We start from the raw sequence: 248,115 nt of genomic DNA on the forward strand, positions 1-248,115 counted from the left end.
CACAGCTCTCTTGCAGTGGTGCAGAAATGGGAAGCAGGGCAAAAATGCTGCTGTGAGTGTGTAATTCGCAGCTGGCCTTGTGCTTTGTTTCAGAACCTGGTGATCAGCACGTGCTCCCGTAAAGCGGAGATCTCTCTGACTGCTTGGCACTGAGCACAGCTGATGTTTCACAGCTTTTCTCACGCGATTACAGAAAAATAGCCTTTACATATCGGGCTGTTTCTTGCCTTATATACTGATGTGGGTGTATCAGAGCTGTCAGCCGGTGCTAAAATTCATTCTCCCTGTGAAGTCACTTCTCCAAGATCATGCATTAAGACAGAAGAAGGTCCTGAGCACAAGCTATGTTCTCTTAACTCCCAGTTCAGGTCTCTAGCTCATGCTGTCTCAGAAGTACAAAAGAAAACCAAGAATCTTAACAAACTCTTGTAGTTTGTATACCACAAAGCGCCAGCATTGGATCATTTCCAAAGGGACTATTTAGTAGCTTGCTTCTAATTGCAAGTAAAATAGAAGCACTTTCACTACAATGCACTCCCACTGTGCAGTTCTATGCGTGGAAGCCATGATTCCCAATGTCACCATTTCACCTGTAATCAGAGGCAACAGTTCTCTTGAATCCTAAGTGGTGGGGACTCACTGCTAACAGCTGTTGCTTGTAGAGCTGATTGCTGTGGGAGAAGGGCCTCTGAGCCGTGTGTGGATGAAAGGTGATGGCTTTATGTACTCATTGAAGTCAGCTGGTACCATGAGCACTGACCGAGCAGCCCTCAGAGCCTGCTTCAGTGCTGGGAGGGCTGTAGGAGCCTTTGCTGTTCTGAGCTTTATCGTGAAAGCCCTTTCCTGAAAGAAGGAGGCAACTGTCAGATGGCCTGGGAGGATGAGGTAAGGAGCTGCTGGGGGAGAAAAGAGGTGCGTGCAGCTTAGCTGGTGGCAGCAGCCTTGCTAACTCAGCTGTAGGTGTGTATAAGTGTGCTCTAAATATTAGGAGTGTTGTGACTAGGGCATGCAAGCTGCTGTGCTGTTTTCTGTAGGCTTCTGCTGCAGGCCTGTGTGCTTTCTGCTCTGGTGAGCTTGTTTTCAGGAGGGGTCTGGAGCCTTTAGCTATGGCACAGAGTGCTTTTGCAGGAGGCCTCACTCTCCTTCTGGTTTCATCCCTTTTTAAGCTGTTTTCACGTGGAAGGAGCTGAGCAGGGAGGCAGGTGTGAGCAGGGACCCAGCAGCCCAGGCACAGTGAGCTGCAGCAGGATGGCCTTGCTGGAGAGGAGGCCACGGAGAAGGAGGCAGCGGCAGGTGGGGCAGAACACAGAGGGCCTGGGCAGAGGTGAGTGGGACTTCATAGGGAGGGTTGCAGGATGCTCTGAGCATAGCCTTGTGTTTGCTGGTCTCATTCCTTGGGTACAAACACCCCTCTGATACCTGTCTGAGGGTTCTGAAAACCTGTAGTGCCTTTTAAGCAACTGAAATCCCTTTATGGAGTGTAAGCTGCTCCTTCAAAAGGTGCCTGCAGAGTTAGGGGGGGTCACTGTCCCTGGAGGTGTTCGTGAACCGTGGAGATGTGGCACTGAGGGTTGTGGTTGGTGGGCATGGTGGGAGTGGGTTTGGGTTGGAGTTAGATGGTCTTTGTGGTCTTTTCCAACCTTAATGATTCTATGATGTGTTTTCCTCCCCTCCCCCAGTTCTGTTAGATGATCAGGAAATGATGGATTCTGTTAAAAACTCGGACTGTGTAGAAAGGCTGGCACATAAATACATGGTAACTTTCTTCTCACTGCTGTTTCTTATCTCCCCATTAAATTATACCGTAGTTTGTGCTGGATGCTTTGGTGCAGAGAGCTGTGCTGAAGAGCAGCTGACGAGGAACATCTGTGAATAAATCAGTTCAAATGGTGAATAATTCAATTCACCTGCAGAGGAACAAAAAAAAGAGAGGGAGGAAACTTTGGGGAGGGGAGTGAAAGTCTTCTACTATTATTGGTGTCTTTCCCTGCACAACCCAGTCAGTACCACAAATGTGAGATAACTGAGAAGCCAAGCAGCTTCCTGTGATGAGAACTCTGGCAAAGCACAGCACTTTGGGCTTGTACTGGGCCTTCAGCCTCAACCCAAAGCTGCCTGTACTTCAGCTGTGATCAGTGCTTCTTTCCCTTCTTCCTCTGCAGCAAAAGTGCGTGGTGGAGTCCAGCACGGAATCAGAGTCTGAATCCAGCATGGAGGTGAGGCTCAGATCCTGAGGTGTTTCTGTGCTGATGAGCTTCTCTCATCCTTTTGCTTTTGGCAGGGAGAGTGTAAGGAGTGGTTGTTGGAGTTCCAGCTGTACAAAAAATTCAGGGAGAGAACAAGGCAGCAGTTTCAGGTTAGATCACAACAGCCTCACTGGTTCTTCGTGCTCACAGCAGAGCTGGGTGTGTTGTGGTGATGCTGGGCAGGGCTGGTGCAGAAGCTCTGCCAAATGCTCACTTCGGGTGAGATGGAGAGAGCAGAGCTGCTGCTGTGGCAATCAGTTGTGACTACTGATAGGTTCCTGAACTGGCTGCCAGACCAGTGTGGTTAATAGAAATCAAATGGATACTGGAGCAGAGAGCTGGCTTGGCTTTTAGTTTCACACCCCTCATGTGTTCCTAATAATGTGTCCATAATGTGTAGCTAAGCCCTGGTGAATTGGTTCTGTTTGCCAACTATGTGTTAGAGGAGCTTCAGAGCACAGCAGAGTATAGCTGAAGTCAGCGTCCTGAGCTCTGATCTCATTGTTCTTGGTGACTTCCTTCATGTAGGTAAGTGGCTATGTGAGCACTTGGGCTGAGCTCACGGGAATGCTGTGTGTAACTGACTCGTGTCACACGTTCTTGCTGCCTTTTGAAGCATCTGGCTTCCTCTTCTCTAGGTTTTTGTCTGCTCCAGTATTCAAATGATTCATGGGAAGATGCCTTATACATCTATGTCAACTTCTCTTAAACAGGTCTTGCATAACCCACTTGCTGAAGGACTCAGGAAGGCAAGGGACTCTAAAGGACTGCAGGTAGGTTCAGCTGTTATGTGGCAGCTTTGTGCTCAGTGTACCACACAAAAATTAAAATGGTGTGGGAACGTGTGGATGAACGGGACTTCCACAGTAAGTGTCGACTTCACTGTGCTGGAGTGTTTAAGCCCACTGTATGATTCTGTCCTCCGTGTTCAGAGAGAGCTTTATTTTTTAGTTCTTAGATCCTTATGATGGTGACTCAGAAGACACATCCGTTCACTCTGATTGTAGCTTGAGTTCTCTGAACAGCGCAGAAGCCTTACCACGGGTGAGCAGTGCCCCAAAAGCAATGGCTTTGGGCGATGCTGATCCTTCAGGGGATGGACGGTCCTTCCCTCAATCTCTGGACCGGCTCTGCTCAGAAACAAATATCAGTGATGATGTTCACAGCCAGAGAGTAAGTGATGGTAGAACACCCCTCGAGCTTCCTAGCCAGCAGGAGGATTTCCCAAGGAGCCTGTCGCAGTCCTCTGAGCTGATGAGACGCACAGAAGCATTTCCCTGCACGTGGCTGATGCCAGACCCTTCCTTACTGGTGGGTGTTAATCCTTCAGCCCGTGCTGATCTCCTTGCAGGTGCAGGTGGCAGTTCTCCACAAGCCATGCTAGCAGGTGACTGTGATGGTACCAAACCACCGCTTATTAAAAGAAAACAAGGTGTCAGCATTTCAGAGAGCGCTGGTGAAAAACTGCCAAGGAAGAAAATCCGTGCCATCTAATCTACGGTGAGAATGAGTGCTTGGACAGTGTGTTTAATTCTAGAAGTGAACCTGGTGGGCTTCTGTTCAGGTGCTGTCTGAAAAAAACTTCCAACTACGTGCAGCCTATGAACACAGCGGCACTGAGATCCATCAGAAAGAATGGAGCCAAGTGAGCAAGCTTGTGTGGCAATCAGAAGGACAACTAGCTATGCTGTGGGCATCGGTCTCAGCTGTGAGTCTGGATCTGTACTACTTCAGTGCCTGGGCACCTCTGGAGGCACTGTCCAGCTTCAGGGTGTTGCAAGTAAGCATTACAAGGGTATGCTGAGGGGGCAAGGAAGAATGGCTGAATTGCCATTGTTTTTATGTAGCTATTGCTCTTTGTTTGTCCCCTCTGCTGCAGGACAGGAGGGAAGTGGCTGTATGGTGAATGAGCTGCCAGGTTTGGCTACGAGTGAATTGCACCGAGCAGAATTGTGTGTAATTGAGGGCAATCGAGCTGATTTTTTTTTTGCCTTTAGTCACAGAAGAGCTGACTTGTGCTGTTAACATACCTGTCCCTACCTGCTTGAACATTGTTCTAGGGATACATTGCATGTATTCTCAGTATGTCTACTGCCAGTTTAGAACCTACAACGCAAAGCTGAACCCATTAACTGGATGCAATGCTCCTTGGTGAGAACCACGACTTACGGTGCTGCAGTAGTGCTGTGTGAGGACAGGTCAGTCAGCAAGAATTCTCAGATCTCCCTCTTTAACAACCTTTCTGTATTTTCCTTTCCACATCAATGGACCGTATAGCCACAGAATTGTCTGCAATAGGCTGGTGCCAACTAGCTGTGAAATCATTCTTTCTGTACGGCTGGTGCAGAATAGCATACAGATTTCCTTAAAAATACCAATAAAGGTGGAAGACCACTCCGAACAGTAAGCTCCTGGGTTGTACCATGCCACTAAAACCTCTGCGTAGTAATTTTGTTAGAACAACCTTTTCCTGTTATCTTCCATTTGGAGATAAACAGTTGGTTTTTAATTCGAAAGCAGTGATTAGAAGAAATTCCTTTTAAGGTTCAGAGCCCTTTGCTTTAAGGCACAGGCTGCTGTGCGTGCCCTGCAGTGTGTCTAAGGGCTGTTTGGGATGAGCACAGCCCTTAATTCTTTGAAGGGAGTTGTGCAGTTGCACTGCAACACTTAAAATAATTGTTGCAGCTGTAATGTGTAACCCACATGTTTTAAAACTAGAAAGATACAAAGACATGGAACGCTTCCATTCCACTGTGACACAGCTATGCCCTTAAGCAGAGGCTGAAGGAAGCTGTACCTTTCTAAGTCCTTACTGTCTGCTGAGTGGTCTTTAACCAACTTATCTTAAGCTGCATAAAGCTGTTGAAATAAGCATTACTTTTTGCTCCCAGCTCAGGGCTGTGCTGTAGAAACATTTATTGCAGAACAAGTGTCAGAACTGATGTGGGTTAACTGCCGCATAGGAGACACTGGAAGGCAGGAACTGAAGACTGCTGTTCACATGGAGAAGCCATGTAGCGGTGTTCCTCATAGGCATCTCTGATCACTTCCCAACCCAAAGAGAAATGGAATGGGAGCCTTCAGTCACCATAAAAGCAGCTTAAGAGAAACACCAAGAGCTGGTTTGGAAGTCGTTTCTTATCAGGCAGATGACATCAGGCCTTACTGCATTAATTAGAGACTTGTCCTTCCAGTGTTCCTGTCGCTATGCTTTAGTTACAGCATTAGCTGAGTGAGCTGTGTGAAGGTCAGCACTGTGCCTGAATACCAACGTATCCATTGTTACTCTCTGGAAAGACCGCAGGTACCATTTTCCAGATGGAAGTCACAATAACAACTCCAGGAAGTCAGAAATGTTGCTATGGATTTTATTTTGAGTCACGCTACCAGGGAACATGCCTGTCAGTAACCATCTGTAACTCTCATTCAGTACTCCTTCAAACAAATCCAGCCCACCAGCTTCCAGATTACCACTGCCCTCCTTCCAAGTCCACTTCAGACAAAACCACCTGCCAACCTACCCACACCAACTACAGCATCTACACGAGGAATACATGGCAGAGTGACACTTGTGACAGTATTAGCACTTAAAGGTTTTTACTCGGTGCACAGAACCGCAACGCCGCGTTCGTAGAAGCTACGAGGATCTTCCTTGGTCGCGATTTCAAAGTCAACCGTGAAAATCAGATCGGCACGAGTGAAGTTCAGATAAACAGGTAATGTCACCTGGGGAGGAACACCCAGAGTTACACAGGGCAGCTGAAGACAGGAAGAAGTTTCTGTACCACTTTGTGATAACTCAACGTTCAACATACGCAACCAGTACCCGGGTATAACAAGATAACTTCTAAAGGACAGCCTTCTTTATGGCTCAAATACAGGATTAATGTTTTCTGGATCCTGCCCCCCTGTTACCTAACTACACAGAAAGACCCAGCTCCATGCTGAGCCTTCCGGGGTGAGGCTGCAACTTTGCTACCTCTGATACCGAGAGTGTCAGTAAAGGAACAACTGCCTGTGGTGTCAGAAAAAAGGCAGCAATAGTGCTTTAGCACAGTAATTCCTGCTGTCCAGCTATGAGAGGACCTAATTAGGAGATCTATTTTTTTAATTATTTTCATCAATACTTACAACATTTGCTTTTTTATCAGCATTTGTCTGCTTGATCCAACGAAGCTGTGTAATAGGTAATACAGTTGAAATAGCGTTTGAAAGTGACAGCTTGTTGTTGCTGCATGTAGCTCCTTGAAGCTTCAGGCCTGTAAATTGAAACACACATGAGCCTTTTTATATCCACAGTCTCCCTCTGTACTGTTTGAGGGCTGTGACGTTAATACATCAAGGTCTGCAAGAATATGTTTTAAACCATGGCTGTTCAGGTAAGAGCAGTAAGTACTGCATGCCCCAAAGAGAGAAGTTGTGACAGATAACTCTACAGAATGCTGCTTAAATATACACACCTGAGTCCTGACATTTATTACCATGATAAAATATAACAATTTTGGAAGGTGTCAGCTCCTTCTTGCAGTGATACGCCTTTCTCACGGGACGCGGCCCATTTCAAACCTGCACCTTCTGAAAGTATTATGGAACAGGTACCCCTCTTGTTTCCAGAGTGAGCTTTACCTGTGACTCCAAAGCTGCACGCATCCAGCACGGCGTTCTGCGTGGTTGTAACGTTGACCTCAAGGCAGAGCTCCTCAAGGGACCAGCTGTTCGCCTGCGCAACGTACTGCCGGGTAGCAGTGATGTATGCCTCTGGTACAAACAGGCCTCCGAGGCACACGTGGATGTTCTAATGGAGGAGGGAAGAGGAATAAATGTTACAATTTCCACTCTGCTGGAGCACTGTGTAACTGCTGAGTTTTTTTCCTGTAAGTCTGTTAGGTGTCAGTGTAAAGATACTGCTTTTCCCTCTGATCTACGTGTTAATCTGCTGCCCACATTATTCTGGTATCAACAGATACTTAGCAGCACTTACAAGGACATTTATGAAAAACTGACTGTAGCTATTCTGCCTAAGGAGCCTCTAAGAAGTCCTGGTATGAGGACTCCATAAAGCACTTGTGCACCTAAATCCAGATATGACCTCAAGATGATATCAGCACAAAATACCTTCAGTTCTTTTGCTCCACCAGAAGCAGCTGCCTGGGAAATGTTCTGCAGCTGTTTGATGCGTTCACTGAAGTCAGACACCCACTGAATCACAGTCATTCCAGCTGGCACTGTGTAATGAGACCAGCTGCGAGGCAAGATACCTATGGAAAATGTGATTAAAATCAAGATTTGTGTGCTACTTTCACACTATCCATTTTTCTCAGGAAGTAAAAGGTATCATTAGAAATGCAAGTTTACCTACAGTCTTGAAAGAGAAGCTCAGAAATGTCAAGAAATTAATAGAAGTTTTTATTAGGAGCAATATTACTCACTTGGTGCTGTAATTAACTTTGGTCTATTGCCATTTGGAGACTGAAAGAACATCAACATTTCAGCTTAGAAATTAAGCTGCTAACGTAAACTATCTGAAGAAGTGTAAAATTACTGACCCCAACTTGAAGTCCCAAATTAAACTAATTGCATTTCTCTGCTCAACTCAAAAGGGAGGCCTGTCCCAAGGGGTAAAGCCAATCCCAGCTTTCCTGCAGTTTCTTTTGTAAGCTACTGAGCTTTACAGCCTCTAACTTACAGAGTACCACGGTCAAACAGCATGGGGAGACGCCAGTTTTAATAACCATACCTTTTACCAGTTCATTTATGAGCGTACGCAGGTAGTTGGTTTGTTTCTTCTTCCCTTCACACACTTGTACCACATCTGCAAGGTCCTGGCGCACATCCTGAAGCAGCTTAGCTCCCATTTTCACCTCTCTCTCAAAGAACCGGAACAGCGGATCCTGATCATCAGAACATTTGAAGTAAGTTGCAGATCTTGTTGGAATATTGCTAGTAGAAGACTTCTAGTTGAGCAGTGAATGCAGACTGTGCTGCAACTCCTTCAAATCGATTCTGGACTGCTTTTGATCAGCAACAGAAGGTTCTCACGTGCTGTCCCACAGTAAGCCTTCCGAGCAGCTCATTCCAGAGCTGAAGCTTAGGTTACAACTGTCCAGACCCCATGAGTTTCCTTCTGAAACGCATGCTACTGCTCAGCAGAAGCTGCTGCCCTTATATTCCCTCACTATCACTAACTTTTAACATTAATTTGTGTGCACTAGCTGTAAAGGCAGTATCACAAGCAGCAGCCAGTGTGCTACAAGAACAAAAGGATTCTTGCTACTTAATCACAAAGAAGCTTCAGAAGCATTTCCTGTGTTTTAAGGAATTCCCTAAAAACAGAGCCAAATTCTAAGAGCTTCAAGAGACTCAGTGGGGCGTGGTGTAGCTGAGGCAGTGACAATCAGCACTGACACAAGTTCTGCAGTCCCAGGGAACAGCTTAATTGGTGGTTCCTGAAGTCACAGTGCACTTTCTCCAATGCATCAGAACTTGTACGGTTCCTCAGTTCACATTAGACAAAACTTAACTCTTACCTTGATGTTTTCCACAGTCCGCTTCAGATGATTTAGAGTTTGTGGGATAAGGTGAAGCCAGTTAGAAGCTGTGGTATGCAGTGTTCTCATCCAGGCTGGGCGACCATCTGATGTAGAATCAGTTCTTGTCTTCTTCTCAGTTTCTGCATAAGCTAGATCATCTTCATCCTCCAGCATCTGCATTTTCAGCATTTTACTGATCATATCTATGCCTAGAACACAGAAAAAGTACAGTGCCAATCAGAAAAGCATTGGCATTGAGATGAAAACATCCCACCACGTGCAAGAACCAGGACTTATTTCTCTCCAGCTGTAGACCTAAGACTCTCAACTGTCAGCTGCATGGGGTTCTGGGGCTGACAATAAGTTCTCCAGAATCAGGATGGGCACTTGACATCTGGAAGGCTGCATGCAAGCAGCTTCTGAATTCACAAGCTTCTTGGCAGCTTGTGGAGTGCTGAAGCACTTGCCTTGCAGAAGTTAAACCAACTATGCTAGGGGAAAGCTGACGTTATACTCCTCATCAGGACTCGCATTTCTCATCTGCTTTTCAGTTACACTGCTGGCCTTCTAATCTACGTAAGGCACAGCTGAAGTTCTGTTTTTACCTTGCGTGGTGAGAAGAACTTTTTCTGCATTATTTGGCAGGCCAAGCCACGATGGCGTTTGAGTATCTGGCAGCATCTCAACCCACTGGACAAATTCTTCACGTCTGCAAGTAACAATTTTGGTTAGAAGGCCTTCCCTTATTAGAATGGCAAAGTAATTATTTGCCCAAGACAAATGTTGGCACAGCTGAACACCAACACAAAGAGAGATGAGGGTTAAGTTTTAGTTAAGAAATACACGGAAGTTTGGATGGGGAAAATGATACCTGATTCCATCTGGCATCTGAATGTCTTTGTGTCCATCAACTTTGCAAGCCAGTTTGAACTCGCTGTCAAAACTCAGAGTAGTGAACAGACGTTCCAGGAAAGTGTTCAACAAACGCTGATCAAATTCATTATCGATGCGGCCTCCGTAGATGGACTGCGCCATCAGCGTCTTCAGGGCAGACCAGGGGATTTTATCAGGTGAAATGTTCTGGCGGCCCTGTAAGTAAAATGCACTGCTGTGAGCAGGAAACCGTCCTCCTCACCTCTCCTCTGACAGAGGAATCATACTCAGCGTGAATCATTAAACTGCCAGCAGATTATTTAAGCCTGCTCACCTAAGAAGCTCAAGGTTTCCATAACTGGAGAAGTTAGGTCATCTAAATAAATACCTACACCGAGGGCTCAGGATTACTTGCCTTTGCAGTGTCATCCAGCCATGTATCTACTGTGTCACAGGCAGACCTCAGGTCAGATTCTCCAAATTCATACTTCTTGGACCAACCCAATGGAGCATAGCGTAAACGCTCTTGGATAATGGCATGGAACCAGGCAAGCAGGAAATACAAACGAGCACGTTCATTTGGAGACTAGGAAGTAGAGGTGGGGAAAAAAAAAGCTTATTACCTGAGTGAACTGATCAAGAACAAAGCCTGCTAAAAGGCTAGGGAGTAGCAGATTTAGAACTTGACTGCTACCAAAACTGAGTATGTCCTATCAGAAGATGGAGCAACTACGTTCCTTCTGCATAAACAAGACATTCTACGTGCATCTCAGAAGCTGAGGTTTTCCCATCTTTCTGAAGCACAGTTCCAACAAATGCATTCTGACCTTTCCATTTCATCCACAGAAGCCACAGCCTTACCTTGCACATTCTAGATACTGGAATGCTACTGAAAGTCCTCAGCATGTTTGCCTTTACGCCAGGAGGAGGTTCAAACACAAAGATTCGGCCAGCACGTAACAAATTCACTGGGACCTAGAAGAGAAAAGATCAACAAGCTCAAACCCAACTCCTTCAGCCTTCACTACATTAAATCCCTCTAGTAGCACTAGTGTTAGAATCAAAACCTCATTCTCAGCACACACACTGAGTTCTGCCTTTCTTTGGGAAGGTGGGGTCATCAGTGGAAGGAATTAGATCAAGTTTTCAGGTACAATTAAATTACCAAAACCAAATCCCAGCAGTGTGTATTCTCCTTTTGCTAACGAAGAGAGGCAGTCCTAAGAAATCCCTCCCTGGGTAGCATTCTTGGTTCTGCAAGCCAGTTACTCTACCAAAACATCAAATTTCAGATCAGCATTACCTTTGGATTGATCTCCATGGTAAGGAAGAGTCTGAAGCAAGCATGGGGTTGCAGGGAGTGCAACTTCTTTTCCAGCTGCATGAGCCAGCCAGGAGCCAGGTGAACATTCTTCAGCATTACCCACCTATGAAGTTTGAAATAGAATGTTTTTATTTAGTATACAGCTCACGTATCCTGGTTACTATCACAAGAGTAACAGAATCTGATATAATTGCTACAGGTCGTCCTCCATCTTTAAACCCTTTATTTATACAGGATCAGTTCCTACTGTAAATGGGCTACCTATCCAGTTCTGCAGCTACAACCTACCTCTCCGCCTGAAAATACTCAATTTATGCACAGCTGTTCAATTTATTGTAAATTTCAGCTCAGAAGATTAGATATTTTCTTTAGTTTTGTCTGCTCTACTCTCACTCCAGCCTCCCTGTCTGGAGGAATTCTAGCTAAAAAAATAGATGGAACATACCTTCCGGATTTCACTGCTGTGTTTATTGCTTTATCTGCTTGGTTAAATCCTTCAGCAGAACCTGGAAGAGAGACAGTTGCTAAAGCTCTTACTGCTAACAATTTTACTTATGCTTAGATAAGAAAATGTTAAGTCCTTACCAATAGCAATGGAAGTTATCTGTGTATTCTGCTCAGCTGCAAGATCTTCAACGTGACCACTGGCATCGTAACCAGGCACTGAACACATCAGCACAGGGGTGTTAGGTTTCACCTGTTGTACAAGAATTTTAAGATGAAGCAGTCACTGCGTGAACACATGAATGCATGTAGCTCAGTCTTTCCTCCTTCTGGCCAGGTGAAGTCATTATGTTATCTCTATTTTCCTTTTAACAAGGAAAACAATCCACTCTTCATACCACAGGCAGAAGGGGAAGAAACGTTCAGTGAACAAGCTGACTCGCTATGGAACTCACATGAAGCGGCACAGAGCATCACCTCAGGATTTTTTCCTTCCATAAACAGGGAACGTACCTCAGTATCTACAATGTGTGTCAGATCTAAAGGCTGCTCCATAATGGACATGAAAGACTCTCCAAGATTTGTTGAAACGAATGTATGCGCCATTGCCAACAGGCGATCCGGACGGAAGGCCTGGATCAGAAGCAGGCGGTGAATGGCCTGTCCAATAGGAGCTGGAGAGGGGAGACAGAATTAGGTGGACAGGTAAGAACACCAACCCCGAGCACCATTTCAATCCTCCATTCTGTTTTTCCTATCTCACTCCAAACACTGCTGCAACATATTAATGGAGTGCTTATACTCCATGTTGACAGTAAGAAGAAATGTTCCAGCTTTGTTGTTTGTCTTCTGTGACATTTTAACTACTTCCTCAATTTCTCAGGCTGCAAGCCTTTTAAAAGCCAGCTTGGTACGATGCTTCTACAGAAATGCTACCTGTTCACAGAACCTATGGTCTAGAATTGCCATGATGCAATTTGAAACTTTCAGGGACAACAGATCTCTTCCCATTATCTCAATCCTCAAAAATGTATCAAACTTGGAGCTTTTTAGACTCTGCTTCCTAGAAGTGGAAGTGTCAATCACAGAACAGGGAGCACAAACCAAGTACAGCAACAGCTGCCTACAGACGTGCTTTTTTTCTTTACTGAAAACAGACCAAGTTTCTTCTACAGTCCCAAGTCTGTGATTTTCTCATTCCAGCTGTATTTTAGGATTTCTACGTAGACTAAAGTCAGGGCAGTAGGACTGGTGTGGACAGTAGTGCAACTGAACTTACTTGCAGGTTTTTCTTCAGTCCAAAGGTATGGAACAGTCTGCTCTGGTGAACTGCTATCCAGCCAGATACAGAACTGCTGTATTGAAAGAAAAGGCAAAGTACTTAGGGAAATGGCAAGGGAATGGAGTTTCACACCATCAGAAGTGAGCTGTGTGGTGTGGGCCCTGCTCATGATGCAACAGAGATCTTCAATTTCAGCCTTACAATCTAAATTTAATGGACTGTAATACTGAGCTACTTATAGGCTTTTGGTAAGAAACAAAAGACAGCTACAGTAAAGCTGAGCTTGACAGAGGCCAAGCTCAACTAGCCTTTCATTTGCAAAATCTCTTGTATATAAAAAATATAATATTATTAATACTATTTTAAAGTGTTACTAAGTAGTTAAGTGTTTGAGCTACTGAAGATACAGACATATTTTGGAACATGCAGTTTCACAGTTACTGTGAACACTGATGTGTTCTCAGAACACTTGGGTCATATCTTTGAAAAAAGGAGCACATTGTTCAGCAGCTGAGCACTGTCCAAGTTTACTCATGTCTTAAAACACAAGAGCTCATAATAACAATGTAAGGATGGCTAGCTGTATTCCCCACTAATGCATAATTATCACAGAATAGTGATACAGTAAGAAAGACGCACAGTATCACAGTTTCTGTCTGCAAAATTAGATGAACAAGAAGATGAATAAGCTGCTTCCAAAGCTCAGTGATGAGCAATGCTGGTATTTACAAATCAAATGTCGTAGCTTGAATACAAATGAAGTAAATCCATTAATTTCTACAAAGACCACAACTAGCTAGACTGTAAGGCTTCCTTTCTTATACTAGGAGAACCTGTAGCTCTTGAATCAGAAACCTAAAAAGCTTAGCCAAGTAGCAGGGTGCAGAAAAACACCATAGCTAACTTACCTCATCAGCTTGAACTTTAGCAACAAGGTCCTTGAAGGCAGGAAGGCAGCTCAACCTCATCATTGCTTCTGTCTGCTCTACAGTCAAACCGTTGATTTTGGGGAGAGATGCAGTGTTTAGAACAATCTCCTTTCCCCTCAAGAAGTGCTGGAATTCTGCATCATATGTAGGCTCCCTATGTTAAGGGAACAGAAAACTTTAGCTCAATGTTGCCTTAAAAACATCCCTCCCTTTTTCAAGTGAAATAAGAAAACATTTACCCAATAGTGCCTTTCAGTTTAATCCGCGCCAACAACATAGCAAATGTTATATGATCCTGATGCAGCATGCCACGAGCTACTCTATTGAAAGCCACCTATTAAGAAAAAAAAGGTGAACTCAGTAGCATCAGGAGCTTTGAACTCTGACTTTCAAAGATTATTAGAGTATATCTACTCTGTAAAATACTGAACCTGGAAGAGATCCTTTGTGATAATTGAGAGACGCTGAGTATGGTCTGTGATTCCCTTCAGATTTGGGTTCTCATACAAGACGTTGTGATAGATGTCCAAGAAAAACTGGAGAGAGTACTGGTACAGGAAATGTATCTGAAACACAAAAGGGTTTGTCTTCCTCTCTAGAATCCAGCTGGTTTTGTCAATCAATGGCTTATGCCAAAAACTGCAACACTGCATTGGGACTGGAATTAGGCAGTACCAAATCAGCTTTGAGTAGTACTTAAATGGTGTTTCTGGTAGGAAGAGCTCATCCTACCTGTTTCAGTGACTCCATAGTAAAGTAGATACTGCTGCATGCTGTAGAAAGAGGCAAGTACTGCTGCGAAACAGTCTCCACCTCCTGCATGACAATATCAGTCTCCTCTACTTTTCTAGTAACCTCTGCTGCTTCCTTCTTCAGGTTCTCAAGAGTAGTAATGATGGTGTCATCATCCAGGATACGTCCCTTCACTTCATTGAGCGCCTGTAGTAGGGACTTTTCTAACTGACGCAAGCGCAGCTGAAATTCACCTTAATTAGAAGAGAAATTAAGTTACATACTGTAAAGGTGTGGTAGTTTTCAAGGATTAAATTTTGCTGGGGCAAAACCAAGGGCATCTCCTATAATAGTATTCAACCAGGTATGTCTACAGATAAAAGTTACACAACTGTATTCTTTTAGAACAAGAGGAAGTTACTCTGACTTCGGTCATCATACCCTGAAGCTTGAGGAGGTCTGAGCGTTTCTCATCAACGTCTGGTCTTTCAGCTTTCAGGACTTCATTCAGACACTGGCTCTGTAAGCTGCTGCGAGTTACTGTGAAATTCACAAATGTAACACGAGAGCAGAGGTCCGGTGGGAATTCAACCTACCACAAGGAACATGGAAAACTTTCTCAGCTCATGCACATATCATTTATACCAACAAGAGAGCTCTGAATTTTGCTTACTGTTGGATCTCTGGTGGAGAGGAAGATAACAAAGGATGGTGACAAATCAATATCTTGGTCTCCCAGAGTAATAAGAACTCTGCCTCCAGTTCTTCGGACTTCACGATTCAGAACAGGATTCAGAACTGGATCATAGCTCTCCACATCCTAAAAGCAGAGATGTGTTACAGAGACTCAGTTACTCAAGTGTCTCTAGCTAAAAATCCTGATCCAACTAAGGCTAATGCTCTGGTAGCAGTCAATATACAGCTAGTTTGGTGTACAGATCACATTCAGAAGATTTCCATCTGCAGCTGAGCTACAGAAGCTCAGAGTCTAAGCTACTGCTATAAAAGGCCTCAGCAGAGGAGCACGAGTTAATAGCCTAGCTGCATCACTTTAAATGCCTAATAGGTCCTATTCTGAGCAGCACTGCTGATCTCATCTGTGAGCTAACATGTTTTCCCATTTCTGTGCTAAGAAACAAAAATCTCAGAAGTGAAAGCCAGCCATTCAACTTCTTTGTATTACTGACATTTCTTCCTGCCACTCAGAACAGATCACTTCTGGATAGCTACACATATCAGCCATTGCTAACTATGACTAGAGACAGCATATGGGATGATAAAGGGAACAGACTCCAAATCCAAAATGAATGAGAATACAAAAAGATCACCTGAAAATAAAAGGATCTGACCTTAATAAGGCAATAAAAGAAAAAAAAAAGGAAATGGCTTCTTTTGACTGCTTATCTTGTTAAATGTATTCTTCTCAGAACCAATACTTCACATACTCTATACTGATTTAAGTAACACCTTGAAAATTCTGTTATTTGCATCTTACTAACAGAAAGACTGCAAACCTTTTAGTAAACAGGGAACGATTAAGAACTGTAAGCAGTTTCTACATGATCATGGAACTAACCTGAACCAGAAGCGGGTTACCAAATCTCAAGGCACTTTCCAAGTTCTTCCTGAAAGCATCATCCAAGAAACTAGTGCGAGTTATCTTACGGTCTTTGTATTCATTCATGATAAACTCTGTAGCTTGCCCAGAGGGATCAATGATCAGTGGATACCTAAGTTAACACAAACACACTTGCATTATTTGAGTTTCGACCGCAAACAACCTCTAAGCAGTTTTTTGAATTCACGTGCTTTGATAGAGTTACTGTGAATTCTCTAATGGGTACAAAAGCTTGCCTGCTGTGAGAACAGCTTTAGAATTCTGAATCTTAGAGTGAAATACCTATTAAACCGCTTGAGCATGATGGCATTCTCAGTGCACAGGTCATCTGCGGGGAGAGAACTTGCTTGCCAGCGAAGCCGCTCATCCGCGTTGGAAAGGTACTCTGTCCTGGCAATGTCTGTTCGGAACTGCAAGAAGTACACACCATCAGTATCTGGCCAGACACCGTGAAGACATTTGCAGTAAGTATAGCTCGGCAAAGGTAAACTTCTCCATTAGTCCCATTCTTTACTTAGGAATCTTGAAACTTCTTTACCTGTTACAGGAAACTGACTTAAGATTAAGATGTCACAATGCAGTCTTTACCTGGATATTTGCTTGCTGCAAATGGTGAGACCATGTAGTGAACAAGTTCTGACGCATCTGCTGATCGAAGTAACCAGCATAAGCAATGAAAGCTCCTGAAAGTAAGCAGTCTCCTGCAATAGTGGACATCTGGTTCTTGAAGGTTTCACTTGTCTTCTCCCATCTTTCACGTTCAGCAGAAAGACTCTTCAGAAGAGCTGTACTACGGTTTACCTTGAAGTAAGCAAAGCAGTCTCGTTAAATGATATATTATTATGGTATTGAATGTTTCAAGGAACGTTACTTACACTGATTCAAGATCCAAATTAAATATATAAACTCAGAATTCAATTGTATTTGTGTGTGTGCACTCCAGTGTTTACTTATTATGTTGGTGTTCAACTCTTATCTTGAAAAGTTTAAGTACTGGCACAGTAGCTATGTGCTAGTGGTTAGATCAAATAAATTGAGAAACTCCTGCAAAAAATGTGAAGCTACGCTACCTCCACAGCTGTTTTCTGAAGGTTTCAGCCTACTTTAAGGCAGGTATAAATTGTCTTGTTATTTAGCTGGCAACGAGTTGGATATTTCTAACTCCAGCCATGTTTCAGAAGCTTAAGAAGCTTCATGAGTCCCAGTGATTAAGCAGATAGCTCAGATTCATGGTCAAGAGGAAGCAGTTCAGCTTAATTTTGAAGAATGGTACAATTTCTGACTATCAAAGGTGAAAGAATGGAAAGGTATCTAAGGTCTTACTTTTGCTTCTACAGCAGCCAAGTCTGCCTTAATAGCCTGAGCTTCTGAAATCAGTACAGCATATTCTTCTTTGTAACGAGCAATGCTGGCCTCAAGATCGCGAATCATCTGCTCCACTTCGTTTGCTTTCTGTTGGTTATCTTTGGCATCATCCTCCAGCTTCTGCAGTTCGTTGCGTAGAGGTTCCACTCTTTTCAACATATCAGCATAGTTAAGCTGTTAACAATAAATAGGTTTTTTGTACTTTCCATGTTAAAATGTGTTCAGAACCCCAGCATTCAGGTATACACTACCAATTTCATCTTTTCAAGCTGAAGTATTTGCAGTCCACAAATGACTAATAGCTCCTTAACAGAAACTTAAGACTGTCTGATAGTCCTTAGGGCTTTAGTTTAATCCAAGTCCCAGCACAAATCCATTTGCTTTTTACAGTGTACTTTTGCTGTTCTGTAGATTCACAAGAAGTTGTCTAAAAAGGCTGAGGCCACAGTTGGTTATAATGCAACAGTTTTACAGAAATATTTAATCATTCATGCCCATACTGAGCTCATCTGTCTTTCCTAGTGAAGAATCCAGTACAGCCAAGCCACAAAACAGCGAGGACAGGACCTACTGGATAGACTGAAGTTAAGTCAAGTCAGCAGGTGAGTAAAGCTACCTTAGGTAACTCAGTGTGAGTGCACTTTCCCAGAAGCCTATTTATTTGGGGGTTGGACTACATGACCTCCAGATGTCCCTTCCAACCCCTACAATTCTGTAGGATTCTAGTATTGAAAGGTCTGTCTAAAAGACTTTAACAGAACTGTTTGTGAACGTGCCCCACTGTGAAACAAGACAGGGACAGCAGAAGTTTTCAAAGGATTGCAGTGCATTTTCCAGCATTTGTCTCACTGAAAGCTCAAAAGAAAAAAATGTTTTACAGAAAGGATCATTGTTCACTGTAAATCTAATGTTTCTTGGTGCAAAAAGTCTATCTCTGGCACAGTGTTACAGAGCCCATAAACTTTCATATGAATATTCTCTCAGTGCATTTGCTTATCTGGAACGGCCAAATTCAGAGCCTCCAGACCCTGCCACACACCTCCATGCTCACCCTTCACCTTGTATTTCTGTTCCCACAGCACCAACTTTACCTGTGCAATTGCCCATTTCACCATTGGCCCACAGGCCAGAGATGCTCTGTTTACTATTTCGTAGTTGTAACTTGGATTTGACAAGTAGTTTTTCTTCATCTTCTCCCGGATGGCATCACTGCAAGAGGAAAGTTTATAGAGACAGCATGAGTCCCCAGCAGTCAGCACACAGGTATTCTGAGTGTGGTCTGCCTTCTGCAATTGACAAGAACAGTTCCTAACAGTTTTGGTGACTGGCAACTTCTATTTTCCATTAGTTTAAACTGTATCGGAAATTATAGCTTATGAGTGCTAAAAGGGTATTAAACAAACTCCCCATACCAGCTAATCCCAAACCTCTGAACTCTGCTCAATGGATCACAGAATAATTTGGGGCTGCAAGGGAATCTGGGAGGTCTCATCTGACCTCTTGCTCCGACTCAGGGGCAGCTACATCAGCCTGAGCAACCTGGCCTGTCACTGCTGGAAGCCTAGTTTAAAACACTAACGTGACTTTGGTTGGACAGCAGCACAATTATTTGGAATTATGCCCTGAAGTTATTCAACAGCAACTGTTTTGACCCACTTTGTGTGGTGTGCGTCTTTGCCATATAATCAGTTCTCCGTAACAAGTGCAGGAGTCTCAAAAGAAGCCAAGTACAACAAAAACAATTACAAAGAGGAAAAATTCCATTAAGACTTCCCACGTCCTTGTGAACAGTTTTGTCACACAAGACACTCTCGCAGTATACCTGATTTCCTCAGCAGAGAAGTTAACAATAGTTGGAATGAAGTTCTCTCTCATGATGATGGAACGTATTTGTTTCCAGTCAGTTGTGCTTTCGCCCAGAAGCAGGCAGATGGACTCCAGTGCTAGCTTCACTGCTGCAGGTGGATTAGCCATAGAACGGACCTCTACCAGGTGCTGCTTCTTTATTGACTTCACAGCTGCCCAGTGCCAGAAAGATGATGAACGTTGACAGGGAGGGGAAAATGAACTGTTAGCAGAGTTCTGTTAAAAGACTCGAATCTGTGTCAAAAGGCTTCAAGCTTTTCAAAGGAAGCTGAGGCAGCAGATAAAACACTCAAAACTCCTGTATCACAGGACAAACTTAACTTGACAACAGGCCACAGGCAACTTATTCTTGTCTCCAAATGACTTAACTAAAGCTTTATCACAAGGAATATTTTTTTCTACCCTGTTTTATGAAATTAAAGAGTTTGCTTGCATACTGACTATACCATTAAAAAGCATCAGCAGCCTTTCTGATTATGAGCTTTCTTCACGGATGCAGACTAACTAAAGCTGGCGTACTACTAGAAGTTAAGCCACAAGCCATCAGCATCAAATATCAGATCAGTGCTACAAGCAACACGAAATCAGAGCTCAAATAGTAGGAATTTCTCCAGCAGTGTTCAGCTCTGCATTAGATGCCCACATCTTCATTAGCCACGACCAACTCAGATCACACCAAAGCACATTACCACAGATTTCAGTACTAGATCCCACCCCATACTGTGCTGACATACCATTCTGTGCTTCAATGACAGCAGGCTCCACCTTGTCAAGATCTTCTTTCACACTCATCTGCTTGTCTGCAATGACCTCCTGCTGTTTGTGCAGCTGCTCCTGAATCTCCTGGCTCATGACCTAGGTGAAAGTTTCACAGACAAAACGCTGCTTTTTAGAAAGTGAACTTCCTCAAGAACTCCTCTACATGCTTTTGTTACAAACAAGAGTATTTACTGCGCACAAGAGAGTTAACAAAGAGTTTTACCTTTTTCTTCTCAGCCTCCTGCTGATCTTTCACCATCTTTTTCAACTTGTCGTTGGCTGCTGCATTCTTCACTTCCAGCTCCTGACTCTTTATTCTTAGGTCACGCCGCAACTCTTCCACCTGAGACAGATTGTCAGATGGGAGAATTCAGATTAAACAGATCTATTTAATCACCCCAAGCTTTACAAAGAGCAAGGTTTTAAAGATACGTACCTGATCAACTGTTTCCTTGATTTTTCTAAGGCCAACATTCAAGTGCATTTGCTGTTCCTCTAACTCACTTCGTTTCTCATTGAACAAGTTGGCGTAATGGTTGATGAAATCCAGATAGTGGCGTGGTGTGATTGCCATGGTTCTGCCTCCTCGTTTTGCCAGACGAGCATTAGCCTTCAGGAAAGAAGGAACTTCTGATCATTGATTGGTTTTAAACATATTCAAATGCTAAATTCCATGCTTTTTAGGAAAATGGTGCGTGATGCTGAGGCCTGCAGAACAACATAAGTTAAGCAATATGAACGTACCTGATGAAGAGTCTGATGAACAAACACACAACTATTAACAATAGCTTCCCTGTGTGATGGTGGCTGTGGCAGCTTATCATACACAACTGGCATGTAATCGGGCACAATATAATTAGGTTTCTCAAGATCCATTTTGCTTGTGAACTCTTTGCCAACTTGGTACAGTGCCTCAGTTGACCAATCTCCAAACCAGTTCAAAACACATCTGAAATACAAAATATTGATGAAGGATTCCCAAAAAACACCGTTCTCGTATTATTCAAAATATCCATTCAAATACACAGCAATTACCTGTTGAAGAGGGCAGGAGAGGTAGCTGCCCTGTCCTTCAGGCCCTCAGAAGATGGATTCATAGTGAACACAACATGGAGATTGCGAATAACTTGGCTGGTGAACCATTTGTAGAGTTCTTCATGTGAATCTAACATTAAACCTTCCTTCTGTGCTCCTTCTTTACACTGAGTCATGAGGGTGGCATATTCATCTCCTTCAAACAGACCAGGAACCTAATTCAAAAGACAATTTTGTAGTAGATTACAGTTGTAAAAAGATGCTTTAAGTGCTTACTCTAAATATCCTTACCTCTCCGTTGGCTAGGAGAGTGTTCATCCTCTCCAGGAATCCAGAATCCAACACATTTGACTCATCCATTATGAAAGCTATTTTTTCATTCTTACAGCCAGAACGTCTCAAAACTGTCCTAAGGTCTTCATCAAAATCTTCACCTGTATATTTTCTGTGAACCTGGAAAGATTTAACATTTGTTATTAACATTTCCTTTCAGAATTTTTTTTAGAGGAAAGGACTTATGAGGTATGTTTGAACTGACTGTTTTTGTCAAGTGAAACTAGCATACCAACCTTAATTTGATAAACACTCAAACCGTTCATCCAGGCAACGAATCTTGAAAGTGTTGTTTTCCCTGCTCCACTGACTCCAATGAGCAATAAGTGGCCCTGTGGCTGACGGAAGATTCTGGAAAAAGAACATAACCCAGCAGGATTGGTCAAGTGTTCCTGCGTATCTAAACTTCAGGTAAGCACCAAAACCTGAATCACGTCTCTAGCTAGAATCCTGCTATGTACAGGCCAAAAGTAGATCATCTATGGAAAAGAATGAGATCAGGCTCCTTTGTGAGCCTGGCTACTCTGCTCTAGAAAAAGTCTCTTAATATGATGTACATGAAACAGCAATAGAAGTCTCAACTTACCGGTCAATTCTTAATACATGATCCAAGACTTCATTAAACAGAACAAGTGGTACATCAAGTTCTTCTTCATAAAAGACTTTAAGCCTAGCTTTTACATAGTCTCTTAATTCTTCTTGATCCACTGGAATATAATCCTAGAAGAATCAGTCAATAGAATTTAAGATTAAGTTTATTTTGCTCAGGGGATCAATTTTTTACTCGATGAAAGCAAAATTAGAGTATCTAATATAGCAATCCCTTAACAGAAGCCTAAGAATGCTGTGCTCATTTAACTCACACAAGGGCACGGCCAGAGCTTAAACTGCCACTGATAGTGGCATATGGTTTGAACACTTTATCTACTGGACCTGTAAGCTTTAGCCGTCAGTCACCAGAGACTTAGAAGTAGACTTGATCTCCCTTACTCCCCCATTCAAAAAGCTTTTCTTAAGCTTTTGTTATTGGTCACAGAGAAGGGTACCAGATTAGAATGACTCATGACTTGATGCAGCAATATTTCTTCAGATTGCCCAGCCGTATCTATCTATTCATACTGTGAGAGCAACAGTCCACCATAAAATTTACAATGTCAGGGTTGGTCAAAGGTCATCTCTTATCCAAAAGATTCCATAAGCAGTAGCTGCAGGCAACTTTCTGGAAGTTTCTAGAGAAGCATCATTTAAAACTGCTTTTTATGTGCTATGGTAGACCTTCCTACAGTAAGAAGAGCATCTAGGACAGCATTCCTAGAATAACAACTACTAACTCTGTGGTCATCTACTTCAGGTAATCATAGACAGGACTTCTCAAGAGACCAGCATAATAAAATGGAAGACACAAATAATCACGTTAATATAGCATAAGAGCTGCATCAGTTAATTGCTCCCAACCTATTTTATTATTATTTATCACCTTGGACAGCCAGTTGCTGTATAAGATAGGTCTGCTCATAGCTTTTTCCTTGTCAATGTTGGGGAAGTGTTTCAGAGCAACCATATCAATGTTCTCGTCAGTCCAGCGTCTCTCCTCATCTTCTACAAGTCTGGAACAAGAAAAAAATACCATGACTAAAAATCCTCTGTAGTGGAAGGATATAGTCACTTCATGCAGCAGTGCTATCATCAAAGTGCTTCCGTTCTGCATCTACTGTTCAGAAGAGTGCTAAACTGAAGGACAGTAGCCCAGCTACTTTAAGTGAAGCACAATTCAGTTTTCTAATGCGAGCTGGCACAGAGTGGGAAAAATTCATACTGCACTGTTGGTTAAAAATTTCACTCTCCCCCACCTCATGTTTCTTACCTGTCCTGGAAGAGACGTAATGCTTCATGGGCCCAAATCCTGATAAGGCCTTCAACTGGCAAGGTTTCTAGTGGTCTTAATGCTTCAAATATGCCTCTCACCCATCGAGTCATTTCACGAGGTGAATAGATGTAGTGTGGCTGCGTGTCTTGAGTGAATCTCTCCTAAAAACCCAAAGGTCTATTAGTTCTCTGTCCCTCTATGTGTATATATACATACATATATATACACATGATATATATAACAGTTACTTCATCTCAAAATCGTGCCATACTTCCACAGGCCTTGAGTTACCACATATTACTTCATTTAGCCACATTCAGAAGCTTTCACCAGAAACCAAGTAATTAGTTGAGTAGTTGTACATGTATCATACATATGAAAGGCAAACAATTGCATGTTAAAGTGATCATAACAAAAAAAAAGTAGAGAAATTAGAATTCAGGGTTGTAGTCAGCAAGTTACCTGAGACATCGTGTAGAATTCAACCATAGCAGCAGTGAGAGGTTCTGCATACGTGCGGAGTGATGGGATCAGCCTTAGCATTGCACGATTGAATGTTCCATATATCTGAGTAAGTGAAGCTGGTCCAGGATAGTCCACGTAAACAACAGGAACATGTCGTAAAAATCTGAAAGATGACCACATTAAGTAGTATGGTAGGTCAAGTTACAGACTCTACTATTTTACTTGTTTTTCTGCCAAGTTAAATCACTGCTTGATAAAAAATTTGCAACAGTAACTGCTGTTGATCAAGGTGGACCCATAGCAATACGGACCAAAAAGCATCCTGCACTTCAGTCAGGTTACTCAAAAACAAGGCCACTGACAGTGAGAATAAGAACCAACTAGTAGTTACCTTCAAAAGTGAAGAATACAACTTAAGCAGAGCTAGTATTAAACAAGAATATTAAGAATGGATTCCACAGTCATTGGTTCAATTTTGACCCTGCTATTCTATAGCTACATAGAGTTGTTTACCAGATGTATTACCTGTGTGAGAGAGGTTTTCTTCCAGGATCAGTAGGGGGATTACATGCGCCAACAAACTGAATTCTCTCCAGTTTCACCCATGTCTGATCTGACGTACGGTAGAATCCTCCATGTTCCACCATCTGGAAAAAAAACCAACAAAGCAAAACCAAAGTCAGTAGTATATCACTAAGTTCCTGTGAAGACAATTGTTATGATACAGATGACTACAAGGGAAGACAAACCTGCCTAATGAAGGATATGACTCTCTGCGTGCCATACTTATCCATATCTGGCAAGTTGATTTCATCGCAGAACAGCACCAGCCACTTTCCTAACTGCACAGGAGCCAGCACCACTCCATTAGGTGTACGCCTGTACTCACAGTAGTGATCAAAAGTTTTCAAGAGAAGTTCTGGAGTAGTAGCACTAGAAAAGTTGAGTCCAACCACCTTAAAAATAGCAAGGAGAAGATAATTTATGTTAGACTACGCTACAGCAGTGCATCCTGCCCAACCTTGTGATTTGAGTATCACAGCTTTATATCACTCTTTTTCCACCTAAATACTCTCAGGGATGAGAGCTATTCTTAAGAATACATTACTACAAGTTCTTCAGTACTAAATAGAGATATGTTCCTGCACTTAGTGATGCCAGATAGGAAGCACCACTGAATCCCAGCTAGGAAATCGCTTCAGTACTAAATCAAGACGAATTTCACCTTGAAGGAGATCTGCATCTTGTTGCTACTCACACACACACCTGTGACTACACACACTCCTGCATACCTCCATATCAGGCAGGGCTCTGAGAGCACTGAAGAGGGTCATGGTCTTTCCAGAACCTGGTGGGCCACAGAGTACCAGAGGTTTGTGTTCTGCCAGCCAGGTATACAGCAGTGCTTCATGGCGAACTGTATCTAGGGTTGGTACTACGACATCAGGAGCTGCCACTTTGTGTGTCTCAACTTCAATCTGAGGAACCTTGGTTTGCCATGGCACCCACTCACCCGTAATAGATACCTATGAATACAAAAATGCCATTAGAACTCAGAACAAGAATGTAGTTCAACCTCAGTTAAAATATACGTGGGTTTCTGAACCACAGAATAGCTTGTGGCATTGAACTTAGTGTGATTATGGGAAAATGCAGCTTAGACCACTGTGGAAAGCCAGAAACTGTAAAACTTAAGACAACCTACTGTTTTATTCTCCAACTTCACATCCAGAATCTAAAACAAGCTTCTAAGACTACAAAGCAGCAACACTTGCTAAGAGAAGTTTTACCTCATAGTCGATTATAGGTATGTTGGGTGCAGTTGGAAGTGGCACAGTGGTAATTCTCCTGATGTATTCCCCAAGCTCTGCTCTCATTTTCAGACGGCTGTCTCCAGAGAGTGACCAGAGTATTGCATAGACCAAGTACCTCTGAAGGAAGCAGCAAAAGAAGCCATTGCTCATATAGAACGCAGTGTACAACAAATAAAGTCTAGCTGCTATTCTGAGACATGGAATCCAGGAATCGCCCAGCAGCACACCATCTTTACCTGGATATAGCGCTCCAGCTGATCTATCTGCATCGGGAAGTCGGGATGATTGGCATTGTACTGGGCCACGTTGCGGCAAGCCTGATGCAACATGGAGAACAGAGAACCAAGGCAGCGCAAACGGGTGAGGTCCATGATATGCTCCAACTTGAAAGCATGCTCCAGTGCTTTGGTTACAAGGCCATTGGATGTGAAATACGGCTGCATTATAGTGGCAGCATCTCTCTGTATCTGTTGGGGGGAAAGACAAACGCTGCTTAAAACATGTGCTTCTCGTTTGATTACCAGGAAGGAATTCTGTTTGAAATCTGAAATGCATCTTAAATCCTTTTCCTTTAAAAAAAAAAAAAGTTAACAAGGAAGTCAGCTTCTCTATGTTCAGCTGCCAGAAATATGAAGCAAACCATACTCCCCGTGATACCTGCAACATTGGGGATGCTGCTTCTTCTCCTTCATCTTCTTTGCCCTTTCGCCTTCGCTGAGCTTCCTCCTCACCTTCATCCAGAGGAATGCTTCTTAGTCGTGCTAGGAAGTTATTGAATATCATGTCTGTACTGAGAACATCTTCACTGAACCAGACCATACCACATCTTGATACAGTAGCCAAAGTGGCATATTTCAGATCTTGTACCTCAAACATGATACGCACCTGGAGAACAAATTCAAAACAGATTTTGAAGTTAACATAAAAAGTTTGGTTCCACCAAAGCTCCTGACTCCAGCAGACCTGAGAAATTAGTACTACTCTGCTTACGGTAAGAAACAGAAATGGCAACAACACAACTCAAGATAAAAGTAGTGAGTTTGCGGGAAAGCAATCATAAAGTCACATTAAAAAGTTGCATTACATTTGGTGGAAGACTGAGACGCTCTCCATTTGGCAGAGTCAGCAGTTTATTGTCATCCAGAACAGAGTTCAAATTCTCAACCCATTCAGGGTCTACATCACCATCGAAGATAATCCACTGACGTTTCTGTAATTCACCTCTCACGTTATCTATGATCCTGTAATTGAAGAAAACATTTACTGTAGTTTTACAGACAACAAATATAACATAGGGCCAGAATATACAGGGCACAAATCTACTCCCCACTTTTCATTTGTGCTACTGAAGACTCACTTTCTCAGGACATGCGTGAACAAACCATCTGTCCATTCCCTGGTATTTGGATCTAAAGTACCATAGAGGTGATCTTTGCTGATTGCTTTTGGATCAATAATATGAGCAACGCCTTCCACACCCTCCAGTCGTTCAAGAGCTTTCAGCAGTACTCTCCAAGCCATGCTCTTTCCGCTTCCAGAGGGACCCACCATCATCAATCCGTGATTTATCTGTGTAATCTGGTACAATTGGAGAACCTGTGACAGAAAAAAATGATGCAAGAATGAAGTCTCAATTTCAGCAGGCCCTTGACCCTTCTACATCATGATCAATTAAGGTGAGAAAATCCCTAATAAAAAGGAATATTACATCTGAAACGTACATTAATTCCAATTGCACAATGTTTTCAATTTCACGTTTTACCTTTTCAACCCACATGCCTCCAACTTCTTCTCCATCCCCATAGGTAAGGTACATTTCCTGACACACTTTCTTAAGCTCCTCCCGCAGGGCTGTCATCTCCCCACGGTGATACTGCACTCCAGGGAATACATCAGAAAGGAGACTGAACAGCAACGGAATGTCTTCTGCTACCAGTTTTGGTACCATAGTTTCACATACACTTTGGATCAGGATCTGCAAAGAGAATCATGTTTTAGTTAAGGTTTTCTCAGCTAAGCTCACTTTGCTGAGCGTGTTCAACAAGGAGCACTTCCCTACAAAGTTCACTGATAAGGCACCTGTTTCTCAGTTTATACAACTGAAGGTGCTCACCTGTCCTCAATATGCTTTTGAAATAACTACAGAACTGAGCAGCAGTGAGAACTATGAACACAGTACTCACATAAAAACAAATCTTTTACTATTATTCGTGGACTCCTAAGTCCAACACTTATTTCACTTAGCGATTCTAAGCTATCGATTATCACCTCTGATTAACATAACTTTGCTAGCATGTTATGTTAGCATGCTAATATAACACAAATTGCCAAACACTGCAGGGTGTCTGCTTTGCTTAGCGTGCATCCTGTACTTTGTCACAGAACATAAGAGTTCAAGCACGCATTACCTCTTGTTCTGGTAAGTTCTCAGCTATTTCTCCTTCATCAACAACTTCACCACGCTCTTCTTTCTCCCGCTTTATCTTCTGAATCCTCTCCCTCTTCACGTTGCCTGCACTAACCAACACGCTCTTCAGTGCTCTCAAGCCAAAATCATAGTGACTTTGGGAGGACAGCTGTTCATCACAAAGCCTAAGAACCAGGAGATACAAAATACGACTCTCAACAGAGACCAACACAACATTCAAGAAATTACATGCCATTGTTTCATTGGAATGAGTGCTGTGCAGCGTCTTAGTGAGTCACAAAGAACATTACAAATGAGAACAACAAGCTGTATATATAGCCACAGGAACCAAAGCTGTCACTCACTTGAAGAATGGTACTATCTTATTGGCAAGCACTTCAGCGGTACGGAAACCTTGGGAGTACAGCATGACCTGGGCAATCAGCTGACGGTCTGGTTTTGTCATTGCCAAGCTACGGAACAACTTCTTCAAATTGTCAGGCAGATTGGATCTGCCCGCATAGCCGGGATTCATGGTGATGAAGATAGCCATGTCAGGGCTTACTTTGACTTGTTTGTTCAGCAGCTCACAAGTAATAGGTGTTGCAGCTGAAAAGAGAAGGAAAGTGCTTTCATTTTTGGACTGTTGGGAGAACATGAGTAACAAAACAGCACAAAGGACACTGAAGATGTTACACAACACTACCAGAAACCAACAGTGACATACTTTTGTCATAGTTGGGGTTGGAATGCTCTCGCAACGCTTCCTGGATGCACTGAACTTGCTGTGAAACCGCAGACAGCATGCGCTCCTCCAGTCGGTTGAACTCATCAAAACAGCCCCATGCACCCACTTGGCAAAGTCCCACGAAGATGCGTCCCATTGCCTGCACACCGACAAGAAAAAGCTCTGAAGAAGCACGACCCTTCTTGTCTACACATAGGCAAAAGGAATAGGTAACAGTACTTTACATAGGCTACCTGATGCAGGGAGGAACTGTGTTTGTACACAAGTCGTACTCTTTGTAAGAGCTGCAAAAAAATCTGTCTGACTTTCAGATATTTGCTGCTTTTTGTTACCATACTATGGCGTATTCACAAACAGGATGGCTAAGAATCAGCTGTTCATTTTCTAGTACAAGAACCAGGAAATTGATTAAAGGTGCTCTTCTGTGAAGTGCACAGCAACGCAGTAGAGCTAGTTGGCGGCAAACGCTATAGAAGTGAATGGATTCAAGGGGAGAAATAAGTACCTGTACAGATTCACTGGAACATAAACAGTGAATAACCCATTTAGTCTTGGGACTTTCTGATCCTCCAGTCAGAGGCAGGAAGAGAACTAGGGGCAAGAATATCATGTGCCACCCCTGTTCTGATTCCTCCCTAGGTACCTTCTTAAGAGTTACCACTACAGGCTAAATACTGACATAATGGACTCCTGGTCCTAATAAAACACAGCTGAATAGGAAACAAACAAGCAAGCAAAAAACCATACTGGCACTCCAGCTGAGTTCAGGAGGGAACAGGATTCCTCATCTGAGTTTTATGTTTGTATTTACATAAACACTTCACAGAACCCTTCCTACAGTTGACAGAGGAATTTCATCTGATTCTCAGTTTGGAAACATCAACAATTTTACAATATCTGGGCAAACTTTGTTTTGAGTAATCCTTCACATGCTAAGGTAAACTCTGTAGCTTTGCCATGAAGGGTAATTTGGTAATCATGCAGACTCTCCTTTGTCCTTCATTAAACTAGCACTACTAAGGAAAATTAAACAGCTTAAGTTACTTTCCTAAAGCCAGTCTTAAGCTTCATGTTCCTGTAACTTTCTATTCCAGTCCCTCAATTTGCTACTTAAGTACCAGTTCTGAAGAAAAAACAGAACCAAACAAAACCAGAAGAACAATCCCCCCTGCAAACAATTTTTCACCCCGATTTTGCTTTATGCATTTTGTGTTACAGAGCATGCATACAACTCACAGATAACCCACTCGTTTAAGTATTACACGTGAGCATTTCAAAAGCAAACACTGCTGGCTGCTCTGAAGAGATTCTCAGTACCTGTTACCAAAGATAACATTATTTTTACATTGAGCAACTTACCTGGAAGTCAAATGTCTCATCACAGTTGAAAACCAACACAAAGCGGCCGAGCTGATGTCCAAGAGCCTTAACAGATTCTGTTTTGCCAGTACCAGCAGGACCTAATTTTGAAGCAAGAGAAACACATTTCAGTGTTCATAGACTCAGTTACCACTGCCTAAACAAATCATCTGCCAGCATGCCAATTCCAATGGTCCTCAACAAGGAGCCTAGAATCATTACAGCTTCTCCCGAAAGACTGTTTTGTTCTTCAATCTTAATTAAAAACATCCTGAAACCTTAGATTAAAGCTATACATTTCAGAGAGTAAGAGTATATTCCTGAGTATTTACTGCGCTTCAGAACAAACATACCGAACGGTGATCCTCCAAGTCTTGCCTCCAGGGCTTGTGTCATTGTGAGGTAACACCGGTCAGTAAGAGGAGTCTGTACTAGCTTGTCCTGAACACCAAGGTACTCAAAACCATAGTTGAATTTGGCATTTGCCATCTGAATGGAGAGCTGCTGCAACACATCTGTCTGTTTTGGGTCAAAGTAGAAGCGCATTTGGCTGAGCCACTCGAAGGACTTGGAGTTGTCGACCTTGCTTCTGAACAGCGATCTCGTAACATCTCTTTGGTGCACCAACTCAGTGATCTGGAAAATGCAGGAACCCCTCAGACCACAGCAGTACAAGCTATGGCTATAGTAAAGCCAGAAACTCTACAGCTTATTAGTCCAGCAGTGAACTGCCATCATTCAGAAATCACGACCTACCAGCAATATCTGTTTTAGAAAGTGTTGAAATGAAGAAAGAATTACTCAAGAAGTTAGTTCTCAAAGAAGAACTAACAATGTTGATGGCTCTTACTAAGAACTTTCCTAGATGTCAGCAGTCTGGTCTTCCATTAGTTTGTTAATCTATTACAATGCTGAACAACATATTGAACAACATAATTGTTATGTGGGTTAGGAAGAGAGGTTCTATAAGGAAAGGAAACGTTTACTTACCAAGTGCTCCAGTTTCCTTCTGCGAAGAGGTGGCTGCTCCATCAGCACAGAGTCTGCCAGGACATTGAGTGTGACCTCAACGTTGGCCAGCACTGACTGCAGAGGACTGCTGTCCTCACCTCCAGCCATACCATTGAGGGCTGACTCAACGTTCTCAGACCACGCAATCTGGGCTGACAGGACAACAAGCTGAGCCTGTGTAACAAAAAATCCTCATCAGATAGCTTTCTCCACTACAGTAATTAAGCTACAATATGCTTAAACGTTCCATATTGATACCTGGTATTTGTCAATCCAAGAGATGTAGACTGCTGGATCAATTGAAGTTGCTTTTCCAAAGATCTCTACTTCAGTAACAGATTCCGCAAGCAATTTGGCAAGGGTCACTCTCATTTCTTTCTCAACAAGGGTGAGCCACTCATTAATCTTGGGATGTTCTGTGATGGAGACAGGGGTTTTGAACAGCACCTGGAAGAATTAGCTTCAAGTCAGTACGTATTCACATATTTACAGAACTTTAATTAAAAGAAATACAGTGCAGATCTACCTCCTCTCCTTCACGTGAGGATATGCCCAGAACCACTGAATTATCTTCGTTGAGAATGATGCTAGAAACGCCAGCAAACATCTTCTTGAAGTGTTTCTGAAGCTTAGCTACATTCTTGCTGTTTCCAATGATTTCAAGCAAATCTTCATCACCAACGAAGTAAAACCTAATAATTATCAGAAATGAGATCTGTATCAAAACTCCAAATATCACTTTTTAATTTTGTATAGACATGGACATTTCACAGACAGATGCTATACAGGAGTAACTGATACTCAATTCTACACTACTGTGAGAGGGCAAGAACCATAAATTCACCGGAAGTAAGAGCTCAGTTCTAAAGCCTAGTTCTAGTTCATGTAATACCAACCTTACAGAAGTGCACACACTGTGGAGCATTCTATTTACTTATCTGTCTCTGAAATAACCACAGCAGCGCTTGGGAATTAAGCCATAACACAGTCAGAATTTTCACTTTGCACCTTTTCATTATTAATCACACTCATATTCTCTCATGTTAAGCGACGGACCAGCTGATGACTAGGGATAAGTCAGAACCAGTAACTTAAATACTGGTCTGCAACAGTTTAAATACTGTTCTTCAGTCCCTCAAAGTAAGCAGTTAAGTTTAAATAATCATTGCAGTTGATGTATATAACTTTTTAATCCCTAAAACCAGCCACATACGAACAAGGACAAGAAATTTCAGTTCCACTTCTTGAGAGGCAACTTTAACTGAGTTCAATATTTTGAGGTAACAGATTTACAGTTTATAACACCTTATTTATAATACATGAAGACTGGCAGAGCTTAAATAACAGTATACCATTCTTGTACAGAAAAAGCAAATTACTTTTCTTCCAAAGTTAACACCTTACCGAGGGAAAGAGGACCTCTCCCTTTCCAGGTATTCTCCCAGTGCCTTCTGGATCTTCCCAAGCAAGTCTGCCAGCCTCTCCAGTGATCTTTGCACACCTTGAATGTTGAGAACATCCATCACAAGCGGAGATTTGGACACCTTTTTCATGAGCGCCAGAAATTCAGTGCTGATGCTGCAAGGAAAATAACAATCCACCAGTGTAAATTCACTAAGTGCAGGCCTACAGATCTCCAGAGTTATTTCCCTAACGGTTGCAGCTACCCTGTAGAACACAAGGCTAGATTGCAAAAAAAGCTCTTCATTTATTTCAAAATACCACTGCCAAAAATACAGCTTCTTTGCAAAGTTAACTCCATCAATTCCATGCTAAAGGCCTAATTTTCTTCATTTCTTGCAATGATGCATCAAAGTGGCTCTTTGATGCTTGCAATAAATATGGAATAAATAAGGACAAATCAATGACTTAAAGTGGAGGAAGAAAATGGCGCTTTAGGGTGAAACCAAAGGCTGTGGCAACAGATGTAACAGGCACAGAGCTGGAAAAAATCTAAAACTAACTGACTGGAACTCAGAAAAAAAATCACCTGAACTTCAAACAACTTTTTGTATTTCCTGTTACCTATTGTAAAGAATTTTCTATCACTCTTTCCTATTTTCTGTCACTCTTGCTGATAGGCAGTTTTAGCTATATTAATTTGCTTAATGAACTTCAGTTTGCAGCAGGGTTGTAATCCAACCAGACCAGGTATTTCAGCTTAGGAAAATGCTACCCTGAAGTTATGAAGTGGTAGACCTGTTCAGATAAGCAAGAAGGGATAAAGCAATTAAAAAGTACCTCTGGAACCGCTGGGTCTCCACTGGCAGTAAGTGCTTGATGTCTGCACTACCAGTGAAGATACCCTCCAAGTAGACCCATCGCCTCTGGACATCTATCCAGACATCAAAGAGTGCCATGATACGGTTCAGTTTATCTTCCCAGCTGAGGGCATCCTCCTCAAACACCTGAAGTTCAAATGGTACATTAACATTCATTTTAATAATAGCAGGACTGCTAATAACTGTTAGTAGAAAGTCACTTAAGAGTAAGAATACATATGCAATTAATTGTCAACCTAAATATAAGACAGGAAGTCAGTATTAAATAATGAGGATCGTTTAGCTTTTCTCTCCATTTTACCTTGTAGTATGGTGACAGCTTCATAGCAGACACACTGTTAATGTGCTCTTTTACTTTGTTGAAAAGGTCATCCCATCCTCGAATCAATCGACATTTGTTCTGGTAATTGACCAAATCCAGTTCATAGGTGTTCCACACTTCTCTTATCTGAAGGAAAAGACAGATGAGATATTACATCGATTACTTCTTTTTTAGCATGATTACAAAGTAGAAACTTAATAGGAATATCAGATTTCTCTTCTTAATCCAAGGATTCTGAGTTTATGCTCAAGTTGCTGATAAGGCAGCACTACTCTTGTTTTTTGCACTCATTACTGAGGACTGCTCTTCCAAAACGATTCAAGTCTCGTCACCAGACCCTTTCACAGCTTTACACTGTTCCCAAATAACAGTGCTCCATGGAGCCTGAGCACTTCTATCATCAGCTCAGATAGACAAGTTTGCTACCTAAGTGTCACCTGACAGAAAGGCTTTGACCTGATACTACGTGCATACACAGCAGAGTTGATACTAGCCTGTTTCAAGAACTCCTCCAAAGCCATTTCTCCCTGAGCCACGAGAAGTACATCTTTGACGATTGCTTCATTTCTCTGTAAATCCACATCCCAGATCTGCCCCAGGGTCAGTTCTGAAACAACCCAGTTAACATGAAGCCTCTTCATCAGCTGTTTCCAGTGACGATCTTTGAGTGCCTCCGATTTCAATTCAATAACTAACATGTTTATCTACACAAGACAAGAAAGCAAGTTACAACTTGGAACATGAACTATAAAACTCATACATTTTAGAAAGGAGTGTAATTTACCTTCATGTAGCCTTTCAGAAGTCTCTGAACATACTCATAGGAGGCATACTGTCGCAAGCGGGCAGGGAAATTCTTCAGTTGGTTCAGCAGGCCATCTAGGTTTTGTCGAAGCTGTCAGTAACACAAAATAAATGAAATATTTACCTGCGTGTATAATTGCATTCGTAAAAGTAAACGTCTTATTTCAGAGAGGCTTCTGTGAAAATACAAAGCAGTAATCTACAGTACAGCTTTCTCAATGCTGTAGTTATCTGTGTAAGATGTGGTCTCTCTTCCCAAGAATACCATTTTATTTGTCCAATTAAGATTTATGAAATGGTATTGTTATGAGCAGTTTATATGGCTTAGTGCTCCTATTGCTTTCAACCCCTTGAATGCTTAAAACTGATGCTGTTCATCCACCCGTAAGTTGAAGTTCCCCTACTGTGGTCCAACAGCCTACTTAAAACCAGAATAGCACATATATACATATCTACATACACATTATCTTGGTATACAGTCCAATCTCATTACTGGAATCACACTGCAGGACTATGCAACTTGTGACAAACGCTGTGGTTTTAAGCTTGGCATTTAAAGAAACATGCTCACGGGATGCAGGCAAAGGAACATAAACACTAAATAATCTGGAATGTGACAACTGAGCACTTGTACCTCAAGAAATTGCTTCTTAATTCACATATGCTTTCAGCAGTTATATTGTTTATGTGTACAGTAGCACAGTACCTTGCGAGGCTGTACAGAAACCCATGGCTGCTCTTTCATTTGATCAATCTGCTCCCACACCTTTGAGAGTTCAGACCACACGCCTTTGAGATCTTGCAATTCTTCTAGGGCTACCTATAGTAAAAAAGGAACCAAATATTGGCAATTAGTTTCAACTTCCTCACAGTCCATAGCATGGAGGAGTTAGAAAGAATCTTTTAACATCTCAGAAACAATCTGATAGCTTGCCAATTTCACAAAATCACAACAGCAAGTGACCGAGAACAATCTCTTGCATTTTTGGTCACATAATAACTTTACAATAGTAAGGCAGTCACAGAAGATGTGGTGAACAATCTTCTAGGCTAGAACAGGTTAACAGTAGTGATGGCATCTTGTCACTATTACTTAAAAGATTACAAGTCACTTTCCAAAAGGAAGAGAGAAATGGAACTGAACCATTTTGCCATAGGACTGACAAGAAGCTGTGTGAATAGGTTATACCTGGACGCGTTCTTCACTGCCACTGAGCAGTCCTGTGTCTGTCAGTTCCAGAGCCTCCTTGGCCTTTGCACACTTCTCACGATCATCTTTCAGCCTTCCAAACTTTCCTTCATAAATGGTAAGAGCCTGAAGAGCCTCTTCTGGACGCAAGTTGCCCTAAAGTTTGGAAGAGAGATATTAACCCAAAAAGCCAACAGACACGTTGGAACTAATTGAAAAGCAAGAACTGAATACCAAACGTTTGTCTTTTTTTTTTTTTTTTTTTTGAACACTTCAAGTATGCTGATATGAATGCTACATACAAATCCAGAAAAACCCTCATCCTACTTTTAAGTGTAGTTTTTTGCTTTAATGAAGTATCACATTAGAGGAGGGAAAAACAATCAAACGAACAACTCTTCAGAATCTTTCTACATACACACCCTCATACTGATAATTTTCTTGGTCAGAATTCTGTTAGTAACTACAGTTGCCTTGCTTTTTGTACTTAAGGCATTTCACATTTGAAGGGTAAACTTACCTCCACCACCCACATAAGAAGTCAATGAACAAATAGTAACACAACCCTCACAAAAAAGACTTTTATAATTGTGCATAATGAAAAACAGCAAAAAAAAACCCAATATTAAAATAAGCTGCCTACTTCCTGCAGAGTGCTGAAAAACTACCTCAGTTGGTGAACGAATATTATCTTTACTCACTGTTACAGGTTTCGTTTTCTCCCAGTCTGCTAGCAAGTCAGTCGTTCTGCTCTCTACTGCCCGATCCTCTTGAACTATCTTCATCTGCAAGTTTGCTACTTGCTGTTGAATGGCAGAATCCTTCCGACGCATGATGTCATTAAAGGCACCCCATTCTCCCTCAATGTTGTCAATGTACAGCCAAGAGGAAGGAAACTGGAACCTTTGTTTCTCAAGCAACCGCTGACCATTGCGATACAGCTGTAGGAGACAGCAATTCTAAGTTAGTTTCATCTTTTAAACTGGCGTTGCAAGACTAAATACTCAGCACATTTTAACAAGCACTATAGACTCCTCAAAATATGAAGTTAAAAGTCTATTCTCAAGAGGACCTGGATGATGTGAAGCTATGCTTGAATGTCACCGTAAGAGTGAAACCTCACATTCTCAGAGGTAAGAAGCATTAAGCAAGGCAACATACCTCCACTTGCTTTTCAAATTGTTTGATTTTACGTTTCAGGGACTGCACGTATGTTATGAATGTCACTGCATCCGATGTGCTGGCAGTATCCACTGAATGCTGCTCCAGTTCTTGACGAGACTGTGTGGGACAGTAAGTCAGCATTTTAGAAAACTAAAACAAGTCAATCTGAAAGCGAAAAACCAGAGAGAGACAAGTCTTACCTTAGAAATTTGTGAATGAAACTCTGTCATATTCTGACCAAGCATCTGGCCAAATTTGCTGAGCACTTCCTTGTGCCAGGAGTCATACTTCAAGTTCACCTTCGATTGTACCTACAATTAAACAAGATTACATAAAGTTATTAGTCTTGTTACTTTTTGTTACGTGCCCATTCTGAATTTTAATACACTTGTCACAATCAATAACTGCCACTTCTTACCTTTCCATAGTCTATCACAACAGGTCCAAATTCCTTTCTAGTTTCTGCATTGTCAAATGTTCCTCTTGCCTTTCTTATTTGAACTAGAAGGGCTTGCCACTTATTTAGGTCCTCTCCAAGGCGGTTGTATATGTTTTCAGCCTGCATATCCCACAGGCACTGGTACTGCAGCCAAACCTAATAAAGAAATTTCACAACACTTTGAACTTTTCCAGTATATTCTAAAAGATGCTTCCCTCCAGCCTTGAAAACTCTTTATTAAAATGAGCAAAATCCACGTTCATTAGAAGTGCAGCATCATGTAATGTCAGCCTCCTACCTTGACGTACTGCTCCACCTCAGTCACAATTCCCTCGACAGCATAGTATGACTCCTCCAGGGCTGCAGGGCCATCAGGCATCCGAGTTAAAGCATTACGATAGAACTTCTCCTCCTCAGACAGCTCATAATGCACACCAACCTGGGAACCATACGTGATACACGTGAACTTTCAGCGTACTTGAATTCAAACCTTCCACACTAATGCTGAAGGTGAATATGTGCAAAGCAAAGACGAACTGCTCAGACTTAGATACTGACACTCACCTGGTATCTCTGACTTTGGATTCTTGGTAGTGACAGGATTACTGTCTTCCATGAAAACAACTCCTGATAAAGTTTGTACCTACACTCTTCAATTGGTGGATTCAAGTAGATCACCTGGTTGGTTATTCTGAGCTCGTGCACAATGTTCTGCAAGAAAAGTGAACATCCTCAGTTCTACTGGAAAATGCTACTACAACCCACAGTGACAATAATTTGGGACTTCACAAAGTAGCACGCACTCCTGAAAAGCAACTAACATTTAACATGGGTGAAGCTTAGTATTTCTTCAAAACCAGATGCAAAAAAACCTAACTTATCACCCATAACAGCCTCAGCAAAAATTGCTGCACTGAATAATCAGCAACAAAGGAAAAAAAAACACGAACAGCCCACCCCACCCCAAACAAACAAAAAACCAACTACTTACTTTGATCTTGGGTTCTCCACCAGGCTTATGGCTCACTTGTGGAGCATCTGTATCCATGTCAACTTCTGCTTTGTCATCTGCTTGCCCCAGAAGAACTTGGGTCCATGCTCTCAGCCCAGCTTGCAGGCGAACACCCAGGATTCTTTCAATCTACAGAAATTGAATCATGTTGGAGAAAAGTAGCATAAGGAGCCTCACTGTCAACACACTCTGACATCAAATACACTGTGATGTCTCGAAGAGCCAAGTGCCCCTTTATCAAGCAACCACAAGAGGTATAAGAGTTCTGCTAGGCCTTTGGTGAACATCAATTCAAAGTTTTTGTTGTTGCCATGGACTCCAATGGAATTTTAAGCAATTTGAACTGCTTTAAAGTTGACCTAGTGTCCAACAATCTAAGACTTAACAGTTCTAAGGTAAAACAGTTTCCACTACCAACATAGCACATTTTCCCCATCCCTATTATTATTATTCCTAAAGATAACAGCTGAAAGCAAGCAAGTCTTCCATCCTCTGCACCAATATTTCACACCCAATTGTAACGTTTCCTCCAAATACACACTGCTTGATGTGAAACCTACCTCCATATCCAGCTTATTGACCCAGATTGGCAAGTTTGAATATGAATGAAGATTTAAGTCATCCACAGCTTTCTGAACCCTGTTCAAGATTTCAGAGAAAGTCTTGTGATCATACACGCATGTTTCCAGTGATCTCACTTCCAGGTCTATTTTCTCTTCAATAATGAGCAGGTCATCCACCTAAAGAAAAGGTTACAGAAAAAGAGAATGCTTAGCTTGAAAGGTTAGAGAGACAATAATATCAGAGCAGAAATAGTCAGATTTTCTGATTTGGATGCACTAAATCAATTTCAGTTGTACTAAAATATCCATTTAGTTGCCCAATTTCTGTTAACTCAATTGGCCGCTTAACTGAAGAGCTACTGAGGCGATGCTGAGTAGCTATCAAAGTCCACTTTTGTTTAATGACTTATTAGAGAAGTAGTAAAGTTAAGAACAATTGTAGAATTTGAAAGATAAGTGGTATAACAAACCTTTTCCTGGAAACTGAAGACAGTCTCAGCCAAACGCTGCACATATGGGTCAAGCTTGTATGATTCCCACACAAGTGCAATTCCTTCTGCAATCAAAGCCTGCACCTCCTTTTTCAAGCCAGCAACCAAAAGTGAGATAGTATTACGCTCTTCCACTTTCTCACATGTTCGTTCGTACGTACGGACACTTTCAATCAGAGAAATGGCAAATGGATAGAGCTGGTTTGCCTGGTGAGCTTTGTTGACAATTGCTAGAGGAACACGGAAACCCAGCCACTTCAGGTTCCGCACTTCTTTTGAAAGTGTAATTATTTCTGGAAGGAAGTTGACTTTCAGTTTTAGGACATTTCCACTTCGGCCTCTAACACGAGTGCTTTCAATGGTGAAGATACGACCAGACACGCCAAGGTTGCGCTGCTGAACTTTTCTTGCCCAGTCATCAAAGATCTCCTGAGTGTTGAGCTTCATGCGAAAGCTATCTCCATCTTGCTTTAGTTTCTGACCCTCTACATGGTTCTCCCAGCCTTTGCCAAGGACGTCCTCAACACGCTTCATGTAGGCAGTGAGCTGTCTGTCGATCTGTTTTGCCCAAATTATAGACCCAGACACCGGAGGCAAGTCGTGCACATGACTCATTTTACAAGCTTGACTTTGTGGGTATTGTACCTTAAATTTGTCATGAAGAGACTCAATATCATCTTTCACACGCTGAATCAATTGCGTTTGATACTCACGAATGGCACCTCGAATGTGAGGCCTGACAAACAGGGCGTTAAACCGAGAGAAGATCCTGAACATTTCGTTGGCATTCTTTGCTGTACCAAGCTGGTCTCTCAGACGGGCAGTAATTCTTGTTTCAACTCTATCGATTCTTTCATCGTATCGTTTCATTGCTGCCTCCCAAGCTTCGGTACCTTCTTTGGAAACATCTAACCCATCCACTTCCTTGACATTCTCATAAGCAAGATTGACTTCTTCAATGGCATTAGCATCTGCAGCATCAAAAAGTACTTCTGCTACTTTCATATCTTGAGGTTCAGGTACATCTCCTTGATTTTGTTGGGCAACAGCAGTTACCTGCATCATAAATCAGTTTGTGAGTCAGCTGCCTCAAAATTCACCCAGAAACAGCTAAACCCGGCCAGTTCTCATGAGCATTGCAAGAAACTTAGCAGATTAGTACCCAAACCATTAGCAGAGTTCTAGTAAAACTTCAGATTTAAGTTCAATGAAGAATACAACAAACTAATTGCTTTATAAACTTCCACTATGCAGCATAATCCTGTTTTTCACTATGTCCTAGCCAAGCTCATGTATATGTACATTACTGTGTGTGTATGGACACACTAATTAATCTTCTCTATTTTAAGTCTCAACTTGTTGTGCTTATCAATGTGAATATAGTCACATACAATATCAAATACATCAGTTAAGACTTTCATCAAGAGTTTATAAACAGAAAGATTCTGGAAGTAGGAAGTGGTATGTCTGTCTATTACGAGTGACCTTTTAAAGCAACAGAGGACATGTTTTTGGAAGAGAAAGTTGAAGAAGTATTTCCTGAATGAATATTTATCTCAACCTCTTCAGAAAGAAGAGCAGGTCTGCAGAAGTAGTCTCTGCCAGGTTGTCACTGAAGTTTCATTTCCATTCTCTTGCTACTCTTCTGCAGAACTGTAGCAGCACAATGCAACACAAGGGAATGTTAAGACAGACAATGAAATAGCTAGGGGAAAAGTTGAACCTCTGACACCTGGATACCACGACTAAGCACTTACAGTCACCTGGTTTAATATTAACATCCCCTTTCCTCTGCCATCATTACACATATTGCCTGTAAGCAAGAAATCACAAAGCACTTCTACCTTGTAACAATCAAGACTGTTACCTGAGGTCTCAGGACTCTCACAATAACAGCCCTAAGCTGCTCATGCTGGCGCCTGAACTTCCTCATCTGATCGAGACGAGACTGGAGTTTCCTATGAGCAGGACTGATACGCCACACCATCTTCAGGTTCTCTTCCCTTTTTCTTTTCACAATATCTCTTAGCAGAACTTGTAGCTTCTCATATTCATCATCCCAGGTTTGGAAAACTTCAAAGCACGCAATCATTACCTGAAGAAAGTTTGAGGATGTGAACTTTAGCTATCAAATGAAGTACCTCTTTATAGTCACCACTCAACGCAAAAGCACACTTTCTGCCACTACCAATGCAAAACCCATGAGCATACCTTCTCAAACTCTTCATAGGCAACGTGCATCAGCTTTCTGGTTCCCAATACTTTAAGAAGCTGAGAGCTCAGGTCTCTTGAGATAGCCTCCACTAAACGCAATGCCCTTTGTATCGGATACTTAGTGTTTCTGATTTTTCTCAAATGGGTAAATATTGCAACGAGGGCCTGCCTTATTTTGTCCAGCTCGGTAGCAGACAGCAAGTCATTGAGTGGAAAGTCTTTCATCAGTGGATTATAGTCATTCACAGTTTCCAGAGCCTGTTTTAGACCTAAAAGCAATAGAAGTGGTTTTGACTTAGAACTTTTCATTTCGTTAATCCAATCTGCACAAGACAGCAGCTTTAACTAGACCGACATTCCTCTACACAGCACTGTTCTTTGTACTGTACTGATGCTTCAGAACAGGCCGAGTTCCAGAGGACGCCTGAAGAAGATGAAGGTAAAGAGATTTTAAGGAACAGATATTTTACCTGTGTCTGTATCAAAGCTGACTGTAGCATGAAAACGCTTGCCATGTTTCAGAATATCCAGAGTTAAAAGAACTTCTGGGCTTTCACGTTTTTCCTGAATTCGATACAAAGCACGCTCTAAGTTTAACCAGAAGCTGATCTCCTGCAACGCAGTGCCTGACGCGGGGTCTCGATCTAGTTTGGTCACCTTGAAATTAAAAGAAAAGAAAGAGCAGGGAGTGAGGAAGAGGAAGAAACCAATTCACATGGTCTGGTCTACCTGTGAATGCTTGCTCTATTGCTAAATATAATTGAGACATATAACATCCACTACTGTTCCTATGGAGAAATAAAAAAGTAGATGCTAATTCCAAGTGCAAGCAGAACAGTATTTCTTTCATGTTGTAACAGGCAGCAGTACAACAGATTATGAGACAGAAGTGGAGTAACTATTCTGAAGTGGTTGTGGATGCACATGGGGAAATGTCAGAACAAAACAAAAAAGTGCTGTTTCTCTCAACCTGCTGCGCAGACTTGAGGAATGGTTACAAACTTCACTGGGAAACTGCCACTTATTTACAGATATTTTTTCCAGTAGAGAACGCAGTCACGTTCTCAACTGTCTGCACATGAATTTAGACTAGTCCCAGTATTTAGACAAGGCTTAGTCTAGTCTAGACTGAGACCACAGAAAAGCAGTCTCAGATCTCCAGAGTATCCTGCATGTAGTAATGTATCACCAGTCACGCTGTGAAGACACACAGAGGAATTTTGCACAGTAGTGGAGAGCAGCTCTCTCACGAAGTCTGGCACTTGTCTTTTTACCTTTTGTATCTCTCTAATCCAGCGATTGACACCAGACTGCAGCTGATTGAGGAACAGGGGATCCTCAGCCTTCTCACCAAAATCTGTAACCTTGGGTTTTTCTCCACGTTCATAACACTGCTTGGCAACGTTAGTAATGGTAGCGTGAATTGGCAGACTGATCTCTGGAATTTCAATATTCTGCTGCAGATGCAAGAGGCCCATTTCAAGTTCTGCAATCTTCTTCTCAACTGAAGGAGCCATCTTATCGCCATCCCTGAAAGAGCACACAGCACTCTGTTTCTGTACAGAGTCAAAACTAAAACCACCCGTGACACATTAAAGGCAGTAAAATTACTTCTCCTAGGTCAGCAGTAGCTGTGCGTGTATACAACTACACACTTTCACTTATGACTTGCCTGAACAGTCATTGTCCTTTTTGTTTTTCACTGAACACTTGCTTTTATCTGTTAGCAGAGAAGTGCAGTATATATATTGAATTACCTGTCTGCTTTGCCAGATTCTCTGATATAAGACTTGAAAAAGGGAGCAACAGCACTGCTAATGAAAGAGTGTAGTGTTTCATACGGCGAATCTTCACTGAGAGTGAGCACTCTCAGCTGGAACGACACTGGTTTGTCAGCATCAATCACTGGTGTGCGCTTAATGAATGCCAGGCTGCAGAACAGAGAGGAGAGATTTACCATCTGAAACTTGGGAGACACAACAGCTTCAACCTGACTGCCAGTTCAGTACACAGGACATAAATGCTAACCTCCATCTCATATTTTACAATCCTGCTTCTGGGGCTTGAAAACAAGTCTTCCAATAAGTACATCTTTATTCTTAAGTATTCAGTTGTCACTAAGCACCCACTGCACATGAACACTCAGAGGCACTCAAGTTTGTAAAAGGAAAGCAACATGTAACGGCCAACCAAAAACAGATTACTGAACCCCACTGTAGGTATATGTATACATACACAGATTAAATAAAAGCACATTTTCTTTATGAGTTTGACCTCAGAACTAGAAGTTCTCAAGTCCATCCCTTTCAGCCTTGTGATGCATTTGTTTTATCAGAGCCCAAACACTGAAAAGCCACTGCCTCACCTGAATAAGCACACTACATGAAGCATGAGTAAATACTGATTATCTGCCTGCTTGTGTAGGTTTGGCTTTAATAGGGTAAAAATGTAAAGATCTGTTATAGCAACTCACCTGTTTGACTTTATTCCATAATGAATGTCATTGCTGATACTATAGGAAATGAACTCTTTTTCCTCTTCTCCTTCATCTCCCACATCCTCTGCAAAAAATATGCTATGTGTAAAAAACACTTTATTTTTAAAACATCTGTCACCCCCTCTCAAACATCTTCTGCTACAACCAGACTGTTTTCTAATCGTTAATTCCTATATCAACTTTGCATGCAATGTAGCTGGAGTTAAATCGTGCTTTGCAATACTCCTCGCAGGCAGGATGAGTTCATCGGTTCTGTAGCACAACCCCACTAAATTTTCTAGTTGCCGCAAAACAAAACAAAACAACACCTCAAAAAACAATGAAGAACAGCAACAATAACAGTGAATATCACAAGAATATTATAACCCATGTCCACCTTATGAAACTGAAAGAAATCTTCTGGAGTAGAGAAAATGTACTGCACTTATTTGTGGGAATATGCTCCAGGACAGTATATTTCAGGAAGAAGGCAAAATATATCACTTCTTTTTCTTACACACTGCTTTGTACTTTCAGATTTTCTCTTTGAAAGCGATTTAGAAGCTAAGCCTGAACAAAAGGAACAACAAACCAACACACCACATCCCCCAGGGGTGGCTGGGCAGTACTGCAGCCCGTCTTATCAGATGATGTAATTCCTGGGGATGCGCGGAGCCGTGCTGCAATGCAGAGGCTTCCAAGCAGGTTACGCCCCGCAGGGGGACACGCCCTGACCGGATGCACCGCACTCTTCTCCCATTTCATCCAGCCCTGCATACGAGGCACGCCCTGAGGCTGCAACCCTGAGCACCAAGTGCGTGGCCAGGCAGCAATACCACACCAGACACACGTGAAAGCTGCTGGCAGGCTTCGTGGCAAGGGATATGGCCTGATATCGTGTTACTCAGAAACACAGCCTCTGTACAGCTGTATTTCGTGCCCAAATTCCATCAGAAATATCGTTTTTAACAGCATCAGAATAAACCACCCCTGTATGCTGCTAGGTTCGATGCAGGGTGGGTCAGGTCAGCAAATCCACCCTCCAAACAACTGCTATTAGCTGCGAACACACTGATGGCAGCGGCTCCTGTGCACAACACGCCCGCATTCAGCTTCTGCAACACGCAGCGAGTTCCAGCTGCGCTTTTAGTCGCGGGTATGTGAAAACATGCCCGGAGCGGACTCACTGCTCCCATTCCCAACAGAGGACGACCGACCCCACGAGGACCGCAGAGCTCACTGACGCCCTGCGGACCCTTGCAAACCTCCTTACTGAGGCTGACCCCGCACAGGTCTGTCCGTCTACAAAATTCTGCAGTGCTGAGCCAGGGCGCGCAGCGGGGATCGCCTGGCGGTATAAACAGCCGCGTTACAAAGCAGCTCGCGCCCTTCCAGCGTCCATGGCGCTGGATCCCGCGCTCAGAAGGCGGCGGCGGGGAGCCGGACCCGGCGGAGCCCCGCACCCACCCCGTCTCTCCGCGCCCCGCTCCCTCCCCACAGCCGCCATTTTGTGACGGCGTGATGGCGGCGGGCGCGGGCCCGGGCCCTCGCCTCACCTTTGAGGGTGGAGCGCTCCACCAGCACCGTGTGAACCTGCGGGTCGGAGAGGAACTTGCGCATGTGTTCCACGGCGCCCTTCTCCTCCAGGGCCGCCTCCAGCACCGCGGGGGCATCGCCGCCGTCCTCCAGCAGCAGCGGCACCAGCTTGCGCAGGTGCTTCTGCAGCACCGACACGTCGGCCACGTTCTGCACGGCCGAGCCCGACACCTCCATGCCGCCCTCCTCGCCGCCGCCGCCGCCGCCGCCGGAGTCGGACATGCCGAGGCACGAAGCACCGCCGCGCTCCGCCCGCTCCGGCGCCGCCCTCCGCGTTATAAGGGCCGCCGCAGCACCGCGGGGCAGCCTGGGACGGGCGGGGCGCTCCGCCCCGGGGCCGGGCAGCGCGGCGTTGCTGTACTGTCGCACCCCGTTCCTTAAGCGTTACGCGGCAACGGGTGTTTGAAGTGATTTGTTTCTTCTGAAGGAGCCAAGGAGGAAAGCACTCCCGCCCCTCGTCCGCAGTCGCCGTCGTGGAGTAGATGAATCTTTGCTCCAGCTTTTCAGCTTGAGCGCTTCGTTGTTGACTAATAAATCATGGAGTGGCTCCTGAGGGAAGGGACCTCGCACATCATGCAGCTCCTCCCCTTGCTGCAGGCCCTGAACACCTGCAGGGGTCACCCCTCAGCGTGAGGAATTGCTTCCTACCCTCTCATCTAAACCTTCTCTGTTCCAGTTCAGAGCTGTTTAAAGATGTCTCACCACATCTTTCCCTCTTTAAGCCCCTTTCACATAGCACTAGGCTGCCTCCTTCCCCCTGAGCACTAGGCATCCAAGCCACGTGAGTTCTATTTAATGTCATTAACTGTGTTTTTTTAAGTGTTCAGTACAACACTCCCCTAATTTTCCATCTGAAGGCCAGCTTGTTCACACGTTTTTTTCTGTCTGCCTTGGGGGTTGTGGTCTCCTTCTCTGGAGATATTCAAGACCCGCCTGGACGCCTACCTGTGTGACCTGGTGTAGGGAACCTGCTTTGGCAGGGGGTTGGACTCGATGATCTCTTGAGGTCCCTTCCAAGCCCCATGATTCTGTGATTCCATTTAATAAAGAAAATAAGAGCTGTGTCAGGCTGCACTCCACCAAAGACCTGTAGCTAGGTCCTGCCTCGCTGCTTCCCACTGGCGGAAACACCCACCTGTCATATCCGCATATGAAACATCAGTTCAGGCCAAGGATCCAAAAAACACAGGCTAAATGAACACCTTGGCTCAAGCATAACCTGACATCTCAAAGGGGTTAGCTGAAGCTAGGCAGCATGCTCACTCTTCTAAACATCTGTCATCTACTGCACCAAAATGTCACCACCTTTCCTTGTGGCTCACACAGGAAGATACAATATCATTACTCTAGAATTGCTGCTGGGAAGAAATGAGAGTAAGAAAAGTGAGGTAAGGAAGTATGGAGGAGAAAGCAGGACAAAGATAGGAAATAAGTGAATTATTTATATCAATTGCTGCCAAATCTCCCCTCCAAAAAAGCAGCAATAAATAAATAAATACATCAACAAAACCCCACAAACCTAAAATCCAGCAAGTCTTACATTTAAGGATAAAGTAAATACTTCACAAGATCATATAGTAAAGGAACAAGTCTAGGATTCTGCTATGTTAAATGCCAGACTACTTGCAACCAAAAGGCAGTTTAGATAAGACACTTTCTACTTCTTTAACCACCTTACCCTCATCTTACTGTGTGAGGGGAGGGAGAGGGGGCTGGGAAGTGATGTGAGTAAAAAAATCAAAATTAAAGACAAAATAACTAGATAACTTTCTTTTTTTTTTTTTTTTTCCTCTTTTTTTCCCTGCACAAGTTCTCATGCTGAGGTAAAGCATGGAAAGAACAGACTTTAGTTTGTTCAATCAAGGTGAACAACAGTTTGCCTTGACCTACCTCTGGTAGATACTAGTCATTTTAGTAATGGAACACAAAGAAAGCCTCAGAATGCCAAAGCTTTACACAAGCTTCCCACAGGCACAAATGAGAAAAATTAGGATTTTATTTATGATGTTTTAGTACATTTTTGAAGGCCAGCTGCCTGAGTTACAGAAAATCATGCAACTTCCACCCTCACCCCCCTAACTCCCCGTTCTCATGCTAATTCTTTCCTTCAGTGATTTTCCCAATCTTTCAGTTGTACATCTTCTCATATTTGCTATATACTTTTGAGACTTTACAAATTAAATACTCTTAATACTCTCACTCACCTTTACATCATGAGTGGACAGTGGAAAATTTCACAGGTGTTATAAATAAGAGGAGAATAATAGTATTCAGTAAGTTTAAGTCAAATCCCTACTTTTCAGATTAAATGGCAAGTGATAAGCAGTGTTTGGAGCCTTGTAAATCACTGCACAATAATGGGGATTAGTTGAAATATTACATCTCAATTAGGGAGAGATAGTACTGATAAAATCTGATCAAAAGTACTGCAGTAGGGATTGAAGAGGAGAAAACAGGAGCACATCACCACAGGTAGAAGTTACTCATCAACCCATACTACGCACTCAAGTGAAACTTGCCAAGTTTATCTTGACAGTTTAAATGAACATGAAACAACCATCCAACCTTTCTGCTTCGTGTTTGCTTTTCTTCCTACTCTCAACTCTTCCTGCCTAGCTTGCCTGTATCACAACTCAGTGACTTCTGCCAATTCATTTCATCTTCTGAGTGGAGCCATGCCAAACCAGCCCATTTTTCTTCTGCAACTTCATCATCTCGGAAATCAACTTCAGCAAACAATACAAGCTGTTCATTTCCCTGCATTTAGTAGTAAGGTGGCAGTATTTGAGGCCAAAACAAAGCAAAACCAACAAAAATAATTCACAAAAAATAATAAAAAAACAGCCCCCCCCCCAAAAAAAAAAAAAAGCACTTGTTTCTCCCACCTGTAATTCCACAGTGAGAATGCTACAAAAAAAGCATACTCATTAATAGAGCAAGATCTTCACACTAGGGTGGACTCCTCTTAGCATGGTCTTCTGGACCACAAGAATGCCTAAGACAGCTGTAAGCAAAATAAATGAATGCTCTCTCCTCCATTGTATCAAAACACTGGAAGCTCTCCCCTCAAAACCCTAGGCTGGATGCTTATGTAGCTTCACATTTTGGCCCTGCAGCCCTCCGCTCGTGCAGGACTGAATGCAGTCCCAGGACGAATGGATTCAGAGAAAGGAAGCTTCAATCACGCTACTCTTCATTTACATGAAAGGAATCATGTATCATTATCTTCCATAGCTACACAGGGAATTCCCCCTTGGGATTTTTTTTCATACGTAGTACTTAACTACATCGTTACCTAACAAGGTAAAGATAGCATAAGCCAAGTCTCATCATTTAGAAGAAGCTGCAATCCAGTGAGATCCTAAACCAATCAACCAAACTGACATATACGTGCTTTGTTAGGGTCATCTGTTTGTCTGGTTGGGGATTAAATATACACAACACAAACCAACAAACATCTATTTGTTTCAAAGTCAGACCTTCTCTTGTATTCTTGTCACCTGGCCACTTACACACCACACTATACTCCTTGATTTTTTGGCTACTTCACTTGAAGCCTGTCAACATAAATGTTATAAGGAAAAACACGGAATGGAATATCTTCTGGATTTGGAGACTGGAGATTGATCAAGTTCTTCTCAATACTGATAACTGTTCTTAAAGTTGCTTGGTGTTTTTTTCCTATAGAATAACCATTACACCTACTATTTTATTAATATTACTAACATTAGTAGTCCTCCCATTTTCTCTGTGAAGCTTATGAAAGTCTTTGATTCACACAGCTCAATTTTTCAAACTACGATAATCTGAGCATCCCCCCAAAGGCCCTGTGCTAAATATATTTTCATGATGAGCAAGTAAAATTCACATGTTCTTTATTTGTCCATATAATACACCATCAATCCTTTTTTTGTTTGTTTTAAAATTAGATAAGAGCAAAATTAAATGGCAGGTGTATGAAGTTCTTCAGAAACAATGCCAGAACAAAAAACTGAATTACAAAATGTTAAAAAATGTCGGTACATTTGAACTCAACATTCCACTACTGCATAATGTTACAGATATTGTCTAACAAAAAATAATGGTGCCACTTACCTATTTTTGCTGTTTCTAGGAACTTTTTATTCTGTACATAGGACGATTCTGTACAAAATATGAAGTCTACATTTTTATTACTTATTACCATAAAACAAGGTACAATGTATGTACAATATTAAAATGAAGCCATACTGAAGCCACACTAAAAAGACACTTGTAATATTACTTTTGACATTCCTGATGTACAGGTGTAATTTTGGAGAACAGGGAAAGGTGTCAAACACAGAACTTCATGAAGAACAACAGTCACCAAAATTCCACTTGTATTTTTCTTCCTTTTTTTTTTTTTTTTAATTTCAGAATGGTTTAGTAAAGGCTTATAAGTACATAATTACTGATAATAAACGTGCTAAATCAGTGGTGACAGATTTTGGAATATTGCCTAATAAAATGATGAGTGGCCCCAAACCTCAAATATGAATTTGTGTGAAACTTAAGTCTCTAGAAATAGCATATTTCCCTTTTTTGGTGAGTGTTTATCTTCAAAAACAAACAGAAATTAAATCTAGACAGTGAAAAATGTTCTTATACGTTGAGCATCACACAGTCAATCAAACATTGATATATATTTCTTTTTCTTCCCTTCCTTGGGTAACACAATTCCTTTCAGCAACCTCTTGCACAAACATACCGAACACCCAAAAATCAAAGGTAACTGATAACCTACCAGCTAAAGATGGAAGTTCAAACAATGGTATATCAAAATACATAGACACTGCTTTACACAATTAAAAAAGCACCCTTTTTCCCTCAAAAGGAGAAGGCATCTTTAAACTGTCCTAATAGAGTTTATCCTAATGGTAAAGCATATTCTTTTTCAAGTTTTACAGGAAATGTTTCAGACACAGTGGACATTCCACTTACAGGTTGGGCTGCTCTTTAAATTTAGTTCTTGTAAGCCAATATCTACCACTGACAATTTTCTTCCAATAGACAACATAACAAATATTGGAAACTGTATGTTAAATGCAACCAACAAATAGCAGGCACAGCATCTGCACGAGGTTACTATGAATGTCTGCTTTGTGCAATATTTTTATGGATGCAGGAGACGTTATACTTCCTTAAAAAATAAAACAAAACTATTTTTAAAGAAGCCACATTTTTCTCTCTTTATGCATCAAGACATTAAACATTAAGTTATATCATGTTACTGCCAGAGACAAAGGAAACTAATCACCCATTTAGAATAGCAGAACACATTTCAAACAGCTTGTAAGCAGGATAAGTAAGTCAAAATACTGGCCACCCTGAGAGAAATCAAATATTGAAGACAAAGAACTATATTTTAGAAAAGATTTTCCTCCCGTGCTTTTCCATCTACAACAGAAAGCTCAATACATGCAAGTAATCTTGTGGAATATATAGCAGCATTTGAAGATCATCAGCAATTCAGATGCATTTTCAGTTCACTTGTGAGGTGTATTTGCAGCACATGTGCTCTTTACAACAACAAAAATATTTTCACAATAAAGTTATGGTCACTATCTCCTCAGCTCTTAGACTTATAAAAAAAAGCAGAGTGGAATTCAACGGTCTGCTCTTAATTCTCCTTTGACTTTATCAGAAGCTTGTGATGTTTTGTTTCCTGAAAGGCTATGCTCATCTTCCAGATAAAAACTGATGCAGCTGAAATGACACAAAATATCTGCCATGGAATACTGAACTCTTAGAGCCCAAGAAAAATGCTGAGTATTAAAAGCTCAGATAAGGGAGAAAACAGTGAAAGAGTATTTTATTGACTTGAAAAAAAAATTAAATTTTATATTCAATCTATTCCCAGTCATAGTAAACATGATTATTATTATTTTTTTTTTTTAGGAAAAAATTCTACCAGTTCATTTCTGGAATACTGGTGCCATATAATATACTAAAGACTGGAAAATATGGCTTTAAATATACATAAAGTATTAGGACATGGAATATATATATCTTTATATATATATCTTTATCCTAAGTAAAGGAGAAATGAATTTACAGAACCCTTAGAAAGGAATCATGATTGAGGATTGTCATGACAGTTACCAGTTTGTAAGCCATATTTTATAGTACGAAAGAATAATTACGTACTTTCAAAACTGCTGGTATATTACAAGATAGCAACGTGGAAACAACTATAAAGTTGAGAAATCCTACAAAAGGTTTAATACTCAAATTTGATATAACTTTATACTTTTGAAAACGCACATTTATCATTAGTACCAACTACTGGTCATTCATTTATTTGGATGGAATTAGTTTACAGAATGCCCTTCTCAAATGTGAAACATCTATGCAATAGAAACTGCATGTTATCGCTAGTTGGTACTATGATAACAGCTCCAGGAAACTGTGTCCACTTGATTATAGTCAACCCAATATTCTGCATATGGAACTGGGTAATTTACCATTGTTTGAACTACTAATCTTGAGCTGCATACTCTTTAAGTTATTGCCTACAGAACTGGGTTGAAGAAAACTGACTTTGTGTGTAACTGATAGGTATGGCACAAACAATTAAGTTCTACTGTAGAACTGAGTCCAGAAAAAAAACTTTTCCTCCAAAATAATATTTCACTGTAATAGTTTAATGCCCATCATGTGATATTAATTCATCAGCTCTGCAATGTGATTCCAAGGCTTTCATGGTATAGATATCCTGAGGCAGTTCTGACTTGCGTCGCACGAGAGGACGATCTTTTTTCTGATCTTTCTGTGCCTGAAACCAAAGTAGAACAAAGTTGGCAAAAATATTAATTCCTGAATATTAAAATATTTCTTGCATATCAGTGTTTACTTTCTGGGAATCAAAGTGAAAAATCATATGTCTCCTTTTTATGCCACCAACTATCCAGTTTTAAGTCTTGAAACTTTTTAAGTCAAGAAACTTTAACACTGTTTTTCATTCTGTATGTTTCTACAGCCAAGACAAATTAACTTCTCCCATGCTTGCTTACTTGCACCATTCACACATCTGAAAAGGTAAGGTTCTCTCATGTTACTTCACTAGTGCTGTATCCAAGTCTTTCAATGAACACAAGGTCCTTTCAGCATGTATTTTCACATCCTCATCCCCAGCTCCTCTTCCCGATCTCATTCATTTGAGCTCAGGTCTGCACTGAAATTTCTCACTCTTCACAATTTCAGTTAAGCCACGCAGCTGCAATCTGCAAATGGTGCCACCTCACAGACATCCCTCAGCTGCAGTGAATGTTATCATTCTTTCCTGATATATCTGAAATGCCACTGTTTCACTCTTCTCACTGGGAAAAGTGGTTTTTATTTTTCCCCCACCTTTGTTCTCTGAACAGCCTTGTAAGAGGAATTCTATATTTAAAAACAAATAATTAATGGCCCTTAAAAAACCACGCAGCTTTTACTTTGCCTTCTTTTCCACAAGCACCTTCCATCAGTTATAAAGGCACTGATCAAGTTCTACCATACCAGACCACATTTGCTAAATGTGCTCACAGCTGCTGGGAGACCTTCCTCAGCCATTCTATCACTCCTTCAATATTGATGCTGTGCATTAAAGCCTTACTTTCAGTGACACGGTATAGTTCCTCACTTCCGATGTTTGATTTAAAAAACTCCAAAATTTCATGTTGACTTTTCTTTTTGTTCTGGAAAACCATTAACTGTTTTAGCTCATTTTAGCATCAATTTCCTTTGGTACTTGAACATGGGATTCATAAGTCTCTCTCTGGTGTCCACATATAAATGCAATGCTACCTAGCTTGCTTTCCACAGTACTCCAAACCTTCAATCCTTTTCTTATCACATAAGTCAATGATCAATCTTCTTGCAGGCTTCATACTACCCAGAGATTTCTGTAAGGTATTTTTGTCTGTTTGTTTATTAAACAAGAGCTCCAGTTTCAGACTGTCCTGTTCACCCTGTTAGGACAGGATATTCACCTCTGAAAAATGGGTTTAAGTATCTCTTAATCATCTCATTTACTTCTTGCACTGGACTGGAGCAGCCTTGAGTCTCTTTGCCTTTTAGTAGGTAATGGAGCATTAACAGTTGGTGGACTGAGAAAGACTGCCTACATGCGTGGGCAAGAAAATTTACATGGTGGACACTTGACAAGTTCTGCAAAAGCACTGTAGCTTTAGCCAAAAAAGAGGCTCTGAATAACAGATAAAAGAAACATAACCACTAGTATCTCATTATTTTATGAGTTCTCCTTATTAAAAGACAAAACTGTTAGACAGTTATTAGATTTAGTCATTTTTAATCCTCCTTAGGGCATAAGCATTGCTTCTGTCATGACTCAGCTAATTTTTAAGTTGAAAATAAATGAAATCTTGGTAGAAAATCTCAAAAGGTTTTCATCAGATCCCTAGACGTTAGAAATGTAACGCCATATTCCTTGCTGCTTTATTATCACTTTAAAGCAGCAGCTCTAATGAAGTTTATTATTGCAAGACATGCAGAGGTGAAAATACAGCCCAAGTTTATCTCTAGAATTAACAAAAAAAAATCAGATTAAGAGCACTGACAGATTTATCATTTGTTAATTCAATTTGTAGAGTACATCATTATCTTCACATAACCTTACCTGACAAGCCTCTTCTTTCACTGTCTTTTTCAGCATCTGCAAATCTTCAATTAAAGGCCCATCCGTTTCCATTGCAACTGGACTGTTCAGCAAGCTCGTGTCACTATACGTTGGGTACTAATAAAATGCAAAGTGTTAAAATAATCATTCTGAGTAGCAGTCACTAAACATTAAGAGTGATTTAGAGCACCTGAATGCTGTAATTATTGGAGATTAGCTTCAATATCTTATGCTTCCAGGTGCCAAGGAATGTTTTCTCCTATGTGTACATGAAAGATAGAGAAAAATGGAACTCCGATATTTTCAGACTGGGAGAAATGCCCCAGTGAAAAATTACACTTTAACTGGGACTTAATTTTAAAATATATTCATATTTTGTCAGTTTCAGGCAACTGAAGCCTTCTTAACACACTGGCTAGTGATTTTTGTCTAGTGATTTATGAACAGCGTAGCAACACAATGATTTTTCTTGCTTCCTTTTTTTCCTACATATAAGAAAATATGCTGTTAAAAAATTAATTTACAATAGATGAAAAAACTTCAAAATTAAAGTACTGACACAAGATGGAAAAGTTTAACAAAGTAGGCATACAAGTACTTTGGGAATTAAAAAGATCGCGTGTAAACACTCAGCATCTAAAACTTGCTGTTAGCAATCTCAACAGTTTATCCATAGGTTAAGTTTGATTTTAACTGAGATGGGGTTTAAGTGGTCTTTAAATAAAATCTCATTATAAGCACACTTTCTCATCTATTTTCTTCATAAAAATTTTAGTATCTAACTGTACCAGTAACAATGCATATAAAGTGATAGAAAAAAAATCTAATCAGCAAAGATTTTAATGATCAAGACCTAAAATTTTAAAATGTATTATGTTATGCAAAGTCAGGAACAGCTCTGAACAACAAGAATTGTTACTAATTAGACAAATTAAGGACATGTTAATAGAAATTCAGGGTCGAAGGGGGAATTACTAAAATCCATTATATAGAGTGCTAGAAGCATCTAATACTTATGTCAATTCTGCATTCAGTGAAGCACTCAGTGTTCAAATTAATCATACTGTAAATCACTTGTCATTATCAGCTCTCTTCAAGCATGCTATGCAGAATATATTGAACACAGGTCGTGCTACCCAGCTTCAGAAAGTACACTGAATTACAAGAACTTAATAGGGAAGACTAGCAATTTTATACTTCAGAACTGTAGATGTTACTACCACAAGTCTGTTCATTCATTTAGTTAGACAGGCATAGTTCACCATTTGTGACAGCAAATGACCATCTATATCAAGCACTCTTCAACCAGGTCTTTTGGATGACACTAGAGAACGTTGTATCATGGAAAGACAGTTGCACATGGTTCTTCTAAAACTCATTTGACTCTGTTACTAAAAATCAAAACAGTATGTCTAACATTTATTTATTTTAAATTCAAGCAGTTCAGTAACCATCCCCCGAGAAATGCTGCAGGGGAAAAATCGTTTATGAAATTCCACCTCCTTTGGAAAAATGACCCCATACTTTGTTTTAGAACAATGAGATCACAAAGTATCCTGCTTTCATTTACAGAGTATCATTATTCACTCCTTTACCACTCAAGCTGAGAAGCCACCACGACACAGTAGAGTAAGTTGCTTGCTACAGTAATCTACTTGCTGCAAAAAAACAATTTTTTTCCTTGCCCATAGCAACAGATTGGTGTGATTAAGGAAAAATGATTTTTCAGAAAATGAATGAATGAATAAAAGGAGAAGAAATGAAAGAGTGGGTGGGGAGATGGTTCAGGCTGAACCATCGCCTTCTCCCATGATTTCAAGATAAGCACTCTAAAGGAAATTTTCTTCATCAATATCTTAATTACGTCAGCCCACAAATACTTGACAGGATGTTTCCTTTCTAGTAAGAATCTGATGTGCAGATTCACCAGGACACTAACCCACAGCAAATATGAGAACAAATGCAGTAGACAAGAACGTACAATTTTAGCTGAATCCGTTTGACACAGAGGAAAACGGAGCAGTCATAACTCACAGTTTGCAGAAAGACCTCTTTTGTAATATATTTTGCAAAACAGCTTTCAAAGAGAAACCAATTATGGCATCTCTATGTTTTCCATAGTTTTGCACAATAACTTTTCAAACAGCAAACAGTAAATCTCCTATTATAAGAAAAGGAAAAAGTACTTCACATCATACTTTTCAGAAACCTTTTTTTCCTATTAAATAACTACTTGCACAAGAGAAAGGTTACAAATTTTAAAGCACTTTTATTGTATATCTTTCATAATACAATTAATGAAATTGCTTTATTTCCATGATCAGTCAGACCTGTTTCCCCCACTGATATTTAACAAAACTAAAGCATTAAAACATGAACATCTTAGGTTAATCTTTTCTAAATACCTGGGGATTTGATTTGGCTAGATTTTCTATTTTAACCCACGCTTCTTCCCGTTCCTTCAATTTTAGCTTCTCTCTGAAAAAAAATTCAAAGCAAAAATGGCAAAAGCAGCTTGGTGAATCTTGTTAAAGAAAATACACAAGTTGCAATACATTAAAGGGAAAATATCACTAGAAGAATAAATCATCTGGCAATGTCCATTACAGCTTACCACCCAAAAAAACACTTCATGTTGGCATTACAATTTGCATTATGCCAACACCTCACAATCTCAAAGCAACATTAAAAAGGAAAAGAATGAAACCCAACCCTCTCATGAAAGCTAACACTAATTAATCTTCGCTGACTGTACACTGTTAAAAGGATTATAACACAAAGGGAAAAAAAAAATTGAACTATGTTATATGGATTGTTACTGTTAACTCAATGGCTTGGGTAATAGGTTAAACAGGTAAAAAACTAGAGATAATTTGAATTGTACGCAATTACAGACACACAAAACCAAAACACAACAACAATCAAAAGCACAGTAAATTATTCATAGGAGTCACATGAAATGTCACGTAAGTATAGGAGATATGGTTTCTTTCTTTATACCTGATGTTTTTTGAATTTAAGTTACTGGTTTTCCCTACCTTAATAAACAGCTTCACACATAGGATAGAACAAACCCTTTGAAAGGTGGCAGAGTTGAAAAAGGGCTTTTAGATCAACAGTGCTTAAAAAATTGCTTTTAGGCTTCAACACATGGAGTAGCTGATCCTGGCTTAAAACCCAGCAATTATAATTCAAGCCTACACACAACTTGCCTCCAACTCTTCATTAAGTTAAGCTTACAGTGGGGTAGAATTCCTACTCCATCTAAGCTCTATTGTAGTGAAGAATGTTGGTTTGCTCTGATGTCACCCTTAGCACTAGGCCTGACTTAGATCACACTCAAATCAAATGCCATGAAAAAATACACGAAACCAAAACAGCAAACTCAAAACAAACAAACAAAGAAGGATAAATTCTAATTTAATATAAGGATTTCTACTCATTTGCTATGCAGGAAGAGAGATTTACACATCTATGTTCCTTTTTAAAATAAATATTCACATTTTTGTCCATATAAAAAACAGTATGCAATACTACAAGTTCATTCCTACTTGAATTGTAATAAGCAGCTTCAAAATTTGAGTTTATCTACATTAAAAATTTCTATTCCAGAATATTGTTTTAATACAGGTTCATAATTTGAAACACTGTGGGAATCCTCGTCCACTTAGAAAGTGAAAAACAAACTGAAATCCAGATATTTTAATACCTGCTTCTTAATCATGCTCCCAGTTTCTAAAGTGAGAACTTAATGATTCACACATTTTACTTCTATTTCCAATCTATTTCCAAATAATTTTGAGATCCAGCAGATTTATGAAGAGTCAATTTATGAACACAAAGTTTAGCTTCAATTTTGGGCATTTACCAGAAAAATTCTAGCTTCCAATTGCCAGCTGCCTTTCACTGGCCCATGCAGGACTACATTACAGTCATCAGGATTCTTCTGGCAAATAGTGTATTGTAACAGTGACAACTTTATCTGGGATAAGTTCTAGAAAAACATGCACATGTGCACTCACAATGAATGCCAAAAATACTGGAAAAGTGTTTTGGAAGGATTGAACAACATGAGAAAATAACATGGGGTAAATACAGCATGCAAAAATAAACGTAGGATGTAAACTGCTCAACTTTTACAGTGGGCTCCACAATTAGCAGTGTCCTTTTCCAAAACCTAGTTTTAAGGAAGATGGTGATGTACAGCAGTATTAGGCCAAAGACCACACGCAGTCCCCCATATGAAGATCTTACAGTTCATATAATGAGAACTTTCACCAAGTGAATTTTGAGACTGCTGTACTGTAATGTGGGGTGAAACTTCCCAGTAGAGACACAGTATTTTTTCCAGAGCTAAAGCACTCTGTACAAATTATTCAAGAACAGACAGACACACTGACATGAAAACTTACTTCAGTTTTTCTGCTTTAAATTGCTGTGTGCAGTCATCGAACAGTTTTTGGTTCATCTCCATGAAGAGTTTCAGAGCATTGTATATCAAGCCATGTATTGTCCTATAAGTAAAACTTCTGGTTGAAACTCACAGTACTTTAAACTTTGAAATCTATTTTTTTCTGGCCAACAGAAGCCAATAGCCTACATAACTGGAAATTACAGCATTTCAGAACAAATGGAAACAACACTAGTTAATGGAAGTTTATCCTCTAAAGGGCTAAACACAAGGACTAAAGTTACCATTTTACTTACTCTAAAGTACTACTGGTCATGTCTATTTTTCATGAACTTCATTTTTAATACTGTAATTATCAACAGGACTAGATTTGAAACTCACTAGCTGACCTTAATCAATCTCAAGTTGTTAAAGAAAATGCAAGATAGCATTACAGTTTTTAAGATAAGTACCTTATTGACAACTGGCAAAGTGATTATAAGAAGCCTAGAGAAGACACTATGCATTTTGGGAACTGCCACACAGCAACAGCTAGTTCAACACGAGTTATGCCAGGACTCTTTGGAAAAGTGTTAGAAAAGAATGTGGAAAGCAACAACAAAAAACTCAAAAAAAACCCCAACCTGCCTTATGAAGTACTTATTTTTACAGAGTATTTTATAAATTCTAGCATGTAATCTGTTGCTGATCACTAAAACCAAACAGGAAGCAACCAGTTCAGTGATTATTACTGTGACATGCATGTGAGTTGCAAGTGAGAGTGCAGCCGTACTGGGTAGCATGACTTCTGACAAAGTGAATGCATGGCCTTGAAAGCCAGAAAAACAACTGACAACAAGCCATGTTTACTATATACAGTTGCACCACTGAACCAAAATTTTATTAGTAAGTACATTATTTGTTACTGCTTACATCCAGTGAGAGTTATCAATCACTAACATCACTTTATCTTCCTTTCTGTTCCTGTGTTTATTGGTAGATTCAGTTTGTGTTCTTGGCTAACCCATCACCACATCTCAGTTCATGGCCAGCAATAGACTGTGGATACTTTCATCATCCCAGCAGTTGCACAATAGCAGAAACAAAGAGGCCCTTTACAATGGAACAGTTGCAGAAAGGAGCTGACCAGGACTGTTTTCATGTGTAAGTACTATGTTATTGTGGGGGGAAAAAGGTGAAAATAGTCAATGGAGAAAGTAAACACAAAGGGGAAAAAAATAAACAAGGAAATAAAACAACTCAATCAACATATTTCAGTAGAAGTCACAAGAAATGCAAATGAGCAAAGAGGTTAAAGATAAGAAAATCACAGTTTGTCTTCAGAAGTACCCAGATTAGAGACTAGCAACATTTTTTCCTCATGTTAATAAAAATGCCAAGGATTACTATGCTAAACATTTTTTGTTTAATGAACTCCATCCTCTCCATTTTTTGCTTATATTTTTCGCTTATATTGCTTATAACGTTTAATATTAACATTTTGACATCAGTAATCTCCTCTCTACCCAGCAACCCCAATGACATAGAACAAACTTATTCAAAGACAAGATCTGAGCTACTTTCAAGCCTAAACTAGACAAAAAGCAAAATTTTACTTGAACAAATGTTTCTTACTTGTTCCAATGTGTCTTTGAATTCCGGTATAAGGATGGAAACATGATGGGTAAAATCTTTGCTGCATTGTCACTAATTAAACTCATAATATACTCATTATTCCAGTAGTATAATGCGCGCTCTGCAACCTAAGATGACATTAAAAAAAGGAACACTACTTCAGACAGTCTCTTTAAGAGCAAACATTTGGCAAAAACAGGTGACAGGTAAGAAAAAGCTGCAAATGAGATTTGGATTTTTGTTGCATGAACTGGAAGCTTCTCATGGAACTGAGTAAAAGCAGTTTTCTTCTTTCAAGTAAAAGATTCAAACCAAGCAGTCAAATAAATGCTCTTGCCAAGATATAGTATCTATAGAATTCAATTTCAAGTGAAATGCAAATGCTATATACTGATAAGTTCCAGGCACTTCTGAAAACGTCATGATTTTAAGCTGTTAAGAATAATACTTTTGAGTGAATCATCCAAAATAAACACAGGTACTGCACTCTTGAAAAGAGACAATAAGGCTAACGTTTGGAACCCCCCAATTCTGCTATAGATTTGAAGACTTTTTGGAACACCTGAAGTTGAATATGGTGAATAGTAGCAAAACTGCTTTGTAAAAATCCTCATTGCATCATACATTTTAAAAGTACAGACCTGGAAGTGTGGACTGGACACACATTTGGCTAGCTGTCTGAAAAGAGGCTCCATAACTTTCACAAATTCGGATGGTTCAATAACATCTAAAATTTCTTCTAGTTCATTTAAAAACATGACTTCTTTTGGACTGTGAGTCTTTGGCCAGTATTTCAGCAGTGCCATTACAACCTGTAGAAACAAAATCAACAAAATTTTCATAATTACTTTGTCTTGTACTAAATTATATGTCATTAAGAAGTCTGATGGTTGAACAGAAAAATCCTCAAATTTCTGTCCCACTTAACAGCAGAGATCAGATATGGTTCACTGTCACAGAAATAACTGCAACAATGGCTACAGAATACTTCCTCAGAAGACAGTCATACACAAAAAATTTGTCTTAAGATAGTTAGAAAGCTAGAGAAAGAACCTGACATTTGTCTCAATATGATAAGCAACTCAAAGTGCAAGTATCTGACACTTAAGTGACAACAGCTTTCAATCTCTTATTTCTTGGAGGTGTATTTCAAGACTCAAGTAAATGAAGTTCTATCAGTATATTTTAAGAAAAGACCATAAGTGCTCAAACTGGCAGGTATATTGTTGCTACACGTTACATTTTATTTGACTATACTACTATAATCAAGTCTTAACTTGCTCCACGATTATTGAACTATTTACCCAACTCATTTAAGTAGTTTTTGTCTGGCAAATCATAAACCCTCAAAAAACAAATGGGGGAAGAGAAACAAAGAAAGACAAAGAGAGATCCTACAAAAAAAGGAAGTAGTCAGATGGCTCAACTTAAAAAAAACTAAACTAAACTCTTAAGAAAAAGCTTATATACAGTTTTGACATAGTTTAAGCTGCTAATGGTTTGTTGCAAACACCAAACATTCTCATTTAGAATAAAGGAACATGCTTATTTTATGAAATGGTTGAAATTCTTCAATAAAAAAATCTGGACTTTTATAAACAAGAAACATTCAACCCTAAGAACCTATGAACATCAGTGAAGTGATAACTCAGTAAGAAATCAATGTATGTTCCTTATACGTATCCATTAAAATGTCAATGTAGATGGTATGTCCTTAACAAAACCTTGAGAAAAACATGCAGATTTTATTAAATAATATGTCCAAAAAATCTCATAACAATTAGCAGGGGAAACAAAGAATTTTTTCCTGTAAGAATCAGAAGTTTTGAAGAGGAACCCAGCATGCACATCACACATTAAGAGATTAAAAGAATGCTGTAGGCGTTATGTACTGATTTGGGATAAAAAAAGGAAGCAAACACATGTTAGTTCAAATTTGCTCTAGCAAATATGTAGCATTGTAACCGATGCCTGGAAGAAAGCTAACAATTCAAAATTTCACATACAATGAATAACAATCTCTAGAATTTGATAACTTAAACATTAAAAGCTTCAAGCAGAAGAAAGTTCTGCTCAGTGGCACACTGCTTCATGAATCAGTCTACAAGGGAAACAGCTTAACCTAAGAAGGTGTGCTTTTGTTAGAAGTGATCGTTCACTGATCACTACTTAGCAATTAAATGTGTTGGCTTACTGATGCAAAAACACTATATACAATTTAGGACAATTTAAAGTATTCATCTATGTATGCAGCTTTGTGCAGCAGACAAAAATCTGTTTTTGTTTATGTTCCAAAGTTGGTATCTGATTCAAAAGACCAGGATTTGACTGAAAAGCCTTTCATCAGTATGTAGCTATGCGTGCCAGAAATCTGCATGCCAGCACAGTATCAGCCTCACAGCAGAGCACAGTTCAGGCAAGTAAATATCTGACTAAACCACTTTTGGATCAGCTGTCTCAGGAAGAGTCAGCCAGAACAAAATAATCAGAGTAAACTCAATTGTGCTCCTAAAAGACGTACTTTGAAAGCTTCATTAAAACATTATCAACATTGCAGAAAAAGATATCCATTTGATATATCCAAGTGGTTAAATATTTGACTCTTCCTAGTAAAAATAATCACATATCAATACTTTATTCTCCAAGCCTCCTTAAATAGTCCCCTGATAAGAAGGATGTGAGTATCCCAGAAATAAATAATGAGAGCAAAATAAACTTACTGGTTCTGTAAGCGTGCTGTCCTTTTCTAAAAACTGAACTACACAGTACGCCAGCTAAAATCAAAGAAAATATTTTATTAACACTTATTGTGAAATGGAACACAATGAAATCAGGAGTTTAATAAGAAAATATTACTGAATTCAGATAAGACAACTGTATTTCTGTAATTTGACAAAGATCTGGAAGACAATTTAAACAACAAAAGGGTAAATATGCTCTAACAATTTTCCCAAAATTCTCAAGTCTTTTCTCATCTTCTCCTGGTTGTAACATGAAGGAAATTTCAATACAGTCTCTCAAGAAAGAATTCACAGAAAAGGGAGAATGGCTGAGCAAAAGTTGCCCCGTCATGATTTATTCTTATCCCATTACTCAGTGGATCACTAAATAAAACTGATACACCGTTACCAGAAAACAAGAAAAAAATATAAGTTTAATCAATCTGATTGGAAAGATTGGGAGATTTGCATGATTTCAGTGTACAAAGATACCAAAATGGGGAAGAAAAAGCACTTTTAGATTTGGAGATATTTCCCACTGTTATTCTTTAATGAAGATATACACAGGTGTAACAATTACCTCACATTATAGAAGGTTTGCATTTGCCACCTGAAACACTACTTGCATGCTGCTTTCATTTTCTAGGAAGATTCAATTTACACTATGAGGAAGAACTTATACTATTAATACTGTAGGAAATACTCAACATGAAATCAGACATTTTGGACAAAGGAATGAGATGTTTACTCACATCTATTACATCTTTGCTCAAATGCTCTGCTTGTTTATACATTGTTCCTTTAATTGAAAATAACGAAGCAAAAACTATTCTAAAGCAAATGAGAAGCCCCAGAAGTTCACCTTTATATAAAAATAATTGCTCAGTTTAGTATAATACATTTCAGAATTTCAGTGAAGCAAATGCCCAGAAGCCAGAACTGCAAAGGTCAAATCAGCTCCTGCTTGAAAAGCTAAACATCTGCCTCATTTGCATTACAAGGGAAGTTAAACTCTCACCCATAAGAAAATAGTTAGAATCTTCTCTAAATGAGATTCTTGCATGCTAAGAAGGAATTTGCACATATTCTTGGTGATGAAAATGGTCTACAAATTATTGCTCTATTTCAGCTCTTGGTTATGAAGAAAAAAACTTGTAGATCCCGGAAATAATGAATGCAAGGAAGAAACAGCACACAAAGAACATCTATCTTCATAAAGTCCACACAGAGAATAGCAAAATTTGTTTCCCAGTGGGCACTACCTAGGCTGAAAGTGAAAAGCTAGAGAATCGTTTCTAGCTGACATAGCTACAAAAGAAGATAAGAAGCATCTGCACTGATAACATCCATGCATAGAAGCAGCCCACGTCCCACACAGGACCTGAACAGCTTTTCTCTCTCTACATAGACCACACACCCAAAAAATAACTCAGAACCCGACCAGCCTGACCCTGAATGTCACCTGGGGCAAGGCATCCACCACATCTCTGGGTAACCCATTTCAGTGCTTCACTACCTTTATTATAAAAAAAACCTTTATTATATCCAGTCTAAATCTCCCGTTTTAGTTAGAAACTACTTCCCCTTGTCCTATCACAACACGCCCTGCTAAAGAATCCGTCCTCTTCCTTCTTGCAACCCCTCTTTTCAGGTCTCCCTAGAGTTTTCTAATGGGTGAAAAGCCTTATAGTTCATATTTCAACTCATTTTTCAAACATAAAATTGAAAGTCACAATTCTGTTTTCTACAGTATGTTCCACTTCCTAACATCATGGTATTCCATGCTGATTTAAAATTTTCAACTTCATCACCAAAATTAGTAAAAAAAAATACACTGAACAGTTTTGAGACTTAGGATTTTTCACACAAAGATCTGACTAAATTACAATGTTTACCAACTTCACTTCTGAGAATGACTACTTCGCATCTGTGCCTAAATAGGCAACTATATCATTTTCACTCTAAGTACCAGCAGTCTCACCAAAGTAGAAATTTTAAATGAGAGAATTACTGCACATCTTAAGTACAGTTTAGCCATTTTTTTTTCCTAATGCCTTCTTCATTTATGGAAGTTCAGCTGATAAAGACATTTCCTATCTTGCTTTTGACGACTTCACTATTCTATACTTCACTATTCTATAGTAAATTTAATATATACATGAGAGAAGCTAATTTCTAATTGGACTTCAGTATTTCTTAATAACTGCTGCTGTTTCTACGTGTATTTTTGTGGTTTTACTCTGGTGTTTCACAGCACTTGAAATGAAACCAGTATTTCTCATTTCATTCAGTGGAATTCATTCAGAATTCATAAAAGATGGGTATGCCTATGCCTACCTTTTGCTGATAGGAATGCAAGTCATCTGAAGGGTTAGAATTATTAGCTTGTGAAGTAAGGGAAATAGATAAAGATCAGTTCATCTGAGTCAGGTAGGTTAGGAGAGAAGGTGGTTATCATACAGCTCTGCACTTTGTTACCAAAAAAAACACCCAACAAATCTTACCTGTGGATGGTAAACACTGAGTGATTTCACTTTATGCAGTGGTAACAAAACCTTCAATAAGAATATTTTGTGCTCTTCTTTTAATGGTAAGGCAAATCCATTAATTATGCTGGCAGAGAAAAAAATTAAAAATAAAAATCAGCCATCTCTCACTATTTCAATATTCACTGCTCTACAGAATGTATCAAAACCCTTTTTTCTTTTTTTCCTTTAAGACACCTTAGAAAACAATACAGCAGAAAAAAAATGATTCAATACCTGAGTTTTCAATCCAGCTCTTTAAAGAATACAACTTAACAGAACAGACAAATTAACACCTGCCCATCCCTTGCCAAAGTCTTCCACAGGTCCTCAATTCTTCTTTAATGCAACATCTGACTATATCTGCATTTCAGATCCCCACTTTTGTTATGAATTATTCAATACAAACAAAGCTTTAAATACATATTGCCACCAGCACCTTCACTGAATTAAAAAGTGACCAGAGACCGGATGCTGAAGAGGTCAATCCAGGACAACAGATAAGTGAAAACATACAGGGATTGTTAAAACACTTTTACAAACTCCCCTTGATAATTGTTGAAGAAATTTGATGCTGATATTACAGGATTATAACAGACACACATTGTTAAGAAATCAAGAGATGCTAGAGCTGCCTTTTCTGTTACTGATACGAAGCTCTGTCAACATCTTGTACGAAACTCCTTAATGAATTAGAATAATAATACAGAACAGGTACAGCACAGAAGTCTAACTAGAACTGTGATTAGGAAACGTAAGAAAAAAGACAGTTAATTTTTAAAGGCAAATTGTAAGCATCATAACACTTATACCTTATTATATAATAACTTTGTAATAAGACAAACAATGCTTTTGAAGTATATATATATATACACATATTAAAGAAGCTTGTATCTGGATGAGAAATCAACTGATAACAACAGTTCTGACTAGGCTAGCAGCTTCACATTGTACAACTTAGATTCAAGGGCTGTCAGACATTACTGAAGTTTACTTTAAGGAGATTAACAGAAGTTTTCTGAGCATTTATAAACCATCCTTTCTGTGCTTTCCTGCTATACACTTAGTGAACACTTAGTGAAGTAAGAGGAATTTTTAAACAAATTACAACCAGTTATATGTTAACTACAGCTGCATTGCAGCTAATCTTTTTTACAAGGATAAAAATGAACAAAATGAAACTTTAATTACAAAAAAAATTGCCGCATCCCAAAAATGTTACTGTGCAGTTGATGTTCTTGCTCTATTTCTGCACTCTTATATGAAATTCAAACTTTTACATGTTAGGAAGCTGTTTTAATCTCATCTCATAACAGTTGGTAATTCCAACTGAATATTTAAAGCCTCCTATGAACATCAAGACAGTTTTAATTAGACAAAACCTACAACTTACCTTCCCAGTATTTCCAGTAATTCTGCTATGCCATTGTGATGTTCTGTTTCATAAATAAACCTAAAAAAATGACAAGTTTGACTCAGTTTCTGCTGAACAGAGACATAAATCTACCACTGAGATGACCAGCGCAGGTAGCTTTGACCTCTCAGATTTCAGTCACCCAGCAGAAAATAAACTTCGTGGAGTCTGTCAAAACAGTTAAGCAGTGCTTGAAACTTTTCGAAATGTAGTGGCACTTTGTGTTCTTGAAGGCTGTGTTCTTTAGAGGATGTGCATGCTACATAAGCACATTAAGCTGCCTTCAACCTTCACACTTGTTATTTTCACTCGCATTTAACAACAGTGCTTGCATTTGAACTTTTCTAACAATCATATTCTGTCATTTCAATAATGCTAAACTGAACACAGCAAACAAAGCTTTAAACATTAAAACAACACAGAGCATCTGGCACAATCAAATGCCATGACTCAACCTTCTACAGCACATACAAGCACAAAGTGTTCGAACAGTTACTACTTATGGAACTAAAAAGCTATTCGGTATTAGACTCCTGTGCACACAAAAGGCTCAGTAATAAACAGAAGTAATCACATTTTCATGAATTTTCTTTTGAAAGAACACTGCAATTTACTGAGCATTCATTGCTTGAACATAAATTTATTAAGCAAGTTCTATGCAGAACTTCAGATATTTAGCAAATAATGATTTTTTGCATCTTAGACTTATTAATTTCACTTAGTAGAAAATTATTTTTATTTGAAAATCTCTCAGATGAACATACTAACAACTTCTTTTAATCTAGGATGCTAGATATGACTGCTTTTTTTCCTCCTTAAAGAACCTCTTGGTATAATGCAGGACAACAATTTCAAGCAAAACTATATACAATGATACAGAAGCCTTAAAAAGAACCTAAATAAGTAGGAATATACTAACTTAATTTATATACTCACAAATATATTTTACATTAGAAAAAAAGATCAACATACCATGGAGACAGAATTTATGTAATTCTGGACAGTGACTAGAGGTCAAATAAAGATCAAACATTTCTGCTTACTAAGTGTACGTAGGAAGATTTAGAGGAAAAAGATATATGAGAAGGAAATATTTTGAAAAATTCTACGCACTCTAAGAATTTGTCATGTACAATGCACTAATTCAAGACAGAAGTTGAAACAGCTTTCTTTCCTGGTGCTCAGATTCAACAGTTTCCCTTTGATTGCAAAGAATTTCTACTTATTACCACAATACTTAGGAGCCATGAGTAAGGTACTTTGTTTATTCTTCCCCTAAAACTTTCCAACCTAAATATAGTAGAGAAATGTCACTTCTACAGCGCATCTGTCATACACATTTCAGATTGAAAAAAAATAGATAGCTATTAAAAAAAGATTGTGAAACTATTACAAAGTCAACGTAAACTAGAACGTTTCTGTCTTTTAAAAAGCCACATGCCAGTACTGTATTTCAAGTCTTTACTTCCGCTATTGCTAAAAGTAAAGAGCATGAAGCAGAGAGTAAAAACACAGCTCAGTAACTCATTATAGTAGGCTGTAATATTGTTTGCCACTTGGTTCAGTTATTTTACAAAGTCATGCATTTCCAAAAAAATTTCACAAAACCTACGCATGTAGAAAATAGTTTACCAGTTTGTTTGAAAGACATTTTTTCCATGGGACATACTGGTTCTAACCAGTCAAGATCTGTTGTCTGCAGAGGAGTGAAGGCTTACCAGTTATTTTAAAGTAGCTCCTCTGTATCTCCTGTAAAAGCTCACTCACTACCACAAACTGAGAAGTGAAACTCAGCTGGTACAGCTGGGTGCCATTCATAATATAGTAGCCAATGTGTGGAAGCTTTTTGCTTTTTTCTTAAAGAAATTTATTTTGGGTAAAAAAATCGCAGTAGTGAAAAAAGAGAAGCGTGTCAAAGTGTAAAAAGCAACACACAGTACAATGACTGGTAGAAAAGAGAAGTGTACAAAATTTAGATGATCAAAAAAGGCACCTTGCTCTTGCACTCACACCTGATGAAAAGCACTTAAAAAGGACTTTTAAACCCCTTTGGTAAGATTGCAGATTACATTTTCTTCACGTCACATCTTTTGATTGGGTGATTACAACTAAAAAAGTTTCCACCAACCCCAAACAGAACACCTTGGGCCTGAGGAAAGAAAAGGCAGCAAACACACTCCTTCAATCAAATTCTCTCAGTCACTCCATTTGGGCTGCAATTTCTGCATTACAAAGAATTATACTTTATTCAAGTGCTATTACACTATGAATACTACTACATAATAAAAAAGTCTCAGATAAAAATACCAAACCACCCAACAAATAACATAATCCAAATGCTGGCTGCCAAATTTATGCAGTGTACAGGGCAACATTAATTCAAGTCTCTCATGTTAGCATTAAGTGCTGTTAGTTGTAGCATTAGGTATGAAGTTACTAAGAATAAAGACTGCCAACAGTATCCTGAAGCATATTTAGCTTTTAGTTGACCAAATGCCCCATAAGACAAAGACAATGACATACCTATAAAATATATTATTAATTTGTTTTCGGATGTAAGCTCTCAGGCCTAAGAATTTCCCATATATCCTGTGAAGAGTTGTTTTAAGAAAATCTCTTTCCCGGGGATCTTCACTGTCAAAGAGCTCTAAAAGCTGCAAATGGGGAAAAGAAAAGATTCACTTTATTGAATCTAACACTGCAAGATTACATGGATATAGAGCTTGAAGTGAAAAGTTATTTTACCTTACCTGTAATACAAACTTCTGATCAATATATTTCTTAGCTATATTAGGTTGGAAATCTGGAGATTCTAAAAACCTTAGGAAAAATTCATAAACAAGCTGAAAAAAAAAGTCCAAGAATACCATTAGTCTTATAAACAAGAAACCATTTTATAACCAGTACATTACCAAAATTACTAAATAGTTGCCCAGAACTGCACTGTTTATATTTGTATAGCACACATTTATTTACATAACACAGTGAAAGCTTTGCTCCTGCCCTCCCAATGCAGTACATATTTATTTAGCATACAAACTTAATGTTCTTTAAATTGCATTGAAATTTTACTGAGCTCCACTGCTGGATTTTGCTCACATGACATAATCTAATATTCAACATACCCAGAAGTACATGTTTTAAAAATTCTGTTCTATGTTTGTCATACTACCTCTCAAAGCCAGAAATGACTCAGTCAGATCAAAGTACCTAGTGACAAACTGAAGCTCATTTAAAATTATGGCAGTTACATCCATACCACAAGAAACAGCAAACCTTCAGCCTCCAATATACAGTCATTCACTGAAAAGATTATCAGCGTAAATTCAAGAGGTATTTTATTTATTTTAGAGAGAAGTAACTGATTTAAGAACCTATATGATTTTGAATTCAACAAAGACTGAATTTTATGTCAAAATTCTGTTATTATGACTCCCTGTGCTTCATTAAGTACCTGCAGATGAGGCCATGCAGCTTCTAAAGTTGGTTCATCTTCCTCTGGATCAAATTCTGCTCCAGTTGGATTAGAAGATGGTGGTAATGTTCGAAACATATTAACTGCAAACTGAAATCACATGTACCTTTGAGAACTTTGAAGCAAACAAATGATTAAAAGAAGATTTAAAAGATGATTTTGACTGAGAAGTGTTAACACAACTTGCTTATCTGCAGAAAAACGCAAGCTATATAACTCAGTAATTTAGAGAAAAATGAAGTACATTTATTTTTCTTTAAAGATTTTAAACTTGGAGGACACTTTTCCACGTAGCACTCTTTAAAGTACAAACTTACGGGCCAGATGTCTTGTCTTTTTACACACACACACAAACATGCACGTTTTAAATGCTCAAACATTTATAAAATGTTTACACAAGTATATTTATGTATACACTTGAAAAGAATTTGCAACCTTCAAAAGTAGAAGTCATAGACAGAGACACAAAACAAAGATCACCTGACACTGTTATGTAAATTATTACCAGTTTCATTTCCACAGGTAGGCATAGGGATATGGAAATACTTCAAAACCAAATTCTCCCTTCCCTTCTTAGTGGTACTTCTCTTACCTCATGCCCATCTAACTTGGCACTGTGCAGTTCAGCATCCTCAAGGAAATGGAGCATACTACAAAGATTTCTCAGGGTGTGCATACACAAATTATTTTTGCACTTCCAAGTGCTTGTGTAGATGCACATTTGTAACATGCATGAATCACACAGGCGACCCTTAAAAATGATCAGGGTTTCAAAGTCCCCAGTAAAGACAAGAAAACAAACAAAACAAAAGAAAAAACTAACAAAAACACTTAGAACTCCTAGAAAGAAAAGAAAAGCCAAAGGGTAAATTTTAGAGAACCTCTCATATCTCAAGGTCAAAAATGTTCTATAAGGAAGGCGGGTACCGACTGTGCTGGTGTCAATTGTGCATTAATAATCATAGTTACTTCCAGTGTAATAATTCTGCAATAAATTATGACAATACTTCTTTAAGATGTTCTTTTCTAGGTACTCCACCTCACCACTGAATGCACCTTGAACTTTTTAGTAATGTAGTCAGAACATACATAATCAGATATAAGCACAATTAGATTAACATATGAAATGCACAATCATAAATGAAAGTAAAGCATATTTGTCAGAAAAAAAAAGCCTTACATGACTTTTTGGGATAAGTTAGCACACATTCTCAAGTAATCTTACAATAGTTTAGTACAGATTTAACAAGTTTGTACTACTCTCAATTCTGCAGAAATAACGGCCAGTTTCTTTGTGGACAAGAAAGGACTACTTGCTTGTGAGTCAAAGGGTGTTCTGAGGATTTAGTGACTGTAACTTTTACTGAGCAACTTGGAAGGAACACATTTCTGTGCATACCAGTAAGGAAACCCGAGAAAGTCTTCATCTGAAAGTATAAAGACAGCTACAGCTGTCAGTACTGAAAGATACCAATTCCTCGATACCACCTGTAATCTAGATTATTAGGTGGGGCAGATGTTGTAAGAGAACTGGAACGATGAGCAAACAGAAAAATGCAATCTCTTTAGCAATCTATTAGTAAGTGTGTCCAAGAGAGTCTTTCTTGTTCTTGCTTGCTTATTTGGTATCAATCCAGCATGAAGCAGTCTGAATTTATTTTTCAATATATAGATCAATTCAAATTATGTTTTAAACTACCTTTACTACTTCAGGCTGATCCTTTGATACAGACACCTCAGCATCTCAAGAGCTAGAATACCCTGAAAAAATGGGTGGGAAAAGCAGTAAGCAGCTACATTTCCCTGTTCACATTATGACTGCTTATCATTTACCAGCTCCATTCACAGTTTAAAATAATGCTGTAACATTACCTACTAACTGGAAGGCTTAGGAGCGCATACGTAAGTGCTGTCCTGCTTTCTCACATCTGACAGATGGCAGAGCAGACAGTGGGAGGCAGCATCAAACTGCATCAGCTAAATCTGCAAGAATTACATCATATTTCCATGAAGGAAATGTCATCCTGATACTGTTTTCCTCACGGCACTTCTTCACATCAGGGATGCAGGTCTGATTTTGACTATGACTAGCATATTAATTACTCTTTCAGAGAAGGAAAAGGAAAGCTGAAAATGTCAGTATAAAGATATTCTAAAAGCACAGACACCAATCAACTAGCAGCCTCCAACCTTCCTCTACAAAAGGTGAAAACTTGCAATAGCCAACTGTCTTCCAAGAAAAAACAGGGATGATGAGACTTGGAACTCCCTAAGGCTGTTAAACAGAAGACAAATCAGCCATTTCTAGACTCAGGCTATAAAGAAAGAAATGCTGGGTTGTGTAAGGTCTTAGCATTGACTCATACTTCTCCTCCTGCCCATTCCCCTTTTTTTTTGTTTGTGCATATCAAGTTGAACAAGTTAAAAACTCAAAATGCAATTAATTTGTTTCATGAGCAATGAAGCTCTTCTGTGTTCTAAATCTTTGACCAACAGAACAGAAAACTCAGTGCTCAGATCAAGGTATAGCGTTTCTCAGTGAAGGCAGACTTGAAACTCTCTTGTCTATGCCACTAAACTTTAGGAAAACTTACAATTAATTAATATCATTGTACCCTTTATCTTTTTGTCAACTGGCCAGTCATCTCCTAACCTCTGTCTTTTTACCAAACAGGTAAGATGCAAGCTGCAAAGGCCAATTTCCTCTAATTCCTCCAATTCCCACAGAAGTACTTAAGCAAACACAGCACAAAGGATTAATCTACATCCCCTCAATAACACAACAGAACCTCCCAACCTCCTCAAATTTTATCAGATCTGAGACTTTATGAAATCTGGACTAGTGTGCCAAAATTCCCTCTGTGCTTTCAGCACTGATATACTTGACTCTGAAGGATGTAACTTTGAAGCATGGGTGAACAAAAAAAGGCAAATATGCTGCATTTTTACAGCTTCACAGATATGTTCTGCCATCATGGTTATGTTCCCTACTTTCCTGGCAGCTCAGTTTGTGCAAAACTAGAGAAAAGTTTCAAGCGAGTAGGCATTACAGAGAGAACATGACACACATTCCCTTCTGCTGAGCAGTCCAAGTGAAGCTTGACATGAACAGCTCTGAATAACAAACTTCGTAATCTGACAGTCTGCATTCTCTATATTTTAGCATTCTAATAACTAAGTAGAGCCACAAATACTACACTTTAAGTCCCAATAAAATCTCTCATTCCATACTGTGTATCAGATTAAACAAAAAACCCCTACCCACATAACCAGAAATAACAGTTAAATTCTCCATGCGTGTAACTGGGCACATAACTTCATTTTCATAATATGTGGAAAAAAAAACAGTGAAAATAGCTTTAATTACTGAAATGATCTGGTTATAAAATACAAACTCATTCCCAAGATATTATCAATTTTAAACTTAATAATGGTCTACGTGTTTCACAAAAGCATTAATCTATCATTCACAAGTAACCCATCATAATCAAGGAAAGTATGCTGGAAGCTCCAGAGACAAGTCTCATTTATACAAGTTTCAAATTTACTTCTATCTCAGAATAACTACAGATTCAGCATTTCCTTGGCCTCCTCTGAGCTTTTTTCAACATCCTTTGACTGGTTAGCTGGTGAATGTTTGTACTGATCTTCGTTTTCATAGACACAATACAGACACTGCCCATCCTTCCCTGAGATGAAAAGCAGCAATCATAAGGGTCAGTATTCTACAAAGCTAACAATTCTCACAAGAGTTCTATCAAGCTCATTTAGGGAAATGCCTATGCTTCTCACAGAAAGCATACAATGGAACTCTCTCATGAAGCCCTGTTTTCTTCAAAAGCCAAGCTAAATTAAATCATATGCCCCTTTACTAAACAAGTAAATCCGGAACAGATGCTTTTCATCAGAACTACTGAATTTGGTATTTACATTTACTGAATGCATTTAGGCATTTGTCCACATTTTCCACTTCTAAGATGGAAGTTCCTTCTCTGAGGACAGTCAGTCCAACTTTACTATAACACATACAAGAAGTGAACTTGTAAAACAAGCACATTTAATAGAAACATTTTAGTTTCCCACCCTATCTTTGTATATGAACATAAGGAGAATCTGAAAGACACATCAGTTGGTTCCTTGAGGAAGAATGGAAAGAAATACTTGCATCCATTCTGGAGAATAACATTAAATCCATTTTAGAAACTATCTACTGAAAAGACATTTGTGACTAAGGTTGAATAACTGAATTAATCCAACAGATGAATATACTGTATAAAGAGAATATCTAACCACAAATTCGTCAAAGATACCTGAAGCAAGAATAGAGGCAGGGGCCAGAGAGGGGAAATGAACATGATGTGATCACTAGAGCTGTAAAGAGTGCTCTTATCAGAGTAAAGAATAAAAAAGATGGAAAAAAAAAAGAAAACCTTTTATAAAAAAATATTATTCCTATCAAGTAGAAAACTTGTGTAAATCATTGCTCTACATGCTTGGCCTAAACAGCATGTTAACTGAAGAAAACAAATCTTGTGTACACACCTATATAAACATGCACATAAATAAATACTCATATACAGATGAGTAACAAAGATGAACAGAATGGCACAACCAGACACTCATAAAAAGAAAGGAAAAAGACTTCATCTTTATCAGCAACTTCTACACTCATCACTGGCAATACCAGAATGCTGAACTAGATGGGATAGTATCCCGAGTTCAGTCTAACAAGTCCAAGTGCAGACAGATGTAGACAGGACCCTTAAAGTACACAGAAGACACTACATTTCTTTTACCTGAAAATCCATATAATCAATTCATGAGCCTACTGCTAGGTTTAAATTTTTTAAGGCTGCTTTTATGGAACAGTTTTCTCTGTTATCTGTCCTGAAACAAGCATATTCATCCTACAGCAATACTTCTCTTTGTGGCATGCACATTCATATTGAAGAGTACATTTTGCTATCTGAAGTTAACCTCAAAGTACTAGTCCAAGTCCAATAACTGGCAGTATATACCACAATGCTGTGCAAGTTCTATGGAAGGAATTCCTACACCCTATAGAATCTAATGTGTAAAAAGCATTTGAAGTTCACTGAAAGATGCTGTGAGCTCATAGCAGAATACAAGTGATTAAGGTATCAAATCCTATACCAAAATTTATTAGACTGACAAAAATACAGACTATTGCCACTAACTGCATGCAAAAGCTACAGGACTATATTCTCCTAGGCCAAACGTATTTCTGTCACAGTTTTTTTTTTTTTTTTTTTTTTTTAATGGAGGAAGAAACATAATACAGAAGTTATAAACTTAAGGACAGCTAAGACTCCTCACACAGTCAACCCAAATGTCTGACAGATATTCAAACCTTTCATCATGAATTCTGTTTTATTTAAAAAAAATCTTAAGCTTACTGTTTAATAATTCCCTTTTCATTGGTGTCAAATATTACAAAACAATCAGTTAGCAAAAATGAGAGATACAAATAAGTTACCCAGACAACCCCACTAATGGACGCATTAACCATCCTCAAAGCTTTGTATATTTTTGACATACAGAGTTATTAGGCATTCTCATAAACTCGATTTCTCACAGAAGTAGCATCCATCAGTAAGCACTTATGGTGAGCTTAGATAACAATGATGTTACTTTAAAAATTACTTAGTAGTAAAAAAAACCTTAGAATCTGTTCTAAAGAATCTCTTAAGTCCCTGATTTGGAGCAGGACCTCAAAATCTTATTGAGTTTATATCTGTTATATTTATGTTAAACATACATTGTTTTCTCATCACACTAACAGCTCATGTCAAGCTATTAAGGATCATGGGAAAATAACTTCATGTTACACATAGTCAAGAATTGTTTGCAAACTGTGTAGATAGTGTCTTGAAAAGACAGCATTCTGTTCCCAGCCCAATTGCTACTCCAGGCAACTGGTGTCCATTCACCACAATGAGAGCAGAAAGATTCTCTTGTAGTTTCATGGTATCCTACTTTGGAGTGGACTTAAATATGGCAAAAGTAAAGTGGGTCTAATTGGCTTTGGTTTGGATAGTGAAAGGGGAAAAACAACAGAAATCTAAGTTCATATAGCTTGTTCCAGCAGAATTCTCATTTATGTACAAAATAAGGTCCAACTCTCATTCTCAGCTCTGAATGCAGGAAAAAACAAAATCCATTTCAACCAATAGTACTGAATGTGATTATGTAAGATTAAGTGTCAAGTTTCAACAAGTGATCTTAATTCTCACCTTACGAAACTATCCTCAACTTTTCAGTTTTGCTATCTACGTTCTTTTAAAAACCTAGGCATATTTAACTTTCCCCAGTTTTTATAAACATCTATCCCAAAATAAATCTAATAATAAATCATGAAGATTTATTCTTATCAAATTAAATCAAAATGTATTTCTGCTGCACATATGCACCTGTCCTGGTTTATCACCTGGGACAGAGGTGATTTTAAGTGTCTCATGCTATGTCTTTTCTTAAATAAAAAAAAAAAAATGTTGTTAAGACTGTTGTTTCATTGTTGCTGAGCAGTGCTATGATGAGCCAAGGACATTGCAAATTCACATACTGTCTTGCCAGTGAGGTGCCTGGAGAAGCACAGAGCTGGGAAGGCACAGAACCAGGAGAGCTGACATGAACTAGCCAAAGGGATACTCCTTGCCATACAGCATTATGTGGAACTATAAAAACTGGGGGAAGTTGGCCAGACAACAGTGGATGCTTGGGCACTATCTAGGCTCTGATCAGTCGGTGGTGAGAAATTGCACTGTAATGCACTGTACATCACTTGCCATATTTTATATATATATCTGATATACACATATTTGCATGCATGCGCATGTGTATTACTACTATCTTCATTATCATCACCACTTTTATTATTTTGCCCTTCCTCTTCTGTCTTAGTAACAGTTTTTAGCTCAGCCCATGAGTTCTACTTTACTTTTTTCTTTCCCCCAATCCTCTCCCTCATACTGCTAGGAGCAGGGAGCAAGCACATGACTGCACAGTGCTGAGCTGCTGCCAGGTTAAACCACAACAGTACCCAACTTCTACCTTACAAAGAAGTCAACAATGGCAAAAAGATTTAAAAAAGAACAATGATATTACCATTTTGCTGATGAACAGACAGTAGTTGATCTTTTTTGAAGACCTCAGTAGGGTTTTTTAAAATAGATTGACATAGCTGAAGAAGCAACTGTGAATTAAAATTCAGACTGGTGCCCGTCACTTACCATATGTACTACTTCAGGGTAAATAGGTTCTGTAATCACATTGCGATTGTGTGTGATATATTCTACCATTTCACTTAAAGCTGCTCGTTTTACTTCTTTCCACTTTAGGTCACTTAGTGGATCAGAAACAAAGTCAAAAAGTACACAACATTGTCGTAACTTCTGGATAAAAAGCTTTTCTTGATCAGCAGGAGGAACATCTGAAAAGTGAAAATAATTGGTTATAAGTTACATCGCAGCAGACTTCACTCTTCTCCTCATTTTTATTTCCCTGAGACACAGGCATTATGGTCTTTATAAGCAAAATTCTAGAATGTTCAAACAATTTTCAGCAACACAGTGGTCCAAAATATTAACTCCATAAAATACAGTATTACATAGAATGAATTAAGACTGCAAAGTGTTGCATGCTTGCCTTTGCTAGAAATAGGTACTACATGGAAAAAAAACCCACGTATTTGAGAAACAAAATGCCTCAGAGAATTCCCCAAAGAACTCTATTTGTATACAAAACATTATGCTGCATCTGCAGAAATATTCTTTGAGAATTAAGAAATACACTTCTGGATTTTCAGTTTCTCCGACAGCTGAAACTAATGAGTCACTTTTTCAACCTCAGGCTCATCACTGAACAAATTCCATTTCTCCATCAAGCATTCCTACAACACAAGTGGTAAACACATATAAGAATAACTACTGAAACTACAAAACAGAAAAAAAATTAAAGAAATTGGAGCAGTTGCACTTAGCATCTTCAACTATTTTGCCAATTTGTAATGCTAATTTGAATGTTCTGCATGTGCAAGAGAAAGACTGGGATTATAAATCTTTTTAAGCATATGCAGTTCATCTCAGTAACTACAGCCAGCTCTGCAACATGGTGCACCCTCAATAAATTTGAGGATGACACCAAGATGGGATGGGGAAGAGTCAGAGGGCAGGAAGGTCCTCTACACAGACAGGGATCAGGATAGGCTGGATAGGTGGGATGAGGCCAGGGGATGCAGTTCAACAAGACCAAGTGCTGAATCCTGCACTTTGACCACAACCCCAGGCAACACTACAGGTCTGGGGCAGAGTGGCCAGAAAAATCTGCAGAGGAAAAGGACCTGAGCACACTGGTTGATGCTTGAGTGAACATGAGCCAGCAGTATGCCCAGGTGGCCAAGAAGGACAACAGCATCCTGGCTTGTATCAGAAATAGTGCAGCTATAAGGAGCAGGGAGGTGACTGTCCCTCTGTACTTGACACTGGTGAGGCTGCACCTTGAGCGCTGGGTCCAGTTTTGGGATCCTCACTGCAAGAAAGACATCAAGGCTCTGGAGCAGTTCCAGGGAAGGGTAATGGAGCTGGTGAGGGTTTTTAGAAATTCTGTCTACTTTTCAAGACTCCAGTCCCCTTGCTGTCCAATTCCCCCCACCTGGAGCATCTTTGACCTGTGAAGCTAGTCTACATATTTGTAATATTTCTGAACACCTTTTGCTGGTGCTTTATTTTACTCCTCACATTTAAACTGCCTCTTCTCAGGTGTGTGCAAAACTATTTTATTAAATTCTTCTCTTCCTTAATACCTATTTAACATACTTCACAGATACTGAATGTGACAAACTGGCCTCAAGTTATCCAGAAACCAACCAACCAACCCAGCCAAGGAGAATATTTGTACTCTCTTTCCACAACTCCATTTCCCTGTCTGTAACACTATTACATCAATTTACATGTAACCTTTTGAGATAAATATTGCCTTGACTTTTACACAGTGCTTTGTGCAGTGGTATTTTTACTGTTTGACAAGGACACCTTGGTTCTCTGAAGGAGTTCAAGTTTTTACCTTCCAGCTTTTTACCTGATGCTACAAAATTCTGTATGTGCCTCCTGGTCCGCCTAAGTAATCCCACAAGTAATTAAAATGATCAATGCATATGACATTATGGTTCATACGACATACAGACAAAGCTTTGGGGATCTGGACATTAACTTTCAGTAATTAAGGAACACTTAAATAACCAGTCAGATGTAAAGAAAACGGTACCAGATTTTGACAGCAGCAAAAAACCACATCCAATTAAAATGGTCTAATAACAACAGCATTAAGTTTAAGACAGAAATCCTGCTTAAGTTAGCAGCAAAACACGTTATGTTTTCACATGACAAGTCTTTGTTTTTAATTATTGTTGGCTATGAATTGCTGAGTCATAAATAGCACGATAAAAGGCAAAATAAAACTAGATTACCTACTTCTGCTGCTTCTAGCTAATGGCTTTTCTTTTCCCTTAGCATAACGTAGAATGCAAACACTTAAAAATGAAATGAGCCCTCATCTAACAATGGATTTCTAGAGGTACTACCGAACATAAACATACACACACCCAACACAACTCATGCAAACTAATGAACTGAATGCCTGACTGATTGATGCCTGCAGTCCAGTTGATTTGGTACTGCAATGAGCAGCTCATTGCTTAGACTCATCCTTAAGAAAGCTAGAGTAGCCTCTTCCTTCTCAAAAGGAAGTTACCTTCAAAAGTACTTTTGCTACAATAAGCCTATAAGATGTGCTGGTCTAAAATGTGTTTTTTTTTTTTCCCTTTCTTTAAGCTACATACACTAAATTGCTCTGAAGAACTCCAAAGAAATTTCAACAAACCACAGACAAGAAAACCTGTAGAGAAATAGCTCCAAAGAACATAAAGAACCAACGAGAAATAAACCAGGGTACATAAGCCATTACTGGCTACACTCTTCAGTGTCAGTAAGACAGTGAAGAGCTCAAGTATTAAATGAAGGTGGTAAGAGGTCAACAACTTTCTAACAAATAAAACAGAACTTCTGTACAGTGCAGCAAGTGACTTTATTGTACTTTAAGCCACACAAACTGCATCTTAACACATCTCAACACTGCATCTTATGTTTTTGTCTATTAAAAACTACACTAATGAATAATTCCTTCTGGGAACAGTATTTAATGGAGTAGTCTGTATGACTTGAATTTGCAAGTGAGACACAGTGGTTAGAAAGATTACCTTTTCCAAATTAACTGTAAAATGGAAAGTGATTTGGCATGAAGTACAGCAACGTGATTTCACTTAGGAGCACTATGCTGTACTACACAAAATCCGGAGCCTAAGAGCCTACCATCTCAGAAGTAACAGACAACTCCAATCACCTGAAAGGAGAGGAAGCATTAAAACTGTAATTACCACTAATCCCTGAAACAAAAGACTGACAACTAAGAGGGTCAAGAAATAAGGCTAAAAAGGCTCTAAAAAGGCGAGCCAACTATCTCAACATTAATTTTGAGTTGGCTTTAATATTTTAAGTACTTCAGTTACACTTGTAAGCAATTATTTGCCACAATCCTCCACCCTCACGCATGCTCTTCCATAGCTTTCACCTGTCTTGACCTCAAATCCCTCATGATGCTTATGAAGTACTTGCTGTCAAGCTGAGATCATCCCTAATTTTAATGTTTGAAAGGATGATTTCAGTATAACAACAATTACTGAAGATGACCAAGAATCTGTCCTGATTACACCATAATTTTTGTGTAGAGAAGGTGTCTGTAGCAGGAGAATTCTGAAGAAGTCTTTATCTGAAGACATGTGCCAGGGACACGTGCTTTCAGTTCACTGCCTGGTGACATGTGCATCAGCTTCCGCTTCAATTAGTTGATAATCTCTAAATTCTAACTGTTCAGGTTAATAGACATCTGAAGGGAGTGTTAATGGGTATTTTTTTTTAATTTTTAGGTCTGAGCAGCTCTTTCAGCACTGTGGCTATTCAAAAGCTACTCCTTATGATTATTCCAAAATTGACATTTTGTACTATTCACTGAGCCACTCCCCTTTTGCAATTTGAATTATTTACATTCAATACTTACAAATTTTGTTTCCAGCCATAGCACTAATATCACCCACCCTTATCAGTTATCATAGTTTAATAAATACTATTTCTGATCTGCCAACTTAATGGGAACAGTTTTTCAGAATCATAAAAAAATTCAAACCATAAGATTGGATTTGATTTCCATCAATTCCTGACACCAGATTTACACAAACAAATACTGTAAAACTGTAAAGGCAGATTTTATGCCCAAATCAGCATTATTTACCCCATTATTCTTTTTGTGAGATAACTTCCAACACACCACAAAAGGTACCCCCAGAAGTCAGTGATATAATCACAAGATAAGCCTCTGAGCCCGAAGGATCATCCTTCTTTCCTTGTTCAGGTATTTCAGGTCTTCCCTCATTTCAGTCCCAGGGTAATTGCTGCATCATCTTACCCAGCCTACAGACAGGCAGGCTCTGCCTCTTCATACTTAATGGCATTGATTCTGAAGTAACTACTCCATTTAAAATCCTCAGACTGTGGCCTTGCCAGACAAACTCGCTGATGAGTATAGAACATTTCCTTTCACTGTACAATTGGTATCAGCTGTGCTTTTACTATCAGACTGAATACACCAGTGTCACACTCAGACAAACACGACAGTTAGCCTTGGCAGAGCACAGATAATCAACTGTGAAAGCCAACCGAGTTCTTTGAATGAAAACAAACTCTTTGGAAGCTCCAGGTACTTCAGCAGCAATTACTGCAAAACCAAAGTAAATGAATTCACTGCAAAGTGTTCCCAATGATAACTGCCCTCCTCCTGTTCCTGCCTGCTTCTCAGCTTGCCTGTGACACCACTCTGCACCCAGGAACTACAACTTCATGAGAAGAGATCATTGCTTAAAAGGTAGCATAGCTCCCTCCAAGAACTCGAACATCACTACATGATGACAAGTCCCCATTTCCCCATTTTCATAAATTAATAACCTTTGCCTGTCTTAAAAAAAAAACATTTTTAGTTCTGTATTTTCTGTCATCATTACTGTGCCCCTTTTCACAGAAGCTCTTTTTTCTATATCAGCATTTAACAATTCCTGACTGAAGGGCTTTAAGTCAAGACAGGGTAAGCCATGCAGAACAGCTGTTTTCTAGTACAGACTGTAACTGAAACAAAGTCAAACATTCAAAGTTTTCAGGTTATGTCTCAGTGGGAATAACAGCTGATACAATTGCTAGCACAAAACAATCTGTGGTCAGTAGAACTCCCTACATCATTTTGGAAGCAGAAAACACATAACACTGATGATAATTTACAGAAAAATACATAGAGGACACACAATCCCTCTTCATTGTATGAGCACTTTCTTACTTGTTGGTAAAGGCTCAGCAGGAGCATCAGTCACAGAAAAAAAACTGCTAAAAGAGCAAATTCTGAAAGTGACTGCTTCCTTAGGACAGAAGCACAGAACAGAAACCCCAGCCTGACTCCTGCTTGCAGGTAGATGATAAATCTTAAATGTGTCTTCAAATATACTGAGAGGCTACAGCTTTTATATGATATGGAGGAACAACATTTAACTGTAAACTAGAGTGCTCTCCGGCACATAACACAAAGCATACTGTTAACACAACACAGTCCCTTCTAGCAATCTAAAGCAAGCCTTAGTGTCATTTAAATTGGATGTCATTAGAAAACCAAGCAGCATCAGTAATGTTAGTAACACTTTGTAATTTGCACCACAGCTGTGCTTAACACGAGGAGTTTGCTATCTTGCAACAACCATTTTTTCCCCCCACAGACATTTCAGCTAATAATACCGTGATAGCATATTGTTCAATGAATAAGTGTTCAGCATCCAGAGTAAAGGAAATTAAAGTTGCTAGACTGAAGGCAGAGGGATTGCAGAACATGGGAAAACAGACATGGCTTTAATAGAATTCTCTCTTTTTTATTTATTTACTTTTTTTACAGAACTAGTGATCAAATCTTAAAAAAAGAAATCACAGTAATGGCAAGATGACAAATGCTTGTCTAACTTTTGATCAAGTTCAATTCAAAGTATTTACCTGATTTTGAAAGGATTAAATTACTGTTCAAGTCTCAATCAAGAAATACTTTCGATTACAGAACTTTTACTTCATTTCTATTACTTGATGTACTCATTAGTTCTCTGATTTTCTTCAGCAGATTTTACTGAAAGCATGACAGAACTAAATAACACAGAAACATAACTCCCTTAGATAACGGTGTTTTATCTTAATAGGTGATAATAGAAATAAGGAGTTTGGAAAAGGAAATTTTCCAGTTCATGCACGGAATGTTTAATTAATGCTATTACTTCTAGTAGTGCTTCAAAATACACTTAAGGAATGCAAAAAATTACTGTAATTACATATAATATGCAATACATTTCACACAGTAACTAGCAGCCCTGGGAGTTCTGGTGCAGATTACCCGAAACAACCCAAGATTTTATGATGCATACAATAGATTGCAAAAACAGATATAACAATATCAACAGCAAAATGCTTTATGTGGAACTCTACTGATCCTATAGAAATAGGCTTTTTTTTTTTTGAGAGAGAGAAGACAAAAGAAATACTCAATACAATAAAAACAACCACAGTGATCAAAGCCACAGGTCCAACTGCAATTACCATATATTGTATTTGTGTACATTCCTACTGAGAAGTTTGACTTTTTTCCCCTTTCTTTTTCAAGATCACATTTCCTGTCAGAAACAAGATGCCAAAGGTTGGATGAACATTCAGCCTGACCTAGAACAATCATTCTGCAGCAGCTCCTGCTCAATAATTAAAATTACAGGTGCTCACAGCTTCTGCAAGGAAGACAATAAAATGCTTTGATAGTTTGAATAGCTAATATAGTTGTTTTGTTCTAGGCCAATTAGAAGGTGAGCTGAGACCAACAGATGGATGCACTCCATCTGAACTGATGCTCACGCAACAGCCTGGAACTTTGCAAGCATGACATGCTGTGGGTCAGCAGCCTTTATGCAGCCCCACAGTTCTCAGGAGCATTCCAGGAGAGAAATGAGAAGCAGCTGTAAGCAGTAGCTTATTTCCACTCCTCTCTGCCTTCAAGGAACTGAGCTGCTGCCATCAATACCTTTTGGCTGTTCTCCAAGTAACAGAAATTTGTAGCTGGTTTCTCTGTCTTTGGAACTGCACTGCTCCCAAGTACTGCTGTTCCACATTCTGGAATGCACTCTGACAAGACTGACATCCATAATAAGTACTTCTCTATATATGAAGTTTAAAAACAATGCTTGAAATAATGTACAAGTGCCACATTTTCCATCCACAATACAGAAGCAAGCTGTGTCTTATTTTCAAAAGATTAAAATTTCTGAATGTTCAACTGTATTTTTCAGTTTTAAGTTAAAATCATGGCTAGTAGAGAAAAATCCAGCATTATTTTTCCAGTGAAGCAGTAGCACTGGCTTTGCTTCTATGCTGATCTGTAGTCCAGATCAAACAGTCCACTTAAAAAGCGATTCCACCTATGACAGCTTCTGTCTGAAACTTGGCTTAACCTCACAGGACAGAAATTGGAGGGAGGCAAGAAGAGAAAAGATGCCTGAAGTCATTAAGTAAACAGTTTTTTAAGTTTTATGTTTCTAAATAAATAACTGTTTATTCAAATGAAAGGCATCTCACTGGAATGCATGATTTTCCTTTTTTGAAACAATATAGTCTCTCATTTAATGGAAAAAAATTATACACTAAGGACTGCTAGAATTAAACAAGCTATCAGACTAATAACAGCAAAAATAAATAAAAAAACAATACGAAACCATCATGGCTTAATAAGATTAATAGAGCCAAGAAGCACATGTGTTGTCACTGAAGCTCAGAACAGGTGCTTCACAGCACTAATCCACTGCGAAAGCGGCAGTCCTTAGGGAGTCCAGAGCTGAAGGCTGTTGCTGGTGGAAGCAATAACAATGAGACTGAACTGCGGCTTTGATGATACAGAAACTTCAAGTAATGACATTTCACTGTCAAAGATTTTACATGAGAGATTAAGGACTTGTAATCAAGTAGAATTTTCTACCATTCTGGCAGAATTCAAATATTAAACGATCTGAGGCTCTGAAATGACTCCAAGCAAAACCTTTTACAGGTGCACATGATAACTATCAGTGAGAAAAGTGGATAAACAGCAAGTAAGCTCTGCATCTCATTATGCAATGACTTTTCAGGAGCAATACAAAATCACCCTGCCTTTAACATCCTGGTTTAAAAATGTTATCTCAAATCCACTTTCTTTGAAATCATGTGAAATTAAAAACAAAAGAAGCACCTTGAGAGCACATGTGTACTTCAAACCCATCTGAAATAAGCACTTTTAGCCTAGATTAAAATGTATTAAAAATTACAGAGAAGAAACCACAAGTGCATAAATACTTGAAAGGCAATGTACCATAAAGAGAAAAAATAGGAATGCTTATACAGGAAATGACAAGTGTAACAAGCAGAAATGGGCTTGAGCTAATGAAATAAAAATTCCACCTGAAAATTAGGGAGAAAAATGACAGCAAGTAAAATCAAATAGACAGTGGAAGGGAAAAAGGAAAAAAGAAAAAATCCTCATCTTAACAAGGGGAGAGAGAAACCAAAGAGACAAAGAACTTTCAGAGCTTTTGGGCACACGTATAGTTAATGACAGTAACACCTATTTTAAACACAAAGCACTTACTAGTAACATAAGGGAAAATCCTTTATTTCCTAGCTCTTAGATGAACTTTATAAGATGCAACTAATCTTATGTACACCTTCCATAGTATTATTGCCTGATGTTTTGTGGAAACAAATTTATTATGAAACGCCTTTAATTGCATTTGATTTCATTAAGATAGTTTTATATATTAAAACTCTGAGAAAATGAAGAGCTCCTGCTAAGGACACTGGTGAAACTAGATTCAGGTTATGTTAATATAACAGTGCACAACCAACCACCACTATAAAATATCTAGGCTACTTTCTAAGCAGACTATCAGCCTGGTTGTTCTTCTCATTGTTCCACTTGCTAAGCCCTGGGTTACAGTTTGTTTTCTACTAGGCACTGCTGAATGATAAAATACATACATTTAGTGATGGGATCCAGCGTAAGTACTGCCAGATAAAGTAAGATTTTACTGAAGAAATGCTGGGTCATGTATAAGCTTGAGAAGAGATGACATAACAGATAAAGCATGACCATGGTTTGTTTTTCTACATTGCCAAATTTAGAAGTTTCACATTCCGAAGCAATGTAACTTCATAAAAGTAGTTTTATTAAGTTGTAACAAACACAGCATGTATTTGCCAGTTTGTTGTAAGCTCACATTTATTTTTAACTTAATCAAATACTCCCATAACTTTCATGGTAAAAAGTCTAAGTGAGTTTTCCAAATTACCCATTATTTTCAAAATTAGCATAAGTTCATAAGTTCATAAGGTTGGAAAGGACCTATAAGATCATCTAGTCCAACCATCCTCCTATCACTATCTCTACCCAACTACTAAATTAAGTCCTTTAGCAGTATTAAACTAAATTAAACTACTAAATTAAGTCCTTTAGCAGATTATGTCCTTTAGAAATAGGATGTGGAATATGCAAGCCTTTTCAAAAACTGATTTATTGGGAGGGCTGTAACAGTGAAGGTAACCAAATTTTCCTCCTGAAAAATTCTAGTGTTCAATACAGTACTGTTACTTTGTTATTCGTATAAGCAAAACATCATTAGCTTCATATGCCTGTGAAATTTAGGAACCTTGTGTGATGCAGCTCAGGTAAAAGAAACAGTCAAGTGTGATAGTGGCAATGTTTTGGAAAGTAACCTTAGAACTAAGTAGGTCAGTAACTTGCTTGGCAGCCATTCCTTGCCATGTCAACAGCCAGTTACAATTACTTCAAATACTAACAATTACTAGCAGATCCCTGCTGGGAACTAGAATTCATGTTCTAGCACCAAAGGAAGTTTTGACTCATGTAAGAGAAAGCCAATTATGTCCGTTTCAAAATGTACTGAAATACACGGTTTCAACATTACCATGTTTTAAGACAGACAGATATTGAAGACATGATATTCCAGCACGTTCTGTTAGTAATGGGTGCTTAAGAATTTCTATTTAGCACAATTCAAAACAATCACTACTGCACAACACAACACCATTTCCTCACATACACCGACAAACATTTATTCCAAAAAAGATGCCTTCAGGCTCATGTTTACTCTGATTGAAAGGTCAGCAAGACCTTAGTTTCCTACTGGGAAATGAACAAAACCAACATTTTTTTTTATATCATGCATATAAATAACAGTTTTCAAACCTCACCTCCACCCCCTAAAAAGCTCCAGCAAAAAGCATCCTGTGCATCAGATTTTGTAGTTTAAAGTACTTTCTATGTAGGATTATATGTTCATAGAAGCAAGAGAAAGTTATCTGGGAAGAGTCTGGAAGAAACTTTCTGGTCTAAAGGTTTATTACAGTTCCTTTAGAGTATATCTTTGAAGGAAAACCTCTTACACTCAAAGAGCAGATAACAACTTTCCTTCATCTATTTATGGAAGTTCAAGCTCTGATCATCATGCCAATTTTCATTCCAGTACGTGAATGAACATAGGAAACCCCTGAAACAGCACTGACTTTTACATACCTTCACATTGAATAGAGAAGCAGTAATAGAATTTGGTTCTAGAAGCTGTGTAAAAATACATATCTGGTGCCTTGAATTTAAAAATGTTAAATTCCATAAAACTACTCAAAATAGAAAATGTTTGAGTAGACTGCTACAACCAACTAAAAAAAAAGTTAAAAAGTAATTTTTTAGTTAGTTTTTACTTCTTTTAGGTTTCATAGTTCATCTTTAACCTACAAAGAAAATAGTTAATCAAATTCAGGCACCTATCAGTAGCAGGAGCAATTATGAAAACTGAAGCACTGAAGCCTGACAAAACTGACACTTCTGCCTCTGATAATGATTCAGAGCCAGTCCCCACCCCTAATTTTAACTGCATTTAAAAAAAACTTAATCGTCAAGCAGTAGAAATGGCATTGCACAACCCGTACGCAGGGGGAGATTTGGCTTTAAAACACCAAGCATACAGAACATCATTTAACTCAGTTGTGTAGCCTTTAAACACCAGCATGCGTGCGTAAGCGTAGCACAGACAACATTATATTTGCACTGGTATACACTGTGTAGGTCAGGCACAAAGGTTCAAATGCAAAAGCCACTGCCATGCGAGGAACGTCCTGTCTGCTCCGATCTAAGTACTCCTGTACCTTAAACATTGCTGATACCCACTAAAGCTACATGGTTTCAAATACTGTCTCAGTAGTTAGCAGTAGTTGCAAGTAGCTGACTCAACAGAAGTTAAAATACATTATTAAAAGCTTTGAACAGAAATAGGGACAATCTTTTTTTCAGAAATTATCACACAATTTTCATCTTGAAGTAAAAACCACCAAACAGAAGAACTTTGATCCCTGAATAAAAATTGAGGACAATGTGCACTTATGCTGATACGATTTTGCTTCCTTTGAAGGGAGTAAAAATTACACCCTGACTCAATAAATGCAACAAAAATTACAGATGACTCTTCCTTCCTCTAATTTAATGGAATTTTTAGTACAAAAGTCCCCTCCAAAGCATATATATATATATATATATACACACACACACACAGCAGTTCCCCAAGAGATTTGATTTATATGTACATACTTTATACATGAAGATTTAGACAAAGACCAGAAAACAAAGTAACTACAGCCGGAGTGATAGAAATACAGAATGCATAGATAAAATATATTTTCATGGATGCAAAGTGAAGAGTTAATAAGCATACTGTCATGCTAAACTCAGCAGGAATGATAAATAACAAAGCTCTTTTAGATCTGCTCTTGGTCAAGTATCAAGCGTTTCCATTGAGTTTCTTCAGGAAACAGTTTTAAAAAATCACCACATCAGACTCTGCCTGCTGTGCACTACAGCTATGTCTGAATGTCTTCCTAAAACCAGTGCAGGAGGCGAAACACTAACAGTGATTTATATGAAATATCAGTCCTTTGATAATTACCTAATACTAACTGATGTAACTTGCAGTATGCATTTCAGTATCTTATAGATACGAGACTTCACTTTGTTAAGAACAACTGCTACTTACTCCCTCATTCAAAGGAACACTTTCCAAAAAGAATGGTAGGTGGGTTTCAGTGTACTGCTGGTGACACAATGCTATGGAGCAGTACCATCCAAAAACATTATGAGGATACAAAAACTTATAGTGAGAAGGACGACTATAAACTCCTAGAGTGAGGCTCAACATCAGAGCATGGGTGGCTCAGTGAGAAGGAATGGCTGTCAGCCCAAGCAAGTTGCCCATGCCCAAACCTTGAGATTATCCATCTGAAGATTGCTCCCTCAGCTGAGATCCAAACTAAAAAACATTTATTACGCACAAAAATGACAAAACACATGCTGACCATGGCAAGTCCCATTAACTGGATCAGCAGGTGAAGAAAGAAAGATCTCTGTGCTAAAGGCCTTTGGATATTTCCACTAAGAACATACCTGGAGTTTCAGAAGTAGTTGTCATTTTTAAATTCACTAAAATAATTCTAGTGATTCATTTGTGTGATGGAAGCCTCTGGAGAAAATGCTTAAAAGGTCTACTATTCTATGCATCTTCCTTCCCAAGGAGATTGTACTGTGACAACAAGGACTATTTGTACCCTAAACGTGTACTAAATGTTAATGTGTTAAAGGATTAAAGAAAAAATATTTAAATAAACATACATACTCAAACCAGTTAAAGCTGACTGCGTACATTTATGAGTCCTAGCTTAGTCAGAAGATATTTTAGTTATCCATGTTCTCTATAAAACACCTACCTGCCACATAGCTTTTAGACTACCACCAAGCAGCTAGCAAAGCATTAAGAAAAACAAAACAGTGGTTTTGTGTGCTATTTTTAATCGTACAAGTAGTTCCAGTTACCCTATCTTTAGCACTTTGCAAAAACAGTGAGAATCATAAAACATCATAATAGCTTTCATGAAAGTAGCACACAAAATTGAGACTTACTATGGATGTAAGAGTACCAATAGGTGTATTTGCATCAAACACATTAAGGAGTCTGCTTTAGTAAACTGAAAGGAAATACTGCTCTTTGAATTTTAAAAAGTAACTGTATACACATACACAAATATATATATACACACAGTGACATTTTTTCCTTCTATGTGCAACAAAGAATCACAGCTTCATCACAATTTTCATCAGAAGTTGTCCCCTCATTGCCACTAGGCTAATTCCTCCTGCACTGCAGAACACAGAACAGCTCACGTTGCCCAGTCTAGTTTTATGCAGAGATTTCACACTCCCTTCTGCAGTCTTGTTCTTAAGTTTAAATGCTTTCACAGTGAAAAATTTTCCTCTTTGTATTCAGTCACAATCTCTTGTGCTGCAACTTGCATTGGTCACTTCTCCTCAAGCACTGTGCATCCCTGAGAAGTGCCTGGCTCTGTTTCTCCATCCCCTCCCCTCCTGTCACTTGAAGAAAAGAACACCACTCAGCCCTTCCTTCCTCAGGCCAGCAAACCCAGTTCTCTCAGCCTCCTTTTGTACATTATGAGATTAATGGCTGCTGCTCTTCATGCTGAATTTACCCTGCGTTACTGCTTAAGTGTGAGCTTCGGCCTCTACTTCCATTTAATTCATTACTAAATTGATATATATATATATATATATATATATATATATATATATATTAAGGCTCAGAAACAATTCCTGAGAAGTAAAAGCCCTTATGACATTTCAGGAAGTACTGACAGAAATACATACAAGCCAAATCTTTTTTCAGGAAAAAGGAACAACTTTTTGTTTGTTTAAATGAAATACGTGAGCTTCTCTCCTTTAAGAAAAAATTGCATATCACAGGCTCAAATGCATTATGCAGCTCACTTAGAAGCTGTTTCAACTCGCTGCCAAAAGAACTTGACCTTCCATAGTGAAATACTATAACACAAAGCAGAAATGCACTTTTCAATAGCTAGAGTGCGCTTGGTTGCCCTAAGGTGGTCCATGCTTAGAGAAAGCACCAAGTGATCGACTTTGTATTAATACCAAACAGAACCAGCAGTTTTCATTGGGCTTTTACAAGAATGCAAATTCCCACCCAAATCCTCAGATATTTGCATTAAAAGAATGTTACCACATTCTCTGGAAGAGCATTTACGTGAAGACAGAATACAAACTACCTTCCATTATCTGTTGTTCAAGATTAAAAGGAGCATATGTAAAGAACAGGCAAAGTTAATTACTGCACTTTTTTACTATATCTGAATGAAGCTAAGTTAATGTGAGCCCATCAAAAATTCAATTTTTTTTGTTCCTCTGGAAGGCAGAGAAGAACGGATGACAGGATATCTGAAATAGGTGATGGCCTACAGGAAGCCTCAGTGCGAGCTGACAGGATCAGGGCGTTCTCAGCCTCCTTCCCACACAACTTTCATCATGTCTTGCAAAATATCTTGAAAATCATTTTGAAAAAACATGAATAGACAACGTTACCAACTGCAGCAGTCAGCAACTAGGCCACTAAAGCAAACACTACACTCAGATCAGAGCAGAGTTTCACCAATACTTTGTTCAAATAACTGTTTACATCTTGAATTCATAAAAGCAGTGACATTAGGGCTACTCCTACACTACTGGTTAAAACGATATTAAGATCTTTTTCTTACAGCAGTCAACTGTATTCCTAATGCAAAATACTTGCCCCCTCAAATGAATAAACATCTATGATCTGCCCATACAAAGAGCCAAGATCATTTATTTTCTAACTGCAATCTGTACTACAACTACAGCTTTCAGCAAGACTGCTCAACAGTACATATGAACTGATAACACTGAAGTCTAGTGACAAATGTTAACTGTTTGCCCTAATCTACATTGCTTTCACAGCTGCTTTCCTTGCTTAAAGTACTGAGACGAAGGCCCAATTTCTTGCCCTAGGCCTCATATCAGTTACTTGGAACAAGGCTCTGAGTGCACTCCCATCACCCTAGGGGTTTAGCTGCCAGAAGAGCTTCATAAGGAGAAAACATCTTGAAAACACTACCCTGCTTTCCTCTCGCACCTTCCTCTCTGCTGTCCTTATGTCATCTCAATAGCTAGTTATCTGTCAAAATATACACAGACATCCCACCACCTGTTTCTTTACCTACTCCATCTTTACTTGCTTCTCAATGCACACAGGTCTCTACCCAGGACTATGAAACACAGCAGCCATTCCATACCCACGATAGCTGCTTAATGTGAAATGGAGATTTTCTTAGCTTTACTCTGTTTCAAAATGGGGTAAGCTTACAGCTCATCATGATCACCAATAACAAGCAGTTCAGCTGACCATCATGTGCTATCTTTGTACTCTTAGAACGATCAATGCAGCAACAGAGCAACTGGGATCTCCTGGAAAGCCTTCCGCAGGTGGAATGACCAAAGGGCATAGCACCCCAGCAGGCCAAACACCCTTCCTGAGCCAGTGCTTTCAGCATAAGCAAATAAGACAACAATGGCTGTGTGCCAAGTGCATTCACTCGGTGGCTGTGCTCTCTTGGTGTTTGGTGTTCTCCACAATAGGTCCAAAGTCATATTCTGCAGGCCTGATTTCCACATATTGGTCTCAGGCAACAGCCAGTCTGACTGTGACAAAGGGCAGAGCCTCACAGTACCAAACCAGGAAAGGAAAACAGATCTAGTGACAGTGATCAGGGTCAGTCAACAGTTCAGTGCTTGCTGAACAAGTGACTTCAAGCCAGGTAGTCAACATGTCAAAATCAAGAGAGATGAGGAACATAGCCTAAGATAAGGCTGCAACCTGGATGGGGCAATGACAAGGTCAAGGGCCTGAGCTTAATGACAGCTCTGTAGTGAAGGACTAGGCCTGATCCTTACACTTCAAAGGAAGTAATTCTATTAGGACCATCAGTCCCATACCACAGGAGGTGATGTAGAAGGACTGTAAGAGCAGCATGGATTGGAGAAAGGAGTAAATCTTTGTCATTAAGCTTCAGAGTTATCAGTTCATTTTTATTATTAATTATAATACTGTTCTGTTAGGCTTCATTTGGGAGGCAAATCAGTACTGGTTACGTCAGAGCAGCTAGCAACATGAGGTACACAAAAGAATGAAGTATCTTCTGTGTGTATGCATGGAAGAGATGTATTCCCCTCTCTGCTCCCTATGATCTCCAAAGAAATTCCTCTGGGATATAATACCAGACACTCATCTAATTTCCTGACATCTGAAAAATGCAAAATAACCCCATAGTACTTTCTTAATTGCTTACAAGAAAGTTGTCTCTACAGTCATTAATAAAACAAAATCAACAAAAAGACACAAAAGCAACACAATTATTTATCTCAACCTTACTAGAGTATTATCACACATACCAAAAACGTTGCATTTAGTAAATTTCAGATACTTAAAATACATTTCCAAAATTATGTATTTGATCTGAGTAACAAGAGGGATAATAGATTCACTAATGTGAACCTTTTATCATACCAAGACAAAGGATTGTTAGGGCTCAGCAGTATAATATTACATAGATCTGCTTCAAACCTTATGTGTTTTTCCTAAAACAGACTCGCACCTTCAAGAGATGGGGATTCTACCCTTCTAAAAGGCAGCACATATCATTAAATTAAGGTGATTTGCGAAGAAGGAAAAGCTACAGTTCAGGAAGTCACAGTTATATTCCCTTGACAACAAGCAAAGCCCTTATTCTTACTCAAAGGAATTTTACCACATTTTCCCCCACTCACAGACCAAAATTAGAGTCGTCAAGAATACATTCAGTCTCACTTCAGACAGAGGATAAGGCCATTTTATAGATAAAAAGAAATCATGATTTTTGCACTTATGATGACAGCTACTACTGTTCCTGAATATTACAAGCTTCTGAATATTGCTTGTTTGTTTAAAAATTAAGCTTCCAAAGCAAAATATTTTTAGCATATGGAATACTCATTAAAAAAATATTTTTTTCAGTACCAACAGCTAGTCTATGCCTGAGTAAGCTGAGGAGAAAAACGTAATCATAAGCAGCATCAGCTGTTTCTCTTGCAGATAAGTGCCATTGTTTAAGGTGCGCTGATCTCATCTGATACATGCTCTGCTTTCATAAAAAGTTATAAAACAAAGCCAAATTGAGGAAGGTGTTAAAAAAACTAAACGCTTTGATTGGTTAAGAAGCTTTTTTATAGCCACTTAAAAAACAGAATGAAGTCATGGAATCACAGTAATACAAAATTTCACTAACTGCAAAAATAGAAAAGACACACAGTATTATGTTGAAGCACCCTACCAAAATACATTTTCTCTAGAAACTAGGTAAAATATACATTTGCAATGCAGTAATTTTATAAATCCAAGAGAATGTATCCTGTGAAGCGATTTAACATGCAGCACCACACGAGCCAACAGGCATATAAGTGCTCTCTTGTTAGAGCTGAGCTGGTCGCTTCTAGGAAATGCCTTCTGAATGCATAAAGGATGTCTTCCTAATATATGTCACATCTCTCTCCCTTCACCCCAACAAGACCAATTCTTCCACACGCTGCAGTGCGATTGAAAGGTGTTCCAACTAAGCACACACAGCAGCCCTGAAGCACACCCACTGTTTGTCCCCATTCTATAGGAACTGTATATGGATAACTTGGCTCTTCCCTCCCCCCCCTCGCTACCTTTCTGGGGTAGTGACTTCACATCCTTTGACATCAGCGCTTGCTGAAAGGGGGATGGGAGAGTTGCAGCAGAAAGCAGCAAAACCTGCTTTTAGCAATGCATGCGATGCCTGCGTGCGTGCCCAGCCTGCATGCGGAGCTCGGAGCAGGGTGCCCGGCCACAAAGGGCTCCCCCAGGAGCCGCACCACCCCGGAGCCGGCCGAGGGGTCGCGATCCGCCACGACTCACCTCTGATGTGCAAAAGGGCCACAGGCTGGAAGGGCCCGTTGGAATTGGCTGCGTCAACCACCATCCTGCTGCCGGCTCTGTTACATGTCAACATCTAGGCTCCGCCGGGCAAGGCAGCGTATTCCTTAAGGCAAGAAACCGGCCTCCATTTTAGTTTAAAAAAAAAAAAAAAAGACAGAAACTGAAGCGCTCTGCAGCTGGAGGGAACTGGCTGCTGGGTGATGTCAGCGGGCTGGAGGAGCCCCATTGGCTGAGAGCCGCAACTTAAAATGACACCGGGCGAGCCGCGAATGGGAGGCGGCCGGGCGGCAGGCGGCGCGCCCCCTAGCGGCCGGGCTCAGGGCGCCGGGCAGGCGGGCCTGGGGCAAAGGCTGCGCCGGGGAGCTCGGCCACGGCCCGCTGCTCACGGTCATTAATCTGGTGAAGCAGTGCACGCGTTACTGGCCATAAAATAACAATTAAAAAAAAAGTTTAATGTTTCTTTCAACAAGGCTGCCAAGAATTGCCACACAGGAGGCTAACTCAACACTGAGAGCACTGTCCTCTACATCCTTAAATTTCAAAAGCCATAAAGAAAGCAGCTCCCAGTGAGATGGATCTCTGACTTGTTCTTAGCAGCAGCCTGTAAATAGCAAGCCCTATGCATGCTCCAATGAAGTGCTTTATGGCTGGTTGCTGGTATGGGTTTGTCACGGACAAAGCCATACACATGGCACTTGGGAACCAAAGAACGCACACTCCAAGCTCATCTGAGTGTTTCCTACACAGAAACAAACCTACAGTTAAACTCAACTTGCTGGTAAAATTGGACATGGTAAAAATCAGGTTTTCCTTTTCAGCAAGTTCAACAGAACACAAGTGTTGCAACACTAGGAACCAGGACATAGTACATTAAAACACTGCTGTACAAGGCCAGAACTACAAAAAAAAAAAAGTAGCACAATTTTTTAACTTTTTTTACATATATTACTTTGAGTATTTCTAACAAGATGGTAAGCAATTTTTACCACAGGAGATGTGGAGGTGTGTTTTTACAGAGAGGAACTTGAAGGACCATTTTGTCTCCTAGATACCATGCATCTGGGAGTGATGTTCAGAGACACTGACGATGCATTTGGACCATCTCCATATCCATGCTGTTCCCTAAACACTATTTGCACTGGTGTGTAGATTAAATAATTTGAATACTAAAAGCTGACATCATTTTCCTACCTTATGACAGAGGAGTTTATCCAAAATAAGATGTTTTTCAGTTATATAATTTGCTTATGAATTTTTTGAAGAAAACTCATCAGGCATATGCACACCTGACAGGAAAAAATCATAGTGAACTACAATAATACACTGTCAAATGTAAGTTAGAGGTATACTGAATATTACTGAATTGGACGAAGGGAAAAGACTGATTGGGATAGGTGAGAAGAATAATCACTTATGAAACATCAAAGAATAAATTGGATTTATGCTGACTGTACCTCGTGACGCAGAAGAAAAATGCAAAACCAATGTGAAAACTTAAATGAAAATAGTCTAGAAATATTACTAAAAATATGAAGTGGGTGTTTTTGTGTCGTGTTATTTTCTTTTAAAAGAAGGGTGAGTGGCTGTTGTATGGAGGTTTTTGCAGGGGGAGTAAAAATAACCAGACAGTATCCAAGTGTTTTAGAAAGTAATTATGGAGTTGGAGGAAATGAGTTTTCCTCCATTCCCTACAGATAGTAAATTCCTCCTACATCAAGGAAGATTAATTTAAATACTAAACAAAATCAGTTCGCAATAAAAACAGTGAAGCTCGGTAAGACTGCAAACCTTTTCTCCAAATTAAAAATAGCCAAACATAATGAGTGATAAAATGTAGCTGATCTTGCTTTTAAGCACTATTTGTGGAATAAACAAACTTCTGATGCATTTTAAGCCTCTTAGATTGTTGAGTATAGTCTCAAAAATGTCAGTTTTTATATTCATATATTCCTTGGGTATACCTTAGACTTGAAACTTTAGTCTTCTAAAACAAAGACTACCACACAGAGGTTCTTAACTAGACTAAATTTAAAACTAAAACCAAGATTGAACCCAACCAGAAAGTACTCTGCAAGATCTTGGTAGATGAAGGAAGAAAGAAGAGCTCAATGTTTTTGCAATATTTTCATACACAGAGTTTTATAGGCAAATTCTCTTTCATTTCAATATCTAAAGTGAAATTAGACTGTTCTATAGTGATAAGTCTCAGTACAATGCAGCAAAAACTCTTTGAAATTCCACTTTATCTGTAACCTCATCTTTAAAAGGCAGCTGTTGTCCTTCCTCTACTTGCATCTTTGCTGTAATGGTCAACTGTTGCTATTATTTGTTAGGACTTCCCTGCAAAGATTAAAGTAGGTATGAATGTACACAACACAACCTCTGTACTGTAACCTCAAAGAAGGAACATTACCTCAGTTACAGTGTTATTTTCTATTACATTCAAGCATGGCTTGAATAGCAAGAGATTCATTTGCAAAATTTCTGTAAGGGTTTAAAAAGTCAATCCCTCTAAATTGTTCTAAAATAGTAAATGATAAATGTGTAGTGCTGGCTGTAGCACTGGTAGAACACTAGATCAAATAAGTTCTGTTGTGAAATATCTACTTCCTGTTCACATTTCGTCCTCAGCAGGTCTCTTCCATTTCAGGTCAAGTAGTTAGTAAGTTACCATGTAACTTGCTCAAACAGCTGGAATTCAGTATACTCCTGTCATGTTTCTTGCACAGCACTAGTGGAGTTGGAGAACCTCAATCTTTACAAAGTTTTTGCTTTGTTCATTAAATTTGGTATTTTATCACCAGTTACAGATTAAGAGGTAGATCCTGCTAGGGAGGGTTGGATAGCTGCTTTTTGCTTCAGCCTTGAGAAATTTGATTTGCTATCAAAAGAAAACTGAATTAGGAATTGATTTACTAATGAGAAGGGGAAGAATAAAGGCAAATGGAACAGTACTACTGAATATCAATGAAAGGAAGAAAACGTCATTTAATCAAATTTGAAGACAATTTTGTTGCAACAGAATAAAAGAAACATTAATTCTAAAAAATGGGCAGCTGAAGTTAAATAAAATAGCAAAAACACACTGACAGTATAGCAAAACCATATCTATCACAGGTTTCCTCTGAATCCTGCCCCTCACATCAAACTTTCTGACAAGAGGAATGATGGAAAAGCCTACCAAGATCTCAGGATACATTTAAATGTTACATTTGGGATCTAGCACTATAGCTGGTGAATTCTCTTTAGCCTTTCAGCATATCTAGCATTTCTTTCAAAACAAATGCTCCATTTGAGTTGTCAAGTAAAAAACAACAAAAAACACACACAGAACATACAGCTCCAACAGCTCTCCCCCCAAACAACATATTTACCTGGACAAACATTGCCTTAGCTTATGTTCAGGACTTCATTTTATTTCTATGAAGACATCTGAAATAGTCACCTCTCAACAAATGAGGATTTGGGACTTCTTGAGTGGGGAAGGAGAGGGGGGAAGCAGGGAAAATGTTATTTAGTCCGAATTCTAAGGAAACTAAAAGAATAACTTCATGATTACTGGAGCTACTATTCCTCAGTGACCTAAGCCAGTCCAGTTGGGAATGCAGGAAGAGGACTGAAAGCAGTTTGCATCTGCTTTCCATGGACTTCCAACCACAGAAGGAAACAAGTTGGGATCAATCAGGTCATTTCCATTATCTGGTTCACCAGAAAGCCATACAGAAAAGGGATGGGTACAAACATGACTAGGTTCTACTGCAGGATCAATCTTTTTTTTTCCCCTCCTTAGAATCACAGAATCTTTTGAGTTGGAAGAGACCCTTAAGGGTCATCTGGTCCAACTCTACTGCAATAAGAAGGGACACCTACAGCTCAGTCAGGTTGCTTAGAGCCCCATTCAGCCTGACCTTGAATGTCTCCAGGGATGGCAATTCCACCACCTCCCTGGACAATCTACCAATGCCTCACAACTCTCACTGTAAAACAAACAAACAAACATTTTTCCTTATATCTGGTCTAAATCTCCCCTTTTATTTTGAACTCTTCCCCTTGTTCTACCACAACAGGCTCTGCTAAAGAGCCTGTCTCCTTCTTTCTTACAGCCTTCCTTTTAAATACTGAAAGGCTGCTCTCAGGTCTCCCTGGAGACCTCTCTTCTCTGGGCTGAACAGCCTCAGCTCTCTCTTTGTCCTCATGAGAATTTGTTCCATCTCTTGGATTATTTCTGTGGTCCTCCTCTGGATGCACTCTAAAAGGTCCATGTTTTTCCTTTACCAAGGGCTCTATATCAGGACAGAGTACTACAGGTGAGGTCTTACCAGCATAGATTAGAGGGAGTTGCTCCAAGCAATTTTTTCAGCTACTGACAACCTATTTCAATCAAACCTTGAATAAAAGCCAACATGTCCTAATATTACTCTCATATGTGGTTTTATTACACAGATCACACGTCATTTTCAGGAAACGAAGCTTAAAATCACATTTAAGAGTAAAATCTTGAAAGCACGATAGTTATGCAGCAAACATCCGTACATTCAAATGTATAAGAATATAATACAGTGTTTGATTAGTAGGTGTCCTATGAAAAAAAAAGTTCATTGTGGTAAAATTGTTTAGGTCTCATAATAATGAAAACCTGTGCAATAGATAGAATGCTCTTTTTGTAAATAAGAGCACAATAAAAGACATCTTAAGGCATTTAAAATCTCAATAAAGAGGTTAGAATATACAATTTTAAATACAGTATTGTCTTATTTTCTGTTTTAATGGATTCTATCTAGACTTGAGTAGAAACAAGTTTGGTAGGAAATGCTGCCAGTGACAGATGCAAAGCATTCTTCTAACACTTTCAGCTGCTGACTAATGAGTAGGTGTTGGATAGAGCAGTTGAAATGAAAAATAGCTCATTAATCTACCCTGTGATTTCATGTAAAGCAAACTAAAGAAAAATAATCACTCCCTAGCAAAGTAGTTGCCTCTACTACCTTTTTTCTTGTCTAGTTATTATACATGCAGCGTATTTTTTTTAATCTTTAGAATGTTACAAAGTCACTCAGACCGGATACCTGCTAAATAATCTAACAGTTTCCTAACAATTATTTACTTTTTTGTGCATTTTCCTGTACCAACATGAAACAAATTACATTTTTGTTTGCATGAAATTTCTACCACTTGTGTATACCAATGCTGCATAAAATTTATCACTCACATTTGTTTCAATTGTTCTAGACACACACAGATACTAAATAAACATGGCAAAGAAAACCTCCAGGCTTCTTTCATAAGATATAATAAGTACATTTACTGACAACAAAACACACTGGAAATGGGACCTTCTGCAATACTTTCAGCTACCAGCTCTTTGTTTCAATAAACTCAACAGAAAATTAGGCTGACAAATATACTATAATGCATGAATACAGCCAGGATCAGAAGAGTAACACTTCGCATACCGAGTCAGTCCAAAGTAGTTTACTTAAAAGGGGGAAAACATCATCTGTTTGACAGGACTGCATTCAGCAATGCTTTGCATGACAATGAATTTGTTTTGCCTCAGTGTTTTGCCTTTTAAATGCATTACATCTCAGGGCAAATTATCTTTTAGAGCAGCATAATCTTGTTTAATCTACTACGTCACTTTGCATAAAACTGAGATGCTACCCTCTTGCAGCTGGACAAAATTCTTTAATTGCTATGCATGCACACAAGAAGCACCATTAAAGTGGAACAGCTGAAGTACTGTACCTTCATTCTAATAGGAAACTGGGGGTAGACTTCTGTGACAGAAGTGACATTGAACATTGAGATTTCCTGTCTCAATGGCTTGTAACAATAATGTTTCTTAAAATCTCCAGGAAGTCCCTTACCTTCAAGATTCCCATAAATCCAAGATTACTACAGATACCCAGCCTCTTCTGTATCAAGAAAATAGATGGCAGTTGGATGAAAAATTAACACACACTGCTTGAGTTTTAACTTATCCTGATGCGAGTTGGGGATGTCATCAACATATACGGTTGAATTCCCCTATAGAAAAAAGGGCAATACTTCATTTACTACCTTAATTTACCTTAATCTCAGTTTTGCTTAGCTATTTGCACTCTGTGTTGACAGAAACACACAACAGTCCTCCATTCCTGACCTACTTGGAAACCCTCACTTTTCTCCTTCCTCACTGTTTGGGGAAAGAATATTTGTTTTCCCCCCCACCCGCTTTTTGTTTTAAAATGCATCAGAATCTTAGGGTGGAATCACCTCTTCTGCAATCTTCATTCAACAGATTTCAATATTGCACAGAGAAAGAAAACAGAACTCTTACACAGCCACTTATGACTTTAAAGCATTAGGAAAGCTTTAACAACACTTGCCGCCCTATCAGAATCCTATATCATAGGCAGACAAGTTGGGACACCAGCCTTAAGTTCTCCTCTTGCACAAAACAGACTCAGAATTTGGCACACCTATTGAAGTCTCTCCTTGGAGAGGAAGAAAAAAGCTACCACACACTCCACATGATGCGTGTTTAGAAAATAGCACCTTTATGGCCTGTTATTTTTTTTAATAAATTGATATTTCTGATTTATAACCCAATTTCATCACTAGAGCTATTAAGTCAATAGAGCTATTTCTTCCTATGCTGAGATATATATGCGTATACATGTGTTTGTGTGTATAAGAAAACTGTATCCACATTTTCCAAGACAGGAAAAAACCCAACCCCCGGAGGAAAGAAGCAATTCCGTAAACAAATAAGGAACTGAATATGAAAACAAAACCTGAACTCAATTATCATATTTAAGGTTAGAAAAAAAATCATTCACATTTATATAAAAAAAGAAAACAGCAACACAAAATACAAATAAAACAATGACACTGGTACCACAGGAGTTCACCATGAGGCCATAAAACTTATTTCCATCCAGCCTTAAAAAAAAAACAAACAGACATGCTATAAAAATAGCATTTAAGTTACGTCCAAATCTACATACGCTTGACTAACAAACGTTCATAAGGATATTATTCAACATTTTAGAATAATATGGAGCATCGTATTCCTTTTAAAGATGATTATTCTAGGACTGACAGAATATTATCTTTCAACAAACACTACTTGCAGATTTAAGCTAGATGTGACAATATCTGACCATGTGTTTTATTCCACTCAGAGCACCTTAGTATTGTATTCAAGAATCCTCACTGCAACATTGTTTTGTACCATAGGATTCAGAATACATCATTAGAAAAAACGTCTCTACTTTGTACAGCGCTTCTCCAAACACTGCACACTTACAGTTTATTAAAATCAGCACATTCTTGCAAAATTACATCAACAAATACAACCATGCTCACCTGTCTCCACTGTCAAATATACTTTGTAGCATATAAACTATAAGTACATGATGGACAAGAAACTATCTTAGAAATACATGGTTAGCATGGGAAAGCATCTACCTGTAATGCAAATATTTTATTTAAAACTGTGAATTCTTACAAGTATTTTAGAATACATACTTATAGAATCATTAACCTTAAATTTTACTTTTCCGCATCAAATCTTACACAGTAGAGAAAATACAGTAACACAAAGGTTGTCACTGTTCATGAAATACCATGCTTTGGGCTAATTTTTCATTCCTTTATATTCTTTATCATTAACTCAGCCAATCCAACAAAGCAACACCTCAACAATTCCATCCTTTGGATGCCAGTGTTGGCATACTGCTCTCATTTAATAAATAAACTAAGCATATAGAATTTACAAGTGATTGCATGAAATTCTCTTCTTTCCTTAAACGCTTTCTTTTATTAAAGAGGTAGATTTGGAAGTAAATATGATTACTTCATGTCAAAAGGAAGAAAAGTCATCCTTTCCTTCCCTCAATATTAAACCCAGATAGCTTTAAAAAAAAAAATGTACAGAGACTCGATTTGTATGATCTGAAATAGAAGGAGACTGACTTTGTATATGGTCTGATAGTAATAGGGCAAGGGGGAACAGCAGTAAACAAAAAGAAGGAAGATGACTGAGATGTTAGGAGAAAATTCTTTACTCAGAGGTCTTGGCATTGCTGCTCAAAGCTTTGGGTGTCTCATCCCTGGAGATGCCCAAGGCTGGGTAGGATGGGGCCCTGGGTAGCCTGAGCTGGTGGGGGACAGCCAGAGGGCAGAACCACATACACAAGCTCTATAGTTCTTTTCCAGTATGTAATGTATTTAGATGTCATAAATTCCTACAGTTAGCCTAGATTAAAGAACTGAAGTAAAATTGACAACACCAGCAATTAGCACCCAGCAAACCAAATCACAGACACGCTGGGATTATTTGCAAATTTAACTATGAAAAAATATCCACAGTGCAAAAAAGAAATTCAGATTCTTAAGTGGACAGCTGCAAAGAACACAAGCTTCAGTGTAATAGCAGTCAAGTACACACAATAAATACTTGTCCATATTGAACTTCTACGCTGTCTGTATCTCAGAAAACATTCTACGTTTATCAATTCAAACACATCCTGAATTACAAGGCATTTTCTTAACAGAACTAAAATAATGGTAAGCTTCTGAAGGCGGAATCACCCTTAATTATTTATACTTGCTATAACCAAAGCATTAATCAGGAAGTTTTCAAATACCACAAAAAAAACCCACAGAACACTTGATTAGGCCAACAAGTGACTTTTCCCAGATAATAGCTAAAAACAAAAGCAACTTTCTGTAAAAAGTACCCATACTACAAATCTCAGCTAATGTAGTAAAGCAGATAAGTCAAAGTTAACAAAACAAGCTGTAGGCATTTTTTTTTTTATTACAGTGAGAAATTAGCAAGATCTTTTCACACCATTTGACCTCTTGGATTGCAGTTGTGGAGGCAGCCCTCCTGGAATACTCCTGGGTTATGTGCAGGCAGACACTGCTTGTTCTACCTGCCCTGAGTCAGGCTGCATTTAACTGTGCTGCACGGATCTTTGCTTGCAGTTTTGCTAACACATGTATGGCTCTGCAAAGCAACAGCCCCCCACACTTCTCAGAAATTCTATGTTTATCTCTATTCTTAGATCCTCAACTCATAATTTATTACTTTTTCTTTCTGCTAAGCTATGCAGCTCTTCCATTTCCTGAATAAACTGAGGGTTTACAATGGTACGTGTAATCTGCTCCAATGAATACAAATCATGCTGCACTAATAGCAGTTAACAGGTCAAACATGCTGGTATTTCCAGAAGCAATTTTATGCAATACCTAACCAAGCTAGCAGCATGCCTGAAAGCCAAGAATTGAGGCAAGTTCAGATTAAAAACCAAAATGTTTCCCTTGTAAGACATGCTGACCAAAAGCCACCTGGGAAGTTCCCCTTCTCGTTAGTTCAAGGGATCCACTGAGCACAGCTCCAAGTCCTACAGCACAGAAGAAAGCAGTCATACTTCAGCACTACCACAGATCACTGAGAGCCAACCAGCCACAAGCTGCAACAGATGTAGCACTGTTGCATACACGGACACAGCTGCATTCTGTACCTTATACAAAGTACCTCACACCACACACAACCCAGTATTTATGAATGGAAAGCACATCTCTTGGCCCAATACACAGTGTAGGAAAGTTTCCCAATACTGCAGCTACAGAAATACAGCTCCCCTTAAGAGTTTTAATCAGCTTCCAAAACAACTAACCCAAAACAATACTGTGTTCATTCCAACCCTTTACTCAGTCAAACCTGCCTTAATCCTCTCGGTCTTCTTAAATTACAGCCTGGCCACTAGGCTTTAATCTCCGTCCAGACAGTCAGAAAACACACAGAAAACCCAAACATAGAACAAGAAAATTTAGATAGTCCAATAGCAGACACATGTACTGGGAACTGCAATTACACACGTACCTGGCTATGATACATGAGACTGGACACAGCCTTATTAGTAAAGGGAGTAATTATTATCTGTCACTAAATCAGCAATGATACTAGTGTTTCATAACAAAGATGGTCTCTCAACAGCTTGGGGACACACATACAGCACCATGACACGTCCTCCAGAGATAAGTTTAGCATCTTTTATTTCTTGTTGCCTGAAACTGGGGAAAGTAATCACAATTTGAAAGACAAAGCATGTGCTCAATAATATCACTATCAACATACAGGTACATTGTTTCAAAAGCATTAACATGCCTTATACAGCTTAAGATTGATTTATTATTGTATTCCAATCAGGCTCTCTTGTGCCATTCATTGGTCTAATAATCAGCAACATAGTCAAAATGGAAATGGATCCAAAACTCCACTATTAACTTCCCAGTATTTGGTGGGAACGCCAATGATACCTTTCAAAAATTTGTTATTCACATCATCCTCTGTGGACTACCTTCCCCCTCTCCCACCCACACTCACTTTACTCATTCCATCTCAATATGCACTCTGCTTCCAATTGAATGCTCACTTCCATCTTCACTGACCTGACAGCCCCAGACACTACCAGAAACACAGTTTACAATTGCACAGAATAGAAGTTCTAAGAACAAGTCATATTTTTCTTTGCAACCCACACTCTGAACAAAGAAACATGCTGGACGACAAGGTTGTAAGCAAACCTTTTCCAAAAAGCCCCACTTTTATTTGGTGTCATTTCTTAAGTCACGTCCCAGACGTGATGGCTTAACTGTATGTGCACAAACTTGCCCTGTCAGTTTAAGAGATATGTTGTATATACCTCTCAATAACCTGTGGCGTTATACATTCTTATTTATAAATTTAAAGAAGAGATTGAAATTTATGAATTAAACTGCATTCAAATCTTGAAGCCTCTTATACAGATTGCCATACCAGCACGATGAATGGGATTTCCTATTCCTTTTGTAAAAGCAGTATCTATGAGATAAGAAGACACAAAGACACAACTCTGTCTACTCCATGCTCAGGAAAACTAATCAATAAGCAGGGATAGATCTGGCCTTCTTCTCTCAACACCAAGAGCTTTGTTTGCATGAAGAAAAGTTTCAGCATGCCTCACTGAGGACAGAAAACTGATGTTTTGCAAAATAAGTAAATAAGAGAGCAAATATTCTGCTTTTATATGCGATAGGTGAATTTACTTTCACATAAACCCTCCTGGGCTGAAAAGGCTCAGATATTTCCTAAACTGACTGCCAAGAAGGTAAGACTGAAAGCCTGTTTGCATATGCAAGTGTCTGCTAGTCTGCATATGCTAATATTTAATATATATGTTTTTCAGATAAAAGTATCAGAGTAGAGATGCTTCTGTCTCATGCTCACAATCCCTCACTATATAAAAAGATATAATCCCTCAATACATAAAAAGCGTCATTTTGATTTAGAAAGACATACCTTTTAAAGCTGGCAGTTTTTGAAGCTCCCTGTTATTGCTGACATTAAACCTTGATGAACTCTGACGCTTTTCCTTTTTCAGTACTGTCTGGGGTGCTGGTACTTTGATTTTAGATAGCTGTGCTGGGGGAGGAGTGCTGTTTGATTTTTTGTTCGACACCTGTTTAAAAAGAAATGAAAACAGTTAATTGTAGTTGGACTTGGAGCATTTTTTGTTTTTGTTACAGAAATCACATGAAATAACTTTTTAATCAAGATGTCCTATTTGTCATCCCCTGAATGCATAGATATTTTGTTCACTATGTATATTGTTTTTTTAACACTCACACAGATGAAAATTAATCATTGTTACATGCACTCATTCATTTATTCAGTTACCTGACAACCAAAAAGACATGTTCTAATGGAGTTTCTCAGCTACTCCCACCATCAGTGCAAAGAACCCAGGTCTTCAAGGTATTTGGCTATCCGACTTGAGCTTCAGAATAATCAGGACCCTGTCTATTTACAGCAGCTGAACTTTACACTGCTCATTTGTACTGTGCCTTGATGTCAGAGCCCTGCCTTGGCCAGGGTATTCAGACTCTGATAGAAGTTTAGAAAGTTAAAAGGAATGAGTCTTATTATTGTAGCAGATAAAGTTAGTAATCTTCAGTAGCTTCTAAAACTTGTAGCAGTTTGCTGCCTATTCAGAACAGGTGGTTTTGTCGTAGTATTTCTTACCAAATTTTCACTGTACCTCTGTATGAATTAAATAACAATGAGAAGAATGGATCCTTTTGCTCCATTTCCCAGAATGTGAAAACGCTCTCAAACTAGATAAAATGCACCATTAACAAAAGCTTGTCAGAACTTGTGATATTGCTTTTCTCATTCATTTTTTTTCCAAGTAAGAAAAGCAGGTTTAAAGTGCACAACAGTTAACTGCTTTTAAACATGAATAACTTCACAAGGCACTTTACAAGAACAATAATACATCTAGAAATAATTTACAACAAAAATGTAACAACAGGTAAGTGAGAAACCTTACTGAAAGTATTGCAGTTTAGTGGTTTTGGTTTTGCTGTTGTTTTTTTTATTAATAACAGGATTTTATATTGATGTAGAAGCTTTTCAAATTCGCAAGCTATTTTACACTGCAGCAAACTACTGAAAAGATACCTCAGCACTTCTCTCTTACAGGAAGAGAACACATCCTCCCTTTCAATAACTGTCTATATGATAAGAAATAGAAAAAAATGGACAGGAATGGGATTCAGGATGGAAGTCAGGTTGCAATGCTGCTATTTCAGCATTTCAATGCATTTAAATACAACAGATATGAAATCTGTGTTTCAATCACCAAACGCTTGCATAGAGATGTATCTAAAATAACAGAAAGCTCTTTTTGTGTTCTAAAGAGGATTTCCAGAATAGCTTATTCATTAGCAATTTCCATATGGTCTGTGAGTGAACACATTTGGTGTGCACAGAAATGTTACCCTACATCACCATTTAGAGAGCCTAAAGGTAGATAAATTGAAGACATTATTTTATGTAAACCTTTATCTAGTAGCAAATACTCTTTAACTGGCAGAGAAATATATATATTTCAAGAATACAGTACTGTATGTAACAGAATTGTTCAACCGTTGAAAATGACTGAAAGCAACATTTAGTTCTCATTAAACATCTAAGATCCCCAATCTGCAGATTTACTATTAAAAGAGCAAAAATACAGAACAAATAAGGGAAAAGGCACAATTCACTGATTACAAGTTATCAAAAATATACTCTAGACTTCCAGTAAAAATGGTGCAAGTTGGCAAATAAAAGGCATTCACATATAAGTAATACCCACTACCTTTCATTTTTTATTTTTAACTATTCCTCTAAAACACTAAATACTGAAATTTTTTGCTGATGTACAAGTGATCCGTGAAGTAGATTGTACCCTTTAACTCAAATTAAAAAAAGCATTCTAAATTATTGAGTGACTAAGCAGAAGGAGAAGTAGCGCTAAAAATTAGGAAGCAATAATTTGCCACGTATTATGCAATAAAAGCTAATTACAATCTATTATGAGCACTATTACTACACAAGATTCTATACTTCCAACGTTATGCTTGAGCTTAACGTTGTTTTTCTGAACTGGCCATCTTCCATTACCACCTGTTTTTTGTTCATTACTTCAAACAGGAAAAGTCATCTCCTTGTTTTCCCTACTCCCAAGCAAATTCGCAATTGTGAATTAACAAGTACTCACTTATGCCTGCACACAGGCTATGGCATATTAAAGGTAACTCACTCATCAGGAAACCATGTATTCTGAATTGCAGATAAATTCTAAAATTAGCCAAAAGTGGTTACTTAAAAGGATGGGCAACATTTCTAACCAGAGGCATTGAAAGAAAGCATTTTTTGTTCCTATGGCAACTTCTCATCTTGCAGTGATGGCTCCACATAATTCCAGCCCTGAATCACCGGGCAGTTCATCCAACAGCTGCTGCCCTTTTTTCTACCATCAGCCCCAACTCCCTGTGTTTCAGTCATGCTCCCATCGTTCAACCATCACACACCAGAGAGCTGCCAGAACAACTTACAGTTCTTGGTTATGTGAAGGCTATGCTATGCAGCTATGACTGACAACTTCTGCAAGTGGCACTACAAAGCTCTCATGACAGTACCTGCCTCCAAAACTGACATATAACCAGTGTTTGCAGAGAAGGGCACCTGATGAAGCGACTTCAATTTAGGCAGAATATTACAGCAATCTCAGCCATCTCACCTTTTATTTTCTGCATTAAGAAGCTGCAAGCCTAATAAGAACAACTCTGGCTACTTCACATTTTAAAAAGATACTCAAAGATGCTCATTAATTCCTAATGAAGACACATTCTCAGTTTCTTCCCCCCAATAACCAAACTACTTCAGAAAACCACAGTTCCTGAGGAAAACTGACTGACATTTGGCTATGAAGAACTATTGAATTATTTGACAGTAGAACAGTCAAATCAGAGATACATTTTTTATCAATTCTCTTTCAGTAATTAAAATGGGAAATACCTGCTCTCGCCCTTGTTCTGACAAACAGCTCCCTTCCACCCAAATGTTTGCATATTCTCATTCAACTCAAAGTGGCTGATAAACCTAGAAATGCATACAAGACACTCTAAAAAGTCACCAGACTGAGAAACTGTTTATGTAGATCATAATTTAAAAACAACCTCCACATTTTCTGATCAATTTAGCTTTTTAAACTGGTGCTTCACATATTTTGATGAACATTAAGACTATCATGAAAAGTATGATTCTGACTTCTAACTCCCACTTTTAATAATTGAAAAAAACAACAACAGAGCTTATGCTCCTCCATTCCCTTGGATAGGCTTAACAAAGAAAGGAAGAGGTTACTTGCCAGTAACAAGCACTCAAGATGGATTGTCCTTGCATTCCTCCTTCCCTTGAGTCACAAAACAACTAAGGTCAGTAGGGCCCTCGGGGTCCACCTGCTCCAGTCCCTGATCAAGAGGGTGAGCAAGACACATTCAGGCAGCTCTTGAAGATCTTCAAGGAAGAGATACCACAGCACAGATTCCACTCTGGCAGCCTGTGCCAGTACTTCATTACCCACACAGCACCAAAGTGCTGTCTGATGGTCAGAAAGAACCTCCTGTGGTCCAGTTCATGCACACTCCTTATCTTGGCACAAGGCAACACTAAAAAGACTGAATCCGTCCTCTTTGGACCACCCTCCCCCAGATTTTAAAATATATTGATGAAACCCACTTTCCCCATCCTCCTCTTCTCCAGACTGAGCAATCCCAGCACTCAAGCCCACCCTCATAGAAACGCTCCTGTCTCTGCAAAGATCTCAAACAACTGCCATACAGAACTCCTCATGTGTAAAGAATAAAGTACATTATTGTTTTAATAGCACTGCTTTGAACACTGTTTGATCTTCCAGACTACTGGATGCAGGTGCATATAGACCAAAAAACAAAGTGGACAAAGTAGATCTCCAGTTACAGCCAGTTTTACTTTTTTTTAAAGTGATTATCACCCATCAGCTCACTTTATTTTGGACAGTCACCTAAGACAAGAGAGCAGGAGAGTACTGGGAGCAGGAACACAGGTGCATCCTGTGGCTCATGTCAAGAAGTTTCCTCATAAGACTCAAGACATGTTCCCTTGCTGACAGTCCCTCAAACCACCAGTATTCAAACCACTTTATCAAATAGGCAACCAGAAAAATTCTGTCTGACATCACTTTTCAAAGAACAGTGACTAATAATCAAATTAGACCAGAACATACAAAGCCTTGTGGCTCCACAAAACCCAAACAGATGCCAAGACAAGTCTAGAATAAAGTAGCAAGCTTTCATACTTAGTTATGAGATAAAGCATTCAGAGGAAAAGTAGGAATTTGAAGATGACAATGGATGCATCTGCCAATCAAGATTTAAAAAACTGAATGACTTAAAAACTAGTGACAAAAAGAGATTACCTCCTAAGCACAGGGAATGAGATACTCTGTCTCCTTCCCTGATGATAACACCGAAATAGGCAACATCCTGTACAGTGCTTTGTGATACATACCTAGTTAGCATTAGCCCGCAAATCTCTCCCCTCTATTGAGCAACGTAATTGAATTCAAGTTTGAATAGGCACGTTTACCAACTCAGGATAAAAACAGCATGCCAATAAGATTTGTTATGAGAAGTCTGGAATCCAAGGTTTACCTACTGAAACTTCTATATCAGTTACCAAATGATTAAAACTCTCTGTGAAATGCATGTAAACAAGGTAAAAAGCAGAACAGTTTTGATAAGAATCAAGATCTTGAACCTGAGATAGAAGGAGAATGCTTACATTAATGCAGAATTATTCCCTCTCTTCTTTTTCATTTTGGTACAGTAAGTAGCCTCCATGGATTTATCTGTCATTAGAATAAACAGAGGCCTGATCTACAGCACCCAGAAGAGCTCAGTTCTTGCCAAGCAAGCCTTGGAAGGGGCGTTAAGAGCACTTTGGATTACATCTGAAATATACTTACACCAAAAGTGAAATACAATTTACTGAAACTAAGCAAGGAACTGGAAAAAATATGTAAGACATTTACAACTTCATCTTCAAAAATGTGTGATGGTCCAATTTGCAATTAAAATAATTTGGCTAAGAGGTAGAGGCCAAATACACGATCAGTATAATTAAGCTAAGAGTCTAAACTTAATTTAGTCTCTTGAGATGAGAACTAAAATCAAAGATCAAGAAGTCAGAATGGGTGGAGAGTAGCTGAAATCTAAATACCATTCTGATTTTCCCCTCTGAATAACTTCAAAGCAGCAAGAAAATCTCTAAACATTCCAAGCATCTCAAACTGCCTCAGAGCACTCTCCTTCACAGGTCTTCATTTACTACCCCTATGTTTGCGCTGGAAACAGGGTCAGGCCACATCTGACACATGGCACAGCAGCAAGCAACCCGATAATTATACCCACAGCATACCTGCAAGAGCCAGGCTGGTGGCATAGGATTAGCAGCCAGCACTGAGGAAAGAGTAACAAAATTCCCCCTGCGGTCCAAATTCCAGATGCTCCACCATCCACAGTCAGGTCTATCAGGTTTCCCAGATCAAGCAAATTCTGTGTATCAATTCACCAGTCAATCAAAAAACTCTGAACTGACACATTGAAACTAAGAATGCATGATTTTTTATTATTTTTACAGTAATTGCTTGGTAATAGCAACAGTCTTCACCCTGAACTCCACACAGAACAATTGAGCTCCCTCCTCTGAAAGCACAATGCACTGCTGCTCACTGCAGTCACCAATGCCGTCACACTTCCAGACACACGATCAACAGTAAGCTATTCTGAAGCTAAAGCGTATGAGTAAATATATGTGGTGAACAACTGCTGTATGTAATACTCTCACTATCGTTAGCATGTGTAAGGTGTGCTGTCCTCATTCCCTCAGGCTATTTCCCACAAATTCTTAGGGTACTGTATTACTGTCCATTGAAAGAGAAAAAGCATTGGTTCCCTGCCTACTTTTGACTAAGCCTACTTTTTTTTATATAGACTTAATTAAGTGTTGGTCTTCTCTTGGGCATCAGTACAGATCCAGAGACTGCAGTAAATAACAATCCACCACCACATTTACACATCTCCACATAGCACATCTTGAAGCACTGTTATGATTACCTTGAGATTTTTCTCAAGTTGAAATACAGAAACTTGTTACAGCAATAAAGACAGTGCTCAGAGCTATTAAGAAAGTCTGCAATAATTAAAATTCATGCCTACTAGCATGTGGCATGCCAGGCAAGTGACAGGGACCAACTAGGTATGATCTTAAACCTCAGTATCTCCAATCTGCAGAGACTCAGTGGAAACCATATGAACCTCAATATAGGTTCTTAATCACCTAGACAAATAAAAAGGGACACTGCTCCATCAACAAAGAGTAGAAGAAAAGCAAGGAAACAACATGCTTTAGGGCACCATTTTTATTGGCAAACAGTTGTGAAGTTTTGATTTTACTGAAGATTTGCACCACTGTGACATTACTGTTCACTAGTTTCACAGGCTCAAGAATGTTTTGTCAGGCAGCTTTGGAGGAGTCTCTAAAGACCCTGCTTTTGGTGCTGGGAGCTTTGGTTAGTTTCTACCAGACTTCTACCATTTCAATTTCTACTGTTTTTCCTTAAAAGGATCATTATCAGAACGATGCCTAGACTGCCCTGTGAAAACAATCCTCACAGTTGCCTTTCCAGTAAGTATTCTCATTATTCCTCAAGATTCTCAGTGGTCAGGATGTACAGGATAGTGCAGTGACTGCTTACATTTTTATATGCTAAGATGGCAAGAGCTGCACCATCAAGCTTTGAGGATCCACAGTATCATATTGTGAAATGAAAAGATTAGTTTTTCAACTAGGTAACAATGAAGCTTATACATTTGAGCACACTAATCAGTGTTCACTGAATTACACTGAGGTACCCATTGCAGCAGTACTGTTAGCTGCTCCTGATGAATAACCCTGGAATGCCACCAGTGTTTTGTCAGACCTGACATGAAGTTTGCTGACTGGCCTCTGTAACTGAAAAGCTCCCCATGAACAGCGAGTCTTCGCACTCAAGCAGTACACTAGGGCAAGTTCTACACACAGACCATTTTAAAAAGACTGACCCACAACTTGCTGAAACTCTTCTGCCTTTCTTGCAAACATTCATTTTTCATAACAAGGTTTTGCTTGTATTTCCTGTTAAGTGCTTACATACAGCTCAAATGTGATCTTCTAAGGACTTGTATCATCCCAGCTTTCTTGCAATACGCTTGCCTTGCAACACATTAAACCAACGCTGACAATGACCAAAGGTGTCTCAGCTCAGTGAACTGCAACCTTCAGATTCTTGCAATCTAACATTAGTATCTAATATCAGTAGCATGCATTTGTTTCCATTTCCTCCCTGTAAACCTAATTTTTTAACTACCTTACTCAAACTGCCTCTGGTTGCTTCTGGTCAGCAATCAGACCTGCAAGTCTGAGGTTGCAGAGGAACACAATATTGGCAATAGTGATGGGGTACCCCATTGATTCAAACTAGGCTTACTCATTCTGGCCTGCGTCTGCTGAAACACCACCAGCAAGCATGTAGTGCTTCACATGGATAAACAGCAAGGCAGCATTTACTTCTTAATGCATTTTCTATAATGAAACTTCAAAGAAACAAATGGCCCAGAAAAATCAACGTTGTTATTTGCAACCATCAGATTATTTGATTAAAAACAGATAAGGCTCTAAGTATTATTTCAAAACACTTATAAAAAATAGAGATGAAGAATCTGAATAAATGATGGCCTGGTTTAAATTACATTAATTTTCAATTTCAAATCTTAATCTCTCTCTCCACCACTTCCAACTTCCAAAAATAACCCTAAAGAAACAACATACTTGAGGGCGCTCTCTCCACAAACATATTCACACTACATATATATATACACACGTACAAAAACCACACATTCATTTGCACGAAGACCTAAGCCTCTACAGTCTGCTGTAAATTCTAAGTAAAGCTACTGATGAGCTAATGCTACTGCATACATATATATTGCTTTACCAGTAATATCTATAATCTTGTGTTCTTTTATCTATTTATAAATAACTTCTCACCCCGTATACTCAAATATACCTATTTTTAAAAGAAGCATGCTTCTACAAAGAACAATAATACAGAAGAATCTTATATCTCAAAGATCCTTATTTCAGTGCACCCAAAAAATGTGATGCTTCTGAGTGACAGCGACTGCCCATCTGGCAATAATGGAGAGAGTTTAAATGACAGTCACTTGATGTGTGACAAATATATACACACAGAATCACACAAGTGTAAGTTAGACAATTAAATTAGGACAGTCTCAGCTGAATAAATGAACTTTCTGACACAGGAAGTTACTTTCAGAAATCATTTAGAAGCAGTCCTAATACTGATGAACTGCTGGATTTCACTGCTTTTATCTGCTCCTTGGTTTTGTCTCAACATTAGGACACTTCTTCACATCATCTCTGCTAAGAAATCTATCCTACACAACTAACATCGTTTCTACTTCTCCCCTTTTTTACATATTACTTTCAGGGAAATTAGTAAACTAACTGAAAAGAGATTGCTGAGAGATGATGGCAGGTAGAGGCATGCTCACTACTTAAGAAGGTGACTTGTTTTTTATTTCAATTTCAAAATTGGTTTCTACAGTGATAATCACCTAACACTTAGAACACGTGCTGTCAATAAATCAAACAATTTCTTACATGGCAAGGGAATTAGCCAACATTTTATATTTTATTACACTTTGTATGGAAAAATATTAGAAAAAACCTTTTCAAGTAGAAAGAAACCAAGCAGGGCAGCACATCGAAACAATATAGTAACATACACACTTATTACTCAAAGCACGTTAGCTTTCTGTTTTCCAGCAGAGGAACTTGAAGAAAGAAGAATTACATTTCTGTTCTTCTTTGTTCAAAGTCACCAAGCCAATATTCTGTTAAACAAAAGTAGTGTTTTCCTGCTACAAACTAAAAGCATCCAGGTTAAAAAAAAATGAATGTATGAAACTATGAGTTCAGATGCTTTCATGCCTTCTCAAGCGAGTGCTGTTAGACCTAGAAGAAGCTATCACTGTCACCTGTTACTGTGTCATATGAAGGTTCACCAGCTACTCCTGAATCTTTCATCTCCTGGGTGAACCTCAGCAATTTGTCATCCAAGTGTTCCCAAACCATTCCAGTGGAATCAGTTCAATTTCAACACCAAGCAGGGAGCAAAATTATGATCCAGACAGTGATCCACGTTCAATGTATTCCAGCTGAGGCACATTAAGAATTGGAATCACTTTAGGTGCTTGTGATTTTGCAGTTACAGCCAACACCAATGTCAACCAACCTGTGCTCCCTGTAGCAATAGATAGCATCAGTGAGAAGCACAAGTTTTAGCACATACATTGCCACAGGCGAAATACACAGAAATAAGAGTCCATGTGGTTCAGATCTTAACTTTCTTTCTCTGTGGTTTGTACCTGAGAACTATTAAAACAGTATTGTAAGAAACTTTTTTTTTTTTGTTAAAAAACATTAGGTTTTTGCTAGACAGAGGCAAGGATAACATCTCCTGACAATCACTTACTGTTACCAAAGCCTTCTCCTTCTAGAGAAATTCATACTGAAGGAAAGAGACCAACTTGTAAGATTTGTAACAATCCAGTGAAACAACAGAGGCAAGTACTTAACTGTGTGCTCTAGTGCACCTGACCTTAAGTTACTGCTGCTTGAACTCAAAAGAAGACCTCCACACAAACGTGTGGAACAGAGCTCCATGACCAAGCTTATTCCCAAGGAAAGTAACTTCTGAAAAGGCCAGTTTCCCCACAGGGATCCACAAATCACTCAGCACTGGCATAATCACCACCCACACCTGGGCATCTCCCTTCAGTGTGTGTTCTGACTACAGGCTTTGGTCATTGGTAAACAAATCCCTGAGCATTTTACCAGAGTAAGTCTCCATCCCTTCCAGCCACAATACATAACAGATTGTCTTTGTTCCCAACCTGAAGACAAAATACTCTTGAGTGCCACTGAAGTATAAAGCTAATCCTAAAGGAATAGATTCAACAGTTCTGGCAGTGACTTACCCTAACTCATGTTTACTAACAGGCAACAAGCAGATGTCAGATGTAAACAATCATATTGGCTTTTCTTTCAAATGTTCACAAAACAAATAATATGTGAGACTGGAAACTGGACTAACTGCATCTGGTTACAAACACACATGGTAGCCCCTCCATTCCTTTGTATACTGTACAGTTCTGGTAGTTCGATAACAAAAAGTATTACAGAACAGAACAACTTAAGATATGGAAGTCCCATCACTCAGGCAAGTTTAAACAGGGCTTGGAAAACAAAACTTTTTTATTTTATATTTAGATAATATAAAAAAAAAGTCAGTTAAATCACTAATAATATGAAAACAGTTTTATACACATCAGTTAGGCAATCTTCTAAGCCACATACTGGCTTAAAGAAAGGATGAATGACCACCCATCTATACTCAGTTTTTACTTACAACTGAAACTCGTTTCTTGAATAGCAGCTACTAATCACACAGAATACCAAGCCATGTGGATCTCTGGTCTCATATTGCATGGCTTTTTGTATTACATCAAGTAACCAAGGCACAGGTAATAGGAGAAGAATCAACTTGGTTTTTTTCCTCCCCAAATCTCTGTTTGGTGGGAACACTGGAAACAAATAAATGAGCAAGACGGATCTTTTGATACGTAAACAAAAAAGTATTTATTCCAGTAGGTCACTTACACAAGTATGTATAGAAGCTCCACTGTAGCTGCAGTGTGCACTTATGCTGAAATTTACAAAGGGACACAAGCACCAGCTTAAGTCCCTTACATTCCCCTTCAGCAAGGGATGCCTACCAATAAAACCTGGAATTACTTCAAATCACTTCTCAGACTTGCTGAGTAGCTTCACTCAACCAAAATCTCATCTCCCTGACCACAAATAAGGATAAACACTTTTTTGTTCCTATAAACTACTGAGATCTGTTTATATTTTCATCTACAGAAATCCGAGGCATAATGAATTTATTTTTTTGTTATAAATTTAGTTAAATTGTCTACAAATAAAGTATTTGTGGGACACTGCTGCTTGTGCTGCCACCTGCTCTTTGAGTAGCAGACAGTTTCTAGTCTTTATGATCTGCCACTTGCATTACATTCATACCCATTAAACCTAATTTTGCAGACATGAACCTCTGTACTTCTAAACCTAGAGTCTAGAAGAGGATCTTAAAAAGCCATGTTAAAACACTGGTACAAGGAAACACAAGGACAATCTTTGTTAAAGAAAGAAAACAAAAAGCCATATTAATAGTACATTCCAGAGCACTGCTGTATTTGCTGCACTTCACTATGCTAAGGAATAGTTGCCCTTCTGCACATCTAAGTGTCAGCTAACATACACCTTGGTTACAGCCAGCCACATTAGAATGCGAACTCTGTGTTACTACTTCTGTGCAATTATTCTATTAACTAAGTTAATGAGTCAGGCACCGAGGTATTCAAAACTGTCTCAAGACAAAACAGTGCCCACTGGGAATGGTAAAATATGTACCAGTCACATTCTCATTAGTGTTTGGGTCCCTTTCCCACTCTGCCCCCACTCACACAATAACCAAGCATCATCACAGACTTAGGCAAACTGTACTTTCACATTGGGAAGGCCAACTGAAACAGAAAAACACATGACCATTATGACATACTCTCCTGTTGTGATTAATCTCTTGCATATTCTTAACATTAAAAAAAGCTTCATCTGAAACTATGGAAAGGAATCTAGATAGGCATTTTCAGTTAACATTTAAATCACGCCACTGGTTTGCTATGGCAGCTTTACACTGTCCTTGAAGGAGCAAGAAAATCAGTTTTGGTCTCAGCAGCACATCATTCAGAAACACAAGAAAATGAATTGTCAACCAACATACAGTAAAGGTACCAGTAATCACAAACTTTACAACCGCACAGGAGCCAAGATTACAGTCAAGAAGTAATCCTCTTTTTTAATGCCATAGCAATATACCATAACTGCAGAACACATGTCCATTTGCACTGTAATGAACATACACATCCAGCTACTATTCTTATTGTATTCCAAGTGTTTTCTCCCCTAGCAGCCATGACATAAGCTCTTTTCACTGAAATTCAACCATTCTTATAACTGAACTTGCAAAAAAAAAAATGAAGTTCACAAGTTTTCATGATTATATCAACTGATGTCAGTAGCATATATCCTTTCTGCACAATAAAAGAAAACTCATTTAGATGCGTTGCACCAGAAGGAGCAGACTTCTGCAAGACAAACCCTTCCATCCCCGCCCCCCCCAGTACACCAGTAATCACGTGGGGGATGGAAAAAATGGTAAAGCTGGATAAGCAGGAGGACATACAAATTAGAGGATGAAATATACATAAACTTCTCAGTGCAGCATTTTACGCTCAGGCTGGTATTAACACTGGGAAGTAAATAAACAGTGTATTTCCAAATGAAGCAAATCTAGTAATTCTGGGTATTCAGATTAATGTGAGAGAATGGGAGTGTGTAACGAGTTCACTGAGTCCTTCCAAATAGCTGCACCTTGCTGGTAGGCAAAACAAACAGCAATGCAGAAGGAATAAATACTGCAGCAACAGTTGTTAAAATCAATAAAAAAGCAATATTCCACTGTACACCTAGATACAGAAATTAGATAAAAAAACTGGATGCCTGTGATTAAGAATAATATCTCCTGACAACATAACAGGTCACTGACAACGCTTAACTGAAACACTAACATTAAGAGTTTATGAGAGAAGAGCTCCAGGAATTACAGAGAATGATAAAAACCACAACGAGAGGCTAGAAGACAAGACCCAAACCTCACAACAAGACTAGAAAATAAGACACATGTACTCCCCACAACCAAAGAGGAAACAGATGGGTGATTAAGACCATAGCAAGCACACAGTTTCTCAGCCTACACAAAATTAACTTCTTCAAAAGCACCTTCGAGTGTTAGAGGACTTTTTAATCAAACACCAAGTCAGTAGTACCAGAACCACAAAAGAATCACAACAAAAATGTAACCATCTAGAAAAATTTCAAATGTTCTTCAACAGTCTTCACAAACTTGCCTGGAAAGACTAAATGCTTAAGTAACACTTACTTCATGTTCTTGGTTTTCTTGTCCATCTTTGCCAATTTTTCCACTTTTGCCCGATTTTGCAGGTTCCTGAAAAAAAAAAGTTCAGTCTTCGTTATGATAGGTAGACTTTAAAGTTGAGATACTTGGTTTTTCAAGCAACCAGGAATATTAAAATTGATAGGACCAGAAAGGATATTGTTTTGCTGGAAGACCTTAAAACCGAACCCTACAAAGTTGCTTTGAAGATTCTTCATCTTCGGGAACGTTTTAGTTATATTTATGCCTCAAAATTCACCAATAAGGTATTCAGATTTTGGGTTTTACTACATAGCTTAGAATGGACAAAGAACAAATTGATTAGAACCACATCTAAGAATTTCACCTTGCTGCCTTCGGGTTTTAGCCTCAAGAGTATTTACACTTAGTTCAACCTCGAAAAAGAAATCACGAATACACATTTTACACTTCATTACTGTGTCTGCTTTAAATCGCCTATGCACTAGGAATCCATGTAGTTTTAAAGTAGGCCCAGTGCTCAGATTCTCCACTCTGTGCACTGCACCCACAGCCTATTTGTGAGACTTGTTTTTTCTAAGAAAAGCAAAGTTCGATGCATTCAGTATCACAAGTGGCAAGGATATTGGGGAAAAAAGTTAGAAACCAAAAGCAACACCAAGTCACAACACCCATCTAACTTTTAAGCATTACTGAAAAGCTAATAACCAGGCAGAAGACAAACAAAAAGGGCTTAGCGGGACAACAGCTGGATGAGACAGGCTCTATATATAACTGCTCCTGCTCTCCCCTCATTCCCACGATGGCTAACTACTTATCACAGAGTGCAATCCAGTTAACTTTACGTAGGATTTACAACTTTTCGGATACTTCCACTTTCAGGTGCCCCTCCTGCGGCTAACAAACCAACCGCTCCCGGTCACTGGGGTAAAGCCACATCCACCCCAGTTCACGGTCAGGGAGAGGGCGGACGGGAAGGCCCCATTGAACGCTCGCAGCGATTTCCCCAAACACAAATCCATCCTCCATGAGGCCAGGGTGCCCCCCCCGCTCCCAGCTCCCCGCCGCACACCCTGAGCCACCTCTCCCCGCTCACTCTTCCGCCCGGCTCAGCTCAGCGCACGCTTCCATCCCCTCCCTCCGCACTCCCCCGCACGCCAAACCCACGGCTTTTCCCTTCCCCCCCCGGCCGCCCCCAAGCCCTATGCACCCGGGGCGAGGTGAAGCGAGGCCAAGACTCCCCCTTGCAGCCGCAGCACCCCTTGCTAGGCCCCATGGGAGGGGAAGGGGGGGGACGGGACGCCCCCTCCTCAGTGCCCGGAGGTGGCAGAGGGGCCGCGCACCCCGCGCTCCCCCCGGCGGCACGGAGCTCCCCACTGCAGCTCTCCCTGCCCGGGACCGCTCCTCCTCCCCGCGGGGCCTCTACACCCTCGCAACCACCCCGCGGGGCCCAACCTCCCTTACCCCCTTCCCGCCTCTCCCCGCCTTACTTTCTCCTTCTTGTTTTTATTCGGCATGGCCTCTCCGCGCGCCGCAGCCGGACACGCGCAACCCCCGGCGGCCCCGCTCGGCGCTGCGCCCGCCCCGAGCTGCCGCTCCCCCCCCCGGCTCCGGCGGCGGCTCCGGCGGCGGCCTCAACCTTCTCCCCGCCCCCTTCCTCCTCCTCCGCCCGCGGAGAGAGGGCAGCCGCCCGCCCATTGGCTGCCTGCGTCACGTGAGCGGCTGCTCCGTAGCGTCACCCGGTGGGCGGGGCGTGCGGCGGCCTCCCGCCTGCTGTCACGCTGCGGGGGGGCGGTTGTCTGGGCTGCCGCCTGGGGATGAGCCTTGAGGGGCGGGCGCTGTGTGCCGCTCCCGTGAGGGGAAGCGACCCGGAGTCTGAACCACCGCCGTCATTGTCTGGCTGGCACCTTTGGGAGCTCACCCCTTCGCCGAGGGACAGTCCGGGGGTACCCAGCAGGGGAAGCCGTTGTGCGAGGAAGGAAATAAATAAATACTGTTTAAGAAGTTTACGCATCCGAAGCACGCTGCTCCTTCGTACTAGTTCGCTGTAGTCGTCATGAGTTTGAGGGTTTCCCTGTTTGCTTGCAGGCTGTGTTGCGTTAGTCTATGTCCGCTCTTTGTTTTTAGGTGCGTTTTTTAAGGATGTCCAGCTATTTTTCAAAAAGTCACTTTTTAATCTCTCAAAAACTGGAATAGAGAACTCAGAACAATCTTAGCCAAAAGGGGAAAGGTGCATGTACTTCATGTGAAGTTACAAATTGTAGCTACCATGTGGCCCCCACTGAGCCACTAGTTATCCTCAGCTGAGGGAAGAGCGCAGGTTATTAATCCTCCTAATAACAACAACACATGAAACAATTTATATTGGACGTGCCAATCAAGTAGCACGGCACAGTTAGCGCTTGATCGGCACGTCCATAAGTTCATAAGTTCATATGTTCATACTCAAGGACTGAAAAATTGCAACCTTACAAACAGCAGCAAAAATGAGAAATCCATTTCCTTTCATACTAAGCTGGTATCAAAGTCCCTAGCCAACAACATCTATCAACTATCCTAAACTGGAAGGGACCAAGAAGGATCATCAATCCATTTATATTCGCTGTATTTGAACGTGTTGCTTTTGCTGCAGACAATGGACAAAGAATTTTTTTCCTTGCAAACCAAAGAGTTCTACAGACTAGGGAGAGCTGCTTCCTCTTGTTTCCATCCCCTTCCTTCCCTTTGCTTCTTAAGTGCTATAGGAAACAAATTATGTCTGCCTCTTATCCTTTCCTTAATCTTCTCTGGTTTGAGGGTTTAGAACTGAGGTGCCTTTATCACTGCTAAGAAACAGCCAAATGAATTACTACTACTAAATAATAAATAAACACAAGAGGAGAACATAGATTTTGAACATAGTAAGAGGTAGTAAGGGAAGGAAATCTACCTCCATTTGGAGTTTGATCTGTGTGGAGGAGTTTGTATGGCTGAGGATAAACTCCAAAGCTTCCAGTGGTTTGTTCAGTTCCAGTTTCACAGAAGATTAAACAACTCTTAATTTCCAGCTGTGGTGTTCCTGCCCCGCTCTCTTGCACTGATGCTGGTACTGTGCAGCCCCTTAAACCAGTTCATATGCTAAAATGCTATGGGGTGATTTTTTTTTCTTCCCTTGATCCAGTGTACCACCACCTGTTTCTGTAAACACCAGTGTTGGCTGAAGGAAGGGGGTGGAAATATGTGGCGGGGGAGGGATGTGACCTCAACAGCCTAGATTTAGATCGGTTTAAGCAGCTTAATGAGTTTCTCATTGGCTCTTGGCCTCCTTTGTGCTTGCCAGCGCTCATAGTTTTTCCAAATAATGGAAAAACTCTGTCAGTATCATTACCCACCTACTCGTGAATAGTAGTAGCAAAAATTGTCTGTTTATTTTGCTGCTAGTTGGGAAAAACTTGAATCGATACATCAGGCTGAATACAGCTTCAAAAGATGGCACTGACTCAGTTAACATTTGGGAGGTTTTCTTTGTGACCACAGATGTAGAAACTCTTATGAAAACTTGACTCCCCCTCACCTCACTTGCTAGGGAAAGAATCTCATTCACCAGTAACAGAAAGCAATTGTATTTTTCAAAGCTGACTGTATTGTATGAAATAATCAGTGGGTGGAGGTGGTTTACAAGAGGAATAAGTTCCATCTGTACGCTCTAGTGTCCCTAAAATCCGAGAATAAGAAGAGTGATGTACATTTTCATGCAGTATTGAGATGAAATCTTGTTCTTACTATGGTGTTACATCACTGTAGGCCTCATTATTCTGTTACTGGATGGTATTAAACATGTAAATGAAGTGATGTAGTATGAGTGTATGACTTTATTAATATTTGTATTAATTTCTGAACATGCTTTGTGCAAACTAGATGTTTTCAAAAATGACAGCAAACTCAGACTGATTAGGCTATCTCTGTAATTAAACCAGTAAAAATTAATGCATGCAGCAGAGCTATCAATTTTTATTTTTTATTTTTACTGTATTGACAGAAGTGATTAAACATGCAGAAGTTAAAACACAGAATAATTTAATGTCTTGTATAAAGCAGCTACATAATATTTCATAACCTAAGATTGGCCCATGTGTCTAGCACATCAACAAAGGGGCAATATTTACGTGGTTAACCCTTTGCAACTGTGCTGGATATTCTATGTTTCTTCTTTATTTTTAAATCCCTTTTTAAAGGTTAAGCATTCATTCTCTGTCATGAGTTTACTGAACAGATCACTATCACTGTGATGAGGACAACATCTTCCATTCCCAGATCTATAGTGTCACTGCTTTCCATGCACTATCTCTTGTTCAACTGGGTGTATGCCAGTTCAGCTTGCTAAAATGGCAGGAAACTAACCGAGCAGGGAAGACATTAGACAATGAGACCTTCTGTCAGTGAGCTGTTAATTTGCCTCAGCTGAAACTATACAACCACACTTGGGGACAAGGTTTGAGAAGCCAGTGAATTGTCATCATTACACATAATAGTCAAACACTGACAGGCTGTTTCTCAGAATACTTCTTTATTGACTGAAGCAGATCTCATCCATTTTCTGGCACCTTTTCTGGCACATGTAAATGGAGGAATGAAAACTCAAGCATCAGTGGCCAAGAAGAGGCTGGAATGGATGGGCTGAAATCAAACAGTATTTCTAATCTTGTTCAGGCTGAACACTAGATATGATAACATGTGAGGAGCAGTGAAACTGCCACGTTTTTCTGGGGGAATAAAGTATTCATCAGCCTTGAGCACCTGCAGGAGACTCTGCATCTACACAGTATAGCAACAGAAGCTGCAAAGCCACTATATTCAACTTTAAGAAAAAACTGAAGTGTCTTTCAGATACCTTCACTAGTATAGATGTGTTCTGCTTACCCTCAATTATATTAAATAACACCTAGGCTGTTCTCAAGCTGCAAGGCTGAGTTTTAATTCTTTGCAATTCTATTGCTGTCTGTTAGTTTCAGATGCACAGCTGTCACATTCTGCTGTGTTGTAAAAGTTAGAAAATAATTCAGTAATGGCTGTCTAGAACTCAGACTCTTGAGGAAATGAGTAGCAGGTCAAATTTTAGAACTTCTCACATGTACTCAACATAAATTTCTGCATTGTCTGTGATCAGATAGATACAAATGACAATTATTGGCATCAGTTGCACAGAACCAAAGTCGCACATTCAGAACATTAAGAACCGTAATTAACTGATATAACAATACCTGCATACAGTAGTGTCAGTATTAGATACCTTCCAGTTGTAAGATTGCTGCATACTTGTGTAAAGTTTGGACCAGTTAAAAATAAAAAAAAGACTTTGTATGGTTAATTATACTATATGGATCATAGCTTTAAGAATTTTCAGTGACTATGTGTAATTATATTTGCACTGAAATATGTAGGTTGCTCTGAAAGTAGTGCCTCCTTTTTATTTTGATGGAGGCTACAAAAGACACAAAGAGCACAATAATACTACTTGATAGAGTAAATCCACAGCTACAAAACACCATTTTTTAACCTGGACACCACTGTTGGCTATGCATTTTCACCAGCAATGAACACAAACCTGCATACTATGCTCGTCAAAATTTGCATCAGCATCTGAAATGTGATCTGTCTTTCAAGTTGCTGTCACCACGGACAAAAGGCACCACCCACCACCTCACTATGCTCACATCTACTATGTGGTCTCCATAAACATTCAGTGAGCACTGATGAATGACAATGGATGCCATTTCTTTTTTTCATGGAGGAATTCAATGACACACCTTTGTTTCATAAGCACTTTCATGTTAGATGCCATTTTGTCAGACTGCCCCTCTGCTGCCATCTGTCACATGGTAGAAAAATGGAATGGAATACTGGTGGGAAGGTTCAGCCTCTACTGCCATACCACTACTATCTACCTCCAATGCTGTGGGCCAACATAATAAAATAAGAGGCATTACTTTCAGAACAGCCATCATATGTATAAAGTCCATTCAGGGTATGTGGCACAGGTGCAGGACTATCTACAATGCATGGCTGAAGTCCATCTCAGAAGTCTGGTCAGTAAGTCATGCTGGAAGGAGGCAGGGTGGGACGCAGGTACAGCTATGATATAGCAGGCCAGATCTGCTAGCCCAGTCCAGAGTTTAAATGGAGCTCTTGGACCAGCTGACAGTGTTGACCCTTATGACTGGTAACCAGCCTGGTACTAAATGTTGCCAGTAGTAGCTATTGTCCATATCCATTAACACACTAAATCTGGATGAACTTAACGGAGTGATCTTAATGCTGAAGTGAAAATGAGAAAAAAAAAAAACAGTGAACATGGAGAACTCAATTATGCTGAATGCTGCTGAGGCATCATTGTGGAGATCCAGAAAAACTACGAAGAAGTAAGTATAGAACAAAAGCATCTGATAAATTCTAAGGATAGTTAAACAAAAAAATTACTGTTTGTGGCCATAGTTTTCAGTATTTATGACAATCATTGGCTACTAAGCGCTAAAATTACCTGAATATGGAAACTCAGTTGTTGGTCACAGCTGGCTGTTAAGTGGACTATTTGTCTTAATCAGAATGGCAGTTCCTATGAAGAGAGACTGCACTTGTGTGCTAGTACCAGATTCCATAGAGACTGGAACTACAAAAATAGTAACATTAAAACTCTTCAGTCAAATCAGTCAATGTTCTTCTGCCTCAGTGAAGCAAACAAAAAGATCATAAGAGCAAGTCTTTGCTGCATGTCATGTAGTTGAATCTTTCCAGGAAAATAAACAAAGATGTGCAACTCTGCTGGCAACATAGATGACATTAGGATATCTGCTTTCATGTTTCTGAATTTTTTTTAATGGCTAAAAGTAATTTTAGCATTTATAGTGAATTGGGGGATATGTTTATATACAATATATAATCTGTTTAAAATTTATTGGATGAGCCTAGCATTCAGAAGACATAAGGGATCAATTTATTTTTGATACTCCATCTCATTTTTGTGTCAGAATTCTGTATATTGTGGTGTGCTTTGTGCAATTTTTAGCAGCATCTCTGTTGATTCCAGGTCTTTGCTGCATTAAGTGTAATGCTGCTATTCATCTATTACCATTCCCTCTTCCCACACAATGTCAAAGAAAGATTAATTTAGTATCAGATGAGAGAGACTACTAACATAAAGGTGACTGCATCTAAGACTCCTACGTTTTCATTTTTATCAAGTTTAAGTTGATATTTATGGATTGAATGAAGAGTCCCAATTAATTGTACCTCCTGTTGATGGCATACAAGATTTTCAATGCTTCATAGTTTTTTTCTGCCTTTTTTAGGATTCAGTGTAGCTAATATAGTTATATATTTTTATCTTGCTGTGGGAAGAGTTGAAAGACATACTCAGGAGCTATACTCCTGACTTAACACTGTGAATACCATACATTTGTATATATGTGAGGTTCTGATTCTGAGTATGCTCAGAAGATGAGTATGCTAGATTTATGATCTGCTTCATGATCGATCTGTGTTTCCTGTGCAGAAAGTAAGGAGTAGTTCCTATCAGCACAGCTTTTGGCTTGCTCCATGTAGAGCAGGCTGTGTGCATCAACACTGCAGCATCTCAAAGGGTCTTGTAGTCCTCTGCTGGCCTTTCCACAGGCTTTTTTAAGTACAGGGCACAGAATAAATACCACTTGTCTGCTACACTCCCATCCTGTGATAAAGCCCATTCTTATTGTGTACTTTAATGTGGACAAAATTTGATTTCAGGGGTTATTTCCTGGAGCTACATGAAGATCGCTTAGCACCAAGCTACCCTTCCATTTCTCTTTTGGCAGCCAAGGTGATTTCTGCCGTCAATCTCTCCTTGTTTTCAAGGGCTGAGATAGCCTGGAGTCATCTGCCAGACAGACCCCTTCTTGGCACCTTAAAGCATATCTTTGCAAATGAAACATTTGAACTATTTTTAAAAGTTTGTAACAATTAATACCCTTTTTTTGTTTGGCCAAGATAATGTGAAAAATGCTCCCAGTATGCTATATTATTACTATTGTAACACACATCCAGAGAGACATAATATGGAGGCATGCCAGACGAAAGGCTTGCCAGGATGAAGCTGGAGGACTGGACCAAGAGGAAAGTGACTTCATAGTCAAACCATTTGCTAGCAGTATCTAGCTGCTGGATGGCCTCTAGATTTTGTCTGTGAGGAAGCCTTATAATTGTGCTCCAAAGAGCAGATGCTAACAAAGAGAACTATGGAACAAAAACTGGTATTGGTTCAAACCGGTAGTATTAAGTGAGCTCTGAATCTCTGTATATGTTATGTTGGGCTGTAATTCAAGGCTGTAAATTCTACCAGATGGCAGAAGACCTAAGTTCTTTCACCCTTCTAGATTCAGTATTTCAAAATAACAGTTAGAGGAATTTGTCAGTGTTAGCAAACCAGAATTTTTGCTTAGCCACATTTTAGGAGCTGGCAACTCCATTTTTCCTGAAGTTGTAAAACAAATCAAATACTTTGAAAATAAATCAGACTGAGCAACTAAACACTGAAAAATGTTTACAAACATTGCAAGCTAGAACCGTTAGAATAGAAATATTAGGCAAACTTAACTACAGATTTCCATCTGTATTTATATCATGCTGTGTTCTGCCTGCCTGGCATAGTCTTTGCCCCGAAGCTGGCTTTGTCTTCATCGCGTGTTCCGCATTTATCTCAAAAATTCTATGTAGATAGGAGTTGTATTTACATTTCTGTCATCATCTCTATGCATGTTAGAATTTCTTTTGAATATCAGACAGGTGAATAAAGTACTGGGAGACAATAATGTTGATTACTAAGAAGTGAAAAAACAAGGCCTCTGACACAGATTTTTCCTTCGAAGTATGACACACAACATTTAGAGTTGATACATTCTCTTTGCAAAATGGTTTGCTTTTTTTTCTTTATTTTGCTGTCTGCATTTTTTTCTAATCCCTGAAGACAGCATTTATTGGTATAATGAGATCTGATTATTGCAACTGTTATTACAGATGATAATTACCTTAAAGCAGCTCATGTCTCCAGCATGCTGTATATATCTGTTTAGGGGTGTGATCTATACGTGTAATATTGATTCATAAATCAATGGTGTGATCTGTTTTTCCATTTCTTTCACAAAGGCTGTCAAGATAGAAGGTCGGTGGATACTGATATCCTTATGTGCAACCATTTGCCTATCTTCTGTTTTTTAATTTATGGAATAGTTGCACTTCACGGGCTGCTTCATTTTTGTCTCAGAGGAAGAACTAGCAGATATTTGAGCTGAAGTTCACTGCATTTCCATAGGTATCAAACAGAAAAATCCACATTATTAGCATGTATGAGAAGCAAATAGGTAGCTGTCTGTCCATAATTCCCAAGGCACTTGAAATTAAACATTTATAGGTGAAGAAGGTAAAGCTAGTAAATAAAGCAAGTAAATAAATGTAAGGCAAAAATATATTTATTTACTCTTATGTGTAAATCCTACTGCTCACCCTAAGTTAATTGGATTTTTGTGACTTACTTGTCCAAGCTGTCTTTGAATTTTAGTTCTGCTTAATATTTTAATATGTTACAGTAGCTAAATTTTCAGATTTTTTTAAGATTTACTTGTATAATGGAACCAATCACATCTTGTACCTCAAGGCTGACATCTCATGTTTGAAAAAAAATATTCTTTTCACAAAGAGGTCTGATTTTTCTGTGACATATGTATTTCTCTAAAGATACTCTTCATATATAGTGGTACTCATTAAAAACTAAATTAACTATATGGATATGTTCTTGCATGCTTGAAGCTAGAATGAAAAGAAAATGATCAAAAACTTCCAAAGAAATTACTATGTATGCGTTGCTTGTGCAATGGTATGGAGGCAAAGCCTCAGTCATCGCTGTATACAGATCCCAAATCATTCACCGAGAAGAGATAAACTTGTTCAGTTATGATGTTGATCATTTCTCTCCTTTGCATATTGTTGGCTGCAGAAATTTTCTACCCAACTGTTGCAGGATTGAGTGAACCTTGAATATATATGGCAAGAGCCTTTTACACAACTTTTTGATTGTTCTGAAAATGCTACAGAGGAAGTGGATTTTTGAGAGGTGCTAAGTTTAGCTGCTTTGTGTTTAAAAGCCCTTTTTATGATCTAAAAAAAATTGCTACTGGGAAGCACCTTGATGACTAACAAAAACAGCTTAGAAAGACAGAGGGAATACTCTGTGAGCTCAGAAAAGACCTAGGGTTTGGAAGACCTGGATTCTATTTTTATTGTGGCCTTTGCTTTGCAGCATGATTTTTTGACAAGTTGATCTCTCTGTGTTTCTTTTTACTATCTTTTAACTCTCCTGTTTATCTTTACTGCAATTTGTCTCTATTTGTCCTAGGCTAAGGAGAGAAACAATCTTGATTGTGATTCTAATGAGTAATAGCTAATAATATTAAATTCAAAATACTTTTCAGTCATGTTGAAATATATTTTAATGGGCCTTGTATAGGCGTACAATGATACAGATTTAGATTTCTTATTCAGACATCTTTAACCTTGATGGATGAAATCCTGATAGAGAACTGTCTTTAGCACCCATTTTCACTTTCCACACAAAAGAAAAAATTTAATAACGCCCATGACCATCAAGAAAGTAATATGGTTGTATTTATTTTTTAAGCAAAGAAAACCTTTAGCTAAATTGCTGCAGGTTTTTTAAATAGGTAGCTCTCCTTCACACCTGATACGGTTTTAAAAATACTCTCATTAAAAACACTTTCATATGATACCGATCCTACTTCTGTTTTGAATACAACTCATTAAATATTTCCCAGGTAGCAACTGCTTACCTTATTCCAAATGTACCTTGATGGTTTTTTTTTTTTTCTCCAAAAGAAAACTGCTTCTAAATCATGATCAATTTTGCTGTGAGGTGCTGAGAGATATAGGCAGTCTTTGAGTCAGGCTTGAGGCCCTACCAATTTTAGTTGGATTCCATGAAAACATGAGTACAGTAAGCACTGAAAAACAACATGTAGTTGGTTAAAAGCTCACGGAAACCACTGAACATATACTTCTTATTGAGAAACGTTGCTACTAGCTACACTGCTCCAAAAAATGGAAGTGAGAAACACTTGATTTTTAATGATCTATTAATGCTTTTTTGGACAATATAAGTATATTGTGTTCATACTTTGTCTGCATCATGCTGAAAACTCTTCTGCCTTGAGCAGTGAAGAGGTATAATAGCAATAAGACCAGTACAATGAGAAGTTGTTCTAAAGAAAGAAGAAAATGAAAGGCTCACCAATTTCCAGAAGAAAGACCTCTTTCTTCAGGGTCAATCAGCCCTTAAATGCAGTCTAAGAGGGGTTGAGCCTGGCTCCATCCTTTCTAGTCACGCAAGTGAATGGCCTTCACCTGTGCTCCATCAGCGTTTCAGGCTGTGACTCAGCAGTTGCCATACAAGCATACAAAAGAACACTCCATGTCTTTCTTGCCATATCTTATTAAAACAAAGTCAATCTCTTGATTTTTTACCCCAGTTTATTTGAGTTTGATTTTCTGCTTTTTTTTTTTTCTTATTAAAGTATTAATTTTGTTGTTGGGAAAAAAAGCTCCACAGATACTGATGGAAACAGACCACTGAAGAAGAGTTACATGTACTAAGTTCATTTATCCCAATTCCATGTGGTTCTGAAACTTACTTTCAAGGGCTGAACTTTTAAACTAAAAAGGGTAGTTAAGTCTTCCAGCCTGCTCAGCCCTTATTTTGAAAACTGTGTGCCAGCTTAGTTCACCAGACCTTAGAGGAAAACAGAGCTTAGACCAGTTATTATATATTGGCTGCTGAATACCTGTTGAATAGCAACTTTCAGTTAAAAACAATGAAGTGGCTCTGAAGTAGTTACTTTGAGATGAAAAGCTATGTATCCCATTACTAGTCCCTTGAGCTATTCAATGTCCATCTGCTGATTTGAGAAGAAAACATCATTAATAATGTATTCATAGCTTGTGATCTGGCTTTTATGTTGCTATTAATTCTTCCAGCATGAGCTATCTCAGTATTATTTAGCTTCCTTGCTCTAAGATCTCCTTACTGGCTGTGGCAAGCTACTTAGTATTTTCTATTTTAGAGGATAAAAGGAATTAAAGCATATGATGTAGCATTAAAATTGATCCATGATTATAAAGTTGTTCAGTTTTTTAGTAAGACTCCATACTATATGTTTTAGCACTGCTTCAAAATACTTCTGTAAAAGAGGGAATTGGCACAAAAACAAGCGTGATATATAGTTTATTGCAACTAACACTATCTAGTTCTCAATCATATAAATCTTTTAATGCCATGAAGCGAGTAATGTAATGTTTTGACCTTAAGGAACTGATGAAATTAGTGTAGCTCCACTGAGGTCAATAGAAATGTCAATGCCAAAATAATTGCTGAAACCATGTGGAGGATTTTCTTCATTTTGGACAGTATTTTAAGATTTTTAATTAATAGTTCCACCAGGAACAATGAAATCACTGCACTAGAATCTAAGCTACTCACACTCATAATTTATAGCCTTGTTTTGGGTACTTGTTTTGTTTTCAAATTGCTTAACAATGTGATTAGAAAATGTATCAAAATTAAAGCCTGCAGCCAAAACAAGACAATATTAGCTGTCAGGCTTTAAACATCTCTGAAAGTCTTGCTCTTTTGAAGTATTGATCTTTCTCTTTCCTTAAAAGGAAGTTTGTATACACAAGGAAAGTAATTGGTTGACTGGGAGAAAACAGCATGCAAACATAGTCCTTGATTCAAGATATTTGCAAAATAAAAGTTCTTTTTAATCTCTGATTTTTATTTTGGGAGTATCAGGTGCTATCATTAGCCAAAATACCCAAAGGCTTGACTGTTTATCTCTGTTAATCATCTCATTGGTTTTCAAGCCTTTGTGGCTTCAAGACTGCACTTTTGCAGAAGATAAGAGATGGAGTTAGGGAAACCAACGTCTTTTAGATGTACCAACAACATAAATTGCATCAGATTGCTGAGGACTGGTCTTCTTGCTGTTCTAGATGCCCAGCACTGGTGAGGGGGAACTGTTGGGTCATGGCTTAAACTGGTGATTGAGTGCCTGGTGAAGGGGTGTGGCAGGCCCAGGGAGCACAAGCAAATTATTTGCACCTGTGCCCCCTTATGACCACAAGGAGTGGACTCAGGGTGGAGCCATGCTGGACTTACATAAGGGTCAGCTGCAGAAAGCTACTTCCTGTGAAGGACTGTTGTGTAGCTGAGATCTTCTTTGCTAGATGGGTGAGTTCAACTCTTTTTTTCTGTAATTGACTATTAGTCTACCTGTTAATGCTTTGCCTGGCATAGCCATGAACCTGTCAATAGTAATTTTACTTTTTTGTGAGCAGAGCATTTGACGTAGTCAGTAGGGTTAGCAGTGAGATTATCCAAAACTTAAGAACAGAAAGGGTATTCCTGGAGAATTTCTCATAATGGTTTGGATGGGGGGAATCTATTCTCCTTGAGGAAGAATTGCCTGGACACATCTCAGGGTTTCTAGTGTTATCCTAGTATTCTGCTATAGAAGTAGTCAATGAGTAAGGTTCCTCTATGAGTTATATGGCCATCCTCAAGGTGCCACCTTTATAGATTAATTTCTTGAGAAATGTGGGAAACTGTATTTTTCCTACTAAGGAAGGACAACTTGCTGTATCATTTGTGGTGTGGCCACTGTTAGTAGCATTAAATTAGTAGCATTAAATTACACTAAATACACTAAAGAAAAGTTAAGGAAGGAAAAGAAGATGCTATTTGTCCATAGATAGTAATTAGAGTTTAAAGTTCTCTTTTTGGTGAGGCAGTTTGCCCAAACAGCAAGTATGAGATAAGACCCATAGTTTTAAAAGATGTTTGGAACTCAGAGCAGTAGAATCTATGCAATATAAGCAGACCAAAAATTAAGAATAAAATAGAAAGTACTTCTGATGAAGTAAAATCCATAAATATAACCCTGAGAAAAAGATTTCAAAGGAAACCTGCATAGAGGTTCTGGTACAACTGAAGTCTCTGGAAATGTGGCCACTAGTGACTCAAAAAGCTAAAGCTTTTCAGGGAGGACCAACAGGTGTACCGCTCAAGTGATGGCCACCTGCTGAAACAATGATGCATATCATAGTCCATATATGGCAGCCAAATTGTTGGACCTAATAACAAAGTTTTAAACAGAAACAGAGTGTGTTGCTGCATGGTTATTAAGAATACGCGGTGTGGGGGCAGCAGATATAGTAGTTAATAAGCCTGGGAGCTAGTTTCTGCTGTGTCCTGCCTTCCCATGCAGCAGAGTTTACACTCAGCTTTTAGATGTGGTGATGAGAACTACTTGATATTAGAATGGCTAGTTGCTGTGTGTAAACTTACATGACCAAATGAAAGTGATATGCCCACTCTTAGTGGACTGTGGGATAATATGGAAGACTTACAGACATGCATGAGGAAATAGGAACGAGTGGGGCCATTTATGTGGAAGACTTTGGAAGTCTTAACCTAGTTACATTTGCAGCTGAGATGAGAGATTGAAACCTGCACATGCAGTGAATTGCTTTATGGACTTGTGTATTCAATATAGAAAGTGTTGATCGTATATATTGTAAATGTATAGGCTTATCTCCAAATGTGCCATCTCTGTTCCCTTGTGAAGGGGTGGAGTGTAGGGGAAGTGTAGGTCTTGGCTTATACTGGTGATTGAGCACCTGGTGAAGGGGTGTGGCTGGCACAGGGAGTACAGGCAAATTGTATGCATCTTCCCTGTGCCTCCTGAAGGGGTGGAGCCACCTGGGATCATATAAAGGCTAGCTTCTGAAGGGAGTAGTGTTTGTTGGGTCCAGGGTGTTTTCTGTTGGGGGGATGCTGCATAGCCAGAATCCTTTTTCATCACTTGGGTGAGTTCTACTCTTCTTTTTGTGTATAAGTATTGGCCTACCTGTGAGTACTTTGCGTGGTACTACTAAGGACTTTTCAGAAGTTATTTTGCTTTTTTTTGTGAGCAGAACTGGGATCAAGGCTTTTGTGTTCTAATGTTGTCCTTCTGTAACAAAAGCCTGAAGAGTTTGCAGAAGTAAACTAGATGTGGTTGGATATTAAACTGTTGTTTTTTTCTTTCAGTTATTGCTCACTTTAATTCTCCAGTTGAAGTTTCATTCTCACATCTGTTGTAGTACTTTACCAATTCAGTGATCTTATTCAGACATACTTTTTTTACAGCCTTGACTGATTTAGTGTTGTAAGTCAATCCTGAAATCAATTTACTTTCTGAGTTTGGATTGTTTTTCCTGAAAAGGTTGGAGTGAAGTGGGGTATGTGTTCTTTTTATTTTTTAGACTTTGCCAGGAATATCTGAACTAAGAAAGCAATTGCAGCTCTGATGCTAAAAACCCAAGTCTTCCATAGTCACTGTTAATTGGAGTAGGTGTTTCATAGTGATATTCTAGAAGCAAAGAGACTGAAGGGTGAAATATAGAAAAAACGTAACTTGGATTCTTGCTTTTCTTACCAACTGTGCTGTTTTTAAGAAAAAGCTAGCTCAGCACACTGACCAACACGAGTGATCATGCTCCAGAACGTGTAACTTAGTTTCTGTTTTCCTTACCCTATCAGAAGCTAAAGATACTTAATGCTGTTTGAAAGTGTTTCACAGATCAAACTTTAGTATCTCTGATCATATACTTGAGCTTCTTTTCATTTGAACTTTTGGTCATTTCTGTAAGGATCATTGGCTAGCAGTTATCTATTCACTGCTAACTTGCTAATGTACTTTCAAAAATGAAACTAAATGGGCCTGCACACCGAGGCATACAGCCAAGTGTCCAATTACTGCAGATATTATGTAATGATAGTAATAACTTTAGTAATCTCAGGCATGTTCTGGCAAGATAGCTATTTGTGTAAAAAAGTTTCATAGAAAATGCAATTCGCTAAGGAGAACAGAACTAAACTCAAAGTTAGTTTTAGCAGTCAAAGGGTGAAAAAACTGATCTGAATTAAGTACTTATAGTATAGGAAATTTGACAGATTATATGTACTTTTTAGTGTTTGGAGGACAAATGAATTCTATTGCTTAAATATCAGCAGCAACTGGTAAGCTGTAATGCTAGTGTGCTGATATGTATTGCTATGAAAATCTTAAAATACAAGTAAAATGCATTTACAGAACAGCTATAGTGATCTTTATAACTACAAGGCTCAAAGAAGCAGTTTGCAAGAAAAAAATCCCTTGTAAATTGTTATTGAGGTCTTCTGGATCCAAAATTACTCCATATTGCTTCACTTTAAACCAAGAATTTTGTATGTCATTTAAATTAAAATGGCATCATGAAATTCCACAAAAATTGTAATCCTGACTGAATATAAACTACTGTTTGAAAGACTGATATAATACTTCAGTTGGGGGAGCAGGAGAACCGAAGGTTTTACTTTTCAGTTTTTCAATAAACTAGTAGTTGCTATAGAAAAAGTCACTTTTTGCATTGCTGAGAAAGGCCTTTATGTTTCAGGAGAGGTCTCAAAACAGAGTGTTTCCTGATGCAGCTGATGAAGAGAAAGAACTATTTGCACTGATTCTTGCATGATTGTGTGATGTGTTTATAAGAATAGAAATGTACTGGAAAGATAAAGGATTTTCTTAATTATTAACTGCTTTTCCATAAACCTAGTTCAAATCTATTTCCTGAATTTGTTGTACTATTAATAATGCATCTAGAGATCAGTTTGTGTAATCTTAGTAAATCAGTATTTTATTTCACAAATTCAATATTACTTTTGTCAGGTTTTTTATTGACATGGTAGGAAAAGTACATTACAATTTCTTTAAAGACTCATGGGAGAGAAGCTTTTGCACCCTTCTTAAGTGGGCCTGCTGCTTGGCTTTGCATCCATTACAGTTTGAATTTTATATGTTGTAATTCTTCTGAATGGAAGATTTTTTTCCTGTGCCTCCTCTAGGCCTTGTTCTAGTGGATAGATAGAACAGTACAGGATCATCTTACATCTTTGATGTAACAAGGACTGTCAAAACCTGTGCACTTTCAGGTCCTTCTTCTAGGTCTCATTTTCTAAGCCACTTGTAGTGTTTGCTTTTTTTTTCCTCTGGATAGAGTTTGTCTGTAAATACCTGCTGCCTATTACTAGGCCAACTGACTATTTAAAAACTGTGTGAGATAGGTGAGTAAATATACACATTAAAATACTGCAGAATTAATAATAAAATTATGAACATAAATAGAGGTAAAAGAGAAAATGCTGCTTCTGAACAGAAACAGAGTTCAGTGAACAGAACGTGTATTTCAGTATCAGGAACTGATCTCAATGAATTGACTGTTTTACTGCGGAGTTCAACTGCTGAAAACAAGTGCCAAAAATGTGTGCTGCCCTTCAGTTATAAAAAAAAAAAAGACCCACATCATAATAAGACTAAACTTAGGTTTTGTCTAATCTGGAAATCCATTTTTCAATTCTGAGCATGGAAAAACTTACCTATCTGCTGCATCAGATAGAACTCCTGGGGATAGTTTCTACCCTTTTCCTTTCTTTTCACTATTGAGTGCAATTTACTGTATTTGATACTCCTGAAGCTTTGTAAGTCATTTTCTATGTTCTGTTTGTATACTTGAAGTGAGCGAGGTCCATGGCTCGTTTCTCTGCGCTTTGACTAAGAGAAGTCCCCTGTTATTTCCTCAAGTGAATCTTTTCACTAAAACCTAATTTTTTCTAAACTGGTTCCTAGTCCTCAGCAGCCCATCAGTCACTTTTTAGAAAGAGTTTTAAGGCTCACAATTGTGACTCTCACCTGTAGCTTAACTTTTCATAAAGCAAATGATTTTATTTTAGTGTTATGAAATGTGTGCATTCTAAAAATAAGAGCAGATACTTCAAAAATAATGAAAACAAAGATGTTAAATAGCAAGTGTTTTAAAAATTATATTACACCTTCTGGGGAGCAGGCAGGCTTCTTTACTATCTGTTATGGCACTTGACCCCGTCAAGGGTATTATCTGCGTTTGGAGATGACATTTATGTAAATCATTTTCTAACTCAATAAAAAATGGATTACTTTAATCAGATTATATACTGCTGCTGTAGTTAGAGTAGATATTTCTAAATGTAGGAGTAGTTATCTGATATCTGGTTACAAAAGAGTTTAGTTTAATTCTAGGCAACCACATGTATTGGGACAGAATATTCCTTCACTTCCTCTGTGCTGAGAGCTCAGCTTGATCATGGTCACTCAGTTTGGAGAGCAGAAATGGAAGAAAATCTACCCAAGTATGTATTTGAAGGGACCAGCACAGAGTGAGTAGGAATGTGCAAACTGTTGGACCACCTGAGACTTCTATGGTCTGTCTTGTCTCACAGGTACCCTTAGAGCAGAACATGTAGTTTTGGTGCCACTGCAATAAAAATAAAACTGCCATATATTAGACTAATGCACAAGACTATATCCTTCTGTGAGATTCCCATGTAACACACAGCCTGGGGTAAGTCCTTTTCCATTACTGAAAACAAATAGCATACTAAATATTGTTGCCAACTAATAATAAACAATTATGCCATGTGATTTTTTTTCTGATTTTTGGTTGAAAAAAGTCCAAGATTTTTCAGTGAAAAATATTTTAATTGCAATATAATTATTTCTGGATGCCAGCAAAAAACAACCTGAACTTTATAGAAATTTCATATATTTAATATGGATGCATAGTAATATGACAACACTATCCTCTAGTGGCAGTATGTGTTAACACGTCTCAATCTACATCAGTGTGAGTGAGTTTGCTTGTGCTGAGAGCATGGGTTGTAACCCACATCAGTATTTATACATTCAGAGTTTAGTTTTACGCAACATAACAAGAAATAATCATATGCTGTGTGTCATTCAATGATATTTACATGACCAGAATCAGCTGCACAATGTACATTTTTGACTGTAAAACAGGATGTATATCTGATTTCTTGCAATTGGACCATCAAGCCTCTGTGGTTCTGTTCAGATGTGGCAGCTCTTTCATAGGCACATCATTTTTGTGTGGCAAGGTTACTGGTAGGTTTTTAGTCTACAGTAAATCTACTGAAGTCTACACTGAAATCTAACTCTCATGGTGAGCATGCTTAGATCTGGTATCCACAAGCACATAAAACATCCTTTAAGTTTGATATTTCAACTATCTCATGTATAGCGTAAGGTAAGGTGAGGCAAACTTTGTGTAAGAATAAATTCGGAGTTCAAAGCATTGTTTTTCACAAAGTTTCACTCTACACAATTTCACTCTAGACTACTCCCTTTTATTTACTTTTTGCAAAAGTATAGTTTATGAAAAGTAAACCTTTTGCACATCCTCTGGAAGTCTGGAAAGTTATCTATGCTAAATTCCTGTGATTCAGAATCTTTTTTTAATATTTGGCACATCAGAAAATTCATAAAAATATTTCATAATATATTTGGGGAATGAAGAGGTTATGATGCTCGTTATTCATGTATGCCCCATGTGAATGCAAGGTGAAGCAGGAGACAGAAAAGGCCTATTTAGATGCAACTCTCTTTTCATATGTAGTGGTCCCTGGAAATAACAATCAGAGCAAGTGGGAATTAACATCTTGGTGTTTTTACTGTTGTGGTTTTTCTTTCGAAGACCAGCTCCCTTGTGTAGCAGTTCCAATTAGAGGACAGCATAGTTATCAGTGCTTTCATTCTTCTTCTCTTTAGCTTAGACAATTATCTAATGTGTTTCAGTATATGGATTTGTACATTAAGTGTTAATGCTTAATACACCATAAAATATAACCTGAAATATGCTGAAGATTGGCTATACTGACTTTGGTATGAATTTCTGCAAATCGCCTCTGCTTTGTAAGTGCATTTAATCCAGAACTTGATCTGCTCCTGTTGTGCCAAACTGTTTTTCTGTTAGTCTGTTCAAATCACTTGAAGTAAATATTTATTTTTCATGTGATTGGTATTTAAAAACCAAAAGAAAAAGTAAAAACATACAAATGCAGTATTTATTTTCTTAGCATTCAATTTATATTACAAAGTGCTTGTTTTCTTTCCCTGAGGTCTGCACTTTGAGCAAAGGAGATACTTGATCTGAACAGTTTGTATGCACAGAGACAAGTCATTGTCCTGTCATCTTGGTTTTACAATCCCCTCAAGTGCTGTTTGCTATACTGGTATGAATTGCAGTGGGTTCCCAGTGTGAAAAACATAATTATCACTCCGTAGCTACATTTATGTTGTTGTGAATTTTAGCTGACAAACGAGCCTTTCTGATGAGACAACAGCTATTTTTCATGTTTCAGTGAAACTCCTAGTAATATAAGTAGTGCCCTGCTGAGGGTCAGATATAACCCTGCTATGAGCAGAGTTAATTTAAAAATCTCCAGTGAAGAGATCAGATATTATTAGGTATGAAAGGTGCTATTCAGTAGCTAGTAGTGAGCTATGAAGCTTGTTGCTTCTGAATCACTGTTTTACTTTTGGTTTACATTGCTTGTGACTAAATATAAGGTGCAGGCAGATCACAAAACTGTAATGAACTAACAGTATGTTTCCAGTCCCCTCAAAGCATAGCTAATGATGGAAGCACTGACTAATAATTTTATTAGCAGTGCTTGAATTACCAATAAAGGCTGTCTTGTCTTCTTTCTTCTACAGTTTGTTCTCCGAAAGTTGAGTGTTGTCAATGAGGAATGCAGAAATGTTTAAATAGCTACCTATGCTTTGTGTTCTGTGGATAAACTAAGCAACGAGGAATACAACAAAGGGAAAATAGTTACTATATGCTGCATAAGGAACTGGGGAAGAAACAGGAGACCATTCTGTGGAATCATGAGAGTCAGAATGGACCCCATTGTTTCCAGACTCCTTGAACCACAGAGGTAAGGAGCTTAGGTGGGCTGGATTCAGTTGTAGTCCTGGACTTGGTCATCAGTTTGTGTTCATAGGTTCATTAGGTTGGAAAGGACCTACAAGATCATCTAGTCCAACCATCCTCCTATCACTATCCCTACCTACTGAACTACTAAATCAAGTCCCTTAGCACCTCATCTAAATGCTTCTTGAACAGCACTAGGGATAACATACATGCCCCCAGACTTAATGTAAGATATAATCTTAGTAAAGCTAACAAAGTTTACAGTCAATTTAAGATGTGATCTCAGTAAGGCTAGCAAAGCCTAAAACAATTAGTCATTTACTGAGAATCTATCAATGAAGTATCTTGATGTTAAGTACAGGATCCCCACACAGGTGTTAACCTTCAGAGGTGTCCCTGCTCAAGGGGAGATCCTGTTGTGCAGACAACTGCTGTGTGGGAGAGGCACAAGGGGCTCTTGGGCTACTCGCTATTTATGGGGTTAAATGACTGACTCCTAGTCATTGGTTGGTTTTTAGGTGCATGCTCAGTTGATTCTCAGCTGTTGAACCAGGTGTCTGCTATCAGCTCTTCCAGCCTGCCAGTTTGAGACAGATCTGTGGTCATTAATCTGTCATAGTGAGAGTGTTATCAGTACTGTTGCTTGTTGTCCTCCTGTGCAAGGACAGGGCAAAAGAGGGAGTTAAAGGAAGCAGAGGGAAATGCATGGGAACAAACTGTTGCAGTACTTTCAAAATAGAATTCTGTGTTTGTATTTAAACTTTTGAGAATGCTGTATTTGGCTGTGAATCACTGTAGTGTCATAATGGCTTACTACTTAGGATTCTAGTGCAAATTTTTCAGTGCATGTTTAGAGTTCTTCTAATATCTATTCTATATAATGTGGACTTTCTTGTCTATTACTGTATTTTAAATTGAAATATAATTGTTAGCTCTGCACAACTGATTTAGTAGGAGAAATAACACAGCCAAACAAGAGCTGAAGCCCCTTTGATAGTTTGTCTTTGCTGACCTACAATGCAGTTAATTTATGTATTCATTTAATATCTGGGCTGTCTGAGATGTGTAAGAAGAGTACTGTAATGGGAACATGTTATAGAGGATTACAGGAAATTAAAAAAAATCATCACACATAGTTTGCACAGGTCACTGGAGAGTTATGTCATGTGCGATTAGTTGTTGCATGCTAATGGCCTGGGGAATGTGAACTCAGAGTCTAGCAGAGGCATCCTCTATTTCCAGTAATAACCACACAAACCAGCCCTGTTACTGGTAGTGCAACTGCAGGCTACGTGCAATGATTGGAACATTAGATCTTTCGTATGCTGAATACACCGCTTCACAATTGGCTTCACTGGATTCAGTTCATTGGGTCAGGTGCTGTATGGGAACTGCTGAATCACGGCCTGAACCACTGATTGGTCACCTGAGGTGAGCACCAAGTCAGCCATGGGGGCACAGGTGAAGGTGATATACCTGTGTGATTGGAAGGGGTGGAGCCTGGCTCCACCTCTCCCAAACCCCATTTAAGGGCTGACCACCACCAGGGAAGGTTCTCTTCTTGGAGATCCCTCCCATGTGGAGTCCCCTGCGAGCCTTGTCATCCTGAAGGTGAGCCATCTTCTCTTTTGTATTATTTGTATTCTATCTATATAGAACTACTTAAAATATACCATCATCTATACTATTTTGTTGTGAAGTACCATCCTTGGGAGTTATTTACCCCACAGGTGCTCTTCAGTATGAATAATTATAACATTTGCCCTGGATAGAGCTGAAAAGAGAGTACTATTGCATTGGTAGAAACTGCACATATGAAATGTCTTTTTTTTTTTCCTGTTTGACTAAAAACAGAAGAGAAAGTCAATATGTGACAGTGAAAAGAAGAAACAAATGCATTAGAGATATTGATTTGGATTTGTGGAGGCTGCTTTTTCACTGCATTTCAATTATGCCAATGGAAGCATGCATTCTTTCTCTCTTTGCTGATGCTATTCTGTGCATCTGGAAGCAATTCTTAAGAGAAAGGCCCTGACATCTCCAGTTAGAGAAAGCAGACCGACAGTATGAGGCAGAGCTATGACAACAAATCTGGAAGCCTGTCTTCACTGTTTTCAGTATTGTTGCATTAACTTTGATACAAACTTTCAGTACTAGTTTACTCTCATGTGTATTACTGTCTGAGTTAGATATGTGTTAAGAATTACTTTTCAGAAAAAAAAAAAATCAGGTGCCATACAAACTTGCCAGGAATTGCTTTGACTAAAGCAGGTATGTGAGAGCTCTAAACATTTTTCAGATTGAATGAAGTGTAAATGTAAAGTACACTGTTTATCAGGTAGCCAAATTATCTGCCTTCTATAGAGCTAAGTTAAATTTCTTGTTGAGTGAATAAAAGTGTCTTGTGACTTTTTCTAATATGAATAGAAGAAAATGTATTTACTAAAAAACTAGAGACCAAAGATCTGATATTTAAATACCATATTTGATATCTTATACCAGTTCATTTTCTAGAATGAAAATTTTCAGTGTACAACTTAATGTGACTTGTGAGTAAAAAGGTCCACACAGTTCTTTCACTTTACAATCACTGCTTTAAGAGTGCAGTTATGAGTAAACCAGAAATTACATTGTAAATAGGATAGGTCCTCTTGGATTCAACACAGACATAAGGTGGAAACTAATTATATCCTAGTAAAGAGATTCCAAATCTTAAATAAGGAAAAGAAAGTTTGAGTTGCAAGGCTGTAAATGTCACTAATTTTTTCTTTTGTTAAAAAACAATGTTGCATGTTATCAGTAGTATAAAATGAGAACACAACTAGTTTACTACCAGGAAGACCTGAAGGGCAGAACATGACTGCTTACTTCCATTAAATAAATAAAGAATAGCCCTATTCTCTGAATTATGGTTATGTATAGGAGTAAGTGCTCAACACTTCAAAAAGAAATCATGATCTGCCTCTGGGAGCCATTTACTATTAAATTTCAAGCCTAGTGTTTCAAACTGAGATATTCTAGAGGCAAGAAGGGAATTGTTCAGCTTGTAAATGACACAGTTTCTGGGTGCATATTTCTTTATTGGCTTTCTCTGAGGCATTGGTTGCCAGGTATGCTTGGAAGGACACAGTGCTAAAGCACTCAGTGGATTGGTTTGGCATGGCATTGGTTTGGCATTCTGTTTTTCTATTTTAATAAGTTCCTGAATCAAACAAATGTGTAATAATAATAAAAAATCCTAAATAAAGAGAGTCATAAATGTTTTGGTCAAAATATCCTGTAACCAAAGTATTAGCAAATAGAGGAGCCAAAGTGCTTTTCCAGGAAGTGTCATTTTCTGTATTAGAGCAGCTCTCTACTGGGAAACAGTGCTACAGGTCCAATTCCTTTAAGGGTAATAAGCAGTTTGCCTAAATAAAATAGTGGTACAGTTTTATAAAACTAAAATAATGTTAATTCTTAAGTCTCCTGACTATGCCTCTCTGTTTTCTTCAAGACTGAATATGTATTCTTTGACACATAAAAATCTCTAAAAAGAAAACATTAAATTCCACCTCTTCCTTTGTAGTTTGAGATTAGTCAGGTATATAGAGAATTTAGCAATGCAAGTCAAATGTTATGCTTCCAGAAATATTTTACTAATCAATCTTATTACAGGGTTTTTGTATTCACTTGTTTAATTGAGTTGTAGAGCAAATTCATTGCTACTGATATTTTTGACTAGATTAAAAAACAAGTATGGGGTTCCCTTGTCTAAGAGTTCCTTCATTAAATTTCTATTGTTTCTAATGTCACTGCTTTTAATAATCCACTATTCAAAACATGCTTTAAGTATGTAGTTTGAGAAGCATGGAATGCAGAGATTGTTATAAATCGTATTTTATAGAGAATAAACACCATGACTGTTATGTCAGTTAATTAGTGTTTTTCAGTTTCTTTGTTACTTCCCAAACTATTTCTTATGCCTGGACCATGCTTGGTGAGTTTCTTTTTCTACCCTCAAGAAGTGTCTGACCATTTTCCTGACAAATCAGTGTTGTTTAGCATCTTACATTCTGTTCTTTAAAAGCATTAAAGGGGGTGAGCTACTAAGCCAGTTCCTCTTAGGATTTGAGAATGTGACTCTGTAATCTCATGTACAGAGGCATTAACAATATTAGTCACAGTATTCTGCTTTTACTGTGCTCCTGACCAGTCCCTCATGTAGCAGTCCTTGCACAAGCAGGACCGACATTAATTTATTTAATAAATTGTTCTATGAAATGTTTGAGTTTTGTACAGCAGTGCTACTATTACTTATAGAAACAGGAGCAGTTGTTTTTTAACTAATGCATGAGGAAGTTGTGCGTAAGAAAGAGAAAAAAGAAAAATCGCCTGAAAGAAAACAAAACTTGCAATCTTGAATCAGCAGAGAGTTTTATGGTAGGGATGCCTATGTAGGGAGCAAGGGGAGGATTTGGAATATTTGGGCTTTATAGCTTTAAGTAATATAATTTATTTGTAAGCACTGCTTGTGAAAGAATTATATGATAAAGCTGCTGAAACAATATTTCATAACACTTAATGATAATGGTTGGGTTTTCTTGGGAAATGACATGGTGGGCAATAATGAGAAGCTTCAGGTTCTAAACGTGATCTTGCATCAGCACATGTAGTGTGCTGTGACCCCCTTAAGGTACTAAAAGGCTGATGGAAATTATAGATCAAAGATTTATAAAGATTTAAAGTATTTAAAATGTTCAAATACATATTGCTTTAAATATTAAAAGAATTTAGGAACTAGTAATCCTAATAGTCCAGATGTGTTCACCTATGACTTGTTTAACACTTTGTTTCAGATTCCAATTAATAACATCTGATGGGTTGCTGGTTGGACCAAATGATCTTGGATTTTCCAACCTTAATGACTCTGATTCTGTGATAATCTTCCATCTGAACTCCTAGAATTCTGTGAGAAGTATATTAACAATTCAATCACAGTAGTTTCTAAAAAATAATAATCAAACTATTTATGTAATTACATGCAGTGCAATCTTTAGGAATGAAGTCCAATATATTTATACAGATTTTCAATATTAGATGCTAAACAGTGTTTCCTAGCACCTTCATAAGCTTACAAATCAAATTGCTGGCTATCTTCCGAAAATGTTCAAGTTTTGGAATGTCAAAGTGTAATTGGAAATTTGACTTTTCAGGCACTTGTGGATGATGTGCAGTGGGTTTTAATAGTTCAGTTGACCTGTAAATGAAGTCTAGCAGCATCTTATGAGTTATCGAAGTCCTCACCTCCAGTAAGTTTATAGAAATTCCTTACATTAACTATTGTATTCTGCTATGGTATTTGAGCTCCTGGATACAAGCTTGCATCCCAAGTGACAGTCAGAACCACATGGATGTGTATATCACTCCTGTATCCCCCTCATCTCACTTGCAGTGGAAGGAGGCTCCACTACATGGGCAGGAAGCTTTCATTTCAGATAGTTTTCCAAACTGAACTGTTGAGGAATATGGTGGTAGGGTATACTGCACTCCACTTTTCAGTATCACAGCCTGTGACAATTCAGTCCTGCTACATTTTAAAATACGGATCTCCTTACAGACTACAGCATATTATTTTACTGGGGACAAAGATATTTACTGATGTGTTTTCCAAACTTGAAAATGTAGTAAAGATTTTAGAATGACCAATGCTTTGTTTTTGGAATTTTAGTTTTTCAGGTTGAGGAGTTAAATTTTTGAGACTAGTAATAGGAATAGGTGTAAATTGTGAAGTGCTTCAAGAGAAGATGACAGTAGGCTGTGGCATATACTCATCAGGTGAATATCGTGCAGCTTTGAAGTAATCCATTATGCATGAGCATCTTCAGATCTTTCAACCTAATGTGAGTGGATGTTTTCAGGAGTCGGTTTTAATGTTGAGTTGATTGTGCTTTCTTTTTTAGTGTTTGTTTTCTTGTTCAGAGGAACGTTAGTACTAGAACTAGCAGAGAGAAGTAAGCAGTACAAGGGGGCAAGTGAGGATAAAGGCCCTGTATTGCAGAGTGCTGAACATGTTTTGAGGTGTTTACTGCCATTAACTCTTGTTCACTCCTACTCTGCACGCAAAGAGGGTGAATTAAAAGAATGTGTGTATGTGCATGTGTGTGGAATTAAAGAACCTTATTTAACCTATCTCTGGGTAATAGCCAAGTGCTTTAAGTCAAGACAACAGTCAGATGCTTTGGGGTATGAAAGGTGCTTAACGCAGAAGAAAAAAAGGAATATAGCTGCTTTGGTTTTGATCTTGCTCATGTGATAAAAGTTTCAGTGGCTTACAGTCCTTCTGGCAGGTCCAAAGACCTGCCCTAATTATATTTATGTAAAGTTTACTAAATATTTCAGTATTATTAATAATGGCAAGATCTGAACTCATTAAAGGTGGGAAATCGGTGGGATTAATTTGCTCCAGCTTTTATTTGCCAAGAGAGCATTTTCCCAGCATTATTCTTTCTCCATATATTTTAGCTTTGTAATTGTGGATCAAAGCATACCCAGCTTTGGTTGTATTAAGTGAATCTTACTGAAATAGAAACTCAAAAATGCATTTTCTGCCAGAAAATGTAACTGGAGAAGTCACGATTGAGTTCAGCTTATTAAATCTGTTTACTCAGTGTGCCTAAGTCTTTTTGGAATTTAAAAAAAACAAAACACATGGATGTGCTTGGGCACTGGGACATGCCAAGTAGTGCATTCTTAAAGAAATATTCCTGGAAGATAGGTTTGAGAAACACTGTCAATATAGTACAGTAAACAAGGCCTTGTAAATATGTTGCCTGGAACAATGTCTGTCTCTAGCCAATGAAAATTATTCTGAGATTGTGAACTGTGAAGCTTCATGCTTTACATTCATCTGAGTGTAAGAATTCCATCTGGTCCTGTATCCGGATTCTGGAGATTGCCACTATTTTTGTGCTTTCAAAAGAAGGTGGTGAATTTTGCAGGAAACTGCTGTGGTCTGGCCTTGGTCTTTTCCTGATCTCTAATTGTTAGACTGGCTCAAGTTTTACTAGCTGTCTCCACAAAGTATATATATATATAACTAATCTCTAATGATTGTGAACATTCACTGTGTTTACTGTCCATATGAATATTTGAATATAAGTTCTGAACCTCATTTAATTCACATCATTTAGAGCATAAGATCAGCCACACGAAGTGAGACCAAAGTGCTCTCTAGCCTAATATTGCCTCTCACCTCCTTTGGGAGAGTTTTGTTTGTAGAACCGTATTATTTGCAAGGTAATAGATGACATTTTCTGTTGCTGTTCTTAAAATCATTAGTGACATTAGTAATTGTGGTGCTGACATCAATTATCTCATTTTCCATTTTATTTATATTGCAGTGAAGTGCTTTAGTGTGTTCGATTCTCTTTCATGGAAGTTCTTCCATACTTGCATTTATTTTTGTCATCCTTTCTATACTTTTGTAGAATCCATAGTTTATTTTAGAAACTAAAACTTTTTACTTTTTTTCTGAGCTGGGGTGTCAGAATTGCTTACTTGGTAGATGTGGAAACATGGTAGGTCTATGTCTCAGAATTATTTTCTATCATTTTCCTAATTGTTTGTTTACATTTTTGAATCTTTTTGACTGCTGTTTTCAAAATATCGTCCATAATGACTCCAAAACCACCTTCCAGTATGCTAATGGTGCACATCTTTTTACATGTGCTTCTCTTACGTATTCCACAGCCTTAATTGATTTTTGTGCATCCATTATCTATTTTATAAGTGCTGGAATGATGATCTTGGGTAGACTAAAGGTCATTCCAGCCCAATTTCCTGACACGGCACTGGTGAGGATAAAATGCTGTGAGGGGAAAAGCAACAGCCTTAGAAAAGGGGAATCATGTATTGTTACTTTGTCAGAATATACTCCCCAGCTCCAGCATTTTGTAGCTCAGGAAATTCCAGAGTTAGAGATACTGTCTTTGTAGTTAATGAATTTTATTTCCTGTTGCTCAGTGTGGTATGATTCTTCTACAAATGCTAGGAGAAAGTTTTAGATTTGACTGTCCTGACTAATTTTTATCATGAGTAATGTTTTCTCCTGTTTTATCTGTATGCTGTTAGTCTTGACTGAAATAATTATGTCGACTAGTATTCATCAAACACTTAAATTCATGTATGCACTCAGTTAATTGATCACTTTTTTGGTTGGATCAAATGTAGTTTATGCTTTTTCCGATAGTTTTTTAAAATCCCAAACTGCTTAATTTTCTCCTTTGGCATGTTAACTTGTTTCCATGCAAAGTAACAAGCTCTTGTTTGAGGAAGAGATTAATGGAATCTGAGCTGCTCTTTAACTTTTTTAAAGCCAAACATGCTGCTGACAAAGCTGCAGAAATTCATGGTTATTCCAAATGCATTCTCTCCCAGCTGCAATGGTTTAAGCAATTCACTATTTTTTGAGGAGATATGAATAGGGAAAGAAGTGGGATGAACTACTAAGTGCTTTAATTTTCAATCTTTCCATTTAACCCTTTATAATCACATAAGACAGGACTTTTGAAGAAGTTTTTATGAAGATGACCTTTGACTGAAGAACTGCCTGAAAATGAGTCCCCTGCCTAGTTTCATGCAAGATTAGAACCCACATTATTGAAATTAATGGAAGTTTCTGCTTTGACTTTGTTTACTAGTAGCAGAACATAGGACAGCACTGTGTAGCTGGATGTGATGCAGTATGAGAAATTATTTGGAGTGTTCCTGTGTGTGATTAAGTAGAGAAACCAGAACTCTAGTGCTAGTTATGTTTTCACTGTTATTTGTTGAAGTGCTGAATTCCTAATCTACATTGCACATTTTTAAAGGTGATATTTGCAACTAGAAATAAAGCATATAATTCATTTGAACAATTCAATATTGACTGTGGCTGACGAAAAGAACAGATGTCGTTACCTTGTGGGGAAAAATGAATCATCTGCAGTAACTTAGACTTTTCTCCTTTTATTTCCTATCATCCAATAATCTCTATGAGGAAGAGTCTCCAATTTTCTGTTCTCCCTTGTAAGCCTGGCACTTGCCTTAAATATTTGCAAAATAGGCCCATGTAGGCATCATTGAGATTGTTAAGATTACAATAACAGCTGTCAGCACTGTTCACTTTGTTTTCCTTGTGTGGTTCTACTTCATGAAATCTACTTGGAGTTTAACATCAGCTCTCCCTAGAATCAGGAGCGTTGGGTCCCTGGTGCTCTGCTAGAAGGAGTGGTAGTGAAATATACCTCTGTCTCATTGCTGAAAATAGCTCATACCAATGAGTCTAAACTCTTAGTAGTCAGTGATTAGTAGTTGTTTCACTTCAAGGGTGTTTGCTTCCTGAACTTGCTGAGATATAGAAGGCTCCTTTCCCTTTTTTTTAATGTCCTGTATTCAGTTTCTAGGATGAGTGTCTGGCTACTGAAAGAGATTATTGAAGTAACTTGTGATCTGGGCATTCTGGCATAGAAATATCTAGCAATTCAAATACTTAAGAGGAAGTATATTAGTGTTTCAAACAGAATGAACTGTCTTTAATCAGCTCTAATTACTGAAAAGGATAGGTGGTAGTGCCTGAAGTTAATATTCTATATCATGGTGTTACTGTGAACTCTTTGGAAACAGGGTATGTGCTGATGCTCTTTTTTTTTTAAAAGTGTAATGGAATTTGTGTAATGGCTGAATGGCATGGCTAAGACATGCATATATATATATATCTCATCTAAGCCTTCATGAATTTAGTGTGCAGCCACTGATTACATTTTAATTTGGTAATGTCTGGATTTATGCAAACATTAACTAGTTTTGCTATTCTTTTGGAGATCTCTACATTGTAGAGTCATAGAATGGTCTGTGTTGAAACGGACCTCAAAGATCATCTAGTTTCATTGGTTTCTTTTTTGAAAGAAAAACTGCAACTATGATCTTGATCTGGAGTATTTAGCAGGTTTTAGTGAGGTGCCAGAATGAACTACAGACAGAAATGTCTTTTCTGGATCCTCATTAATCCTCAGAATTAAAGATTCCAGACTACTCTTCCAGGGGAACTGCAATATGTGACCCTTGTAAACAAAAAAGACAATTGCATATTTGGATGTACTAGATTTTTCTTTTGCTGAATTACTTAACAGTAGTATCTCTTCATTGCTACCCAAGCCTGAGTCCTGTTGATAATGAATTAATGTGTATTTATCAGATCATTGCCTGTTAGAGATAACCACTGGTTGAAGAGGGAAAGAATACAGATAGTGGAAAGTGAATGTTTAGTGGCTGAGGATGAGAAATACTAGGAGGTACTAAGGCTTTCATGATATATCAACACACAATTTTAAACTGTGGAATGAAAATCATAATTATCAGTTTTAAAAACTAGTCTGATTGTTTCCATGAGGAGCTGTTATCAGATTGATAACTATGAAGTGCCTTTAAATTGGGAAAATACATGAGTAGTTGCCTGATAATTTCTGGAAAATAGTTTTGTCTATCTTGTTCACCCAAGCTTTCAAAATGCTCTTCAATCATTTATATTGTTTAGTTTTATTTAAATAAATCCAAAATTCACTTTTACTGTTTTGTATTTAGAGTTGTATTTTCCTCCAGAGTAAGAAAAAATGGATTTGGTATCTAGTGTCAATTCAAATTTGGCTAGAAGTTTTTGTTGTTGTTGGAAATGTAATGTATTTGCATTCCAGCTGCAAGCTGGCATCCGTGCTTTGGGATAAATAGCAATGAGTCTGCTCAGTCTCTCAGATGCCCTCTAAATAAACCAAGTAGTAATTATTGTAGGAAATAACACCACTGAAACCTGTTGATTTCCTTTTTTTTTAGTAGCATTCAGTCTCTCCTGTGTGGGTCAATAACTCATCTCTAGATAATATTTAGTAATCACTAGAATACATCTGTTAGTGTTGTAGTATGAAGTTCTATGAGGGGGCTATATGCCATGAAGTCAGTAGTTGTACGGTGTGTCTCTAGAACCGTATCTGCATGAGGATCCTGTCTCTGATAGTGTCAACAGAAAAAAAAGCCTGTAACTTAGGAAGCATTGTTTGTGTAAATGAAGAAGTAGGTGTTGAGCTGAAATCAGATGTATGGTGGGGCTGCCTAAGGGAAAGGGAAGAATGTTGTGTTGAAGTACTCTGACAGTAAGAATGCTCTGAGTTGGTTGATTGAACAGTTGCTTATTTTATGCCTCATCCTTTTGATTGTACCCACTGCCCTATTAGTGGTGGACAAATGAGATAGAGGGCACTGTGGGGTTTCACCACAGGAAGAAAATTCTCACTGCATTTTTCCTAGAGAACTGCAGGTGTCACTAAAAATCGTGAAGACATTCCTATTCTCTAGGAGAAAAGACAGGAAATCTGGGGAAGTGGTGAAGATGAATCCTTCAGTTACTGAGTATGATGAACCAGTGTAGGAAAACTGGCCATGTCATAGATATAAGAATATATCTAGTCAGAGGAATGACAAGGAAAGCGTCTTGATGAGCATTTTCTAACGGCTGTGATACCAGGCATTGTGGAGAATGCAACACAATCTTGCTAGTTTGCCATTCACTTTGTATCTTTTCTCCCTTTCAGCATTGACATGTTAAGTTTCATTCTTGACTGAGACAAAGAAAAAAGTGTCAACTATCAGTGATCTGTCACAGTGTCAAACTGTAAAGTGATATATTAAGGCAATTACCAGTGGATGATTGTTTTCTTAACAATGGCAAATGATTGCTGCTATCTAACTCCTCTGAAAGCCAACAGCATCCTTCTCACCTTTTGCCTACGAAGGAGTAATAAAAATTAGTAAATGCTTATTGTGGAGAAGGTCAAGCAGGAAGAAGAGGGAGATTAGGATACAGACAGCAGCAAGATGAATCAGAAATGTTGGTGTGTCTCATTCTATATGATGTAGTCCAGTGTTGTTGAGCAAGGGACTGTCAACTTTTTCCTCTGAATGACAAAAAAGGATAGATTATTTTAGAAAATTTCCATCATCAACTTACTGTTGGTTGCATAGACTTCCTTTTTCAGGACAAGTATAATTTGCATGTACTAATAAGACTTCCAGAGCTGGAGGAAACACTGATTGTGTATGCAGAAACAGAGTTAGTCTTATTAGAGGGCTAATGTTAGAATTGAGTGGAAGAAACTCTGAGATGGCTGTAGTGGGAAGAGCAAATACACTTGTCAAACATCTGTGGCAAACATGAAGATTGCATTAAATGTGTTAAATATTTTGTAAAACTTACCTCTTTGCTGTTTTCTGTTCTGCTCTTGGCAGAGCAAGTACAAAGAGTTAATTTCATAGACTTTTCTCCTTTGCATTGGCAGCTCTTCCTAATGCAGCAATGATCTCCAGCAGCCTCTTCTCAAAAAGTACTGTCCACGGAAGGCTTATCCCATATTGAGTTCAGCTTCAGCGGGAAACAGTAGTGAAAACAAAAAGAGCATTTTTCTCTTTGTATTCCCCCTTTTTCAAAGTTCTCTCTACCTTATTTAAGCATCTTCAGCAGGTGTCTGAAGAACTAACACTTTCTCACTTTGAAATCTTTTTGAAAAAAGTTTTCTCCAATCAAATGACTCTGAGCAAATGACTTCAATTTTCTCTAATCTTCTGTATTGTTCCAAGGCAATAATGCATTGTAAGCATCTGTTTTTCTTTACAAAAAAGAGGCTTTACCCAGAGCTTTCTCACTTTCATTTTTTCACTTCATTTGTATTGACTGAAGACCAAACTCCTCCTTGTTTAATTTGGCACTCTACTGAAGCTGAAGACTATAACTGAGCACCCCTCACCTTTTCTTGTTATTACATTTACAGTAGTGATCAGAAACATGAAGCTTTCTTTATGTTGCTTTGCAAAGAATTCCTATTGAACAGTGTTGCAGACGAACTGCCAACAAACCTGCCAACATTTCATTAGCTGATGCCCATCATCACATACTCATTTCTGCCTCTTTTATAAAAAGTCACACAGTGCCCTTAACTGTGTTTTTATTGCCAGTTTTTGATACTTTTCTCTTTCAGCCATGCATGGTTTCAAGAAGATTTGAACATAGTATTCACTGATTCACTGCATCGTGAGTGAACTTCATGCAGTTTGCTCTTTTTTCTCCTCTGCAGTACTAGATGTTCAGTTTGATAACCTCCTGCATTAGTTGTGAGGCTCATTTCTTTTTCAAACTATATCAGTGGGTTTTGCATTACACTTTCTCCAACTGGAACAGAATTTATATTTCTTAGATTTAGTATTTTTCTGTTTTGCCCTGATAATGAAACTGATCTTAGGGCTTTCTGTGTCTAGTTCATTTCATTACTTGATTCTTTATGGTTATCACAGCATAGTATCCAGCATGGCAAGAGAACACATTTCATATAGATAGCTTTGAAAATGTTGTGTTAGTGAAATTTTATAACATAGTCCAAAAGTCTTCTAAAAAAAGTTAATGAAAAATCCAATCAAGTACAAATACCTTTCTTATATATGAATGCTTTTCACTCATTTGCATGAACAGAACAAAATTTAGTTGCCAGAGTTTGCAAGTGCCATCTTATTTAAGAATTTGTTGTGTTGCCTAGAGCAGTAGGAAATGCTGGAGATGTCTAGAAAATGTTGTGCATTTACTCCTTGTCAGGAGTGTAACCATAATGTATGTAGGTGCTTGTTACATTCACGTGTTATCTGAGAAGCAGTTATCTGAGAAGCAGCTATGTAGGATATATGTAAATAGAGGAAAAAAATATCAGCTTTGCAAGTACCTGTCTGGATCAAATGTACCACTGTATATAGAAATGTCAGGATTATTTTTTCTGTGAGTCAGAGGAGTAAATGGTCATATAGCCTATGCAGCAAAAGTGCAAATCATAGCCTGAAACAGTGATTGAGCGCCTGGTGTGAAGGGAGGGCCAACACAGTGGAGCTCAGGTGCATGCAATGTACCTGAGTAACCAGAAGGGGTGGAGCCGGGATCCACCTCTTCCCAACCTCGTTTAAATGTTGGCAGTGGAAGTGAGGGCATAACTTGCTGGAGATTCCTGCCTACCCGAGGCCTTCTAAAGATAAGCAGCTCTTCTTCTTTTCTGTATCTGTGGCTGCTGAATGTGGGTTTATTCTCATTTGCTGTAGCAGAAGACTTTTTCACCCCACTATTATTGCAGTACTTTCCATCACATTATAACACTATAGCCTGAAGTTCCATTATATAATAAAATGGGGGGAAAGGGGGAATGGCTTTAAGCTCAAGGAGGGAAGGTTTAGATTTGATGTCAGGGTGTAATTCTCTTCAGAGAGAATAGTGGGATTCTGGGACAGGTTGCCTGGAGAAGGTTGTAGATGCTCTGTTCCTGGAGGTGTTCAAGACCAGATTGCTTGGGGCTCTGGGCAACCTGGTCTAGTACCAGATCTGGAGGTTGGTAGCCCTGCCTGTAGTGGAGGGGGGGTGTCCTTGGGGTCTCACTGCCAACCCAAGCCATTCTATAATTAGTTTAGTACAGTGGATGATGTGACTGATTTCTGTACATTGCCTTTTGGTTATGAAAAGTAGAGTGTGGGTTCTACTCCAGTCTTTAAGTATTATAAAATATACAGAATTTATCAGTAATAATTCATGAGTGCTGAACAGTAAACACACTACCTTGCCTCTGTTATGCTTTGCTGTCTAGCTTCAGTTTGTGCCCTATTCTGTTATACAGCATCATCCCAGAAATAGCTGCACATCATTGAGGTAGGGTGAGCTTCAAATACAGGTCAGGTTTTATACCTGCACACTGACTTATGTGGAAGTTTGGAATCCTATTGGAGAGCTGCAAGTCTTATAAGGTTATTGCCATGTTTTACTTTGAGTTTGAGTCTTGAATTACTGTGCAATACATTTAATTACAGACGATTTTTCTGGAGTTTTCCTTAGCAGTTTTGTCTTAGGTTATTCCAGAGCCAACATCTGTGTTCTTCCTATAAATCCTCATTTGAGGGAAACTGGCTCACTTGGCAGGCAGAGTTACTGGGACAAATATAACTGGACCTCAGTGTAATTCCCTGATGGGTGGATGTAGTATGGCGTTTATTCTGCTGCTTGTTGTTTGGTGGAAGGTTATCTCTTGCAAGACCAGGCTGAGTATTGGTTATGAAACATCTACTGTGAAAAACAATAGAAATACACAAAGACTTCATTTTGAAGTATCTATCATGCTTTTGCATCTGTAATTTTCCATTTGTTTGGGGGCATAACCATTTGATTTTGGCATTGTGCTCATGTTTGTGCCAATAAATAAGATGGCTAAAAGTCCAGAGAATTACTGTCTCATAATCAAGCCCATCATTAAAGTGTGTACACAAAAATGGGGCTAGAGACTGAAGTTCTTGCCAAAACCCCAGAACCAAAAAAGGAACATCAAGATATTCTAAACTGTTCCTGTAAGACATTTACAAATGTTTATGCAGTTCTTAGTCCATCTCTTCCACTGCTGCTGTCTGTTGCTCAGGAGCATAATGTAAGTCAAAAGAAGCTTCTGGAGAAGCAGAGAGTAGCAATGCTTCTTTTCACCTTGCTGTTATTATAATCTTAGGGGCTTCTTTGGGTTTCAGCAGTTTGCAGAGCTCTGATTAAGCACAGCTTTTTTTTTTGTTTCAGTAGTCTCAGATCTCCCTCTCTGAGTGATGCAATGTGTTAGGAGGGTCTGTAGATATTAAGCTTTAAAATCTTTTTCTGAAATGTTTATTAAATGATGCACAGAATATCCATCATATAAATATTTAATGTATGTATAAACTAATATAATATTGTTGCATTTACTTGTTGCTAAGAACTGTTCAGTCTCATGTGCAGGGATGTCATAAGCATACATATCCACAAATCCTTGGAGACTGCATCTAATGGGAGCATCCACATCAAGACCAGGAAATACCAGGTCTTTACTGACATAGTCATTGTGTCCCAGACAGACTTATGTATCACATGGACATAGGTATATACTGTGAGCTGCAAGGATCTAACATTGAATATCAGACTTCAGATCTTATCTATTGTGTATTTCCAGGTTACTTCTGTAAGTAGTGTCAATGAAGGTCTTTTATAGATAATAGGTGACTTTGCCATTTATTTTAGGTATGAATCTTCATAACTTTTTTTGTAAGTAATTTGAACCTATAATTAACTTGAATGAGGGCAAAATAATAGCTCAAGAATTAAACTGACCTCCAGTACATTCTTTTTACTGGCTTCTGTATCTTTCTCAAATAAAAAACAAACAAATCTCAACAGACAATATATACAACTGGTGCACAGATGGTACAGAGCAGAACCAGATTCCTGTGCAGAATTGCAAAGCTTTCATTCCATGCAGTTTATACAGTGATACAGATTTTACCCATCCATCTGAGCTGTTAAGTTTCATGCACGGAGTGTGAGACTCATAGATTTGGCTCCTGCATCAACGCACCCCCACAAACAGGGGTATGTCTTACATACTTTCCTAGCACAGTGCCAGAATCTTTCTCCTACTCTGTGACCTGATATACCAGCTGCATTTGGTTGGCAGCTCCTTTTGCCTCCTGCCTCCCAGTGCACTGGTCTGTTGCATGAAACAGGCTGCTGGGCTACATGTCAAATTGTCCTTGCTGAGATGTTGGGCTCCAAGCGAACTCTGCTTTCTGGCATGTTTTCTGGCTGCAGCATGGGAATCATATAATCACTGAATTACTTGAGTTGGAAGGGACCCTTAAAGGTCATCCAGTCTGACTCCCTGCAATGAATGGGGGGAAATCCACAGCTCTATCAAGGGCTCAGAGCCCCATCCAACCTGACTGGGTGTCTCCAGGGACAGAGCATCTACCACCTCTCTGGGCAACCTGTGCCAGTGCCACACCATTTTGCTGGATATAAGGAAATATTTTTTTACAATCTAAATCTCCCTGTTCTGAGTTTGAAACTATTTCCAGTGCTGGTGTCTTCCCAACCAGGTATGTCTCCGGCCCAGGACCAGCCCATAATTCTGTCTTCTTCATTACAGAAGAAGAAACATGAGAAGACTGAGCCATTTCTAAACTAAGTTATGCAATGCTACAGTCAATTTTGTTTGCCAAAGTGTGATGATTTGAAAAATTTGTTTGCATATGTCTTTCAGCCAGTATCAAATATTCTGGAAAATCATCTGTTCCTTCAAAGATCTTTTTGGTACTCTATTGTGTCTACATAAATGGATTTCAGGACTCCCATTTTAATGGATTTCTAAGATACCTTTGTGTCTGGTTTTATACAGAAAATTTGTTGAATTGTCCTTAGTGTTTGAAAAGCAATGAAATTTCATTTGTTTCATGGCTTGTTGTGCTGGTACAGCTTGTTAAATTTTTGCCTATTTCAGGCCTGACTCAGCCATGTTTCATTAGACAAAGCTGCCACCAAAACTTGATGGGAGATTTGTCCAAGCAAATGCTCTATGGTTTGACATGGTTTTCTTTTTGCTGTCTGTCTTTTAATGTCTTTCATTTGAACAGGAACATAGATAATAATATTCTACATCAGAAACAACAACTTTGTTTTTGAATAAATAAAATATTTGTTTTACTATGCAAAGCCTGGAAACACCTTCAAAGAGGTGATTTTAGTATCTTATAATTTTCTGTACACCATAAATGGTTACTTGGAATGTGTTTCTAGTTGTCTGCCCTAAAAGGAAAAAAATACTGACCAAAAGAATTTAAAGTGCTTAAGAGTTTTAACCACAAAGGATACACAGAGAGGCTAGAATGGCACATGGTGCTGAGCCCATCAGATTCTTAAAATACCAACAATTTGGTGGTCTATAATCCTGTCACTCTTTTCATATATCTGAAAAAACCCCAAATGAAATGCTTACCATCCTTATTAATTGAAAGTTGAGCTTTCAGACAAGACATTGGGTTGATATTTGATTTTTTTTCCAGTATCAGTTTAAGAAAATTGAGGACTACTTTCTAAACAAACCTGCTGAAACATTATGAAAAGATTTTGTAAAAAGCAGTCTACTCAGAAATGTTCTCTTGTTCCACGTTATTCACAATTTTTCTTCTCCCATTGGTGTTCTTGAGGAATTTTCTTTACAAGTTTCATATTTTAAAACCCATATGGATCAATTCTTTATTTATGACTCCATTCCATTACGTTATTTTGTGATCTGAAGATCAGATCCAGAGAAAACTGTGAATAAATCAATAAAAGTTAGAACTTGGTATTTCACAGCATTGGACCTCCTTAATGGAGTTAGTCATGTTGAGCCATGGTTTTCTACTGAAAGCAGACAAGCCTTATATACGGAATGGTACAAAAATATGATGCATAAGCATGAACATTTCAAATTAAAATGTTTTCCAATATTTTCTGTGAAGGATGAGACACAATTCTAAAAAAATAAAATAAAATCTTGTTTTAGTCTGAGAACAGAAAGATTTTTAAACCAGAAATTATGGTGCTAGATAGCACATAACCTGCATTCTACGAACTTAAAGTTTTGTTTCACTATCTAGTGTATATTTATCATAATTATCATAATCATCTTACAAATATATATTACAATATTCAGTGATTTTTGATTCTCTGCTCTTCTCTATATATTTTCAACAAAAGGATGTATAGAGGTCACCTGGACAGATGAAACAGGAAATGGCAAAGACTATGAATCTTGTTTTTTAGGCCACGCATGACTTGTTATTTCTATATGTGAGAGGATTTTCAATGGTAGTGATAGTGGAGAAAGGACCAAGGCATTCTGAATTGCTGCCTGAACAACTGCCGTAACTTTTTAGTATAACCAGATTATTCTTCATGCAAACCATTCTTCTGTTACTGAATAAATGGTGATAAGGTAGGTGCTTCTGTGGGCAGAAAGAAGTTACCTTTATGGTATTTTTTTCTGCTGCGTAGGATGTGCTTACAGGTGTCTTGAAATCCAGCTCTCAGCAAGGTAAATGTTGGAAAAGAATTGCTGATGGTTTATAGAACATGCTGAGTGTGTTTGATCCTGAGGATAAGGTCATTCTACTGAGTGTATATCTCAGTACATATAGAAGTTTTCCTTATGAATTTTCTTAATCTGACAGCAACAAGGTATATAGGAGAATGATAATGTGTATCCTTCTACCACATAGGAAGAGCGACATACTTGCTTTGGTACAATGTACTTCTGTATAATGGCAGAGGTAGAATCTTCAGAGGTTCTGTTGACCTTGATCACCAAAACTAGAAGGGGTCCTAGTAATAAACTTCTTAGTGAAGCCTGACCATAAATTCCTATGCGCAAACCATTTGCGTGTTCCATCTTTACAAATACTACTAAACATGTATCTAGTAGTGTAGCTGAGAAACTAGTGGTTTCTCACACATGCTTTATTGTTTTGATGTGTCAAGCATTAAATATAAATTCCATACAGTACAACTTGTCTGTGCTGTAATGTGATTTCCCTTCTGCTCCCTAACTGCAGAAATGGGTGTTCTTCCACTCTCTTATTTTTTCATTTCTGTATTAGTAAACTTCTAGAAAAGGTATGATCTTGTATCTGTTCATAAGCTCTTGTCATGTAGCGTATGTTATACAAAGTATCCTAGGTATTCTTTCATTTTCAGGTTTTCTCAACATCCCTCTCCTGGATACTTTTTGAATGATTATTTCCTTTAGCTTGCGTTTTTCCAGAATGAATCAAATTTTGGATGATATCCAAAGCCCACTGTGGTCAGAAGAATGTCTCCTTTTGACTTCAGTGGGCTTTAGATTTGTTCCTTTGTTTTCTCTCTTCAGGAGCCAAACTCTGCTCACCTTATTGTTTTAATGGGAATTGTGTACAGCAAAGCAAACAGCCTTGGGCTATGCATTCTGATATTTAGATGCCTTTGCACTGTATTTTGCTCTTTTCACTAGCATTCATAATGATCCAACGTAACTTACAAATTTAAGTGCTGTTTATCTGTCACCATGGGTGACAGATGGAAATCTGAAGTAACACTGAGTGAACTCTGCTGTGTACTGCCACTGTTTCTTTCCAGACTTGATATGTTCTTCCATTACTTTTAGTTTCAGTATTTTAATTACATTGCAGTTCATAAAGTTTTGTTTGGGCTAGTGTGAATCATTTGTGGGTAAAGTTTTGAAAGAAACTGTAATCAGATACAAAGTCCTGTTATGGTTTTCTGCTATGACCAGATTCACGAAAGCACTTTACCATATGCATGAGTCTATCCCAATTAAGAAGAGCAAGTCATGTATTTGCCTAAGTGGAATTTGGTCTGAATACGACTAAGCAAAAGTTTATTCATAAATACAGAAATCTTACAAAATTCCGTGTTTTCTGTTTGTTCTGCAAGATTAAGTTTTACCAACTCTTTTGTGAAATAGGCAATTGTAAAGGCTATTGTATTTGCCTTATGTAACAAGGCTTTGGTAGCAAGAAATGTCAAGCATTGATAATCTGAAAATCTCCCAAAATGCATCGAAAAGACAAGTGTTTAGAGAGGAGGTATTTCTTTATTTCTGTGCAGGGTGCAAGATCAGGTTCCTTGGGGCTTCATATCTCCTTCTATATCTATTTGAAAATTTGTGATATATGCTTATCTAATGCACAAGTCACACCTACCTGCTACGTGTTCATAGCATTATTCCAGCACAAGGTTACAAAAACATAACTGAGTCTTCTGCACTTGTGTAGAGATCTTTGGTCTTTGATCCTTTGTGGATGTGGTCCCACTACTCACTTTGTACATATTTGGCACAGGTTTTCTAAGGATGCTTAGTTGTAGTCTCTACCTGGTATCTACTGATGGGTTACTGTTTTGGACTTGTCCCCCTTCTTCAAGGATGCTCCTCTTATTGTACAAGTCCTATGCTCAGGAATAGTATTTATTATAGATTAGCAGTACATCTGGAAGTTACAGGCAGAACTTTAAGCATCCTAAATGGGCAACAATGGTAAATGTGTAGTTCTGAGACACTGGGGTGGCCACTGTGAATACAGAAGCTGTCCATGGTAGAGAAAGCTGTTTCTCTGCAGCCATGTGCTGCTGGAATTCTGATGGAGCAGACCTCCCAAGTGCAGACATGATGTAGCAGTGGATATGACCTGGAGGAGGCTCAGCTCATGAAGAGCCCTCCCAGGGAATAGGACCCAGGCTAGAGCTGCAGCCTGTGGAGAGAGCCTGTGGTGGGAGGGCTGAGGGAGCTACTGTCTGTGGAGACAGTGCTGTAGCACTGTGCTCCTGAAGGGTACTAACTTGTATATTGGAAGGGTTCCTGAAGAATGGCAGCCTGTGGATGGTCACCAAGATGGCTGGGGTCTGAAGGAGTTGCCTTGTGAGGCTTTTTCAGCCTGAAGAAAAGGGATTTGTGGGACCTTATAGCTGGAGATCACCAAGAAGATAGGGCTGAGCACTTTGCAGTAATGAGTAGTAAGAAGAGATAACTGGTTGAAACAAGAGAAGTTCAGGCTGAATTTAAGGAAAACCATTTCCAGAGTGATGGCATGCAAGCATCGGAATCAATAGCTCAGCAAATTTTAGTCTTGGGAGGTTTTCAAGATCAAACCATATTTGAGTGAGTTGGTCAAATCTCATAGCTGGGAATGTTTTGAGCAGTAGGTTGGACTAGGTTCCCTCCAGTGTTACATTCCAGCCAAACTTGTCCCATGATGTCTTGCTTGCTTACATGTATTCTATTGCTGATTTTTTCCAGTGTGCTCTTGGTCTATACTTGGGTTCATACATATTTTCTGATAGTGTTTGTTCCATTATTATTATGAAAGTAAAAGGGTGGTGTACTGGAAAGTGCTAGAATTCCTTGAACTTCAATAGAGAAAATGCTAATCTGTATTCCTCTCTTTTTAATTTTTCCATTTCTCAGTACCTGTTTCTCTTGGCATGTCAATGTAATTGTCCGCATAATAAATTAACTTACTGACTCTTTTGTGATCTAAGGATGCATATGTCCTCCTACTGCTTTACTTTTTTTCCTAGATGTTTTGTTAATCACTTTTTATAAATAACAGCACCATCAAGATTCTGCTGCTACTTTAGCTGCTCAGGCATTTTTTTTCCTTAGTTTTCTTGTTTAATAATTAGTCTTCAAAATGATTTCTCAATTCTTTCATTTTCCATTTTTGTCAAAATATAATATTTCACAAAACCACAGAATTGGTGAGGCTGAGGCTGGAAGGGGATCTCTGTCCATCTGTTCCAAGTCCCCTCCTCGTACAGAAATACCCAGAGGAGGGTCCCCAAGACCACATCCAGGCAACTTTTGAATATCTCCAAGGAGGAGACTCCACAATCTCTGTAGGCAGCCCATAGCAGCACTTGGACACCCTCACAGTAATCTTCTGATCTTCAGATGAATCCTCTTGTTTCAGTTTGCGCCCGTTTCCTCTTGTCCTGTCACTGAACACCTCTAAGAAGAATTTGTCTTTGTCTTTTTTACGCCTTCACTGCAGACCTCAAGGAAACCCCATTGTGTCTGCGTGTCCCTAGGCTAAATAATCTCAACTCTCTGCCTGTCATCATAGGTGAGATGGTTCAGTCTCTTAATGATCTTAGTGGTCTTTTGTTGTCTTTCCAGAAGTGCTCTCTCTCTGGTACTGGGAGCCCAGATCTAGACCCAGTACTTCAAGTATGGCCTCACCAATACTGAGCAGAAGGGAAGGATCACCTCACTTGACTCTGTTCATGGAATGATTAAAAATTTGTAGAAGTACATCATCCATCTCAAGAGTGAACAAAAAGATGAATTTTTGAACATCCTCTGGAAAAAAAAAAACGCTTCAAATTAATGTTACTTTGGGTTATTTAAATTGTAGTGTTTGGCTAAGGTAGAGATGTCCTGTTTAAAGTAATTTTTAAGATATGAAATATTGCAACATGAAAACTTGGTCATTTCCTTTCAAAAAATGTCTTTTAAAAATGCATCTATATTTTAGTCATATTTTCCACTATGTCAAAAGCTTAAGTTAAATTTAATTTATCTTAGGAAGGGGCTCAGTACAAATGACAATTTTCTAGTATAGTGGCTTGACATGGTGTTAGCCCTTCATGTTAATCTGACCTACCTCAGTTCTCTTCTCCGTGCGAGGAGAGAGTTATACAGTTTATTGACCACATAGTTTTAAAATAATTAATTTGTATTTATTAAGCACATTAATTTGTATTTATTAAGATGGAGAAACTTAATTTCCAAACAGAATTATCCAAAATATTTTGATAGTCTAAATGCCACCAACTTTCAGTGAGATTAAAAGACATCATCAGGAATACTCTGAATCACTGGTATTAATTCATTAGAAGAAATATATTTTAATGATTTAATGGAACTAAAGACAGAAAATATAATTAAAACCACCTTGCAGTAACCTTCCTCCCTGTAGACCGTTGATCATTAGCTCTTTCCTAACTTTGGAGAAGCTAATAATGCAAAACAAAACTGTTCCTCCTGTGTCATGGCAGCTTCACTCTGCTTAACAGTCTCTGCTCTTCCCAAAGCTTTATGGAAATCATGGTAGATGCACTCAAGTATTCAAGTAGAGAATTCTTACACTGCGGTGAACAGCTTATCTTATTGACTCATTTCTAAAAATGCCTAATACATTTTTTGAGACATGACTTCCATCTGCAAATCTGCATAAGTTCTTCCCCAGTTAAATCTCTGTTGCAGCTGTAACTCCTATCATGTTGCAGTTCATGGATAATCTTGTTAAATATGCATCCTTTGTCTTTTAAATTTTTGGATGCTTACCCATTGATTACTCTAAGTACTATTTTTCTTTTTCTTTCTTTTTTTTTTCCCCAGAAATGATATTGAAGAGACATCTGATAGAAAATGAGTGAACAAAATAATAATTTTATGACTAAATCATTGTCATTAGGGAGTTCTTAAAAGAATGCTTAGAAAGATTAAGGAAAAAAAGAAACAACGAATCCTTTGAAGTAAGTCTGCTCCTGAGTTCCTTACTAACTAATTGGATATTACTTTCCTTATGAGCTCCTCAATATTGCTTTCTGTGTTTTGTTTTTCACGTATATATGTAGGCAACTCTACTAGAAAGTGGATCACTCTAGGCTTTGGCTTCCATTCAGCCTAGTCTGGCGATCCTGGAATCTACAACAGAAGAGTCTGTTTTAGAGGCACGCAAATTCACAACAGCCTTCGTTTTCATAGCTTCATACTTTGTTGGGTTTCCTCGTAGTGTAAATTACCTTTTCCAGTGAAGCCTTGAAAAAAGTATGCGTGAATTCACACAAATTGCTTGTGTAGTTACCACTTTCTGCAGTTGAAAATGTAGCGACTCAATTCTGAATTTCAGCTTGCTTTATACATGCAGAAATAGTGCAAGTACTGCCTGTTTTTAATTATTCCTGAAAAGCCAGAAGGTGGTAGTATGAAGGCCAGTCAGGAATGATTCAGAGTCATCTGGATTTATTTCTTTTAATATTGATTTTTGACTGATGGCATTCTCTTTGCTAAGTCTGCTGCCCGCGCCATAGACTGATAGAATTGTTTGTGTTGGAAGGGACACTTACAAACCATCCAGTCCAACTCCCTGCATAGGGCACGGACACCTACAGCTCCATCAGGTGCTCAGAGTCCTGTCCAACCTGACCTTGGTTGTCTCCAGGCACTGGGCATCTATTGCCTCTCTGGGCAGCCTGCGCCAGTGCCTCACCACCGTTACCAAAACATCTCTGTTGTGCCTGTCATATCCTGCACTGATGAATGTACTGAATTCCAGTGATGGGTGTTCAGATCAGAAGACACTCTTTCTTAGAAGTAGTATAAAATAAGGAAACACAAGGAGCTAAAGGAGGTGGTCTTTTGGTTAAGAAAAGAATTGGAATTCCGAGAAACTGAAGCAGAAATTGATATCTCTAGATCAATGACATTAGCAGTTACCAAAGATCTCAGCCTGTCACTGCTGCAGTTTTAAGACAAATGTCCCAAACTGGGTACCTGTTTTAAGTAGGCTCCTGAAACTGTAATGAAACCTGCAATAAGTAGGAACCTGAACCTGAAAAAAGTTGGAGATCTAGCTGTGTACCACAGAGGTTTAAGATGTATAGATGTCTGTTACTGCGGTTTAACAGCTTCTCTGACACTAGGGAGACTAAATACAGATTAAAAAGCCTTATGCTAGGTGACCATGGTAATATTTTTGTCCAGTCTCTTAGAAAAGCCTTATTGAGGAGTGGCTGAGGGAACTGGTATTATTTAGTCTGGAGATGAGTGGGCTTATTGTTGCCTTTAACTACCTGAAGGGAGATTGTGGTGAGGTGTAGGTTGGCTAGTAACTAGCAATAGGACCAGACAGAATAGCCTCAAGTTGTGACAGGGGAGATTCATACTGGTTGCTAGGAAATACTTTTCTCTGAGAGAGTGACCAGGCACTGGAAGCTGCCCAAGGAGGTGGTAGAGTCCCCAGCCCTAGAGGTGTTCAAGAAATGTTTAGATGCTGTACTGAAGGGCATGGTTTAGTGGGAAATATAGGTGGTAGTTGAACGGTTGGACTGGATGATTGTAGGGATTATATGATTCTATATATCAGTCTTTTTCTGTTTAATATTGAAAAGCCACAGCGAGTAAAGTAATTATAAAACATGTTGGCCTTGTAGTTGGGGCATCCACCAAAAGTTTAGAATCAGGACAATCAAGTGGAAAAAAAAATGGCCTAGATTTCTGAAAGATGCCTAGCAGAGTAACATCCTACTAAAAGGAAATAAGTTTGTTGCTTTTCCACAATTTTGCATGTGAGGCAGTGAATTGCAAAGGCCCTAGTTGAGCTGGATGTAACATGAGCCGTTTTGATATGATTAAGCTTCATTTTTTTATTGACAAATAAGTCAATAAGTCTGTGTTGTCTGAGTATGCATATAAAACTCTACACCTAACTTTGATTCCTGAAGATCCTTAATCACTTGCAGCTTGCTGGCTTATTGCACTAATGCTACCATTTAGTATGGATTCTTTTCTCTTCCACTTAGCACTGTTCTCACCTTTTCTTAAGCAAATCTCACCCATCCTACCTCCATTTCTCAGTGATGTGTTTATTTTTGCATTTCTCTCCAACTATCTTTTGCACAGGCAAGCTCGCTGACCATTTTTAAGGAACTTTTGAGACCTAAGAAAGTACTTTCTTCATGTGATCAGCTGGTAATTTGGAATTTAGGTCTCTTCGTTCTTTTATTTCCTGGCATCCCTGAACGCTCCGTGCAAGAAGCTGTTCTCTCCTGAAACTCAGATAACGGCTGTCTTTAGGGATCCTCTTTATCAAATGCCCATTCTCCAGTGTTATGCTCTTACCTTGAGATGTGTTTATTCAAATTGTCACATGAGCTTCTGCAGGGAAGATAGCAGCAATTTAAGGGACTTCTGCCCTAAATTTGAAGTAAGTTTGTTGTAATACAAGCATCCTTATCCCTCATGCACAGAAGAAAGACAAAACAGTTAAAATACAATGGAAATAAACCGTGAACCTACTGTAGCTTAGTAGTGTTTCTTTTTCTCTTGCCAAAGTTGAAAGGTCTTTGAGTAGATAAAAACTTTGTAATTATCAAGAACGGTATTTAGAGTTATAGCTCCTGGAAACCACTGGCTCCCTCTTTTTATGGCTCTCTCTGAAGTCACTGCAAGTAGGAGTCAGGAGTTTTCCCCTTCTTATGTACTCAGTTGCACCCACGAATTGTGCACCAACTCTAACATACCATTTCTGGTATTCAGATGTGATGTGTTCTTCTTCAGATCTGATGTTTATTTGTTAGTTTTACCTTATTGAAGTACAGACCTTAAAATACCTCTTATATAAAGGAAACTCTCAAAGGGTCACAGGCTTAATGTCCCCCCGTCCTTTTTACAGGAAAAAAAAACTGACTAAAACCTGAAGTCAGACTCTGGCATGTTTGAATACCATATGCCTGCATTATTGAGAGGCTGGAGCAGAGTATCTGAAGAGAGATGAGAGAGTGTGGGTGGCAAGAGAAAAAAACAACCACGACTGTAAGTTAGCAAGATAATATCCTTACTTTCTTTTGCGGGTCTCAAGAGTGATTAAAAAAACACTGGCGTTTTTAAAAATATTGCTGAAGACTACAGTGTGACTCATAATGCTTCAGAGAATGGAATTCTTGGAAGTTTCACTGTAATGCCAGATTTCAGAATGGAGGGCAGCAGAGCTGCAGAGAAGTAACACAAGGCTCTGTTGATGGAGAGGGAACATCTCTGAGGAAATGCAGGCAGGGAGAAAGAAAGGAAAGAGAATGAGCCTAGGGAGAGATGACAAGACAATTATTTGTAATGAGAACTGTTGCTTACATTGATGGGAATGTTTCACTGCTGTTTGAGATTTTATTGGCCAGCTGGTCTGCCTACACAATGCTTGGCCGCGTGTGAAGCAGGGGAAGATATGTAAACATGTTGGCCAATCAGACAATGAAAGCAGCTTCGTGCTGCTCTGAAAGTCTATCCTAGGGAGAGTCTGAAACTTTTGAATGATTTTTGTTGTTGTTTGTAAATTTCTCATTTGTGGGAATGTATTGGCTGGCAGCAAATTTGCATTGGGAAGGTTTCTCAAGTCAGAATAGACAATATAGTCAGAATAAAATAAATAATGCTAATGAACTGGTTACAAATAGTAGCATAACAGTTGTGACACATACCTGACTTTTTGGCTTTTTACAGTAACATCTGATTTGTACTTGAATAAACACCTTTGAGAGAGAAGTGAAAACTACTTCAGGAGGGAGACTCGGAATTATGCTGGAAGTCTAAATACTGATATCTGAAGTTTTTCTTTGTAAAGGAGTGTTTTTATTGTCTAGTCTGTCCCGTCAACTATATGTATAGATCATGAGTGTATAGTTCCTATTTTATGATGTAGGCCCACAGTGTCAGAGGCAAATGTTGGTGGTTTGACAGTATAGGCTGAACCTTCCTAACAATATTCTGTCACACTTTTTTGTTAACATGTGACAGGTGGCAGCAGAGGGGCAGTCTGACAGAATGGCATCTGACGTGGCAATGCATATAAAGCAAAGGTATGTCGCTGAATTTTACAGTGCATAAAAAATGGTACCCATTGACATTCGTTGACACTTGCCAAACATTTATGGAGACCAAACATGGGATATCAGAACAGTGAAAGCTGGACTGCATGGGCAATGTTTTCCTAGCAATGATGCTGTCATGTCAGCTGTGAAACGGTGGGTAGCTTCTACTGGTGCAGATTGTTATGAATGCAGCGTGCAGGTTCTTGTTCATCACTGGTGAAAGTGCACAGCTAGTGGCAGTTACTATTTTGACAAATAGAGCAAATTCTCAGCTAGAAAACACTATCAAACAGAGTTACTGGGTTCTTTGTATCTGTTATAGTTTCCAGGGACATAAATAGAAGGCATTACTTTCAGAGCTACCTATGTATGTCAGTTCACAAAACTGAAATGTGCTGATGGCTTGAAGATGGATAGTATCATTAACTGGGCAGAAACTAATGATTATTCTTTGAAAATTCACATCTGAGAAACATCATAACTCAAAATTTGGTACTTCCTTTATTTTAAAACCCAACATATATATCTGCCAGTGGAGCAAATATGACACTGTTAGTGTGAGTGCTGGCTGTATAACACAGTTAAATAAATACCCAAAGTGAGCAATTAGTTGATATGTTCTTGGATGAAATTTGTTCATGGAATTTGATTGATGAAGTGCGTGGATAAAGAATAGATTAACAAATCATAAACAGTTCATGAACGATTCATGAACAGGAAGAAAGACTACAGAGCAGTGAATTTGAGTAATGTGTATTTTATTTCATCTGTCTAACAGGAAAAAAGATTCTTAAGTTGGCCAAAATGGAAAATGAAACTTAATTTTTTGTGTATCTTTTCTGGTTAAATCTCAATATATTTAGAAATGTCTTAAATGGAAAAGTGGTCTATAATGAAAATATGGACGTAGTTTTCTGTTTTTGGTTTTACTGTGTTTATATTTTAATGAATTCTTGTTAGAATAATTTTGCAATTGTCAGGATTTTAGCCAGGTTGAACTGGCATTTTGGGTGGATTAAACATCCAAAAATTTGTCCAGCTTTAATGAACTTGCAATCTACCAAGTCCCTCATTTCTCATTCCAGTGCTTTGAGAAATGTTTGTTTGTTACAGGATTAGTGCAACTAAATTGCTCTCATCATCCTGTAGATTTCATAATACGTGGTGAACACAGCCAGACTCTTGTGATCTCAGAGTCAGCAGCAAAATGCACAATGCCTGATGATACCAGGTTCTCAAATTAACAGGATCTTGGATAGAGTGAAAAAAATACACCAACAATTTGAGTAAATAACAGTAAAACAATCTGCATCTTCTGAATTTGTGTAGGAGATCAGTCAAATCTGGGAAATGTTTTCTGATATGACCATTAATGGGTGTGTAACTCATCCAGTCACTCAGGAGCTAATACTGCACTTTTCTGTTCCCTGCATAAAAAAAAATGTTGTGCCAAATGACTCTGAGTGGTATCCTTAATAACGAATTTACAACCATCAGCGAGGAGACTTCTTCGATTGTCTGCATTAAAGCAGCAGTTGATTATAATCCTATCCAGTGATGCTTTTTCTCAGCCTTATTAACAAGAACAGCACACAAGGCAATCATACCCTTGGGTGTCTTTTAACTTGCTCAAAAGTATGACTTAAGTGTTGATTTCGTTTCTTAATAAAAAAAAAAAGCAAATTCCATTTTACAGTGATGACACATCCATCGTCTGAAAATGAATGACCTGGGAATTGCAATGAATGCCCTTATTGTTCACCTGGTGTTAAAAATAGTACCAAGTTTCACAGTCAATACTTAGCCAGATGCATTTGCCAACTGTCATGTGCTGCACCAGGGAAGCAGACAACAGGCTCCTTCATTTCATCATCCTACCCTTTGGGCCATATCTCCTGCACCTGCAATGCAGAGATGTGGTCTCTCTCTCAGACCCTACTGGCTACAAGAGCTGCTCTGAAAGTAATGCCTTCTGTTTTATGATGTCGATCCACCATGTCAGAGGCAAATGGTGGTGTGGCAGTATAGGTTGAACCTTCCCAACAATATCCCGTTGCACTTTGTTAACATGTGAGAGATGGCAGCAGAAAGGCAGTCTGACAGAATGTTGTCTGACATGGAAGTGCATGTAGAGCAAAGGTACGTCATGAATTCCTCCATGGAGAAAAAGTGATAGCCACTGACATTTATTGACACTCACTGAACGTTTATGGATACTGAACAGTGGATATGAGTGCAGTGAAGTGGTGGATGGTGCTTTTTAGCAGTGGCAATAGTGGGTCTCTTCTGCTGGCGTGGATTTCTGAGCGTGGCATTCCAGCTCTTGTTCATTGCTGGCAAAAATGCAGCTAGTGGTAGTAACTGTGTTGAAAAGTACCTTCTTGTAGCTGAGGACTTGCTCAATCAACTAATGTTCTTGTGCACCTTGAATCTGCTGTACTGTCCGTGGAAATAAATAGAGGCATTACTTTTGGAGTGACTTAAATAGCTTCTTCCCCACCCTTTGGCCCACAAGGCACTGTCTTATTCAAGGGAGAATATCTGGAAATTAATTGTGAGTTTGTGGGTGCATACAGTTACTGGAAAGACAAACTAAAGCCTAATTTTTCCTTTGTCTTGTCTCTTTTCTATGGATTAGATTTAGCTGTAGTGAAAAGCAGGGGAGATCTTTCCAGCTTCCAACAGTTTCTGCAGGAAGTGCTGATTCTATACCTCCATTTAACCTCTACCAACTTCAGGAAATAGAGATGATTCTCTTGCACATATCATTATGTTTCAGTTCCGCCAGTAAATCGCTACTGACTTTCTCCAAACTCCTCCTGTGAATCAAGTGTTTCATAGGCATTGTAGGAGTCTTGCTGGCTAGTTCAGAGGGACTGCTGCAAGCTGTAGAAACATCTGTCTTGTTTTTGTTTACCATGACTGTTCTCACATTGGGAGGATAAAACTATTTAATTTGATGCCATATTAGATTATTAACTTTGATGCACCAATTGGCTGAGCACTGACAAATAAATTTTAGATCTCTGAACATAAAAAAACAAACAAACAAAAAAGTCAGATTAGCTTAATCAGTACAGTGTCATGCATTCTGGAGTGGGCAATATACTGTCAAGATAAAAAGTAAACTATGATAAAACAAAGTACAGGAAATGGGTCAGCTGAATTCCACCTAACATTTTGTATTTCCCAAGAAATGTTCATGATTTGTTGTGTTCCACTTAGAGTAAGTAGAAATAGAAATTAACTTGGTAATTTGCTTAATTTTTTTTTTGCAGTTGTCACACTTTGAAACAAATATCTTATTCTATGAAATGCCCAGTCCCCTGTGTCTCTCTTTCAAATGTTCCAAAACCACTTTGGATTAATTTTGAGCTCTGTTCACAATTGTATGCATGCGTCTGAAGTGCAACTAGCATAGCATGTTCTCTATGTCCATGCATTACAAATCCAGTTGACAAAGGACTTAAACCCTATTCTTTCCTGATTGTCCTCCTTCACAAATAGAAGGAGATCAAGTCACTCACGATCGTGTTTTCCTTGCTTTGAGTTAGGCAACTTCCAGAATTTCTTCAGTGTATTCCCATAGTCTTCATAAAGGTCAGTTCCTTCATAAGAATTTTAAAAGGTAATCCACACCTTCAAATTTTATCACGATATCACTTTTCATAAATGTTTGTTTAAAATACATCCTTAGTTTACATAATGGTTTTTATTCTTGGAAATTATTTCCACTGACGGAGCTTCAGCACTGATTTTATCTTCAGCATAGTTACGCTTCTGAAGTTGAACAAGCTCCGAGTAAGTTCTGAAGCATGTTTCAATACAAATTTCTTTTTCACTTTTTGGTACCTGAAGTGTTGTTCTGTGCTTTGAGAACAATTTGAAATTCCACAGTGTGTGGTCCTTCAGTTGGAGAATCAAGCCTGACAACCTAGAAGTATACTTGATTGAGCATACTCATTTTTGGCTCCTGTGAGGAATTTACATCCTGACTGTTCAGGCAAAAATAACTATAATAATAGTTTAAAAAACAAACAAACAAACAAAGAGTCACCAAGGCAATGGGAATGTGATTGCTACTGTGGCTGCCTTGGAGTGAATGTAAAAGTTTGGTCAAAGGCAGACTATATCAGATGGTATCCAAGTTTAAGAAAGTGACAAAGGATGAACAGAAGAGGCAGAAAGCTCCATTCAGGTCCTTGCCCTTCATGCTGGGGGTTTTCAGTAAAATCCAATGTTTGTGGAATGTAGTGCCCATTACTCTACAGCAGGTGATGGGAATCCCCTTCTGCTGGTGTCCCTTTGCTCAATTCATCCTTGAATGTCTTCAATAAGAAGTGCTGCAATTAGGTGTGACCTTTATCAGATATTCAGGGATCACCTCTATGTCAGAGTGATTCTGGGCATTGGGGAACAATGTGTTGGAGGCTGAACTGCCTTACCCCATCTATCCGCATCACAAAGGTCTTTTTGAGAGGGGGAGTGTGTATTACTTGAAAGGAAATAGAAGTAAATGCTTCCTGCTTACAGGCGTAGGCTTTCATTTACATAAACAAGAAACTCAGAAAGGAGCTCAATGATCTTTAGGGTCCCTTCCAACCTAAGCCATCCTATGATTCTGTTAACTTGGAAAAGACAGAGGATGCAAAAATAGGCCCAATCTTCTGTTTGATGAGTGCAGGACCAGACTCTGAGATCCTTAATTTTGTGAGCAGAAGCATAGCACGTTCTGATCCTGAGATTTCTTGTATGAAATATATTAGCGGAGAGATTTTAACCTTATCTTGGTATTTAGACATTACTGAAGCATGAAGTAACATGCAAGTGCTGAATGATACTTGCTGTTTTAGTGTAGATGTTTTGGCCATTGATTGTTGGTGCATTTATCACTGTATGCTACTTCCACCATCTCTGAAGATGCAGGTGGTTGGCCAAGAGGACAAGGGATACACAAGGGAGTAATCAATTAAGCGGAGGTCATAAATGAGCCCCTTTTCAAGAGGCGTCATCAAGCATTAGTCTGAAAGGAGAAATTTGCAAAGAAGGGGCACAGGTGCTGAATTCCTTCCAGCATCCAGATGCTGAGAAGTGTTTGAAACAGAAAGATACCTGAAGTAAATCTCAATACCTGGAGTATTGAGTGCAAGGGAGTGCAGAGTGTGCAATGCTCACACTGCAGGAAGGGTGTGGGATGGTGGGGAAGTGCACTGACAGTGCTGAATGCCGCCAGGATAGAAGATGCTGCCACTCACTGAGGAGGGACTTGAGAATGATTTTTGGAGCTCTATTTGCAAACAGCTGTCTTGTCTTCCGCAGCATGCTGTAGAAAAATAGAGGTTTTGAACCATTAGGAGAGCAAAGGAAGTGCAATAGCCCAGATTTTGATCATAATTACACCCAGGTGGTGCTGAAGTGACTACACCCGTGTCATTGAAGTCACACCAGGGCAAAACTTGGGAGAGAAATGAATCAAGCTCTTTGTTTTCATGCATTTGTGTACCAAAAGAGCACTCTAACAGCTCTTAGTAAATAATAAATTAATAATGATATGCTGATCTCCCTTGCGACTGGAAGAAGTATGGAAAAATTAGTGTTGGGGTAAGAATTTGCTTGCAAGATCCTTTCAGTGCGTCACTTCTTCATTTGTATTGGATGCCTGATGTTTGCTGGGCTCATTTTCATTTCTTCTCCTAGTTTACTTCAAGCATCAGAAACACAAAATTAACTTAGCTTCTGAAAGGTGAACAATACAAAGCCGACAGCTTGGAGTCAAGGGTGTTTTATGATGCTGGTCTGCGTTGTAAAGCACATCTGACCAGCACATCTTTGGTCGGCACTGTAAAATAACTTTGGATTTACAGCAAGAAAAATAAATAGTAAAGAAAACAACTCATAAAAAAAAAGACTGAAAACAAGTGCTATTGCTGCATGTCTGTTGCAAAGCAAATAACGCTCGAGTGGTTGGTTTCGTTTGTATTTCCCCATTTGTGCCTCAGAACGCACCAGATTGCAATGTTACATCACATGTAATGACTGGGACCATGTCCTGAGATCCCCCTCTGACCACACAGCCTCCTCCTTGCTCTTCCCCTTCCAGCCTGAGGACTGTGTGTGATTATACTGAGGGCATAATTCAATTAATTATTGACAGCACACACAATCACCACTTAGATCTCTCGCTGATAAATCTCTGCTGCTCTCTGTCTTCTCTTTGTCAGGCACTTTGGAGATCGAAAAGCAATACAAATAATGGAGATAGGGCACTTCTTGATGCGCTGTATCAGCTGGAGTGGCTCCGGACCCCCCATGCTTTTGGGATGCAGAGCATCTTGTTCTCATTTGTGCCCAACGAGTGTTCTCCCTAGAAGCGCAGCGAAGCAGAGGCTTATGATTTATTGTAAACAGAGGGTATAATAGGAACAGATAACTTTGATTTGTATGAGGGAAAAGTGTAATGCCTTTCAAGGATTCCGGGCTTTCACAGCACGTTTTACTCCCGATGCTGATTAGAGAGAAAGTGATAAGTAAGAGCTCTGTGTTGAGTGTAAAGGAGGAATGGAGCTTCAGAGCTGACTTAGTAAGAAAAGAAACAAACCAGCAACAGCCCTGACCTCCGGTACCCTTTGACCAAAATCCTGGGGGCGGGCGGGGACGCGCTGGGGGGTGCCCACGGCTACAGTGACAGCTGAGTTGTGCTAAGAGAGGGAGGAGGAGGGATGGCGAGGTGCGAAAACACAGAAGGGCGTTACTGTAAAGCGAGGAGAACCGAGCCGGGGTTCGGTCCCATCCTCGCTCCCGGGCTGGGGGACAGCTCCCGCTCACGGTAGCGGAGCGTCTCCGCCCTTACGTAAGGGACGGTCGAGTTTGCTGGGCGAGGCAGACGCTGGGGAAGCGCCGCTTTGTCCCGTGGGGGAGTGGTGCGATGCGGGCACCAGCTGAGATGCGGCCGCCACCGGGAGCATCTCGGGCACCGGCACCTTTCCCTCTTCCGGAGCGGCAGCGGACGTCCTCCCCCCCCGCCGGCTCTGGGGTGTGTGGAGAACATCGCTCTCCGCGTTCGGCGCCCACCTCGGGCCTCAGCCCCCACGGGGCACCCGCGTTGCCTTCACCCGCGGGCGAGAACCGCCGTCGAGCCCCGCCGGAGGCTGCGCAGCCTGATAGCCCCGTCCCGTCGAGCCGCCCTAGGGTCGGGTGCGGGGCTGCCGCTGGGGTCTTCGGCGAGGTTCCCAGATCGACGTCACCTGCGGGCTGCGGAGCGGTGCTCCCCACCCTCTGAGGCGGTGCCCAGCGGGCCTGCCCGACGTGCAGGTGCTCTCCGCACCCCGCCCCCACCCCACCCGGGACCGCGTCCCCCCGTCCCGTGGGAGCCCAGGAGGTGGATGTTGCCACCGGGATTAACAACGCTCCCCTCTCCTCCGGGTCCCGCCGCAGCCCACGGCAGCACATCCTTCGGAGGCAGCCGCTCCTTGGCCGTGGAGAGGAAGTGAGAAGGTGGACGGGAGGGAAAGGGGATGCGGAGCTCTGAAGCGAGATAGAGGGAGACAACCAAGGTTAGATGTGTATTTATTCAACCTTTATTACTTAAAAAAATTCATTAAAAAAAAAAGGTGAACGAACGTCTTACAAAACCCCCCCATAAATAGGACATTCCGTTCAGCTCTGGCTATTGGCAGTTCTAGTATTTGACAACATCAGACACGATTTCCTGGCATTAGAGAAACCCATTTCAAAATCGGTCATCACAAAGAAATACTAGAAATCCCAGTTAGCACTTGCTAGGCAGCACGGAGCACTTGTACACAACTTTTCAGACACACACCCGCGCACACACGCAGCTGGGAACAGATCCCGAAGGAAGAGAGCCTCCTTAAAAAATAGTAAATGCTTCTCAAAAGGAAAAAAAAAAAAAAAAAGAGTTATTTACAAAACGCACATGGAAATACAGTATTGACAGAGCGTGGCTGGCAAATCAACATGATTTGAATAGAGAAAGGACTATGGCACATCTCGCCCGCACGCAGCCCCGGCGCGGAGCCCCCCCGCGTTCCTCCTCCCGCCCTCCCCTCTCCCCCCGCGCCTTCTGCCGGGTCCTTTTTACACTTGGATGACCACCGCGCCGGGGCTCTGGAGCCGGGTTTTGTACTGGTCTAGCCAGCTCCGCAGCTCCGAGATCTTGTAGCCCTCCGGTCCTCGGCCGCCCTGGTACATCACCTTCTCCTCCTGGATGACGTAGAGCCGCTCGAAGTAGGCGCCGTAGGCAGCGCTGGAAGCATTGTCCATGGTGTCCACGGCCAGGGGGCAATCGGGCGCCCCTTCCCGCATCAGCTGCGCCGCCCGCAGCCTGTCCTGGAGGCACTGGTGCTTGGGGATGCTGTAGGCAGCGTCCGAGCTGACCCAGCCGTCGGAGGGGTGCGCTTCTTCGATATACACCAGCAGGAAGTCGGCAATGTCCACGAAGTGCGCGGCCAGGCGCCGGAAGGACCTCAGGCGGGCCATGAACGGGGGTCAGGTGCAGCTGCCGAAGTTGAGGATGAGGGGCCTCTTGCCGCGGGCGAAGTCGAGGATGCGGAGCCTCTTCTGCCCGTCCAGCTGGATCACCTCGGGGTTGGGGGCCGGCGAGCCCACGTGCGCCGACTTGAAGAAGTCCAGCTTCTGCCCGTGCCACACGGCTTTCAGCGACTCCAGCGTGAACATGCGGTTGGAGTCGGACACGCAGACCGGAGGGTCGTCGGGGGGCGGCCCCTCGCCGGCTCCGGCCGCCTCCTCCGCCGTGGGCATCGTCAGCATCTTCTTGCGAATGCACAGAAAATCCAGGAGCCAGAGCATCACGGCGGTGAGCAGGAAGCGGGGAAAGAGGAGGATGCAGGCGGCCGCCTGGGTGAGCAGCTGCAAGGTGTGAGCGCCCAGCGAGTGGAGCATCGCCGCGGCGGCTGCTGCGGGCAGGGCTGCCCGCCCCCCCGGACCCTGCGTGCCGGGGTCTGCGCGGCACGGCTGAGATCCCGCTTCTCTTTAAGCCCATTTTATAGTCGGGGATTTAAATGAAAAGTGACTCCACCTCCGGCCAGAACCCGCCCCTCTGGAACTTGAGCCTGGGGATTACCTACCCCTCCACTCTAATGACCTAAAAATACACAGACAAAAGGGGAGAGAGCCCCGCCGGGAGCTGCGGGGGACGTGCGACGAGGCAGGGAGCGGCCGCTGTCAGGCACCGGCGGAGAGTCCCACGCGGGGCACCGCCAGGTCCCGGCACGGACAGCGGCGGGCGCTCCGCGGGCGGCCTCGCCGAGGTCAACGCAACAGGCGCAGCGCGGACCCCCGAGCGCAGTGGGGCTGGGGCCGCGCAGGCAGCGCGCCGTCCCGGCAGCGCCCGCAGGTGACAGAGACGGTGCCGCCAGCGCCGCGCCTCTCCCGCTCCCCCATCCCCCGCCCCCTGCCCCGGCCGGCTCTCGGCACGGGGCACGGACCACCGCCCCGGCGCTCCGGGGGCACGCGGGGGCTCGAACCCGCGGACGCGCCGCATCCTCCCGCGGTGGCGGCGGAGCGGGCCGGGGCGGGGACGCTGCTCCCCGGCGGGAACGCGGACTCCGGAGGCCGGGGCGCGGCGGTGCCAGGTGGGCGCGGGCCGGCGGACGCTGCCCCGCGGCGGAGGAGGGGCGGCGGCGGCGGGCTCCGTCCGCTAGGGGGCGCTGTTGGCCGAGAAGCGGCGGCGTCGGCCGAGGGGAGCGGCGGGGCCGTGCCGACCCCGGGCCGGGGGTGCTCGCGTCCCGCGGGGCCGCCCGGGTGTGAAGGCGGGGCCGAGCCGCGCTGCGGGGCGGTATTCCTGCGCGCTCGACGCCGGCCCGGCCGGAGCCGGTCTCCGGGGCACGCCCGTCCCCTCCCGTCCCGTCCCGGAGCTGTGCACCTCGCGCCTGCTCGGCTGTCCCTCTGGGGTGCCAGCTCAGATATAGACACAATTGCAGGCAAAGCTTGCCGGTCCTGCGGCTCTGCTGACGCAGGGCTCCCAGTCCGCAGCGTGCACATCACTTTTTCGCCGCTTTCCGCGGAATGGGTTTTGAGAGCTGTCCGAAGCGCTGAACACTGCCCTCTGCTACGCACGTGTGCTGCTGCATTCGTAGAATCGTTCGTAAGTTCATAAAGACCAACCCATCAGCCGCACACACACTGCCCTGGCACCGTGCTTGCAGGTGCTTCCTCCCAGAGCTGGGGATGCTTGGCTCGAGGATGCCGTGCGGTGTCCGTGCTGAGAACCCCATTTCTGTGTGGTGTCAGTGCTGGGTTTCCGCCTGCCGCCCCCCAGTGACACGTGGGGCCACAGCTCCCGTCTGCAGCGAGCACATCCCCGTGTGGGGCTGTGCATCCCCACGCCTCCCAGCTGACGTCTGCAGGACTGCTATGCAACCCCTGGGCCTCCTCATGGGAGGTGAGCAGCACGATTCGTTTGGATGTAACTCATTGTGAGAGCTCTGAGTAAAGGGCAACGTTTTAATTTTTCCTTATCGTTCGAAGTGGCGTCTTTTCGAGCAACCTAAGCAAGCACCTGGGTTGGAGCCCCTGGTGGGATGTCCTCTGTTGGTGTCAATGATGAGTGAGGCGAATCCAGTCCTGAACCATCTGGATGGAAATATATGCCCTGGTCCCATAAGGGCACCTTCATACCCGGCCTGACTAATGGCTCTGTTGGCATTCTGTGGCTCTCAGACCAGGGAAAATTACTGAGCAGATATTTACTATATTGTCAAATTTATTTTGAACTCTTCATGTGGGCCTCTCACCACCTCTCTGTGCAGTTATGCAATCTTGAAAACCACAAATTAAAGCCTCTAAACAGACGCAATAACAAATTGTGGTAGCTCTGAAGAAACCCCCAGGAAAAAATATTGATCTCTCAAAGCGACCTCTTCAAACTCTGCTGACAGACAAAAGCCTGAGTAAACACATGGGTTTGCAACCCCGAATATCAACAAACTTTGCTCTGCTGGATCAGAGAGGGCTGTTCGAAGGCAGAAAAAAGCATTCAGTCTTACGGAGAGCACTTATAACTGTGCAGGGACTGTGGAAATGACTTTTTCTCTGTTCTCTGGGAACAGCTTTGCTTTATTTTTATGTCTTGAGGAAAACTTTTGGATTGGGGTTTCCTATTTGGATGGAACAGATTATGGAGGCATTTTGCTACAGCGGCCCCTCTGCTGCAGCTTCCCACTGTAAGAAAGAGAAGATATATTGTGGGGCTGCTGCTGTACAACGAAACAGGGGCTCTGTGTGGCCCTACAACCCACGCGCTGATGCGTTCAGTCCAAGTACAGCATTTGTTTGTAGTGACACAAGTGGGAAAGGGTTTCAGGGAGGTGTGAAGATGTGCCAATGCCATTCGCAAGTTCGTGTGGTGCTGGACATGTTTTGGGATCACCCTCCCTGAACACTGCGAGGGCTGTGCCTCCCAGCAGGGCACGGGGCTGCTGTGGGGCACCTGAAGGCAGTGCGTCTTTCTAGGAATCCCTACTGCTGCTGCTGCTAACATGGGAACCCCGTCCTCCTGCCCACCGAAGGGGTGGCAGCATATATTCTAAGATACGAGATTTACAGTGGCACATTTGTCTGTGGGTGGTTTTTACTCTCCTGCACAGTCCGTGACTCAGCGGTCGGTGACCGTGTCCCTGTAGAAGTCTTTGTGTGTGTCCGCACGCGTGCAGATGCAGGCTCTCAACGTTTTCCTTCCTGAGAACTCAGCAGCTGTAGTTTTTCTTGATTTGATAAGTGTAATGAATAACACTTTGAAATTTCTTTCCATAAACAGGAGCTACCAAATAAATTCAGCCACTTATAAAAACAAAACCTCTAAAAAAAAAAAAAAAAGTGAAACATTATTAAAAACATTGGGTGTGCTTTGATGTAGAGGATGTGTTGAAATGGTATATTTCTGTGTTTATTTTCCATTTTACAATTTCCTGGGCAAGGGCAAGCGATGCTTTCTGACAGGAAACAAAATCTACTTTGGAAGGGTTCCAGCCCTCGTGTCAGCCGAGCTCCGTGTCAGTGAGGTGTTTGAGCTGGACTTATCAAGGGAGATGAAAAACCTCCCCTGGGGCTTGGATCCAGCCCCGATGTGTGAACAGAACCATCCCATCTCGTGTGAGTGGCCACCCATTGCCAGCAGCTGCAGCAGGGCACTGCTCACCTGTCTGAGAGCCGCAAGAAGTAAACACCACGTAGCTGAAATCTGGGGTGGCTGAACTCCACTGGTGGTTGTTTGCTCTCAGTGACACTTCTGCAGAGAGGTTACCGTGGGCTGGAGGCTGAGCATGGCTCTGGCTGCTCAGCACTGATTTCTCTTATAGCCTTTGGTCGCTTTTGGATGACACGTGGGTTTCTTTTCCTCCTTCCTCCTGTTTTCTGTTTGTAAATATACACAACTAAAAAAAACCAGGCAGAGTCAAGGAGCGAGCTGGTGCATTGGGAATTGAATGCAATAGGAGAACACTACAGTGCAGCCAGGTCACCATCAGAGCTGTGGCCTTGGTTCTTCTGCCCCACCCCAGCATTCTGGTCTTTGGTTACACAACAAATAGGACATATATGAGAAGTTCTCTGTATTTAAGGTTTTTACTTTCCCCCCCACACACACACACTTTTTACTGATTCTGGGTTGAATTGGAGAGGAATTGGTCATTTTGGATGGAAGACTGATTCCAGAACTACAATGCAACACTCAGCTCTCACCCAAGATGAAAACATCTCCTGAGCCTGAGTCAGCATGAGCCAGTGACAGTCTGCTGGTGTGCTGTGTTCATAGAATCGGAGATTCATCTGAGTTGCAAGGGACCCTTACAGCCATCTGGTCCAACCCTCTGCAATGAACAGGGACACCTACACGTCCATCAGATGTCCCATCCAGTCTGACTTTGTCTCCAGGGATGGGGCATCCACTCTGGGCAGCCTGTGCCAGCACCTTACTGCTCTTATTGTAAATAACTTCTTCCTTATATACACTTGAAGTCTCCCCTCTTTTAGTTTGAAACCATTTCCCCTTGTGCTAGCACAACAGACTCTGCTAAAGAGTCTGTCCCCTTCTTCCTTACAGCCCCTCTTTACAGCAGGTTCCTGCACCTGTTTTCACACTGCTGCCTGCAAGTACCCTGTTGTGCCAGCAGCCTGGCAGCTGTGATGACAAACCACATCACCTCTGGATGAGGGAGAGAGGGCGTTCTGCTGGATGTCTTCTTCTTTTTTTTTTTCAAATGTGGGTAGGTGTGGCACTGAGGGACGTGGTTAGTGGGCACGATGGTGATTAGTTGACAGTTGGACTAGATCTTAGTGGTCTTTTCCATTCTTAGTGCTCAATGGTTCTATGATTCAAAACCCAGATGATTTTGGTGACTGGGTTTATTTTAGGATCCCTGAAATAGTGGCAATTACACGACTTCTGGTGCAACTTGATGAATACCAAAAAGGTGCAATTTTCCACCCCATTGCTCTTTGACATCTGTTTGCAGTGCGTGCCACGTGATCCCGCGGTGACCTGTGGAGACCTGGCTCAGGCATCTAAAGGAGCAGAAAATCTTAGCTATGTTAAAATGATTCATTTCCTTCAAGATCAGGTCCCTGCTCATGACAAAACCAAATGATCGCAGCTATGGTGCAGAGAAGCAACAACACAAAGGGCCACGGTGTGCAGCTAGGGGGAGGGAAACTGAGGCCATCCCATCAGATTGCTTTAGCAATACTATCTGCCTGGCCCTGAGTGGGATTGCACTGTGGGAATGCATTCAGAGCAGAAATGAACCAGCTGCCCAGAGAAGGTGTGGGTGCCCCATCCCTGGAGGTGCTCAAGGCCAGGTATGATGGGACAGCCTGAGCTGGTGGGGGCAACCTGCCCACGTCAGGGGAGTTGGAAATCGATGATCTATAAAGGTCCCTTCCTATGATTCTACGATTTCCTGAGCCAGCTTCACTGCAAGAACAATGCGTCGAAGAGGAGATGCACAGCAGCTGACAAAGGCTGTCACAAGGTTCTGCTGGAGAGTGGAGCTGAATGGGGTGCACAGCTGGATTGTGGGGGAGCCAGTGCCGACAAATCCAGCAGCGGGAGATCAGATTATCCAGAACCCCTGTGCCAAGCACATCTCTGCTAGCCATCAAGCAAACTGCTAGTGAGCTGCTGTGGCTCAAGGTCTCAGGCTGGACCCCTGGTAGGCAGTGCAATTATAGTTATCTGAATGGCCTGCTCTGCAGCAAAGCAACAGTCTAGTCCAGAAGTGGAACCCCATAGAGTTATACTTAAGTGGCAATTCTATACACATTGAATACAGATGAAGTCCTTGGCAGAAAGCGATAATACTTCTTCCATTGTCCCTTTTTCATGCTGGTTTCAGGTGCGGTGCAGGGAAGGATGAGGAGATGCAATTTGCTGGAATCTCTTCTCTGAAAGGATTGTAACAGAATTCACCACGTGCAGCGTTTTATAACAGCGTGTTTCCACGGACAGCAGATTTTAATGCACTAACATCATTTAGAAAGATGAGAGTAGCAGGCTGATAGCTAAGGGTAGTTTTTCATCCTTTAAATGAAGCAAGCACGGTCACGATATTTTCTTAAAATGTTAAGAGGATACTTTTGAGTTGACAGGCAGGGTCTGGGCTTTGTTGGGGTGAAGGAAGCACCACTCCTTTGAGCTCCCTTTCCACAGGGTAATCTCACAGCCGCCTGCCGTGCTTTGTTACCGGCTGAGTATCAGAGCCCCGAGCTCTGTCTGGTGAAAGCCTTCAATGAGCATCGTTGAAACTCCCATTGCCTTCCTTGAGATCAGGATTTTACCCAAGCCATGTAGTACGATAACAGACAAAAGCAGGGCTGAAGACTCAGGATGTGATTCCCCCCGTCGTCTCGCTTTCCTTAACAAGTGCAGTAAACCATAAAGAATTTTAAATAATATCATTTAATAACTCTTCAAGTTTCCATTTCAGGCACTTGTGTGTGCCCTTCCTGAACTGACATACACATTTGAATTTTCAATCTGTATCAGACTCAGAGGGGAAGGGAGGAAAAATAGCATTTAGAAAAACATTTATTCAAGAAAAACCTTTAGGGATCACGTGTAGGATAATCTTTTCCAAGGTGACCTTCATTTCCTATAATATAATGCTTCTACCCAGCAGTGGTTTGACATTTTTGAATAAGCCATGGAGTAGAGGAACAAATCATTTTGCAAAAATGGAGGAGTTTACCCAGAAAGGCAGGAATATGAACCCGTATTAGAATATAGAAATTAGATGATTAAACTGATGACCTTTTATCCCCAGCATCAGTAAGATGTATATTATGTACATAACATGGTCTAGTTGTGTGTAAATGACCACTTCAAGTATGATACCAACAAATGGTGTTCCAGACACAAGGGTCAGAAGGCACAACTGCTCTGCACTTCTGCTTTCACCACATAACTCGTACTTCAAGCCTTTTCTTTGAATGCAAATGTTCATTAAGTTTTCCACTGATTTTTTTTTTTTCCTGGCATTTGCACCAGGACTCCCATTTCTTTTTAGTCATGTAAAATGGCAGCATTTTCTGAAATCTTCTTTCAGCCTGTGATGATTTATAATTCCTAATTTCCAGGATAGTCTCTTGAAGTTACCTTCTCTTTGTGACCTCAGGATTTCTCTTCCCAGACCTTTGGTATTTATTTTTGCTGTTTCTGTGGTCAGGATTTGGCAGTGTTGTTTTGGGCTAATGACCAGACATACATAGGAATTGGAAGGAACACACGTAAATCTCCCGATTTAATGCACAGCTTGTTTATCAACAACAGAAATAAGTTTCTGGACAGGTTTGACACATCCTAATAATAGACCTCTGCAGCCAGATAGAAAGATTTTGACAAATGTGAACTGCACAGAATTCTTATTCCCAAACAGATGCAATTCGCTTATTTTATATTGCAGTGCAGTATTTTGTTCTAAAACTTTGTCCAGAAATAATTGGAAGTGGAAGTCACTTAGTTTGGGCAAGTGTAGATTGTTTATATGGAATGTTTTAATTGACATAGAATTGTGTAAACCTGCTAGCTGCTCTGCTCTTGGATGAGGAGAAGAGGCAGAGTGAGGGCCTGAGATTTGGTTCTAATTTTTCCTGTTATGCAGAAAACTGCAAATAATTTAATGCTCAGGTGAAATTACTCAGCATTTCTCAACCGTCGGATTTTCCTTGTAAATTATGTATTTTGCTTTCATCATATAGCCAGCAATACTTTAAATTGCATCTTCTGATGACCGTGTCACTTTCTGTGTATTCTCATTTACCTTCATTGTTTATTTACTTAGGCTTAATTCCTCCCCTCCATAGCCTACTGTGAATAAAATGTTCCTCTGAAAAGGATTAATTTTGCGCTTTGTTTACAGAATAGTCTTGCAATGTGGTATCTGATACTCATTAGCAGGAAAACAGAAATAAAAAGAGAAACATTAGTTCTCACCACAAATCATTCTGAATTCACTAGAATTAGGATCTGACTCAAAATGTTTAGGTTAGCTCAATAGCTCACGCTGATTTGCAGGGTCTCTGTGTTTATGCCTAACAGCGCGTCCTCCTATGACTCTTTATTTTTAGCTGTTCAACAGTTCTTACTTTCTGTGAATTTTAAAGTTATTCTTAGACTAAGCAATACAGTATCTTTGCGGGGAAGAACTGTGACAAGCGTCGCTATGTGATACAGCTCATCATTTCATGGAGCCCATCGTTTCCACCTGAAGCTCCAGCAGAAAAAAGAAAACCAATCAAAGATTAAACGGGCACTTTAAACTTAGATATGAAATTCTGGGTTCCGTTTCATTCTTCTCAGTGTGTGAATCATTGTGGACACCTGGAGCTGTCTGCCATCCTCTATGAAACTTAATTGAAGGGCCACAAGTTTCCTTTGAAGGTTAACATCTGTGCAAACCAGCTTCCCAGAATCCAACCATACTTTCAGTTCTGACATTTTAATGAAGTTGATCTTGTGGGAACACTAATCCCTTGCTACTAGTTCTTACCTGAAACCAAGTTCACATTTCTTAAACTAATAAAATGACACTTTTTTAATTTTTTTTTTCAGAAAGTGTATTCACAATCCCTTCTTTAATGGATAGTTGTATTTTATACAAAGCTGGGAATGCAGATGTGAACAAAATGGATCAAAGAGACCTAAGGCTGCTTGTAGAAATGGGAAGAGCTCTGAAGTTAATATTTACTGAAAACAAGCCCTGGATTTATTAGGTACTGAGGCAACATTTCTTTAAGAAAAATTATGTTGTGTTTGGAAAAACTGACGTTTTCTTTTTTAACTAGTTTTAATTGGCATTATGTTCCCGCTGCGCCAAAAAATAAAAAAAAAAGAAAAAAGAAAGCAGCAAAATATAAATAAAGTAGGAGTAAAGTATCTTAGCTGATGAAAGCACAGATAAAAGGCTCTGAATCCTTTCTTATAAATACCTTCTACGAAATGTGTTGATCCTTGAGAATTCATGGCCTGTGCTGCTCCTTGGTGACCATTAGCAGCCACTGACACTGCATGGCGAATAGAAGCAGCTGTCGCTTCTCACCAGTGTTAATGACTGCCAGCAGCATGCTCAGGGGAGCTGCTTTTAATTAAGTTTCTGATTTGGATTGGATTTTGGTTTGTAGTTCACAGCTGATGCAGTTTTTTGGGGTAATAAGTAGTAGGGCACCTAGGAGTATTTCAGGAATCTCTGTAATAGAGTGCTCTGTTCAGCAAAATATTGCATATATCACCTTAAAATTACATCCTTGCCTCCAGTAATTAATGAGAGCTATTGCAGGATCTTGCCATCATAGCAGTTCAAATCATTTTACTTTCGAGCTTAAATGTATCTACACCTGTTTGTTTTCATGTCAGCATTGTCTCTGTATGAGGGCAGTTTTCCTGTGTCCCCTTTTCTCAGCATATTTGAAGAGGGCAGTCCTATTCCCTGGCCAACAAATCAGGCTCATCGGAGCATACCCCTGCCAACAAGGTGGGCTCTCTCTGCTTAGTCTAGGGTGAAGTGGGCTCTAAATTCCCTCTCTATGTGCCTGCAGGGCTATGTCAGGGCTAAGGCTGAGCTGCTGAGTTTTGATGAAGACTTCACTAGTGTGTGCTAATTCAAACTATTATGTATTCTGGGAAAGTGTGAGGAGAACGGAGAAACACATGAGTTTGCACCTGTTTATTCAGGTGCTCAGTCTCATCTTGTGAGATGTATTTTCCATTTCTCTGATCCTCCTAGAAGCTTCCCTCTGCTCCTGCTTCCTGTAAAGCCCATTTTCCTGTGTTCTATAGGAATAGATTCATTGAAGAACTACATGTAGCTCTACCCTGACATCCTTTTCCTCATATCAACAATACTTGGCACAGCATACAGCCCCTCGTTAAGCACAATCATTCTCAACAGTCTGGTTGACATCTGGAAGCCATGGGCAAACACACATGCAGCTTGTCAGTGGAACACCTGGTCAATGAGTGTGGCGTGTCGGAGACATGCTGGGTGCACAACCCATGCATTATGTTATTTAATCAGTGCTGTTCAATAGAGTTCAGACCTACCTGAAACCCAAAGGACAACTGAAAAATGTATGCAAAGTAACTCTGAAGCCTTTCTGCTGTCCCTGTGCAAAGCACCATAAGGCCTACCTCTCTTGGGGAGCCCAATACAACTGGAGAGCTTTTGGTGTTCTGTGCACTCGCTGGCCATCTGTGCTGTTCATGTTTCCCACACACTGGATTTCCTGTTGATGTGGTGCATGGCTTGGGATTTCCCAGACATAAATATGGGAGCCCAGGCACATGCTTGGGAGCCACGTGATAGGGCTGTGGCTATGGATGTTCCCCATATGGAGCACAGCTGAGTCTGCCCTGGAAAGGAGTGACCTAAATTTTACACAGTATTCCAGTGACGTTATAACCAGCGCATCCTTCTCTGCTGGAAATATCCCATGTGTTTTCAGACTGTACTTGTTTACCATAGCTCTTTGGAGGCTCATGCTAACCCTGCATTTGACTGAGCAATCTAGAGTTTTCTTCTCCACATGCAGCTGACATATGCCCAGGTTACTGATATTTTTAGCTGCTATCTTCAAGACTCTGAGGTAGGCAACACTGGATTTCTTCCCAGTTGTGCTTCAGACCTTGAATTCATTTAGTTCTTCCAGTGTAACAGTCCAGTCCTGTTCTGTACACCTGCAGATCTCATGAGCTCATTCCGACATTTTGCACCCAAGTTTTCTATTCCACCTCTGCTGACCATATTCTTTCAGTGATATTTGATCCTGACAGTTAGCTGATGGCAGATAACCTTAGCTGATGTAAACCTCTGCATCTTCTGGTGTCAGAATAGTGCTGGTGTTGTTTCCAGCTAAGGTTCTTCCAGGATGTAGTTATAAATATACCTTTAAAATGCAGTATTTCTTCAGCTACTGTAAACATCTTTTAAAAGAATTCAACAGGCATTACTTAAAAATACCACCGTGCTTATGAAATAGTTATACTTAGGCCAAATGAACACTAATAGTGCATCATAATATTAAAGGTATTACAGTATTAAAAGTGTTATGCTTCCATTATAAGGAATATTCCCCTTGTTTAACTCTACTGTAACTGTGTTTCCTACATGCAGACGATCCTGATTATTGTGATAACGCATGCTTATTTTTTCTCAAGATGCCAGAGGTAGATTGCAGCAAGCACTTGCTTGTTGGCATAACCTCAGTCCCTTTACATCAGTGTCTTTGGAGGTGGCATTTTAAGCAGTTTTATTCTACTATTCAAGAAACTGGGCATAATGTTGCCATCTTCTCTATATCGTCAGGGGCATCTTCCCATCCTCTCTCTCTCTCTCTGTGCCAGTGCATTGCTTCAGCTTTATGATTGTGAAGAAAACCTAAGAAATCTAAAGCAAAAGCAGTAGTGCATCTGAAAGCAGCTTAAGTAACACCTCCAAGAGGTACAAACTGGGCCACATCTTGCATATGTTCAGTACTGATGATTTAAGTGTTGACATTGTCATGGTGACAATTAAAATGCAAGAAGGGGAGGATCTTGGGTCTGTGTGACTTAATGTGAATGTTTTGGAGCTACTAGTCACCCCCAGAACCACTCAAGCTTAGGCTCAGCAAGCTTCATTGTAATAGTCCTAATTTAGGGGGAAACAAGCAGAAAGAGCAGACATACTGAGAAAAGAGGAATGAGTTCCGGACTGAGCAGTCCTGCTTTCAGACAGCAGTGTCCCATCTGGGCAATTGATACACATGTTGCTTAACAAATTGGCACCACCATCACTACCCATTTGGTCTTTGATAAGAGAAGATCAAATTTGAGGATGAGCTAATAAGGGGTGGTGATGCTGACATCACCATTTAATGAACTTCTCTTGAAGAAGTTGCAACTTTTTCAGATTTCTAAGCTATAACAATCCGAGAAGGATTTTATACATTATTTTTCTCCTTTTGGTATGTAAAAATGATTCACTTTATTTGGTACATGTTGCTTTATTTTTCCATGGGGAAAGCAAGCTGTAATCTGTTAAATATCTGCATTGGAAGTATCCTAAAATGACCTGATATGATGAATAATATTACAGACTGTGTTGAACAGGTGCTTCTTTTCCTAGAAGTACAGTAGAAATAGAAAAAGTTCTCACTGAAAAGTTCTGGAACCAACTTTTCTCTTGTGGAGATCTTTCTAGTTCAGAATTAAGGTTGTTTAAGTGTATTTCCTTGCAATGAACATTCTAAAAATAATAAGGGATGATAAATAAGGTGACATTTATAGTCAGCGCAGAGCTGATTGCCATCATATTCCATAACCACAGCCCTCTCATACACAGACACTCAATTTAACAATGCATTGCCTTTGATTCACAACTCTGAATAGCAGAAAAATCCTCTTGTAATTCCTGCCCTTGGCCCCCAGTAACTTGCCATTCGCTTGAATTACATACGATGAGTAAGCACTTGAAACAGTGTACATCTGTACATGTCAGTAATGTTTGCGTAAGGTTTAATTTAGCACTGTATATTATATTGCATCCTTCACTTTCTGGGAAAGGTGATGTGAGGAAATTGTTTTGCTAAGCGTAGGCTACAGAAGTCATTACTTGCAGTGTATTGGTTGAATATCCTATCTTTTAATTCTAGATGGACTTTTGCTGTTCAAGGATTGGACAATGTAAATGAGATCAGTTTGTTTCTGTCCCAAAATACATGAGGGTGACAGTATTAAAGGATTTACTAACACCTTTCTGCCATTTCAGATGCTGTGAGCTGGGGTTGAAGTCACCCCCTTGCATATAACTAAGATTGAGAAGTCATCTGAATGCAGCATTTCTTTCTATATATACAAGTAAAGAGCAGAGTGCAAGTTCTTAATTTGACTTCTGCTCTGATTGAACTAGGTAAAACTGTCGTATTGTTGTATTTGTACAGATAATGCTACAAATGTCTTAAGTGAAATGCACTGAATTTGTTCTGCAGGCCTATTTGATCTCATCCAACTTGATGTTGTACCTGAGCATCGAAATACCATGCAAAACTGGAAGAAGTCTGAGTGCTCAGGGTGTGACTGGGGCAAATTTTCAAGGCATTGATGAGGGAGAACATGCTTTTCATAAGACTATTGGGAGTCTCGGTCCAAGGTGGTGAGGCTTGGTTGTGGTGTTTTGATGAATGGTGCATCAAAGCTGCAGAAAACAATGTGAAGCGCCAGCTCCTCTTACCATCTGTGTTGCTGCGCTTCCTTAAAGTTACTGACATCACTTTCAACTTTTGCTGCAGCATCTCAGGCTCCATAATTTTTCCAAAGTAGTTTTCCTCCATCTGAATGTGCTTGTCCAAAAGGATTTCACTAAGGCTATCAATGAACGCTACTGAATAACCACAAATTCATAACAAATTTTGATTGTTACTAATAAAGTACAATACAAATGATTGCATTAGTAGTGCAGTTGTTTAAAAACAGCAGTATCCCTTGTGGAAGAACAGTTTCTTTTTTCATAGAATAAATATAATATTTTAATAAAAAATAAAATCACACATTACTGTTCATTTAAAGCAAAACAGAAATGAATAGCCACCCAAGCTTTGTAATCTGGATGTTAAATATGTCTGTTGTACACCTATTTTTTTATTTTAACTTTTTCACTGTGTGTGTTTCTTCTGAAACTTTGTCCCCATTGATACCCCTCTGAAATGTGTTTTTATTATCTTTTTCTTAAAATAACTTCAAAAGAGGGATGAGATTTTCCCATCATGCTAAATCTTGGGTGGTATACAATGTCTTCACTTTTCATATTATTTAAAATTAACACCATTGACAAATGCTGCTTTAAAGCCTTTATTGAATATCATAGTTTGTGACTGCAGTACAACTTTTTCCTGATCTGGATTTACCTATGCATAATGGACAATTAATAACTAGTATGATTTTGTTACAGATTGATTACTGTACGGCTCTTGTTTTGCATCCCATGATTTGCTTGAAGAGCTTAATTAGATGAATGAGGGTTTAAACAGAAATTCACAGCATCACAATTCCCCGTAGATAATTTTCTTTGGCTTGTCTTTCTGGGATTTCCAGGAAAGTTCCCAGAAGCTGTTTCACAGAATAGAGGGATTTCTCTTTTAAAACTGTTTTTTGGTTTTATACAAATTTGAGCCCAGAAGAGTTTAATTTTTTGAGAAATAACCGTGAACGCTGCATGCATGTGTGCCTCTGTAGGAACAAAATCTTCTGAATAAACTGAACTTAAGTTGAATCTCATTTGATTTCTGTGGTTGGCTTTGGAAACATTTGGTTGTTATTTTCCATTGAAATTTTCACATGCTTGGGGCAGCAATATGTTTAAGTGCTTCCCCTGTTATTTCTGCTCTGCAATCTCAATTTCAAACTCATTCTCCTTTTATTTCTTTTTCTATTTGCTCTGTATTATATGTACTTATCTTTCATGCGCCAAAAAATAATTTTGTGTTTGCTATTATTGGTGGTCTTGGTCTTAGTGTGCATGTATGTGCGTTGAAAGAGTACAATATAGAACCCTCTAAAGAGCACTGCTCTTTGATTTTGAGAGAGAAGGGATTTTAATTTATATTCATATTGTTGGAATAAAAATTCTCCATTCAGGAATGTGGCTGCGATTTTTCAAAATGACTTGTAAGGCTTAGATGACTCCATTTATGGGTGGCTAAACTGGGTCACTTATAAGAAATAAGTTTTTAGAGAAGAATGTTCAACATGACAGAAATTATAATAGGGAGCTTTGGCCCCAAAGAACCTGTGAAACTCTCAAGTGCTGACTGTGAGTACAATGCAGTTCTCTCTTGCTCTCTAGGAGTATGATTGTCTATTAGATGTTAAAATAACTTGATTCCTGTCTCAGTGTATTGTCTGGTGACAGGCACCAAAGAGATGAGGCACATGGAATGTGTCAAAAGGAACTATTGTTTATCATTAATATTATTTTGCTTATTAACACTGAGAATGTCTATGAGAGCGTGAAGAAAGATGCAAACTTCCTCTGAGCACATACCAGACTGAGAAGTCAGCCTGAGTCCAAAGCCAAATCACTGGGTCAGCATGCCACTATTTCAGCAGGAAACGTTACCTTAAGCAACGTAACCATTAAAGAGACCCACACAGCTTTCAGTGTGCCAGTGCTGGGTTGTATCTTTCCATCTTGGATAACTGAGAGGAGGGAGTGGCTCTCACTTCTGATGGCATTTGCAGATATGGATCTGTTTTTGTGAGTATCAAAGGACGTACCTTGGAGTCCCTGGGTCACTGGGGATGTATCAGTCATGTCTGAGGAGCCCTGTGTCAGAACCCAAGACTTCTGATGGCATTTTTTGAGGTTGTTATACCTAAGAGATCCATATATGGATTTCATATAGCAAATACAGAGTGAGAAGGAGGTCCTTCTTCCAGAGCTTTAATCTGAACTGGGAGGAAGCTTATATGGAAATGTTCACCCAGCTCAACCACTTGCCAAGGCAAGATTATATCCTGCAGGCTATTTTCTAGCATTTGCCAGTCTAGCTAGAAAAGCATCAGGCAAATAGGATCCATTGCTGGGGAGCATCTGGGAGATTGTTCCATTGTTTAAAAGATGTCATTCCAGTACATTGTCTTCTGAAACTAAGTATGTGTCTTTTCTTTTTTCTTCTCTTATCTTAATTATTCCTCATTATTGGTTATGTTACGAGATACCAAATGAAAACCTTACATTCTGAAAGTCAGTGTAATTGTTGGCTGTTGCAATTCACCTTTGTGTCCTTGAGCTGTCCAGCCTGGAGTGGCACTGGTCTGATATAAAAGAAAGGGCTGTGTGGCTGCATGAGAATAACTGTTTAATGTCACCAAGGAACCAATGAAAATGATGGTTATACAACTCCTTTTGCCCTCTTAGTTATCTGCCCTGCTCTTTCCCAATAAAACAGATGCTTCAGGCCATCACAGCTTCCTCTATTCTTCAGATAATATTTGCCAGCAGCTACAGCTGTGTCAGCAAGCAGTGTGGCCTAGTAAGAATATGGAGTGACTGAAAATAAAAGCTGAAGAGGCACAAAGTTGGTGCTGTGGGCTTAATATCCACAATTATGTGTTGTTTATTGTCTTTTTTTTTTTTTTTTTTTGCAATAGTTCTTATTTGGCCAAAAACACCTGGATGTCTCAATTGGCTGATTCAGTTTTGTCTGAAAGTCTGTGAGTCTGAGACTGCTGTGTTGTGTGCACTAGAACATAATGATATGATGTATTTTTGAAAAAACTATTCTATAAGAATTTGGGTATAAGTTACATAGAGTTGTTCCCATGTAGAGACACAGGAAAGGATTTGCTAGTTTACGACAACTCTTCAAGGCAAGTTTCCTCTGATTCCAAAGTGCACCATCCTATCTGTTATGGAGTGATGACCTTTGTAGTAACAGCTCTGAAGAACATTGTTTTCTTGATGTGTGACACTGCTATCCTTCGTGCAGTGTTTGTGGTTTCCCTCAGCATGGCATCTCCTTACATTTCTTCCATCTTGTTCTTCTGCATATCAATTTCATTTTTTCCAGATCGATTTTCTTGTCTTTTCTTCTCTTGTTTACTACAATTCTTATTCTCTTTTCCTAGTTTAGTTACATCAAGGAGATTCACTGTTGTCAATTTACTCTCACAGATACTGAAAGTTTTCATTAGCATTGAATTAAAATAAAAATCAAATTAAAATGTCTATAGATTTCACCGAATAATCTACATCGACAGTGAGAATTCACTGTTAGCCAGATTTCAAGACACATAACTGGTTCTCTTCAGGTCACTTAAATTCAGCTTTGGCTGAGAAAAAATAGCAAATGCTCTACTGAACTAATGGCATGTAATTGTTTCCTGTCATAATTTCTAATTTGCAGAAAACTGCAAATTGACAAAATGGGAGCCTTTCTCTTCCCCCATTTTATATACTATTGTGAATTATTAAATGACTCAAAGCAAAACTGCTCACTCCAAAATTCAGATTTCACAGCTAAAACCCAAACAAATTCTACTCCTAAGCCTCAGATCCCTTAAAAAATAATCACAAGAAATTGAGTACATTTTTGCCACTTCAACTGCACATTATGCACCTTAACTCACTTAAGTTCATTTTAGACCTCTCCCATTTCCATAATGTTTTGTTAAAGTACACATTTCCTGTTGTAGTTTTAGAAGATCCCAGTGCCTCAGGAGGACTGTTATTTTCAATGGATGACACAGGTACCCAACCTCATGGCTAGTGCTTAAAGCAGTTGCTGGGAAAAGGAAGAAATGGACTCAAACGGCCTGTGAGAGTGCTTTAAAATCCAAGTCACTACTGTTGACTCCCACTCAAAGGGCGACAATTAAAGGGTTAGACCCCTACATCCACTTCACATGTATGCTTTTGTGCTTTTTGATGACATTTGAGTTAGAAAAATAAATATTTTTATTTCTTAGATATTTCTTTTTCACTAGGATAACTAGTGTTCAGAAACACTCTTGATGTCCAAATTTATCTGAATACTCTTATTCATTTCTGATTCTGAATTTAGCAATGTTTAAAAGGAAAAATAAAGGGGAAATGATTTGGTACAAACATCAGTTTTGGAATGAAAACATTTTCAGTTATAAGGCTCCTGTAGTTCTGCAGTTAGCAAATACTTCAATTGACACTGTTGTCAAACCAAGGACATAAAACTGAGAGTGTGATATGTTATCTGCTGCCAATTACGTAAGTTCATGATGCATAAGTTATTGCAAAAAATAAGGTCATGACTCCTAAACCAGCTCCTTTTGAAGTTGTAGTTCTTTTTAAAACCTCCTGCGTATTTGTATATTTTAGTTGGTTAACTCTTAACTGAATTTATGTAACTGCTTATGAAAATGAAATATTATATTAGATTAAAGAAGAAACCAGAACCTTGCACAGTCTACAGGAATACCAACTTGTTGATTTTGATATCAACTGCTTATAGAGAGTCTGTTATCTAAAATACGGTTTTCAATTTCTAATCTTTATGAAAAAGCTGTTTGAAAATAAATATATTTGACTACCAAAAATAAACATTTAAGTTATTATGGACTATTATTTACCAAGTAGGTAAACTGATTAAGACTCAACCTCCCCAGTTCTTATTTTACCTTCTGTATTTTCTTTTGTGGCAATCTTACTCTAATCACTGAATTTATCTGACTACCTTCACTTATTTTTCTGTATGACTATATGTGACTAAATGTGATAAGTCATCATTTGACTAATGCCAACAAAACTGAGAACAGTGCCAGAGGAATAAATCACTCCACTGAGAGCTGGAACAGTAAGATTCTTCTTTACATCTGAGCCAGAGGCTTTAGAAACTTTAAGAATCTAACAGTTATGATGCTGAAGATTCTTAATGTGTTCAACCTAATGCAGAGGATTTATTAGAGGATTTTGTAACGATAGGAACCATTTTTCACTTCAAGATAAAAAGTTTGACTTTCAAATAATATCTCTTTTCAAAACTTGATGGAAGCATGACCTGTGGAGTATATTTGGCAAAACCTTCTCTAGAACAGCTAGTATTCATTGTTCTGCCTCATTCTGGTCAAGGACTGAAAAACATATGTTCTGCAGCTTACTGCATGATTTTACCACAAGTCTTTGGGCTATTCTTTCTGAGTTTTTGGGACCCTCTAGCAACTTCTATTGCCCTGCAACTTACCAAGTTTATACAAACAGTTACTTACTCACTGGTCTGGAGAAAGACCAATGCAACAGTCCAATGAGCAGTCTAAGTTCAAGTCCTTGTTCCAATTAATGTTTAATTATTCATACAAAGTGACACTGGTCAAACAGCAGAGACTGAGGAAGCTGCTGTTCAGAATATGTGACGATTTGGTGGCCAACATGCCTGCCTGAGATACAGGATTTTGATATACAGACATCTTGCAGGACAGAAGCTTGAAATCTGGATTCCTGTATCATCAGTGTCTTGATCACAGATGGTTATCTGGGAGGGGTAAGAGTTTTCCTGCTCACTGATGTATTTTAAGTCTCTCCCTGAGTATGAGAACCTTTCCTAGATAAGAGCTTTGTAAGAACTGGTAAGTACCTCCAAAAAGTTCTGGTCTCTACAGAATATAATTTATCAGTAAAAAAATGGGAGCTCAGATGGGGATATGACTAGTGTTGTCGCAACCATGTAGGTCCAAAGTGGTTTGGCCATTGTGATAATGCCTCAAAGTCCTGTGTTAGAAGGAGAGGTCAGCTTGCAGTGCTGGAGGGCATGAGTCGTGGGAAGCCTGCAGAATGCCAAAGCATATGCCTGCCTAAGAGTCAGACTTGTAAATCAGTTGTTGTTACAAAACTTTAACAATGGAGAAATGATCACATGCAAATACTGGTTTGGGCATTAGGCTCATGAGTCTTGTTTTTAAGCACTTCAGTTGACCCTGATATGAAACCAGGGACTTAAAACCAGGAGCCTGAAATGTCATTTCTTGCCTCCAATCTACCACGTCTGATGAGGATAAAAAGAGAGGAAGTGGATGGAGAAATGAGACAGGTCATTTGGATTCTGATAATTAATGTTCCTTAGAAAATAAAAGTTTTGAAACTTTCCTGGAAATGAGATTTTATGATCTGCTACAATGGCCCACAAGGGGGATGCTGCAACCTACAGATATTGACCATTGTGGTATGACTAGGCAATTCATTTTCATGAGTAATTTCCAGAGCAGCCCTCAACCATGCAGTCATGCATACAGTATAACAGTGTGACATAGAAGAAAGGCTCAGTTAGAGGCCAAAGATTATACAGATTTATTAATATTTGGGGAAAAAAAAAAGCTCCTAACATCAGCAGAAAGCAAATTGAGCAACAGAGTGGGGAAGAAAGACTTGACAACAAAGCATGCTCTGAAAGGATGTGATCCAGAGCACGTTCAACTCAATGGAACGTTTTCCATTGATTTCATAAGATCTTGGATAAATCTCAAGGAATCAGAGACACTCTGTCATATACCTTTCCCATTCCTTTCTCCATTGGGGTGGAAAATGCAGTATTTTCCAAAACCAGCATCTTACTGTGACCTGGAATCACAATCAAAATGCTCGTTCTTGGGTTGTTAGAAGCACGAAATCCTACCTAAGCAGGCCCAGAAATGGCCTGACTTTTCCAATGGCTGACCAAATTATAATTTCTCTTTAACTGTATCCTTTTCTTTTTATTGAAATATCTTATAACTAACTTTAAAAACCACTCTGCTTTTTCCCTTGAAATTTTGAGAATAATGGAACACTTGGACCTATAATCTTATTTCTCTTAAATTCTTCTCCATAAACATTTTTCTTGTAAAGTTAGTGACCCATTTAATCATCTTCTAATCGTGTCTAGTGTAAGTAGTTATAGCTGTTACTTTTAAGCGTTTATTAAATACTTCAGTAGTTCTTAAACCATGCCAAGGCATACTTGGAATAAAAGAACTTTGAACAGGGAAGACTGAAAATTATGTTGTAGAACTGAATTCGAACATTTATCATTCAGAAGAAAAAAAAATTCTGTCAAGGTCCCTGTTCACAGCTGTTTTAGAAAGTGATATACTTTGTCCTAAGTGAGGCTACATGGATCATGAATCATGGTCCCAAGTGATGTATCCCCAACATCAGCTTGGTTATCTACTTTCAAAATCACTCCTTCTATTGTGAAAAAAAGATTTGCTGTCTAATGTAAGTAGTGTTTGACAAAATAATCCTGCTGTGATATCAACTCTTATTTCATCCTACACACTGGAAAACATAATTTATCTTAACACTAGACATTGAGCAAGGCTAGCTGTGGTGAAGTGGAACTACTGGGGTTTCATTTTACTATTGAACTCAGTTGAAAACTGAACAGAAGCCAAACATGGTTTAAGTACTTTGTTGATTATTTTCTTTAACATGGTGTGAAAGACCAAGACTGCTTTATTGCAATGGGTGGGTAAGTTACCAGCAAGACATGCTGAGATGAGGAATTGGTGACAACACACAGAAACTGAACTCCATGCTACTCCCCATCACTCTGGAGATAGAAGAATAAATTTCCTTACAGAGAAAACCAGAATAATTTTAGTAGAAAATGCTTGACAGAGAATCCTGCTGCTTGGTGGATAGCAGCTTTGTCAGTGATCAGGAGGCCAGTAATGAACACTTCCAGGACCTTGAGCACAAGCCCTTCAACTCCTGCAGGATGTACTTGTTTAAGTGCCTGCTCCTCATCTTCTTCCCCACCAAAAAGCAGCAGCATGCCAGCTGCATCAGAAAGCTCAAATTCCAGTGGATGAGGATTTATCCATCCCCTTCACTAGGACTGAGGGTGCTGGCTTTGGAAGTTTACTTTGTGTTTCTTCCTTTGGAATCCTGCAGGGTAGCATCAGTAGGGATAGTTGTCCTTTATCAGGCCCAAAAGTCATAGAATCATAGAATCCCCAAGGTTGGAAAAGACCTCCAAGATCATCCAGTCCAACCATCCACCTATCATCAATGTTTTCCCACTAAACCATGTCCTTTAATGCAACCTCTAAATGTTCCTTGAACACCTCCAGAGACATTTCTCCACCACCTCCCTGGACAAGCCTGTTCCACTGCCTGGCCAGTCTTCTCAAGTTTTTCCTGCCAGAATTTCCAGTTTGTCCAGCCTGAATTTCCCGTCACAACTTGAGGCCATTCCCTCTAATTCTATCACTAGTTGCACAGAAGAGGCCTACCCCCACCTTACCACAGTCTTCTTTCAGGTACTTGGAGAGAGTAATGAGGTATCCCCTGAGTTGCCTTTTCTCTAGACTAAACAATCCCAATTCCCTCAGCCACTCCTTATAAGACTTGTGCTCCAGAGCCCTTTCCAGCACTGTTGTCTTTCTCTGGGCACACTGCAGGTCCTTGATGAAGTAAGGGGCACAAAACTGAACATAGTACTCAACGTTCAGCATGACCAGTGCTGAGTACAGAGGGAAAAATGAATATACACAGACTAATAAAAGGCATTTACATCTCCTTTTCTACCCAAGGAAGTACACAAAAGCACCACGATGTCAAGCCTTACACCAGAGAAGGAAAAAAATGCAGTAAAATTAGAATAAAAGAATGGAAATGAATAGAAAAGCAGTTCTCTGCTATTCACAGAATGGCTGAAGTTGGAAGGATCCTCAGGTCCATCTGGTTTAATCAGGCAGGGCTACCTGGAGCAAGTTACCCGGGACCATTACCTTGCTGTGTATTTTGTTGCTATGTTTTACAGCACACTGGACATTGAACACCAATTCCAGTTTAAAGCTTGTCAAGCACAGATAGTGTGTTTGGAGTTTTCAATTTGACTTCTGACCCAGACCTCACTGGGGACAATAGGAATCCCTCTGGGTTTGATAAGCTGCAGTAAATGCTCTTTCCTCAAGGACAAGTAAGCACATAGTCATTACAAGGTGGTTAAAGAGAATTGTCTTTACCTAAGGACTTGTTTACTCAGATTCATTCTTCACTATCAGCTTGAAGATATCTGTGAAGAACCTGTGGGGAACCTGCAGTTTTCTCTATTTGGTTTGATCTCAGGTTTTATTTTAGTGAATTTATTTTAGGTGTGACAGAGCGATACTGGCAAATCTCATGACGTTCACTCTGTCCGTATCACATTTACTTAGTTTGTTTACCAGGAAGATGTGATACTATGATGTGAGGAATGAAGGTGGGGATGGGCTTTATTTGTAGAAGGAGTTTTAAAATTTTGATATTGTTGTCACAAATAATCTCAAGTTGGAAAATCCTGATTCAGAAATGGGGATACAGAAATGAGAATCAGTTTTATGGGCAGAAACAATTACTTAATCTGTGCTGTGTAACAGCTAGCACAGAAGAATCCTGAGCTTGATTATATATGGAATTAAAATCGATGGTAAAGATTATACTGTGTTCTTCTGTTGACTTGCTCCAAAGGGTGAAAAAAAAGTGACTGCTTTTCTGTGTCCACACACTGAAGAACAGGAACATCAATCTTGCTTTCCAACACAAATCTCAGGATGTACCCAGACACATGCTACACTTCACTACACAACTATTCATTTCTCCTTTGTCCACTTTCAGCAAAAGGTTCATCAAAACTGCGGAGAAGTTTGATACTCGTGGTGACAAGTTCAGTGCTCCTTTTAGAGCTGAATCACATGAATTAGGAACTAAAGGGGACAGAGGGCATGGGACAGAATGGGCACTATTTTTAGCACAGGGGCATTCTTCAGTATCCCTGGCATCACAGGCAATGTGTTAAGAGGGGTCTCTGTCTGGGACACGATCCATGGAGTAATGTTTGGAAGAGAGTAGCAGGCTCCCTTACAGTTTGCTGACACCTGTTTCTGTGTTCATTTTATTTTATTTGTGCACTAATATTTCAGACTTGTTATTATTTCCCCTTTTAGGGGGGGTAGAAGACAGAAGTGGTGACTTCCCCTGTGTGTTTTGTCTCTGTGCTTGTTTCTAGTGACCATCTGACTGGCCTCATTGTCTTTCTGTTCTTTTCAGAGCACTACTGATGATATACTGCATTTTGTGGGAATCCAGCCTACAGGGACAGCTTTACAAGCCATCGCAGGCTTCAGGCGTCTATTTTTATCAAACTGAACAATTGTTGCTTAGAAAAAAACGAGACCCCTACTTCCCGGGCCACGTGTGGCTGACCTCGGTTAGTCCGAACTCCTTTGACCTCAGTGCAGCTTAAGCGATGTGACAGCCCCTTTAATTCCCGTCTTTGAGAGGCTCATGTGATAATCATGCACTTGCTCTGTCAGAGAAGCCAGCAAAGACGATTCTGTCTGTACTTGCTGCCTGCAGCAAACCTTTTCTTGCCTTCTCTCGTCCACCAGATTCCTTTCATTTTGTTGGTTCTATTCGGGAACAAAGAGGACTTTGTTGAATTGCCTTTGTGGTTTATTTTCCTGAGCCTTGAAAGATAGCAGACTGTTGCCACAGTTTTATCCAACCCTTTATCACATGCACAATACTCTGAATGTTTGAAGGAGGCTAGTGAGTGTCCGCCTAACTCTGCTTTTCTTTTCAGGTTGGAATCAAGGACTGACTTCAGGATGCCAGGTTAGAAATAATTCCTGGAGTGAAAACTCCGGGAGGAGTCTGTCCACACAGCTGCCAATAAGGCTGCAGTTAGAGGAGCTACACTCAATAAATTTTGTATTGTTTCTCATGTTCTGTGATCTTACCAAGTCCTAGAATCTACCTGGATATATTTATTTACAGATGTATAGCACATCCTCATAAAAAAAATTATGGTTCCAAGTTCAAAACGATGCACTAACTGTCCACTCCAGCTGCTAACTCTTTAAAAGTGTTAGGACATAATAAACTGCTACAGTTTCCAATTTGCAGATGCAGAAAGGCAGTGGCAGAATGGTTAGCTAAAGGGCTCAAGTACATAGGCTTTACCATAAAAGACTTTTCCAAATCTCCAAATCTCAGCACAAGTCAGTAGCATGGAAGAGACTAAAAAGAGCGGCTGAGTCAAGTCAGAAGCTGTGGATGCTCCATCCCTGGAGGCATTCAGGACTGAGCTGGATGGGGCCCATGGCAGCCTGATATGATGGGGGGCAACCAGCCCATGGCAGGAGGTTGGAGCTGGATGACCTTTAAGGTCCTTCCAACTTGAGCCAGTTTGTGAAGCCCTAACAGCTACCTTCATGACCTGCCACTCACTTCCCAGTACAAATCTCCTAACACATTTCTCTTATTTAATGCATCAGAACTTCATTTTAAGGGATGGAAAATGTGCTGTTACTCAAGGCTGCACTTGAGTGAAAGCTTTATATATGTTGTCTCTGTCGCCAGAAGAACAGAACATGGTCCTGGAAAGTCTCTGTACAAGGTAATAACAGAGAGTTGTTTCATCAGAACTCTTCCCATGAGGGACGAGGTCTAAGATCTTAGTATTTAGTGGAACAGACCAACATCTCTGAAGGCGTAGTAGACATCATAATACAGTCCTTCTGAGCTCTGAATGCAGAAGGTCAGGCAGTGTTTAATCCTGGGGGTGACCTCAAGGACCTCAAGGGAATTTCATCAAGGATGTAGTTAGTTTGTATGTTGCAATGCTCTGTAAGAAATGAGCCTGGCATTTCAGAGATAAAATTTGAAGGCAGCACCATTCCAGTTACCCAACATGTTTTGTAAATGGGATTTCTGTGACTCTTCAATGCTAGAACTGTCTGATGTTCAAAATTGAAACTTTCAGCCCTTATTCAGGCAAAGCTCATGCAAAAAAAAACAAGTAGGAATACTGCCTAGAGCAGAGTGAAATAAAAACTGGGATCTGCTGCTATGTTACTTGGCTCATGCTGCAAAATTTCAGTAAATTTGTCACTAGCAGGCAAAGTGAGCAGTTTTGACAGCTATTATTATATTAAATTAAAATGACAAACAAAGGCATTAATTTTTAAAACCTTTGAAAGTGTGATAAGCACATTCCCAATGAGAAATATGTTTCTTTCTATTTGACAGAGCATTGAACATTCATAGTTCTTCTCTAGGTAGAGGAAAAAAAAAAAGACCTGGTTATTTGAGGCAAAATTCCTGAAATATTGTTTTGTAAATCTCTAAGCTTTCCCTTATTACTTTTTATTCTCAGAAGTATTTGATTATTTTACTGCCCACAAAAACGGTAATGGTAATAAAAAAATAAAACTGTCAGTGCAAACACAGAATACTCAACGTATTGTATGAATTCAAGTATGAATTCAAAGTGTACTTTTCAACATTAGCAATCTTGTCCAGTAGTTAAATGGTGCTCATAGTATGGGGTTTTGGATTGATTTTGTATCCCTTATGCTATTATAATCCTTGAGTTGTTTAACTCTGGTTTCACCTACCATGGCTCCTTTTGAACTCTGAAGCCTACAGTAACTTGGACAGGCATTGAAAACTGTACACTCAGAGCCACATAAGAGTTGCAGCAGGCACTTTGGAGAACAATATGTTTGGAAAGAAGTGAGGATGTTATGGATGCTGCCATAAATAGCAACGATAACAAGATAATATTGCTTATCCATAAGTAACACTTGCGAGTGAATGTGTTTTTACACAACTGCTAGGAATTCAATCACTTCTAACAAGATGTTTAGTCCAGGATGTTGGCATTTCTCATGACTGTTGATTTCCCTGAATGGTATTGAGTGGCTTCTGTCTGCTGTATTTCTCTACTTGCATCTATCTCTATCTAGTCTAATAGCTCCTTTAAATGTGAAGAATTGCACTGAGTCTGTGCAGGTTCATTCTGTTATGCCAGTTTCCACAGTCAAACTCATATATTTCATCAATTGCTTTACTTTTCATGTGGGATTAAAATGGAACAAGGCTATTATTGTTACTCATATAAGCGTACTTGTGCATCTACCCCACCACTAGGTGGGCACACAAACATGGATGGTCCTTATGATTAGTAAGTTGATGTAGTCATCGAGCCACCCTCAATGATATTTGAAAAGTTGTGGCAATCAGGTAAAGTCCCTGGTGATTGGAAAACAGGTAACATCACTTCCATTTTTAAAAAGGGTAAAAAAGATGAACCCAGGAACCACCAACCCGTCAGTCTTACCTCTGTGCTGGGGAATGTTATGGAACAGATCCTACTAGAAACTATGTTAAGGCACTTGGAAGGCAGGGAGCTGATATGGGAGAACCAGCATTGCTTCATGGAGGACAAATCCTGCTTGAGCAACCTACTGTTCTTCTACAATGGTGTAACTGCATCAATGGACGACTGAAGAGCCACTGATGTCATCTATCTCAACTTTAGTAAGGCTGTTGACATGGTATCCCACAAGAGAGAGATATGGAGAGATATGGATTTGAGGGGTGGACTGTTTGATGGATGAAGAACTCTCTGCAGGGTTGAGTCCAGAGAGTGGTGGTCAATGGCTCAATGTCTGAACGGAGATTAGTGCCAAGTGGTGTCCCCCAGGAGTCAGTGCTGGGGCTGATGCTCTTTAATGTCTTCATCAGTAACACTCACAGTGGGGTTGAGTGCACCCTCAGCAAGTCTGCTGATGACACCAATCTGTGGGGTGTGGTTGACGTAACAGAAGGATGGGATGCCATCCAGAGGGACCTAGACAGGCTTGAGCAGTGGGCCCAGGTGAACCTCATGAGGTTCAACAAATCCAAATGCAACATCATGCACCTGGGTTGAGGCAACCCTCACTGCCAATACAAGCTGGGAAATGAAAGGATTGAACGCAGCCCAGCCAAAAAAAGACTTGGAGGTAATGGTGGATGGGAAGCTGAACATGAGCCAGCAATGTGCCCTCACAGCCCAGAAAGCCAACCGTATCTTGGGCTGCATCAAAAGAAGTGTGGCCAGTAGGGTGAGGGAGCGATCCTGCTCTTTTGCTTTGTGCTGGTGAAGCTTCATCTGGAGTGCTGTGTCTAGATATGGAGTCCTCAGTACAGGAGAGACATAGACATGTTGGAGCATGTTCAGAGGAGAGCCACAAAAATGACCCAAGGAACAGAACACCTTTCCTACAAGGACTGGCTGAAGGAGCTGGGTCTGTTCAGCCTGGGGAGGGGAAAGCTCTGGGGAGACATGATAGCAGCCTGTCAGTATCTAAATGGAAGTTACAGGAAAGAAGGAACAAACTCTTTAGCATGGTCTGTGGTGACAGAACAAGGGAAAATAGTTTCAAGCTCAAAGAGGATAGATTTAAATTAGAAATAAAGAAAATATTTTTTACAGTGAGGGTGGTGAGGCATGGAACAGGATGCCCAGTGATGTGGTTGATGCCCCATCCATGGAGACTTTCAAGGCTAGGCTGGGTAAGGCCTTGGGCAACCTGAACCAGTTGTGGTGTCCCTGTTCACTGCAGGGGAGTTGGACCAGATGGCCTTCAGAGGTCCCCTCCAACTCTAAGGTTAGTTCTATGATTCTATGATTCTACACGCATGTCCCCATAAGCCACACATGTTCTTTTCACATTGCAAAACGTCCTTGTTTCTAATTTTCCAAGGAATTTTCAGGAGACTTAGATCAGACTTTTCACTTGCTTCTAATTTACTTTTTACTTGTCCATATCATTCTGTCCTCCCTGCATACCTGCCTCAAATACCGTTGCAGCCTGCTGAGATCAAGATCATGAGCTGCCCAGAGTAGAGATGCTTCTACTTCTGACTGTTCCCTGTTCTCTCTGAGTGCATTGGCCTGAGAACTCACTGTGTCTGTGTTATTACGCTGGGGTGCTGGACCAGATGAGAAAGAGCTGCCAAGAAACCCACAGAAGAAGAATGCCTATGGAAATGAAGCGAGATAGGACAATATATATATTCCTTTATCTAGGCGAGTGCTCAGAAAGCAGCTGCCACTGGAGAAAGCTCAGGTCCTGTAAACTGTGCTGAGAAGAGGCACAGCTAAAGGAATTTTTCACTTGTCACATCCTCAAGGCTTGTTTTTCAGAACACAGAAATGCTTTTTATTCTCTCAGAAGCCACCTTCTACACATTTACAACTTTAAAATCAGCCCTTTTTGGGTTCAGCAGAATTAGGGTTATTATTTTATGTTAATTTGCCAAGCACTCTATTCACATTTAAACAATTCAGTTTAATAGACATGTAATTATTGTCTATACTGCTTATTACATATTCATATATTTGAAAAAAAAATAATTAAACATTTATTTTCCTGCCTCCTTTCAGTCCTCTCAACCACTCTTCCTCTTCAGGAAGATCACGTAATTAACTTAGTTTCATAGATGAGGCATTGGAAGAAAGATGAATCTTTACTACTTGCTCCTTACTTCCTTCTACCAGGTTGCTTTTAGACTCCCACTTAAATTAATAGATTTGCTTAGAGACAAAGCCTGAGAGGACAGTTTGCTCCTGAGACCTCTTCAGTGACACAGTGAAATGCCACATTTGACGATGTGCACCCAGCATGGTTCTCCCTGAGAATATTTCTGGAGGCCACCACCTTTCCAAGCGATGTTTGATGGAGTGCCTCATATCATCCTATGAACTCCAACTCATGAAGCAACAGGAGAGGTGGGAATCAGCTCTTGGAACAGTGATGCAGGGGGAAGTGTGCCTGTGTGTTAGCAATTGAGGCTTCCCAGTCTGGTGAGGCTGCTGCTTCCCTCAGAAGAATGAGCCCTGATCATGCTCAGTCCTCCCCCACAAGGCTGAAACAGAAGCACAGATCCAAAAGGCAAGGCTGTTCTCATCAAGATGTTGCCTGGTGTAAGAGAGACACCTGAGGCCAGTGAAGAGGCTGGAAGATGCTGATTGAAGCAGCTGAGGCTCCAGCCAGGCACGCTGACCCTACAAGTCTCAACAGGATATGGCTGTGGATAAGCAGGTGAGCAAGTCTCCTTTTTATGTTATTTATTTTTTCCTGTGTTTATTACCATTGAAGCTTGTTTTTCCTTTTTTTTTTTTTTTTTTAATGAAGAGGTTGTGTTTTGATAGTATAATTGGTGTGCAATAGCATTGAGGTGTTAGGATGTCCAGATCAGACCTCTGTAGGATGGTAGATTTCTGTATAGCAATAGTAATGGTTAAGAAGAGCGAGGGATGATGTGGGAGCACAATTCAAAGAAGCAGACGTGCGTAGGAGGAAGAAAGTGGTGGAGCAATGCATGATGACTCTTAGAGATCTGGGGACTTATGAGTACACTTGATAGCCTTAGTGTTACCTCCCAGATCTGGAGAGGAAGCTGAAGCTCCATGTGGATGGTATGGAACTGAGAAGAAACCTGTGTATATCCTGCATCATTGATGCATGTGCTGTAAAGGGATACTGCTTGTGAAGGGTGTGTGGGGAGGAGGGAGAATACAGGTATTACTTCTTGGCAACCTGGTTTATGGGTGGTTTATTGTTGGCCTGGCATATGTAATACAAGAAGTGGAAATCATGACCTATCTGTTTTGACTCCCCTGGTGGTCAGCTAGCTGTGCACATGCTCTTGTGGAAGTAAGCATGCTGTCAGACCCATGCTTGTCTTGATATGGCACCTGACTCTCTGTAGGAGGTGGTAAGTGGAGTTTGCCTAGGTGCAGAAAAGTGTTTGGCTGCCAGTAACTAAGGCAGTAGAGGAACCTCGGCTCCCACAGCAGAGAGGAGAGTTTCAGATAACTGCCCTTTTGCAGGTGAATAATTTAGCTTTTTTTTTGAGTCTCTCCTTAGAGCTTAGAAAAGGGATGAGCAACAGTCTTTTCGATTGAGGTACTCGTGGAGGATACAAATGCATTTTATTAGATTGCCTGAATAGCTGGAGAATGTACGTGTAACATACATCTGTATGAGCTTACTGATATTTTCAATGTGGATATTTAATGAGAAGACAAAGAGGCCAATCTCACAGACCTTTACTGCAATGTCCAACCCTGAACTGGTTGCCAGCAGCTGGTGAGAACTCAGAGTGATGAAATTCTCCAGAGTGATAGCAGTTATCTCCTCTGTTGTTACTTGTTTGTTGAAACTGATGATGTTTAATGCAGAAAGCCTTGAAGTTGGCCTGCTGCACCCAGAAGCATTGCCTTCATTGGCAATCTGGATGATCTTTAAGGTCTCTTTCGACTTAAACCATTTGATTAAGTCATACTAGGTGCACAGCACAAACTATGACGGCTGCTGCAAAAGCAATGCCTCCTATTTTATTATGCCAGTATGTGACATCAGAGGCAGATATTGGTGGTATGGCATCACTTTTGGAGTGATCTGCATAATCTATCAGGTCACATGATCTGTCAATCCAACATCTCAGCAGCTTGAAGGCACTGGCATGAAGAACAAATGTGACTGTGTATCATCAATTTCGGACAGTTGTCCTTTGTTGATGAGAGTGAAATAGTGTGCAAGGTTGTAAGTATGAATATGAGAATCAGGTTCAGCAGTGGTGGAAGCAGTGATTGGAATGTTGTTGTCAGCCTGTTGGACAACAGCTGCCAGAAAGCTGAAAGCATGACCTGCTTGTAGTGTGTTTTTTAGTGCTGTGAGGCAAACAAGGGTTGAGCACAACGTGTGGATCAAACAAGCTGTGCATGAGTAGGTTCAGAAGCCCACGTCCATCGGACTGGAGCTCCAGTTGTTACTTGGTACAAGTAGTCCTGCACAGTGGGAATGAAGCCTGTGTATTACATATTCTGAATACTGTCACAATGCAGAAGAAGACAATGAGAGCAGAAAATTCTTCTGATATCTCAACAGGGAATAGATTTGGACCTCCTAATTCCAGTGTCTCTTAGAACTTACTGCACCTCCAGCACTTAGATTTGTTTCTCGTGTAATTACTTTCCTTTGGGGACTCCTCTTTCTCAGTATTGGAAACACGAAACAAGCTGTAACGGGCTCTGTTAAATTATTCAGGAGATGTGCTGGAGAGGATCCCTGGAAGTCATCCCCTCACTCTAAGGCAAGATCACACTTTGCTGGAGTATCCCTCTGAGAAATTCCTGTAACTCCTCCTAGACACCTTGAATGATGCAGCATCAACTACAAACAGAGCCTGCAATGCTTAACTTCCCTTATGCTTAACTTTTTTTCCCCCCTCATATTTCACCTCAGTGCATCCTTGCTGCTAATCAAGCCTACAATTTCTTGTCTAACTCTTGACGCATATGGCAAAGCTTTCTTTTGGTAACAGCCTTTCCTTCATAGTGGACAAGTGTTTGGAGGCCTTTTTCTCTATCAAGACTCTCTTTCCCAAAGCACTTAATCTTCCAGCTGTGCTCCTCTGACCTCTATTCAGCTTCTCTGAACTGCTCTTACGGCATGAGTTTTGTGTCCCTGGTGACCTTGTTGGCAATTTAGGTCTCACGTTCACTGTGTAAAGCAGACCAAGGAGTGAGTGAGGAGGCATCTTGTTCCAAAGACCAGGACGCAGGACTCTGGCTGAATTCTATCATTTACTTCTAATGGATAAAAACTCCATGAGGGTTTGGTGACCTCTCTATTAGTCTTGGGGAGGAGAGCACTGGCCACGGCCTGGGGAGTTCTTCTGTGGCATGTTGGCCCTCCCTGCTCCATCTGCTTTCTATTGCGCTTGAAAAGGAAATGAACTGAGCTAAATGATTTCAAAGTGACATTCCCCACACTGCACTCTAATTCCAAAATTGCCAGCTCCATGCAGCTCCCAGTATTAAAATGTTTAAAATAATAGCCTTCGAGAAGAGCCAAGGCTTCCAAAGGGCCGTGCACCACCTCTGCTACAGCAATAAAATGGTGGCAAAATAATTTCCATATGCAGTGGATGGGTGTTTGGTTATTTGGGGGTCGAGCGCAGTTTTGGCCCTTGCCAGGAATTTCTCTAAGCCAGGAGACAAAATTACTTTTTTCCTTTGTGAACTCCTTTTAAATACTGTGCTGACTGATATATCAGCTGTGGTTTGGTCTCCAGTTGACTACTCCAGCTTGCTGGTGCAAATTTTGCAAACGTGAACGGACAAAAGAGATTAAATTTTTTTTTTTTTAAATATGGACCATTCTGTATAGAGAGGTAAAACAAGTTTTTACTCTCAGCCCTTTGATCTGATTAGTTTTTCATGTGCAGCTCTGTAAATATCTCTGTAGCAATGGTAGCAGTTGTTTTGTTTAGTCTGACATCTATTAAATACAACTTCAGTGTGATGTAACATCTGGGACAAGAAAGATGATAGCCACAACAGCAGGCAACAACCAAAGATTTGTTAGCTGCTGGTGGTTTGCACATTACAGCTCAAGAACTGCTGGCTTAGAGAATTCAGCATGTAAACCTGTAAGATTAATCATATTTTTTACTAAATTATTGGCTGATTTATACTGTGTTCATTCTCTAATGCTATCTCCATTTGCTCCATGCACACCTCATTTTTTCCCCTCCCCTTATACACTATTTTTTTTTAATCAGATGTTTTTCTTTCTTGAAACTTACCTCTGAAATAGGTCTGCATAATGTATCTACCAGGATGTGTTGTCACTGCTGTATTGTCTTGAGTCCACTTCTGGAACTTATTAGGTTGTTGTAAAGACTGTTGTATATATTCTGTTAAGGTTATATTTTATAAGTATTCCTTGTCATACCTTTAAGTGACATTTATTTTTGTTTTCAACAGATTAAATTCTGCTCATTCTGAATTTAGGTTCTCATTTGCACGCAGCTAGGAAGATACTATGCCTCCATTTAGCTGAGCATCGAAAAGATCAAACAATTTTATTGAAGTGTAACTATCACTTTGATGTGAAAGTTGTACTGACACTGGAATGAAAATTAGTGTCTTCTTTGTCAGTCATGATTCCTCCGAGTTCCAGATGTAGTGTTGATACTACGGGAAAATAACCTGACCCTGCTGAGTCCAGACACTGTGGTTAAGTTTTGGGTGACATTAGGTCAGACTTTCCTTTTCTTCAGTAAATATCATTGCCTTGAATTTTGGCTCCATTCAGCTGGTTTGTGAAGTTGGAATTTTTTCTTTTGGTCCCGATTACAAGTTATTTTGTTCGTTCTGGATTTTTCAGCATTCTCAATAATTCCTGAAATGGATGCTATTTCCTATTGTAGGCAGGAGAAATAACATTATAGTCGAGACGCTAGACTGAGATTTGTAAAGTTTTGGTGGAATCATGTGGAAAAAGCTGGCTGTATTCTGTGGAAGATTTCAAAGACATTAAGTTTGATGTTTTACCTATCTATCTATTTATTTATTTATTAAGCATGGTGCTTGACTTTATAAAAGTTGCTGTGTGGGTTGGAGGAGGCTGTAGGATGGGGACAGCTCAGGAAGCTAGCTGGCTGCTGGGAATAATGCAGGAATGAAGAGCACTGGCCTTTCCATGGGAATCTTTACTGACCCTTCCTTTGTGTTCTCCCACTCAGGTGGTGACTGATATAGATGAGTCAGGGCCAGATCACTTCAAAACCACTTTCTTCAAGACATTTTTCAACTCGGTTCTGGGATTATCTGGAAATATATCAGTTTGTTGGTTTCTGCATTCTTGCTTGGACTGGTATGTTAGCTTCTCTGGAAAATGCAATATTTGGTCTTCCACTACCAGTTTTTCATTTTTTAAATTCCTTAGAAAAAAAATCTCAAATTTCATTTCCCTGAATTTTTCCTTTTATTTTCTGGTCTAATACTTAAGGCATTAGCATATTTCAAATGATCCGACTGTGATCTCAGCTTTTTAAAAAAGAAGATCAGTGAGCTAGTCCCTAAGTAGGGCCCTAAATAAGTACCTGCAGACCTGGCTCTCTGAGGGCTCTATGAACACCAGCTGTAGTTGCATTCAGCGAGGTTAAACCAGGTGGTGATTTTGGTGGCGTTGGCTCTCTGGTGATGCAGATGGCTACTTGCCTTAACCAGAGCTCCAGCAATCCCTGAGTATACTCTGGGAACAGCTCTGCAGGGGAACGTCCCTGGTTTTTTTTTTTTTTTTTTTTTTTTTTTTTTTTTTTTTTTAACAAAGCAGCTGCTTCCAACAATGGTTGGTGCCAGATGGCCTGGAAAGTTAAGTGGGTAGTTAAAGATTAGCTCGTGGCCTGAAGGCTATAGCCTTTTGAAAGAATTGTGTTCAAAAAAACACAGGGAAAAAAAAAAAAGAAAAAACAAGCAGGAATTGGTTCTTGAGTTGTCTTTAGTAAAAGGAGCAGCTGATAGTGGAATGGCATCCTTCTTTGGCAACACTTCATATCACTCACAATGAATATATCTAAATTCTTGTTTCCTGGATCCCAAAGGGGAATCAAGCATCCAGAGAGATTTTCTCTGCTCGCAGGTCCAAGCCCTCTGTGTTCAGCACACTGCACTGTTTGTCTCTGCTTTCTTTGGGGCTTCGTTGCCAGAGCTACCTCTGCCAGCCAGTGTTTACCACTTCTCTGCATGCACAGAACACTGCAGTGCAGACTGCAGCCTTCTGCCTGGGTCTACCAGCTACGTGAAGCGCTCGGCAGACAGCTGGATCCTGCCCCTGAGCTATATCTACTATCCCATATGCAATTTGGACCAGGTTTCCAGCTTTTGCTTAATAAAAGAGACTGTAGCTGCTCCTGTGTTTAGCCTGAGCAGCCATCAGCCATGCTCCCCACAGCCCCGTTGAGGCTGTGACTGCTTGGCCTTCAGTGCTGGAGCGTTGGGGATGAGCTATAAAACTTTCCTCGTAATTCCTAACTTGCTTATGCCCTGAAACTTAAAAGTGTAGCACTTTCCAAAGTACCTGGCTTTACAAAGTACTTGTAATTCTGAGTACTTTTATTACCCATGTGAAGGCTTAATTCAGTTTAACTTCATGGACTTACTTCTAGCAGAATTATTCTTGATTCCTATCCATGTGAGATGAGGATCATATTCCATGACTTTTCAACCTGGGACCATTATATTTTCAATTGAAAGCATCAGCGTTTAGTCTGTATACATTTCCAAACCTAAATTATTCTGAACTTTGAGTTCCACCAATTTATTTCATTGATATTTTGATTTCTTGGCCTGTTTTAGGACGGAAATTAAAGTTGAAATATATAAGAATTCCCTCCAGATTGGAAATTCTGCTTTTAAAGCAGATTTTGTGCAGCATGGGATTCTTCAGTTGCCTAATTTAACGTACATGTATATACATACACTTCTCTGATGAGCACCTTGGGACTCTGACTAAAAGTTCATTACAGTTGAGTGTTCCTTGTAACAGCATTTGGCAATTTACCAATAAATGGAGAAATATCCAGTTTTAATCCAGCAGGAACTGTATAGTAACTTCATGGGGAAACTTTACATTGATCAACTATTACAAATATCTTATAAGGAATAAAACATATATTTGAAAAAAAAGAAAACCTATTTACAAGCTAAATCCAGCTTGTAATGAAGAAAGAAAGCAAGAGAAGTAAAATCATGATACCCAGGTCAGTCTGATGTCCTTGGGATTTTTCTGTGTGGGAATTTGGCACAAGAAGATCTGCCGTGGCAAAATTAGAGTGTTTTGAGCATGCTGAGCATCCCTTTTAAGCTCCCCCAGGCAGCTGTTTCACACTCCCCTCTTCTCCCTGCATGCCTCCTCTTCATCTCTGATGTTTGGAGTTGCCTCTCTGCTGACCTTCCTCTTTCGCAAACCATCTTCTCCTCTGCCTTGCAGGCCTTGCTTTAAACAAAGACCTGTCTTTAAATGTTTAATTCAAGAACTTTGTTTTATTTTTTTAATTTCCTCTTCTCCCCCTTTCCCCTTTATCACCAGGACTGTGACACCTGCAAGCAAGGGAGGAGCCCTTAGAGAGAGGAAGGGAGGGTGAGAGGGAATACACGGAGTAGAGTCATTTAACTTTCTCTCCTCTCCTCCACCTAATGCTGGAATCTTTCCTATTACAGTTGGAGAAAAGTGAAATTATTTCTTCTCGTGTCCTGGCAGCATGTCAGCTTAAAGCTCCCATTCCCTCAGAGGGCAGTGGGGACAGTGGGTGTTGAGCGCCCCTGAAAATCCTCCTACTTAGGAAGCCCTGCCTGCAAAGGCTGGGCAAGGTCAGGGTTGGCCCCATGTGGCCACAGCTCTTCTGTGAGTTGGGCCTGGGCACACCTGACATATGCCAACCCTATGGCTCAGCTTGTCTTTTGCTATTTTCGTCTTTTCCTTAGGGAGACAGCTTGGCTGCTTAACACAGTGCTTAATTCTCAGGTCACGATCTGCATGTCTTCAGGTCATAGGGGACTTCTGGCTTGCCAAGTGTTAAACCTTCTGTGTTTCTAAGCGTTAAACCTTAATGTGGTTACTGCTCTGTATTTTGTTTGTTTTGTGAAGGCTATAACATATATCTTAAGGGTGCTGAAGACAGTAACTCCAGCTTTGTTTAAGGTATTGGAACTAAAAATGTTTCCTGCTACTAACACATTGTGGAAATGTGGGATGCTGTATGCTTTGTAATATAATACTTGCATGTTAAGAGAATGGACTACTTTATATTTCCTTGCCAAGGGAAATATTTACTTAATTTATTTTATAATATCAATTTATATGTCATTTAAAAAAAACCCAAACACCTATTTTTCTTAGCTTTTGTGTGTATTAGGGGATGGAATCTTAAATTTATTTTCAAAGTAGTAGCCACATCATGCAACTTATTCTACAGGATGTGGGAGTGTTGACCTCTTTTGTCACTTGTAAAGCACAGCTTAGTTGGGATACCTGGTTGGTTCTTCCAGTTGCTGCAGCACTGGCAGCCAGCAGGTAAATGACATGTGGACCAGGCATGCTCTTTTCAGAGTCTTCTCATCATCTTACTCATTTCTCTGATAGCTTTGGATCAGCACAAATTTCATGTTCTTCTCAGCATCTGCTGACCTCAGTGATCTGCTGAAGTCAGTAAACCTCTGCTGACCTCAGTGATTTTGCTAAGAACTATGATGTGTATGGTGGCTTTCCTGTCCTTAAGACTAATATTTTAAGGACCTTTCCCAAAACTCACTTTAATAGCAAGCCTCTAACTGACCTAAACAGGCTTTAAATTGAGTCTTCTTGCAGAATTTGCTAGTGTAATACGAAGAAGATTTTGCATCCTAACATGTTTTAATCAGAAGTACCTTTCTGCTTCTGGACAGAGAGGGTAAAGCTTTACTTTCTTGGGAAAGGAGTCAGTCCCTGAAGTGGAATCTTATGTAAGATTCTATGAACGACTATTCTGAAAGCACTGAAAATTGTTCAAAAAGCCAGCTGGCAAATTTTTAATCTGGTTATAAAATTGTGTGCAAATCTTCCTTCAGGGTAGTTAGAAGAAAAGGAAATGCTGAGCTATGATATTTAGTTGCTATCTAGAGCATTGCAATAAAGAAGAAAGAACATACCTAACTGCCAGAGGGCCGTGCAGTGCACTCTCTTGTAAGTTTGTGTTTGCCTGGTCTCCAATCAGTGCCTGGTTGTGCACTGTATATTTGCCGGTAGTATTTGTTTGACTTAGTTCAGACCTTTAGGGATACCTCTGCTCTAAGTGGAGGATGTGCAGATGCATTATACTACTTGGCTATATAAGGGAGTTTTACACAGACACACACTTGAACAAGATGTTGCTATACAAAACAATAAAAAACAGTGATTGTTTTTCCTTCTATGTTATGTATAGGTTAAGGGGCAAGACCTTTACAACTAAGAACTTTGTTCTTTTGCTGTTCTGGAAGAATTTCTGTCTCTTTACAATGTGTTATTATAAGAAGCCAAATTCTGATCTCACTTATAAATATGAAACCTTTATGAAATATAAGAGTCTCGAATGCATGTAAATGAGAACAGGATTTTACTTCATTCTTTAGAAATTTTCAACAAAGTAGTGCTATAGGGAAACAGAGCTGAAAGACTTCGCAACAGTCTTCGGTTTGGATCAAGGTAAAGTCTGTATCACTTCTGAAGCAGTGCATTTAAATTGTACTAGAAGATAATCAGTACTGTAGACACCATTCCTTTCCCAGTCAAGAATTTTCAATGCCTCTCTCTTAGATATTCTGTCTGTCAAACCTGAATCATCTTTATTGCACTCTTAATCCAACTATTTTTTTTCTATCTACCAAGAAATATTGCACTACTAATTGATTTCTGTTTTGCTAGAAATATTTTTTGATGTTTTCTACCTAAAGGTTCTCACAGATGTATTTTCCAACAGAACAATTGTAACTTAATTAAGGCACTATGGAGCAACAAGAATAGAAACTATTACATCTACTAACAACAGTCATATCTGATTGCTTATCAGTGTAATAGAAAAATGATTTAATTAAGCGCCTCTGCTTAGTCAAGTGGGTTTGCAGTTTGAGTTTGCCATTCATGTTCATGGAGCCAAAACTGTTTGGTTTTGGGGATTCCAGAAATTCATGTATTTCCAAGAACAGCTGTTGTCACCAGAATGGTATTTAAGGTGCATGACCTGTGCCAGGATGCAACAAGAATTTCCATTCCTGAGGAGATAAGAATTGAAAGGCAATTGTATGTGCCCGTAATGCTAAGTAATTGTATGTACAGTGTCAATGAATGTGAGGAGAGCATGCAGCTTGCTGAAGGACAGAGGAGCTTTGAAGAGACTAGCTAGTGAACAGGGAGAAGGGGATTGATCAAGGCAGCCCACTATAGACTTGGACAAGGAGATGAAAACTGTGCGTAAAGGAAACTCTCTGGAAATTGGCTCTGCTTCACTGACATTAGGAAGATGCAAAGTGTGAGTGGGAGTTTTGCGCCGTGCCATATTGGTGGAGCTGGAGAAGTGCTTGCAACAGTCAATGGGAAAACCTCAGCAAGTATCCCTAGTGTAGACAGGGCCCCATTGAGCTGTTAGGAGTTAAATCTGCAGGAAATAAAGGGAGGGGGAGAGAGTGTGAGAGATGCAGTACAGACCGTTCCTAATAGGAGTAAAACTGCACATAGCCCGGAATACAATATACGGAATATAATTGAAAAAGATGTTTTGAATGAACAATAACCTTTAAATTCTTTAGTGTGTGTTCTCTGAGCTGTAGAATGTTCTGATTGTTGAGGCAATTAGCTTTTAAAAATAGTTATTTTTTTAGATTTTAATTACATGCTGCATTTTGCCTTTGTTATTAGATGGGGTCAGTAAGGTTACTGAAGTAATTATTGCGCTCTGCTTGGCACTGGTTAAAGCATAACTGGAGTAACTGAGTTCAATTCTGTATGAAAAAATGTGGAAAAACCAAAGAATTTAGAGGAGTGTAAGAAAGATAGTAAGAAGTCTGGCATTCAGATCTAAGAGGGAAGGTTAAGATAACTTGGCACCTTTACCCTAAAGGCAAGAAGAGAGTGGGAAACGTAATAGCAGGAGACATAAAGGAATGTTATAAAGAGGACAAGAATCAATTATTCTCATTAGTCAACAAGGATGAGACAAATAATAATTGGCTGAAGCAGAAGGGAAGTTTTAGGTTAAATATTAGGCAAAACTCTGGAAGAACTGTTTGGCAGTTGGACAAGCTGCCAAGAACCGTTGGACAATCGCTGTTGTTGGAGTTATTCAAGGCCAGACGCCCATCTACAGGAACAGTTATAGAATAATTAAATCAATCCTGCCACAGGCAGAGGGGTGGGCAAGGGGTCCTTCCAGCCTCAGTGACCAAGAGTTTGTTATGGATCTACCTTTTCAGGATTCTTATTTTGTAAACTATCAAGTCTGCTTTCAGAGGGAGAACAAAATTTTAAAGCCGCTCTTCGTAGGGTCAGAAAACATATGAGACATAAAATTATTCCCTGATCTGTGGCCATGCATTTCTTTTTACAGCTTCTTAGAATCAGACTTCCTTTCCTCTGGGTGTCTCTGCTTTGTCCCTTTGAAAATATGAGCTCTGGGAAAATAAAGTAGAAACCAAAACCAAGTAGAATGGCTTTGGAATTATTCATTGCTATTCACTGCTTTATGGCAGCTTTTAGAAGTTGAATTGTAAATAACCTCTGTGTTTTATTGACAATATGCTCCTCATCATCCCTACTACTTATATGGAAGAAAGTGATTATGCCGAGAGCAAGCTGTGTCTTCCTCATGTCAGCAGACCTCTTCCCACTGGCTCTTTGGTGTACTCAAAGCAAACTAGGAGTAACTGCAAAACGTTACTCTGGTACGCAGTTCTTACCAGCAGAATTTGGCTCAAACAGTGGCCTGAAAACATTCTGTTTCTAGCTGAATGACATACACCAAGAGATGGCTCGAAGTGCTGGGCACTATGTTTACAAACAGGGAATATCATTTTTAGAGGTATGTTGGGCTGTTTTCTGCACATCTGAGATTAGAATCTGGCTGCCTGATGAGACAGCTTACACACACCCTGTGAGGCACTGCAGAGATGATAAAAAGGGCAGTGAGCTAATTTGTATTGCTAATAGTGGTCTTAAAGTGGTAATTACATATGCAATTATAAACCATGAGCCCAGCCTGTTTATTTTTCCCCTGTAGTGCTAATGAAAACCAAAGTAGTCTTGGTGTTTGTGAGATCCCGAATGCACTGGAAGCAATCATTCAGCTGGCAAACTGAAAGCAGTGGCATGGTATGACTCTGATTTGGTTAAAAATTAAATTATATAACAATAAAATAATAAAGTAAAATTTCTACCTTTTTTTTTAAATTTCTTTGGAATAATGGTAAAGTCAGATGAAATCCTATTTGCGAAGCCTGAAAACACTGAGCAACCCCTACTGTCTGGAATTCCCAGTCTAGCCATGCTCTGTTCACTTCTATCCAGTAACATCTCAGAAATACAGGGATAGGTTTATTGCAGAGATTACTTCTCTAGAAGGTAGGCAACAGTCAAAGAATGGGGGATGCAATTGCAGTGTGGTACACGACCTATAAAACTAAATAACAGTGTGAGCTTTACTGTGAGAAGCCTTCACAGAGCCACTTCATCCTTTATTTTATTTTTATTTTTAAATCTCCCAACTCCCATTTGTCACAAAGCAAAAGGCACTTCGATGATTTGAGGTGGTGTTGTGGGAGGGCCCCTCTGTTTCCTGGGAGCTATGAGGATGAGCCAGGAAAATTCACTCTGGGGGACCTGCAGTGGATCTGTGTGCTGGCTGGCTACTGCCAGCCATGGGATGACCTATGGACACCTGTGTTTGTCTCCGTTGTGGACCTTTCCACGAGCTCCATGGGGAACCACAGACATCTCATCTCTGGGCCAAGCTGTCCTCGTCATGGGGATTTTCTGACCAACATCTGCAAAGCACAGAATGAGAAAGGGGAATTGCTTTACTGGGCATTGTTTTCTCCTTCTGGGGAGTCAAAGGAGACTGTATCATAGCATTAACTCTATATTTTTTCTCTAAAAGCACAATGTACTTTTGATGAGTATCTAATATTTAATATACATTAAAAATACAAGAGCAATGATCTTTGAATTGAGTTGTCCTAGACAAATGTTATCAATATATGTATATCTAATAGATCACCCATATGAGAGGGAGGGAAATGAACCTTTTATTTTGCAATGTCTATTAATGAATTTATGTGCAAAACTTCATTCAATGGTTTGTGGAACTGCAAATGTTTTCTGTCTTGGCTTAGATCTTCAGCCTCAGTTAATTTTTTTTTCTTTCTTTTTTTTTCTTTTTTTTTTTTTTTTACTTTTCATCCTGGACTAATTCACATGTGGATGCAAAGGGGAAAAGTACCTCCATCACCCCTTCAGTGTTGAATCAGTGCAGTCTGGAGGGTCCAGGGGCTAGGATTTTCTACCCACAAAAGGGGATGATGTATTAGCAGTGATGGTTAAGCATTCCTAGTAACACTTGTACTTAATAACTCAAAGCTGTTTGATGTGGCTGTGCTTTTTCTGCTTGTGCATCCCTTTGCCTGCTAGCACCACTCTGTAACCTCATGCACCCTCAAGACCCATCCCCCTCACTTATAATTCACTGGAGAACTTGTGACATAACGGCACTGAGGCACTGCCTGCTCTGACTTTCTCTGTGATGTGTTTTAAACAAGATTCCTGCTACAAAGTTGAAAGAGTAGAGGAAGAAAACCCGACATGACTTTGGGGTAGTGCAAACGAATCATAGGAAACTCACTCTAGAGATATCTCCAGAGACTAGTCAAGACAAAAGTTACAGCACAAGCATTTGGAAGGGGGCCACTGCAAACAATTTGTCCTCATTCCAGTTGAGCAACTGTAAGCAGGGACATTTTCAACACAGGCCATTTAGGGACAGAAGGAAAGATTGGATGGCACTAAAAGAAACTACACAAATACATGGTGATAGGATGACTCGGCCACCCGCCACACATACTCTGCTTCTTCATTGTTCTTTCTCCTATCATCCCAACATCTGAAAAGGTCCCACCCCAGCACGGCGGCATGGCACAGCGCAGACTGGCATAAATTGACTCCAGGTGACAATATCACCTTCCTCAGTTGGCGGGGAGGGAGGGCAGGGGCCATATGTGTGGTTGGAGTTGAGGACAACAATGTAAAAAAACAATTTCGCTTGTCAAAGTGAGCAATATAACAAATGGAGAAAAAGGAGTTTTAGCTATGCTGAGACATGTTTGTTTGTTTGTTTTTTTTTGCTGTGTGAGTCTTGGATTTAAAGGGCTGCAGTCTTCCTTCTTTTTTGAGGAAATACTTGGAAGTAGCTATTCCAATTTCTTTAATCCTTCTCTTCCCCCTAACTTTACAAGCTGTTCTTACTCTGCTGTTTTCCTCAGCATGCCAAAGACACCATACCTTTCTGTGGAAAGTTTCTGCCACTCTGTCTGATTTTGTATTCATGCTGCATAAATAAGAACAGGACCTCCCTCCAGCACCTTGGCATGGGGTGGGGAGTTGGATAGGAGGATGGTGCATGATAGAAATATTATGTAAGTGAGGTCTGTATGTCTGCAGCCCCAGCTCTAGAGAGCCATTGTCCACAGGTATTTTATAATGGCCTTTTTCTTTCTCCTTCTGAGCACCACATCACAATACGGTTTCATTCAGTGAGGACCTGGCATTTGGGGGCTGGATGGCTCAGCTGGCCCATTTTGGGATGGGGTGCCGTTCATCTGTAGGTCAGTGCTTTGAATTCTGCCCACATGGTTGGCAGCCGGGAGCCGTTCTCCTCTGACGGCCGCGCAGCAGCATATGCAGAATTGCTAGGAAGTCTCTGATCCTAGACACCATGTCTAGATCGTAAAAGCTACCGTAACAATTGAGTCTAAATGGCACCCTTCTTGGCAGTTGAAACAGAGGCCAAGCAATAAAAGGGCTATAGAGAATGGACTACTGTCTAGCATCTATAAGCTAATAGTGAGGAACATGGGTGAGGGAGTGTGAGAAAGTATGCACAGTCTGTGAAGGGTCTTTTGGGCGAAGAAAAAGGATTTCAGACTCCTAGACTGAAAGGCCAACACCTTTCAATAGCAGAAGAATCATTTACAAATATGAGAACAAAGCCATTGTTTGTCCTCGTGCGTTTAACAATGATGCTTCCTGTTGGCATCTTTTTCCTGCTAATAACGCAGTCCCACAATTTGTATCTTTGCAGTGCTGCACGAGCACTAACTAATTAATCCTTTCTCACCCCTTTGAGGCAAGTAGTTTTTTGTTTCTGATGGTCTGTAGTGGAGATGCATTCCTTAAAACTGTTGTGGATCAGTATAAAAATGCTACTGAAAGCTGACTATACTGCTAACCTTGGGATTTCTGTATTTGATATGACAATTTCAGTACAGGTAGGCTACAGCCAGTTAAATGTCTTGCTGAACTGAGGTCTTAATTAAAATAGGTGAGAGCTACTTCTTGAAAATAGTTCAGATCAGGGCAGGTTTTCACTATAATGATATGAAGCAAAAAGCCCCTCCTTTCTGCCCCCCAAACAAATCAACTCCCTTTCACTGGAATAATCTCTGGCTGTCTGACCTTATTTATTCAGATGCTGACATGAATCATCATCTGAACAAGCATTCCCTCCTACACCTGCAGTATTTGGGGTTATAGTCCTCCTTGGTTTTCTGCAGCAATAAGAGCTCAGTGTTACTTGGAGCTGTCCTCCATCTGGCAGGCCATGAAGTCCGCAGGAGCACAGAGGTCTTTCTGTAAAAATGGAGACAGCCCAGATTGCTTTCTTTTTACACAACATCTCAAGAGGGCTCTAGACTTTTCTCTTTTGCAGCTATAGTCAAGTGTGCTCTCTCTTTCCCTCCTATCTCCTTTTCATGTGATGACCTTTTCTTGGGGTGAAGAAGTGCGTGGGTGAGTTTGGGGGAGGGGTTGTTCTTCTCAGTAAAGCCAAATTGCAGGATGCAGCACATCTTGAGCTTGGCAGCCTTTCACACTTCCCCAAGAGGCAGCTGAAGGGCCCAAGCAGGGGTAAGACGTTATCAGCTCACTTCGAGCATGCCAGAGCATATCTTTACACACAGATAGCGACACACTGCCTGCACCACAGCTGACCTCCATGGACCAAAGGAGATTGTTTGGTGGTGGCTAAGGGAATATCTCATGTCATCTGTACACTATTACAAGGCTGAGTACTTAACAAAGAAGTAACTCAGCAGTGTTAGCCATAAACTATGTACAAAACTGAAGGCAGAAGTTAAACTTTGTTATCTGCCAGTCATTCATTGTTTGGAAGGAATATCCCAAGAGCACGGCTGAATGTCAGTGTCTTAAAGATCTATACATTGCTGTTGGAACTGGGTCATTTGTCACCATCTGGGATTATGCCACCAGCAGTATACGAGCATATTCACAGTATTATTTAGCTCCAGACAGATTTCAGCCATATGGAAAAAGTATAATATAGTGAGAAATTCAATCCTTTAATAGAATCCAGAGCACCCTCCAGAATGTTTTCTCTAGTTTTATTTCTTTGCAATGCAGTCTTAATAACCACTGATGTAGCATTTAAATTGAAAGAGATGCAATGTCTAGATAAGGTGGGAGATCTACTGATATCTGTTACCCTCTGATAGGAAAATCCCTTACTGTTTCAGTGGAAAAACCCACCGAGCTTACTAAAGCCAGAGGAAGGGTATGGCACATCTGTGGCATGCATTAGCTTCCTTTGATTCTTTTCTCTCAATAGACAGCTCCCTTATCCCAAAATAAATATTTGCAAGTAATTTTCACTGTAGAAGTTGTCTTTACACTTACCTCTTTCATCCATGGCTGTTGTAGAATGCCAAACGCATAAAAGAATTGTGACTTGTAACAAGATGCTGATGGTACACAAGACAGAATTCCTCCTGTATCTACCATCTTCCCCTCTTTACAAACAACATCTGTGGCGCAGTACTCATGTTGATATTACCTCACTACTTGAATGAGATGTAATTGGTCTTTGTAAATCCATCAGCAGTGATAAGTCACTGAAATGGTTATACTGATGAGCTCAGAAGCCAAAATTACTTTTATGTAAGCTTGCCTGGTGATGTCAGGTCAGTATGCCCAATGCTGGATACGGTCTATGAACCTGGTTGCAATGCTATTAAGGATTTGGAGTGATGGTGAAAATGGGAGGAGATCACATAAGAAATTAGCCCCTTTGATTTAGAAGCAACGATGCCCGGAACTTCTCTCTGATGCTGACTAAGAATCAACAGGAGTTTTTGAAGGAATTTGATACAATTCCGAGCTTGATGTCTCCAAAATAGGCTGTTCCTGAGATGTGCCTGGTGTGGCATTGTAGTCTGATGCCAGAGAAATGCAAATGTTCTCTGAAAGAAATGGTGGGGTTTTCTGAGGCCAGCAGCAAATAATATGTGTTGATGTCTGGGAAAGGTACAAATAACTACAGCTCAGTGCAAAAAAATATATTATGACTCTATCTGGCTTAAGTGCTACATAGTTCTGTGGGCTGCTAACAGAGGTTGCCAGAGCAACTTGTTAGGACAGGTTGTGTTGTATTTGTGAACCCTGCGATGTTACTAGTGCCATCTCCTCAGACTCCCATCAAATGGGAGTTAACTTTTGTTGAGGTAAGTTGGCAACCCATTCCAAATACCCCTAAATCTCAATATAAGAAACTAATCTGATTCTGAACTAAGTTCAGTGCCTCTGACAAATAGTCCTCTGCCAGCCAGGACTGCCTTATCACTCTTCAGGTTCATAGAGCTGGTCAGGGTTTTATGAAGAGCTTATGAAGAGCTTTGAGAGCTAGGCCAGGGGAACAAATGAGAGTGGGGAGAGAGTACAGATTAGAAGAAAATGGGTGAAGAGATCTGGAGAGAGGCAGAAAAAACACAAAACAAATGGCAACTAAGATGTTTATGTGGCAGCCACATTCCTATATCTACACTCAAAACCATACAAAGGAGAGATGTGATTGGATTTGGTTGGGTAGATCGCTTCGTCTTACTTGTTGTGGAAAAGTTTAAATTCAGGTCAATGAGCCCCAGAAAAATTTTGTAGAAAACGAAACTTTTTTTTTTTTTAAAGCAACCTGGTTGCATGTGTCAAGTTATTTTCTCACCTTATGTAAACTTAGCTTATAAACTATGTGGGAAAGCATATAAAAAATGTGGTACATGTCTCAGTGAATCAGGCTGGTAGAGGATGAGTTTCCCACACAATGAAATAAAGAAATCCATGGCAATGATGTGGGGCAGGAAGAAAGTTTCTGGAAAAGGAGAAAAAAACAACAACAGTATTTTGTAAGTCAGATGGAAATAAGTCTATATAGTGCTGTTTTTTGTTTCCAACTGGAGCAAAAGAGTAAACAATGCAGAATATCACCTTGGAGGAAATTTTCACTTCATTGTCCCTTCCTAGTGAGTAGCCAGAAATGAGGAAGAATGAACAAAGGCTCCTTCTGAAGGACAAAACTGGGAATGGGCACAGCATAATATATAGCCATCTTTCTCATCTTTTTGGGTTTGTGAGTCAAAGTGTAACTGTGATGTAGCCCTTCTTCATCTCTCAATTACTTGACAGAACAATAACACTGAAAAGATAAACGGAGTGATAAAATAAACAGTTCATCTGCAATTTTTTATAATCTAGCTGACTCTTTTCTTCCAAGCACAGCCTGCCTAGTTTGTCAAAAACAACAGTCTTCTGAGCCTGTAGAGAGAAATTCATTAAGCAAGACGAAAAGAGGCATTTCAATCACTTCGCGAAAACCAGGTCCTTAGTCTCCTGGTGTATTTGATATGTTAAAAATAACCTTGTGTCACTCTCTGTGATTGGGAGCCACGCTGATTATGGCTGGTCAAAGCCAGCAAGAAATGGCTTGGGCCATTACTGCCAAGAGGGAGGGTTTATGTAGACCACAACTGGCTTATTCCAAAAAGCAAATAACCCTCAGGGTTTGATCTGCAAAAGTGCTGAAGTAAAAGGGAGTTGTGGTTTCTCAACACTTCCACAGATCAGGCTTCTCAGTCCCCATTAGCCACACTGCTGTGAACTCCTATAAAGCTTACCATTCCTTTTTGTGCTGATAAGTCACTGTGAGGGAGTAGCTCAGCACCTGTCCTCTGCTGATATCCTGACACCTCCAAGATGAGCTTTGGCCCTGGCCCAGAAACTGCCCCAGCTACTCTGAGGACAGAGCAGGGCATTACTAGGCACCCTCTGCTCCTGAGGTGTAGCAAAAGGCTATAGGACACACCCTATATCACAGAATTGTAGGGGTTGGAAGGGACCTCTAGAGATCATCATGTAGTCTTCCACTGAATTAAAGCTTCTGAAATACTTTCACATCATTGATATTCATTTTTGGTAGCCTAAAATCTGAGGATGCCTAATTTTGCTAATCCCGCCTGTGACTGGCTCAGGCAGGCAGGCTGGCTGAGGCATTTGCAGAAAAATGGAGATAACATATGCAAGATCAGGAAAAAAATAAAAATTCCAAAAGGCCAATGAAGTCAAGTGAACATGTTTCTGGGCTTTGGACATGTCATATTTGCCATCTAGTTACAAGTCAGGGCTTGTTCCAGGTAGAAAATGAAGAGTAAATAATCCAGTACCACATGAAAGGGAAATAAGCTTACGGGAACTCCTGACAAATGAGAGAAAGACTTCCAATGGTATTTTAATTGAGATGCTTGGAAAACAATATGATAAAAATATGTGAATTCCTGAATGTATTTTATTTGGCTGTAAAAATAATTGTATACAGGAATACAAGCGATGAAGTGCTACTACAACAGCAGAATGAAGAGCTCTGGGTCCCACTCTCAAATACAGTGAGGTTGTTAGCATGAGGTCCTTTTGGCATGAAATGTGATCTAGTAAAAATCTGACCAGTGAAGTGGAAGCCAGAGCATCCTAAGTTCTGTGCTGTTTTGTTCTTTGATTTGGTAAGGCACAGATTGGCACAAATTACCACTTTCAGTCTCAGTTTACCCATCTGTAAGTGGAGACATACATCACAGTGATGTTATCAGTCTTAATTACTGTAATGTATTTAAAACTTCTCAGGTGCAAGGAATTACAGAAAAAACACAATGTCTATTGTTCCCAATCTAAATTACTATACAATCAGTAGTCTTGTGTTTTGTCTGGAGTATTAGCTGTGAATAATATAAATATAATTATACACTGAGACATGTTCTAGCTGAAAAAAGGTACTCCCTACTTTCCAGTAAAATTTTTTGTGCATGGTTTGGCATTTAAAATAAGGCTGCAGCACTGTTGAGCATTGATTTAGTTTTAATCTCCAATTTGGTTAATTGTGAGCCATGTAAGATGCTTATTTGCAGCTAAAATGTTGCTTAATGTTATAGAACTAGTGAACAGTTTATTCACAATATGAAAAACAGCTCAGAGTTACAAACTGGAGTTGTTCCTTATAACGAATGTTCATGTTTGGTTCAGGAATGGTTCATCTTTAATTTCAGTTTTAGTATGTAAAAGAGGATGCCCACAGCTATGGAAGCACCATCATTTGCAATGCAGGAAATGTAGACTGAGTTATGTGTCTTCTGCTGAACATGCTGCTTGTTTTGAAATACTTTGGCTCTCTCAAAAGAACAAGATGCTGAGTTCATGCAAAAAGTTATAAAAGGGATGGATGATTATACTTTTAATCACTCAGAGATGAGAAGCTAGGAGCACTCATTGAAGAGGATGAAGTATAACTCTGTTGGCCTCAGAGTCACTCAGTGGTCAGTCTTAGACTCAAATATGATACTGTATGTGAGTAACCTGTGTTAATACGCTGAAGGAAAGCTCATCGCAATACACTGGGATAAATAAAGGGAATTAGGAGCCCAAGTCAGAAGCAGCCAATGCCCCTTCGTTGAGGGCAGCTATGTTTGTCTCTGAGATAAAACAAGTGACAAAAAGAGACAATAACTCCAGGATATTCACTACAACCTGTGTGTCAGCAACCTGCTGAGGCAAACTAGCTCCAAGGGGCCCTGTACCTTGGCCTGGAACTGACCAATGTGAGTTGGCACTGCAGTAAAATTCAAGGATCACTGTTGTGACTTCCCTTGGGACTGCCCCATCTTCTCAAAGGTTTTCTGACCACAAACCACTAGCTTTGTTCACCTTAAGCAAAGCTGCTGTGGGTTGAACAGAAGGACTGCCACAGGCTCTCAGCTGGTTGGGACTGCCCTCCTCTCGGACAGGGCTGGCAAGAGGTGGCACCTTCTTCCCTTTCACTGCCTCAGGCCTAATTCTTCCCTCACTAATTTTAGTCTTATGTAATTCAATTACTTCGGTGAAGTTGCCTCCTGATTTATATTGGTGTGAGTGAATGGGGTAGCAGTCCTTGAGGCTTTGACTGAAGTATGATGTTACACTATTTCTGGACATCATCATGTGCTGGTTGTGCAACAGATAAGAATAATGTTTGGTAAGTCATTAGTACTTCAGTTTAATTTGTGCTAAAATCATCAGCTACATCCCATTTAGTTTCTAAAGCCTCCTCATTATTGCTGCAGACACCAGACCCGTGACCTGCTTTCCACTCTCTGAGGGAAAGATAAGTGAATTTAATGTGATCTCTGTTACAAAAGTCTGCTGCTGCTCCCTTGAAATAGGTGATGTCTTATTATTGACTTCAGTGAAGGTAAGATCAAGTCCAAATTTCAAGCACTTAGTTGTCCAGCACAGGTAAGGGAAGCAAGACTTGAAATTGCTGCACTTCCTTGGCAAATAATGAATGGGACCTCATTATCTCTGTTAGGACGTGACTTTACAGATGATTACATGCTGAAAGTATGCCACCGATAGACTGGCTCTGACCTGAACTGTGAAACTTGCTCAGAGAGTGAGAGACTTTCAAGACACTTCATTCATTCCCATATTGTGAATGATTTTGTCAATGAATGGGACGACTGACCTTGGTGACCTGGTACCAGCATTCACTTCTAGGTACAAGCACACAGCCATAGTGTGGCTATTGACCATTATTCCCACATTCTTTTCTGATGAAAAATCATCCACGGCAGCTTTTAGAAGAATTTCATCTAAGATGTTACTGTGGCAATAATAATTTATTGTCTCTTACAAAAGCAGTAGATAAAGAATCGAAGAAATTGCTCCACAGGTTTTGCATAGAAAAATTTGGTCTGAAATTCTGAATATATATTAGCTAAAATGCTATAATTCAAGAAATTACAAAATAAGTGTAGTTAACTTTATCCATATTGGTTATTAGAGGTGAAATAGTGCAGGAATAAAAATGGGTTGACCATGAAAGTTCATTTTATTCCAGCAAAATTTTCCCATAACTCTTCTTTTTAGAGGTATTATGAGGCTAAAATTAGTGATCTATGCATGCTTCTCAAGAATATCTATGACAGATATTCCATAGAAAGCTTGTTATGAGTATGTAATAAGGGATGGTGATTTATGGATTTATTCTTACAAAACTCTTCTGACTCAGATAAATACTGTTATTGCTGTTCTGCAGATGGGTAAATTGAGGGACTGAAGGCTTAAGTAGCACGCACAGGATCACCCAGCAAGTCTGGAGAAAATAGACTGGAACCAGAAAGCTGTATTTCTATTTTCATGTTCTGTAAGTGTTAGATCATCTCTCTCCCATGATTAGCTGCTATTCTGGCATGAACTCAGGACCATTATGATAGAGCTATTTTTCATACAATGGGATGACACTGCCATGGCTTTAATTGCAAGCATGTGTTTGCTCTTTTATGGCAATATGATTGTTATGTAAGGTAATGTGTAAATTTAATGGATTTTAAATTATGAATTTATTTTACAACCACTTTAGTGTAGGGAAATTTCTTTTCCTTGGTGTCCATACTGCCCTAAATAGCTTGGAGTCCTAATTAATGCTTGGACGTTGGAATCAGTAGACCAATGCAAAACCAAAAGTAATTATCAATTTGTATTTATTCAAGGTTGAATTTGTTTTAAGTTAAGAGGAGGAAATTCTACCTTTAGGAATTTATAGAAAAGAGCCACATATTTTACTTCTAGGTGAACATGGTCTTTGTATGATTTAGATCTGACGGTATACATGCTCCCAAACTGATATGTCTAAACAAATGACCTACAACACATGCTGCTAAATTTTGGAAAATTAACATAATGCTTTTGGAGGAGAATGTGATGATTTCAGAAATGAATAAATGATGGTATATTTATAGCTGCTTTTCAAAGAAAAGAAAGGTAGCCAATCCTTATGACTAATAAACATTATTTAAAGTACAATCAGAGACGCTCCTTGTAAATTTTTAGCCAGTGTCTTGGCAAGACTTAGTGCCCAAGAAAAGGATATCTATATTGGGAATCAGCTGCTCTTACACAATATTTGTGATGATTTGGAACCACTTAAAAACAAGAAGTTGGTGATATAATACATTCTTTGGATTTGGAGATGTTCCCCTTATTCCTGCTTCGAATTAAGAGAATATATTGGTGGTTTAGTTAAATGTCTCTTAGTTAAAATTATACCTCTTTCTTTGTCTTTGATTGAAGCCAGATTTGTCTCTTTCAGTAAAAAAAAATTAAAAAAATATTCAGGTGTGAAGAACTTTCAGATTCTCATAACGTGAAGTCATTTCTGTGTTCCAGTGGATTTCATACTGTGGCCTGCAGACCACCAAAGACTTGGGGAGTGTCTGCTGGAGGTCTGTGGAAGAACTGGCAGGTCAGATAGAGTCTGTTTTTTTCATTTTTTTTTTCTTTTTTTTTTTCCCTCTCTCCCATAAACGGTGTTACAAGTAGCTAAAAATGCATTAAATATTTTCCAGCTAGTGCTTTTAAATGTTAACAGTTGTATTTGTCTCATGGCTCTTATTCAGCCACCAAAACTAGTAGGCGGCCTATGTGATCAGAGAGTAGGGGTGAGCTTCAATGACAAAATGAGTTAAGAGGCTGTCTGTAGTCCAAAACTCCTTAGGACTCTGTAGCCTATGTCATGCTTTAAAACCTGTTGGTAAATGCAAACATCTGACTTCACTAAGTGCCTGAGGAGGGCTTATATCATTGTGAGAAAGCAAGTAGGGTTCTAATGAATTGTATAAAAGTTACTCAGAGGATACGCTGATTGCAAGATGTCCTGCTACACCTAATGATTAACATAGTGTGGAAGACAAGTAGAATTATTTCTTTAAGCTCAAATAACTAATCTGGAAAGCTTATAAATGATAAAAGATAAGTGGATATAGTAGTACTATAACAGTAGCTATTACTCTCCTTTTACAGTGCAAATGATTATACTGTACAGTGGCTTTTGGCTCAATAATTGCAAACATATGCTGAGTCAAGAGGTTATGATACAGTCTGCTCCTTCAAAACTCAGTTCAGTGTGTGTCTTACTGGCCCAGAAATAACCCAGAGCAAAATATAGACATCCATACATGTGGCATTTCTTGAGTTTGTGTTCAGAAAGAACTTTGATGTTGAAGCCAATGTTTTCACACTGAATCTAGAAGGCAGAAAACTGTTTCACTCTTCTTTTATTTCTGAAGCTGAGAGCTTACCACAGCAGGGAGAGGCAAGAGCTATCAAAATTGTTTTTGCTATGGAGTATGCTTATAAATTGTAGATTTCACAGTGGTACTTATACAGAGTTTCTGGTGGCAATTGTTTGTCTGTTACAACTGGGAGTACTAAAAGGATTTGTCACTGGAATTTCTGAGATGAGAATAATCTTTGACCCCTCTTGAGCTGATGCAATACAAAACTACAGAGGAAAATAAAATGCAGTTAAACCCTGGGCAAAGAAATAGACACAATTCAGGCAGTCCTCCACTCCAGGTGACTGGTCTAAAAGAAGAAACTGATTTCAATAGGAATGAGAGACCAATCATAAATTACCGAAAGCAGTTAGCTAAAGGCATTACTTGGGAATGATTAGAAAACGAACTGTTTCCATTTGCTCAATCTAACAATTTAAATTTCTGAGGGTGGGAAGAACTTACTGCCATGAATAAACTGTGAAATGTATCTTTAAAATTAAGTTTTTAATTAGAACTGGCAGTTCTGAACCTGCTGTTGGCAGGAGCCAACCTACTGAAAAAGAGCCCAATGCAATAGACTGTAAAGTGTGCTTGCTTGCTGCTTTAGCATTTAACTTTTTTTTTTCTTAAAAAAAAAAAAAAGCCTTTAAAACTGAAAGCTGTGTTTCAGCCCCAACATTAGAAGATTTTTTCCTCTGTGCTTAAAGCAATTTGGAAGTTTCAATTGACATTTCTTGTGACAGGTGAAATGCAGCTGATTTTCGGAAGGAATGATTTTCTGAAGGAATTTTTTAGAGGAAAAAAAAAAAAGAAACTGGAAAAAAGCACCTGCTGTAAGAGACTCTGTGATATAAATGCCATCCTACAATCCACAGTTGGACTGCTGGCATGAGTAATCTTTCATTGGTTGTGGCCTGATTTGAGCAACATGCTAAATTACAGTTTGCTTAAAACGTATTGTCTGTCTTGGGACTTAAAGTATGTGCCTAAAATTGAATATCTGCCTTTTAAATAGGAACTATTCCTGACACCTACTTGGCAGGAGTTTCCTGTTTATTTTCGAATATGCCTCGCTGCATATTCCCGAGAAAGAGTAGTGCTAATGCAGTTAAAAATCCCATCCTAGGCTAAATACAATAAGTGAACTTGTTGTTTTTGTGAACTTTCATGGTCAGGAGGGAAGTAGCTGATGTTAGGAGCCAAAAGGTTAGGGGAGTAAAGGAGCCAAGTGTCCCATGCCACCTGTCTCTCCTCATACTTCCAAGAAGTGTGAGTCTGTCTCCACTTCCCTTCCACCTGTGGTTTAGGAACCTCGGTGGCTTATGCATTCCTCCTCATTTTTTTTTTCTTGTTGCTCTCACTGCTCTGTCATTTAGCAGAATCCATTTTCTGTACAGTTCAAGCCCAGTAACCCTCGTCACTGACCTCACCGCCACGTGCTCGGTGTGAGCATGACTCATGGTAGCACTGAGAAATCCTTTCTCTCTCTAATTTGGCCTTCTCATGTAAAGGGGGAGGAAAGGGGCAGGGGGAGATTCTGGTATTTCCAAACTGGCTTGCTGGAAGTGCTGTGTCAGTTACGATAATTTGGTGTAACACATAAATCTTTAGGCTGATTGTGATTCCCAGCACACCCCTTGCAGACTAATTGAGGAATTGCATTTCTGTCACTCACAGAGTCTGGTGGAAATGCAAGAATGTGAGGAACAATAGGAGCAGGCTAGTACTGAGTCAAAACAGATAAAGGAAAATTTGTTGTTGGACTGAAAGATGGGAGCAAATAGATGAGAAGCAAGTTGGTCAGAATCCCTGTGCTGCTCCTGCTGGCTGTGGCAATGTGAATGGTAAGCTCACTTCTGTTAGTGTGAGGGAAGGGAGCAGACAGGAAAACCAGGCAGGGATGCCACTATGTTTTGTTATGAAAGAGTGCAAGGTGAGGGAGTTGTAGGGGCTGGCCCACAGCTGCATGCTGTGCACAGTCAGGACAAGATGGCAGCACAAGGGGAACACATGATGGGCCTCTTCCTCTGGAGGCTTTTGTTTGTTCTCCCTTTCGTGGTGATTTTCTCTAATCTGAAGAACAAGATGTCCTTAATGAAAACAGATGTTTTGCTCCTTTGCATATGAGAAAAAAAAAATAAAAAAATAAAAAAAACAACAACCAAACACCACCCCAAAATAGAATAAACCCAAAGAATGCTGAGATCATGAATGGGTTTCCACAAAGACTGGAGAAAAAAAGAAAACCTTCATTAACGTCCTGACCTGTCCACTTGTTTCCCACAGACACGTCATGGAAGCTATAGATGTGAAGCTTGAAGGCGGGACCTGGGCCTAAGAGAGGGAGGGCTTTGTGACTGTACAACATAAACAACACACTGAGCTGGCTCACAGCTTCCCCATCCATGGTCTCCCACTGTGAGATCCTGGTCAATGGCAGTTTTTGTTATTGGCTTCAGTGTAAATAGGAATTGGTCCCAGTATTTAATTTAAAGCACAGGACGTGAAAAAACAAAATCATAACATCCCTGCTACATTTACAGAGCTGCATAAGCCACTGATTAACAAATGGATGAGATACTGAACTTTGCTTTACCATCTGTCTTTAATTACATAAAATAACTTGAAGCAATTAACAAGAAAGAAACACTATGACACGAATAAATAAATCCTATTGATGGAAACAGATGAGGGAATACTAAGGATATCTGAATCTATGTACAAGAGTCACTAAAACTGCATAATCTGCACACAATGATATTATAAATATTATCTAGCAGATTTACACTGCCATTGCCAAGTATTTTTGAAAAGCAATGGTTACCTATGGGGATGCAGAGGAGCAAAAGGAAAGCTATGTGTGACTAAAAAAAAAAAAACAAAACACGCAAAAACTGTGGTTCCTTCAACAGCCATGATTTTGGAGTTTTGTCTTTCAAAGATAAGAGAAACTAATATTAACAGAAAAATATACAAAGCATGAGGTTTCCTAACAGTGGACCTAAAGCCAGTCTCATAAATCCACATGCTTATAAACATTTAGGCACCAGTGGGGATTAAGCTCTTTAATATTTTGCAGGATTTATGTTCTAAGTCTATTTTTTTAGCATTCAAATACACTTGTTTCCCTTTTCTGCAGAGGCATTTAGAAAAATGAGCACTCATACAATAGCCAAACAGATTAAGAACTGATTAACTGATAGATGTCAGTAAGTCACTACCAACTCTGAATGAAGGCTTCGGAGTCATCCTGCACAAAATTTTCCTTAATGATTGAGAGACAAACCCATCCCTAATAAATATGCTAGTCAATTAGGGAGGAAAAATAAATTTGGTGGAATTATAAATTATGAGGTTGGAGCAGCCCAAATTTTTTGAGCTAGACTTCTGCAAGCAAGATGAAATTTAAGTAGTGATGGTGGCATTGTTGCATCAGAAACTATATCCCAAGAGAAACATTTTTTCTCTGAAAGAGTGGTCAGGCACTGGAATGGCCTGCCTAGGGAGGTAGTTGGGGCACCATCCCTAGTGCTGTTCAAGAAGCGTTTAGATGAGGTGCTAAGGGATTTGATTTAGCAGTTTAGTGGGTAGGGATGGTGTTAGGAGGATGGCTGGACTAGATGATCTTGTAGGTCCTTTCCAACCTAATGTACCTATGAACCTATGAACCTAAGAGTGGTATGTGAGCTCTCTGGTATCACTGTGGGGAAACAACTGAAAATAGGAAATAGGACTCAGTCTGATGATGCTAGAGAGAATTAATATTATTTTTGAACAAGTTAGTAGGGATATTTGAGTTGTATGTAATAATAATGGTTCCAATGGTACATTACACTGCTGTGTGTGCTAGAAATTTGGAAAGAGTATGAAAAATACAAGCACTGCTTGTAGACTGGAAAATATGCATTGTTTCGTTTATCAAAGTGAGATGGCTGGATTACATTGTGTAATTACCTTCTCAACAAAAGAAAGTGTCTTAACTCAGATGAATATATTGCAAGAATCAGTGGGTGGAAATGTAAGTCAAGCAAACTTAAGAAAGTAATGAGGCTTGGATCTGTAGCACTAAGTGTGATGAACTGCTGAAAGAAACTGCTCAGGAAAGTGCTAGTGTACGTATCAAAAGTGGATGTCTTTCTGGGGAATGCATGTTAGCCAAACAAAAATTCCTGAGCTCGGTGTATGGGGAATGATGCAATGCTATTGTCTGTGACACAGAAGATGTTAGTCAGGATGAGTTAATGGTCCTCCCTGGCCTCAAAAGCTGTAAATCAAGGAAAGTGTTTTAAACATTTTAGGCAAAATGCTAATTATTTCATCCAGTTAAGACATCCACTAATTCCAAGGAAGCATTGAGGCAAATAGTATCAGAACAGAAATCAGCATGCAGTTAGAAAGAATAAAGCTTATTAAATGTACCTTTCGCATTATTATAAACATTGCACATTCTGTATATTGGAGATTCGAGGACCAAGGCTTAAGGCTGCCCTCAGCGTGGCACACAGCAAACTAAGCAGTATGCACAGTAAATGTGTTGAGAGATAAACTGACTAGGTGGGAACATGGGATAGTGGATACAGGGCCCCCTAAATATGCCATTTGCTACTGTTTCAGGTACTCATGTTGAGAAAAATAACTTTGTTTTGGCGGGGAACAGGGCTGTGTAGACTGAAATGAGAGAAAAAATGTAAACAAAGCGTAACGATCACTTGCTGTGTTATCATAGCTTGTAGAAATGTCTTGTGGGTCATGGCAGGGACTTTTGACAGTCATCATTCTGTTTAATATCTCCACTGGTAAACCTCAAAGTAGAGGTAAACAGCACAATAGTGAAATGTGCTGATGATACTAAACCAGGAAGGAATGTAAACAGAAGGCAGCAGATAAATGATATCAAAGGACCGCTGGATATTAGAAAGCTGCATGCAAAAGAAAACAGCTCCCAAACAAGTCGTGGAAAGAAAGAGGAGGAGAAAAGGAGAGGAAAAGTAGAAGAGGAAGGGAAAAGGAAGAAAGCTGGAATGTACTTGTCTTAGCTATCACTATTGCTGATAGGGTTTCAGGGAGCAGTGGACAGCAGATCAGATGGAAGTGATACATGAAGTAGTATAGTAAAAGCTATGCACATGCAGGCATATGTCATGAAGTAGGAAGGTAATAGTTCACTTGTAAAGCTCTGTGCTATTAGTTCAAATCTGTGTTCAATATTGCCAGCCACTGACTAACTGGAAGAACTTGGAAGAAATCCCACAGCAATTCAGAGGGTGGAAAAATCACTTTGGGGGAAAGATCGAGGCTGAAACCCAGCATGTCGTTAAGTATAAACTTAACTAAGTGCATGAGCTGTACTGGTGACTTACAACTCCCTTTATAGCCCTCCTAGGTGACTTTAACAAAGGAGCCTCATATCAGCTTAAGCAGTGTACATACTAAAGCACTTCAACAAGACTGGAACAGAAGGGGCTTGGACAGACCTGTGAAGAAAGGTGACATGCCCCTGAGCACTGAAAGGCACATTATTGTCTGCATGGAAATCGGCAGGAAGGCACATATTTCTATAAAGCTGGGCTGTTTCTTGCCCCTGGAACAAAGGTCTGTGAAGGAGGTTTAAACCAGCCAGCATAATTTAGCTGGAAGTGATGAAGACAGCAAAATCAAGCCTCCTGGGTGTGAATTTTTTAAAGGTGAGAAGTGTAAGATAGTCAGATAGTCCTCTAGGGGGAATTCATATTGCTGGGGGGTTTAGGATAGATTTGAATAAAGCAACGGAGAATGCCTATAAAGAATAGCTTTATGTCTTTACGTTGGAATGTTGGGAGTGCTTCCTGATTCCAAGAATTTCTGATCATATGAAGTTGCTACAAATGCTCCACAATTCAAGGTGGGAAGAATGTCTGCTTTATAACCTCTGAAATCTTCTCTGTGACTGTTTATAAAATAATTCCCATGCTGATGCTGATGCTGATTTTCAAGCCAGAGAAAATTAATCTTTAAAGAATAGGGCTGTGAAATGCCCAATCACAAATATGCTGGGAATATCTCTTCTGTGTAACCATTTATTGTTCTTGTAACTGAGAATTATCTGGAGTAGAGAGCAGCCTGTTCTCAAAGAATGGCATTCTGGGGGAGGTAATACTCAGCTCTTATTGAAAGTCAAAAGAAGGTGAATGCTCAACTGCTTATACTTTTTGTGACAAAACTGAATTATTATTTTTTTAATTTTTTCCTCAGAAACAGAAGAAAACAACTCCCTTCTGAAAAAAAAGAGACACTTCAGTGTTTCATTCAAATAATGATTTTAGAAATCAATTGCAACTAATATCTGACAGTTCCATAATTAGAGTTACCAATTCATTTTGTACAGAAGAGCAATTAATCTTTAACATAAGCAATTTAATAGTGAACAGAAGTGTTGACTATGGCAAGGATTTAGTCTTGGAAAGTTAGTAGACATTCTTCTGGGCTTGACTAGTCAATATCCACAAGAATTTAATAAAAATCCCTACATAGGTTAGGGAAAAAAGCAAATGAGAAAGAGTAAGTGAATGATGATTAGAGTAGAACTTCCCTTTTACAAATGTCGATTGACCACGTGCTTGAAAGTCATGTTTGCCTTCACTGGATAGAAGTCAGAATATGGAGTTAAATCATTTACATGAGTGAATATCTACATTTTTTTTCTCCTTTTGATTCTTAGTGCCTGTTAACGTCCAGTTTTATATTGTGCTGCTTCATTCATCCCCTATTTACTTTTCCAGCTGGATAGGATGTCTCTATAAGATAGTTCGAGTAACTAAGTTGCAACCTATTGTTATTCTCACACAATAATTTAGCTCTAACATTCAGCAGTCAGTCCCTTTTGGACACAGAGTTGTTACAGCAATGTTAAGACTTTTATGTGTAGTACAGTACAAAAGCTACCAAAAGAGGGCAACATATGAGCCAACAATGAGAAATGTATCCCGAGGAGTTTACAGTTCTCTATCTGTGACTCCCTTCCCCCCTTTCTTTTTTTGATAGAGCAAGAAATTCTAGCAGAGCTGGTCGGGAAACAGTATTTCCATTATGTGGGAAGTTCTAGCACTTGGGGAAAAGAAGTAAAGGTGCTGAAGTTTTCACAGAATGAAAATTCAGAAAAAAAAATATAAAAATTATTTGGCATGATGGAAGTGTTCCAAAAACATCAAATAGTTCACACTCCAGAAAGCCCGAAAGTTGTAATGGCATTAAAATATTTAATTTAGTAGGAAAAAAGGTCAAAGGATATGTTTATGTTAAGTATATGCTATGAAGTTCAAAACAAACTGAAATGAAGCAAGGAGTACTTAATTATTTTTACTTTATGACAACAATGTTATTACTGTTATTGAATGTAAATGTTATTTGAATTTGTCTCCATTAAAATGTTGTCAAAATAAGTATGCTCTCAGAAACACAAACTGATTGAGAACAAGCTGTATTTTCTGAAAGAATAAATTCCCTCTGAACTTAGCTTAATTACATTCACTCTCAGTGAAATGCCTGAGAGAATTTCAAAGTACTCTTAATAATCCTGCAAAGGACTAAGGTAAACCGGCCACGTGCCAGGACCATCCCTGAGGCTGTGTCTGTGGCACTAGACCGAGTGCCCAACATGTGAGCTCAAGAGCTCGTATACTCTGGACAACACAGAATGTGCAGTCATTGGTAAATGGCTTGTTATAAACAAAGGTTTTTTTTTCAAGGTACTCAATGGTACCAAAAGAGTTAGTCCTGAGTGCGTGCCAGCATGGCAATGTATACAGTATGTAAATATAATCTACCTCACTTAGGGTTAATATTTGGATACAAATGTATTGAGAGCTCTTTAATTCTCTGTATACTTTTACCATGAGAACCAGAGGAAAGGCTATGGAGATACAAAGACTGGAGTGTCATTTTTTTCCTTCTCTTATCAGCTGCCCAGATAGGCTAGCTGCCAGTCAAATTTAAAATCTCACTGGAGGAAATAAATGAAGGCACGTAGGTGTAGAAATCTGCTGTTTATACAGCTGCACCAAGTTCTTGCTAACTCATATAGGCAAAGTCTTCATGCAGATATGCAAAATTCTGTGGTTGTATCTGAGACAATGGAATTTATTTCTTTTTCTCCAGATTAACTCCAGCTCGCTTCTATGACAGCTCAAAATGCTGGAAAGTTTCTGGGAAGGAAAGTAGTTGTATGATCTATCTGGAGGGCAATTAAACATTTTGAAAGTTTAGCAGTACTCACCTGTCTTGAAGTCAGGACATTCTGCTTGAAGGAACAATACTTGTCTCATTTATCCAGGTCTTGCTTTTGCATCTGTATTTCTGTTGATTCCAAAAGAAGGAAAAATTTATTCCTCCTGACCAGAAACAAGTAGAGGGTTCTGTCTGGAGGATTTCTCCATTGTCTGTTCTGTCACATGAACAACAACTTTGCATCATTCACCTGATGAGGGGCTGCAGGGTATAAAATAAGATGTTCAGTATAGGATTGACAGCTGTGTACGATGTCTGTGGTGCTGTATCAAGCGCATCAACTCTAATCACAGTGTTTTCAGACAGCTCCTACATTCTGGGTATGTGGGAAGCTATATATACTCATCTGCCTGGCCCTCATTTCTTGTACTGCACATCTATTTTTGATTAATGTCTTGATACTCCCTCCCAGGCAACAACACTGCTTCTGGGACTCAAACAAGAAACAGTTACAGAATATAATACATGCATTTTAATGGCACTAGAAGATATGGTTCATTATTCAGTACTGTCTATTTACAGAAAAATTGTGTTTTGTGAATTGTGTTCTTAAATAGCCTTGCCTTGAAGGTGTGAGTCTACACAGCAAGGTCTGACTGCCATCTGTGTCACTCCTTTATCAGCAGCTTGGTGGCGGGGATTTATTCAGGATAGGACTGGCCCATGCACAGACTCACTGTTTCTCACAAGCAGTTCTGCACGTGCCCTTGCATCACAACTTCTGTCAAATTCAAGCCTAAATTCCAGAAGGCAACAATAGCACTGACAGTAGTCACTTCAGAATAGGAAGCTATTGCTTTAGCTTTGTGAACACAGTCCAGACTTCTGTATCTTGTTTTGAAATGATTTTTAGATGTGCCTTGGCTTTTCAGAGCTAGCAGTTTCACCCTATGGGGCAGGTTATGAGGAGGGATATGTTACCTCCTTTGCAAATGTGGTACGTGAGCCCCATTACATCACATATGAAGACAGATGGATCTCTGAGGGAACTGCAGCATCCAATCATGTGTTTTGTGTTCCTCGGTATTGATTCATGTGGTTAGTCTGTTTCTGATTTTATTTCTGTGTAGTTCAAGGGCAAGTCTGTGGTGTGCCTCACGTGCCCGAGAAAGGGTGCAGAAGGCAGCCTGGAAAAAAATAAATCAAAAACAGATAGACTAATTGCACAGATAAATGCCAAGGAAGGAGAAGATACAACATCTCCATGGTCAGTAATGCTTGTCCTGTTGGAGGAGAGTCTGAAGTTTCAGCATGTGATGCAACTGTGCCACATTGGAGAAAAGAGTGGGAGTGTCCTCTTCCTTGTTTGGAGGAGCAGAACCCTCTTGTGGGGCTGACCACATGGCATGTCCCAGCCTGGGAAGGGCCAGCTCCCTGAGGATGGGGTGGGAAGGAGAGAGGCTGAGAAGTGGGAGGCTGTGTTTGCCTTGCCAGTGCCTCCCCCAGCAACCAGCAGGGCTAAGCTGACATGAGGAAGGATGTAATCTACTGCTGGTTGCGTTACGCTCCAAGCACATTACTTCCTTCCATGGAATAAGAGGATAGTCATGGATGTCGTCGTCACTCACAGACTGCTGGGGCAGCTCAGCTCTGTGCCTTGCCTACCATCAAATGACCCGGGTGTGTGAATTAGGAAGGCTTTTGATGTCATTCTCTGAGCGCTGCACCGCAGGAGACAAAGACTTCTTAACGTAACGTCAGGCTCTCTCTTAAACATAACCATGAAACTAACTTTGACTTGCCAGCAGCTGATACAGGCAGTGGCCTCCCTGCACCGCACTGGCACTTAGCATAAGAAATGTCATCATGTGGCCGGATTAGGCAGAACCTGTCAAAGTTGCGTGTGAGTTCTTTGGCTGTGTTTCCTTCCCTGGGCTAATAATGCTGAGGAGATGGGGAGTGGGTTGACACATTCTCTGGCATGTGTCATGTAACCCAGTGAAGTGGAGGACATGTCAGCCACAAGACTTTTTTGCTTTAGTAAGCTGCAGGCAGGAGTGACATGCCGTAGCGGCTAGCAGCCTTAATCCTATGTGTATTCACACCACCAGCACTTGCAGAATGGTCTCAGCTTCCCCAGGCAGATGCACTTGCATAACATATTACCTATAGGCAGACTCTGCAGATCTTTACAAGTTGACTGTCATGATCTCACAGAATCATCATCATAGATGATACTGGTATGCAAGGGGAAATATTCCATGCTTTTTTTCTTTGCAGTATACAGAAATGCTCCATAGCAGCTCCACTCAGCAGAGGATACAAAGAATCCATGTGTCTGGTAGGAAAAGATTTTTAGGACCAAAGATCCTAAAACAAGACAGCTGAAGACTGATGAAATTTAGGACATGGTCACTGTTGCAGGCGCCCTGATCTGTAAGGGGGTGTTGATAAGAGTAGTGGGGAAGAATTTCCCGAGGAGCAGCACAGTCACAAGATAAATCATCTTCGGGGATAAAAGGATGATGAGGGCAACAAGAAAGTGTTTTATTCATTCTCTCAGCAAAGTCTGACTTTTGCTCCCTACTTAAAGCCTGTGCCAAGGAGACACAGCTTAGTCCCTGGCTGAGGCAATGTGCTGGGTGGGTTCCTCACAAATCCCTGTCAGCAAAGCAGAAGATGACACAGACATGTTTACCCAGTATGCCTGAAATGCCATCTCCTGTCACTGCCAGAACGTTGCAGGCTGTGTTCGGTTATCAGGAAAAGTTGTGGCAGCTGGGCATTAGCTATGTGTCACAAAACATAGCAGTCGTGGGTTTGGTCTAACTTAGAATGGGGGTAGTACCCAGTTCACTGAAAAGAGATTCTGTGTTGTGTTTTCCTCATAATTCATAATTCTGAAGCAGAAAATTAAAAAAAAAGGGACCTTCAGTCTCTGTGAGTAACTGCATGTGAAGGACAATTGCTGCTCTGTTGTAGCGTCTGTGGTCAAGAATTGCCACACCAGGTGCCATGCTCCAGTTCCCTGTGAAAGTGAAGAGCAGTAGTGGCATAAGCACATACATTAATTGGTAAAAATACATCTTGGTGGGCATGGAAGCAGCCAACACGGACAGGGAGGCTGTATGGTAGCCCCATAGCAATGGCAATGCCTCCTCCCTTCACTTGCTGGTGTTAAGCCACAACATGGGACCTTAGGATGAGGGTGAGAGATACTACCCAGTAGCTACACGTCCTACAAGCATACAACTTCTCTCCTAGTTTCAGTGCTACTCCTGTGTCAGATGCAGTTGATAATAAGTCGGCTGTGCTGAATGTGTGGGGTCAAGGGGCTGTGTAGGAGACTGTAGGGCTGGTATGGGGTGAACTGAAGCACCCATTCTGCAATAGGGGGGCAGAGATGAGATAATACTGAGATGGGAAATGACTGCCACTTAATTCAAGCCTGCCTGCATTGCTTGTCATTCGGGTGAAGCTGGTGACATTCTGTATCAACATCATGCCTGACATGAAATTTGCATTGTCCCGTGATCAGCATGACCCTGCTCAGATCGCTGGATAACGTCACACCTCCTGTTGTGCAACACCATCGTGTTCTGTAGATCCTGAGCCTGCAATAGTTATTGAGCTGGCTGTTTGTGCACTGGGGAGAGAATTCAAATATTTTTAAGCACTTCAAATGGTAGATAGGTGCCCTTTGTTGAGAGTAAAGCAACCTCATTCCGTGTATGTCCACATATTGAAAGGATGAAATTTGTGCCAGCAGGGATAAAGGAAGAGCTTTTATCTGAGTATGAGTACATTACGTGCAAGGGTACACATCAGCATTTAGGTAGATATCAGTGTTTTGTAATTCCAGGATCCTGTAACTTAAATAATCCACTGCTGCCGCAGTGTTTTTCATTAACAATCAAAAAAACAAACAAACCAAAAAAAAAAAAAACCAAAAAAACCCTAGGCTAATTCCTACGTGTTCATTTACTGCTTTAGTGCCTCCCCCTCCCCCCAAATTTTATGCTTGCTTTCTTGCATGGCAATGTGTTTGTTGTTTGGTTGCTCGTTTGTTTTTATTTGAAATCTTATTGCACGTACTTTTCTGAAGTCTTGCTGAGCAGAGAGCTCAGAAAATGTGTATGTTTATGTACCTCTGTCCATGCACAAAGACTGATGGATAGCTAATAAAATGCACATCTCCACAGTCCTTTCATGCTTACGATTCCCAAGCAGTTGTGAGTATTCAAATAAAATAGAACTGATCCAAAATGTACATATTTAGCTTAGATAATGGCAGCCCCCAGTTATGTGCCTCTTTCGGCTGCTGGAAACCTGTCAGCTGCACAAAGATCAGGATACACTGTGAATCAGGCTGTCCTTAAAGCCTTATGTGATAGACACACTTTATGGAGTTATTTCCATTTTTCCTACATTTCAAAAGCAGACTCAGATCCTAATTATCACAAAGACAAATTCCCCAGATCATTATTTGCAGTCAAGGACTGCAGTGCACTCTTGAAGTCAAAATGTATGTTAAAAGAACACAGCTTTTCCTAAGGCTGATATAAAGCTGTATAAAGCTTCTCCTTGTTCCTTCCATCTACAAAATTATTTGTGAAAAGTCATTTTGCATATGTCTTTTTTGCTAGTTTTTCAGAGAGGAGAAAATATAAATGAGCTATAAAACTCATGTTGTTCTGAACTCTTTCTCTCTTCTTGTACCGATGAGTTCATCAAACAAAATTCCACTAGAAACAAATGTTATTATGGGATTAGCACAATGAATGCCAGAGTTCAGATACTAAACATTAAAACAAAACAAAACAAAACCAAAACAAAACAAAACAACACTGGGCTTAATGACGTGAAGGAAGTTGTAGTTTAAACATCAAGGTCAATTATTTCGTTAAATATTGTTTAAAAGCTACTTGTCTCGAAACAAAACCAGACCTATCCATTTCCCAAAAATGCAAACAGATTATTCTGCCCCTGTTTGTCAGCTTCAGTAGATAACTTCTATTTGATCTTCAAATGGAAACGGTTTCTGTTTCAGGTTTATACAACAGGCTGCCTCTTAAAAGAAAAAAAAGATCTTAAGGTTGGAGCTGCTGTTTGCTTTCCCTTCTAATCTTGTGAGAAGATTTGCATAAGAAAAGCATTTAGATTCGAGTCTAGGTTTTTCTGTCTACATAGAAGGCGTGAGTGCCAGCCAGTGCCCTCTGTTTATTCAGAAGGAAAATGATGGATTTATAAGCCAGGTGAGCAGGAAATCCCTCAGTCAGTTCAGCTAGATTCCTTTAACAGTAATGGGGGCTACTTATCAAGGCTAACTGGAGTTTAGTCAAGCAATTATAGCAATCAAACACAGGGAGTCCGAAACTGAAAAACCTCCGTTCCAGGTATGTTTCCTGATACTGTATACTTAGCTTTAAGACAACATCCAGAATGAGTATTTCCTGAACCTTACAGAGCAGCCTCTCATGTCTGCAGTTATCAGCCTCACAGTTCCTAACAGCTCCATCTCGTTTGAGACCTCAGAGGGGTGAACAGTGCTGCTTTGGGGATGTGCTGGGTGACTTGACTGAGTGCGTGCCCCCATCTCCAAGTGTGATGCCTGGATAAACCAGTTAATTCTGTGTAGAATTGGAATACAGAGAGAATGGGAATGCCTACAAGAGTGGTGTGAAGCAAAACAGCTTAATGCAATGTACTTTGAGATTCTTTCGAAAGGCAAGCTATTTTATGGGAAGAGGCTTAGGAGGGATGTTTTGGACCACGGGGTCAAGTCCCTTGCTGTGGGTGGTAACCACATCTCAGAGTCTGGTCCACAAACCAGTCAGGTTCCATCTTCAAGCTGCTTGGACGGCTTCCTGCCTGTGAAAGGCCTTTCTGGGTCCACCCTGCTCTGGTGGGGTGAATCTGCTTTTCCGTATCCATCTTGAATCCCTTCTTCATCCGTTCTTACCAATTATTTCTCTTACAATTATTTTATTTTAGAGGAAGGGTGATAAATTGTCTCATAATTCTAAGATTAATTTGCATTTTCCTCTGAGCCTCAGGCACCTGGTAGAAAGGCACCAGCAATGCTGTAGGCTGGTTCGATGTACCAATAAAAATAAAAAAAAATAAAAACGAGTAAGAAAAGCGCCATTCTTAGAAAGCCTCCAGCCTTCCAGCTCGAGTACAAACAGCTTCTTATTTGGGACTCTCCTCGGGTAAACCATCAGCCCCGGGGAGAAGGGGCCGCAGCTTTGTGGTCTTGCACAAACCCAGACCCCTCGGGGCGGGTCGAGGGGGGATATGACAGGGAAGGAGGGAAAGGGGAGGGGAAGAGGGAAACATCGTAAACCGCTGCTGGGACTTCGGCCGAAAAGGACGACGCTGTCCGGGGCGAAGGAGCGCGGCAGAGCCCCCCCGCCCCTGCCCGGCCCGCCCGGGGTTCTGCCCTCTCCCCCGGCTTCTGCGGCGCGGTAGATCCCCGTGCTGAGCCTCGCCTCGGGCTTCTCTTTGCCCAGGGAACGGGCGCCGTCAGTGGAGCTGCGCTCCCGTGGGCCGGGGTTGATTTTTTCGTTTGTTTGGTTTTGGTCCCCGCATTTCCCTCACGGCCCTTCCTCCCGCACCGGTGCTGCCGCCCGTGTCCTGCTCCGCAGCAGTTTGCGGGCTTGCAACGGGGGCGAGCGAATATTCGAAGCCGCCTTCCCCACCCCGGATCGGGGACGGAGGCAGTGAGTCCCCGTCCCTCGGCGGCCCGCGCCCCCGGTTCCCACGGGGGACAGCGGTGCGTGGGGAGACGCGGGGCTGTGCAACGCTGCGGGGTCACCGGGAGGTGTGGACTGGAGCTTGGGTACCGGCGATCTATCGTGAAATGCGCCGAGGAACTGCCAGCCCGCGGGGACCCCTAAACAATTAAATCATCTTTCTCCCCCCGCACCCACCCGGGACCTTCAGTTCAGTAACGCTGACGGAAGACCAATAAAACGCCCTCGAAGCTCGGCACCCCGAAAGAAAACAGGAAACATAAAAGCGAGCGAGCCATCAGCACACCCCACGAGCAGCCCCTAAACGGCGAGGCGAGGCGAGCCCGGCTTCCAGCCCGTGGGGGGCCCGGCTCCCGGGAACTTCCTCGCCCTCCACCATCGTCTACTGGTTCCTCATTCCTTCGATTTTAACCAGATTTCCCCCACTGATAACGGGGTCGGGTGGGGTTTCATCCCCGAGCCCCATTATATTGAAACCGCAAGAAAACAGATGACGGTGTAGGTCCTAACACTTGCGAGGGGCCGGAGCTCCTCGCACCAACGGGACAGCCACGGGGAGGGCTCCCGGAGAGGAGCGGGGCAGCCCCCGTGGGCGGCGGGGGCCGAGGTCCGCCCGCAGCGCTCCGCTCCGCCAGGATCCGCTGGGCTGTGCCGCGGAGATCGCATCGAGAGAGAGCCTTTCCGGGAACGGGCTCCTGAAAGCTCCCCGACGGGAGGGGGGTGGGGAAATGAAAGAGAAAAGGCCAAAGAAACAGCGCGATTTTGGGAGCGGGACCAAATCCTAACGTGTTACATAAAAGCCACGGGCGGTTCTTATCAGCGAGTCCGGCCTGAAGAGGAACAATCCCCAGGAGCGGCTCCAAAACAGCCCCGTTAAAGGAACAATTGTGAAATGCCAACTTCCCACCAGAGCATGAACAGCGGGAGCCGGGCATGTCCCGTCTGTAACCGGGCTTCTGACAAGCGACAGAGAGAGGGGAGGGGATGGGGGGGATCCTCTCTTGACAAGATTTATCAAGAAACATTTAACTGGGCTTTAATCATATTAGCAAGAGCCCAATTAGGGCTGAGAGCGAAGCGAGGCGGCTGGCGGGGAGGAGGAGAAAGGGGGGGAGGAGCGAGCGGTGGAGTCACTCGAGGATAAAGTCCTTTCATCGGGCTGCGCTCTCGGCGAGCAGAGGAGTGCGAATAATCACTGCCCTTCACGGGGGGACGGGGGAGGGAGGAAGGGAGCGGGCGGGGAATGTGTGTAAAGGATCATTAAGGCCAGGCAGAAGGGGTTTTTTGGTGGTGATGTTTTTAATTATGATGGCTGTAAAGGTGCTGTCCCTGGATTTTCTCGGGCTCTGTTCACAGGAGCGGAGCGGGGAAGAAGCGAAGGGGCCCGGCGACACCTGCTGCACCACCCTAGTGGACCGCAAAGGACTCTCCCGAGGCAAAAGAAGGGCTCTGATCCCCTCCATCGCTCCCCTCTAACTTCCCCGAGAGAGAAATCCCCTAAAAATCCTTCCCCGAGCACTTCTCCGTAATGGGCGGCTCCTGGGGGGGGGGGAGGGGGGGGGGCAAGGCTCTCTCGCCCCACCGGACCCCGTCTCGGTGAGCAGGGCCGGGAGTCTCTGAGGTTCTCAGAAAGCCCAGGGAGAAGTGTGGTGCCGCCCGGGACAGGAGCAGGGGGTGAAAAGTGTCTTCTCAGGGGGAGGGAAGGGAGGGTGGAGGGGGGTGTCACATTTTCCCGTTGCCTCCTCCTCAGCATCGGGCATCCTGCCTCGTCTTTAGGGAGCGGCCCTTTGCGGCTGCGGAGATGGAGAGGGCGCAGGACAGAGAAATGAAGCTAGCTCCCATAGGAGAGGTGGGGCCGGAGGGAGAGGCCGGAGGAGGCGATGCCCCCCGGGTCGCGCCGCGTGTGGCACTCCGGTGGGAGCGCAGCCGTGACCCTGCCAGCGGCTTTCGAGACATCGCCGGCAGCTGCCAGCAGCAGCCTCGCTGCGCTGTCACCGCCCGCGGCCGCCAGGAGCGGAGCGATAAGGCTGTTGGGCAGCGGTACGCCTTTCGCCCAAGAGAAGCGCAATCTTTGCACAGCGGGGCAGAGGCTGCTGGCTTTTTCTTTTTTTTTTTTTTCTTTTTAACAGGGTAGGGATGGGGGAGGCATTGCCACAAGCATCCTCGCTGTCGGGCGCGATCCCCACTGCGCGGAGGGGGTCTCCCCCCGCTCACCACCCATTCCGTGCCCACCCCTCCCCGCATCCCGAGGCGGCCGCATTGTGCCCCTCGGGGCCGGGCGGCCCCTTCCCCGAAGCTCCGTGCCCTCTC

At 40.0% G+C, this 248,115-nt stretch overlaps 3 protein-coding genes and 1 long non-coding RNA gene across 5 annotated transcripts; 1 reads left to right on the forward strand and 3 right to left on the reverse strand.

Moving 5' to 3' along the window:
• Window positions 1-5,724: 5,724 nt before the first annotated feature.
• DYNC1H1 (dynein cytoplasmic 1 heavy chain 1) lies at window positions 5,725-45,796 on the reverse strand. Its single transcript, XM_065749767.1, has 78 exons — window positions 45,520-45,796; window positions 43,961-44,048; window positions 43,245-43,418; window positions 42,762-43,017; window positions 41,958-42,144; window positions 41,485-41,756; window positions 41,141-41,368; window positions 39,253-40,329; window positions 38,780-38,959; window positions 38,199-38,348; window positions 37,772-37,918; window positions 37,506-37,646; window positions 37,187-37,363; window positions 36,969-37,079; window positions 36,766-36,885; window positions 36,306-36,545; window positions 35,605-35,760; window positions 35,122-35,235; window positions 34,396-34,506; window positions 34,106-34,315; window positions 33,591-33,737; window positions 33,249-33,415; window positions 32,412-32,585; window positions 31,534-31,699; window positions 31,266-31,454; window positions 30,987-31,181; window positions 30,350-30,632; window positions 29,997-30,097; window positions 28,617-28,776; window positions 28,255-28,498; window positions 27,891-28,074; window positions 27,245-27,457; window positions 26,840-27,078; window positions 26,567-26,723; window positions 26,140-26,367; window positions 25,719-25,949; window positions 25,459-25,599; window positions 24,961-25,194; window positions 24,418-24,624; window positions 24,194-24,315; window positions 23,666-23,831; window positions 23,201-23,364; window positions 22,814-22,943; window positions 21,923-22,056; window positions 21,573-21,687; window positions 21,295-21,456; window positions 21,004-21,218; window positions 20,713-20,917; window positions 20,405-20,578; window positions 20,192-20,311; window positions 19,944-20,064; window positions 19,166-19,361; window positions 18,435-18,552; window positions 17,302-17,517; window positions 16,567-16,779; window positions 16,261-16,388; window positions 15,937-16,090; window positions 15,034-15,180; window positions 14,802-14,952; window positions 14,361-14,614; window positions 14,060-14,194; window positions 13,868-13,962; window positions 13,608-13,782; window positions 12,697-12,772; window positions 11,931-12,091; window positions 11,559-11,670; window positions 11,419-11,479; window positions 10,953-11,076; window positions 10,511-10,624; window positions 10,065-10,235; window positions 9,648-9,865; window positions 9,382-9,485; window positions 8,774-8,985; window positions 7,984-8,137; window positions 7,362-7,504; window positions 6,873-7,041; window positions 6,378-6,505; window positions 5,725-5,972 (listed from the first exon to the last, which is right to left on the reverse strand). The coding sequence occupies exons 1-78, from the start codon at window positions 45,779-45,781 to the stop codon at window positions 5,844-5,846; spliced, it is 13,947 nt and encodes a 4,648-aa protein (XP_065605839.1). The 5' UTR covers window positions 45,782-45,796; the 3' UTR covers window positions 5,725-5,843.
• A 3,621-nt stretch (window positions 45,797-49,417) lies between these two features.
• On the reverse strand, window positions 49,418-121,674 carry PPP2R5C (protein phosphatase 2 regulatory subunit B'gamma). 2 transcript variants are annotated; one of them, XM_065749781.1, is made up of 16 exons: window positions 121,533-121,674; window positions 120,049-120,114; window positions 106,794-106,953; window positions 77,610-77,809; window positions 70,339-70,449; window positions 69,635-69,727; window positions 69,408-69,538; window positions 66,864-66,923; window positions 65,450-65,558; window positions 62,946-62,999; window positions 60,867-61,037; window positions 60,226-60,353; window positions 58,613-58,714; window positions 56,606-56,678; window positions 54,201-54,317; window positions 49,418-52,355 (listed from the first exon to the last, which is right to left on the reverse strand). In XM_065749781.1, exons 1-16 carry the CDS (start codon window positions 121,557-121,559, stop codon window positions 52,224-52,226), a joined length of 1,734 nt encoding a protein of 577 aa, XP_065605853.1. In that variant the 5' UTR covers window positions 121,560-121,674; the 3' UTR covers window positions 49,418-52,223. The 2 variants fall into 2 exon arrangements, with proteins under 2 accessions (XP_065605853.1, XP_065605865.1); XM_065749793.1 differs by lacking the exons at window positions 120,049-120,114; window positions 121,533-121,674 and adding an exon at window positions 95,438-95,561 and having other exon boundaries at window positions 106,794-106,884.
• A 55,418-nt stretch (window positions 121,675-177,092) lies between these two features.
• On the reverse strand, window positions 177,093-177,946 carry DIO3 (iodothyronine deiodinase 3). The gene has a single exon (XM_065755674.1). It carries the CDS (start codon window positions 177,941-177,943, stop codon window positions 177,119-177,121), a length of 825 nt encoding a protein of 274 aa, XP_065611746.1. The 5' UTR covers window positions 177,944-177,946; the 3' UTR covers window positions 177,093-177,118.
• Window positions 177,947-196,414: 18,468 nt separating this feature from the next.
• LOC136060875 (uncharacterized) lies at window positions 196,415-202,151 on the forward strand. The gene is made up of 3 exons (XR_010623397.1): window positions 196,415-196,625; window positions 201,067-201,226; window positions 201,602-202,151. It is a non-coding gene; the product is annotated as an uncharacterized LOC136060875 (long non-coding RNA).
• Window positions 202,152-248,115: the final 45,964 nt, after the last annotated feature.

Source organism: Cyrtonyx montezumae, unplaced genomic scaffold (genome assembly GCF_038088225.1).
Source record: "Cyrtonyx montezumae isolate F1298 unplaced genomic scaffold, pur_monq_1.0 scaffold_10, whole genome shotgun sequence".
Lineage (NCBI taxonomy): Eukaryota > Metazoa > Chordata > Aves > Galliformes > Odontophoridae > Cyrtonyx > Cyrtonyx montezumae.

Bases quoted from the DNA above. Each gene is read 5' to 3' on its own strand.
- PPP2R5C (XM_065749781.1), bottom strand. From the start codon at position 121,559: ATGCCGAATAAAAACAAGAAGGAGAAA. The intron at 66,924-69,407 runs GTATGTCATTGT...TCATTTTTTTAG, and splicing joins ATTAATAATATATTTTATAG to GTTTATTTATGAAACAGAAC. The intron at 65,559-66,863 runs GTAAGTTGTAGG...TTTCTCTGCCAG, and splicing joins TTACTGGAAATACTGGGAAG to CATAATTAATGGATTTGCCT.
- DYNC1H1 (XM_065749767.1), bottom strand. From the start codon at position 45,781: ATGTCCGACTCCGGCGGCGGCGGCGGCGGCGGCGAGGAGGGCGGCATG. The intron at 38,349-38,779 runs GTAGGTTTCACA...CAATTTCTGTAG, and splicing joins TCAATAAGCTGGATATGGAG to ATTGAAAGAATCCTGGGTGT. The intron at 27,079-27,244 runs GTAAAACGTGAA...TTTCTGTCACAG, and splicing joins GAGGCATGTGGGTTGAAAAG to GTTCTCCAATTGTACCAGAT.